The sequence below is a fragment of the Excalfactoria chinensis genome, chromosome 1 (assembly GCF_039878825.1).
Source record: "Excalfactoria chinensis isolate bCotChi1 chromosome 1, bCotChi1.hap2, whole genome shotgun sequence".
Taxonomy (NCBI): Eukaryota; Metazoa; Chordata; class Aves; order Galliformes; family Phasianidae; genus Excalfactoria; species Excalfactoria chinensis.
Genome location: NC_092825.1, coordinates 59,062,410 through 59,350,767, shown reverse-complemented (window position 1 = coordinate 59,350,767; position 288,358 = coordinate 59,062,410). Strand labels below are relative to the sequence as shown.

Below are 288,358 nucleotides of genomic sequence, written 5' to 3'. Positions count from 1 at the left end.
TCTTTGAACACACTCCAGGGCCTCGTTGTCTTTCTTGCAGGGAGGGACCCAAAACCGGACACAGTCCTGGAGGTGTGGCTTCACCAGAGCTGAGTGCAGAAGTACCCCTACTGGCAACACTATTTCTGATACAAGCCAGGATGCCAACAGACTTCTCAGCCACCTGGGCACACTGCTGGCTCATGTTCAGCCCAACATTGACCAGTACCCCCAGGTCTACGCAGTCTTCCAGCTGCTGTGCCTCAAGCCTGTAGAGTTGCCTGGGGTTGTTGTGGCCAAAGTGCAGGACTTGGCATTTGGTTTTATTGAACCTCATCCCACTGGCTTTAATCCAGTGATCCAGCCTGTCCAGATCCTTCAGTAGGGCCTTGCTACCCCCAGGCAGATCAACACTTCCTGCCAACATGGCATCATCTGCAAACTTACTGAGGGTGCAGCCATTCAGATCACCAGTAAAAATATTGAAGAGAAAAGGCCCTAGCACCAAGTCCATGATGGTTAGCAGCTGGATTTAACTCCACCACCACTATCTGGGCTCGGCCCTCCAGCCAGTTCCAAGCTATGGGCTGCCAGCTTCTCCAAGAGAAAACTCTTAGTTTCGCAGAAAATAATTTTGTTCACAGGTAAATAATCACTTGAATGCAATGATTTCTCAGGCCTTACAATAGAAACTGATACCACCAGGTACTTGTACATCTTTATTTAGTAATGCTCCAAAACACCTCTTAACTGCTCTCTATAGGATACATGCCAAGTAGGCATCAAGCAACTGGTTAACCAACCCTAATGTATAAAACAGACAAAAAATGTCTTCACCCGTCTCCCAGCATTTTCTTATAATAACCAGTTTGTGAAACTCTATCCCTTAAGTGCACCAAATCAGATTATTTTTCTTTGTTTTTCCCCAGCGTGATCAGGACGACCTTCAAGGAAGTTTTCCTCTTCTCTCTGGTATCACCATCATCCACAGTCACACTGACCATGAGGAACAAAACAGGACTTTAACGCAACAATACCCAATTTGCATCCTGACACCTACTGGATCACTGAACCCTGATCATTGAAGAAGTTAGTACTAAAGTCTGAAAACCAATGTGACTTCCTTAAAACAAACAACTTATCTCTTTGACCAGACATGGAGACCAGCATTTAAGTACCTATCCAGTCTTATACAAAGATTCATTACATGAATCCTACCAGTCTGCACGTTTTCTGTGTGTCTAAACATATTGTAACCCAACCCTTTTTAAGCTGGAATGGAGCCAACCATAAAAGAAGAAAAAAAAACTCCACTCTGAACATTTGTTTAAAAATGGAAAATTAGACATGTTAGACAAGTTTTTCTACCATATTCCAAAACATTCCTGCACCTCCCTTCCCAGGTATTTTAAGTTTAAAGAGGTTTGCCTAGTAATACTGCTCTAATTTAATAGTAATAAAGCATGTGATTTGGTTTTCAGAATAAAGTGGCTTTTGGGATAGCAGAAGAAAGGCTTTATTCCAGAATCCTCGCTATTTCAGAAGAAAAAGCTTTTCTCCCAGTCACAGGCTTCTCTCTCATGTTGAAGTCCACTGCTTAACTGATAAAAATAAAAAAAGTGAAATCACAATAACATCTGGGATGCTTCTTACGCTATTTTATATACCACTGTAATCATGAGAGAATAAGACAGGTCTGAGCTACAAATGAGCTTACAAATTGAAGTAGTTACAGAAAAAGAAAAGTAAAAAAAAAAAAAAAAAAAAAAAGTAGAGAGATTAGAATAAAAGTCTGGAGTAACTAATATAGAGGAAATTGTATTACTACACTGTGAGATGAGATTGAAAGGGACAGGATAGCCAGGCACTGGGCTAGGCATTAGACTTAGATGTCAAAGAATAAAAGAGCACTGTAAATGTGCTTGCTTACAACAGTAAATGCTTTTATCTCTGTTTTTTTTCTACTATTAACTGTTCAGCAAGGACCATGCTACTCATGAAGTATTCCTCTAAGTTATCAGAAAAGCAAAACATACAAGGAAAATACAGTAGCAGTCAGCATGTTATGAGCTATGTTACATGGAGATTTTGCACCATCTGCAGGTTCAAGAAGATATAAATACACTACAGATATACGCATCAAATAATAAAATACAACAGCTGTGTGAATAATTTCCCATTCCAGCAAGAATAGTTTTTGTGGATTTTTTTGAATGCAGCCTTTATGGGTACTGTATTTCTGGATAAGAGGCTGTTAGACCCTCTTGAGTACATCTCCATCCCTGTAATTATATATATATATGTGAATATATATATATATATATATATATGTATATATAAAAGATTTTGAGGATTTCTTCATTCTTTAGCTGAGCAGACAAGCATTGTCCTGCAAACTTAGTTCAGGGCACTTACTTTTTCTGGGCAATGTGACAGCAGCCACAAGTCTTCTCCAGTTCTTATATTCACTACTTGGACCCTCATCTAAATGTAATCATCTTGTGCTTAATCATGTATTGTTAGAAGGGCTTTCTTCACCAGGTGCTATTTTATATTCTTGGTGCTTCTTGTTATGAGATGTTTTTGATAATTTAAGACTGAAAAAAAATAACAGCAGTAATGGTACAGTTTCTCATAGAGGTAAGATGATTTCAGGTTAAGGTCTCGTTTTCTCAGTGTCAATTTGGAGAGGATTTTAAGCTTTACGCAATAATATATTCTTAGTGTAAAAAAGAGAACAAGATGGAAAACCAAACAAAATGTATCAGTGTAATAATGCAGTGAAAATTTGTTGTGTAGAAATCATTCACTGTAAGACACTAACACAAACATCAACATAAAATGATACAGGAAATTAAGTCAATGTGGTTTTAAATTTTTCCTCATAAGAGAGAAATTATTTAAAACATTAAAAGAGGCAAAACTTGATTGTAGCTTATGAAAGTGTAACACAAATAGGGTATTTAGGTTGAAAGTTTGATGAATTTGGTAAAGCCAATTATATATCAAAGTGCACCTTTATCTGATACATCTGCCCCACTAACACGTAACACTGCAGCAAATATAAACAAAGGCAGTTACTGATGATATAATTTTGTGATGTAAAGATGCACTGGACTAGTACCAAGTATATTACAGGAAAATACTGCATACTACTCTCCTGATGACTTCAATATGTGTTTAAAATATACAGCTGCTTTCAATTGATCTTGAAACTTCTATTAACATCAACAAGAAAACAATGTCAGGAAAAGATCTGTGATAAAATATGGTGGGTTTTAAGAGCAACTGTGCTTTTCGTTATTTATTTTTAAAGTCGTGGCAATGATACAGCTGCTGCAGCGTGTATTCCACCCACAAAGGAATGCCTGTGAAGAAGAACCTGCAAAATATAGAGAAAGAAAAAAATTAAAAGTACGTGCATGCTGCCTTTCGCACTGATTTACTGGGTTTACTGCCCATGCACATTAAATTTTTGCTGTCTGCTTTACAAACAGCACACACACTTTTGCACATTCTGCATTTAGTTTAAGTGGAAGAACTGCAGCTTCTCTATTGTTTGACGTACCAAGTTATAACCTACATTTTGCCATGATGTATAATTCCGCCAGAATTCCTGCACTGATTTTTTGCATTATTTCTCGTCGCTTTATGTTAACACACCTAGGTTCTGAGACGCTAAACAAGCATCTCAGGCAGCAAAGAGTTAAGATTACCAATGGAAACAAAACAAAACAAAACATTGTGTGCCAAATTGCCAAAGCTCACTTTCGGCTCCCAGGCAATAAATTTATGTCAATTGCAACTATAAATTGTCATGAGAGATATTTCTGGTTTCATTGTTTTAAACAGATGACCTAGGTGCCTGGTCATTTTGTTCAAACATTGATTCCAACCCTCTAGAAACAGGGAGGCTGTAATCTGGGTTTTTGCACAGCCTTTGTACTCCTAATGCAGAAATTACTCATGTGTCACAATACCCAATTCCTGCCGCAGCACATGGTGGAATTTCTGAAGTTATAGAGGATCTGGAAAACAACAAATTATCTTACTGACCCACACTGTTTATGCTGCACACACTACACTTTTACAGTTTTGCTCCCTAAAGACGTGAAGTGGGGGAGAGATGGGAAACAGTGGCAGCAACATGACTGCCTATTAGCTAACTTAGAATATAGAGAAACAAAACAACAAAATGCCGAAAAGGGAAAGCTTTGTGATCTACATGGCAAATTGATTATATGAGACTATTTAAATCATCCAAGAAATATTTATACATCCTCATGAGAGTTGAAGTAGACACTTAAGAAAGCCAAAAGGACCAAGTATCAGCCAGTGGGCAAAATATAGTGCAAAGGCCCTTGTTTTAGTTGTCAAACCTAAATACTTCTGTTCTAAGACGAAAATAAATGCAACATTAACAATATACATTTCTGTAAGTCTCCAATATTAGAAAGCATCTGTGAACAAGTGGAAGAGTACTTAGGGAAGATTTCTTGGGTCAGGACAACCACAAGACTACAGTTATACATACTGCTCTGGACCTCAGTTTTTCATGCCATTTACAAGTTTGATGTTAATAGTTTTCAAGGAAGGAAAGAAAGACTAAAAAAGATAAAAGAAAAAAAGCAGAGTAGTGATGTATTTCAAAATCATCATTCCATCACAAACTTGAAAATCATCAGTTCTATCACATTCAGTAATAACATCAATGCACAAATTGAAATCTGTCTAAAGCACATCTAATTTTTTTCTCAGTAATAAAGAAAGAATGATGCCAACATATCTTTCTCTACTCTTTTCTGGAGAAATTCTGCATTAGTATGCACTGCATATGAATATTTATCAGAGGAAAATAATGGTGATGTTCAGCCTCTAACCCACTGTGACACAGCTTCTGAAGATGCACTTGCCTTCTTACAATTAAAAAGCGATTAGTTAAACCAAAGTTTATGACTCATCACCGTTCCGGCTGAGGGATAAATTAGGCCAGATAAGATTGGATTGGGTTGTGAAGAAGCACAAACAGTTTATTGACATGTGCAGATGGACAGAGCTGAGTAAGAGCACTGGGGCTCCACGTAGTGGAATCGTTGTGCTTTGGTTTCCTTCTTTGTATTCTGTCTTGGCAAATGCTGTACAGAGCAGAAATGAGGGATAGAGCTCCTCAAGATGAGGGGCGCGGAATTCCTTGCCCCCCACATGGCTCAGGCACGCCTGTTGACCTCACAAGCCGGCTGAATTACCGCCTGACACCCAGCAGAGGCACAGTTCCATTGGTGAAGAACACACAGCAGCAGATGGATGCTAACAGAATGTTTTTAATACTGCCATCCCAGCCTGCCTTCAATCCGCAACTGGGGAGCACTGCTGAAGCAAACTGTGCTGGTCAAAGGCCCTGAGACAGGCTGAGGGGGAAGGAAGAGTCCTGGATTCAGCGGAAGAGAGTCTGGAGTACGTCTCCTGTAAAGACTGAGGGAGTTTGGCTTGTTTCTTCCTGGAGAAGAGGAGGCTCTGGGGAGACCTCATTGTGGTCTTCCAGTACTTGAAGGGTGCTTGTAAGCAGGGGAGACTGACTTTTTACATGGTTTGATCGTGACAGGAAACGGGAGAAGGTCTTTAAACTAAAAGAGGAGAAATTTAGGCAGGATGTTAGGAAAAAGTTCTTTACTCAGGGAGTGGCAAGGCACTGGCTCAGAGTCTCAGAGAAGTTGTGGATACCCCGCTGTCTCACTCCACTTTATAGCAGGGAGAGGAGGCTCTCTTAATATGCGTATGCCTGACAGTGAGATTAAGAAATAGTGGGTCAAATGTTAGAAAAACCAGTTAATTAAAAATCCTAGTGTTTTAGGGAGTTTGGAAAGGGGGGGTAGGAAATAAAAGGAAGAAGTCTGTAGAAAGCAAGAGATAGTCCCCTCCATGTTATTCCAGCATTGCTCATAGGTCAGATGCTGATCTTCAGTAGTGGTGGGTCTTTGGGCGTTTTTGTTCGGTTGACAGTGACAGTGACTCTGGTCACCCTTTCCAATGGCAGTACAAACTTCGTTATGGGAAAGAGCTCCAAAGAAATACTTTCAAATGTAAAATTGTCCTTACAGTGATGCCACGTGGTAACACCCATGTCTCTTCTCCTAGTTAAGTCAGAGTCTTATCACAAGAAAGGCTTTGGAAAGCAAGCTTTGAGGCAAAAACAAAGAAGGGTTCAGACACCCATCCCTTGAGGTGTTTGCGTCTCGACTGGATGGGGCTCTGGGCAGCCTGATCTGGTGGGTGGCAGCCCTGCCTACAGCAGGGGCTAGGAGCTTGATGGTCTTCAGGGTCCCTGCCAACCCTAGCCTTTCTATGTTTCTGTGCTACTGTAAACTTAATTGAATTTCTGGTTACATGGAAAAATGATCTTTGCATCCCTGTTCCCTGGTGAGAATTCCTGGTGCCAGAGTCCGAACTCTCCTACCCATTGTCACTTCTCCCTGGGCACTGGCTTGGATGTTTCTCCATACTCTGCAGCAATGGTCTCCAACCTGTTTTGACTGAACACCCTGGAAAAGCACTGCTGTATAGAGCTGCGTGTCTTGTTGCGATGAGGGGAGGCTGTTGTTGTTACTCATGTTTTAATAACTGGAGTCCAAATATTAGGAATCAGTAAGAGACAGAAGCCCGTACATTGTCTGTGAACCATTAATCAGGCAGTGGTGAGAAAGTGTTTAATTGGAGTGCTTCAAACCCAGAAAGCTGTTGCCACAGTAGAAAGAGTTCAGCGGAGGATGACAGAGTGAGTAAACTTCTGAAGAGACTGACTGGTGAAGATCAGGATGTAGATGTGTGTTTGACCAGCAAGGTGGCCGTTGCATGGAGAGGCCCAGGAACTACAAGTAGCAGGAACAGAACCCCGTGAAATGCAGGAAGGCTAAGGTTGCATCGGAATGTAAAAAGGAGATTTGGTGATCTGTAGTCTAGTTTTCCAGTTGTGCTGATTGTTTCACTTAGTATTTGAAACTACTGATGAATTTTGAGTGCACTACTCCCATTAATGTGAAAGGAACTGGGTATGCAGCTCATAATCATTAATTACTGCCACCAGTATGGTGGCAGAACTTATGGAGGAGGCTGAGAGATTAAGGAGCATCAGAGAGCATGAGCAGGAGATAGATTTGTGGTGTGACTCTCTGTGAAAAAGATGTTGTGGTGATACTCCTGAGACAGAGGTGGACCCCCTGCCCTGCCACTGCTGAGTAGAGGGGTGGAAACAGGTCCAGGCTCAGCCATGTAGGCAACCGCCATCACGACCAACCTCAATTCCCCAGGAACCTTTGTGAAGTAGGTTTGAGGCCCTGGAACTCGAGGGAAAGGTGAGCAAGGGTGTGGTTGGAGTTTTGCCTATATGGTTGTCTTGAGTGAAGCAGTTGACTCCATGCCTCAAGACTGCCTCCACCCGGAAGAAAAGGGTTGTTGTTGTAGGCGACTCCCTGCTGATAGGAGCAGAAGGCCCTAGTTGTTGGCCTGACCCTACCAGCAGGGAAGTGTGCTGCCTCCCCAGGGCACAGGTCAAGGATATTTCTAGGGGATGTCCTGGTCTGCTTTGACCCCCTGATTATTATCCCTTATTGATAGTTCAGGCTGGAAGTGATGAAGTCACTGAAAAAAAGCTTGAGAGCTATCAAAATAGACAAACACAAGAATTTTGGATCTTTTTGTCCACAGGGCAATTTACCAGGCACCTGGCATGATGTCTGTAGATGGAACTCGCTTGTCTCCAAGAGGTGAGAGGATTCCAGCCCAGGAACTGCTGGGACTCATGGAAAGGTCTTTATGAAGGGGGAAGCAGACAAGATGAGGGCCACTGGGGATGTGTGTTTGAGGGTAGTTTGAGGGACTGGACTATCCATGCCCAAGCAATCTGAGGCTGAGACTGATCTATGCAATGTGGTTTCTCTGCATCTTTGTGAGCAGAATAGAAGCAATATGGAGTTTTTTTTGTTTTTGTTTTTTTTTTTTTTTTTTTTTTTTTTCTATTCAGGTAGTGGCTTGGTACGCTGTTCTCTACCAGAATGGAAGGAAGGGAGAGTGAGAACAGGAATTTGCTATAACTGGTGCAGAGAAGAAGAGGGCTGACGAAACTTCATTAAGAGGTACCTTATATTGATAGAGTGTACTTTGTAATTAGAGCATTGTGCCATGCTGACTTTGTTAGTGAATTCTTTCAAGTGAGTATCTTGGAATGCAATATTTGAAAAGGTCTAGAATTCCGTAAATAAGAACCTGCAAGCAGGCTCCCAGTCCCCAACTCATGCTATGAATGCATTCACCACCCAGAAGGACCTTGATAAACACAAAAAGTGGACCCTCTTTTGTGATCCCAATCAGGTTCAACAAAGCAAAGTGCAAGGTTTTGCACTTGCGTAGGGATAATCCCAGATATGCATACAAACTGGGAGAGGAATCCTTAGAGAGTAGCCCTGCTGAGAAGGACTGAGGGGTCCTGGTTAATGAAAAACTTCCATGAGCCAGCAGTGTGTGCTTGCGGCCCAGAATGACTGTTGTGTCCTGGGCTGCATCAGTTGAGGGGAAGCCAGCAGGGCGAGGGAGGGGATTGTCCCCCTCTACTTGGGGGACAATTGTGAGGCCCCATCTGGAGGACTGTGTCCAAGCCTGGGGCCAGCAACTCAGAGAAATTGTGGAGCTTCTGGAGGGGGTCCAGAGGAAGACTGTGAAGATGATCACAGGGCTGGAGCAGCTGTCTTAGGAAGCAAGGTTGAGGGAGTTGGGCTTGTTCAGCATGGAAAGGGCAGACCTCATTATGACCTTCCAAAATTTAGAAGAGGTTTTAGAAACACATGGGAAAGCAACATTTTAGAAGGGTAGTGGTTTATAGAACAAGGGCAATGGAATTTGATTAGATGTGAGGGGTAGTTGTTTTACTGAGAAGGTGGTGAGGTGCTGGATCATGCTGCCCAGAGAAGGTGTATGTGCCTTGTCCCTGGAGGTGATCAATTCGATGAGGGATGTGGCCATGAACAAACAGACACAGCAAGTGATAAAGTGCAGGGCAACTTTGCCCATAGTGGCAGAGATGGAACATGACGATCCTTGAGGTCCTTTCTAAACCAAGCCATGCTATTGTAAAAGAAAGACAACGCAGTAGAGTTTTGTAAACAAAAGGCTATTGCAAATTTAATGGGGAGAAGCAGGTGGTGTACTCTGTTACAAGGTGAGCCAGGTGGCGTACTCTATTCCCAAGAGAGCCAGGAAGTGTGGTGTATTCCAAAGAGAGCCAGTTGGTCTGGTATACTCCAAACAGAGCCAAGCAGCAAAGTATATTCCAAGGAGAGCCAGCCTGCGTAGTACACTTCGAGGAGAGCCACCCCGCATGGTATATTCCCAGGAGAGGCAGCCTGCATGGTACATTCCAAGCAGAGCCAGCCTGCATGGTATGTTGCAAAGAGAGCCGGGCGTTGTGATATACTCCAAAATGATCCAGGCCGTGTGGTGTATTCCAAAAGGAGGCAGGCGTCTTCGTATATTCCATAAACAAGGCAGATGGTGCTGTATATTCCATGATTGAAACAGATTGCATAGTCTATTCCACACCAGTGCCAGGCCACGTTGTCTCTTCCAAAGCAGACGCAGGAGGCGTAGTGTGTGCCATAGCAGAACCAGGCGGCGTAGTATAGTCCACAGAAGGCGCAGGTGGGGTAGTATCTTCCATAAAAGAGGTAGGTCGCATAGTATACTCCAGGATGAAACAGGTAGCATAGTATATTTCAAGTACAAGAAGGCAGCGCTGTATAGCCCGAGAATGGGCAGGCGGCACAGTATAGTCCATGAAGAGGCAGATGACATCATGTATTCCAAGAAGGTGCGCAAGGTGTAGTATATTCCAAAAAGCGGCAGGCGGCGTAATATTCTCCAAAGAAGATGCAGGCGGTATAGTCTATTCCAAATACGAGGCACGTGGCGTAGGGTATTCCAAAGAAGATACAGGTGGCATAGGATATTCCAAAGAACCTGCAGGTGGTGTACTTTATTCCACAGAAGTTGCAGGTAGGATAGTATGATCCACAGAAGATGCAGGCAGCAGACTATATTCAAAAGAAGCTGCAGGCGGCATAGTTGTTTCCAAGCAGAGACAGGTGATGTAGAAGATTCCAAGAAGAGGTGGACAGCACAGGATATTCCAACAATGAGGCTGGCAGTGAAGAACATTCCAAAAAAGAGGCAGGCAGCATAGTAGATTCCAGAAAAGAGACAGACAGCGCAGTAGATTCCAAAATAGAGGCGAGCAGTGTAGTACATTCCAAGAGCCAGGCAGCGCAGTAGTCTCCAAGAAGAGCGAGGTGGTGTAGACGATTGCAGGAAGAGGCAGGCAACGTAGTAGGTTACAAGAAGAGGCAGGCAGCGTAGTAGATGCCATGAAGAGGCAGGTGACATCATAGACTGCCAGAAGAGCCAGGCGGCAGGCAGCAGCCCTGTCACAGTATAAAGCATTGCATGAGCATCTACCATGTCACTGCTGTGTCTCTATATTCACAGAATAGGCAGTAGTATTGCAACAGAGCCATGCTCAGGGCAACTGCCTGTCAGAAAGCCAGCCCAGGGGGGAGCCTTTTTCTAGTGTTTGTTTCCAAAACCACACAGAAATAAAGCGAGAAGCAAAAGGCCATGGAGGACCTTTTTAGGCCCCAGTGCTGCATCCAATACTTACCCACAGGTGAAAATGATACTGATAGAGGTCTTAGAGGGGAAGGAGCTGGGGGGAAGTGCATTGGTTACCCCAACATAAAGGGGAGAGAAAGAGACCTTGTGTTTCCTTGGACTTAAATTTGAACAAAGTTTTGGACAAATTACAGGGACTTCCTTCAAAATCGTCATCCCGGAGAAGGGATGATGGTAAGTTTTGTACTCGCTCTTCAACCGTGACCTACGCTACTGCAATACACGATGGATCCTTGCAATTTAAGGTTTTACTGGAGGGGATATTTTCTCTTTTAAGAAAGTACCTAACATTACAAAGATGCGTACCGCCTTGGCCTCTAACGACTGGGCCCAAGAAGAACCTTGTTTTGCATTGCCCTCACTTTCCTACATACAAGGACTCTCAGAGGAACAGAGGCTGGGCTCCACTGGCTCAATGCGGCTCAGCAGCACAGCACCCTTTCCCCTGGCTCCTCAGATGTGATGAGGGAGAGAACTGGAAAAGAAGTAGACCCTATGGTCTGACATATGAACTATTTCCCACAAAAGAAAAGGAAAATGGTGAATACAGCACAGCTACTCACCAGTCACTAGCTGATGTACAGCCATAAATACTGCTGATCAGGGCCCAGAGAAAGCACAAAGACCAAGCAGCAGCACCAACTGCTGAATAGCAGACCTGCCTACGATCCAGTAGATTCAGCTGCAGACCAGCAGCTCCAGCTGCTATCCAGCAGACCCAGATGTTAACGAGCAGATCCAACTGCTAACCAGCAGAATTAATTACAAACGAGCAAATCCAACTGCTAAGCAGCAGATCCAAGAGCAGACCAGCAGATCCAACTGCAAACGAGCAAATCCAGCTGCTATCCAGCAGATCCAAGAGCAGACCAGCAGATCCAACCGCAGACCAGCAAGTCCAAGTGCTAAGCAGCTGCGCACTGTGCTCAGCATTATGGTATCATGTGACATCACAGGGTACGGAACAGCCCCGGCCCAATGGCGGCACTGCCCTGGCCCAGCCCCAGCCTTGCTCCGCACTGCTCCCCTTCACAGCAGCAGCTCCAGCCCACTGAGATGTGGTTTGTTTGCCCCTCTTCCGCTGAATCCACGACTCTTCCTTCCCCCTCAGCCTGTCTCAGGGCCTCTGACCAGCACAGCTTGCTTCAGCAGTGCTCCCCGGTTGCGGGTTGAAGGCAGTCTGGGATGGCAGTATTAAAAACATTCTGTTAGCATCCATCTGCTGCTGTGTGTTCTTCACCAATGGAACTGTGCCTCTGCTGGGTGTCAGGCAGTAATTCAGCGGGCTTGTGAGGCCAACAGGCGTGCCTGAGCCATGTGGGGGGCAAGGAATTCCGCGCCCCTCGTCTTGAGGAGCTCTATCCCTCATCTCTGCACTGCACAGCATTTGCCAAGACAGAATACAAAGAAGGAAACCAAAGCACAATGATTACACTGCATGGAGCCCCAGTGCACTTACTCAGCTCTGTCCATCTGCACATGTCAATAAACAGTTTGTGTTTCTTCACAACCCAATCCAACCTTATCTGGCCTAATTTACCCCTCAGCCGGAACAGTGATGAGTCATAAACTTTTGTTTAACTAATCGCTTATTAATTGTAAGAAGGCAAGTGCATCTTCAGAAGCTGTGTCACAGTGGGTTAGAGGCACAGGAGCCCTCTCACAGTGGCAGGCAGTACTGCATTAGCCGCCATGTTGCTGCCGTGTCACGGTGTAAGAGGTGCGTTGGTGGCAGCCATGTGGCTGCAGTGTCACTATTGTTCCATGGCAGGCACCATGACTCGAAGGCAGAAGAGCTCAGGGCAGCTGCCTGCCAAAGAACCAAACTCTCTTGATGCTCCATCCTGGTGTCTGTGTTTCCTCAGACAGCGAGCAGAAATAAAGTCAGAAGCAAAGGGGCTATTTTGGCCAAATGCATGGACTCTATGTGGTGAAAATCATACTCTGATAGGGCTCTTACAGGGGCGGAGGCAGGGAGGAAGCGCATTGGTTATACCTACATGAAGGGTAGAGACCTCGATTACTCTTGGAATTGAAAATGGACCAAATACAGGATAAATATTAGGTGTTTCAATGCTGATCTGATTTTAAATAAGTGTTTGAAATATTCAGTGCTTATTTCTGTTGTGTAATTATTAAATCTTTCCCCTCCTGTCCCGCAGGCTGTTTTGAAGAAATTAAAGTTAGTCAGTCGAAATGATAGTGTTAATCTCTGAAAACACTTTCTACTTGCTGCTATTTGGTGTATGGAGTGGAATTACCAGGTCACAGCCTGAACCAATGGTTGAGTGCAAGGTGTCAAGGTGTGGCTAATGTAGGGAGCTTAGGTGCAAAGCATGGAGGTTGAGCCAGGATCCACCCCTCCTCACCCTCATGAGTGAGGTGCATCTTTCTTGGAGGTGACTGCACTCTGAGCTGTCACTGCTTGTTGGTAGAATTGAGCCAGTTTTCCTCCTTTTTTCTCTGCTATTGCTCCGTACTGTTTGCATCCCATTATAAAGCACTGTCATCCTCATCTTTGGCCACACAGTGTACTTTGTGCTTTATTTATTTATTAGGTAAAAAGGCTAGCGGGGCGAGGGAAATGATTGTGCTCCTCTGCTCTGCCCTTTTGAGGTCCCACGCAAAGTTCGGAATGAAATTCTGCAGCTCCTGTGCTCAAGAAGGGTGTGGAGCAATTAGAAAGGGTTTGGAGAGTGCCTTGATGGCGCTGAGAGGACTGGAGTACGTCTCCTGTAAAGGCTGAGGGAGTTTGGCTTGTTTCTTCCTGGAGAAGAGGAGGCCTCATCGTGGAGACCTCATTGTGGTCTTCCAGTACTTGAAGGGGGCTTGTAGACAGGGGAGACTGACTTTTTACATGGTTTGATTGTGACAGGAAACGGGAGAAGGTCTTTAAACTAAAAGAGGAGAAATTTAGGCAGGATGTTAGGAAAAAGTTCTTTACTCAGAGAGTGGCAAGGCACTGGCTCAGAGTCTCAGAGAAGTTGTGGATATCCCGCTGTCTCACTCCAATTTATAGCAGGGAGAGGAGGCTCTCTTAATATGCGTATGCCTGACAGTGAGATTAAGAAATAGTGGGTCAAATGTTAGAAAAACCAGTTAATTAAGAATCCTAGTGCTTTAGGGAGTTTGGAAAGGGAGGGTAGGAAATAAAAGGAAGAAGTCTGTAGAAAGCAAGAGATAGTCCCCTCCATGGATTCCAGCATTGCTCATAGGTCAGATGCTGATCTTCAGTAGTGGTGGGTCTTTGGGCGTTTTTGTTCGGTTGACAGTGACAGTGACTCTGGTCACCCTTTCCAATGGCAGTACAAACTTTGTTATGGGAAAGAGCTCCAAAGAAATACTTTCAAATGTAAAATTGTCCTTACAGTGATGCCACGTGGTAACACCCATGTCTCTTCTCCTAGTTAAGTCAGAGTCTTATCACAAGAAAGGCTTTGGAAAGCAAGCTTTGAGGCAAAAGCAAAGAAGGGTTCAGACACCCATCCCTTGAGGTGTTTGCATCTCGACTGGATGGGGCTCTGGGCAGCCTGATCTGGTGGGTGGCAGCCCTGCCTACAGCAGGGACTAGGAGCTTCATAGTCTTTAGGGTCCCTGCCAACCCTAGCCTTTCTATGTTTCTGTGCTACTGTAAACTTAATTGAATTTCTGGTTACATAGAAAAATGATCTTTGCATCCCTGTTCCCTGGTGAGAATTCCTGGTGCCAGAGTCCGAACTCTCCTACCCATTGTCACTTCTCCCTGGGCACTGGCTTGAATGTTTCTCCATACTCGGCAGCAATGGTCTCCAAGCTGTTTTGACTGAACACCCTGGAAAAGCACTGCTGTAGAGAGCTGCGTGTCTTGTTGAGATGAGGGGAGGCTGCTGTTGATACTCATGTTTTAATAACTTGAGTCCAAATATTAGGAATCAGTAAGAGACAGAAGCCCGTACATTGTCTGTGAACCATTAATCATGCAGTGGTGAGAAAGTGTTTAATTGGAGTGCTTCAAACCCAGAAAGCTGTTGCCACAGTAGAAAGAGTTCAGCGGAGGATGACAGAGTGAGTAAACTTCTGAAGAGACTGACTCATGAAGATCAGGATGTAGATGTGTGTTTGACCAGCAAGGTGGCCGTTGCATGGAGAGGCCCAGGAACTACAAGTAGCAGGAACAGAACCCCATGAAACGCAGGAAGGGTGATGTTGCATCGGAATGTAAAAAGGAGATTTGGTAATCTGTAGTCTAGTTTTCCAGTTGTGCTGATTGTTTCACTTAGTATTTGAAACCACTGATGAATTTGGAGTGCACTACTCCCTTTAATGTGAAAGGAACTGGGTATGCAGCTCATAATCAGTAATTACTGCCACCAGTATGGTGGCAGAACTTATGGAGGAGGTTGAGAGGTTATGGAGCATCAGAGAGCATGAGCAGGAGATAGATTTGTGGTGTGACTCTCTGTGAAAAAGATGTTGTGGTGATACTCCTGAGACAGAGGTGGACCCCCTGCCCTGCCACTGCTGAGTAGAGGGGTGGAAACAGGTCCAGGCTCAGCCATGTAGGCAACCGCCATCATGACCAACCTCAATTCCCCAGGAACCTTTGTGAAGTAGGTTTGAGGCCCTGGAACTCGAGGGAAAGGTGAGCAAGGGTGTGGTTGGAGTTTTGCCTATATGGTTGTCTTGAGTGAAGCAGTTGACTCCATGCCTCAAGACTGCCTCCACCCGGAAGAAAAGGGTTGTTGTTGTAGGCGACTCCCTGCTGAGAGGAGCAGAAGGCCCTAGTTGTTGGCCTGACCCTACCAGCAGGGAAGTGTGCTGCCTCCCCAGGGCACAGGTCAAGGATATTTCTAGGGGATGTCCTGGTCTGCTTTCACCCCCTCATTATTATGCCTTATTGATAGTTCAGGCTGGAAGTGATGAAGTCACTGAAAAAAAGCTTGAGAGCTATCAAAATAGACAAACACAAGAATTTTGGATCTTTTTGTCCACAGGGCAATTTACCAGGCACCTGGCATGATGTCTGTAGATGGAACTCGCTTGTCTCCAAGAGGTGAGAGGATTCCAGCCCAGGAACTGCTGGGACTCATGGAAAGATGAGGACCACTGGGGATGTGTGTTTGAGGGTAGTTTGAGGGACTGGACTATCCATGCCCAAGCAATCTGAGGCTGAGACTGATCTATGCAATGTGGTTTCTTTGCATCTTTGTGAGCAGAATAGAAGCAATATGGAGTTTTTTGTTGGTTTGTTTGTTTGTTTTTTCTATTCAGGTAGTGGCTTGGTATGCTTTTCTCTGCCAGAATGGAAGGAAGGGAGAGTGAGAACAGGAATTTGCTATAACTGGTGCAGAGAAGAAGAGGGCTGACAAAACTTCATTAAGAGGTACCTTATATTGATAGAGTGTACTTTGTAATTAGAGCATTGTGCCATGCTCACTTTGTTAGTGAATTCTTTCAAGTGAGTATCTTGGAATGCAATATTTGAAAAGGTCTAGAACTCTGTAAATAAGAACCTGCAAGCAGGCTCCTAGTCCCAAACTCTTGCTGTGAATGCATTCACCACCCAGAAGGACCTTGATAAACACAAAAAGTGGACCCTCTTTTGTGATCCTAATAAGGTTCATCAAAGCAAAGTGCAAGGTTTTGCACTTGCGTAGAGGTAATCCCAGATATGCGTATGTTTATATGCAGATATGCATACAAACTGGGAGAGGAATCCTTAGAGAGTAGCCCTGCTACTGAGGGGTCCTGGTTAATGAAAAACTTCCATGAGCCAGCAGTGTGTGCTTGCGGCCCAGAATGACTGTTGTGTCCTGGGCTGCATCAGAAGAGGGGAAGCCAGCAGGGCGAGGGAGGGGATTGTCCCCCTCTACCTGGGGGACAATTGTGAGGCCCCATCTGGAGGACTGTGTCCAAGCCTGGGGCCAGCAACTCAGAGAAATTGTGGAGCTTTTGGAGGGGGTCCAGAGGAAGACTGTGAAGATGATCACAGGGCTGGAGCAGCTGGAGCAGCTTAGGAAGCAAGGTTGAGGGAGTTGGGCTTGTTCAGCATGGAAAGGGCAGACCTCATTATGACCTTCCAAAATTTAGAAGAGGTTTTAGAAACACATGGAAAAACAACATTTTAGAAGAGTAGTGGTTGATAGAACAAGGGCAATGGAATTTGATTAGATGTGAGGGGTAGTCGTTTTACTGAGAAGGTGGTGAGGTGCTGGAACATGCTGCCCAGAGAAGGTGTATGTGACTCATCCCTGGAGGTGTTCAAGTCGATGAGGGATGGGGCCATGAGCAAACAGATATAGCAAGTGATAAAGTGCAGGGCAACTTTGCCCATAGTGGCACAGTTGGAACTTGACGATCCTTGAGGTCCTTTCTAAACCAAGCCATGCTATGGTAAAAGAAAGACAACGCAGTAGAGTTTTGTAAACAAAAGGCTATTGCAAATTTATTGGGGAGAAGCAGGTGGTGTACTCTGTTACAAGGTGAGCCAGGTGGCGTACTCTATTCCCAAGAGAACCAGGCAGTGCGGTGTATTCCAAAGAGAGCCAGTTGGTCTGGTATACTCCAAACAGAGCCAAGCAGCAAAGTATATTCCAAGGAGAGCCAGCCTGCGTAGTATACTCAAAGGAGAGCCAGCCTGTGTGGTATATTTCCAGGAGAGGCAGCCTGCGTGGTACATTCCAAGCAGAGCCAGCCTGCATGGTATGCTGCAAAGAGAGCCGGGCGTTGTGATATACTCCAAAATGATCCAGGCCGTGTGGTGTATTCCAAAAGGAGGCAGGCGTCTTCGTATATTCCAAAAACAAGGCAGATGGTGCTGTATATTCCATGATTGAAACAGATTGCATAGTCTATTCCACACCAGTGCCAGGCCACGTTGTCTCTTCCAAAGCAGACGCAGGAGGCGTAGTGTGTGCCATAGCAGAACCAGGCGGCGTAGTATTTTCCACAGAAGGCGCAGGTGGGCTAGTATCTTCCATAAAAGAGGTAGGTCGCATAGTATACTCCAGGATGAGACAGGTAGCATAGTATATTTCAAGTACAAGAAGGCAGCGCTGTATAGCCCGAGAATGGGCAGGCGGCACAGTATAGTCCATGAAGAGGCAGATGACATCATGTATTCCAAGAAGGTGCGCAAGGTGTAGTATATTCCAAAAAGCGGCAGGCGGCGTAATATTCTCCAAAGAAGATGCAGGCGGTATAGTCTATTCCAAATACGAGGCACGTGGCGTAGGGTATTCCAAAGAAGATACAGGTGGCATAGGATATTCCAAAGAACCTGCAGGTGGTGTACTTTATTCCACAGAAGTTGCAGGTAGGATAGTATGATCCACAGAAGATGCAGGCAGCAGACTATATTCAAAAGAAGCTGCAGGCGGCATAGTTGTTTCCAAGCAGAGACAGGTGATGTAGAAGATTCCAAGAAGAGGTGGACAGCACAGGATATTCCAACAATGAGGCTGGCAGTGAAGAACATTCCAAAAAAGAGGCAGGCAGCATAGTAGATTCCAGAAAAGAGACAGACAGCGCAGTAGATTCCAAAATAGAGGCGAGCAGTGTAGTACATTCCAAGAGCCAGGCAGCGCAGTAGTCTCCAAGAAGAGCGAGGTGGTGTAGACGATTGCAGGAAGAGGCAGGCAACGTAGTAGGTTACAAGAAGAGGCAGGCAGCGTAGTAGATGCCATGAAGAGGCAGGTGGCATCGTAGACTGCCAGAAGAGCCAGGCGGCAGGCAGCAGCCCTGTCACAGTATAAAGCATTGCATGAGCATCTACCATGTCACTGCTGTGTCTCTATATTCACAGAATAGGCAGTAGTATTGCAACAGAGCCATGCTCAGGGCAGCTGCCTGTCAGAAAGCCAGCCCAGGGGGGAGCCTTTTTCTAGTGTTTGTTTCCAAAACCACACAGAAATAAAGCGAGAAGCAAAAGGCCATGGAGGACCTTTTTAGGCCCCAGTGCTGTATCCATTACTTACCCACAGGTGAAAATGATACTGATAGAGGTCTTAGAGGGGAAGGAGCTGGGGGGAAGTGCATTGGTTACCCCGACATAAAGGGGAGAGAAAGAGACCTTGTGTTTCCTTGGACTTAAATTTGAACAAAGTTTTGGACAAATTGTTGGGACTTCCTTCAAAATCGTCATCCCAGAGAAGGGATGATGGTAAGTTTTGTACTCGCTCTTCAACCGTGACCTACGCTACTGCAATACACGATGGATCCTTGCAATTTAAGGTTTTACTGGAGGGGATATTTTCTCTTTTAAGAAAGTACCTGACATTACAAAGATGCGTACCGCCTTGGCCTCTAACGACTGGGCCCAAGAAGAACCTTGTTTTGCATTGCCCTCACTTTCCTACATACAAGGACTCTCAGAGGAACAGAGGCTGGGCTCCACTGGCTCAATGCGGCTCAGCAGCACAGCACCCTTTCCCCTGGCTCCTCAGATGTGATGAGGGAGAGAACTGGAAAAGAAGTAGACCCTATGGTCTGACATATGAACTATTTCCCACAAAAGAAAAGGAAAATGGTGAATACAGCACAGCTACTCACCAGTCACTAGCTGATGTACAGCCATAAATACTGCTGATCAGGGCCCAGAGAAAGCACAAAGACCAAGCAGCAGCACCAACTGCTGAATAGCAGACCTGCCTACGATCCAGTAGATCCAGCTGCAGACCAGCAGTTCCAGCTGCTATCCAGCAGATCCAACTACTGTGCAGCAGATCCAGATGCTAACGAGCAGATCCAACTGCTAACCAGCAGAATCAATTGCAAACAAGCAAATCCAGCTGCTAACCAGCAGATCCAAGAGCAGACCAGCAGATCCAACCGCAGACCAGCAAGTCCAAGTGCTAAGCAGCTGCGCACTGTGCTCAGCATTATGGTATCATGTGACATCACAGGGTACGGAACAGCCCCGGCCCAATGGCGGCACTGCCCTGGCCCAGCCCCAGCCTTGCTCCGCACTGCTCCCCTTCACAGCAGCAGCTCCAGCCCACTGAGATGTGGTTTGTTTGCCCCTCTTCCGCTGAATCCACGACTCTTCCTTCCCCCTCAGCCTGTCTCAGGGCCTCTGACCAGCACAGCTTGCTTCAGCAGTGCTCCCCGGTTGCGGGTTGAAGGCAGGCTGGGATGGCAGTATTAAAAACATTCTGTTAGCATCCATCTGCTGCTGTGTGTTCTTCACCAATGGAACTGTGCCTCTGCTGGGTGTCAGGCAGTAATTCAGCGGGCTTGTGAGGCCAACAGGCGTGCCTGAGCCATGTGGGGGGCAAGGAATTCAGCGCCCCTCATCTTGAGGAGCTCTATCCCTCATTTCTGCTCTGCACAGCATTTGCCAAGACAGAATACAAAGAAGGAAACCAAAGCACAATGATTACACTGCATGGAGCCCCAGTGCACTTACTCAGCTCTGTCCATCTGCACATGTCAATAAACAGTTTGTGTTTCTTCACAACCCAATCCAACCTTATCTGGCCTAATTTACCCCTCAGCCGGAACAGTGATGAGTCATAAACTTTTGTTTAACTAATCGCTTATTAATTGTAAGAAGGCAAGTGCATCTTCAGAAGCTGTGTCACAGTGGGTTAGAGGCACAGGAGCCCTCTCACAGTGGCAGGCAGTACTGCATTAGCCGCCATTGTTGCTGCTGTGTCACGGTGTAAGAGGTGCGTTGGTGGCAGCCATGTGGCTGCAGTGTCACTATTGTTCCATGGCAGGCACCATGACTCGAAGGCAAAAGAGCTCAGGGCAGCTGCCTGCCAAAGAACCAAACTCTCTTTATGTTCCATCCTGGTGTCTGTGTTTCCTCAGACAGCGAGCAGAAATAAAGTCAGATGCAAAGGGGCTATTTTGGCCAACTGCACGGACTCTATGAGGTGAAAATCATACACTGATAGGGCTCTTACAGGGGCAGAGGCAGGGAGGAAGCGCATTGGTTATACCTACATGAAGGGCAGAGACCTCGATTACTCTTGGAATTGAAAATGGACCAAATACAGGATAAATATTAGGTGTTTCAATGCTGATCTGATTTTAAATAAGTGTTTGAAATATTCAGTGCTTATTTCTGTTGTGTAATTATTAAATCTTTCCCCTCCTGTCCCGCAGGCTGTTTTGAAGAAATTAAAGTTAGTCAGTCGAAATGATAGTGTTAATCTCTGAAAACACTTTCTACTTGCTGCTATTTGGTGTATGGAGTGGAATTACCAGGTCACAGCCTGAACCAATGGTTGAGTGCAAGGTGTCAAGGTGTGGCTAATGTAGGGAGCTTAGGTGCAAAGCATGGAGGTTGAGCCAGGAACCGCCCCTCCTCACCCTCATGAGTGAGGTGCATCTTTCTTGGAGGTGACTGCACTCTGAGCTGTCACTGCTTGTTGGTAGAATTGAGCCAGTTTTCCTCCTTTTTTATCTGCAATTGCTCTGTACTGTTTGCATCCCATTATAAAGCACTGTCCTCATCTTTGACCACACAGTGTACTTTGTGATTTCTTTCTTTCTTTCTTTATTAAGTAAAAAGGCTAGCGGGGCGAGGGAAATGATTGTGCTTTTCTGCTCTGCCCTTTTGAGGCCCAAAGCAAAGTTTGGAATGAAAGTCTGCAGCTCCTGTGCTCAAGAAGGGTGTGCAGCAATTAGAAAGGGTTTGGAGAGTGCCTTGATGGTGCAGAGAGGACTGGAGTACGTCCAACCGGGGAGCACTGCTGAAGCAAGCTGTGCTGGTCAGAGGCCCTGAGACAGGCTGAGGGGGAAGGAAGAGTCCTGGATTCAGCGGAAGAGGGGCAAACAAACCACATCTCAGTGGGCTGGAGCTGCTGCTGTGAAGGGCAGCACTGCGGAGCAAGGCTGGGGCTGGGCCAGGGCAGTGCCGCCATTGGGCCGGGGCTGCTCTGTGATGTCACATGATACCATAATGCTGAGCACAGTGCGCAGCTGCTTAGCACTTGGACTTGCTGGTCTGCGGTTGGATCTGCTGGTCTGCTCTTGGTTCTGCTGGTTAGCAGCTGGATTTGCTAGTTTGCAATTGATTCTGCTGGTTAGCAGTTGGATCTGCTCGTTAACATCTGGATCTGCTGGACAGTAGTTGGATCTGCTGGATAGCAGCTGGAGCTGCTGGTCTGCAGCTGAATCTACTGGATCGTAGGCAGGTCTGCTATTCAGCAGTTGGTGCTGCTGCTTGGTCTTTGTGCTTTCTCTGGGCCCTGATCAGCAGTATTTATGGCTGTACATCAGCTAGTGACTGGTGAGTAGCTGTGTTGTAGTCACCATTTTCCTCTTCTTTTGTGGGAAATTGTTCATATGTCAGACCATAGGGTCTACTTCTTTTCCAATTCTCTCCCTCATCTCATCTGAGGAGCCAGAGGAAAGGGTGCTGTGCTGCTGAGCCGGATTGAGCCAGTGGAGCCCAGCCTCTGTTCCTCTGAGAGTCCTTGTATGTAGGAAAGTGAGGTCAATGCAAAACAAGGTTCTTCTTGGGCCCAGTCGTTAGAGGCCAAGGCGGTACGCATCTTTGTAATGTCAGGTACTTTCTTAAAAGAGAAAATAACCCCTCCAGTAAAACCTTAAATTGCAAGAATCCATCGTGTATTGCAGTAGCGTAGGGCACGGTTGAAGAGCGAGTACAAAACTTACCATCATCCTTTCTCCGGGATGACGATTTTGAAGGAAGTCCCAACAATTTGTCCAAAACTTTGTTCAAATTTAAGTCCAAGGAAACACAAGGTCTCTTTCTCTCCCCTTTATGTCGGGGTAACCAATGCACTTCCCCCCAGCTCCTTCCCCTCTAAGACCTCTATCAGTATCATTTTCATCTGTGGGTAAGTAATGGATACAGCACTGGGGCCTAAAAAGGTCCTCCATGGCCTTTTGCTTCTCGCTTTATTTCTGTGTGGTTTTGGAAACAAACACTAGAAAAAGGCTCCCCCCTGGGCTGGCTTTCTGACAGGCAGCTGCCCTGAGCATGGCTTTATTGCAATACTACTGCCTATTCTGTGAATATAGAGACACAGCAGTGACATGGTAGATGCTCAAGCAATGCTTTATACTGTGACAGGGCTGCTGCCTGCCGCCTGGCTCTTCTGGCAGTCTACGATGCCACCTGCCTCTTCATGGCATCTACTACGCTGCCTGCCTCTTCTTGTAACCTACTACGTTGCCTGCCTCTTCCTGCAATCGTCTACACCACCTCGCTCTTCTTGGAGACTACTGCGCTGCCTGGCTCTTGGAATGTACTACACTGCTCGCCTCTATTTTGGAATCTACTGCGCTGTCTGTCTCTTTTCTGGAATCTACTATGCTGCCTGCCTCTTTTTTGGAATCTTCTTCACTGCCAGCCTCATTGTTGGAATATCCTGTGCTGTCCACCTCTTCTTGGAATCTTCTACATCACCTGTCTCTGCTTGGAAACTACTATGCCGCCTGCAGCTTCTTTTGAATATAGTCTGCTGCCTGCATCTTCTGTGGATCATACTATCCTACCTGCAACTTCTGTGGAATAAGGTACACCACCTGCAGGTTCTTTGGAATATCCTATGCCACCTGTATCTTCTTTGGAATACCCTACGCCACGTGCCTCGTATTTGGAATAGACTATACCACCTGCATCTTCTTTGGAGAATATTACGCCGCCTGCCGCTTTTTGGAATATACTGCACCTTGCGCACCTTCTTGGAATACATGATGTCATCTGCCTCTTCATGGACTATACTGTGCCGCCTGCCCATTCTCGGGCTATACAGCGCTGCCTTCTTGTACTTGAAATATACTATGCTACCTGTTTCATCCTGGAGTATACTATGCGACCTACCTCTTTTATGGAAGATACTACCCCACCTGCGCCTTCTGTGGAAAATACTACGCCGCCTGGTTCTGCTATGGCACACACTACGCCTCCTGCGTCTGCTTTGGAAGAGACAACGTGGCCTGGCACTGGTGTGGAATAGACTATGCAATCTGTTTCAATCATGGAATATACAGCACCATCTGCCTTGTTTTTGGAATATACGAAGACGCCTGCCTCCTTTTGGAATACACCACACGGCCTGGATCCTTTTGGAGTATATCACAACGCCCGGCTCTCTTTGCAGCATACCATGCAGGCTGGCTCTGCTTGGAATGTACCACGCAGGCTGCCTCTCCTGGAAATATACCACACAGGCTGGCTCTCCTTTGAGTATACTACGCAGGCTGGCTCTCCTTGGAATATACTTTGCTGCTTGGCTCTGTTTGGAGTATACCAGACCAACTGGCTCTCTTTGGAATACACCGCACTGCCTGGTTCTCTTGGGAATAGAGTACGCCACCTGGCTCACCTTGTAACAGAGTACACCACCTGCTTCTCCCCAATAAATTTGCAATAGCCTTTTGTTTACAAAACTCTACTGCGTTGTCTTTCTTTTACCATAGCATGGCTTGGTTTAGAAAGGACCTCAAGGATCGTCAAGTTCCAACTGTGCCACTATGGGCAAAGTTGCCCTGCACTTTATCACTTGCTATATCTGTTTGCTCATGGCCCCATCCCTCATCGACTTGAACACCTCCAGGGATGAGTCACATACACCTTCTCTGGGCAGCATGTTCCAGCACCTCACCACCTTCTCAGTAAAACGACTACCCCTCACATCTAATCAAATTCCATTGCCCTTGTTCTATCAACCACTACTCTTCTAAAATGTTGTTTTTCCATGTGTTTCTAAAACCTCTTCTAAATTTTGGAAGGTCATAATGAGGTCTGCCCTTTCCATGCTGAACAAGCCCAACTCCCTCAACCTTGCTTCCTAAGCTGCTCCAGCTGCTCCAGCCCTGTGATCATCTTCACAGTCTTCCTCTGGACCCCCTCCAAAAGCTCCACAATTTCTCTGAGTTGCTGGCCCCAGGCTTGGACACAGTCCTCCAGATGGGGCCTCACAATTGTCCCCCAGGTAGAGGGGGACAATCCCCTCCCTCGCCCTGCTGGCTTCCCCTCTTCTGATGCAGCCCAGGACACAACAGTCATTCTGGGCCGCAAGCACACACTGCTGGCTCATGGAAGTTTTTCATTAACCAGGACCCCTCAGTAGCAGGGCTACTCTCTAAGGATTCCTCTCCCAGTTTGTATGCATATCTGCATATAAACATACGCATATCTGGGATTACCTCTACGCAAGTGCAAAACCTTGCACTTTGCTTTGATGAACCTTATTAGGATCACAAAAGAGGGTCCACTTTTTGTGTTTATCAAGGTCCTTCTGGGTGGTGAATGCATTCACAGCAAGAGTTTGGGACTAGGAGCCTGCTTGCAGGTTCTTATTTACAGAATTCTAGACCTTTTCAAATATTGCATTCCAAGATACTCACTTGAAAGAATTCACTAACAAAGTGAGCATGGCACAATGCTCTAATTACAAAGTACACTCTATCAATATAAGGTACCTCTTAATGAAGTTTTGTCAGCCCTCTTCTTCTCTGCACCAGTTATAGCAAATTCCTGTTCTCACTCTCCCTTCCTTCCATTCTGGCAGAGAAAAGCATACCAAGCCACTACCTGAATAGAAAAAACAAACAAACAAACCAACAAAAAACTCCATATTGCTTCTATTCTGCTCACAAAGATGCAAAGAAACCACATTGCATAGATCAGTCTCAGCCTCAGATTGCTTGGGCATGGATAGTCCAGTCCCTCAAACTACCCTCAAACACACATCGCCAGTGGTCCTCATCTTTCCATGAGTCCCAGCAGTTCCTGGGCTGGAATCCTCTCACCTCTTGGAGACAAGCGAGTTCCATCTACAGACATCATGCCAGGTGCCTGGTAAATTGCCCTGTGGACAAAAAGATCCAAAATTCTTGTGTTTGTCTATTTTGATAGCTCTCAAGCTTTTTTTCAGTGACTTCATAACTTCCAGCCCGAACTATCAATAAGGGATAATAATCAGGGGGGCAAAGCAGACCAGGACATCCCCTAGAAATATCCTTGACCTGTGCCCTGGGGAGGCAGCACACTTCCCTGCTGGTAGGGTCAGGCCAACAACTAGGGCCTTCTGCTCCTATCAGCAGGGAGTCGCCTACAACAACAACCCTTTTCTTCCGGGCGGAGGCAGTCTTGAGGCATGGAGTCAGCTGCTTCACTCAAGACAACCATATAGGCAAAACTCCAACCACACCCTTGCTCACCTTTCCCTCGAGTTCCATGGCCTCAAACCTACTTCACAAAGGTTCCTGGGGAATTGAGGTTGGTCGTGATGGCGGTTGCCTACATGGCTGAGCCTGGACCTGTTTCCACCCCTCTACTCAGCAGTGGCAGGGCAGGGGGTCCACCTCTGTCTCAGCAGTATCACCACAACATCTTTTTCACAGAGAGTCACACCACAAATCTATCTCCTGCTCATGCTCTCTGATGCTCCTTAACCTCTCAGCCTCCTCCATAAGTTCTCCCACCATACTGGTGGCAGTAATTAATGATGATGAGCTGCATACCCAGTTCCTTTCACATTAATGGGAGTAGTGCACTCAAAATTCATCAGTAGTTTCAAATACTAAGTGAAACAATCAGCACAACTGGAAAACTAGACTACAGATCACCAAATCTCCTTTTTACATTCCGATGCAACCTTAGCCTTCCTGCGTTTCACGGGGTTCTGTTCCTGCTACTTGTAGTTCCTGGGCCTCTCCATGCAACGGCCAACTTGCTGGTCAAACACACATCTACATCCTGATCTTCGCGAGTCAGTCTCTTCAGAAGTTTACTCACTCTGTCATCCTCCGCTGAACTCTTTCTACTGTGGCAACAGCTTTCTGGGTTTGAAGCACTCCAATTAAACACTTTCTCACCACTGCCTGATTAATGGTTCACAGACAATGTACGGGCTTCTGTCTCTTACTGATTCCTAATATTTGGACTCAAGTTATTAAAACATGAGTATCAACAGCAGCCTCCCCTCATCTCAACAAGACACGCAGCTCTCTACAGCAGTGCTTTTCCAGGGTGTTCAGTCAAAACAGGTTGGAGACCATTGCTGCAGAGTATGGAGAAACATTCAAGCCAGTGCCCAGGGAGAAGTGACAATGGGTAGGAGAGTACGGACTCTGGCACCAGGAATTCTCACCAGGGAACAGGGATGCAAAGATCATTTTTCCATGTAACCAGAAATTCAATTAAGTTTACAGTAGCACAGAAACATAGAAAGGCTAGGGTTGGCAGGGACCCTAAAGACCATCAAGCTCCTAGCCCCTGCTGTAGGCAGGGCTGCCACCCACCAGATCAGGCTGCCCAGAGCCCCATCCAGTCGAGACGCAAACACCTCAAGGGATGGGTGTCTGAACTCTTCATTGTTTTTTGGCTCAAAGCTTGCTTTCCAAAGCCTTTCTTGTGATAAGACTCTGACTTAACTAGGAGATGAGACATGGGTGTTACCACGTGGCATCACTGTAAGGACAATTTTACATTTGAAAGTATTTCTTTGGAGCTCTTTCCCATAACAGAGTTTGTACTGCCATTGGAAAAGGGTGACCAGAGTCACTGTCACTGTCAACCGAACAAAAACGCCCAAAGACCCACCACTACTGAAGATCAGCATCTGACCTATGAGCAATGCTGGAATAACATGGAGGGGGACTATCTCTTGCTTTCTACAGACTTCTTCCTTTTATTTCCTACCCTCCCTTCCAAACTCCCTAAAACACTAGGATTCTTAATTAACTGTTTTTTCTAACATTTGACCCACTATTTCTTAATCTCACTGTCAGGCATACACATATTAAGAGAGCCTCCTCTCCCTGCTATAAAGTGGAGTGAGACAGCGGGGTATCCACAACTTCTCTGAGACTCTGAGCCAGTGCCTTGCCACTCTCTGAGTAAAGAAACTTTTTCCTAACATCCTGCCTAAATTTCTCCTCTTTTAGTTTAAAGACCTTCTCCCCTTTTCCTGTCACGATCAAACCATGTAAAAAGTCAGTCTCCCCTGCTTACAAGCCCCCTTCAAGTACTGGAAGACCACAATGAGGTCTCCCCAGAGCCTCCTCTTCTCCAGGAAGAAACAAGCCAAACTCCCTCAGTCTTTACAGGAGACGTACTCCAGTCCTCTCTGCACCATCAAGGCACTCTCCAAACCCTTTCTAATTGCTCCACACCCCTCTTGAGCACAGGAGCTGCAGACTTGCATTCAGAACTTTGCATGGGGCCTCAATAGGGCAGAGCAGAGGAGCACAATCATTTCCCTCGACCCGCTAGCCTTTTTACTTAGAAAGAAAGAAAGAAAGAAAGAAAGAAAGAAAGAAAGAAAGAAAGAAAGAAAGAAAGAAAGAAAGAAAGAAGAAGAGAGAGAGAGAGAGAGAGAGAGAGAGAGAGAGAGAGAGAGAGAGAAAGAAAGAAAGAAAGAAAGAAAGAAAGAAAGAAAGAAAGAAAGAAAGAAAGAAAGAAAGAAAGAAAGAAAGAAAGAAAGAAAGAAAGAAAGAAAGAAAGAAAGAAAGAAAGAAAGAAAGAAAGAAAGAAAGAAAGAAAGAAAGAAAGAAAGAAAGAAGAAAAGAAAGAAAGGAGAGAAAGAAATCACAAAGTACACTGTGTGGCCAAAGATGAGGATGACAGTGCTTTATAATGGGATGCAAACAGTATGGAGCAATAGCAGAGAAAAAAGGAGGAAAACTGGCTCAATTCTACCAACAAGCAGTGACAGCTCAGAGTGCAGTCACCTCCAAGAAAGATGCAGCTCCCCCAACTGCTAACCCTCATGAGGGTGAGGAGGGGTGGATCCTGGCTCAACCTCCATGCTTTGCACCTAAGCTCCCTACATTAGCCACACCTTGACACCTTGCACTCAACCATTGGTTCAGGCTGTGACCTGGTAATTCCACTCCATACACCAAATAGCAGCAAGAAGAAAGTGTTTTCAGAGATTAACACTATCATTTCGACTGACTAACTTTAATTTCTTCAAAACAGCCTGCGGGACAGGAGGGGAAAGATTTAATAATTACACAACAGAAATAAGCACTGAATATTTCAAACACTTATTTAAAATCAGATCAGCATTGAAACACCTAATATTTATCCTGTATTTGGTCCATTTTCAATTCCAAGAGTAATCGAGGTCTCTACCCTTCATGTAGGTATAACCAATGCGCTTCCTCCCTGCCTCCGCCCCCTGTAAGAGCCCTATCAGAGTATGATTTTCACCTCATAGAGTCCATGCATTTGGCCAAAATAGCCCCTGTGCTTCTGACTTTATTTCTGCTCGCTGTCTGAGGAAACACAGACACCAGGATGGAGCATCAAGAGAGTTTGGTTCTTTGGCAGGCAGCTGCCCTGAGCTCTTCTGCCTTCGAGTCATGGTGCCTGCCATGGAACAACAGTGACACTGCAGCCACATGGCTGCCACCAACGCACCTCTTACACCGTGACACGGCAGCAACATGGCGACTACTGCAGTACTGCCTGCCACTGTGAGAGGGCTCCTGTGCCTCTAACCCCCTGTGACACAGCTTCTGAAGATGCACTTGCCTTCTTACAATTAATAAGCGATTAGTTAAACAAATGTTTATGACTCATCACTGTTCCGGCTGAGGGGTAAATTAGGCCAGATATGGTTGGATTGGGTTGTGAAGAAACACAAACTGTTTATTGACATGTGCAGATGGACAGAGCTGAGTAAGTGCACTGGGACTCCATGCAGTGTAATCATTGTGCTTTGGTTTCCTTCTTTGTATTCTGTCTTGGCAAATGCTGTGCAGAGCAGAAATGAGGGATAGAGCTCCTCAAGATGAGGGGCGTGGAATTCCTTGCCCCCCACATGGCTCAGGCTCGCCTGTTGGCCTCACAAGCCGGCTGAATTACTGCCTGACACCCAGCAGAGGCACAGTTCCATTGGTGAAGAACACACAGCAGCAGATGGATGCTAACAGAATGTTTTTAATACTGCCATCCCAGCCTGCCTTCAACCCGCAACCGGGGAGCACTGCTGAAGCAAGCTGTGCTGGTCAGAGGCCCTGAGACAGGCTGAGGAGGAAGGAAGAGTCCTGGATTCAGCGGAAGAGGGGCAAACAAACCACATCTCAGTGGGCTGGAGCTGCTGCTGTGAAGGGCAGCAGTGCGGAGCAAGGGCAGTGCTGCCATTGGGCCAGGGCTGTTCCGTACCCTGTGATGTCACGTGATACCATAATGCTGAGCACAGTGCGCAGCTGCTTAGCACTTGGACTTGCTGGTTTGCGGTTGGATCTGCTGGTCTGCTCTTGGATCTGCTGGATAGCAGCTGGATTTGCTCGTTTGCAGTTGGATCTGCTGGTTAGCAGCTGGATTTGCTCGTTTGCAGTTGGATCTGCTGGTTAGCAGTTGGATTTGCAGGTTAGCATCTGGATCTGCTGGACAGTATTTGGATCTGCTGGGTAGCAGCTGGAGCTGCTGGTCTGCAGCTGGATCTACTGGATCGTAGGCAGATCTTCTGGATAGCAGTTGGTACTGCTGCTTGGTCTTTGTGCTTTCTCTGGGCCCTGATCAGCAGTATTTATGGCTGTACATCAGCTAGTGACTGGTGAGTAGCTGTGTTGTAGTCACCATTTTCCTCTTCTTTTGTGGGAAATAGTTCATATGTCAGACCATAGGGTCTACTTCTTTTCCAGTTCTCTCCCTCATCACATCTGAGGAGCCAGGGGAAAGGGTGCTGTGCTGCTGAGCCGCATTGAGCCGGTGGAGCCCAGCCTCTGTTCCTCTGAGAGTCCTTGTATGTAGGAAAGTGAGGTCAATGCAAAACAAGGTTCTTCTTGGCCCAGTCGTTAGAGGCCCAGGCGGTACGCATCTTTGTAGAGTCAGGTACTTTCTCAAATGAGAAAATAACCCCTCCAGGAAAACCTTAAATTGCAAGGATCCATCATGTATTGCAGTAGCGTAGGGCACGGTTGAAGAGCGAGTACAAGAGATCCCTTCTCCGGGATGACGATTTTGAAGGAAGTCCCAACAATTTGTCCAAAACTTTGTTCAAATTTAAGTCCAAGGAAACACAAGGTCTCTTTCTCTCCCCTTTATGTTGGGGTAACCAATGCACTTCCCCCCAGCTCCTTCCCCTCTAAGACCTCTATCATTATCATTTTCACCTGTGGGTAAGTATTGGATGCAGCACTGGGGCCTAAAAAGGTCCTCCATGGCCATTTGCTTCTCGCTTTATTTCTGTGTGGTTTTGGAAACCAACACTAGAAAAAGGCTCTCCCCTGTGCTGGCTCTCTGATGGGCACCTGTCCTGAGCATGGATTTATTGCAATACTACTGCCTATTCTGTGGCTCTTCTGGCAGTCTACGATGCCACCTGCCTCTTCTTGTCATCAACTACGCTGCCTGCCTCTTCTTGTATCCTACTACATTGCCTGCCTCTTCCTGCAATTGTCTCCACCACCTCGCTCTTCTTGGAGACTACTGCGCTGCCTGGCTTTTGGAGTCTACTACATTGCTCATCTCTATTTTGGAATCTACTGTGTTGTCTGTCTCTTTTCTGGAATCTACTATGCTACCTGCCTCTTTTTTGGAATATTCTATGCTGTCAGCCTTGTAGTTGGAATATCCTGTGCTGCCCACCTCTTCTTGGAATCTTCTACATCACCTGTCTTTGCTTGGAAACGGCTATGCTGCCTGCAGCTTCTTTTTAACATAGTATTGTGCCTGCAGCGTCTGTGGAATATACTATTGTGCCTGTGGCTTCTGTGGAATAAAGTACACCACCTGCAGGTTATTTGGAATATCCTGTGCCACCTGTATCTTCTTTGGAATACCCTACACCACCTGCCACATGTTTGGAATACAGCATGACCTGCCTCATTTATGGAATATACAGCACGACCTGCCTCGTTTATGGAATACACAGCACGACCTGCCTTGTTTATGGAATATACAGCACGACCTGCATCGTTTATGGAATATACAGCACAACATGCCTCTTTTATGGAATATACAGCATGACCTGCCTCATTCATGGAATATACAGCACGACCTGCCTCGTTCATGGAATATACAGCACGACCTGCCTCGTTTATGGAATATAAAGCACGACTTGCCTCGTTTATGGAATATACAGCACGACCTGCCTCGTTTATGGAATATACAGCACGACCTGCCTCGTTTATGGAATATACAGCACGACCTGCCTCGTTCATGGAATATATAGCACGACCTGCCTCGTTCATGGAATATACAGCACGACCTGCCTCTTTCATGGAATATACAGCACGACCTGCCTCGTTCATGGAATATACAGCACGACCTGCCTCGTTTATGGAATATACAGCATGACCTGCCTCGTTCATGGAATATACAGCAGTACCTGCCGCGTTCATGGAATATACAGCACGACCTGCCTCGTTTATGGAATATACAGCACGACCTGCCTCGTTTATGGAATATACAGCAGTACCTGCCGCGTTTATGGAATATACAGCACGACTTGCCTCGTTCATGGAATATACAGCACGACCTGCCTCTTTCATGGAATATACAGCACGACCTGCCTCGTTCATGGAATATACAGCACGACCTGCCTCGTTTATGGAATATACAGCACGACCTGCCTCGTTTATGGAATATACAGCATGACCTGCCTCGTTCATGGAATATACAGCAGTACCTGCCGCGTTTATGGAATATAAAGCACGACTTGCCTCGTTTATGGAATATACAGCAGTACCTGCCTCGTTTATGGAATATACAGCACGACCTGCCTCGTTCATGGAATATACAGCACAACCTGCCTCGTTCATGGAATATACAGCACGACTTGCCTCGTTTATGGGATATACAGCACGACCTGCATCGTTCATGGAATATACAGCACAACCAGCCACGTTCATGGAATATACAGCACAACCTGCCTCGTTCATGGAATATACAGCACGACCTGCCTAGTTCATGGTATATACAGCACGACTTGCCTCGTTTATGGGATATATAGCACGACGTGCCTCGTTCATGGAATATACATCACAACCAGCCATGTTCATGGAATATACAGCGCGACCTGCCTCGTTCATGGAATATATGAAGGTGCCTGCCTTCTTTTGGAATACACCACACGGCCTGGCTCCTTTTGGAGTTTATCACACCACCGGGCTCTCTTTGCAACATACCATGCAGGCTGGCTCTCCTGGGAATGTACCACGCAGGCTGCCTCTCCTTGGAGTATACTACGCAGGCTGGCTCTCCTTGGAATATACTTTGCTGCTTGGCTATGTTTGGAGTATACCAGACCAACTGGCTCTCTTTGGAATACACCGCACTGCCTGGTTCTCTTGGGAATAGAGTACGCCACCTGGCTCACCTTGTAACAGAGTACACCACCTGCTTCTCCCCAATAAATTTGCAATAGCCTTTTGTTTACAAAACTCTACTGCGTTTTCTTTCTTTTGCCATAGCATGGCTTGGTTTAGAAAGGACCTCAAGGATCGTCAAGTTCCAACTGTGCCACTATGGGCAAAGTTGCCCTGCACTTTATGTCCCCTCCTGATCCGGCAACAAATTAAGGCTGCCGTGTGAAAGTACCGTGCCTCAGCGCACGGGGAACAGACGAGACTCACACACAGTGCGTAACACCGAATGTACAAGTTTAATGCCTCACAACAAACCCTATATAGTGGTCCAGGTGACCGCCCCTCTGTGACACTCGTGACCTCCCTGACTCCACCCCAGGTGCACACAGGCACCACCTACCCAATACCCAACATCTCCCCCCTCTTTATCATCTGCAAGCCCCTGTAAAGGTTCCCCTGCGTACTCCCTGTTACCCCAAAGGTGATTCTCGCATTTAAGGCTATTCTGCAAACAAATCAAACATTAAACATATGCAAAGAACAATTAAGCTGTCACAATAACATACCAAAGAGATGCAACTGCAGTGCCTACAAACCTGAAAACACATAACAACAGCTATCTGCCTAACAATTTTTGAAAAGCTGTATGGCAACACCTAGTCAACTTGAAAAGAACAATGCATTCAAGTTCAAGATAACAGCACAGTACACAATGGAGTTACAGTTTTTCCAAGTTCAATGTAACACTATTGTACAGAATCTTCATGGCATTCCAGTTCAGTCCAGTGTGCATTACAAATATCACACTCCATAACCAAATAACAAGACAAATACATATTGGTTGTGCAGAGTCATTCCAAATGTCCACTGCTGGGGGATTATTTAGGAGCAAGGTCTCCCCCGCTCACGAACTATCAGTCCGGCATGAAGGCTAGATTCCCAGTTTGGACCTTCAGGCACACTGGGAGCAACGCTGTCTCATGTGCCATTACCAGCAAGCTGCTGGCCAGTGTTGACGTCAAATCACTGGCTGCACTGCAGACATTAACCAAGGAGACGTTGACCAAAACCGGTGCTGAAATGTTCGGATCCTCACAGTGCGCAGGATGGCTCATCGTTTGGTGCCGGCTTAACCCAACGTGCCGGCAGCCAGCGGGGCCCACTTGGGGTCCCGACACAGGCGTATCCCCTGCCCATGACAAGGAGTGGCATAGGGTCTGGGAGCCATGGCCCTCTGTCAGGTCAGATCAGGACCTGACCTATTGGAGTCTGTTCAGTCAGCTGATGGTCTCCCATCCGATTCTCCAGATGATTTAAACTAAACAGTGCACACAGGAGGAGAGCATGTGGGCACAGCTCAAGCCCCTCCAGCCCTCCCCCCTCTTTAAGCGCACGAAGACGGCCCTTCAAGGTCTGATGTGCACGCTCCACAATAGCCTGGCCGGTGCTGTTGCCAGGAATACCAAAGGTATGCTTAATGCCCCAAGCTGTACACCAGTGTCCAAAACATGCGCTTCTATATCCTGGGCCATTGTCAGTCTTTCACTCCTGAGTTGCACCCATGACAGAGACAGCCATGTGCAACACTCTTATGCACTGCACGGCAGTCTGTCCAGATTGTGCCACAGCCCAGAGAAAACCACTGCATGTGTCAATTGTGACATGCAAGTGATGGAAACACCCAAACTCTGGGAAACCCGTGACATCCATCTGCCGAACCTTATTTGGTCTCAAACCTACGCAACAACAACTGAAATGTGAAACATCTGGGGTTCACCCCTGCAGGAAACGTGTTGCCGAATGGCAACCTGGGCCATTCTGTACAACATCACGTGCAACAACAACTGAAATGTAAAACATCCTGCGTAGTGACCATGCTGACTGCTGGAACCGCCCACGTGACACTTCAGCAGCGGCACACAGACCAACCGCAGCCATGCAGCAAGCAGCACCAGCACACTGATTGCCCCCCACAACCCCAGACACCGTCCCGACCACCCCTCCCACAAACTGCACCGTTGGCTCCAGCGGCCACTCTCCAGGCCAAGATCACAATGGGAGTGTGGCAACGTCTGCAGCAGTATCCACCAGAAACTCCAGGGTCGTATGGGGTCAACAAACCAACAATGTCTATGCAGACCCGGAGACCCCCAGCTCCGCAGCCTACTAGCACTGAATTACACAAACTTACGAGCATGTATCTCAGGGATCAGATCGCACCCGGTCAGAATGCATTCTTGTGCCTTGATGGTCCATCGTTCAGCAACCTCGGCTGCTTCCCTCCCCAGATCTCGATCGCTCGCAGCTTTACTTTGAGAGCACGAGGATGCCTCACTACCTGAGTCTTAACAGCTTTTTTATCTGCCTTAACTCCGTTTCAAAGTCTGCCTCCTCCTCGCTAGTCGAGGACTCCTCGGCGCCACTCCGTTCTGCCTCCCCTCTCCTCGCTGTTTCCTCAGAGACCTTTTGTTGAGGGTACGGGGGTGGCATAGCGGAGAACACAGGCGGCTGAATAGGGGCAGCCGCGTCCGCCACCAGTCCTGGAGGTTTCTCCCCCGGAAAATAGATAAACCCTCGGCCCCCCATAGCCCACAGCCCTCCCGACTCATTTTACCCCCAATTCAAATGTCCCATGGGGGGAGCGGAGGGGGCTGTTGGAATCTGTAACGGGGCTAATAATGGGGTTTTCTCCTCAGCTACTGAGGCCCTTTGTTTCTTTACCTCTTCTTCTGAGTCTCCCTCTTTTGTCTCCTCTCGATCACCTAGCTCCCGTTGCTGAGTCTTCTCCTCCTCCCCCTCGGAATCAATAGGCCCCAACGAGGTGTTAACGGCTCGCCATAGCTCCTGCTCCCCCTTGGCCGATCTAGTTAACTTTCTAAGAGCGCCAAGGGAGGGCGCTCTTAGACTTTATCATTTGCTGTATCTGTAGCCTTCTTACTTAATAAATAAAGAAAGAAATCACAATGTACACTGAGTGGCCAAAGATGAGGATGACAGTGCTTTATAACGGGATGCAAACAGTACAGAGCAATAGCAGATAAAAAAGGAGAAAAACTGGCTCAACTTTAATTTCTTCAAAACAGCCTGCGGGACAGGAGGGGAAAGATTTAATAATTACACAACAGAAATAAGCACTGAATATTTCAAACACTTATTTAAAATCAGATCAGCATTGAGACACCTAATATTTATCCTGTATTTGGTCCATTTTCAATTCCAAGAGTAATCGAGGTCTCTACCCTTCATGTAGGTATAACCAATGCGCTTCCTCCCTGCCTCCGCCCCTGTAAGAGCCCTATCAGAGTATGATTTTCACCTCTGGACCAGTCATAGAATCCGTGCAGTTGGCCAAAATAGCCCCTTTGCTTCTGACTTTATTTCTGCTCGCTGTCTGAGGAAACACAGACACCAGGATGGAGCATCAAGAGAGTTTGGTTCTTTGGCAGGCAGCTGCCCTGAGCTCTTCTGCCTTCGAGTCATGGTGCCTGCCATGGAACAATAGTGACACTGCAGCCACATGGCTGCCACCAACGCACCTCTTACACCGTGACACGGCAGCAACATGGCGGCTGCTGCAGTACTGCCTGCCACTGTGAGAGGGCTCCTGTGCCTCTAACCCACTGTGACACAGCTTCTGAAGATGCACTTGCCTTCTTACAATTAAGAAGCGATTAGTTAAACAAAAGTTTATGACTCATCACTGTTCCGGCTGAGGGGTAAATTAGGCCAGATAAGGTTGGATTGGGTTGTGAAGAAACACAAACTGTTTATTGACATGTGCAGATGGACAGAGCTGAGTAAGTGCACTGGGGCTCCATGCAGTGTAATCATTGTGCTTTGGTTTCCTTCTTTGTATTCTGTCTTGGCAAATGCTGTGCAGAGCAGAGATGAGGGATAGAGCTCCTCAAGACGAGGGGCGCGGAATTCCTTGCCCCCCACATGGCTCAGGCACGCCTGTTGGCCTCACGAACCGGCTGAATTACCGCCTGACACCCAGCAGAGGCACAGTTCCATTGGTGAAGAACACACAGCAGCAGATGGATGCTAACAGAATGTTTTTAATACTGCCATCCCAGCCTGCCTTCAACCCGCAACCGGGGAGCACTGCTGAAGCAAGCTGTGCTGGTCAGAGGCCCTGAGACAGGCTGAGGGGGAAGGAAGAGTCCTGGATTCAGCGGAAGAGGGGCAAACAAACCACATCTCAGTGGGCTGGAGCTGCTGCTGTGAAGGGCAGCAGTGCGGAGCAAGGCTGGGGCTGGGCCAGGGCAGTGCCGCCATTGGGCCGGGGCTGTTCCGTACCCTGTGATGTCACATGATACCATAATGCTGAGCATAGTGCGCAGCTGCTTAGCACTTGGACTTGCTGGTCTGCGGTTGGATCTGCTGGTCTGCTCTTGGATCTGCTGCTTAGCAGTTGGATTTGCTCGATTGCAATTGATTCTGCTGGTTAGCAGTTGGATCTGCTCGTTAGCATCTGGATCTGCTGGACAGTAGTTGGATCTGCTGAATAGCAGCTGGAACTGCTGGTCTGCAGCTGGATCTACTGGATCGTAGGCAGGTCTGCTATTCTGCAGTTGGTGCTGCTGCTTGGTCTTTGTGCTTTCTCTGGGCCCTGATCAGCAGTATTTATGGCTGTACATCAGCTAGTGACTGGTGAGTAGCTGTGTTGTAGTCACCATTTTCCTCTTCTTTTGTGGGAAATAGTTCATATGTCAGACCATAGGGTCTACTTCTTTTCCAGTTCTCTCCCTCATCACATCTGAGGAGCCAGAGGAAAGGGTGCTGTGCTGCTGAGCCGCATTGAGCCAGTGGAGCCCAGCCTCTGTTCCTCTGAGAGTCTTTGTATGTAGGAAAGTGAGGGCAATGCAAAACAAGGTTCTTCTTGGGCCCAGTCGTTAGAGGCCCAGGCGGTACACATCTTTGTAATGTCAGGTAGTTTCTTAAAAGAGAAAATAAGCCCTCCAGTAAAACCTTAAATTGCAAGGATCCATCGTGTATTGCAGTAGCGTAGGGCACGGTTGAAGAGCGAGTACAAAACTTACCATCATCCCTTCTCCGGGATGACGATTTTGAAGGAAGTCCCAGTAATTTGGCCAAAACTTTGTTCAAATTTAAGTCCAAGGAAACACAAGGTCTCTTTCTCTCCCCTTTATGTCGGGGTAACCAATGCACTTCCCCCCAGCTCCTTCCCCTCTAAGACCTCTATCAGTATCATTTTCACCTGTGGGTTAGTAATGGATACAGCACTGGGGCCTAAAAAGGTCCTCCATGGCCTTTTGCTTCTCGCTTTATTTCTGTGTGGTTTTGGAAACAAACACTAGAAAAAGGCTCCCCCCTGGGCTGGCTTTCTGACAGGCAGCTGTCCTGAGCATGGCTCTGTTGCAATACTACTGCCTATTCTGTGAATATAGAGACACAGCAGTGACATGGTAGATGCTCATGCAATGCTTTATACTGTGACAGGGCTGCTGCCTGCCGCCTGGCTCTTCTGGCAGTCTACGATGCCACCTGCCTCTTCATGGCATCTACTACGCTGCCTGCCTCTTCTTGTAACCTACTACGTTGCCTGCCTCTTCCTGCAATCGTCTACACCACCTCGCTCTTCTTGGAGACTACTGCGCTGCCTGGCTCTTGGAATGTACTACACTGCTCGCCTCTATTTTGGAATCTACTGCGCTGTCTGTCTCTTTTCTGGAATCTACTATGCTGCCTGCCTCTTTTTTGGAATGTTCTTCACTGCCAGCCTCATTGTTGGAATATCCTGTGCTGTCCACCTCTTCTTGGAATCTTCTACATCACCTGTCTCTGCTTGGAAACAACTACGCCGCCTGCAGCTTCTTTTGAATATAGTCTGCTGCCTGCATCTTCTGTGGATCATACTATCCTGCCTGCAACTTCTGTGGAATAAAGTACACCACCTGCAGGTTCTTTGGAATATCCTGTGCCACCTGTATCTTCTTTGGAATACCCTACGCCACGTGCCTCGTATTTGGAATAGACTATACCGCCTGCATCTTCTTTGGAGTATATTACGCCGCCTGCCGCTTTTTGGAATATACTACACCTTGCGCACCTTCTTGGAATACATGATGTCATCTGCCTCTTCATGGACTATACTGTGCCGCCTGCCCATTCTCGGGCTATACAGCGCTGCCTTCTTGTACTTGAAATATACTATGCTACCTGTCTCATCCTGGAGTATACTATGCGACCTACCTCTTTTATGGAAGATACTACCCCACCTGCGCCTTCTGTGGAAAATACTACGCCGCCTGGTTCTGCTATGGCACACACTACGCCTCCTGCGTCTGCTTTGGAAGAGACAACGTGGCCTGGCACTGGTGTGGAATAGACTATGCAATCTGTTTCAATCATGGAATATACAGCACCATCTGCCTTGTTTATGGAATATACGAAGACGCCTGCCTCCTTTTGGAATACACCACACGGCCTGGATCCTTTTGGAGTATTTCACAACGCCCGGCTCTCTTTGCAGCATACCATGCAGGCTGGCTCTGCTTGGAATGTACCATGCAGGCTGCCTCTCCTGGGAATATGCCATGCAGGGTGGCTCTCCTTTGAGTATACCACGCAGGCTGGCTCTCCTTGGAATATACTTTGCTGCTTGGCTCTGTTTGGAGTATACCAGACCAACTGGCTCTCTTTGGAATACACCGCACTGCCTGGTTCTCTTGGGAATAGAGTACTCCACCTGGCTCACCTTGTAACAGAGTACACCACCTGCTTTTCCCCAATAAATTTGCAATAGCCTTTTGTTTACAAAACTCTACTGCGTTGTCTTTCTTTTACCATAGCATGGCTTGGTTTAGAAAGGACCTCAAGGATCGTCAAGTTCCAACTGTGCCACTATGGGCAAAGTTGCCCTGCAATTTATGTCCCCTCCCGATCCAGCAACAAATTAAGGCTGCCGCGTGAAAGTACCGTGCCTCAGCGCACGGGGAACAGACGAGACTCACACACAGTGCGTAACGCCGAAAGTACAAGTTTAATGCCTCACAACAAACCCTATATAGTGGTCCAGGTGACCGCCCCTGTGTGACACTCATGACCTCCCTGACTCCACCCCAGGTGCACACAGGCACCACCTACCCAATACCCAACATCTCCCCCCTCTTTATCATCTGCCAGCCCCTGTAAAGGTTCCCCCGCGTACTGCCTGTTACCCCAAAGGTGATTCTCACATTTAAGGCTATTCTGCAAACAAATCAAACATTAAACATATGCAAAGAACAATTAAGCTGTCACAATAACATACCAAAGAGATGCAGCTGCAGTGCCTACAAACCTGATAACACATAACAACAGCTATCTGTCTAATAGTTTTTGAAATGCTGTATGGCAACACCTAGTCAACTTGAAAAGAACAATGCATTCAAGTTCGAGATAACAGCACAGTGCACAATGGAGTTACAGTTTTTCCAAGTTCAATGTAACACTATTGTACAGAATCTTCATGGCATTCCAGTTCAGTCCAGTGTGCATTACAAATGTCACACTCCATAACCAAATAACAAGACAAATACATATTGGTTGTGCAGAGTCATTCCAAATGTCCACTGCTGGGGGATTATTTAGGAACAAGGTCTCCCCCGCTCACGAACTATCAGTCCGGCATGAAGGCTAGATTCCCAGTTTGGACCTTCAGGCACACTGGGAGCAACGCTGTCTCATGTGCCATTACCAGCAAGCTGCTGGCCAGTGTTGACATCAAATCACTGGCTGCACTGCAGACATTAACCAAGGAGACGTTGACCAAAACCGGTGCTGAAATGTTTGGATCCTCACAGTGCGCAGGATGGCTCAATGTTTGGTGCCGGCTTAACCCAACATGCCGGCAGCCAGCGGGGCCCACTTGGGGTCCCGACACAGGCGTATCCCCTGCCCATGACAATGAGTGGCATAGGGTCTGGGAGCCATGACCCTCCGTCAGGTCTGATCAGGACCTGACCTATTGGAGTCCGTTCAGTCAGCTGATGGTCTCCCATCCGATTCTCCAGATGATTTAAACTAAACAGTGCACACAGGTGGAGAGCATGTGGGCACAGCTCAAGCCCCTCCAGCCCTCCCCCCTCTTTAAGCGCACGAAGACGCCCCTTCAAGGTCTGATGTGCACGCTCCACAATAGCCTGGCCAGTGCTGTTGCCAGGAATACCAAAGGTATGCTTAATGCCCCAAGCTGTACACCAGTGTCCAAAACATGCACTTCTATATCCTGGGCCATTGTCAGTCTTTAACTCCTGAGTTGCACCCATGACAGAGACAGCCATGCGCAACACTCTTATGCACTGCATGGCAGTCTGTCCAGATTGTGCCACAGCCCAGAGAAAACCACTGCATGTGTCAATTGTGACATGCAAGTGATGGAAACACCCAAACTCTGGGAAACCCGTGACATCCATCTGCCGAACCTTATTTGGTCTCAAACCTGTGCAACAACAACTGAAATGTAAAACATCCTGCGTAGTGACCATGCTGACTGCTGGAACCGCCCACGTGACACTTCAGCAGCGGCACACAGACCAACCGCAGCCATGCAGCAAGCAGCACCAGCACACTGATTGACCCCCACAACCCCAGACACCGTCCCGACCACCCCTCCAACAAACTGCACCGTTGGCTCCAGCGGCCACTCTCCAGGACAAGATCACAATGGGAGTGTGGCAACGTCTGCAGCAGTATCCACCAGAAACTCCAGGGTCGTATGGGGTCAACAAACCAACAATGTCTATGCAGACCCGGAGACCCCCAGCTCTGCAGCCTACTAGCACTGAATAACACAAACTTACGAGCATTTATCTCAGGGATCAGATCGCACCCGGTCAGAATGCATTCTTGTGCCTTGATGGTCCATCGTTCAGCAACCTCGGCTGCTTCCCTCCCCAGATCTCGATCGCTCGCAGCTTTACTTTGAGAGCCCGAGGATGCCTCACTACCTGAGGCTAACAGCTTTTTTATCTGCGTTAACTCCGTTTCAAAGTCTGCCTCCTCCTCGCTAGTCGAGGACTCCCCGGCACCACTCCGTTCTGCCTCCCCTCTCCTCGCTGTTTCCTCAGAGACCTTTTGTTGAGGGTACGGGGGTGGCATAGCGGAGAACACAGGCGGCTGAATAGGGGCAGCCGCGTCCGCCACCAGTCCTGGAGGTTTCTCCCCCGGAAAATAGATAAACCCTCGCCCCCCCATAGCCCACAGCCCTCCCGACTTATCCTCACCCCACTTCAAATGTCCCATGGGGGAAGCGGAGGGGGCTGTTGGAATCTGTAACGGGGCTAATAATGGGGTTTTCTCCTCAGCTACTGAGGCCCTTTGTTTCTTTACCTCTTCTTCTGAGTCTCCCTCTTTTGTCTCCTCTCGATCACCTAGCTCCCGTTGCTGAGTCTTCTCCTCCTCCCCCTCGGAATCAATAGGCCCCAACGAGGTGTTAACGGCTCGCCATAGCTCCTGCTCCCCCTTGGCCGATCTAGTTAACTTTCTAAGAGCGCCAAGGGAGGGCGCTCTTAGACTTTATCACTTGCTGTATCTGTAGCCTTCTTACTTAATAAATAAATAAAGAAAGAAATCACAAAGTACACTGTGTGGCCAAAGATGAGGATGACAGTGCTTTATAACGGGATGCAAACAGTACAGAGCAATAGCAGATAAAAAAGGAGAAAAACTGGCTCAACTTTAATTTCTTCAAAACAGCCTGTGGGACAGGAGGGGAAAGATTTAATAATTACACAACAGAAATAAGCACTGAATATTTCAAACACTTATTTAAAATCAGATCAGCATTGAAATACCTAGTATTTATCCTGTATTTGGTCCATTTTCAATTCCAAGAGTAATCGAGGTCTCTACCCTTCATGTAGGTATAACCAATGCAATTCCTCCCTGCCTCCGCCCCTGGAGGAGCCCTATCAGAGTATGATTTTCACCTCTGGATCAGTCATAGAGTCCGTGCATATGGCCAAAATAGCCCCTTTGCTTCTGACTTTATTTCTGCTCGCTGTCTGAGGAAACACAGACACCAGGACGGAGCATCAAGAGAGTTTGGTTCTTTGGCAGGCAGCTGCCCTGAGCTCTTCTGCCTTCGAGTCATGGTGCCTGCCATGGAACAATAGTGACACTGCAGCCACATGGCTGCCACCAACGCACCTCTTACACCGTGACACGGCAGCAACATGGCGGCTGCTGCAGTACTGCCTGCCACTGTGAGAGGGCTCCTGTGCCTCTAACCCACTGTGACACAGCTTCTGAAGATGCACTTGCCTTCTTACAGTTAAGAAGCGATTAGTTAAACAAAAGTTTATGACTCATCACTGTTCCGGCTGAGGGGTAAATTAGGCCAGATAAGGTTGGATTGGGTTGTGAAGAAACACAAACAGTTTATTGACATGTGCAGATGGACAGAGCTGAGTAAGTGCACTGGGGCTCCATGCAGTGTAATGATTGTGCTTTGGTTTCCTTCTTTGTATTCTGTCTTGGCAAATGCTGTGCAGAGCAGAAATGAGGGATAGAGCTCCTCAAGACGAGGGGCGCGGAATTCCTTGCCCCCCACATGGCTCAGGCTCGCCTGTTGACCTCACAAGCCGGCTGAATTACCGCCTGACACCCAGCAGAGGCACAGTTCCATTGGTGAAGAACACACAGCAGCAGATGGATGCTAACAGAATGTTTTTAATACTGCCATCCCAGCCTGCCTTCAACCCGCAACCGGGGAGCACTGCTGAAGCAAGCTGTGCTGGTCAAAGGCCCTGAGACAGGCTGAGGGGGAAGGAAGAGTCCTGGATTCAGCGGAAGAGGGGCAAACAAACCACATCTCAGTGGGCTGGAGCTGCTGCTGTGAAGGGCAGCAGTGCGGAGCAAGGCTGGGGCTGGGCCAGGGCAGTGCCGCCATTGGGCCGGGGCTGCTCCGTACTCTGTGATGTCACGTGATACCATAATGCTGAGCACAGTGCGCAGCTGCTTAGCACTTGGACTTGCTGGTCTGCGGTTGGATCTGCTGGTCTGCTCTTGGATCTGCTGGTTAGCAGTTGGATTTGCTAGTCTGCAATTGATTCTGCTGGTTAGCAGTTGGATCTGCTCGTTAACATCTGGATCTGCTGGATAGCAGCTGGAGCTGCTGGTCTGCAGCTGAATCTACTGGATCGTAAGCAGGTCTGCTATTCAGCAGTTGGTGCTGCTGCTTGGTCTTTGTGCTTTCTCTGGGCCCTGATCAGCAGTATTTATGGCTGTACATCAGCTAGTGACTGGTGAGTAGCTGTGTTGTAGTCACCATTTTCCTCTTCTTTTGTGGGAAATAGTTCATATGTCAGACCATAGGGTCTACTTCTTTTCCAGTTCTCTCCCTCATCACATCTGAGGAGCCAGGGGAAAGGGTGCTGTGCTGCTGAGCCGCATTGAGCCAGTGGAGCCCAGCCTCTGTTCCTCTGAGAGTCCTTGTATGTAGGAAAGTGAGGGCAATGCAAAACAAGGTTCTTCTTGGGCCCAGTCGTTAGAGGCCAAGGCGGTACGCATCTTTGTAATGTCAGGTACTTTCTTAAAAGAGAAAATAACCCCTCCAGTAAAACCTTAAATTGCAAGGATCCATCGTGTATTGCAGTAGCGTAGGGCACGGTTGAAGAGCGAGTACAAAACTTACCATCATCCCTTCTCCGGGATGACGATTTTGAAGGAAGTCCCAACAATTTGTCCAAAACTTTGTTCAAATTTAAGTCCAAGGAAACACAAGGTCTCTTTCTCTCCCCTTTATGTCGGGGTAACCAATGCACTTCCCCCCAGCTCCTTCCCCTCTAAGACCTCTATCAGTATCATTTTCACCTGTGGGTAAGTAATGGATACAGCACTGGGGCCTAAAAAGGTCCTCCATGGCCTTTTGCTTCTCGCTTTATTTCTGTGTGGTTTTGGAAACAAACACTAGAAAAAGGCTCCCCCCTGGGCTGGCTTTCTGACAGGCAGCTGCCCTGAGCATGGCTCTGTTGCAATACTACTGCCTATTCTGTGAATATAGAGACACAGCAGTGACATGGTAGATGCTCAAGCAATGCTTGATACTGTGACAGGGCTGCTGCCTGCCGCCTGGCTCTTCTGGCAGTCTACGATGCCACCTGCCTCTTCATGGCATCTACTACGCTGCCTGCCTCTTCTTGTAACCTACTACGTTGCCTGCCTCTTCCTGCAATCGTCTACACCACCTCGCTCTTCTTGGAGACTACTGCGCTGCCTGGCTCTTGGAATGTACTACACTGCTCGCCTCTATTTTGGAATCTACTGCGCTGTCTGTCTCTTTTCTGGAATCTACTATGCTGCCTGCCTCTTTTTTGGAATGTTCTTCACTGCCAGCCTCATTGTTGGAATATCCTGTGCTGTCCACCTCTTCTTGGAATCTTCTACATCACCTGTCTCTGCTTGGAAACAACTATGCCGCCTGCAGCTTCTTTTGAATATAGTCTGCTGCCTGCATCTTCTGTGGATCATACTATCCTACCTGCAACTTCTGTGGAATAAAGTATACCACCTGCAGGTTCTTTGGAATATCCTGTGCCACCTGTATCTTCTTTGGAATACCCTACGCCACGTGCCTCGTATTTGGAATAGACTATACCGCCTGCATCTTCTTTGGAGAATATTACACCGCCTGCCGCTTTTTGGAATATACTACACCTTGCGCACCTTCTTGGAATACATGATGTCATCTGCCTCTTCATGGACTATACTGTGCCGCCTGCCCATTCTCGGGCTATACAGCGCTGCCTTCTTTTACTTGAAATATACTATGCTACCTGTCTCATCCTGGAGTATACTATGTGACCTACCTCTTTTATGGAAAATACTACCCCACCTTCGCCTACTGTGGAAAATACTACGCCGCCTGGTTCTGCTATGGCACACACTACGCCTCCTGCGTCTGCTTCGGAAGAGACAACGTGGCCTGGCACTGGTGTGGAATAGACTATGCAATCTGTTTCAATCATGGAATATACAGCACCATCTGCCTTGTTTATGGAATATACGAAGACGCCTGCCTCCTTTTGGAATACACCACACGGCCTGGATCCTTTTGGAGTATATCACAACGCCCGGCTCTCTTTGCAACATACCATGCAGGCTGGCTCTGCTTGGAATGTACCATGCAGGCTGCCTCTCCTGGGAATATACCATGCAGGGTGGCTCTCCTCGAAGTGTACTACGCAGGCTGGCTCTCCTTGGAATATACTTTGCTGCTTGGCTCAGTTTGGAGTATACCAGACCAACTGGCTCTCTTTGGAATACACCACACTGCCTGGCTCTCTTGGGAATAGAGTACGCCACCTGGCTCACCTTGTAACAGAGTACACCACCTGCTTCTCCCCAATAAATTTTCAATAGCCTTTTGTTTACAAAACTCTACTGCGTTGTCTTTCTTTTACAATAGCATGGCTTGGTTTAGAAAGGACCTCAAGGATCGTCATGTTCCATCTCTGTCACTATGGGCAAAGTTGCCCTGCACTTTATCACTTGCTGTGTCTGTTTGCTCATGGCCCCATCCCTCATCGACTTGAACACCTCCAGGGACAAGGCACATACACCTTCTCTGGGCAGCATGTTCCAGCACCTCACCACCTTCTCAGTAAAACAACTACCCCTCACATCTAATCAAATTCCATTGTCCTTGTTCTATCAACCACTACTCTTCTAAAATGTTGCTTTCCCATGTGTTTCTAAAACCTCTTCTAAATTTTGGAAGGTCATAATGAGGTCTGCCCTTTCCATGCTGAACAAGCCCAACTCCCTCAACCTTGCTTCCTAAGACAGCTGCTCCAGCCCTGTGATCATCTTCACAGTCTTCCTCTGGACCCCCTCCAGAAGCTCCACAATTTCTCTGAGTTGCTGGCCCCAGGCTTGGACACAGTCCTCCAGATGGGGCCTCACAATTGTCCCCCAGGTAGAGGGGGACAATCCCCTCCCTCGCCCTGCTGGCTTCCCCTCTTCTGATGCAGCCCAGGACACAACAGTCATTCTGGGCCGCAAGCACACACTGCTGGCTCATGGAAGTTTTTCATTAACCAGGACCCCTCAGTAGCAGGGCTACTCTCTAAGGATTCCGCTCCCAGTTTGTATGCATATCTGCATACAAACATATGCATATCTGGGATTACCTCTACGCAAGTGCAAAACCTTGCACTTTGCTTTGTTGAACCTGATTAGGATCACAAAAGAGGGTCCACTTTTTGTGTTTATCAAGGTCCTTCTGGGTGGTGAATGCATTCATAGCCAGAGTTTGGGACTGGGAGCCTGCTTGCAGGTTCTCATTTACAGAATTCTATACCTTTTCAAATATTGCATTCCAAGATACTCACTTGAAAGAATTCACTAACAAAGTCAGCATGGCACAATGCTCTAATTACAAAGTACACACTATCAATATAAGGTACCTCTTAATGAAGTTTTGTCAGCCCTCTTCTTCTCTGCACCAGTTATAGCAAGTTCCTGTTCTCACTCTCCCTTCCTTCCATTCTGGTAGAGAAGAGCGTACCAAGCCACTACCTGAATAGAGAAAACAAACAAACAAAAAACTCCATATTGCTTCTATTCTGCTCACAAAGATGCAAAGAAACCACATTGCATAGATCAGTCTCAGCCTCAGATTGCTTGGGCATGGATAGTCCAGTCCCTCAAACTACCCTCAAACACACATCCCCAGTGGTCCTCATCTTTCCATGAGTCCCAGCAGTTCCTGGGCTGGAATCCTCTCACCTCTTGGAGACAAGCGAGTTCCATCTACAGACATCATGCCAGGTGCCCGGTAAATTGCCCTGTGGACAAAAAGATCCAAAATTCTTGTGTTTGTCTATTTTGATAGCTCTCAAGCTTTTTTTCAGTGACTTCATCACTTCCAGCCTGAACTATCAATAAGGGATAATAATCAGGGGGGCAAAGCAGACCAGGACATCCCCTAGAAATATCCTTGACCTGTGCCCTGGGGAGGCAGCACACTTCCCTGCTGGTAGGGTCAGGCCAACAACTAGGGCCTTCTGCTCCTCTCAGCAGGGAGTCGCCTACAACAACAACCCTTTTCTTCCGGGTGGAGGCAGTCTTGAGGCATGGAGTCAGCTGCTTCACTCAAGACAACCATATAGGCAAAACTCCAACCACACCCTTGCTCACCTTTCCCTCGAGTTCCAGGGCCTCAAACCTACTTCAACAAGGTTCCTGGGGAATTGAGATTGGTCGTGATGGCGGTTGCCTACATGGCTGAGCCTGGACCTGTTTCCACCCCTCTACTCAGCAGTGGCAGGGCAGGGGGTCCACCTCTGTCTCACGAGTATCACCACAACATCTTTTTCACAGAGAGTCACACCACAAATCTATCTCCTGCTCATGCTCTCTGATGCTCCTTAACCTCTCAACCTCCTCCATAAGTTCTGCCACCATACTGGTGGCAGTAATTAATGATTATGAGCTGCATACCCAGTTCCTTTCACATTAATGGGAGTAGTGCACTCAAAATTCATCAGTAGTTTCAAATACTAAGTGAAACAATCAGCACAACTGGAAAACTAGACTACAGATCACCAAATCTCCTTTTTACATTCCGATGCAACCTCACCCTTCCTGCGTTTCTCAGGGTTCTGTTCCTGCTACTTGTAGTTCCTGGGCCTCTCCATGCAACGGCCACCTTGCTGGTCAAACACACATCTACATCCTGATCTTCACGAGTCAGTCTCTTCAGAAGTTTACTCACTCTGTCATCCTCTGCTGAACTCTTTCTACTGTGGCAACAGCTTTCTGGGTTTGAAGCACTCCAATTAAACACTTTCTCACCACTGCCTGATTAATGGTTCACAGACAACGTACGGGCTTCTGTCTCTTACCGATTCCTAATATTTGGACTCCAGTTATTAAAACATGAGTAACAACAGCAGCCTCCCCTCATCTCAACAAGACACGCAGCTCTATACAGCAGTGCTTTTCCAGGGCGTTCAGTCAAAACAGCCTGGAGACCATTGCTGCAGAGTATGGAGAAACATCCAAGCCAGTGCCCAGGGAGAAGTGACAATGGGTAGGACAGTACGGACTCTGGCACCAGGAATTCTCACCAGGGAACAGGGATGCAAAGATCATTTTTCCATGTAACCAGAAATTCAATTAAGTTTACAGTAGCACAGAAACATAGAAAGGCTAGGGTTGGCAGGAACCCTAAAGACCATCAAGCTCCTAGCCCCTGCTGTAGGCAGGGCTGCCACCCACCACATCAGGCTGCCCAGAGCCCCATCCAGTCAAGACGCAAACACCTCAAGGGATGGGTGTCTGAACCCTTCTTTGTTTTTGGCTCAAAGCTTGCTTTCCAAAGCCTTTCTTGTGATAAGACTCTGACTTAACTAGGAGATGAGACATGGGTGTTACCACGTGGCATCACTATAAGGACAATTTTACATTTGAAAGTATTTCTTTGGAGCTCTTTCCCATTACAAAGTTTGTACTGCCATTGGAAAGGGTGACCAGAGTCACTGTCACTGTCAACCGAACAAAAACGCCCAAAGACCCACCACTACTGAAGATCAGCATCTGACCTATGAGCAATGCTGGAATAACATGGGGGGGACTATATCTTGCTTTCTACAGACTTCTTCCTTTTATTTCCTACCCTCCCTTCCAAACTCCCTAAAGCACTAGGATTCTCAATTAACTGGTTTTTCTAACATTTGACCCACTATTTCTTAATCTCACTGTCAGGCATACGCATATTAAGAGAGCCTCCTTTCCCTGCTATAAATTGGAGTGAGACAGCAGGGTATCCACAACTTCTCTGAGACTCTGAGCCAGTGCCTTGCCACTCTCTGAGTAAAGAACTTTTTCCTAACATCCTGCCTAAATTTCTCCTCTTTTAGTTTAAAGACCTTCTCCCATTTCCTGTCACGATCAAACCATGTAAAAAGTCAGTCTCCGCTGATTACAAGCACCCTTCAAGAACTGGAAGACCACAATGAGATCTCCCCAGAGCCTCCTCTTCGCCAGGAAGAAACAAGCCAAACTCCCTCAGTCTTTACAGGAGACGTACTCCAGTCCTCTCTGCACCATCAAGGCACTCTCCTAACCCTTTCTAATTGCTCCACACCCTTCTTGAGCACAGGAGCTGCAGACTTTCATTCCAAACTTTGCCTGGGGCCTCAAAAGGGCAGAGCAGAGGAGCACAATCATTTCCCTCGCCTCGCTAGCCTTCCTACTTACTTAATAAATAAATAAATAAATAAATCACAAAGTACACTGTGTGGCCAAAGATGAGGATGACAGTGCTCTATAATGGGATGCAAACAGTACAGAGCAATAGCAGAGAAAAAAGGAGGAAAACTGGCTCAATTCTACCAACAAGCAGTGACAGCTCAGAGTGCAGTCACCTCCAAGAAAGATGCAGCTCCCCCAACTGCTAACCCTCATGAGGGTGAGGAGGGGTGGTTCCTGGCTCAACCTCCATGCTTTGCACCTAAGCTCCCTACATTAGCCACACCTTGACACCTTGCACTCAACCATTGGTTCAGACTGTGACCTGGTAATTCCACTCCATACACCAAATAGCAAAAAAGTGTTTTCAGAGATTAACACTATCATTTCGACTGACTAACTTTAATTTCTTCAAAACAGCCTGCAGGACAGGAGGGGAAAGATTTAATAATTACACAACAGCAATAAGCACTGACTATTTCAAACCCTTATTTAAAATCAGATCAGCATTGAAACACCTAATATTTATCCTGTATTTGGTCCATTTTCAATTCCAAGAGTAATCGAGGTCTCTACTCTTCATGTAGGTATAACCAATGCGTTTCCTCCCTGCCTCCGCCCCTGGAAGAGCCCTATCAGAGTATGATTTTCACCTCTGGATCAGTCATAGAGTCCGTGCAGTTGGCCAAAATAGCCCCTTTGCTTCTGACTTTATTTCTGCTCGCTGTCTGAGGAAACACAGACACCAGGATGGAGCATCAAGAGAGTTTGGTTCTTTGGCAGGCAGCTGCCCTGAGCTCTTCTGCCTTCGAGTCATGGTGCCTGCCATGGAACAACAGTGACACTGCAGCCACATGGCTGCCACCAACGCACCACTTACACCGTGACACGGCAGCAACATGGCGGCTGCTGTAGTACTGCCTGCCACTGTGAGAGGGCTCCTGTGCCTCTAACCCACTGTGACACAGCTTCTGAAGATGCACTTGCCTTCTTACAATTAATAAGCGATTAGTTAAACAAAGGTTTATGACTCATCACTGTTCCGGCTGAGGGATAAATTAGGCCAGATAAGGTTGGATTGGGCTGTGAGGAAACACAAACTGTTTATTGACATGTGCAGATGGATTGAGCTGAGTAAGTGCACTGGGGCTCCACGTAGTGGAATCATTGTGCTTTGGTTTCCTTCTTTGTATTGTGTCTTGGCAGGTGTTTTTTATTTCTTCCCACTCGTGCCATTTCATTTCCAGTTCTCTCCCTCATCCCTCATCAGTAGTCTGATCAAAGGATGGCGCGGGCCTGAGTGGCTGCTGGCTCACACCACAGCGCAGAGCCCACAGGTGCCCAACCTCTGCTCCGCTCAGTGTCCTCGTGGGTCAGAAAATGATCAGAACGCTGACAGTTGTGGGGAAAGGCTGAGAGCAGCCACACTGCTGGCCCCTGGCACAGAGCAAACGCTGTGCAGAGCAGAGATGAGGGATAGAGCTCCTCAAGACAAGGGGCGCGGAATTCCTGGCCCCCCACATGGCTCAGGCACGCCTGTTGGCCTCACAAGCCGGCTGATTTACGGCCTGACACCCAGCAGAGGCACAGTTCCATTGGTGAAGAACACACAGCAGCAGATGGATGCTAACAGAATGTTTTTAATACTGCCATCCCAGCCTGCCTTCAACCCGCAACCGGGGAGCACTGCTGAAGCAAGCTGTGCTGGTCAGAGGCCCTGAGACAGGCTGAAGTGGAAGGAAGAGTCCTGGATTCAGCGGAAGAGGGGCAAACAAACCACATCTCAGTGGGCTGGAGCTGCTGCTGTGAAGGGCAGCAGTGCGGAGCAAGGCTGGGGCTGGGCCAGGGCAGTGCCGCCATTGGGCCGGGGCTGCTCCGTACCCTGTGATGTCACATGATACCATAATGCTGAGCACAGTGCGCAGCTGCTTAGCACTTGGACTTGCTGGTCTGCGGTTGGATCTGCTGGTCTGCTCTTGGATCTGCTGGATAGCAGCTGGATTTACTTGTTTGCAATTGATTCTGCTGGTTAGCAGTTGGATCTGCTCGTTAGCATCTGGATCTGCTGGACAGTAGTTGGATCTGCTGGGTAGCAGCTGGAGCTGCTGGTCTGCAGCTGGATCTACTGGATCGTAGGCAGATCTTCTGGATAGCAGTTGGTACTGCTGCTTGGTCTTTGTGCTTTCTCTGGGCCCTGATCAGCAGTATTTATGGCTGTACATCAGCTAGTGACTGGTGAGTAGCTGTGCTGTAGTCACCATTTTCCTCTTCTTTTGTGGGAAATAGTTCATATGTCAGACCATAGGGTCTACTTCTTTTCCAGTTCTCTCCCTCATCACATCTGAGGAGCCAGGGGAAAGGGTGCTGCGCTGCTGAGCCGCATTGAGCCAGTGGAACCCAGCCTCTGTTCCTCTGAGAGTCCTTGTATGTAGGAAAGTGAGGGCAATGCAAAACAAGGTTCTTCTTGGGCCCAGTCGTTAGAGGTCGAGGCGGTACGCATCTTTGTAATGTCAGGTACTTTCTCAAAAGAGAAAATAACCCCTCCAGTAAAACCTTAAATTGCAAGGATCCATCGTGTATTGCAGTAGCGTAGGGCACGGTTGAAGAGCGAGTACAAAACTTACCATCATCCCTTCTCCGGGATGACGATTTTGAAGGAAGTCCCCACAATTTGTCCAAAACTTTGTTCAAATTTAAGTCCAAGGAAACACAAGGTCTCTTTCTCTCCCCTTTATGTCGGGGTAACCAATGCACTTCCTCCCAGCTCCTTCCCCTCTAAGACCTCTATCAGTATCATTTTCACCTGTGGGTAAGTAATGGATACAGCACTGGGGCCTAAAAAGGTCCTCCATGGCCTTTTGCTTCTCGCTTTATTTCTGTGTGGTTTTGGAAACAAACACTAGAAAAAGGCTCCCCCCTGGGCTGGCTTTCTGACAGGCAGCTGCCCTGAGCATGGCTCTGTTGCAATACTACTGCCTATTCTGTGAATATAGAGACACAGCAGTGACATGGTAGATGCTCATGCAATGCTTTATACTGTGACAGGGCTGCTGCCTGCCGCCTGGCTCTTCTGGCAGTTTACGATGCCACCTGCCTCTTCATGGCATCTAGTACGCTGCCTGCCTCTTCTTGTAACCTACTACGTTGCCTGCCTCTTCCTGCAATCGTCTACACCACCTCGCTCTTCTTGGAGACTACTGCGCGGCCTGGCTCTAGGAATGTACTACACTGCTCGCCTCTATTTTGGAATCTACTGCGCTGTCTGTCTCTTTTCTGGAATCTACTATGCTGCCTGCCTCTTTTTTGGAATGTTCTTCACTGCCAGCCTCATTGTTGGAATATCCTGTGCTGTCCACCTCTTCTTGGAATCTTCTACATCACCTGTCTCTGCTTGGAAACAACTATGCCGCCTGCAGCTTCTTTTGAATATAGTCTGCTGCCTGCATCTTCTGTGGATCATACTATCCTACCTGCAACTTCTGTGGAATAAAGTACACAACCTGCAGGTTCTTTGGAATATCCTATGTCACCTGTATCTTCTTTGGAATACCCTACGCCACGTGCCTTGTATTTGGAATAGACGATACCGCCTGCATCTTCTTTGGAGAATATTACGCCGCCTGCCGCTTTTTGGAATATACTACACCTTGCGCACCTTCTTGGAATACATGATGTCATCTGCCTCTTCATGGACTATACTGCGCCGCCTGCCCATTCTCGGGCTATACAGCGCTGCCTTCTTTTACTTGAAATATACTATGCTACCTGTTTCATCCTGGAGTATACTATGCGACCTACCTCTTTTATGGAAGATACTACCCCACCTGCGCCTTCTGTGGAAAATACTACGCCGCCTGGTTCTGCTATGGCACACACTACGCCTCCTGCGTCTGCTTTGGAAGAGACAACGTGGCCTGGCACTGGTGTGGAATAGACTATGCAACCTGTTTCAATCATGGAATATACAGCACCATCTGCCTTGTTTATGGAATATACGAAGACGCCTGCCTCCTTTTGGAATACACCACACGGCCTGGATCCTTTTGGAGTATATCACATCACAGGGCTCTCTTTGCAACATACCATGCAGGCTGGCTCTGCTTGGAATGTACCACGCAGGCTGCCTCTCCTGGGAATATACCATGCAGGGTGGCTCTCCTCGAAGTGTACTACGCAGGCTGGCTCTCCTTGGAATATACTTTGCTGCTTGGCTCTGTTTGGAGTATACCAGACCAACTGGCTCTCTTTGGAATACACCACACTGCCTGGTTCTCTTGGGAATAGAGTACGCCACCTGGCTCACCTTGTAACAGAGTACACCACCTGCTTCTCCCCAATAAATTTGCAATAGCCTTTTGTTTACAAAACTCTACTGCGTTTTCTTTCTTTTACCATAGCATGGCTTGGTTTAGAAAGGACCTCAAGGATCGTCAAGTTCCAACTCTGCCACTATGGGCAAAGTTGCCCTGCACTTTATGTCCCCTCCTGATCCGGCAACAAATTAAGGCTGCCGTGTGAAAGTACCATACCTCAGCGCACGGTGAATAGACGAGACTCACACACAGTGCGTAACGCCGAAAGTACAAGTTTAATGCCTCACAACAAACCCTATATAATGGTGTAGGTGACCGCCCCTGTGTGACACTCGTGACCTCCCTGACTCCACCCCAGGTGCACACAGGCACCACCTACCCAATACCCAACATCTCCCCCCTCTTTATCATCTGCCAGCCCCTGTAAAGGTTCCCCCGCGTACTGCCTGTTACCCCAAAGGTGATTCTCACATTTAAGGCTATTCTGCAAACAAATCAAACATTAAACATATGCAAAGAACAATTAAGCTGTCACAATAACATACCAAAGAGATGCAGCTGCAGTGCCTACAAACCTGAAAACACATAACAACAGCTATCTGTCTAATAGTTTTTGAAATGCTGTATGGCAACACCTAGTCAACTTGAAAAGAACAATGCATTCAAGTTCAAGATAACAGCACAGTACACAATGGAGTTACAGTTTTTCCAAGTTCAATGTAACACTATTGTACAGAATCTTCATGGCATTCCAGTTCAGTCCAGTGTGCATTACAAATGTCACACTCCATAACCAAATAACAAGACAAATACATATTGGTTGTGCAGAGTCATTCCAAATGTCCACTGCTGGGGGATTATTTAGGAACAAGGTCTCCCCCGCTCACGAACTATCAGTCCGGCATGAAGGCTAGATTCCCAGTTTGGACCTTCAGGCACACTGGGAGCAACGCTGTCTCATGTGCCATTACCAGCAAGCTGCTGGCCAGTGTTGACGTCAAATCACTGGCTGCACTGCAGACATTAACCAAGGAGACGTTGACCAAAACCGGTGCTGAAATGTTCGGATCCTCACAGTGCGCAGGATGGCTCATCGTTTGGTGCCGGCTTAACCCAACGTGCCGGCAGCCAGCGGGGCCCACTTGGGGTCCCGACACAGGCGTATCCCCTGCCCATGACAAGGAGTGGCATAGGGTCTGGGAGCCATGGCCCTCTGTCAGGTCAGATCAGGACCTGACCTATTGGAGTCTGTTCAGTCAGCTGATGGTCTCCCATCCGATTCTCCAGATGATTTAAACTAAACAGTGCACACAGGAGGAGAGCATGTGGGCACAGCTCAAGCCCCTCCAGCCCTCCCCCCTCTTTAAGCGCACGAAGACGCCCCTTCAAGGTCTGATGTGCACGCTCCACAATAGCCTGGCCGGTGCTGTTGCCAGGAATACCAAAGGTATGCTTAATGCCCCAAGCTGTACACCAGTGTCCAAAACATGCACTTCTATATCCTGGGCCATTGTCAGTCTTTAACTCCTGAGTTGCACCCATGACAGAGACAGCCATGCGCAACACTCTTATGCACTGCATGGCAGTCTGTCCAGATTGTGCCACAGCCCAGAGAAAACCACTGCATGTGTCAATTGTGACATGCAAGTGATGGAAACACCCAAACTCTGGGAAACCCGTAGCATCCATCTGCCGAACCTTATTTGGTCTCAAACCTATGCAACAACAACTGAAATGTGAAACATCTGGGGTTCACCCCTGCAGGAAACGTGTTGCCGAATGGCAACCTGGGCAATTCTGTACAACATCACGTGCAACAACAACTGAAATGTAAAACATCCTGCGTAGTGACCATGCTGACTGCTGGAACCGCCCACGTGACACTTCAGCAGCGGCACACAGACCAACCGCAGCCACGCAGCAAGCAGCACCAGCACACTGATTGCCCCCCACAACCCCAGACGCCGTCCCGACCACCCCTCCCACAAACTGCACCGTTGGCTCCAGCGGCCACTCTCCAGGACAAGATCACAATGGGAGTGTGGCAACGTCTGCAGCAGTATCCAGCATTTATCTCAGGGATCAGATCGCACCCGGTCAGAATGCATTCTTGTGCCTTGATGGTCCATCGTTCAGCAACCTCGGCTGCTTCCCTCCCCAGATCTCGATCGCTCGCAGCTTTACTTTGAGAGCCCGAGGATGCCTCACTACCTGAGGCTAACAGCTTTTTTATCTGCGTTAACTCCGTTTCAAAGTCTGCCTCCTCCTCGCTAGTCGAGGACTCCCCGGCACCACTCCGTTCTGCCTCCCCTCTCCTCGCTGTTTCCTCAGAGACCTTTTGTTGAGGGTACGGGGGTGGCATAGCGGAGAACACAGGCGGCTGAATAGGGGCAGCCGCGTCCGCCACCAGTCCTGGAGGTTTCTCCCCCGGAAAATAGATAAACCCTCGCCCCCCCATAGCCCACAGCCCTCCCGACTTATCCTCACCCCACTTCAAATGTCCCATGGGGGAAGCGGAGGGGGCTGTTGGAATCTGTAACGGGGCTAATAATGGGGTTTTCTCCTCAGCTACTGAGGCCCTTTGTTTCTTTACCTCTTCTTCTGAGTCTCCCTCTTTTGTCTCCTCTCGATCACCTAGCTCCCGTTGCTGAGTCTTCTCCTCCTCCCCCTCGGAATCAATAGACCCCAACGAGGTGTTAACGGCTCGCCATAACTCCTGCTCCCCCTTGGTCGATCTAGTTAACTTTCTAAGAGCGCCAAGGGAGGGCGCTCTTAGACTTTATCATTTGCTGTATCTGTAGCCTTCTTACTTAATAAATAAATAAAGAAATAAATCACAAAGTACACTGTGTGGCCAAAGATGAGGATGACAGTGCTTTATAATGGGATGCAAACAGTACAGAGCAATAGCAGATAAAAAAGGAGAAAAACTGGCTCAACTTTAATTTCTTCAAAACAGCCTGTGGGACAGGAGGGGAAAGATTTAATAATTACACAACAGAAATAAGCACTGAATATTTCAAACACTTATTTAAAATCAGATCAGCATTGAAACACCTAATATTTATCCTGTATTTGGTCCATTTTCAATTCCAAGAGTAATCGAGGTCTCTACCCTTCATGTAGGTATAACCAATGCGCTTCCTCCCTGCCTCCGCCCCTGTAAGAGCCCTATCAGAGTATGATTTTCACCTCTGGATCAGTCATAGAGTCCGTGTAGTTGGCCAAAATAGCCCCTTTGCTTCTGACTTTATTTCTGCTCGCTGTCTGAGGAAACACAGACACCAGGACGGAGCATCAAGAGAGTTTGGTTCTTTGGCAGGCAGCTGCCCTGAGCTCTTCTGCCTTCGAGTCATGGTGCCTGCCATGGAACAATAGTGACACTGCAGCCACATGGCTGCCACCAACGCACCTCTTACACCGTGACACGGCAGCAACATGGCGGCTGCTGCAGTACTGCCTGCCACTGTGAGAGGGCTCCTGTGCCTCTAACCCACTGTGACACAGCTTCTGAAGATGCACTTGCCTTCTTACAATTAAGAAGCGATTAGTTAAACAAAAGTTTATGACTCATCACTGTTCCGGCTGAGGGGTAAATTAGGCCAGATAAGGTTGGACTGGGTTGTGAAGAAACACAAACTGTTTATTGACATGTGCAGATGGACAGAGCTGAGTAAGTGCACTGGGGCTCCATGCAGTGTAATGATTGGGCTTTGGTTTCCTTCTTTGTATTCTGTCTTGGCAAATGCTGTGCAGAGCAGAGATGAGGGATAGAGCTCCTCAAGACAAGGGGTGCGGAATTCCTTGCCCCCCACATGGCTCAGGCACGCCTGTTGGCCTCACAAGCCGGCTGAATTACCGCCTGACACCCAGCAGAGGCACAGTTCCATTGGTGAAGAACACACAGTAGCAGATGGATGCTAACAGAATGTTTTTAATACTGCCATCCCAGCCTGCCTTCAACCCGCAACCGGGGAGCACTGCTGAAGCAAGCTGTGCTGGTCAGAGGCCCTGAGACAGGCTGAGGTGGAAGGAAGAGCCCTGGATTCAGCGGAAGAGGGGCAAACAAACCACATCTCTGTGGGCTTGAACTGCTGCTGTGAAGGGCAGCAGTGCGGAGCAAGGCTGGGGCTGGGCCAGGGCAGTGCTGCCATTGGGCCGGGGCTGCTCCGTACCCTGTGATGTCACATGATACCATAATGCTGAGCACAGTGCGCAGCTGCTTAGCACTTGGACTTGCTGGTCTGCGGTTGGATCTGCTGGTCTGCTCTTGGATCTGCTGGATAGCAGCTGGATTTGCTTGTTTGCAATTGATTCTGCTGGTTAGCAGTTGGATCTGCTCGTTAACATCTGGATCTGCTGGACAGTAGTTGGATCTGCTGAATAGCAGCTGGAACTGCTGGTCTGCAGCTGGATCTACTGGATCGTAGGCAGGTCTGCTATTCAGCAGTTGGTGCTGCTGCTTGGTCTTTGTGCTTTCTCTGGGCCCTGATCAGCAGTATTTATGGCTGTACATCAGCTAGTGACTGGTGAGTAGCTGTGTTGTAGTCACCATTTTCCTCTTCTTTTGTGGGAAATAGTTCATATGTCAGACCATAGGGTCTACTTCTTTTCCAGTTCTCTCCCTCATCACATCTGAGGAGCCAGAGGAAAGGGTGCTGTGCTGCTGAGCCGCATTGAGCCAGTGGAGCCCAGCCTCTGTTCCTCTGAGAGTCTTTGTATGTAGGAAAGTGAGGGCAATGCAAAACAAGGTTCTTCTTGGGCCCAGTCGTTAGAGGTCGAGGCGGTACGCATCTTTGTAATGTCAGGTACTTTCTCAAAAGAGAAAATAACCCCTCCAGGAAAACCTTAAATTACAAGGATCCATCGTGTATTGCAGTAGCGTAGGGCACGGTTGAAGAGCGAGTACAAAACTTACCATCATCCCTTCTCCGGGATGACGATTTTGAAGGAAGTCCCAACAATTTGTCCAAAACTTTGTTCAAATTTAAGTCCAAGGAAACACAAGGTCTCTTTCTCTCCCCTTTATGTCGGGGTAACCAATGCACTTCCCCCCAGCTCCTTCCCCTCTAATACCTCTATCAGTATCATTTTCACCTGTGGGTAAGTAATGGATACAGCACTGGGGCCTAAAAAGGTCCTCCATGGCCTTTTGCTTCTCGCTTTATTTCTGTGTGGTTTTGGAAACAAACACTAGAAAAAGGCTCCCCCCTGGGCTGGCTTTCTGACAGGCAGCTGCCCTGAGCATGGCTCTGTTGCAATACTACTGCCTATTCTGTGAATATAGAGACACAGCAGTGACATGGTAGATGCTCAAGCAATGCTTTATACTGTGACAGGGCTGCTGCCTGCCGCCTGGCTCTTCTGGCAGTCTACGATGCCACCTGCCTCTTCATGGCATCTACTACGCTGCCTGCCTCTTCTTGTAACCTACTACGTTGCCTGCCTCTTCCTGCAATCGTCTACACCACCTCGCTCTTCTTGGAGACTACTGCGCTGCCTGGCTCTTGGAATGTACTACACTGCTCGCCTCTATTTTGGAATCTACTGCGCTGTCTGTCTCTTTTCTGGAATCTACTATGCTGCCTGCCTCTTTTTTGGAATGTTCTTCACTGCCAGCCTCATTGTTGGAATATCCTGTGCTGTCCACCTCTTCTTGGAATCTTCTACATCACCTGTCTCTGCTTGGAAACAACTACGCCGCCTGCAGCTTCTTTTGAATATAGTCTGCTGCCTGCATCTTCTGTGGATCATACTATCCTGCCTGCAACTTCTGTGGAATAAAGTACACCACCTGCAGGTTCTTTGGAATATCCTGTGCCACCTGTATCTTCTTTGGAATACCCTACGCCACGTGCCTCGTATTTGGAATAGACTATACCGCCTGCATCTTCTTTGGAGTATATTACGCCGCCTGCCGCTTTTTGGAATATACTACACCTTGCGCACCTTCTTGGAATACATGATGTCATCTGCCTCTTCATGGACTATACTGTGCCGCCTGCCCATTCTCGGGCTATACAGCGCTGCCTTCTTGTACTTGAAATATACTATGCTACCTGTCTCATCCTGGAGTATACTATGCGACCTACCTCTTTTATGGAAGATACTACCCCACCTGCGCCTTCTGTGGAAAATACTACGCCGCCTGGTTCTGCTATGGCACACACTACGCCTCCTGCATCTGCTTTGGAAGAGACAACGTGGCCTGGCACTGGTGTGGAATAGACTATGCAATCTGTTTCAATCATGGAATATACAGCACCATCTGCCTTGTTTATGGAATATACGAAGACGCCTGCCTCCTTTTGGAATACACCACACGGCCTGGATCCTTTTGGAGTATTTCACAACGCCCGGCTCTCTTTGCAACATACCATGCAGGCTGGCTCTGCTTGGAATGTACCACGCAGGCTGCCTCTCCTGGGAATATACCATGCAGGGTGGCTCTCCTCGAAGTGTACTACGCAGGCTGGCTCTCCTTGGAATATACTTTGCTGCTTGGCTCAGTTTGGAGTATACCAGACCAACTGGCTCTCTTTGGAATACACCACACTGCCTGGTTCTCTTGGGAATAGAGTACGCCACCTGGCTCACCTTGTAACAGAGTACACCACCTGCTTCTCCCCAATAAATTTGCAATAGCCTTTTGTTTACAAAACTCTACTGCGTTGTCTTTCTTTTACAATAGCATGGCTTGGTTTAGAAAGGACCTCAAGGATCGTCAAGTTCCAACTGTGCCACTATGGGCAAAGTTGCCCTGCACTTTATGTCCCCTCCTGATCCGGCAACAAATTAAGGCTGCCGTGTGAAAGTACCATACCTCAGCGCACGGGGAACAGACGAGACTCACACACAGTGCGTAACGCCGAAAGTACAAGTTTAATGCCTCACAACAAACCCTATATAATGGTGTAGGTGACCGCCCCTGTGTGACACTCGTGACCTCCCTGACTCCACCCCAGGTGCACACAGGCACCACCTACCCAATACCCAACATCTCCCCCCTCTTTATCATCTGCCAGCCCCTGTAAAGGTTCCCCCGCGTACTGCCTGTTACCCCAAAGGTGATTCTCACATTTAAGGCTATTCTGCAAACAAATCAAACATTAAACATATGCAAAGAACAATTAAGCTGTCACAATAACATACCAAAGAGATGCAGCTGCAGTGCCTACAAACCTGAAAACACATAACAACAGCTATCTGTCTAATAGTTTTTGAAATGCTGTATGGCAACACCTAGTCAACTTGAAAAGAACAATGCATTCAAGTTCAAGATAACAGCACAGTACACAATGGAGTTACAGTTTTTCCAAGTTCAATGTAACACTATTGTACAGAATCTTCATGGCATTCCAGTTCAGTCCAGTGTGCATTACAAATATCACACTCCATAACCAAATAACAAGACAAATACATATTGGTTGTGCAGAGTCATTCCAAATGTCCACTGCTGGGGGATTATTTAGGAACAAGGTCTCCCCCGCTCACGAACTATCAGTCCGGCATGAAGGCTAGATTCCCAGTTTGGACCTTCAGGCACACTGGGAGCAACGCTGTCTCATGTGCCATTACCAGCAAGCTACTGGCCAGTGTTGACGTCAAATCACTGGCTGCACTGCAGACATTAACCAAGGAGACGTTGACCAAAACCGGTGCTGAAATGTTCGGATCCTCACAGTGCGCAGGATGGCTCATCGTTTGGTGCCGGCTTAACCCAACGTGCCGGCAGCCAGCGGGGCCCACTTGGGGTCCCCACACAGGCGTATCCCCTGCCCATGACAAGGAGTGGCATAGGGTCTGGGAGCCATGGCCCTCCGTCAGGTCTGAACAGGACCTGACCTATTGGAGTCCGTTCAGTCAGCTGATGGTCTCCCATCTGATTCTCCAGATGATTTAAACTAAACAGTGCACACAGGAGGAGAGCATGTGGGCACAGCTCAAGCCCCTCCAGCCCTCCCCCCTCTTTAAGCGCACGAAGACGCCCCTTCAAGGTCTGATGTGCACGCTCCACAATAGCCTGGCCGGTGCTGTTGCCAGGAATACCAAAGGTATGCTTAATGCCCCAAGCTGTACACCAGTGTCCAAAACATGCACTTCTATATCCTGGGCCATTGTCAGTCTTTCACTCCTGAGGTGCACCCATGACAGAGACAGCCATGTGCAACACTCTTATGCACTGCATGGCAGTCTGTCCAGATTGTGCCACAGCCCAGAGAAAACCACTGCATGTGTCAATTGTGACATGCAAGTGATGGAAACACCCAAACTCTGGGAAACCCGTGACATCCATCTGCCGAACCTTATTTGGTCTCAAACCTACGCAACAACAACTGAAATGTGAAACATCTGGGGTTCACCCCTGCAGGAAACGTGTTAGCCGAATGGCAACCTGGGCAATTCTGTACAACATCACGTGCAACAACAACTGCAATGTAAAACATCCTGCATAGTGACCATGCGGACTGCTGGAACCGCCCACGTGACACTTCAGCAGCGGCACACAGACCAACCGCAGCCACGCAGCAAGCAGCACCAGCACACTGATTGCCCCCCACATCCCCGGACGCCGTCCCGACCACCCCTCCCACAAACTGCACCGTTGGCTCCAGCGGCCACTCTCCAGGACAAGATCACAATGGGAGTGTGGCAACGTCTGCAGCAGTATCCAGCATTTATCTCAGGGATCAGATCGCACCCGGTCAGAATGCATTCTTGTGCCTTGATGGTCCATCGTTCAGCAACCTCGGCTGCTTCCCTCCCCAGATCTCGATCGCTCGCAGCTTTACTTTGAGAGCCCGAGGATGCCTCACTACCTGAGGCTGACAGCTTTTTTTATCTGCCTTAACTCCGTTTCAAAGTCTGCCTCCTCCTCGCTAGTCGAGGACTCCCCGGCACCACTCCGTTCTGCCTCCCCTCTCCTCGCTGTTTCCTCAGAGACCTTTTGTTGAGGGTACGGGGGTGGCATAGCGGAGAACACAGGCGGCTGAATAGGGGCAGCCGCGTCCGCCACCAGTCCTGGAGGTTTCTCCCCCGGAAAATAGATAAACCCTCGCCCCCCCATAGCCCACAGCCCTCCCGACTCATCCTCACCCCACTTCAAATGTCCCATGGGGGGAGCGGAGGGGGCTGTTGGAATCTGTAACGGGGCTTTATTAGGGGGGTTTTCTCCTCAGCTACTGAGGCCCTTTGTTTCTTTACCTCTTCTTCTGAGTCTCCCTCTTTTGTCTCCTCTCGATCACCTAGCTCCCGTAGCTGAGTCTTCTCCTCCTCCCCCTCGGAATCAATAGGCCCCAACGAGGTGTTAACGGCTCGCCATAGCTCCTGCTCCCCCTTGGCCGATCTAGTTAACTTTCTAAGAGCGCCAAGGGAGGGCGCACTTAGACTTTATCACTTGCTGTATCTGTATCCTTCTTACTTAATAAATAAAGAAATAAAGAAATCACAAAGTACACTGTGTGGCCAAAGATGAGGATGACAGTGCTTTATAATGGGATGCAAACAGTACAGAGCAATAGCAGATAAAAAAGGAGAAAAACTGGCTCAACTTTAATTTCTTCAAAACAGCCTGTGGGACAGGAGGGGAAAGATTTAATAATTACACAACAGAAATAAGCACTGAATATTTCAAACACTTATTTAAAATCAGATCAGCATTGAAACACCTAATATTTATCCTGTATTTGGTCCATTTTCAATTCCAAGAGTAATCGAGGTCTCTACCCTTCATGTAGGTATAACCAATGCGCTTCCTCCCTGCCTCCGCCCCTGTAAGAGCCCTGTCAGAGTATGATTTTCACCTCTGGATCAGTCATAGAGTCCGTGCAGTTGGCCAAAATAGCCCCTTTGCTTCTGACTTTATTTCTGCTCGCTGTCTGAGGAAACACAGACACCAGGATGGAGCATCAAGAGAGTTTGGTTCTTTGGCAGGCAGCTGCCCTGAGCTCTTCTGCCTTCGAGTCATGGTGCCTGCCATGGAACAATAGTGACACTGCAGCCACATGGCTGCCACCAACGCACCTCTTACACCGTGACACGGCAGCAACATGGCGGCTGCTGCAGTACTGCCTGCCACTGTGAGAGGGCTCCTGTGCCTCTAACCCACTGTGACACAGCTTCTGAAGATGCACTTGCCTTCTTACAATTAATAAGCGATTAGTTAAACAAAAGTTTATGACTCATCACTGTTCCGGCTGAGGGGTAATTTGGGCGAGATAAGGTTGGATTGGGTTGTGAAGAAACACAAACTGTTTATTGACATGTGCAGATGGACAGAGCTGAGTAAGTGCACTGGGGCTCCATGCAGTGTAATCATTGTGCTTTGGTTTCCTTCTTTGTATTCTGTCTTGGCAAATGCTGTGCAGAGCAGAGATGAGGGATAGAGCTCCTCAAGAAGAGGGGCGCGGAATTCCTTGCCCCCCACATGGCTCAGGCACGCCTTTTGGCCTCACAAGCCGGCTGAATTACCGCCTGACACCCAGCAGAGGCACAGTTCCATTGGTGAAGAACACACAGCAGCAGATGGATGCTAACAGAATGTTTTTAATACTGCCATCCCAGCCTGCCTTCAACCCGCAACCGGGGAGCACTGTTGAAGCAAGCTGTGCTGGTCAAAGGCCCTGAGACAGGCTGAGGGGCAAGGAAGAGTCCTGGATTCAGCGGAAGAGGGGCAAACAAACCACATCTCAGTGGGCTGGAGCTGCTGCTGTGAAGGGCAGCAGTGCGGAGCAAGGCTGGGGCTGGGCCAGGGCAGTGCCGCCATTGGGCCGGGGCTGCTCCGTACCCTGTGATGTCACGTGATACCATAATGCTGAGCACAGTGCGCAGCTGCTTAGCACTTGGACTTGCTGGTCTGCGGTTGGATCTGCTGGTCTGCTCTTGGATCTGCTGGTTAGCAGTTGGATTTGCTAGTTTGAAATTGATTCTGCTGGTTAGCAGTTGGATCTGCTCGTTAACATCTGGATCTGCTGGATAGCAGCTGAATCTACTGGATCGTAGGCAGGTCTGCTATTCAGCAGTTGGTGCTGCTGCTTGGTCTTTGTGCTTTCTCTGGGCCCTGATCAGCAGTATTTATGGCTGTACATCAGCTAGTGACTGGTGAGTAGCTGTGTTGTAGTCACCATTTTCCTCTTCTTTTGTGGGAAATAGTTCATATGTCAGACCATAGGGTCTACTTCTTTTCCAGTTCTCTCCCTCATCACATCTGAGGAGCCAGGGGAAAGGGTGCTGTGCTGCTGAGCCGCATTGAGCCAGTGGAGCCCATCCTCTGTTCCTCTGAGAGTCCTTGTATGTAGGAAAGTGAGGGCAATGCAAAACAAGGTTCTTCTTGGGCCCAGTCGTTAGAGGCCCAGGCGGTACGCATCTTTGTAATGTCAGCTACTTTCTTAAAAGAGAAAATAACCCCTCCAGTAAAACCTTAAATTGCAAGGATCCATCGTGTATTGCAGTAGCGTAGGGCACGGTTGAAGAGCGAGTACAAAACTTACCATCATCCCTTCTCCGGGATGACGATTTTGAAGGAAGTCCCAACAATTTGTCCAAAACTTTGTTCAAATTTAAGTCCAAGGAAACACAAGGTCTCTTTCTCTCCCCTTTATGTCGGGGTAACCAATGCACTTCCCCCCAGCTCCTTCCCCTCTAAGACCTCTATCAGTATCATTTTCACCTGTGGGTAAGTAATGGATACAGCACTGGGGCCTAAAAAGGTCCTCCATGGCCTTTTGCTTCTCGCTTTATTTCTGTGTGGTTTTGGAAACAAACACTAGAAAAAGGCTCTCCCCTGTGCTGGCTCTCTGATGGGCACCTGTCCTGAGCATGGCTTTATTGCAATACTACTGCCTATTCTGTGAATATAGAGACACAGCAGTGACATGGTAGATGCTCAAGCAATGCTTAATACTGTGACAGGGCTGCTGCCTGCTGCCTGGCTCTTCTGGCAGTCTACGATGCCACCTGCCTCTTCATGGCATCTACTACGCTTCCTGCCTCTTCTTGTAACCTACTACGTTGCCTGCCTCTTCCTGCAATCGTCTACACCACCTCGCTCTTCTTGGAGACTACTGCGCTGCCTGGCTCTTGGAATGTACTACACTGCTCGCCTCTATTTTGGAATCTACTGCGCTGTCTGTCTCTTTTCTGGAATCTACTATGCTGCCTGCCTCTTTTTTGGAATGTTCTTCACTGCCAGCCTCATTGTTGGAATATCCTGTGCTGTCCACCTCTTCTTGGAATCTTCTACATCACCTGTCTCTGCTTGGAAACAACTATGCCGCCTGCAGCTTCTTTTGAATATAGTCTGCTGCCTGCATCTTCTGTGGATCATACTATCCTACCTGCAACTTCTGTGGAATAAAGTACACCACCTGCAGGTTCTTTGGAATATCCTGTGCCACCTGTATCTTCTTTGGAATACCCTACGCCACGTGCCTCGTATTTGGAATAGACTATACCGCCTGCATCTTCTTTGGAGTATATTACGCCGCCTGCCGCTTTTTGGAATATACTACACCTTGCGCACCTTCTTGGAATACACGATGTCATCTGCCTCTTCATGGACTATACTGTGCCGCCTGCCCATTCTCGGGCTATACAGCGCTGCCTTCTTGTACTTGAAATATACTATGCTACCTGTCTCATCCTGGAGTATACTATGCGACCTACCTCTTTTATGGAAGATACTACCCCACCTGCGCCTTCTGTGGAAAATACTACGCCGCCTGGTTCTGCTATGGCACACACTACGCCTCCTGCGTCTGCTTTGGAAGAGACAACGTGGCCTGGCACTGGTGTGGAATAGACTATGCAATCTGTTTCAATCATGGAATATACAGCACCATCTGCCTTGTTTATGGAATATACGAAGACGCCTGCCTCCTTTTGGAATACACCACACGGCCTGGATCCTTTTGGAGTATTTCACAACGCCCGGCTCTCTTTGCAACATACCATGCAGGCTGGCTCTGCTTGGAATGTACCACGCAGGCTGCCTCTCCTGGGAATATACCATGCGGGGTGGCTCTCCTCGAAGTGTACTACGCAGGCTGGCTCTCCTTGGAATATACTTTGCTGCTTGGCTCAGTTTGGAGTATACCAGACCAACTGGCTCTCTTTGGAATACACCACACTGCCTGGTTCTCTTGGGAATAGAGTACGCCACCTGGCTCACCTTGTAACAGAGTACACCACCTGCTTCTCCCCAATAAATTTGCAATAGCCTTTTGTTTACAAAACTCTACTGCGTTGTCTTTCTTTTACAATAGCATGGCTTGGTTTAGAAAGGACCTCAAGGATCGTCAAGTTCCAACTGTGCCACTATGGGCAAAGTTGCCCTGCACTTTATCACTTGCTATATCTGTTTGCTCATGGCCCCATCCCTCATCGACTTGAACACCTCCAGGGATGAGGCACATACACCTTCTCTGGGCAGCATGATCCAGCACCTCACCACCTTCTCAGTAAAACGACTACCCCTCACATCTAATCAAATTCCATTGCCCTTGTTCTATCAACCACTACTCTTCTAAAATGTTGTTTTTCCATGTGTTTCTAAAACCTCTTCTAAATTTTGGAAGGTCATAATGAGGTCTGCCCTTTCCATGCTGAACAAGCCCAACTCCCTCAACCTTGCTTCCTAAGACAGCTGCTCCAGCCCTGTGATCATCTTCACAGTCTTCCTCTGGACCCCCTCCAGAAGCTCCACAATTTCTCTGAGTTGCTGGCCCCAGGCTTGGACACAGACCTCCAGATGGGGCCTCACAATTGTCCCCCAGGTAGAGGGGGACAATCCCCTCCCTCGCCCTGCTGGCTTCCCCTCTTCTGATGCAGCCCAGGACACAACAGTCATTCTGGGCCGCAAGCACACACTGCTGGCTCATGGAAGTTTTTCATTAACCAGGACCCCTCAGTAGCAGGGCTACTCTCTAAGGATTCCGCTCCCAGTTTGTATGCATATCTGCATACAAACATATGCATATCTGGGATTACCTCTACGCAAGTGCAAAACCTTGCACTTTGCTTTTTTGAACCTGATTAGGATCACAAATGAGGGTCCACTTTTTGTGTTTATCAAGGTCCTTCTGGGTGGTGAATGCATTCATAGCAAGAGTTGGGGACTGGTAGCCTGCTTGCAGGTTCTTATTTACGGAATTCTAGACCTTTTCAAATATTGCATTCCAAGATACTCACTTGAAAGAATTCACTAACAAAGTCAGCATGGCACAATGCTCTAATTACAAAGTACACTCTATCAATATAAGGTACCTCTTAATGAAGTTTTGTCAGCCCTCTTCTTCTCTGCACCAGTTATAGCAAATTCCTGTTCTCACTCTCCCTTCCTTCCATTCTGGTAGAGAAGAGCGTACCAAGCCACTTCCTGAATAGAAAGAAAAAAAAAAAAAAAAAAAAAAAAAAAAAAAAAAAAAAAAAAAAAAAACTCCATATTGCTTCTATTCTGCTCACAAAGATGCAAAGAAACCACATTGCATAGATCAGTCTCAGCCTCAGATTGCTTGGGCATGGATAGTCCAGTCCCTCAAACTACCCTCAAACACACATCCCCAGTGGCCCTCTTCTTGTCTGCTTCCCCCTTCATAAAGACCTTTCCATGAGTCCCAGCAGTTCCTGGGCTGGAATCCTCTAACCTCTTGGAGACAAGCGAGTTCCATCTACAGACATCATGCCAGGTGCCCGGTAAATTGCCCTGTGGACAAAAAGATCCAAAATTCTTGTGTTTGTCTATTTTGATAGCTCTCAAGCTTTTTTTCAGTGACTTCATCACTTCCAGCCTGAACTATCAATAAGGGATAATAATGAGGGGGGCAAAGCAGACCAGGACATCCCCTAGAAATATCCTTGACCAGTGCCCTGGGGAGGCAGCACACTTCCCTGCTGGTAGGGTCAGGCCAACAGCTAGGGCCTTCTGCTCCTCTCAGCAGGGAGTCGCCTACAACAACAACCCTTTTCTTCCGGGTGGAGGCAGTCTTGAGGCATGGAGTCAACTGCTTCACTCAAGACAACCATATAGGCAAAACTCCAACCACACCCTTGCTCACCTTTCCCTCGAGTTCCAGGGCCTCAAACCTACTTCACAAAGGTTCCTGGGGAACTGAGGGTGGTCGTGATGGCGGTTGCCTACATGGCTGAGCCTGGACCTGTTTCCACCCCTCTACTCAGCAGTGGCAGGGCAGGGGGTCCACCTCTGTCTCATGAGTATCACCACAACATCTTTTTCACAGAGAGTCACACCACAAATCTATCTCCTGCTCATGCTCTCTGATGCTCCTTAATCTCTCAGCCTCCTCCATAAGTTCTGCCACCATACTGGTGGCAGTAATTACTGATTATGAGCTGCATCCCCAGTTCCTTTCACATTAATGGCTGTAGTGCACTCAAAATTCATCAGTGGTTTCAAATACTAAGTGAAACAATCAGCACAACTGGAAAACTAGACTACAGATCACCAAATCTCCTTTTTACATTCCGACGCAACCTCACCCTTCCTGCGTTTCTCGGGGTTCTGTTCCTGCAACTTGTAGTTCCTGGGCCTCTCCATGCAACGGCCACCTTGCTGGTCAAACACACATCTACATCCTGATCTTCACCAGTCAGTCTCTTCAGAATTTTACTCACTCTGTCATCCTCCGCTGAACTCTTTCTACTGTGGCAACAGCTTTCTGGGTTTGAAGCACTCCAATTAAACACTTTCTCACCACTGCCTGATAAATGGTTCACAGACAATGTACGGGCTTCTGTCTCTTACCGATTCCTAATATTTGGACTCCAGTTATTAAAACATGAGTAACAACAACAGCCTCCCCTCATCTCAAAAAGACATGCAGCTCTATACAGCAGTGCTTTTCCAGGGTGTTCAGTCAAAACAGCTTGGAGACCATTGCTGCAGAGTATGGAGAAACATCCAAGCCAGTGCCCAGGGAGAAGTGACAATGGGTAGGAGAGTACGGACTCTGGCACCAGGAATTCTCACCAGGGAACAGGGATGCAAAGATCATTTTTCCATGTAACCAGAAATTCAATTAAGTTTACAGTAGCACAGAAACATAGAAAGGCTAGGGTTGGCAGGGACCCTACAGACCATCAAGCTCCTAGCCCCTGCTGTAGGCAGGGCTGCCACCCACCAGATCAGGCTGCCCAGAGCCCCATCCAGTCGAGGCGCATACACCTCAAGGGATGGGTGTCTGAACCCTTCATTGTTTTTGGCTCAAAGCTTGCTTTCCAAAGCCTTTCTTGTGATAAGACTCTGACTTAACTAGGAGAAGAGACATGGGTGTTACCACGTGGCATCACGTAAGGACAATTTTACATTTGAAAGTATTTCTTTGGAGCTCTTTCCCATAACGAAGTTTGTACTGCCATTGGAAAGGGTGACCAGAGTCATTGTCACTGTCAACCGAACAAAAACGCCCAAAGACCCACCACTACTGAAGATCAGCATCTGACCTATGAGCAATGCTGGAATCCATGGAGGGGACTATCTCTCGCTTTCTACAGACTTCTTCCTTTTATTTCCTACCCTCCCTTTCCAAACTCCCTAAAGCACTAGGATTCTTAATTAACTGTTTTTTTTCTAACATTTGACCCACTATTTCTTAATCTCACTGTCAGGCATACGCATATTGAGAGAGCCTCCTCTCCCTGCTATAAAGTGGAGTGAGACAGTGGGGTATCCACAACTTCTCTGAGACTCTGAGCCAGTGCCTTGCCGCTCCCTTAGTAAAGAACTTTTTCCTAACATCCTGCCTAAATTTCTCCTCTTTTAGTTTAAAGACCTTCTCCCGTTTCCTGTCACAATCAAACCATGTAAAAAGTCAGTCTCCCCTGCCTACAAGCACCCTTCAAGTACTGGAAGACCACAATGAGGTCTCCACAATGAGGCCTACTCTTCTCCAGGAAGAAACAAGCCAAACTCCCTCAGCCTTTACAGGAGACGTACTCCAGTCCTCTCTGCACCATCAAGGCACTCTCCAAACCCTTTCTAATTGCTCCACACCCTTCTTGAGCACAGGAGCTGCAGACTTTCATTCCGAACTTTGCGTGCGGCCTCAAAAGGGCAGAGCAGAGGAGCACAATCATTTCCCTCACCCCGCTAGCCTTTTTACTTAATAAAGAAAGAAAGAAAGAAATCACAAAGTACACTGTGTGGCCAAAGATGAGGATGACAGTGCTTTATAATGGGATGCAATCAGTACAGAGCAATTGCAGATAAAAAAGGAGGAAAACTGGCTCAATTCTACCAACAAGCAGTGACAGCACTGAGTGCAGTCACCTCCAAGAAAGATGCAGCTCCCCCAACTGCTAACCCTCATGAGGGTGAGGAGGGGTGGATCCTGGCTCAACCTCCATGCTTTGCACCTAAGCTCCCTACATTAGCCACACCTTGACACCTTGCACTCAACCACTGGTTCAGGCTGTGACCTGGGAATTCCACTCCATACACCAAATAGCAGCAAGCAGAAAGTGTTTTCAGAGATTAACACTATCATTTCGACTGACTAACTTTAATTTCTTCAAAACAGCCTGCAGGACAGGAGGGGAAAGATTTAATAATTACACAACAGAAATAAGCACTGAATATTTCAAACACTTATTGAAAATCAGATCAGCATTGAAACACCTAATATTTATCCTGTATTTGGTCCATTTTCAATTCCAAGAGTAATCGAGGTCTCTACCCTTCATGTAGGTATAACCAATGCGCTTCATCCCTGCCTCCGCCCCTGTAAGAGCCCTATCAGAGTATGATTTTCACCTCTGGATCAGTCATAGAGTCCGTGCAGTTGGCCAAAATAGCCCCTTTGCTTCTGACTTTATTTCTGCTCGCTGTCTGAGGAAACACAGACACCAGGATGGAGCATCAAGAGAGTTTGGTTCTTTGGCAGGCAGCTGCCCTGAGCTCTTCTGCCTTCGAGTCATGGTGCCTGCCATGGAACAATAGTGACACTGCAGCCACATGGCTGCCACCAACGCACCTCTTACACCGTGACACGGCAGCAACATGGCGGCTACTGCAGTACTGCCTGCCACTGTGAGAGGGCTCCTGTGCCTCTAACCCACTGTGACACAGCTTCTGAAGATGCACTTGCCTTCTTACAATTAAGAAGCGATTAGTTAAGCAAAAGTTTATGACTCATCACTGTTCCGGCTGAGGGGTAAATTAGGCCAGATAAGGTTGGACTGGGTTGTGAAGAAACACAAACTGTTTATTGACATGTGCAGATGGACAGAGCTGAGGAAGTGCACTGGGGCTCCACGTAGTGGAATCATTGTGCTTTGGTTTCCTTCTTTGTATTGTGTCTTGGCAGGTGTTTTTTATTTCTTCCCACTCGTGCCGTTTCATTTCCAGTTCTCTCCCTCATCCCTCATCAGTAGTCTGATCAAAGGATGGCGCGGGCCTGAGTGGCTGCTGGCTCACACCACAGCGCAGAGCCCACAGGTGCCCAACCTCTGCTCCGCTCAGTGTCCTCATGGGTCAGAAAATGATCAGAGCGCTGACAGTTGTGGGGAAAGGCTGAGAGCAGCCACACTGCTGGCCCCTGGCACAGAGCAAACGCTGTGCAGAGCAGAGATGAGGGATAGAGCTCCTCAAGACGAGGGGCGCGGAATTCCTTGCCCCCCACATGGCTCAGGCACGCCTGTTGGCCTCACATGCCGGCTGAATTACTGCCTGACACCCAGCAGAGGCACAGTTCCATTGGTGAAGAACACACAGCAGCAGATGGATGCTAACAGAATGTTTTTAATACTGCCATCCCAGCCTGCCTTCAACCCGCAACCGGGGAGCACTGCTGAAGGAAGCTGTGCTGGTCAGAGGCCCTGCGACAGGCTGAGGGGGAAGGAAGAGTCCTGGATTCAGCGGAAGAGGGGCAAACAAACCACATCTCAGTGGGCTGGAGCTGCTGCTGTGAAGGGCAGCAGTGCGGAGCAAGGGCAGTGCTGCCATTGGGCCGGGGGTGTTCCGTACCCTGTGATGTCACGTGATACCATAATGCTGAGCACAGTGCGCAGCTGCTTAGCACTTGGACTTGCTGGTTTGCGGTTGGATCTGCTGGTCTGCTCTTGGATCTGCTGGTTAGCAGCTGGATTTGCTCGTTTGCAGTTGGATCTGCTGGTCTGCAGTTGGATTTGCAGGTTAGCATCTGGATCTGCTGGACAGTATTTGGATCTGCTGGGTAGCAGCTGGAGATGCTGGTCTGCAGCTGAATCTACTGGATCGTAGGCAGGTCTGCTATTCAGCAGTTGGTGCTGCTGCTTGGTCTTTGTGCTTTCTCTGGGCCCTGATCAGCAGTATTTATGGCTGTACATCAGCTAGTGACTGGTGAGTAGCTGTGCTGTAGTCACCATTTTCCTCTTCTTTTGTGGGAAATAGTTCATATGTCAGACCATAGGGTCTACTTCTTTTCCAGTTCTCTCCCTCATCACATCTGAGGAGCCAGAGGAAAGGGTGCTGTGCTGCTGAGCCGCATTGAGCCAGTGGAGCCCAGCCTCTGTTCCTCTGAGAGTCCTTGTATGTAGGAAAGTGAGGGCAATGCAAAACAAGGTTCTTCTTGGGCCCAGTCGTTAGAGGCCCAGGCGGTACGCATCTTTGTAATGTCAGGTACTTTCTCAAAAGAGAAAATAACCCCTCCAGTAAAACCTTAAATTGCAAGGATCCATCGTGTATTGCAGTAGCGTAGGGCACGGTTGAAGAGCGAGTACAAAACTTACCATCATCCCTTCTCCAGGATGACGATTTTGAAGGAAGTCCCAGTAATTTGGCCAAAACTTTGTTCAAATTTAAGTCCAAGGAAACACAAGGTCTCTTTCTCTCCCCTTTATGTCGGGGTAACCAATGCACTTCCCCCCAGCTCCTTCCCCTCTAAGACCTCTATCAGTATCTTTTTCACCTGTGGGTAAGTATTGGATACAGCACTGGGGCCTAAAAAGGTCCTCCATGGCCTTTTGCTTCTCGCTTTATTTCGGTTTGGTTTTGGAAACAAACACTAGAAAAAGGCTCTCCCCTGTGCTGGCTCTCTGACGGGCAGCTGTCCTGAGCATGGCTTTATTGCAATAGTACTGCCTATTCTGTGGCTCTTCTGGCAGTCTACGATGCCACCTGCCTCTTCTTGGCATCAACTACGCTGCCTGCCTCTTCTTGTAACCTACTACATTGCCTGCCTCTTCCTGCAATTGTCTCCACCACCTCGCTCTTCCTGGAGACTACTACGCTGCCTGGCTTTCGGAGTCTACTACATTGCTCATCTCTATTTTGGAATCTACTGTGTTGTCTATCTCTTTTCTGGAATCTGCTACGCTGCCTGCCTCTTTTTTGGAATATTCTATGCTGTCAGCCTCGTTGTTGGAATATCCTGTGCTGCCCACCTCTTCTTGGAATCTTCTCCATCACCTGTCTTTGCTTGGAAACGGCTATGCTGCCTGCAGCTTCTTTTTAACATAGTATTGTGCCTGCAGCGTCTGTGGAATACACTATAGTGCCTGCAGCTTCTGTGGAATAAAGTACACCACCTGCAGGTGCTTTGGAATATCCTGTGCCACCTGTATCTTCTTTGGAATACCCTACACCACCTGCCTCATATTTGGAATACAGCATGACCTGCCTCATTTATGGAATATACAGCATGTCCGGCCTCGTTTATGGAATATAAAGCACGACTTGCCTCGTTTATGGAATATACAGCACGACCTGCCTCGTTCATGGAATATACAGCACGACCTGCCTCTTTTATGGAATATACAGCACGACCTGCCTCGGTCATGGAATATACAGCACGACCTGCCTCAGTCATGGAATATACAGCACGACCTGCCACGTTTATGGAATATACAGCACGACCTGCCTTGTACATGGAATATAAAGCACGACCTGCCTCGTTTATGGAATATACAGCACGACTTGCCTCTTTTATGGAATATACAGCACGACCTGCCTCGGTCATGGAATATACAGCACGACCTGCCTCGTTTATGGAATATACAGCACGACCTGCCTCGTTTATGGAATATACAGCACGACCTGCCTCTTTTATGGAATATACAGCACGACCTGCCCTGTTTATGGAATATACAGCACGACCTGCCTCATTTATGGAATATACAGCACGACCTGCCTCGTTCATGGAATATACAGCACGACTTGCCTCGTTCATGGAATATACAGCACGACCTGCCTCGTTCATGGAATATACAGCACGACCTGCCTCGTTATGGAATATACAGCACGACCTGCCTCGTTCATGGAATATACAGCACGACCTGCCTCGTTTATGGAATATACAGCACGACCTGCCTCGTTCATGGAATATACAGCACGACCTGCCTCGTTATGGAATATACAGCACGACCTGCCTCATTCATGGAATATACAGCACGACCTGCCTTTTTCATGGAATATACAGCACGACCTGCCTCGTTATGGAATATACAGCACGACCTGCCTCGTTCATGGAATATACAGCATGACCTGCCTCGTTTATGGAATATACGAAGGCGCCTGCTTCCTTTTGGAATACACCACACGGCCTGGCTCCTTTTGGATTATATCACACCACCCAGCTCTCTTTGCAACATGCCATGCAGGCTGGCTCTCCTGGGAATGTACCACGCAGGCTGGCTCTCCTTGGAGTATACTATGCAGGCTGGCTCTCCTTGGAATATACTGTGCTGCTTGGCTCTGTTTGGAGTATACCAGAGCAACTGGCTCTCTTTGGAATACACCACACTGCCTGGCTCTCTTGGGAATAGAGTACGCCACCTGGTTCACCTTGTAACAGAGTACACCACCTACTTCTCCCCAATAAATTTGTAATAGCCTTTTGTTTACAAATCTCTACTGTGTTTTTTTTCTTTTTCATAGTATGACTTGGTTTGGAAAGGACCTCAAAGTTCATCAAGTTCCAACTGTGCCACTGCTGGCAAGGTTGCCCCACACTACATCACTTGCTGTGTCTATTTGTGCTTGGCCCCATCCCTCACTGACTTGAACACCTCCAGGGACAAGGCATTTACACCCTCTCTGGGCAACCTGTTCCAGCACCTCACCACCCTCTCATTAAAACAACTTCCCCTGTCATCTAATCTATATCCATTGCCCTTGGTCTGTCAACCTTTACTCTTCTAAAATTGTCATTTCCTGTATGTTTCTATAACCTCTTGTTCACCACCCTTGGTCCTGCCTCTCTAGTGGACAACTGCTTCTCCAGCCACCAGATTGTTCAAAATCGCTACTATAGTGCCATACTGATGACAGGGGGCTTTATGCAGGGTAAGATCTCTCATCCAAAATTTAATTTTAACTAGGCTATGACTTCCTTATAATGTCAATGGTCTACAGTGTCTGTCGGGTTTCTCCATTTTCCATTTGCATTTTGTACCCATTTGGCCAATGTGTAATACATATCCCAACCTGCCTGCCAAAGAAGTCCTATCAAATGCAAGAATCATAGAATCATAGAATCACCAAGGTTGGAAAAGATTTAAAAGACCATCCAGTCCAACCGTTCACCTCTTACCAATAGCTCCCACTAAACCATGTCCCTCAACACAACATCCAATCGCTCCTTGAACACTTCCAGGTGATTCCGCCACCTCCCTGAGCAGTCCATTCCAGTGCCTCACCACCCTTTCAGAGAAGTAATATTTCCTAATGTCCAGACTGAATCTCCCCTGTTGCAGCTTGAAACCATACCCTCTAGTCCTCTCACTAATGACATGCGAGAAGAGGCTGACCCCCAGCTCGCTACAACCTCCCTTCAGGAGGGAGAGCAATAAGGTCTCCCCTGAGCCTCCTCCAGGCTGAACATTCCCAGCTCCTTCAGCCTCTCCTCATAAGGCCTGTGCTCCAGACCCCTCACCAGCTTTGTTGCCCTCCTCAGAGCACGTTCCAGGGCCTCAATGTCTTTCTTGCAGTGAGGGGCCCAAAACTGGACACAGTACTCGAGGTGTGGCCTCACCAGAGCTGAGTACAGGGGAACAATCACCTCTCTGCTCCTGCTGGCAACACTGTTTCTGATGCAAGCCAGGATGCGGTTGGCCTTCTTGGCCACCTGGGCACACCGTTGGCTCATGTTCAGCTGAGCATCAATCAATTCCCCCAGGTCCATTTCCTCTATGCAGTGCTGTGACTCAGCTATAGCACTGGGGTGAATGTGCCTTGATTTTCATTCATAATGAGCACTGAAAAAAAAGCCTGGAAGTCTTTTAGACACTCATAAAAGAGGTTTTATTAGAGCATTTACAACAGTATTTATCTTTTTTCTTTTTTACTACAGTGATAAGACCATTAGGTAAAATAGAAGCATAAAGACTTTATGAAGTACTACTCTCTGTGAACTCGGTAGCTTTCTGAGCTAGATCAGACTGCCCTTTCATCCCTAGGAAATACCTTCCACCACACTCAAGGCCATGCTAGATGTAAGCCAGACCCATGTCCCCTCCTCCCCCACCGCCTCCCCCCAAGTTCATTTTACTGCAATATTCCCATCAATGGTATGTCATAGTGCAGTGTGCTGAGTTGCAGCCCATTCTAGCCCATTGCAACTGGGAAGGCACTAAACCAACATCAGGGACAAAACAGCTCCATCTGCCACCTCTCAACTCAGACTTTTATTACAGCAAAATGACAGATGCCCAGAACTACTCAATAAAATAAATTTCTAACTCTGCCATAGTCAAGAGCTGACTTTCTTTAGCTCTCTCTGAACAAACACCAGAAAGAGAAGATGCTATTTTACATGAAAAGGTAGAAAACTCCATTCACCAGTTATTGCTCTCAAGATACTCTCCATACACCTGGTTGTAACACTGTTTGCAGAAAGCCCCCAGTAAGCACAGGAAAGAGCTCATTATCTATTACAACTTCAATGCCAGAGGCATGGCTGGGGTGCAGCAGGAAATAGATTCTCTTCAAGTCCATGGCTGTTCCTCCCTGGACTCCTTGTTTTAGTATTAACAAAAATGAATTCAGGAAAGCATTGGATACTATTTTCACAGTATCCTACTGTGTGAAATGTCCAGCATACTGCTAGACAAAACTACAGTGGTGATGGGTAAACAACTGTTAGATGATGAGTCAGTTCCAAAATGGTTTGGTAAATGGCTGTTGGCCAGTCACTAGTAGGATTCCACGGGGTTTCATTTTAGGGCCAATACTCTATAATGTTTCCATCAATTAACTGGACATAAAACTTGAAGATATTAAGTTTGCAGGTGACACTAAATTAGGAAGAGCTGCTGATTCCTTCGAGAGCTGAGAGAGATCTTGACAAATTGGAGGACTGGGCAATGACCATCCACATGAGGTTTAACAAGAGCAAGTGCTGGATTCTACAACTTGGATGGGGCAGTCCTGGCTACATGTACAGAGTGCGAGACGAGAGGCTGGTGAGCAGCTCTGCAGAAAGACTAGGGATTCTGTTTGACAGTAAGTTGAACACGTCAGCAGTGGACCCTGGCAGCCAAAAGGGCCAAACCTACTCTGGAGTTCATTAGGCCCAGCCTAATGAGCGAGGGAAGGGATTGTCCTGCTCTGCTCTGCACTGTGCAGCCTCACCTCAAGCATTGGATACAGTTTGGAGCCACAATATCAGAAGGACAAACAGCTATGAGAGAGCATCTGAAGGAGGGCTACAAAGATGAAGTCCAGAGGGCCTGCACAAGGAGAGGCAACGATGAGCTCTGCTCTCTGATGACAGGGCCTGAAGGAACGACATGGTGCTGCATCAGGGGGGCTTAGGGACAGTTTCTGCATCAGAGGGCAGTGGGCATGGAACAGGCTGCCCAGGGCAGCTGGCATGACCACAAGTGCCAGAGTTCAAGAAGCATCTTAACAGTGCTTTCGGACATAGGGCTTGGATTTTATGTGGGGCACTGCAGAGCCAGAAATTGGAATCCTTGATCTTTGTGTGTTCTTTCCAACTTGGGGTATTCTCTAAGGCTATCTTAATGCTACTGTAAGACAGGACACACCTGTCCAAATATTTAACAAGCAGAAAGTAGAGTATTACATATCTGTGGTAATAGACTTATCTTAAGATATTAAAGTGAACAAAGAAGTATGATAAATACATTAGTTCTGGACAGTAGCAAAATGAACTTTGTCCCATAGTCTGTGGGTGTCCTATGGAGATGAAAAAGGATTCACAGCAAGGAGAAGTCCACCCACTCACACTTCTCAATGAAAGCAAGTTTGCTGCAGAGAAATCCATGTGCTGGATCATTTCTGTTCTGAAGGCCTGGAACGCAGGTACTTCCTAATGGCCATCTCTCTCTCTCAAGCAAACCCTCATCTGTGGCCAATATAGGAACATGCTTCCAAGAGGCATATTTGTGCTTTGTTCACCCTGTAGATGTGAAGCCAGCAGCCCAGCCTCCTCCTCTTCCCAGGCTATTTTGGCATGTGCTTGCTGCAGGCACCTCTCCAGGAGTGCTGGCATTCAGATCAGGAAGGTATTTGTGAAATGATTTCAAGTAATCACCACTACTACCTTCCTCATCTCCTATTGTCATGGAGGTGCCTCACCATTGACAAATTCAATCACTTCAACTGAAGCAAAAGAAAAGGCTATCTGCAACAGACTCCTTCTACGAAGAAGTACTTTTTCTTAGCATGGACTAACATATGTTTGCATTAACAAATAGTCAAGAGATTGTAAAGGCAAATAAACACAAAAAAAAACTGACAGCCTTGAGTACTTCCACTTACCTCTAAACCTGATCAGCACTTGGCCTTCCATGCACTTGGAAAGACTTTTTGCTGCAGATTCCAAAGGGTAGGAAGAAGTCCCTGCCACCCATGTTGCAGGGTTTAGTAAAAATAAAAATAAAATAATAATAATAATAATAATAATAATAATAATAATAATAATAATAATAAAAAACATAGTTGAAAAGGTAGAATAGTTGAAAAACAGGCATCATCAAAAACAGAGCATGAACCAACCAAAAGGCTTCAAGCTCCACAGTGACATGATACACTTTTGCTATTTTCTTCTGCTAGCACACATGGAAAAAGTGCTTGGGTGAAGAAACCCACTGGGCTAGGGAGCCCGGCAACTTAGACTGCCTTGGCCTGGGAGCCTGTGCATTGGGCTCAAAACCCAAAATCAGGTCTTCCGGAACTCACCAAACCAACAGAAAAGACAAATACCAAAGAGCCTCTTTCTGCTCTGCTACCATGCCAGAAAACCTGGCAGATCTCCCAGTAACTTTCTTTCTGAAAAGGTGGTGTCCTGAGAAGTCTCATCACAAAGTAGAAAACAGTCATGCACAGAGGAGCTTGACTTGATGTGGTGTGACAGGTCCATACCCACTCAAAACCACACCTTTCTCCAGCACAGCTACGGCTGAATCTTTGGCACTTCTCTTTGCCTCCCCGCCCAGAGAGGAGATTGACAACAGGCTACTTGTTGTCAGTGTGGCAGAGGGCATTCATCATCTTCAAACAAGCACAAAACACAAGCTTGCCAAACAGACAGCTAAGCAGCAGATACATGTGACCACAGCAGCCGTTCTTCAGTAGAACAACCTCAAAACCAGGTAAACACCCAGTCAGGTGCTGGCCACACTTTGAAAACCAGAGTCATACTGAATTATTCCTGTAGTTAAGTTCCTTCCTGCACCCACATGCTGCAAACTGAGTATTAACATGTCCAGGCACTACAGGAGGCTTTCCAGGGCTTAACAGGGCTGTGGCTCAGCTACGGTGATTACAGGTGAGTGTTTGGGACCAGAACACGACTTAGGTGAGTGGAAGCTGAGGCAGAAGGGATTGATCAGCCTGGAGAAGATGAAGCTCATGGAGAATCTCATCAATGTCTGTAAATACCTAAAGGGGAGGTGTAAAAATGTCAGCAGTAGATTGTTTTCAGTGATGCCCTTTGCCAGGACAGGAGGCCATAGGGAAAAATTGGAATACAGGAGGCTCTGTCTGAACATTAGGAAGCACACTTCTGTGCTGTGAGAGTGGTGGAGCACCAGTACAGGTCTCCCAGAGAGGGTTTAGAGTCTTCCTCCTTGGAGGTCTTCAAAAGTTACATGGACATGAGCTTTGGCACTCTGCTCTGGGTGCCCCTCTTTAGTGAGGTTTGGACCAGGTGGCCTTCAAAAATGCCTTCCAACCCCAACCATCCTGTGACTGTGTCTGTGCCCCCATTCCGAGTTCTGCAAAGGTGCCGAGAAGGCTTTTAGACTCCCAGAAAATAACAAATTTAATTAAAATATTAATGGATAATTACCCTCTTACTGTTATTCATACCTGCCGTTTCATTGTTGTTGCAACAGATCCATTGCAATCAAGAAAGTTAGCCCACTCCATTTAGTATTTTGTCAAAGGCTAGCCCTGAATGTTACTCTACAGGAGTAGCATTACTCAACATAACTCAAAATCAAACGCAAATGAACATCCAGTGAGGAGACAACAATGCCTTGAAAGCTATGGCCCCACTTCACAAGGTTACTGGTGATTTACCTCCTGCATTCGCACACTACAAATCACAAAATGACATGGCAGGTTGTTCCAAGAGAGCTGCCAGGTTTTCCAGGAAGCACAAACACCACGACTCAGCTGAAGGATTGAAGTAATTGGGTCTCATTGTTCAACCATACCCATGCACAGCCAATAAGAAAAAGAAATAGAAAAGAAAAAAAGAGTTGAAGGCTTTTCAAGGTAGGTTTTAAAATGCTGCAGGTGATGACAGTTATCTTTGTCCATACAAATAAAGCAATGAAGTTAAACAGAACAGAAAAGCCTAAGCAGAGAAGCCTAGACATGTAACCACATCCTTCCAGCAGATCTTCCCAGCCAGACCCATGCTGTGGGCTCCTGAGCTGCCAAAACCTCTCCCTGCTCCACCCTTGCCCCCAGAAATTTCACTCCAAGCCCTTGAAGGCCTACCCACTGCAGGCCACACCTTGCTTGTCTCCAGAGGCAATGACCCTGTAAGCCCTGCATCCAGGTAGCCCCTGGGTGACCCAAGCACTTCCCAGTTGGCACTGCCTTCTCATGGAAAGCCCCCAATATGCACAGAGTTCAGCCTTTATTACAGCAGGAGGCACAGCTGGGGAGCAGCAGAAGGAAATGTGACACCCATGTCCATGACTGCTCCTCTCCAGGCTCCTTGTACCAACAAGGCTGCTATTGGCCAGGACACAACTAGTCCAAATGTTAAACAAACAGGAGGTAGCGTGAGAATTACTCCTGTGCTCATATCTTAGTGTATCCAGGCTTATCTTAAGAAGAAAGTGCACACATAGTTGTCACATTAAGGGTATGAGTCTAATGCATGGCTAATAAGGGAAGCTCTTCTGCTGAGTTGGAAGGCTCAGAAAGGACACTTTTGCTTTATAAACTCCTCCTCGGAAAGCAGTCTAGGTGGACCAGGTCCAGTCCCAGTCCCAGACTTGGTCAGAGGCTTTTTTGTCTAAGGAAAATGTATATAACCACTCATCTTTATTGAAACAACATAAGGCTGTGTGGCCTCCACCTCATCCCAGATGTCACTCAGTCACTGTAGCCGCTGGGCTTTATCTGAGCATTAAACTGCACACCTCCACATCTGTCAAGTGCTTTGGCAAGATAAGCAAATTACTCAACTGCCGTGTTGGCTCAAGATCAGTGCAAGATAAACATGTTAGTTAAATCATATTCTTGTTCAAACCAAATTTGATTCTCTAACCTCAATCTCTCAATCTCTACATTTCGACCTTTCAGCTTTTACAATCATGAGCATTAGTACAATTCAAATTATGGCATTTGGGTCTATCTGACTGGCAAATATTGAAGTTTGCGTATTATATATTGATCTGTATGGAGTCATCCAGGAATCCATCAGTCCCATTCCACTCAATGCACCAGTCAGTTATTTGCATATTATACCAGTCACCATGCTAAAATTATGGTTTCTAAATTTTCATCAATATCGATAACACAGTAACTTCAGTCCTTGAGGATGCTCTAGCTCAGTGTAGATAAACCATCATCCCAGGCACAGGTTCTTAGCACCGGTTTCCCTATAAAGTACAAAGAGAAAATGCTTACTCGTAATATGACAGATTTTAAGTTAAAATTTGTGTCTCCTGTAGACACTTCTAATGCCACAGTTTAATAATTCCAGTCACTGTTTTGCCTGTAAGATGTTACTTTGGTGAACCATATCCCCATGAATTATTGCTTTTTCTCAGAGTAGGTGCTTCCTGAATCAGAAACAGTTTGCTTGACAGCATTTGAAATAGCAAAGTGTTTATCTATCTGTATCTTTCTGCAATCTAGATACTCTATCTTCTGTAATAAGCATTATTTAATCGATGTCTTCTAAATGGACATTTACAGTTTGTAGATTTCTGGGCAGTGCTTGTTGGTAGCTTTGTAGTCTTGCAAACAGTATCTAGGAGATGGATCCCCAAATGATTACACAGTCATGATCTTTTCTGTTCCACCTATTTCACCACTTACACTAGGGTCAGCAAGACATAGCTCCTGTTGTTGAGTAGTGCTTGGAGTCTTTTGGCTCCCTTTTGATCCATCTCCATAGAGTTGGTTTAAGAGGCTGTTTTCTCCAGAGGCAACAAAGTATTAGCAGTCCCAAAATATGTCGACATCAGCAGCCCCACCTCAAGTAAGCCCATAGTCTATGTTCCATCACTGATAACCCACACAGTGAGTCACAGAGGGTATGCTGAGTTCTGAACATATTATATCAGATGAGATATCATTGCTAGCCAAATGAGACCAAGTGTCATTGGCTGAGGTGGTTAGTATGCAGGGATCAATACTGACCCAGGAGTCTATAGCAAGATAAGCAGAGGTACAAGATGCCTAAGGTAAGTCACTGACATGATATCATGTTTATAGTACTTCCCACAGATATCCATGTTGTTTTGTAAAAATCATCAATGAAACATTACCAAAGGTAAATATACAGGGCAGTAGGATCAGCGTTCAGAACTAGATAGGTGGGTTAATTTGTCTAAATCTAAGGAGAGAGGCTGTAGCCTAGGCTAGAGCAGAATAGTGCTGTGGCAAGGAAGGGAACCTATTGCCATAAGTTTCCAGTTCTCCACAGCAGCTTCTTGCATTGCTGACCAGAGAAAGAATGCCACACACAGCTGCCTGGGGTCACAGAACAAGGAAGGGGCCAGGCAAATGGATACTGCCTTTTTAATTGTCTCAAGAGACTATTTCTTTTTCAACTAAAATGCATGTCTGGTGTCTGAATTTATGTCTGTTTTTGTTCTCGCTTGAACACAGAGTATTTAGAAAAAGTTGAAAGGACTTATGCTGAGAGGTAGTTGGACTCTGTGGTTGTGCCAACGCGTTGAATAGGAACATGTGGGAAAGTGAAAGGAACATGTGGGAAATAATTCAATCCATAATACAGAATTATGGTGGGAAGCGTTTAGAAGACGCAGCAAAAATGCATGCAATTTTATAGGTGATTAGAAAATCTGTTCTGAGAAATGTGATAAAGTTATGGTTCAATTAGGTGCTGAAAATCCCTAGAGTACAAGAGGCAGGGGCCTCCTGTATGCTTAGGGAGATAAAAACCTACTGCAAGCTTGAAGCCAGGCTTTGATGCTTAACATGAAGTCTCTGAACGCGTATGAAAATCCATAAATAAATGACATCACTCTTGGAAGTGGTCAGCACACATAGCAGCTGTTGAAGTGCATTCAGATACCATAGTGACAAGCACAGTACAGGAAACAAAACTAGCTGGAGCCATAAAAGCAAGGACCAAGGTGAACCCTTGCTATTTCTCCTTTGGCAACCCTCCCATTGAATTTGATGGGTTTCACCTCAGCCCCTTATGCAAAGTAACCCTTTGCTGGATCTGTCTGACAGCTGTGTAGCCTGGCCCTCCAAGATCCCTGCCTCTTGTACTGACGTACAGTGGCTGTAGGATGCTCCCTACAGCCTTCACATGACAGCACTCTGAGTGCGTGCTGACCCCACATCAGGTGGGTTGATCAGACTGAAGCACATCTGCAGGCAAGCTATGATCACAGCCCCATTTTTGCAGCCCCTGGCATCCTGCTGATGCTAGCCAGCATTTCAGATGAGTGCAGAGAACCGACCACTTTGAACATCCCCCAGTGGTCCCTCAGGGAGTGACTCAGGAGCCCATCCTGCAATGAGAGGGAACAGATAAACTGGGTAAAGAGAGGCTCATGCTCCCTTTCTTCTGAACAGCGGGTGAATTGGATCTTTTCTAGGAATAAAATATGGAAGTTTCAGACCGTTTGTCTCTGCTAGTAACTGAGGATATCTGGGCAAGACACCTCTTGCAGTTGTTCTCCCAACATTATTCAGGCCCACAGAACTTCAGGAGTAGGCACGCAAAGCACTGAGTTCACCATGAATAAGGCATTTCCACTTCAACAGAAAACACAAATGAATAGAAAAATCCTTGGCAGCCAACCAAAACCTCAACATCATGGGCCCCACGTCTTACGAAAGCCTGGAGGAGGCGGAGAGAAAGGCGGGTGCCAGCTGGGACAAGCCTTTTTAAGTGCCTGGGAGTGGCAATGGGCATGCAGAGCCAAGGGACACAGCTAGGGACAGGATGGCGGTGCCTTGCATGGAGCTGAACAACAAGATGAAGATGCCTGTCCTGGGGCTGGGCACCTGGCAGGTAGCGGTGCCATGGTTCTTGTGGGTGCTGCAGGGGTTAAAAGGAGAAGGGGGGGGAAGGCTGCAGGGGAGGGTTGGAGTGATAAAATATAAGAAATCAAGTTCTGGAGGGCTGCCTCACTGGTGTAACTGGACAGATGGGCTGTCAGGCAGCCGGCATGGGGCAAGAGGGGGGAAAGCGAAGAAAGATGGCAAAGAAGTAAAACGAGAGTAGGAGAAAGTCCAAGTAAAAGGGAGGGGCTGGGAGGGGGAAAAAATGTGGCTTGCATAAGGCTTCCTTTCCCAGTGCTGTCTGCTCTGAACTATGTGTTAGGGCTGCAAGTGACAAAATTCCTTGGGTCACACTGGGGGGAAACGGTAGTGTGTTAGCCTACTAGAAAGGGCAGTGTCAAAATCATAGAACTCAAAGGGGCTGGAAGGGACCACTGCAGATGACCAAATTCAATCCATTTGCTAATGTCTGGCAGAAACTAACTTCTTTCTGGTCCACTCCCAGCACTGCAGTCCTTGCCCTACAAAAAGGAGAAGTTAAAATTCAGTTTAAATGCTGGTGGCAGGGAGCATCAGCTGTACAGGTTAACTTTTGAGAGATGTCATGGTAGGTTCTGGCTGGTGGCAAAGGGAGGGTTAATGGTATGGTTGTGCTTGTTTTCAGGCTCCTCCAGGAAAGGTGGAAGAGGTGGTGAAACACGCTATCGATGCTGGCTACCGCCACATCGACTGTGCCTATTTCTACCAGAATGAGCATGAAATAGGGAACGCAATCAAGCAGAAGATCAAGGAGGGGGCTGTGAAACGGGAAGACCTCTTCATTGTCACTAAGGTATAAGGATGCAGGAATGTTGGTGCATTTATATTTTCTCTAAGATAAGCCTTTGTTTCATATATAAAGTAAGGCTTGTTCCCTTCTTCAGTGTTTATTTCATGATTGTGGGCTCTGAATTCAATTCTTTATTTCAATTTTGATTGAATTTTACTAGGAACTGGTGAAAACTTTGGAAAAATAGGATGGCTGTTGCCATCATCATAACAATTTTATTGCATCTACTGAGGGTTCATATGTATGCCCTCTAGAAAGATAGGGAAAACGAGACAAATCAAATGTTTGAATTCAAAGACCCTGTACTACTTATTGGTGTGCAAGGCATCTGAGAATTATGTCAAGCAGAAAATGTAGGCCTGAAAGTGAACAGAAGTTACAGTATGGAATTTAAATATGAAGCAGTTTGTGTTTGTACTCTTATTCCTCATCTCATTCCCTTGTCTCAGCAATGCTGACTACCACAAAATGAGAACACATCAACTAGAAAACTTCAGATTTCTAGGTTTTCTACAACAAAGTCATGAAATGTTGAGCATAGATAAGCTGTTCCACATACTCTTCACTTTTGTTAAAGGACAGTTTTTAATTTTAATAATACCTGCAAGTTCTACTTAACTCAAATTTTCATTTCAAAAGTAATTAAGTAAAATTCAGAGCAGTCCTCACAGTGGCCAGATCAAAGGGACAGAAAGAGGGTAGCCATACGATGCTCAGGAAATTTGGTCTGTAAAAAAATAAGTGTATATAAATAATCTGTAGTGGTGGAAATCTTGCTGTGTCAAATACACTTTTGCATTTGGTTCTGAGAATCTCTTGATTGTCCATCTTCACTACTAACTTCTTTGCTTTCGTTATATTTGTCATATCCTACCATTAAAATATTAGCATCCTTGTCTTCAGTGAGTACACAGCAGGTGGGAAGGCAGTTGTCTTCCCTGACTAGCAAGTGAGAAGTTCTTGTCCTCTGATCTGGACTGTGAGAGCTGTAGAGTCACAGTTGAGCTTGGTTTCTCCCCACAGCTGTGGAACACATTTCATGAGAAGTCATTGGTAAAGGAAGGGTGCAAAAGGAGCCTTACTGCACTGCAACTGGACTATGTTGACCTCTACCTAATGCACTACCCTATGGGATTCAAGGTAGTCATGCTCTACATTCCTCTTTTATCCTTACCTGTGTAGAATTAGTTCGTTAATTCTCTCTATTATGCTGTGGTTTACTTAATTACACAGCTAGGATGTGCTACAGTTCATTTTGTTCCTCCTTAAACCTGACAGAAGCAAGCATTCAGTTAGTAACTAGGCAGCAGTATGTTTGAGAGCATGGGTCTGGCTGTCCATTTCTGTTAGAGTGAGATAGCTGTGGTTAGAAGTCCTGCTAATGACCTCAGGTCTTCCGGGAAATTGTAAGCACTGTATGAGGTGCAGTTCGGGATCATGACCTTCTACTGGGCCAGATCTGTGTGAAATCTCAGATAGAGGTGTTGGCTTGAATTGGAGTAACCAACCGTGAAAAAATACACATAACTCAGAAGGAAGGTGTTTCTTTTTCACCCAGTCTGCAGCAGCGTAAAATAAATAGAAACTCTGGAATAAAGGTAGAGGCGTGTCTGTTCCCTTCTCAACAGACCTGCTTAAGTCATGAAGGTGTTTACTGCTAATCCCTGCCTCTTTGTAACGATTACTTTGTGGAAGTATGGCTCTCATCCAAGAGAATATTGATGAGTATGAATAATTTTTAGTTATCTGATATGTTTAAAGAAACTGACATGTAATTCCAGTCAAAAATCAAGCATATGGTTGAAAATTCAACACAACATCGCTGTGACTTCTGCCTTGAAATTACAGGCTGGTGAAGAACTGCTGCCTGAAGATGGCAAGGGTATGATTATTCCCAGTGATACAGATTTTCTGGACACATGGGAGGTAAGGTTTGTTCTCTTTCTGTGTGGGTTTCTAAACTAAATACAGCAGAGAACTGAATGCATAATGAAAATAGGGGATAGGTTTGGACACAGAGGGTAGTCAGACAGCATTATATTATATTATATATTATATAACCAGGAAAAAAACAGCTGCTTCCTCTTCTTGTTTTGAAGAACAAGAAGGGTATGTCTTTACCATAAATAAATAGGAGAAACCTATCAGCACTGCGGATGTCATCACTAAAATAATATTTAAACATGCACAATGGTAGATCTGAGGTTAATACAGGTGTGGCTGTTCGTTTACTGTGAGTTTCATGCAGATAAGAATTCTTGCACTGTTCAGCAAAGGGCATCAGCATCCTTCAGTCCTACTTTCCTTGTGGACTGAGAGGATTCAGGATGTGCTCCTACTACCTGTAACACAGTGATGCTGTGGCTCTGGGAATTCAGTTTTTCTCTGCAACAGTAGACTACAATTGCACGAAAGTATTTTGCAACCAACTTACGGCTAACATGCTCCCGATCGTGTCCTGCCAATGCAGAGGTAGCATGCTGGCTCAGAATGAGGTGGAAACATTTCCCTTCCTTTTTCAACTGTAGTTGAAAAAGACTCTCAGTCTAGAGACTCAGACTAGACTCTCAGAGGAGCCTAAGCAAATATTTGCACCGTTAAAAGGCTGGCCAACTCATGCTACTTTCCCATCTGCAATACAATATAACGTACTCAGATAATACAAGATGCAAAGATTCTCAGTTTTTAAATTGAATGCAACATTGCTTAATCTATTATGAGTTGCTTGTTGGTTTCTCAATAGCATTAGTGAAATAAGCATAGAATTAAGCATATAATGGCTTGGGTTGGAAGGGACCTCAAAGATCATCAAGTTCCAACCCTCCAGCCACAGGCAGAGTTGTCAGTTGCTAGATTAAGTACTTGATTGGACTGCCCAGTACCTGACAGTTAATACCACATCATAAGTTTGTTGTCCTTCTTTTAGGCCATGGAAGAGCTGGTGGACTGCGGCAAGGCAAAAGCCATTGGAATCTCAAACTTTAACCATGAGCAGATTGAAAGAATCTTGAACAAGCCAGGACTGAAATACAAGCCTGTAGTTAACCAGGTAAGACTTTGATTTTCATTCCTAACATACATACATACATTTCAGCTCTTAAAGCTGTTTTCTGCCATAACTTTTAAATAGCTTGGTGCCATGGAAAGATCTCACAAAGCAGTAAGGTACCTGTCATTGTCTGAAGGCTGCCTGAAATATGCAGGGCTTCACTACAGTATCAGTGCTAATGGTTTTTACCTGACAGAGGTCTTGAAAGAAAGGGCTTTTCTTGTAGATTTGTGTGTGTGTAATGCTGTGGACATCTGAGAATGATACCATATAAAACATGAACAGCCTGGCTTATTCATACTGCAGTAATAGGAAACAGATGAGAATATTTCATTATGAAACATCAGGAAACAGTGAAAATAGATCTGGTCTTGCATAAGTCCTCACAATTTTCTGCTGCATGTCCCCTTTCCCACTCCCAAGTACCACTCACGTCACAGCTCAAGTTGTCACAGGCCCAATTTTGCCAGCTTGGGAATAACCGTCCAAATCTCCAGTGCAAGGTACTGCACAAGTGTGGCAATGTACAGGAATGCCTTTGCACATCCACTACATTTCTTTATTTTTCCAACATAAAAGAAAACACTTCACCTAACTTGATTATAAAAAGCAGGCTTGAAGCAAACATTTATATCATGCTCACAGATTCAACAAATTTAAAAGTCCTTTTTTACATGGAAAAATGTTCCAGCAGCACTGTGCAAATACGTTGTTTTTAAAGCACTGGCTTCACACTGGGGAAAAAGGAAAGCTTATGCACCTATGAAATGTTATTAAACTTTGTATAATGCTTCTTTAAGAAGGGATAAGCAAGAACATCCTGGATTTGTGTTTGAGTAGGAATTTCAGGAGCCAAGGAAAAGACTGCAGCAACTTTCTGAAGGTCAGAGAGCCCAAAGCAAAGCAGCACGCAAGGACCTGTGCTTGTTTGTGTATTCAGCAAATCGTCTAGAAAACATCCAGAAAGGCTAAGTCAGGGAAACTCATGCCCCCAGGTTTCTTTGGGAATCAGACCAACTCCCCGAGGAGATGTTGGATGACCCAGAGCAGAAACTTCAGTTGTTCTGAGCTGCCCCTCTGGAGATGCAGTCCTGTTCTCCTGTCTAGTTCAGGAAGACTGATTTGCCTAATTTTTGTTACACACTGCAGTGAATGACTTCTTTAAAAGATCTATTTTAATCACAAAACTGGGAGTCTTTTCACATTGTCTGTGACTCAAGAGGAGTTCAAATATTATGCTCTGGAGGTCAGTGCAGTCTTCCTCCATGCCAACCACCATGTTGCTGTGCTTGCAGATTGAGTGTCATCCATACCTGACCCAGGAGAAGCTGATCAAGTACTGTCACTCTAAAGGGATCGCCGTGACTGCATACAGCCCCCTGGGCTCTCCTAATCGGCCATGGTAAGAAAGCACAGCAGCCTCTCCACACAGAAAACTGATACTTGCAACTGGAATCTTTGCAACAAAATATGTAAATGATGCAGCTACAGTGAGAAAACTGACATTGCTTTGTTTCAAATCCTTTCTTCCTGCAGAGAAGCTAATATCTTCAATATCCTGACTTGTGTTTTTAATAGGGCCAAGCCAGGGGAACCTATGCTGCTGGAGGATCCTAAGATTAAAGAGATTGCAGCAAGACATCATAAAACCCCTGCCCAGGTAAGAGGTGTTGACAGAGCAAACTGTTCCTCATCCTTAGTGTCCTTGCAGGTGCTGCCTTCTCTAGGGATACAGTATAATGGGGTTGAATTGCACTTGACTCTTTGTACTGACCCTATTCTTGCTGACATTCATATGTATTACCATGTCTTTTCTATGAGATCTTGAGTACTGAGCTTGGGTGATCTGATCAGTAATGATGCGAACTTACCTCAGGTGTCCCCTTTCCTAGGAAGATTACTTCTGTTCCCAGAGAGAAGTGCTGCTTCTTCTGAGAACCCCTTTCCTCCTGTAAGCTTTACCTACAAATCATCAATCCATTACTCTTTTCTACAGCTACTTTAGCAAGTTTTTCATAGAATCACAGAATAGCTTGGGCTAGAAGGGACCTCAAAACCCACACAGTTCCAACCCCCTGCCATGGGCAGGGCTGCCACCCAGCAGCTCAGACTGCCCAGGGCCCCATCTAGCCTGACCTTGAATGTCTCCAGGGATGGGACACCACAATTTCTCTGGACAGCTGTGCCAGGGCCTTGCCACCCTCTGAGTAAAAATTTTGCAGCCCTATTTGACTGCTTGCTGTTTGCTCATCTTCACAAAGAATTGTTGAAAATTGCTCATTGTTGCAAGGTGATTTTTCTTCATCATTGCTAGTCTCACCAAAGAGTTCTTGCCAATGGTGGACAGGAACTGCACTTCAGACAAATCCATTATGTTTACAGGCAATCAACCATAGTCATATTTTAAGACAGGCAGTTCAGGAAAAAAACGTATCCAACAATTTCCCAGTAAGGGGGGAAGGCATATGTTTTCTTCCCTCCACAACCCAAAAAGAAAGAAAAATTCTTGAGAAGCAAAGATGTAGAAATAGCATAAGACAGAAACAACAGATAATTTTCTGATTAGACCATAAATGAATGCTGGATCATCATAACTGGCCTGCGCAGATTCGCAGTCTTCCAAAAAGTGAACATAGGTGTAGAAAGAGGAATCTGTTTGTGAATAAAGGGGGAAAGAAGTGGGAGGAAGAGGGAGAAAATACACAAAATGCATTGGAATAGCTTTCTTGGCTACTCTGTGCTCATAATCCTTCTTGTTCTCTTCTAGGTTCTGATCCGGTTCATTATCCAGAGGAACTTGGCTGTCATTCCCAAGTCTGACAAAGAGCAGCGCATTAAGGAAAACATGCAGGTGAGGTTTCCATTGGGACTACTGCAACCACAGCCATATCTCCCGTGTGTTTCCGAGTAGCATCTGAGAGGCATTGGAATGGGAGCACAGAAATGTAGAGACTGGGGCCTAGCACTACTAACCAGGCAGAATTCTTTTTTTCTGGGGGAAAAGCATCTTGTTCATGTCAAAAGAGAAATGGGTTACAACAGAGAGGCTGGAGATCTACAGTGCTGGAAGTGAAATCCCAGTTTGTAGCTTGCACTCACAGTCCCTTAGTAAGCCGACTTTTCTGGGGCAAAAAGAAACTAACTGTAAACACCAGACCCAATAACTGTCTGTCTCATTTTGAGATTGTGGTTCCTCCTGGCGGGGAGAGACAGCTGGATGCTTGCTCTGAAGATCTGCCATCTTAGATGGTATCTCTGTTACTTTCAGTTCATGCTGCAAAAATTTGGACTCATTTCTCCTATTAACCATCAGCAGTAATCCTTAGATGACAGTAACTGTGAGATAATGATCTGCAGTTGGTACCCAGGAGTTCTCTGTTATAGAAGAAATATTTACTGACCGCTCCAGTATTTGTGACACGTGGATTAATCTGCAGTTAGCACCTAAATTCTGTTGATGTATTACAGTGCAAACAGAAGTGGTGTTTGCATTCAGTCACCTACAACTATGAGACACTGCTATGAACAGTACATCAGAGAGAAAGGACTAATTGGTAAATTGGTGTTTGGCTGAGAAATAAGAGGATTTTCCAACTACCCGTAGTGTGCATGTAGTATATTCCCAACTGAAGTTGCAACAAATGAAGGAAGCACACAGAATCCAACTACTTATGAAGCAGTTGGATAGTTTATGAAGTAGTTTACGAACTACTTTACCTAAGTAAAAAGAGCATTTTCTTCTTGTTTTTTTTTTCTGCTAGGTGTTTGACTTTGAGCTGTCTGCAAAGGAGATGGATGTCATCCTCAGCTTTAACAGGAACTGGAGAGCGATTCCGGTGCCGCAGTATGTTCTTTATTGTCTTTATTATCCACCAGGGCTGTCTGTCTCTGTGTTTTCATTCCCTGTATCTTGAAAGCATACATGACAAAAATGAGAGGGCCCTCATGTAAAACTCTAGAGGTCAGGTGACAAGACATTTTCTGGAATGGGCATCAGAAGGAAGAGTCATTCAAGGTCTTCCATTCCATTGCACGTGCTTGTTCTTAAGCTTGTGCTCCAACTAATGACAGGTACCAGCTGCAAGTCTTCAGTATGTTGGCAGTGAAAAATGGAGAGTACAGTAGGGAAATGCAGCTGAAGACACTCGATCTAACACTTTACCTAAATAACCGAGTTCTTTCTCTTCTTAGGTCTGCCAATCACAAGGACTACCCATTCAAAGCAGAGTATTAACACCTCCACGTACCTCCTTCCAGATTAGATGTCCTCTACAGCTGAGTCCTGATTTCTTCTTTTGTACTCTACGGTCATTGAGAGCAGTCACTTGTCCTCCTTTTTCAGGAGGATGCGGCTAGCTGGTGAAAGAACACATCAGCGGCAACGGGTCTTTTGTTGAGAGGGTTAGCTGAAATCTGGTTTTACTTCTTTTTTTTTTTTTTAAAAAAATCAACATCTCATTTCTGTTTTTCCTTCTCTTGCTTAACTGAAAACATGTTTAGCAAATGAAAAAAGCCCTTGTAAGCAACCAGATTTATTTTTTTTTTTAATGTTCTTTTCACTGCAGTAAGTCTTACTGGCTCACGAGTGGCTGTTGAGGAATGCGGCGCTTATTTACTTCACTTTTTATGTAGTTGCGATTTTTACAGCATGAATAATTAACGCTTTAAAGTTTTATATGAATAAAGATTGAATGAAAGCAGACAAAATAAAGAAGTCTGAATATCCACGAAACTTCGTCAGTGTGTCACTTACATTTTGCCATGTAAGTTCATGATAAAAACATGCCTGAAGTCTGGTTTTCAAATTTTAATACAGGAAGGAAAGACTCCTATGGTTCCTGTCCCAGGGACTAATTTGGGACTTAGGTATCAAACAGGCTACAACTGTACCTAAAACTTCCTCTGAACAACCAGAAATCAACGTTTTGTACAATTAAAGGTGGAAAAAGTGAAGACAGAAACATAAGCAGTGATAACTCACAAGAAAACACATCCAGCAGAACACAAGTTCTGGAAATCTCAAACAGAATTAGATTTTTGCAGTTCTGCTGGTAGCATTCAGCAAGCAATAAATCCAGACAGGATCTAGCTTTATCTAAGATAAATACAATATATCTATATTTTATTTAAAAGCACCAATGCAAGAACTGAAGTAGACTCAAAATTGCTTTAAATATTTTCAGATAGATGATACTAGACCAAAGCAAAGGCTGGATTTAAAAGTCTGTTCTGTGGCATTCCGCACACTGACGACAGAAAGTCTGACTGGGATGCCAGGTGAGCTACAGAAAGGCAGCAGTTAAGGTGCCAGTTGGGTGATGTCTCAAAAAGCATCTCTTCACCATAACATCAAAATGCCAACACAACACGCAGTGCCACTGAGCCATCACAGGGATTTCTCTGCAGCAGATGCCATGGGGAGGTGGTGCACATTCAGGGGACAAGCCAGGAACCACTTGTATGACAATGTTTTCCTAAGAGCAAAACTGATTGTGCCCAGCACACTTCCATGCTCTCATGAAAATAATAATAATAAAAACCACATTAACTGGGAGCAGATTTCCCAGCAATAAGGAAAAGCATCACCCCAGCCCAGGATTGGAAGCACATCCCCACCCTGAGCTGCTTCACCCAGTGAAACACTGCAAACACTACAGCTCACACAGAGAACGTTTCACAACACAGATGTCGTGCCATGAGGTCAACTACCTGCTTTGCTGGGCATGCCGACTTCTGGATGTCGTCTCGCACTGACAAATGCGATAATTGAGATTTTTCTTTTTCTCCCTTTAAGAATGCATACGGTAAAGCTGCTGACCTCAGTACATAGCTGTCTGGTGTAGGATGGTGCACCAGGAAATGCATCCCTTGAGCTTTGTGGCCATAACACCTTGTTTCACATGGCCTTGGAGGAGATTCCTATCTCCATCACAACAACTGTTCCAATTCCTACTCATTAACAAACAGGGTGCTGCTGATGGAAATATTCCATTTATTGTGAATGCGGTTTCAGAATACATCGTTTGAACAAATCATTTTTATTGCAGCTATCAAATGTATTTGAAAGACTCAGAAGAGTGTTTACAAAACCCCCAAACAAAAAACATGACAACTCATAGACAATGTCAGGCATAGTTTCACCCCCTACAGATAACTACACGCATCTCTATGTAAACAAGATGTTTCAGCCAAGCAGGGGAGCTCATCTTTGGGTTAAAATATAACATTCTTCTCCATTAGGAAGAAGTCAGATGCTGTAAGATATGGAAGTGGTGAAAGGGAGAACCCGGTAGTTTCGATGCACAACGAAGCTGTTAACAATGCACTTGGGGGGCTACTTCAGCTGCTCAGTTTTTGCCATCCATACACTGTAGGATGTCAATGCTAAGCTGTATGGCATGTACATTCAAACCAAGCTGACATCTTATAGCCACGTGTTTACTATATACAAATCAAAACATCTGTAATGAAGATATTTGGGAGAGAGAGTTAAAAAGAAGCACTACAAAGATAGAGGTTTACTTCATTTAGGTGGATCTGGTGTACGGCACTGATGAATGGCAAGATTTAGTGTACAGTCATTTGAAACAAGCTCCAACTGTGCTTTACTTTATTTTACTTTTTAATTATGGTAGTTTTATATAAATTAAACTACAATGTTTTATACAAGTGACCTATTTTTGACCCTCTATACCCTTACCTTTTCCTCTTTTAATAACTATAACTTTCTTTTCAATTACCCATTCCTGGGCAATTGACATTTAAATCTTTTAATACTTATCTTGCCATACCTCTAATGGCAATTATGAAATCTTACTATAAGAAAGTGTGTGATTTTGTCTTTATCCTTTTTAAGCTGTGATATTGGCTAATTATGTATGTTTATTACTAAATATAATACTCTAGCATGTATTAAAGCATTCTACTGTTAGTAGTGCCTTTAGGCTAAACTTTGTGAAGCTATGTGTGTATATATTCTAAGTTGCAATCAATTACTAGTCACTAACAACAAAAAGAAATATCAGTACCGCTGTCAGCTAAGATAATCATCCAAATTTATGCATTAACTTAAACTAGAATGGAAAAATTGTTATTTAAAAAAAAAAAAAAAGTATAAAACAAAAAATTAAACAAGTTATTGATGCAGTATTTCTCATGACATGGGCAACTTACAGAAAACATTACATTGTCAACTAAGGATATTTCTTCCATGCCTCAGTCTAAAGTGCAGAAGGAAAGACTTCTGTATTCCAAAAGTAACCATTGTTTTCATAGGTTTACTGCACACCTTTCTTGAGCAACTTCACTTTAAAAGCACTTTGGGTTGACCTCTTATGCCAGCTGAAATCACTGTTCCGATCCATAGTTATGACTGTCAGTAGGAGAGTCTGTATATTTCACAGCATGGGTTTCTTTAGGAATAAAGGTTCTTGTGCAAAGGCAGTACTATTATGATGAATGTCTAGATTGACTATTAAATATAGTGCTAATATACATGGTTTTAACTGGGATAATGCAAAAAGACATTTTGGTAAATAAACATAAATATAAAAAGAACAATTTAGCACTTTTTCTTTCTTTTTTTCCCCCAACTGATTGGTCCAGCGTCTTTAGTAGCCTTCTACGGTTCTTTCTCAAACTGTCTCAAACCTGCTGAGAGAAAGAAAGATTAAAGATGACCTGAAATAACCCAAATGTATCTCTGAACTAGAAAGGGCATGACTCTGCGTTAATGCACAGCATAGCGTGGCAGAAGGCAGGACATGACTGGGATGCTGCTGTGCTTGGGTATTGGGCTCTCTCAAAGATGGTCTCCAAGCAGGCAAGCAGGATTTCACTGGGATGCCTCCCTCATCCCCAGCAGCCCTGGGAAACAGCCCAAGAGCTTCCCACCACAAAGGCAGTCCATGCTGGACCCAGCACATTACTGCTCCCAAGCCATGAGTATGTGGCTACCATAAAAAGCTACAGTGCTGGGGACACACACTGTGAGTCCACAGTAAACAGAAATCCAACTGTTGAAAGCCTTCTGCTGCTATTCCTCTGCTGAAGCCCTCATCTCAGCCTTAGAGAAGGGCTCCATATTGCTGTTTCCACTCAGCTGGGATGCTCCTGCAGGGCTCAATGGCACAGGCATGGGGACAGAGCTGCACTAACACTGAGCCAGCCTGAAAAAACCCTCTGAACACTACAATTTGACAGAGAAGAGAAGGTGGAAGTCAATTCTATTCCTGTGCAGTTCCAAGCTGACAAAAACAAAAACATCCACAAGAATACCACAGCTCTTGATTCACAAATGAATGTGAAGAAGAATGTGTAAAAAAAAACAACAACATTGCAAAGCTCTTCTACATTTGATTATTTCATTCCTAATGGGGAAAAAAAAAAGGGACACTGCAAGGTATCTTAACACTATTAAACTAATCAGTAAACCTCCATTCTTCCCAAGTGGTCCTTAGGCATGTATTTCCTCTAATTGATTTTCTTTGGAGTGTCTTAGATTAAAACAAAAAATTAAAAGAGCGCATGCAAGCTAGGAGGAGAATTTCACTGACTTCTTGACCTACAGCTAGGCTGTGTTTCCTAGACTCATAATTTCAACATGACAGTAGTAAGACTCTTTTTGTCTGGTGAAGACCAATGCACAGCTCCAGCAAAAGCAGTGATGCTGCTGAGTGCATCTGAGCTTCATCCCATCTGGATGTACCAGAGCAGATGGAATTTGTGACCAGAAAGGTGAATTTTCACACTAACACTGTGGAGTTTTCAGCAGGCTTCACTACTGCCCCGTAGCAGTACTGAAAATCAGATATAGGGCTTGCTCTCAGCAGTGCCAAGATGGAAGCATTTTGGCTGAGATAATACAGCTGTGCTTTCTGGGTTCTTTCTTTCCACTTGTGAAAAGCATATCCATCCTCTCCGCGGCCTTTAAAAGGGCCTTTCCCAGATGCCTGGTATTTGCTGCAATTAGTTAAATGACCATCCTGTTCATCAGACCTCTCAGTTTAATGATGCTCCGCAGCTATAGCAAACTTGATACCATGTCACTCACACAATGCTTGCAAACATGGCTGGAGAGCTTCTTGTCCTCAGCCCTCCCAGACATTTCAGGCTTATTTCTCAAAATAGTAGCCATATTTTGGTGATATTGCAATGGAGCCTTTCCCCCCCCTTTTTGGCACAGGCGAAAAAGGTGTTTTGTTTTTTTTTCCAACAACTTTTAAGAAGTTGTAGCATTTTGAAAACTTGGAACTGTAGTGTCTGTACAAAAATGTGCCAACATTTTGTTTCTTTGCAAAGGACAAGTGAATGATTAGAATTACTTACCATTAGTCTCTGATTTTTTCCCTGTAGCTGTTACCTGTTTGAAAAAAATAATAACACCTTATTAAAGTTGATAATGTGGGAAAATGTAGTTACTTATAATATGGGGGAAAAATCATCCCGGTGTTAAGGGCATAGTTCCAAGCACAACTCAGTTCTTCCAAATAGAAGTACAAAGGTTACGTGCTATCTATTGCTTATGGTGCCTCACTGCGCTTCACTTTTATAGTTAAAAAGGTACATTAGTAACACAAGACATGTAGAAGTCTAATTCCAACTGTCTGACAATATGGCAAACATTGCCTCCTGCAACCCCACAAAAAAAAACCCTCACAACCCTCAACATTTTAACCATACGCGTTTCATGTTACCTTTGAAGAAGAAGCAGCTGGCTTTTCAACTGACTGCTTCTCCCAGAGATTACGTTTGCCGGATACATCTCCTGGTCTTAAATCCTGTATATTGAAATCAATGTCAGAGAACAACAACAAAAAAGCTTAAGTTCAGGTTTATCTTAATTTGACAGAGGAAAAGTTTGAACATGACTTGCTCATGAGAAGAGTAGAGGAGCATCTACAAAAGGTCAATATTATATTGTTTATCACATATAAATCTCTCCTCACGTATACATGCTTAAACACAAAATCCAATCCTGCTGCATCTATTTGTTTTTTTCACAAACAGGCTATAATGTATTACTCTCATCCCAGGCAGAACCATGAAAAGCTACTTTTTTAAGGAAAATATAATTCTTCAAAAATAATATTTCAGTTAAGGAGGATTTCTAAGGAAGTTTTTCTCAGGTATGTTAAATCAGAATCAAGATATTTCATTAAAATAAGAATTCAAAAATAGATTTTAATACAGCAGATCCTTCTCTGCGTTCTTAAATAAACATTTCAAGATTTAACACAGTAGTCATTCATGTCCATTTGAATTTCCATTGTACAATGTCAATTGAGTTTCCTGGACACGAGGATTAGTATCTTAGCATAGAAAAATGCTTAGTGATGTACAAAAATCTCTGAAAGAGGCATTTAAACCCAGCAGTGAAGTAACAGATTAACCAGATATGGTTAAGACCTGAAGCCTATTCTGTACCCCAGAAAGTGAGTTCAGTAACAGAGGGAGAACAAGATAGCAAAACTGCAGTGAACTGTCTGCATGTCTGCTCTCAAACACTTCAAAATATTTATTTATTGTGAGGGAATGGGGCAGGGAGTTGTTTAGTAACTATGGAATTGTAGGTTTCCCTTTGATTTAGCCTCATAAAAAATAAAAACGACACACATGTACACCATTGTTCAAGGTCAGTTACAGACAGATTTACCTGACCAACTTAGAAAAGAGACCCACAAAGAAGAGGAGGAGAACTGCAGGTTTCTTCAAGCAGAGATATTGAAAGAAGAAAGAACAATCTATTGAGAAAGAGGGAAATGAAGACATGGATAGAAGCAGTTGTCAGAGGAGAAAACTAGAGGTTAATTTTGTGTTATCTAAAAGATGAAACTTAGAATTAAATCTGGAGGCAGACTGTGTACTGGTTTTCAGCAATTGTAATTAAATAGAGCCTCCATAATGACTTTTCTATGCAGCAACCAGTAAATACGAACTTGCAGGACAACACCACAACTTGCAAGTTCTTCTTTGGTACAAATAAGCACATGAATGAAGAAAGTGTATGTCAAGATGCATCTTTTATAAGGGGCAAGTGAACTAGCAGAACCAAACTACACAGGGATATGGAAAGAAACCACTTATTAAATAAAAGACCAAAGCTAAATCATTAACACAATGAATGATGTCTTTCTATTCCCCTTGGGGAACTGTACACCCAGTGCCTCAGTTCCTCACCTCTGCCCTTACCTACCCAACAATTACCTGTTTCTGCTCCTTTCCTTGTCTACACTGCTGATTCTCATTTTCTTACTTTGCTAATTTGTTCACATTTTCTGCTCTGTTTCTTGCTGAAGAAATAGGCAGGCTAAGGAGCCTTCATTAAGAATGTCATTTATGCCCTAAAGGATTACAGAATTTCAGCTATGTCTACAAAATTACTCAGAAGATTTTTATGGGGCAAAGGCCAAAGCACAAGCGTTCCATTCAAAGTCTATGTCTGGTAACTTCTGAATTAACAAGGCCTTCACAGACAGAAATGTCCTTCTCAGCTAAGGGAGCACTGTCTCTCTAAAGCACCCTTCAGTTTTAAGATCAGAATCGCCCTGTTCCCTATTCTCTTTTCTGACTGTCCAAGAATTAACAGCAAGAGAGCCTCTGTGAGCTTCCAAGAGAAGATGGGCAGTCATGTTCCCCTAAGACCATTAGTCAATTAAGGAAGCACCATCACCACCTCTGTCCCAGGAGAGAACCCACCCATGGAAGAGATTGTTGCATATTAACTTACAGAAGGTTTTGGAGCAGGTGATTTATTACCCTCTGGAGTCTTGGTTAGCCATTCATTGATACGACTGGAGACACCAACTTTCAGTCCAGCAGTTTCCTACAAAATAGTAAAATCTTATCAGAAGACTTTCAGAGTAGGCTGTGATATATATTTTAATGGTTTGGATTTAAAAACAAAGTCAAACCCCTTTAAAGTAGAAATCCTCACCGAGGTTATGGCTGAGTCACCCAGCCTATTCTGAAGACACTGCCGCTATGAACTACACCGTACTGCTTCCCTCTAGTTTTCATTAAAGGTAAACGTGGTCTGACAGAATCATTTTCATTTTAGTGCTAATCCAAAAACAAACCTTAGACACAAACATCCTATTTCTGTCATAATTTCAGTTTCTAAGTAGAAAAAAAAAATACAGCCTAAAGAAGAAGGGACACCAACAAGTTACTTGGCCTACATTTTTGTTTGCCAAACAATACTATTTTTCAAAAAAACATATAATAGAGGAGCTAACTGGCCTAAAATTACTAACATTTAAAGAAATCTTAAAAGATTAGAACCAATTACCAAAAGTTCTTGGCTATTTGTAAGTATCCTCCTTTAGTCTTAGTCTATTGCATGGCTTTTCAGCTGAGATGAATCCTCATCAGCTCACATAAATTTATAGAAAGGAAATCTGGCCTTAAGAATTTACGTAGAATGTCTCACAAATGCTTCTGTCCATGATCTATAAAACATCAGTAGCTTGTCTGTAAAATCCTACTCTGACCCTAAAAATAATCATTCCCAACACAAAGAACTTCTTCGTACCCAGCTTGAACTATCCATAATTTATCACAGTGCTTTACTAAATTCTTCCATTACGCTCAATACTGCAGCAACATCATTCTGTGGACTTCTGAGGCTTTCAAGATCCTTTGTGAAATTCTTCACTAGTGATACCAAAAGGAGCAGATGGGCTTACTCAACATGAACTGCAAGATAAGGCCCATGATATAATTATGTATAATCACCACGTGAAATTAATTAAATACCTTATTTGGTGTTCCTGCTCCCCCAGGTGATGAAAAAACATTCCCTTTCTCCCACATGCTCTTGATATTACGGACACCCTCAGCTGCAACAGGAAGGTCAGAGGCTGCTGGTTTGGCTGGTTTTGCAGCCTTGTTGCCCTGCAAAAGAATTGAGGCAGCTGGCATTAAGAACCAAACTTGCAGTAAGTGCTGTGGAATGCAGTAGCTTTAAGTTCTAGCAATGACCACAGAAAGATGGAGAGAAGGGACCCTGCTGAAAGATGCCATCGAGACTCTTTCTGATTTGCCACTGGTCAGGCACTGTTGACACAGGAGGCTATGAGAACTACAGTCACACAGATATTTGCATTATTTACACTTCTAAAGGTTGTAGAAAAGCACTGCTCCGAATGCAACTGCTCCAAGATTTTGATTTGTCTTCTTTTGAGTCATACCACTCAAATACTTACATAATGTCAGTATGTCTCTTTCACTGACATCACTAGGGAAACTGTTATGCAGAGCTGACTTTGTCGTCCATCATCAGATTTGCTTTACCCACCCCAAACAAGATAATCTCACAGCTTGCAATTCTAGAGGCAAATTTAAGTCATTACATTATATTTGGAATTATGTTGGCTTTTTAGGAGAGGGGTGGGGTGGGTGTCAATTTAGGGTTTTTTGGCAGTTTGCCTTTTGCATGGTTACTAAAAGAAGTGGACTAAAAATAGTCCATTCCTTCCCTTCAAAATCTTTGTACATTTTACATTGCACAGTCTTGAGAGGAGAAAAAGCCTACGTGAGCTACCAGGATGATATCCCTTTTAATAATCTTCTTAGTCCCATTGTCTTTAACACCTCAGGTCTGCCGCATTAACCAATGGCTTACACATTACCTGCACTCACTGACTCACAAAAGTATTTCATAAACAAGCAAATAAAAAACTACTTTTTCTTGAACTATGAGAAAAAAACAAAAAACACCCAAGTTCTAGTTTAAAATAACATTATTGGCTGTTCTTTGCTGAAAACACCTGGGGCTGAATTCTACTTGTCTTTATTATTATTATCCTGCTTCTTCTTTGTCACTTCATATCTCCCTAATTCACTCAAGTTTCTCGTTCTGACCAGGATTTTCACTCTGAAGTGGCAGAGTCAGCAAAACAATCCCAGTTCCTTGCTCTCTTAAATAAGCTATTAAGTGACACTAAGCAAATTAGCTCAGGATGACTATCATCTGTCTGCTGAGAGACAGGATACAGATGTCACTCAAGAGATGCTGACTGAATCCTTCAAGATCTTCTCCAAGCTTACAAAGTAGACAGTATGTTTTTTAGCCCAAAAGGGAAGAAGCGAATCAAAGATTATGTTTAATTTATATATATAGGTTAGTTATTGGCATGCCTCAAGCATTTTAGTTTTGTAGTCTCTTTAAAAAGAGCCTTTGAGAAAACAAACAAACAAACAAGCAATCAAACAAAAAAACTGATATTTTTAACAGTAAAATATAGGATGATTATTAAAGCCAAAAGCCATTAGTAAATAAAGTCATTGTGACCTGTAATTAACTTACCACAACTGCGCTAGTGTATTGCTCAAGTCTACTGTCAATCTTTGAGACAGCTCCTGTCGTGTGGGCAGGTTTCGCACCACTTCAGGGAGCAGAAAAGAGAAAGAAATCGTTACTTACTACAGTCAAACATTTTGGCTGAATATACTGTATGTCTGTTGGTGTTTTTTTTTTACCTCTTCTGAGCAGATTTATTCAAAAATTCTGCTCGTTCTTCTATCTAGAAGAGAAAGAAACAAGAGTTACAAATTTAAAGGTTATACACTGGCAACTTGTACAAGGCTAGGATATAACGCCATTTTAAATGACAAAAGATCAGTCTAAAAGAGATGAGTTCCAAGAGAAATCACCACAGACACACACTGAGGTTTGTAATTGGGAGCCTCAACAGATGCATTAGGAGTGGATATAGAAGAATGTATTTGCATTTTGGGTCAGAAATACTTTAAACAATCAACTTCCTCAAGTCTCTTCCACATCATGTAGTTCTATTTCTTGCCTCAGGCTCTATACTTTCACTTAAAAGTAAAAAACACGCTGCTCCAGGGGATAGAAATGACTGTTCATCAGCCTTGTCATACTCCTAGGGATTCCCTGTTCTCAGCATCTGTTGCCCATTCTCAAATCACTTTATCGGTGACTCCTGCAGCACTCCTGCCTTCAAGGTACGGCAATGAGAGCCCTTCCTTTACAAGGTTCTCCTTGGTGCATTTTAGTGTTAAGGCTGTATGAGATGTGTCATATACCAATCCCATCAAAGGGCACGCACATTTTCCTTCTTTAGATCATATGAACAAAAGCTCAGTATTTCACATCTGCGTAGAATTTGTCCAATAAGACAATCAGAAGAACTCTCCAGATAGTGTCACATCCATCTCGAAAGCACAAATACATACAATTGTCAGAGTAATTTATAGAGTTTTAGTTACCAATAAAAGATCTCAACGCAGTGTGCAGCAGAAAGATGGGCTTTTGCCTGAGCATGCACCAGCTGTTTCACCTCACTCTCACGAGATGGCAGCAATACACCAGAGAGGAACTGCAGAGCACAGCAGCACACAAGCACACACACAGGGATGCAGATCGGCTGCCCTTCCCCTTCCATCCTCACAGTGAGCAAGTTAGTTTTTCCCAAAGGAAACACAGTCAGCGTTGCAATAAAGCAAGTAAACCATTTGATTTAAAGAGACTAGATGGATTTACGATGTTTAAACACATCGCCTCACCTCAATTATGGTATAGTACAAAAAGTTTCCCAAAGCACTGATTTCAGCAGTAACCAAAATATGCAAAATATGCAACCAGAGTTGTTGGTTTTTCCTGTTGTCTGGATGCATGCAGGAGTAAATCCCCCAGCTGCATCAGTGAAACATTTGTTTGTAGGAAGAGAGGTAAGGAATATCCCAAAGAACCAGAGCTCTGGTTGACTACACTATAAATCACTTACAGCATCTTCTAGTTCAGATCAACTCAGATTCCACTTGAAGTCTTACAGAGGGAACAGATCTTAAAAGCTGTTTAAAATAAGCTAAATAAGTCTATAGAAACTTCTTATGTTCATAAAAGAAAGACATTTCTATGCAGCAGGAAAACCCAGCTGGCACGGGCACTAAGAGAACAGCCTATGCCTATGGAGAAGCGGGACATGAATTAGTGAGGTTGTAGTAAAAAGACATGGAATTATTCCTTACCCTCTGGAAAACAACAATGATCTGAGCACTTGTTGTGGTATCAAAAATAGGCTGGGAACTGCTTGAAACAGGAGGATGGGGAAGGAAATCAGAAATTGAGGGAAACAAGAGAGTAGTCAGGAAGTCACCGTGAGAGCTGGATATGATCCTCTTTCTAAGGAAGAACATGCCTTGTGTGGATGGGTAACACATTTTCTGCACATTTATATAAGGGCTTCTTTTATAGAACATTTGCCTCAAAGCTCTGCATGCCATGCACAGAAGAATATATTGCAAACACAGCTGTGCACACAAATTCACTCAGCATACAGCTCAAATACATTTAGACTGCACAGCAATATCCAAAGGTTATGTACTACTGCACAGCACACAAACTCCATGCAAATAATTTTAAATGTTTGACACATACAGTGAACAATATTACAAAATAGATCTGCAAGACAAACAGGGAACGCAAGGTGATTATCACAGAATGTAAGGTATTTCCTCAATTTGAGATTGAGAAATAAAAAGAATCTCGCTGAACAATTTGGAACTATGTTCTGTCACCATGGAATACTGTCCATACCTCTAGCACAAAACACACATACTCTGAAAAGTCAATCTGCCAGTCTCTACTTAAGCTATGAGCAGAGAAAAAGAACATGTGATCTCCTGCAGCATCTCTCCCACCTAACCTCAGTTGCTTGGAAGTTTAGCATTTTAGTCCAAACTACTCATTTTACCCTCTATGGTCAGTGGAGAGATCAAAGATCTCACCTCACCCTAAGGAAGATGGACCTGCTTGTCCAACAGTGCTGACTCCTCACTCTATCAACTGCCAAATAACCCTAGACTGGTCAACAAATGCCTAGATGGACACCTCTTCTGCTGGTAAATCTGGATGAAATGAAACCCTCTAGGAACTAGCTTCTGCCTAAAGCCTGATGATAGCTGTGTGTCAACAAAAGCACACAGCCATTTAACTTCATCCCTACAAAGCAGTAATTTGCACCATGGTTCCCATCCCACTCAGTGCTTCGAGGTGCCCTTATCATGGCAGTAGCCACCAATGGACATAAATGCAGAACAAACAGTCCTACAGCTGACTGGGGCCTTTCTCAACAGGGATAGCACACACAGGTGGCAAGAAATAAATTAAGCAAAACGTTACACAACAATATAGGAATGCATTTATACATATTAAATATTTTATAGATGCATTTTGATCTCTGATCGTGCAAGAAGTTGCTCACTTATTAAAAATCCAGTTTAAATGTGGGAGTCAAAGTGTGCTCTATTCCATCTGTACATGCTCCAAGAACAGAAACTGAATGAAAAAGGAATGAGTTAATACACAGTTTGAGCCAATGACATGGGAAACACGTACCATCTAAATATTTCCAGTAATGTTTGTTTGATGCATAGTTTTAAAATGATTATTAGGAATTTAAAATTGCGTATTGGATACTATGCAACAAGATTTATTGTAAATGGACAGACTGAAAAAATTACTTTCAGGAAAAAAAAAATGTTGAGAAAGAGAGGGAAGAAGAAACACACATAAAAACAGAAATCACTTTCTTATAATATAATATAATTTTATCTCATGTCTCAGAGGTAGAAGAACCTGATGGAAATTCACTCTGCTTGATAGCTGGTAGTCTCTGGGAGTAAATAACTTCTCCTTAGTCTTGCCTCCTATTCTCTTTTGCTTCTTTAAGCACTGCTGGGATTTTTCCCCGCCATCAGCAGCATCTGTGCAAAAGAAGCCAACTTACTCCAGTCTACCTGGAAGACCACAGTGTTGCTATCAGCAGCAAAGAAGGGAAAAAGCAAGCATCACAAATCCTGCCCTTGCCCTCCTGTTTTCCTGCCACAAGAACAGATCATCTCCTAGAAAGCACTGATTGAGCAGAGTCTAATTCTTTCTGGTCAGTGCTCCAGTTCTCAGATATTGAGCAACAATGAGATATGAGCAGATGGGTCTTCAAAAATAAAAACAAAAAAAAAAAATCTCAAGCCTGAAAAGTCCTGTTTCTTACTTAGTTGCCAGTGCTGCCTTGTGGAAAGCTGGCTGCTACATAAGCCCATGCATGGCAGAAGATGTCTGCAGCAAAAGCAGGAGATATCCCCAGTGCCCTGGTGTCCTCCTGCTGCTTCCTCCACTTAGTACCTCACTGCTTCTGCATTTGTGTAGTGTTGATGGAGCTCCCCACCATCACCAAAGGAGAATCAGTACTGAAATATCCTGTTCTCTTCTGAATAAACTAGAGAACAAGATGCCAATAATCCTCTTTCCAAAAGAAAGCATGAGAAATTAACCTCTCTAAAACAGAAAGGAACTCAACAAGTAGGCAGGAAATCTCATTCTTCTACTGCAGAACCATTTGTGAGAACTAAACTGGAGAGAGTATGAGGAGGTAGAGAGGGATGGGAGAGCAGCAAAGGCAGTTCCAGAGACTCTTTCCTTTGTTCTTATGAAGACTAAAAAAAGAAGAGAGAGAGAGAGAGAGCAAGCAGAGGCAGCACAGAGGTTTAGTATTGCAGCTAGAACCTCTGGGGAATCCACAGCCTTAATAAATCCAAGCTGCACTGTCCCAAAGCTAGGAATGAATCTAGACTATATTCACTTTGCATCTTTCCTTCTTACTGTCCCCTCTGAAAGAACTCAGCCCCTGTGCCCTCTCTGGAAAGACTCCATGCTGCACAGGCTCCAGCACTTGAAACTCCCCTTAAAATTAACTGGTAAAGTCCCTGAAGGTGCCTTGTCAGTCAGTACTACCTCTCCTTTCCTATTCTGTTCACTTCGAATTCAGTCACCTAGCTTCTAGGGACAACAGAGCTCAATTCCATCCCACAACTCCGACTCCCATTTTGATCATGACAGCAACCAGCTGTGGTGTCCTCTGTGGTCCTGCTGAAACAGCATCTAAGCTTTTAGGGATGTATTTATTTAACAGTTAAAACAACAGGAGTTGATCAGCACCTTGTAGACCGTGATCTGTTATGGACAAACTAGATAATCACATTAGTACCTTCTAAATACATGTATTTTTATTAAGTTCATGTTTGTATCTTTACATATCTGCGTCCACCAGCTATGTAATACATGGAGATGAGTTGTACATCTTTCTCTCTAAATTCTGAGTCTCCTCATCATGCTACTCCATGCCTTGCTTGATGGATTAATGCCCCATCCATAGATGATAATACACCATACTATTTTCAGCCTCTCTCTCTTCCTCCCTTTGTTCTTGTGGTCCATCTCATAAAAACACACATTCTGCTCTCTTCATCTAAATCATTTCTAGGAACTTCTTTTTCTTCCCTAAAATTCACAACATCAGAAAGAACACAGGAGAAAAAGATCTAGAAGAAGACAGAATGTGCAGATGCATCATCCAGTCTTCTAGTGCTGAACCTCTTTTTTTTTCCTTTCTTAATTCCAATGGCCCACCCACAATTGAGCATTTATGGCTCCCACATGATTCACAACGCATCTAACCAGAGGATACATTTATCAAGGGAGAAAATATGTGCCAGATGCTTTACCACTCAAAAGATAACTTGGTCAGTGTATAACAACCAAATGAAAAGACTGTACACCGACCAGGTTAGGCCAGCTGGAGAAGTCTGTCGAAACAAAAGGTGATGACAGACACTTTTCTCTAAAAAACTGGAGTTTGGCATTGGGTTATTAAAACTAGATTATTTTCTCCTCAGCTACTGACCACAGAAGGCCAAGAAACAGTTTTGGGCATGAAGATCAACAGCATTACATACATATTCTGGCCACCCACAGACACCAGACTGAAATATGTACAGTATCACCAATTTCCAGAGAAACTGAAAGAAAAGTGCGTACAGAGTTGCATCTATCAGTTTGTGTAACAAAACAAAACAAAACATCTTCTACCTACCAAACTATAAAAACAGCAGCAATTACCATCGGTAAAAAGAAATGAACCTCAAATGCTTAATTATTGGAATATCCCAGCTTTCCTCTAAAAATACTTTTAGTAGCGTCAATCCAAAAGTTCTCTGAAAGCTGTGAACCTCCTGCCAAATCCACCGTTTTGTCCCACTCTCCCCAAAATTATGATCTGTATCTTGCTATTATGTGTTTTCAAGTATAATTTTCTCTCTTCTGAGTCATCTGTGAACTAAAGCTCCAAACATATGTCATAAAAGGCATCTTAATAAACAGAAGGAAGGGAAAAAAACCCTCTCAGGAGGACTGGGAAGAAACTGTGCAATTACAGTGTCCATTCCTGACACAGCCTTTTGCAACCAAAACTGCAAGACCAGGTTTATCTAATAGGACAGAGTTGTGAAGCTTGGCAGCCTTCATTTACAGCTGTATGTGTTCTGTCCTCAAATTTCAGGTTCAGATGTTCCTGAGGAGTCAAAGCCAAGTCCAGCCAAAAGTATCTGGCCACTGTATTTGCTGGAACAGAACCCAAAACCATATAGGGCTGAAGCTCCACATCAATTTGAGGAGTGAACTTTGTAAGCAGAAATGTCATTCTGACAAAACGCAGCTTTGCCACTCACGAATGGCATTTCTTCATCCCATGCAGACCCAATTTATGATCTGATGCAAGCTTCTACCTGACAACCTCCCGCCTAGTTCTTTTTTCCTCCTTGGGCCTACTAAATGGTCCTTTTTGTCACACATTTTGGATTTTCATTTGACTAATACCTCAAATTGGGGAAAAAAAAAAAAAAGGGGGGGGGGAAAAAAAAAGAAAAAAAAAGATAGGTCAAAATGCTAAACAGATCTGTAGTTTGAGCCTGAGCTGAGAAAGAGAATAGAAAAAATACCAAAACAAAATTCCCAATAATTTCACTGGGTCCAAGATTTCTCTTCCATGCTGAAAGATCATTCCAATGATTTATCTGACATGCAAAATAATACAGGCCACAGAAGACCACTTAGAAACTCCTGCAGCAAGAGAATGTTTTGTTTTGTTTTTAAATATTATGTAAGAAAATGAAATTGAGCACAGCATTTCCAGATATTGTTTCAGAGGGATTAGGCATCACATAGACCTCCCATATGAGACACTTTCAACTTATGATACTTAGGCTGAATGTACTTAAGAGACAAAGTAATGTGGCAATGAAGAAAGTAATCATGGATATGGAAAACGACAAAGAACGTCTGTGATCTTTTCTGCCCCAGCTCACAAATCAGTCCTATAATAAATTGAGAAATTAGAGTAGAAACACAACTCTGAGTTCCCAAAATAATTTCCTCTTGAAAGTGATGAAGCATTTTGGACATTATTGACATTACTGAGTAACTCTCAGGATAGACAATTTTTTAGAAAGCATCTCTAATCTTCAATCATGTCAATGAATTAAGTCTTGAAGCTGCAGGTTTTGGGCTAAGACCTATTTCAAAGCATTGGCCCAGGTATGATATCAAGTATTTCCACAATGCTTTGGTGTTGGGTAGTTGCTTTGGACTGCAACACCCATTAGTTTTTTGGTACTAAACAGAAGATAGCAGGGAGGTTACCTTGAAAGATGAACCTTTAGGACTGAAACATTTAAATGGCTTCTTTTCTTCAGATACGCCATCTTCAGGCAATTTCTGACGTTTCTCAGCAGCTTCAGCTCTTCTCCTTTCAATTTCTTCCTTCATCCTCTTCTTTTCCTCCTAAAAAGTATTAATTTATGCTTTCAGAAGCCACATTACTGTTACAAGACTTTGCTATCTGAATGCTAGTAACATACTGGTGACAACACATCACAGTAGCAAGTGAAGAAGACAATTACTCCATGCTCCTTTAATGTCTCCTCACAGTGATGTCAGCAGATTTACCGTCTAACAGTGTCACTTACAGAGAACAAAGCACATTTATAAAAACATGATTTCATCAAGGACTCAAGGTCAGAAACTTAGGTATTTGTATTTGAAAATATTTCTGAAGAACACTCAGTTGAACTGAAAAAACCTGCAAACAGGTTTTCGAGTGAACTAGTCAACCAGCTTGTACAGACTGCTGTTTGTCTAAACTGGTATAAGAACCAAAAAATCTCATGGTCTCATTTTGCTTCCCAAATTCAGTTTCTCTGTACCCTCAAGTTTCACCTTTGTACTGTTTCTCTCTCATTCTTCTCTAGCAATTGTGCCAAGGTTAATATTTCATGTGGAAAAAAAAAATTGATAAGATGCCCAAAAAGTGAAGATGAAATGCTTATAGTTTTCTCTCCAGAGAGAAAACGAGTTTTTACTTTCAGAGTTGCAAGTTGAAGTACAACCACTGTGAGTGCTGGTTAGCAGAGTCTTTTTTTCACACAGTAAGTCACTGTGGAATTTCAGCATCTATTCAATCCTACTGTAAAAAGCATAGCATGTTAAAGCAATTGGCATTTATCTACGAGCACTATTATTATTCTTCCACCATTTGTTTTCCAAACAAGTAAGATTCCTTAATGATGCACCAGAGATTTTAAAATTCTATTTATAAAGTCTCTTGGCAAAGGAAGCACAAGCAAACAGATGTGCTTGGGTACTCAATATTTAAACAGACAAAAATATCTTCCTAATGAGATCTTGCCCATCATAACTGTATATAACATTAGCATTCCAGTTCATCTGCGGCAGATGAATTTTTGCCACATCCTTTCTAATTCAAGTTGTGCAACATCAAAGAGACGCTGAAAATAAATTAAGAAGTCTGTGGCTATAAAAGTCTCCAAAATGTTATCCAAAAAAGAGTATAAATATGCAGATGCTGTAGATGGCATCCTGACTAATTAAGACATTATTAGAGCCTTGTCTCCCTTGAGGCTGGAACTGCAGTTTTTCTTGGTGTCCTGAATGTTTTACCTTGGGTTCTCAATGGAATATCTATGTGATGTGGTTGACTGATAAAAAATACAGCATGCCTGCAGTTAAATCTGTAGGTCAGAGGAATGAGATAATTATAATGCCAATGGCATATTTGAGATACGACCTATCCATTGTGATAGACCATCTCGAGACACAGGCTAAGAAACAGCCATTCTGGTATAGCACATGATCCAAACAGAAGGCTCAAACAAAAAACAAAACCTGAAGCGAAGTCTAGCTGCAAATCCCCACACAGACCTCAGGCAGTATTGGGTTCACAAAGGAGAAGCACACTTTGGCCTGTATGCTTGTTTGAGTTTGGTCTTGCTTTCATTGTCACATGCTCCTTCCTCACCTATGTGCAAGTTTCCCATGGTATCATTCTGCCCTTTTGCTAAATGCAGATTCATCCATGTCCAGCCTCACTAACTTCTTTGTCTAGAAGTGTCATTACTGTACAGATACTGTTGTAAAGAGTTACTACCTAATCTGAGGCGAGTGGAAGCAAAGGAGTTACAATGAGGAATTAAAATCAGAAAGCAATACTTAGTCCTTTACACTTACCTCCTCTCTGATTTTTCTCTCAGCCTCCTCCTGTTTCTTCTTCTGCTCCTCTTCCTCCAGGATTTTCCGGCGCTCCTCCCGCCTTTTCTTCAGCTCATCCAGCTCCACAGCTGCCTCCTGCTGTTTCTCCTTCAGCTTCTCGGAGTCAGCCTCAGCGTTTGCAGCTCCTTTCAAATTGGAGCGGCTGGGAAAGAAAGGAAAGACGAGGTAATGCACCACAAGTTTTCCCATCCTGGCTAGAGTCAACCCGATGTCCCACATTCACCAGCAACACAAAGATACTCTCTGCAAGCTCTTTTGCTCTTTATAAACTCAGTCAAACTCAAAGCATTTGGGGTATGTGTCAGGTAGGTTGGGACACTTGGAGGAGCATGTCTCCCTTCCACTGTCAGTGAGGAAGCAGGCTCATGCACTTGAGACAGGGGCTGGACCACCCTGCCTGAGATCTCAGGCCGCCTCCATTTACATCACAACTCAACAACTAAGCTTTACATATTTAACAGCTCTGGTAACATCAGCAAGATGCATCTTATCAGCATCTCCATGAGGAGATATGAGGGCTGCTCTGAAAGTAATGCCTCCTATTTTAAGATGTTGGCCAACAACGTCAGAGACAGGTTTTGTGGAATGGCAGTAGTGGTTGAACCTTCCTGACAGTATTCCATTCCATTTTGCAGCTGTGTGACGGAGGGCAGCGGAGAAGCAGTCTGACAAAATGGCACCTGACATGGAAGTGCATATGAAGCAACGGTGCCACCAAATTCCTCCACAAGGAAAAAAAATGGCACACTGACATTCACTGATGCTTGTTGAACATTTCTGGAAACCAAATAGTAGATGTGAGCACAGTGAGGTGGTGCGTTTCAACTATGGAGACAGTGACATGAAAAACAAGCCACATTCTGAATGGCTATGCACAGTAGTCACCCCACAATGTGAAGCATGTCTTGGTAGCTCATTCACACAGATCAGACCAGGGAACTGTTTATGGAGCTGAACAGCAGTTCCAATGCCTTAGAAACAATGGAAACAACACTGGAATATTGCAAAGTTTGCTTCAAGTGGGTCTCAAGAATTCTCACACAAGAACAGAAAGAACACCATATGTAAGTTCGTCATGAACTACTGAACAAACACTAGGATGAAGATGACAGTTTCCTGGATCATAACATTACTGGTGACAAGGCACGGTGCTGCCACTAAAAGCAAGAGTCAAAACTGCAGTCCAAGCAGTGACAATATCTGAATTCCCCATCAAGTAAAATGTTCAAGATGCAGTCCTCAGCAGGTAAAGTGATGTGCACCGTCTTTGGGATAGGAAAGGGGCAACCCTTCTGGATTTCCTGGAACCCAGACAAACAATCAATCTGACTTCTGCATCATGCTGCTGACAAAGTCGAGGGCTCAAACTTCCAGGGTCAGCCCAGAGAAGAAGACAGTCTTTATCTTGCAACATGATAACACCAGGCCTGTACCAGTTTGAAGGCACATTGCCAGTCTTGGCTGGACTGTCCTATACTACATCTGTTTGATTTGGTACCTTGTGACTTCCAACTGTTTGGGCAGGTGAAAGGTGGACTGTGTGGCCATTTTCCTAGCAAGTGTCTTTGGTGACCAAACCAGATACAGAAGGAATCAGAGTGGTGAGACTAGTGCAGTTTCAAAACCTAAAACATTTTTAAAAGCCTAAAAATGTTCTTATGTAATCCAAAGCACCTATCACTAGGATTCAGCAAGCTTGCATGAATAGAAAGGTTCATCAGAACTTTTGCTGACATTTTCCAGGGGAAATATGACTTTAATTAAGGAGGTGGAAATTATTTATTAATGACAACTTTCCACAGGAGAAAACCAGAAGTTTTCCAACCAACTCTAATATGAGAGACAGACAGAAAGAATACAAGGAGTGAGGGGTGGGGGAAGAGTATTTGTATAGGTGAAGTGCATACTTTCAACAGAGTCAGATAGTATCGCCTAATTAAACAATTACCACAACAGTGTTTAGTCAAATGTCTACTCCCTGAGTATGTTTAGTGTTACTGCTGACAAGGAGAGGTACCACAGAGGTATCAGTGTGCTATCCACAAAGGGACAGAAAAGGAATGTACTTACTGAATTTTTTTATTTTTATTTTTTTAAAGATCTTTCTGTTCTGTTCTGTTGACAGAAAAGTTGGGATATTAATGTCTTCATTAATGGAACCAGAGTGTTGTGGAATCGAATGCCAGAAGACGGAACAAATCAAGTGTTCCAACAATAACAATAACTTAGAGATGATGAGATTAGAGATGACAACATGAAGAACAAATACATAAATTTGCAGTCTGCTGAATCATACCCAGTCCTGCAAAGGCACTCTCCATTCAAATAGATCTCTCATCTAGATGGGGTTAGCCATATAAAACAGACTGTAGGATCAGAGCTGAATTATCTGTGGTTTCAATATCGCAATAGGATCTGCTAACACAGATTACTCTGCCCTCACATGGAATTACCCGACTGGGAAAAAACTCAGCTGCAGCAGGGCAGAATGTATTATTTGGAAACTGTATTACTAAAACAACATATGGTAAAACAGCATAACCAAAACGACATCCTGATGTGAATATCAGCTGTTGTGCTTCATCTGTGAAAGTTCAAAACCAATGTGGTAAGACCTGACATTTATTTTGCAATGTGTTTTTTTGGTTTTAGAAAGTCTTTTCTATGTATAACAATACAAAGCAAAGCTAAAGGGAAAGAATTCCCAGAGGTATGTGAACTTTTGTATCCCCAGGACATTCTCACACCTGATTTTCCAGAGTTATAGCTACATAGTATATATTTCCCTAATATCACCTTATCACAATCCTTTTCTGCTCTAGGTCCTAATCCTGAACGCGTTTTTGCCATGGAATTACTCCATTCATTGAAATGGAGCCATAAAATCACCCTCCATCAAAAGCATTGTGTAGCTGTGAGTAGTTCCTAATAAGGGTTTGCATCAGGTAGTGCTGTATAATTAGAGTAAGGAACTCAAGTCCATTTTTAATTAAGAAAACATAAATACATAAAACTAAAGCACCAAGAGAAAACACTGTAGACTATTTGTATTTTCACTTAGGCTGCTCAAAGAACAAAGTGAGGGCCATCTCCTGTGGTTTGAGGTATGGTTTTGGGTGGTTAAGCCTGAAATATTTCTAATGTAATTTGCAGAGATGACAAAAAGTCACGAACCTTAATGGGGCACAAGGTGTTTATAAAGATCCAATTCATCTGTCCTGCCCGGACCATTAAGAAACTTTTTTAAATGTTTTCCTCCTTCATTTCATGGTTGCAACTTTTGTAACAAACATCCCAGGAACCTAATTAATGTATTAATTAATTGTTCTTGCTATCTGAAGTCTGCATTGTCCCAGCCAGACCTGCAAGCTTCAGGTCCCCAAAAACCCAACAAGTCACTTCTAGTAGATGTAATGGTCTAATTTTGGGGTAGTCCTGTGTGGAGCCTGTTGTTGGACTCAATGATCCTTATGGGTCCCTCCCAACTCATGATATTCTATGATTCTATGACAAAAGTTTCAGTTGCAAGGGAAAATACACTCAAAAGAAGTGGGAAGATAACATTTGCCCTGTTTCTCTTAGCAAATAACTACTCTGTTTTATACCAGTACACAAGAAAGGTTAATCTTCAGTGACTTCAGTGCAGACAGCCTCAAAGAAATCAACAGTTACTCTCAGCTTTTAACTCATGAAAAAACAAAGGTAGAATCAAGTCTTATGATTTTTGTTTGAAGACCTCAAGTGTCCTCCTTACAAAGGAGAACACTTCAGGTTTCTAGCTAATTTTTTTCTCACGGAGCCTTTCGCTTCTGGTTTTGCATAATCTGAAACAGGAAACAATAAACTGGCTGTAATTCTCCTTATTTTCCTCCAACTCCCCAAAATCCTCCGTTCTCAACGGATTCTGGGAATCTCCATTCCTTACTGTCAACAATGAAGAATTAGTACTGAGATGCTGGGTGGAGGAAGAATTTCATAAATACCTCCTTGGTGCTAAGAAATGAAGATGGTTGCTGGCTTTCAGACAAGGAGGAAAAGGAAAGAAGTGGTTTGTGGGAACCAAGAATGTCAGAATAACATGAAAAAAAAAAAAAAAGCACTGCTTCATATTTAGCACTTTTGCATTCCTGTGTGAGAATGCAGAGGAAGGCAAGTGGGAGGGGAGATGAGAAATGAAAGATCTAAAAAGCCTTTTTTTTTTTTTTTTTTTTTTCCTGCAATTTTCTGACTGACATGAACAAATGAGATGCAGATAACATTTTCCCTTAGCCTCCACTACCCTATTTTGTTCTCAGTCATCACCATTGAGAGTTAGACAAGTTACAATGCTTCTTAACGAGTATCCGATGTGTTCATGCAAAAACAAGAAGGAAGCTCCAAACAAAGCCTTACGTTAGACATCCTTCTTCACACATTTGGAAATTGTGAAAGAAAAACAGAAAAAGAAGGAAAAAAAAGAAGAAAAAGGGAGTGGAAACTCAAATCTCCATGTTGCCACCAAAGCCCGTCTCCCACAGGAAGTGAAACAAATGAAAACACAACAAAAATACTTTCAGACATCTTTTCTCATGTTATTGATGATGTGACCCCAGTCACGATGTAGGACAGTTCTAAGGAAGGACCATTTCCTGCTACTTCATCTCCATGCTGCCTGACTCTCTTGGTCCTTTGGCCTTAGGTCAGGGTGTCCCCAGGGTCTTTTGAACTGCATTTTATTTTGAGAAAGTTTGATTTTCCAGGAAGAATCACAAGGGGAGTGCTGAGATATAACAGCAAAATCCATCTGCCCCACACAGATTCCTAACTGTGCATGGGAAGCTTAACCTGTTCTTTGCCTTTGCCAATGTACAAGAGAAAGAGAGGTGCATAGGAGAAAAAAGAAATATTCCAAACAAACAAACAAAAAAAAATAAAGCACTTTTTCACTGAAAAAATATCATTTATATGATATTAAAATATTTTTAACTGAAAAATATCACTTTTGTAGCAGAAACATTAACTACAATGTTTGCTTAGAGAATCTCCACCTATCAAGAGGTACCAACTGAATTGTGCTTCATACTGACATGCATTCTGACTAAAAGCAAGTGTGTAACTAAAAATTATTGAGATCCAATTTCAGGCTGAATTTGATTTTAAAAATTTAGGGAAAACAAAATCTGGAATGCAGCCATCACTGGCCTCCATGCAGACAGTGGAATGAAATGTCCCCCAAGGAGGAAAAAATCCAGCAAAGAAAAATAAGTCACTCATTTCTACTGAGGAGCAAGGTTCTATTTACGTCTGCTTTCTGTACTTTATCAGTGTAGCAATGTGGAGGTAGCCTGCTAGAAAACTGACCAGCAGCCTTAAATCAGACCTAAGCACTCAGCGAACATTAGAGCCTCCTCTGATGGTGCCAACCTAAGTCTTGCACACAGCTGCTACAAGGCTATTCACCAGAGACCCCAAGAAGGCCCCCTGCTCTGCTCTAACACAAACAAAGACCAATGTGCTTGGCTGGAACTTACCCAAAAGCATTTTCAGTAGATTTAAGTTTGGGGGCAGTGAGTTCACGTTCTCCATTCTGTGCCTTTTGTTCTGGAACTCCCTTTTTACGATCCCAGACACTTTTCATTTCCTCCTTGGGTGCTTTTTCTTTATCCTTGTTGTCTTTTACCTGCTCAGAAGATACCGTAAATCACAGGGGAAAAAAAAATGTCACAGTGAGGCTTTACCAATATCAGTCAAGGAACAAGAATTCCTTGAACAAGTGATTAAATCAGCAGCTGTCTTCAAAATGATCACATGCTTTAAGCCAAAAGTAGACTTTTTAGCTTTACAGTTTAGAAATACAAACATCCATCACCCTGCCTTCCTGATCCAAATTCACAACGAAAACACCTAAAATAACCAGTCTTCTGTGAAAGTTTATTGCAGCTACCCAAGTGGTAGCATGGGGCTTGGCTGCTACATCTTTCTGTAACTGCACCTTCCTTAGGTTCTTCAGTCCTCCTCACTTCCACTGCAGCATCATTCATGTGCTGACTATAAAGATCCTGGACTGCACACTCTTTGGGGCTAGGCTTGTTCATATGTTCTTGGTTAAGAGCACTGGAGCAACAGAAATCATTTATAACCTTCAGTTCGCTTAAACAAAGCTCATGCTATTTGGATGTAGGCAGGTCGTTCTGCAGCACAGCAAGAGAGTGCCAACAGAACAGAGCTAGCATTTCCAGCATCACAGCAGGTGGATGCCTCAGTACTACAGGAATAATGACAAAGATAAAAAGCTGATCTCTGTATCGAAGTATAAGTCACTCTGACAAAAAGCGCAGTCAGAGGATGGTCACCAATAGTGTTATTAGGCTCAAATATTTAATCCTATGAGGAAATGTTCTCTCAAATATTCTCTCTGGAAACACTAAAGTAAAAATTCTCCCTATCCTTACCATTTTTTACCCTATAATTTTTAAGAGCAATCAAGTATATTTACTGCATGAATTTCATTCTTCAGTATCCCCCTATAGTTATGGGCTTGAAGCATTTACCAGAAACATCCTGATCTCAGCATGCTCATGGCTGGATGCTGAGAAGAAGCAGAGTATACAGATTGACTTAAGTCCTTTGTCCTCAGGCAGAATTATTCCCACGATGAAAATTAGCTGAACTAGAAGCCTAAATAAACTTTCAACAGCAGCAGAGGAAAACTTTATCCCAAAAATATCTCTTTTCCCTGGCTTTACAGCATTGGAGGAAGCCAGCAAGAAAGGAAAGGAAAGGAGAAAAATACTCTCGTCTCTTGCTATCCCATTTGCTAATTAAAAAGCAAAAATAATTTCCATAAGAGTCCTGTCTTCAGCACAACTGCTTTTATGGCATTCCATGTGGCATCAGGAAATAAAAACCTACAGCAGACCACACTGAGACAGCACATGCTGCGCGTCAGTACCGAGCAGTTACGCTGCTCCAGTGAGCTTGCTGCTGATGAGGGATGTCAGACACAACACACAGAGACATCTGCTCTGTCCTGAGAGCAGGCAGCAGTGGCACAGACATTCCCTACAAGCTCCTGCCAATGGGCTGTAGCTGCAACCTGGCATCACCACCCTAACAGACAGGAGGGGAGCTCGGTTTCCATGACCATGCATTCTTTGGCTGTGATGCTGTGACTGCTAGCAAGCAAGGTCATTATTGCTAGCTGCCCCAAGAAAAGGTTTCCTGTTTTCTAGGAGCTGTGTTGAGACAACCAGTGCTATTCATTGAGTCTAGCATATACTGCTGGACAGCTATGACTTTTGGGTGCTCCCAAATGTGAACAAGTTTCTAGCTTGTGACATGTTCACAGCAAAAAAAAGCTCTGCTGCCTGTTAGCTCAGGGAGATACCAAGAACAGCAATACTGACTGTTGTATGATCTCAAATGCCAGGATGTCTGTGTTGGGACTTTGAGAGCGTAGGATTTCCTTTGCTGAGATTTTCATCAAGACCTTTCTCAGTCTCATTAAAAAGCTGATACTTCCAGTTGCCTGATGTATTGAAGTCCACTGGGGAGAGTCATATCTCTTACATCTTAATTGAAATTGCTGAGAAAACTAATATTAAAACAATATAGTTTAAAAAAATAATAGGTTAGGAAATAGCATTTCAGAAGCTAGCAGGATTTATGGTAATGTGCACACATTTGAGAAAACCATTAATGCAGCTTGGCTCCCTTATTCAAAAAGATGATAGAACAAGATATTAAAGAAATATTTCACAGCTTTCAGGTCCAATAATTCTCCTACTAATTTTAGTGCCAAAACTGTGATTGATTAGCACAGGAACAAAAACCATTATGCCCCACTCCAGAGGAAGACATCAGATAAAGTATTTTCCCTTGTCTCGGTTCTTTCCTGAATTACAGGCCAATTCAGCATCTGCTGAATTTGGTGAAAAGGACTGCTCTGATTCTACTTGTAGTGAACGTGTGGTGCTACCTGAACTGAAAACAATCCACACTCTCCCTCAAATCTCGAGCCTCAAGTCAAGAAATAACACAGCCAAAACCATGCTATGCTTACCTAATTTTCAACACAAATTATTTATCTTTTAATCTTTTAATCTCCATACTAAGTCTTTTCTGTTAGGCTCTTATGCTAGCATTTGAGTGTCAAGATCACTAAGTCTAGAGCTTGAACAACTTCACCCTGCACTGGATTGGTTATTGAGGTTGGAACCATTTGGCACACTAAGCTCTTACTTGCACTCAATTTCTTAGTGTCTTAAAAGCTGTAGGCATCTGGGTCTAGGGCTTTCCACGAGGAAAGCAACTGTTGCAGCATGTCTAGCCAAACTAGAAGCAGGAAATACCAGGAGTCTCACATCATGAGAAAGCTTGTTCTTACGAGCTTTCCAGGATAGTTTTGAGAACCCAAAATCATGGGGCAGTTCAGAGAAGGAGACAGATTTTTTTATTATTAATTTTTTTTGCTAGTTTGATCAAAATCTGACATTTGAGGGCCAGATTGTAGTCACATTATGAATAGATATGTGCTCGTGTTGCACAGTTACAGAAGCAAAATCTGGTTATGTGAAGAAAATATTCCTTCTGGGATCATGTTTGCAATATACCACCATCCTCTTAATTGCATATATGTGTCTAAAATGAGTCTCATTGAATTTTACTCTTTGCATGGGGGGAAGGAGTAGAGATAGGAACCCGATCATTACTTTGTTTGGAGTCTGAAATTGTCAGTTTTTCTTCACAAGCTAAGAAGCAACAACTGAGATATTCAAAACTGAGCAGGATATTTCAAAAGTTCAGCTTGATACACATGCACAAGTTTCACCTTTCAGTGGATGGACATGCAGCCCTGCACCAGAAGGGAGATTCCCTTAAATTGTCTCAACTTGAGCATCCAAAAATGGAAGCACTAAAATCACAAGTCACTTTCAAATGTCATGACAATTCCCTGGAAAATCCAATCTTATGGACATGTCTTAAAGGGATGATGGGAGTCCCACTGACAGCTGAGTGAGCTCCAGGCAAACACAGGCAGGATGTTGTGTCCCAGGCCCTCCCCACCCCCAAAATCAACATCTTTGGTCAAATGTTTAGAGCCTTCTTTACACAGTGAATTGTAATATTCAAAGATTGTGTGCATCAGTGAATATTACAAGCTGGTTCTGTCGAATGAACAGTGTTTACGTAATCCTTATTTTTTCACAGTTCCTCTTGTTTCACAATTGGTCATTTGGGGTACAGTGTCTGTTAAGTTTTTCTAAAGCACTGTTTAGATGTATCTCACAGCTCTCATTGAACTCTTTCCCTTTCTAGACTGTTATTTTAGCACATTGCCAGTCTCTCTCACTTTGGAACCTTTCTTCCAATCATCTTCATAGCATTATCTTTTCAATCTCACCTGCATTCTACTAAAAATATGGACAAAATGTCAGGTAACTGGACTTAGAACCCTGTGACATGATTTGTCTTCACCTCTCTCTGATGGAGACCTAAGTTTCTAGAGCATGTTCTGAATCCATCAAGTTGCTTTCCAGTAACCAAGGACAATAGAGACGATCCTCTGAAGCCCTCAGCACTCCCAGGCAGACAGACAGGCACAAACTACCTGTCACTAAATCTCAGTGTTGCAACTCTTTTAAAAGCCCCGGGAACCAGTTTGAACCCATACCTGTGCAAACCTGTAAGAACCTGATTGGTCTCAATGTCTGATCAGGATCAGAGGCTATTCTGATACCTTCTGCATTGACCCGAAAACACACTGAATATGGCTCCCTTTTTGTCAGCTGTAACCTGAAGTGTAAATGGTTCCCAAATCTTAATTACTTACCAGACAGTAAAACACCATGGCACCAGCTCCTGTGTTTACAGTGGAAATGCAATGCAGTAATTTTTGTAGATTTTCTCTTTAAAACAGAAGAAGAATCTTGGGTATGCACAGTTTATATCATGTGATATTGCAGCTTTGGGGAAGATGATTAGTTGAGATACTCAAGTGGCCAAAGGGTCTAGATTATTATTATTACTATTTTAAGAGTAGCTCTCAGTCACAGGGGAAAAGTTCACAGTAAAGTGAGAGGAAACCAGGGAAGGATCATTAGTTGATACAGTCCTGAAGAATTCATCCCTAAGGTGCAAGTCATTCTTGCATTATTGACAAAAGCGAGTTTGACTGAAGTATTTGTTCTAAGACAAACAGAACTTGGTTCTAAAGACACAGAAGAACCAAATACTTAAGCATACACTGAATGTTAAGCACATGGGTAGCTTCATCTATTTATTTCAGCAGGATTACTCATGTTCTTGAAGTAAAGCACATGTTTGAGTACTTTGCTGAACAAGCAACATTCAGTTACAGGTCCCTTTATTTTTTTATCTCAAGTTTCCCTACAACAACTAATCAACAGTTTACAAATTACCTGATCTTTTTTGGAGGTAGGTTGAAGCTTCTCTGGTAAGCTTTCCTTTTTAGCTTCCGCTTTAACCTCTTTGTCTTCCTCCTTTGTTATGGATTTTTCAATAATTTTTGTTTTAAATACAGTATGAAAACATCATTCTACAAGCACTTTTGTTTCTCCACACAGTGCTCAAGTACCAATCCTGTGCGCAGCCACCTGTTCCTCATGTGCTGTTGTGCCCACATCTGCGTGTACAGCCGTGCTCCCTCCTCCCTCTCCAAATGTTCCCATTCCCCCATCTGGGCTTTTCTCACTTGCATGGCATCATGCTCACGTGTTCCAGCAGAGAGCCCTTTCTTGTGATTGCATTTAACACACACATTCCTCACACAGTTTACCAGGTGCTGATAATATTTTGTGCTGAGTTGTGTTTGCCTCAACCTTCTGTCTTACTTCATCAGGTCAGCTTATAGCAACTGAGAAAAAAAAGGTAATAAAGAACATGCAAAGCTCTGAACATGCAAGGTTTGCTCTGAACAATGGGGTGAGGACAGGCATGTTATGCATCTCATTACTGGTAAGCAGAAGCAAGGAGTATCATTTTAAAACAAACAGACAAAGAGAGTTAGTTGTTTAAAAGCAGGAACAAATCTGTGAGCAAATTTCAATTCAATTTTTTTTCTTGCATTACATTTCTCACAAACCACAGGTGTCTTAATTTGGTGCAGAATGTTTACTGTACCTGTTTTCTTAGCAAATCTGCTTGAGCTTTTTCCTCTTGTGCTTTCTTCTCTTCCATCTTTTTCTTTTCCTTTAATTTTTCTGCCTCTAACCTAGCCTTTTCTTCAGCTGCTCTCTTTTCCTCTTCTGCCTTAGCCCTCTCTCTCGCCTCAGCTGCTTTCCTCTCCTCTTCTGCCTTAGCCCTCTCCTCAGCTGCTTTCCTCTCCTCTTCTGCCTTAGCCCTCTCTCTTTCCTCAGCAGCTCTCTTCTCCTCTTCTGCTTTAGCCCGCTCTCTTTCCTCAGCTGCCCTCTTTTCCTCCTCTGCTTTCTGTTTTTCTTCAGCTGCCTTCTTTTCTTCTTCTGCTTTTAACCTCTCCTTTTCTTCTGCCTCAAGTTTCTCCCTCTCTTTCTCAGCCTCTTCCTTCTCCTTATCTGCAGCATCAGTTATACTCTGCTCCCCTTCCAGCACAGCATTTGTATCATTCTCTGCATTTACAGATAGAGCTTTTGTTTCTACCACCTCTTCTTTATCTGTGGACTTTTCTGCTGCCACATCTACCTGATTTTCCTCTGTGGGTACCTCCTTTGGTTTCTCCTCTTCCACATCTTTTTCTTCTTTTTTTCCCTCTTCTTCTCCATCTTGCCTCCAATTGTTTCTTTGGTACGATTTGGTAACTGTTTCTGTTTCCTCGACCTCATAGCGTCCTTGGCGTGTTTCAACCTTTTCCTCTTTCCCTGTGGTCTCGTTTTCTTCCACATTGTTTACTTCTCTCCTGCTGGGCACTGACAAGCTCCCATCTGTGATCGTTGGGTCAAATTCCTTTTGACGTTCCAGGGCTTCCTGTAGACGTTTTTGGCGTCTCTCTTCCCGTCTTGCCAGTCTCTCCAACAATGCAGCTTCATCATCTGTACTACGCTTTGTTTCTTCTTCTGCCACACTAAACAAAAGCGACAACTTGATATTAAAAAAAGTTTTCTAACAATGTGTGCATTTAGCTGTTTCTAGAAAGAAAAAATATCATCTCTGTAAGATCATGGTTTGAAAACACAACAGGTTGCCTAATTCAAATTTTAGCAAAATGGTTCAGGGGATTAATTTGGGCATTTCAACATGTATAGGAATGTGGCATTTCACAATGTCAGAGACTGGAAAGGTTCCCTTCTAGGCAACCTCTGACAGCCGCACCGACAGTCCCCATGAATCTAACTGTCCTTACTGACCTGGATGCTTGGAACAGATGAGATATAAACAACCTTGAAAAATTCATCCTCCCACGGTGCACCCTACTGCAGAATATGTGATAGATATCAGCTATCTTTAACCCACCCCTTCAGCTTGGCCAGAGGTGTACATGAGAACTCCTTGTCATGCACAGACTAAATTCTGGAAGATGCTAGACAATGAAGATACCTTCTGACTTCAGTGACATTCTCTAAGAATGAGAAAGTGGTTAATCCCTTTCAGCAGCAAAATCCACAGACACAATCTATAATGTGATAACGGTGCAGTGTAGCTGTGATCATCTGTTTAGGGACAAAAATTTCTTAGGGATCGGAATTTGCTAGCACAGATCTTAATTTAAGCCATGCCATTCAGCACCTATAGCTATCAGGACTGGATCTCACTGTCAGCGCCTGGAGGCTTTTTGTCTCCTTTAAAATTCAGCTTTTTAATTCTCCTATATGCATGTTTGTTCCTTCCTTCTAGTTGTTTCTGTTCATTTATTTTATACTTGAAAAGATTAACCTGTAATCAGGATGTTGCCATTTTCTTACCTCATTTTATTTAACAAAATGCTGCTTGAGCTCAGTATCTATTAGTTTGCTATCACAAGACATATTTCTGGTCTCTTCTATCAATTGTGTTATAGCTAATAGAAATCTGGATGTATTATTTGTTACTATATGAGACTAAACCAACAGTAGATAGACTGGAAGGCCAACACTGCCATCTCAGCTTGTGATAAGCAGAACTAACTCCATCAGCTTTTCTGATGTTTAGAGCTATATGACCCTGACAGTGACAGGTGAGAGCTGGTGTCTAGTGCTCACACTCTCCTCACAGGCACATCTCAAACACAGCTTAAGGCCTGGGGGCTTTTTCCCAATGACACCAAGGCCTCCATAAGCAGGATCACTACATTTTTTTTTTTGGCTGTCCATCTATGAAAACAAAAGCTGGGTTACAAGGACCTTTGTGAGGCAAGACACCAAATGCTAAGGGAATGAGAGAGCAGAATGTACTGGAGTCATTTTCCTCTCTAAGCTCCAGATGAGCTACCCCACAGATGCCCTGAGGATGCTCTGGGAATGTGTCACAGGGCTAGGCCTGAAGGCCAGTTTCAGCAGTGCTCCCACCACATTGCGCAGACAAAGCCAGTGGCACTTCTCATGGGGTCAGGTCCTCCTCACAGCGAGGATGGCCATACCTAATGCTTGAAAATTAAGCAGCAAGACAGACCCTTTCAAAATATTTCTCTCCTCTGAACAAAAATTATAGCTGGCTTGTCAGTAAACATCAACCATTTACCTGTTCTGGGCATTAACTTCTGATTTCTCTGTTACTTCCCCTGATGCATCTCCTTCTTCCTTTTGCCGCAGCCTTTCCTGTCGAGCTCGTCGACGACGTTCTCTGGCAGCTTCTTCGTCATCATCATCATTTCTCTGGTAGGACAGCCTGCAACAAAGCAGGAGAGAGAGGGAAATAAAGGGACTGTAGCACATAGAACTGCATGACTGAAAAATCACACAAAAGAAGCTGCACATAGCACAGTAAGCACAGCTTGCTGTGGCTGCTTCATACAGTGTTTAGAAAATAAAGTGTTGAGTTTATTTTCTAATTTTCTCATTTCAAGGCTTGAGTTTGTGTTCTTTTTCAGAAACAAAAATGACAAAGTGGCAATAGTGAAGGCAGCAGCCTCACCACACTTTCAGCTTGCTCCTAGAACACATCAAGACCATAAGACCCCAGCCTGATAGCTAAGTAGACATCCTGCTGGACTTCAACCTGATCCTGCCAGGATTCACTCAACAGTTTGAGCAGATTATCACTCAGGGTCCCATAACTAAGATTGGATTAACTAAGTAGCTTTTCATTAGACACCTCTTAATTAAGAACCACAGAATCATACAATCTATAACAACATGTTTTAAACGCTGACAATATTCCAAAGCTGAGAGACTAGAAACCGGGGAGACACAAGCATGACAACTCTTAGTACTCAGTTCTGAATGCCAAACATCTGACACCTACAAAACCTTTGTGAGCCCAGAGCCCTGCCAGGATAAATCATTCAAGATCTCTGCTGGGATGAAAGGCTACGGCTGAGAACCCATTGTGTTCTTCTAACCCAACAGATGATTACAATTAGTTTCATCCTACTTGAAAAAGAAAGCAAGACATTACAATCCCAATAATCCCATGACCCATTCAAATCTTTGGCAAAGTGCATTATCACTGCACGAGATAAAGTGAAAGGCCTGCATTCCTGTTATCTTTTAGTGCAATGAAAGTGAAATAGGAAGCTAACATGTGCCAAACCCAATCAGGGCATTCATTTACTTTGCATCTAGAAGAGAGATATGATGGTTAAGAAGTCATCCTTAATTATGTAGTTGTTTACTTAAGACAGCTCTACAATGCAAATACAGAAAAAAAAAATTGCTTGCACGGAGCCGAAACAACCACAGTTGCAATTCAAAGAATAATTTAACATTAAAAGTAAATGAAAATATTTTGATTTAGTCATGAATCAGACTCTTCAGGTCCAAGCCTCTCCCACTGCCTTGCTGCAGTACTGTTTTTTCTTTCCTCAAAGAAATACAGATTCTGCAGAGATTTGGTTAGTCTAATTTTGCCTTAAAATGGAAGCTAAAGCCCAACATGGCTGAGTTATTTGCCAGACCTTGAACAGCAATTTTATCCAGTGCAACTTTCCTTGGCCTTAGTGAACTGAAGGATTTCATTTGTTACTTTTCATGCTCAACGTCAAGAGCTTGCAACTCTCTCCCTGTACAAAAGAGCTCCTCTCAAAGAAGGTGAAAACCAGGAGCTGTGAAGGGTTACATTAGTGGAAAGGGGAAGAAAGGGAGAAGAAGAATTAAAAAGAGATGAGGCAGAGAAAGCAAGGGAAAATACTTTCTGTTGCTTCTAAGCAATTTTAAAAGGGTTCAATATTTCCTTAAGGTCTTGGACAGAAAGCATATAATAATAATAGCAATATAATAATAACAATAATAATAATATAAACCAGTGAAGTCTTTAATTTTCAGAAGAAAAAGAATAAAACTGCATTGGCAAAGTGACCACGGAAGGCCAATTCACTAGAAAGATTTTCTGTCTACAAGAAGCCTATGATTAGCTCTGAACTGCCAACATAAGGGCATAAGACCTTTGCTTCTAGCCTGTGGCAGCTGGGTAACAGCCGTGACTGAGTCAGTTCCCAGTGCCAGTAGCTCAGAAGCTATCTTTGCAGAGAGACCACAAGAGAATGAAGTATTTATCCTACTTTCTGCACCCACACAGAACTTTCCTAGATAGTAAGGAGAACAACCATTTTTAAAACACTCTTTAAAATGCCTTTTTGAAACCAACAGTTCCTCAGAAAACTAAGAAAGGAAAGAAAAAAAAAATACTCTGAACAAACAACTTCCACCAAGCAGCACTCATTAAATATGTCAAATGAAAGCAGATATGTATTTCCTGTCCTTGGACACATCACATAGATCACCTGTTAAGAAAGCTGACAATCTCCTTTGATATCCTTGTATATGCACTGCCTCACTGTGTATCAGAGTGTTCTCTTGCAGCAGGAGAGCAGAGATAGGGGCTCCACTTTTAAGGATCACAGCATGCAATTCTGTTCATCAGTGTGGATGCACAAAACATTCTCAGTAACATGGAAATAGGAAGCAGCCATCACAGACTGACAGTAGAACAAGCTGAAACTGTAGGCTGTGGTCAGCCTTAGCAGGCTCACGAGCATGCCATGAGAAAACTCATAACGTGATCAATTATGAAGAGACTCAGCAGTCACCTGAACTGCAACTGACTTATCATGAGAAACTCAGTCAAAGCAACAATGGGTGATACAAGCCCAACACCTAACACTTCTTCCCGTGAAAAACACAAGTATCTGATGACAGTGCTCCTCCCACTGATCTCTTAGTCCTTGCGCACTGAGGTCATTCACCCTACACTGGCTGGCACACCGCTCACCTTTCCTTAATTAGCTAACTCCCCTTCTCCCTAGAGTGACAGGCTAATTTCATGAAGAGTAAAACACAGGCAGGCATATAAATTCACATACCCTCCACTATATATTTTAGATCACAAGAAGACTGAGGTTCCCTTTCCTATTGCTACAGCTCTCTCTTACTCCACATCACAAGTCTTCCCAGACCAAGAGTAAACAACCAAGCATGAAGCCAGGACTTCAGTCTTCTGTATCAGACACATGGAAATCAAATGATCCATGCTGGCTTGTGCACCATTGGAGAACTGCCTTCCTGCCCAGCATGCACACACCTCACAATCAAATTAAAGTAATCTTACTTCCATTTTTCACCTTCTGCATAACTGTTCAAGTCCCTCTCTGCAGCTAGCTGTTCCAGCTATCTTGGGTAATGAGAGCACAGCACGATCTCAAAGAAGTATTCCAAGCCTTCTGATATGTGACACTTCTTATTAAATATTCAGATAAAAAGATGGCTATATTATTTTACCAACGGTGTTACACTGATTTAAATGACAAGCAAAAGGAAAAAATAGCATCGTTGATTACATCTCCCTGTTATTCCTCCGTGCTTCCAACATGAAAAAAGGCGGTATAACCTGCAAGCATTATTCTGGTAAAGCATTAGTAGTACCAAGTCTATCATACTACATATGCAGCACAACTGAAGTAGAGGAGACTGAGCACCACATCTGTGTGCTCCCACCACTCTAGGTAAGGATAATTACAGACATTCTGCCTTGCTGGGGAGGCAGGAACATTACAAACATGTTGAAGTCAACGACAAATGTTCTACTTATTTCAATAACATTACCCTCAAACTCAGTGTGATGAACCTACAGCCGAAGGTAACTCTGCTGCATTATGAACACAGGCAATGGCACCAACTGCCCCAGATTTTTCTCAGAGAGACTCAGCACCCTTTGAATTTTGTGTCAAGCACTGAATTTAGATGCAGTTGTAACCCAGTAAGAAAGTTGGTGATAGCAAATACAATTATTCAGTCTAGAGAAGAGAAGGCTCTAGGAAAACCTCATTGCAGACTTTTACTATTAAAAGGGATCTTATAAACAAGATAGCAACTGACTTTTTACATGGTCTGATAGTGATAGGACAAGGGTGAGACATGTAAGGGATAAACTGGCAGAGGGGAGAATTAATTTAGATGTCAGGAGGACATTTTTACTCAGAGAGCGGTGAAGCACAGGAACAGGTTATCCAGAGAAGCTGTGGATGCCCCATCTCTGGACGTGTTTCGAGGCCAGGTTGGATGGGGCCCTGGGCAGTCTGGTCTGGTGGGCAGCAGCCCTGCCCACAACAGGGGGGTTGAGATTGTGTGGGCTTTTGAGGTCCTTTCCAGCCCAACCCATTCTATGATTCTATGACTGTGAGGCTGAAACTGTTTCATACAATCCAGCTTCTACTAGTTTCCATTTAAAACCACCAATCAGCTCAAACATTATCTAAGGCACTTTGGTTTTAGAATTTCTTGCCAGCACTACTACATTATTATTATAGTCTGAGTTAGGACAGCACTGAAATTTCCTGATCAAGCTCAAAGGCCTGTTATAGTAGGCATTTATGAAGGTAGGGGAAAATCTGGTCCCTGTTCTAAACAGTGTGTGATACTGATAGAATATAATGATTTGAAACAGCACCTACCCTCAATGAGCCACAAGCTAAACCTGATTAATCTTTCCTATTACAGTGCTAATTTAAGATGAGTTAAACTGTTCAGTTCTAGAAGAGACAGGGAAAAAGAAAACTGTGGATCTGAGCTCTGGGGAAATTTCAAACAAAACAAAAGTCTTTGAGCATAGATTTTTAACAGCTCAGGTCTGTCTCTTCTTTCTGCCATGACTCACTCAAATGCCAATCATTCTTTGCAATTACCTGCAAAAACCACCTTGCATGCATAGAACCAGTGACCAGTGCATTGTTCAATTAGATGCAACTGTGCTTATTTGGCAAGTTCTTTCCCTCACACTTTTGTTACCTGGGAGCAATTATGGTTTGCCCTGCATGTATGCTACAGATTGATTTTCTCCGTGGTCCATCCCAATAAACAGGATCACTCATCCCAAATCAAACTTCTTCACCTCCATATGAAACTTAACCTCTTTTTATGAACTTCACCCTTCATTACCTAACACCACAGCACTGACATCTTTGCACTTGCGTGTCTCCTAATTGATAGTAGAGGGAAGACATCAGTAAAATATCTTTGATGACAAATTTCACTGCCAGATTTGGTCTATAGCAGCTGAATTTGTTGGTCTCCTGCACTCTTGGAAAGCCTATCTATTTACCCAGCCTCTTCCTGAAAGTATGGGTGGGGTGAGGATGGGCTCTGTCATAACACTCTCTGGAGAGTGCTCTTTATGTCACTGCCAATATTTGGTCAAGTTTTATTTATGATTCCATATGTTTTTAATTTTTTTATTGTTCATTTAATTTGTGTTATCATAGGCATGCTTCAAAACGCAAACATAAACAACTGATCAATCCTTACCTCCAAAAGATAACAAATGCACATGCTTTCAGGATATTAAATTTCTATCAAGCTTTGCATGTCATAGATTAGTTGTATTTTGTTCAAGCTGCATCTAAAAATATGGTGAATAGTGGGGAAGAAGTTGTGGGGAAAACTATTTCTTCTAACAATTTCTTCATAGTCCAGTGAGAGCTGCCAGCATTCTGCTAAGACCTGATCAAGAAGATTCATTTTTATGATGGAACAAGCAGAATTTCAATCCAAAATGCTCATGTTTCTGAAAGATGTAGTGAGTGAAAACAGGGGATTATGCTGGAGACATGCATACATGCCACCGCAGTTCTGAGCGCAATGTTGTGCACGAATGCTCTTATTAACACCCATATTTTTCACATATTTCTCAATTAGACATGCACCATTTTTTTTTTTCACTTTGAACATCGAAGCTGCAAATGGATAAAATTAACCAATGGATGGAAATTAAACCCAGACAAATTTAAACTGGAAATGAAGCACATGTTTCTAACAGTGAGGTTGATTAAATATACGAGAAATGATGGAATATTCATCTTAAGATAAATGCTTTTTTGGAAGTGATACTGCAGTAAAGTACTAATTCTTGGGCTCATTACAGACACCACTTGGTGAATTTCCATTACCTCTTATGTATCAAAAATCAGGCTAGATGATACCGTGGCTCATGCTGGACTTAAAAGTGGTCTTCCACTTACAGAACATACGTGTCTTCTCATTCACTTCACAACTCATCTCAGTCTCACAAATACTTTTACTCTTTTCACCCACGCATTCTCCAGAGCTACGCAGCCAATATTCCTGACTTGGCATGTTACCCACAGAATGTACGCACATGTTCTCTTGGAAGAATAGACTGACACACCTTTCAGTGTAGTCCTTTCTCATTTACATCATTTTCATATTGCCATCTTCTAGTATCCTTTGTTTTTTTTTAATAGCTCCAAAAAGTTTAAGGAATTTTTTTTTCCTCCCTCTGAGTAACTGTCTCAGGTTTTTCTTTCCATTGGATCTGGCATCCATATTTTCCTACTATGCCTTTACCAGCCTACTTTATTATCCTACATAACCCTTGATCTAAAATGTCTAGAACATAAAACAATGTGTATTTAAACAACTAAACTATTGTTTCATCTATGCAGAATCTTCAGATGATCTATACTGGTTAAGGATCTGACTGTGAGATTATTGCTTTGTTTGTATGACAAAAGAGCTAAGTATGGGAACGGAATGGGATTCTTCCATGTATTCTTCTTTGTGGTTTCTTTCACTTGGTAGTATTTGATATTTAGTTTTGTTCACAGGTAAGGGAAGAATAGGTGCACTTCTCCCTTCAACTAATTTCTCCTTTCAACTAATCCCCCCCAACCCCCCCCCCCCCCCCAAAAAAAAAAAAAAAAAAAAAAAAAAAAAAAGGCATAAAAAGTGATTTGTAAGCCAATAACCACAAGTGAAAATGACTCCAAACTGATGAAAAAATTACCAAGTAGTTCATGCCAAAAGTAACCAGGAAATTTATTTCACTGCTGAAGATGCCACTGAAGCTTTCAGGACAGATTCTGGCTTCCCGAATTAATGGTTTCTGTTGAAAATGCATGTTTCAGTTCATTTGCAGCCCAGGATTTCCAATGCTCTGTCTCATTTCTTGCTGCCTTCTCTTTGTGATAACACTGCTGCTTTGGTTTTAGATTCAGGTCCTAAAACCTGGGCCTTGTAGTTTGAGCCAGTCTGAAATATCACTGAATGGTTCTGCACAAAGGCAGAATGACTCATGCACGCGCCTATTTTTTTTTTCCCCTCATAGCTGAAAACTGATGATCTGTTTCATAAAGTGAAATGCAAGCAGATTCTCCAACCACATCCAAATAACTCTGCTAAATCGCCTCTGAATACCTCAGCATAAATTGCATGCAGGACCGCTAACACGAAGGGTAAAAACCTTCAGCTACCGAAACAATGTTAAATTTGCTTCCAACACATATTATATTTAGATAAAAGAGCTTGCTGGAAATGTCCTAGGGAAAAGCATGTAATTCTCTCAATATGTGAAGTCTGTAATACTTAGCAGTTTTCTTTCAACCACGATAGATTTGACATTGACCAGTCAGGAAACTATCCAGTGTATTTAACCCATTTTAATTTAGAAGTTTCATACAAACAGCAAAAAAAAAAGTAATCGGATAGAAAAGTAATTGGCTAACCTCCTTCTAGCTGATAACTATCACTTCTTTACTGCTTTTCTTGACACTTAGTGGAATTCACACAGAAATCTGTCTCTCTGAACACAAAGAAGTGTACAAAACAAGTTTACTTCTTCCAGCTTAAAAATGTGGAAGCAAAACCCAGTTGCTGTGTGTACCACTGTGGATGATGTGGTATTTGCTGCCTCTGTAGCAAATTGCTTGCTGCTTGCTGCCACCACCTCCACTTTCTAGCGCTTTATTGCATATAAAATCCAGTACCACTTATGCCACATCCTTACCCAGTAATATTTCAGGCATCTCCCTGTTGAAAATAGTGGGCATGTTGCCTAGCTGAGGCATAAGTAAGGAGTTACAGGACTCACCCCCAGAACATACAATTCACAATTGCTACAAAGCCAAATCATAAATTTTCTTTCTTGTGGTTTTGGGTGCCTGTATTCAGTAAGGCTTTCAAGGCACTTTTATACCCTCAAATTGCTAGCATACTAAATGTATACAAAGTTAAGGACTAACTCCTCCTGTTCTGTACTGAATTGCAAGCAAAGCTCCAACCAATGTGATTGAAAAGTTCACTGAAGATAGAAGGAACTAAAATGAAGAAAGAAATCAAGACTTGTGACTTTTAAAAGATCCCTTACATTCTGACAATTATGGTCTTTCTAGAAAATATGTAAAAGTTTTGAGGAATTAAATTAACTTTTTTTCTTTTACGGCACCTTTAAGCAAACTCATGCCTACAACGTGTCATGCTCAAACTACAAAGTTCTGCATTCCCTTCAAGAATCATTTTAATCTGTTCAAAATTCATGTTATCCTCTCCAGTATCTATCAGAGATCTTTAAATGAGGGCAAGGAAAAGAAAAATAGCACATTACTCTAATGTTCCATCACAGTGCCCAACCTACTCACAATCAACTTCCAGCACACTTTCATTCACCACCCATCCTGTCAAAACAAAACATGAAATTTGAGAAGAAATATGTCTTTTTTTCCTAAGATGACAAATCTTCTCAATGAGCAGAATCCCTTTTGGCATTTTTTCCCTGCCAGGTTTTGCAGGGTATAAATAAGAACTAAGGGCCAGGACACTACATACATGTGAATCCTGAGGGAAACAAAGTGCATGTTGATGGATATCAGAAGCAACACCTACCAATAGCACTGAACCCTACTCAAAAGGAATTATTTCATCCTTCATGGAAATGCAGCTGTGCCTACATCAGGTCAGCACTTACTCTACAGCTGAGACTCTAGAATGGCAGCATCAGTCTCCGATTTAAGATTGAAACTAAAACTGAGTGAAGATTAGAACAAAGCTAGAACAGAGAGCCAGCCGGGCAGGGAAGATGGAAGCAGGGATCATATAGGGAATATGGCTGTAGGAAGGGGACTGGAATGATATGCCTCCCTGGGCTGGGGAGAGCCAGCCAGCAGCAGGGGGTGACTAGAAGATCCCTGAGGTCTTTTCCAACTTAATGATTTGATGAGGAGCCTGGGTGATGGAAAGTGGATAAAGCTTGATGGAGAAATACTCAGGGGACTGGGACACCAAAGAAGGGAAGAGGAAAGAGATCTGCTAGGAGGCAGAAGGGACAGTGAAAGCACCAAAGCTGAGTGAGCAGCTTTGATGTCAAAGTATTGAACCTTTTCCATGGCTTCTAAGCCAATCACAGAATCACAGAATCACAGAATGACCCGGGTTGGAAGGGACCTCAAGGATCGTGTGGTTCCAACCCCCCTGCCTAGCAGGGCCACCAAACATACGTCTTTACTAGATCAGGTTGCCCAGAGCCCCGTCCAACCTGGTCTTGAACACCTCCAAGGACGGGGCATCCACAACCTCCCTGGGCAGCCTGTTCCAGGACCTAACCACTCTCCTAGTAAAGAACTTCCCCCTAACATCCAACCTAAATCTTCCCTCTTTTAACTTAAAACCATTTCCCCTAGTCCTGCTATTATCAGCCCTTTCGAAGAGTTTGCTCCCCTCCTGGGAGTAAGTTCCCTTCAGGTATTGAAAGGCTGCAATGAGGTCACCCCGCAACCTTCTCTTCTCCAGGCTGAACAAACCCAACTCCCTCAGCCTGTCCTCATAGGGGAGGTGCTCCAGCCCCCTGATCATCTTCGTGGCCCTCCTCTGGACCCTTTCCAAAATCTCCATATCTTTTTTGTACTGAGGGCTCCACACCTGGACACAGTACTCCAGATGGGGCCTCACAAGAGCAGAGTAGAGAGGGACAATCACCTCCCTATCCCTGCTGACCACCCCTCTCCTGATGGAGCCCAGGATCCCATTTGCCTTCCGGGCTGCCAGAGCGCACTGCTGGCTCATGTTAAGTTTCTCATCTATCAGGATCCCTAGGTCTTTCTCTGCCGAGCTGCTCTCAAGGACAACTCCTCCCAGTCTGTACAAGTGCCTGGGGTTCTTCCGGCCCAAGTGCAAAACCTTGCACTTTGCCGTGTTGAACCTCATTAGGTTCACCCGAGCCCAGCTTTCCAGCCTGTCAAGGTCCCTCTGAATGGCATCCGTTCCCTCCACCGTATCGACTGCACCACTCAGCTTGGTGTCATCAGCAAACTTGCTGAGGGTGCACTCCATTCCCTCATCGATGTCATTAATAAAGATGTTAAAGAGCACCGGTCCCAAGACAGACCCTTGAGGGACACCGCTCGTTACCGGCCTCCACCTGGACATAGAGCCATTGACCACCACCCTCTGTCTGCGGCCTTTCAACCAATTGCTTATCCATCTAGTTGTCCACCCATCAAATCCACTTCCCTCCAATTTGGAGATGAGGATGTGATGGGGGACCATGTCAAAGGCCTTGCTCAGGTCCAGGTAAATGACATCAGTAATGACATTGGTAAGCCAATGCTGCACAAGGACCTGGAAAGCCAAATTCCACCATGACTGACAGAACTGAAATGGTCGGACAGTATGTTACAGTTACCTAGTTACCTATACATTATCTGTTTACTCCCCCAGCCTTGCATAATCTGAAATGCCTATATATGATCAGAGATAGCTATTTTTTTTGCTCGATTCATCAGAAGTATGTGTGTTAGCACTAGTCTGTGCTCCATGAAGCATCAAAACTCCTATGTATATTTCCCAGGGGATTCAAGATTGTAACTAACTTACTACTGCTCAGGGTCAAAGAGGTCCCTGAAGATTTCTGCTGTAGCTTTTAGATACGCAGCAAAATCTGTGCTGCGTGAACAAGGTACAAGGCGTGTATTTGCACACGAGGAGCCTGGAAAAGTAATTTTACCAGATAATCATACAGATAATCACAGAATAATCTTTTTTCCATCCATTCTTTCTGATATAAAATATGCAAGAGGAGGGCACAGCTTTAATGTACCTCAGCAGACTAAATATTGAAACCAACACTTGCAAAAGGAAAAGAAACTGAAATGCAAGAGAAGGACTTGCACTGAAACAGAACAGACTGTGAAGCTGTATACTAACTGGAATAAACCACTTTAGAGGGGATACAGCATTGCAAATACGTTCATTGCCACAGCATATGGCAAACAGGGAAAAAAAATAATTAAAATCAGATGTCTCTAAGTTTTCTAGTACTGATTCCCTATACTCACAATCCATGGATGCTGCGCAGGTGCAGATTTGGTTTCAAGGGAAATTCATGACCGTTCACTTTCAACATGGACAAGCATCTGTCTCTTTCTCAGATACTTAAGAAACCTACTGTCAACAGCTTAGGTGATTAGGAGACATTTTCTGAGAGACAGAGGAGGAATTATGAGCGCAGATCCTGTCATTTGCTAACAAGATTAGGGCTAGATACATTCCATGCATCTCTCTGAACGTTAATCCTGATCTGTCTTTCACCTTCATGAAAGGTTAAAAAAAAAAAGCCAAGCCCTTCCATAAAACAGGCCTGTACAGATATGTAAGGTCACGTACAGCACTTTGAACAGCACATTAACGTCACAATGATTTGCAGACATCGTATACCAGCATTGCGCAATTTAAACAGCTGGAAATTTGACATGTATCCACTGCAACTATACACACATAAACACTATAAAATATCCTGGCTTTATTCTTTCAATTAGCTTTCCCTTAGATGTGCCTGTTTTCCCTTGCACTGCTCCACTGTGATCCTTATTCCAGGAAAGTTTACTTACAAGAAACTAACAAACAACTCATTGTAAAACATTAGAGAAAGTCTGGGTAAAGCTGAAGTCGTGACAGGTGACCATCCACACTGGAAATATAAACACAGAAGCCACAGTGCTTCAGAAAGGGTAAACAAGCAAACAAGTTAAAAACAAAAACAGAACAACAACAACAAAAAAACCCAAACACCTTCTCATAGATCTCTATAGCTCAACAAAAACCTCTCCCATTTCAAATATTCACTAACAAATCATTTATGTATTATGAGTTATTCATAGGAAATATCCAGATTAAAAATAAATAAATAAATAAATAAAATCAGGAAACAAGAAAATAACAATTTTCTCGTCCTGACTGTGCTTGTGGTCCATAGACTTCCAATGGAATACATTCAGCTGTTCAAGGCACATGGGTGCAAACAGCTCACATAAATTACCCTACTAAGATATCGTACCACTGTAAGGGTCTTTTTCCACAGCATATAGAATGCTCACAAATCACAGCAACTATTAAGGTATGCATTTATTTTTCAGACTGGAACAGCAGTTCCATATACAGAGCTAGGCTGTAATAGTGACTGCAAAATGCTTCACACTGAAATATCCCCACACAGATAAGTTCTGCAGGAACATGGGGGAGCTGAGTGGTACTGCCAAGTTATTGATCAAGTCCTGTTTGCTATTTAACAGCTCTTCCACGACCAAACAGCTGTTCTTTGCCCCAGTCAGTCTTGTTTGCTTTGTGTTCATCAGATACAAAACCTGGCCCTGAGCTTCCAGTCCCTGTCCCAACTCTAGTTCATCCAGACACCAACCTTCACACTCCTCCACCAATGACTGGCACTGGTCTGCAGGAGAGGTTTTAAGCAGCATCAGCCAGGCCTGGACCTATGGGTTCTAGGTTGCTTCCATGGAGTCATTTCATATTATGATAGCCTTTGCCACATCATTCTGTGATCAAAGTGCCAGACCCAAAAGTAATTTGATGCCATGCAATTCTTTTAGCTGCTTTTTTCATTATTTTGCTAAAAGAAATTCCAGGTGAGCCCAGGGAAGTGAAAATGAAGGAACAACGTGGATGGATTGACCACAGAGCAGATGACTGTGACCAGCTAGAGAAAGAAACAGAGAAGGTGGGCAGCTAGAGGAAGAGGATTGCAAAGGGCTGCTGTGGCAAGAAAGTGAGCACACTGCAAGTAAAGGCAATCTAATTCCAAAGATGAGGGAAAAAGAGAAATTAAGTTTTCATCACCAAGAAGGTTTTTTGCAGACTGAATTGACATTTTTAAGGAAAGAATAATTGAAAAATTCATTGTTAAATACACAAACATAATGTTTGAGCCAAGGCTTCTGGGATAATCCCTTACATTCCAGGAGTGAACACAAACTGACACCTATTTTCTTTTCCTCATCATATTAGCACTTGGCACTCACTAAATTCTTTCCATCAAAAGGTCCCAACATACTTCACAAATGTTAATTAATCCTCACAACCCCTTTTGACTGCTGCATGCTGGTTATTATTAGTACCATAAAGCTGGTTTATGAAATGGAAAAATAGGGACATACATAGACAAACGCACTTGTTTCAGACTCAGACCCATAGCAGATAAGATTTGTGCATTGGCTGCAGTACCTCAGTCCTGGTCCAAACCACGTGGAAGTTACCAGGAGCATTTCTAGCAGCTTCCAAAGGCCATTGCTACAGATAGGCCTACCTCTTCCTCCCAGGCCCATCACTGACAGCTGCGCCTTGCCAACTTCCATCGCTGCACCCAGAAGTGTGTGAAAGCCACAGGCAGAACTGATTATCCTGGGACAATTTTTGCTGGCATACAGAACAAAGAAGCATCCTCCCCTGAGCTCCCTCTGAGCAAGTGGCAGCCTGTCCCTTCTCTGTGCAATGCCTTCAGTTTCCAGGCACATCCAAATCAGTAGCTTGCATTTTAAAAAGAGATTTGCCTGGTGAAAACTGGGAAAGGAAGCCCAGAAAGCTTCTTTACCTAGAGGAAACTTGCAGCCATGCCACTGCAAAAGAGCTTCAGGCTTCATGCATGGGACAGTGTGCCTCAGCACAGCCTGACAGCCCCTTGAACCACCAAGTTGTGAACTAAGATACACTTCAGTGCCTGAAAATATGGCAAATGGGGTGCAGATTGCCTGCCTAACACTGAGTTTCCTGCCAGTCCTTTTTGCTTCTCACTCTTCAAGTGGTGCAAAAAGCCAGCTTGGTGAGACGGAATTCCCAAAAGGTGATCAGTGAGAAAACACCTGCACTAACCCTACAGATTTTAGTTATGCAGAAACTCTTAAAGACATCACATGAGAAAGCTTCTGTGCACAGCATCTCTCCCTGCACCATCTCCAGTGCCACACAGTAGATGGAACTGGGCAGTGTATCAAGGGCAGGCCTCAATACCTACTTTTGTATTTTAGAGAGAAAACTCACAAAGGGTTTTCTCCTCTGTTTCAGCTCCCCAGAAGCTTTTCCAGTTCCTTCTCACATTCCAAGCAGATCGTGTCACTTCTCACCTAATGGCACTTTAATGGGTGTCTCCATCTTTTTCCTCCACACCTGTGAGCCCTGCCTTAAATTCTCCCAGGCCTGAACATCCCAACTTCATACCCTTGCAACACTATCAGCTTTGGATGATACTCAAAAAAAATGGAAAAATGCCAGGTTCTGCACCTGGGATGGAGCAATGCCGGACACAGGCACAGACTGGTGAATGAGAGGCTGGGGAGCAGCAGCTCTGTAGAAATTGACCTGAGGGTGCTGGTGACAGCAGTTCAGCGTGAGCCAGCAGTGTGCCTGCCAGACAGGAGCACGAACTGTGTTTGGGGTACATTAAACACAGCAAAGACAGTAAGCCACAAGAGGCTATTCTCCTAGCAATGATGTGGCATTGTCTGGAACACTGCATGCATTTCTGGGATTCACAATGTGAAAAGGATGTTAAGGTCCTTGAAAGTATCCAGACGGAGGCAAAAAATCCAGTAACAGGATTGGAAGGCATATGTATGTTCAGGGAGGCTTGGACTGTCCAAGCCCAGAGAAGAGGAAGCCAAGTGGCGACCTGCAGAGGGAAAGCAAAAGGAGTTGCCAAGCTCTGCTCCAGATACTGATGATAAGATGCATGGAAGAGCACAAAACTGCACAAAGGAAGCTGGGCATTTTAAAGTATTTCTCTACTGTGAGGGTGGTCAAACACTGGAACAGGCTTCCTAGAGAGGTGGTTCATGTTCCACGCATTTCATACTCAAGAGGCATTTAGACAATGTCTTTAATAACCTGCTTTAACTTGAAGAGGTCAGGCATTTGGACTAGATGATCTTTGAAAGTCCATTCCAAATGAGCTACTTATTTTATTCTTTTCAGGTCTCAAGATCACATTGAACTTGTCATGCATCTTGAGAAGTGCTGGAAAGAACCAAAAGCTAGGCATTAAACAACAAAATCTCTGCCTGCTCTAGCATCTTCAAGAACATATCCTTTTTGGGGTGAGAAAACAGACTGGTAGCATTTCCAGAGCAGAACTGCACAAGCAACAAGAAGCATACACAGAACAGAAACAAGCACTGTTTTATGCATTCAGAGCATTCCTCCTTCTCATTCAAGGACTACAAGCATATAGCTAGATGGGATGTAACAAAGCTAGACTTTGTCTCTCACCTGATCACTCCTTAGGGTATAGGGTGAGGCTAAAAGGGAAGAATCCAAGAAATCAAGCAAGGAATTAACCTGATGGCTATCTCTAAATGACAAAGAATCAAATGAAGCTATCAGATATGCACACACACAAAAAAGAAATATTTGTCCTCAACTGGATGGGCTTCGAATTATTGCTAGTGCAGATGCTGACAGTGGGAAGATTTCGGGACCATATAGATAAGGACTGGCAGCAGAATCAAGATAGCATTACTACAGTAGCTTTTTAGCATGTTGACAAGTCTTGTGGAAAAGTTGCATTTGCAGAGGACTTCCAAGCAATGTTGCTGTAGGCTTTAAGGTAAATCATAGAGAAACAAAAAGAGAAGCACTTTTTGGCCTTAATCTTTCTAACTAAAGTAAAAGCTTAGCTGACTTTGGAAACAGACGTTAGCTCTGTTAATTAGGCTTTGAGGCTTTTCAAAACCCTAGGAAAGAAAATTGTCCCAGGAAGAGCCAGATGACTAAGGCCAAGATGCACAACTCCATCATACGCACCCAGAATCCATGCCAGTCATTTCCTTCTTTGGGAAGCACAATCCTAAAAATTTCTTGCTTCACAGAGGAAAAATGCTGTAGCACAAAATGTGTGAGGCTATTCCTTGAGAGTAATTTAAGAATGGGGCATATTTCGTTCATTTTGCAAAATATTATGTCATACAGTAGAAAGAGTGCTGCAAGATGAGAATTAAAGAGAAAGGGAAAGGAAACACACGGCAAAGGACAGGCAATTGTAGATCCTGTGAGCTGGAAAGCCAGAGACTACCTGAACGTGAACAAAGTTTACAAAGGTTCTGTTATGGCCATTTCAGTGTGTGGAGATGGTCTGAGTCATTTGGGGATATTTAAACCTACAGAACTGTACCTTGTGAGGCTCATCCTTCCCACAGTCCTACTGCTCAGTTACAAACTCCTTCCCTCCCCACCTCAAAAAAAAAAGTGTAGTAAGGATGGTTCCAGGACACTAATACATACATATATATATGTGATGCTAGAAAGTACATCTTTAATTACAGTGAAGCAAATCCAGCACTGAATGTACTGCAGATGGAATTTGGCAAGCCAATAATCTCTTGTTCAGAAACATGTAATATATATTTTTATGATTAAAAAACACGCAGGCAATTTGGCTATGACAAGACAAATGGAAGCCAAGATCTCACATCCTGTAGTGACAGTTGGGCTGGTCCCAGAGATACATCTCTAGAACAGATCTCCACATTTCTTAGAGTACCCAGGAAGGAAAACAAGTGCATATGAGCTGCTTCTGCAGGAGTGACTTGCTCAAATTTTCTGACATGCACAGCAAAGATGTCAGGAGATGTTTTCTTAAGGTTTTAAGCTGTCTGGCAGAAGAGGAATCCTTTTTTTGTTTGTTGCGCAATACATCAACTATTACGTGGAGGTTCCATACCAGGATTGAGTCTCATAAACAGAAATATAAAGCAGAGCAAAAGTGATCTGAAAAAGACTCAAGAGTTCAGAATCTAAACTGCTTAGGCAGAATTAATAGACAGGTTAGCATGCTAACCTCTCCTAGAGTCACTTTTTCCACAAGAATCTAAATATTTCTCAGCAATGCTTAACCAACATATAGGAAAATGTGGATGCTAATTAAAAAGAAAAAAAGACGACAATGAAGTCAACCAAATCCATGATCTCCAAAAGAGATTCTGACTGAGGAGGAAGGATCTGAGCACAAATAGATATCAGACAAAATTACATATATGTGCACCCAAAAATGAAATGGTTGTGCAACAACCTTTTGGCCGTGACCTACTTCTAACAGCATACCTGTACATTTTGTTTAACATGATCTGTTTCATCCAATTCCTGCTACAAACACTGCTTACTTTTCTGCATTATTATCATGAACGTTATCTTTCACATGTTCTGCCCACAGTGAATAACTTCAGCAATAACAGGAAACGTATTCTCAAATTATTATGTTGAGAGAAAAAAAAATAGGAAAAAATGTTTCACGAAGGGTAGCAAGCTCATAATACTCTGATAAAAATAAATGAGTAATAGAAAACTGAAGAGTTAGTTAGTAGATAAATCATTATTCCTCCTGTAGTCCAGGAGCCACGCAAGGGCCACCGTGTAGGAAGGGATAGCCACTTTGCATCTGTTTTGGCTTCCTGATGCAGCATAGTGAATTCCAGCATAGCCAGCAATTGGCTTGGTGTTTCATTTACCAAGAGACACAGAAAGACTGAGGAAGGAAAGAATTTCAATACCAGCTTCTGTCCTTGCTTGAAACTTTGCTCAGCGTAACTCAGCTGAAAATCTGAGGAGTTCTATTGAGTTCAGATCTGTGCTGAAGCCTCTATTTAAGTCCAGGATGCATTGCTTATCCCTGGAATTTAATGTGAGCCTTCAAAGCAGTTTGAAAGAAAAACAGCAGAGCAATTGAAAGTGTCAACAAACTCATGTAATTTTTACTGTCCTCCAATGATGGATGTATGAGAAAAGGGAAGTTGGATTTTAACACCTTGGACTAAAGTGTGATTTTTTAACAACTTCATAAACCATTTAGATGTTTCAGATGTATAACAAACTCCATAGAAACCTATATTTCGCCATGCCTGCAGCTTGCTCAGAGGTGACTACAGTATGTTATGTGATAAGCTTTTGCAAGCCTAGCAACTAGCACCTCCAGTTTGTGTGCCACAGAGAGATTTTACAGCATGACTGTGTGAAAAGAAGAAGGAAGAGGGAAGGGGGGGGGAAGCGCTCCCTGACTGTCCGCTCTGCAAAGGATTTGAGCTGCAGAAAAGAGGAACCATGTCAGCAAATGCCAAACCAATGCAGTACCTGCCAAACCGCACCTTATCCTTCTCAATCAGCAAAAAAATTATCCACTGCCTGATTTCTCTTACCTCACCAATAAAGAGCTAGTTTTTTTCCCTTATTAGGACATTCTCCATGCCGTAAAATTCTGGCTCTAATGAATGGCTTTAACAATATGTGCTGCACATCAGCACAAAAAGAAAGCAACTAATAAAAATGAAACGCAGGAGGAGAATAAAAGGGCTGAGTCCTAAATTAAAAGGGACGACATCAGCTTAGTTTGGGCTCCAAAATTTGATCATAGATTTTATATATAAAAAAAAAAAAAGAGAGAGAGAGAGAGAATTAAAATTTGAAGGGATAAATGCATGAAGGCTAACATTATACAGACGTGTAATTATAATGTTGGCCCTGCAGCTACTTATACATGTAAGCAGCCTTACTGAAGTCAGAGAAAACTCTCTATAAACTCCAATGCTTACAAAGCTCAAAGCAATTCAACCGTTAGAAAATTACAATATTAAAAGAAAGGAAGTTTTTGCATTTTCTTTAACAAAATAAAATCAAAAGGAGTGAAAAGTTACAAAATTTTAGCTGAGTATTATTCAACTTGAGGTATTTTGCTTGATTGGATATTTCACTGTAGGAGTTTGTATCATCTAGTTTATCTATTTCATAGTGCACTTATTGCACTACATACATTGGAAAGAAGGGCAGAAAGAGCCTGAAATAATCAGCAGAGACTTTCTCCCTGGTCTTTCTGGACCTTCTTGTTTTGTTCCAAATGTGAAAAAGGTGGAGGAGGCGGCATGGGTCTGCACGTTCTGCAGGGAAGGAAGCAGGGGTAGGAAGCAGAAAGATGAATGTCTGCTACCCCCATCCCACACTGACACACCTAGCTTCTACACAGCCATTCTGTTGAGAGGCTATCTGGATTTAAGATCTGCATTAGCACTGAATTCTCTAGTTTTATATATATATAAAATATATAAATATATGTAAATATATTATATATATTTATATATATAAAACTAGAGAATATATTTACATATATTTATATATTTTATATATATATAAAACTAGAGAATTCAGTGCTAATGCAGATCTTAAATCCAGATATATATATATACACATATATACACACATATATATACACATATATATAACCCTTGTTAGAGCAAAGTGATATGGAAAATGTTCAGGATTGTTTTATTTTAATTCAGTCTGAAAGAAGGCAGCAAATCTTTCATTTATTTTTTCTTCTTTTAACTTATTTTTTCTTTCAAATGCAGGTTGGTTAGCTCAGTTTGGAACTGAAAGATCAGAATCTTTTCTTCCAAAAAGTTGGATAGAGGCAGCTCAGTAATTTGCACTTTAGAAAGTGTCAAAAATGTAATTTAAAATATATATATATATTTATATTTCCTCTTGCTTTCATTTAGATAAAGCAAGTCTGAGAACCTGATCCATTCCCAACCAGTTCTGCTCTGCTTGGTACTCTCCACATTTTTCTTGGTTTTGCTAAATTTAGTGTGCATGAAAAACAATCCTCATAGCTCATCTCAGGCACTTAGATTTCCAGAGAGCAGCTTCAAGTCAAGTTTGATACCTCTCAGCACTGTCCTGGCTTAAATCTTAGAAATCTGGTTCTTAAAAAACATGAGCTCAATCTCAGATAAGTGCCTAAAAACACCACATAGATTAATCCAACTCCACACACTGGTCCCCCAATGACTTTCCAGAATCTCAAGAGTTTTCTGACCTGTCCTTTCTCTGTCATAATGTTTCCTCCACTGCGAAGGATAACATCATTCAGAAATGTTTCAGCTGTTGTTGAAATTTCCTTCTGACACTCTGTGAGGAAAGCTCCTAAATCCAGCAACAAAACCTTAGAATGGACATTCAGTCTTCAGCAGCCAATGTCCCTGATTATGTGTAAACCACACACTAAAGTATAAGTATCTCACTTTGGCAGTGACAATTAATGCTCTGTATACAAGGAGTGTTGTTACCAAAGCATTTAACATAAATATGGTGCAGGCAAACAGAAATGTATTTGCATCAAAAGCACTCACCTGTTATTCTACATGTTTTGAATTCATTCTTAAGCATCAGGCACTGATATGCAACCTGGATATAAATAATCTGTACAGCTTAGAAATGAACAGGGTGGTGTAGAGGGATGAGCCACATTCAGAGACAGACTTCTGTTCTCAGTTTTTAAGATGGAGACAAAGAGGCTTTGCTACAGGCTAGCATTTTAGCCACGTGATGCCCATCTTTTTTCCTCAGTAATATAAAAAAAAGTCTTTAAAAAATTAAGGACTGTGGTTATTTCCCCACTAAGCAACAGAAATGAGATGCATGACCAGAAAAGACCAAGAAGAAAGAGAAAGATGGCTCTGAGCAAAAATGAACAGCACCAGTTTTCAGAGCAGAACTAGCCAGCTTCCTTAACCCTTCTCCTTAAAAATAATAGTCAACTATCTTTCCTCTCCATCCAGCCCAGAAACAAAAAAAATGGGAATTGCATATTTGAACGTAGACTATGAGGAACCAATCAGAAAATGTTGTGAAGGTCAACTTCCCAACAAAAAAGAAAATCTGTGAAGTTTAGACAAAAGTTACATTGGTTGGAAGAAAACATTCTACCTGTTGGCAAAGAATACTTTGATTTCTTTAGAAACTTGCACAGCAAGTACTTATTATAGCGTGCAGTAAAGAGAGCCAATTCAATTCCTATACGTTCACTTAGTCTTTATATTTTCATGCCAACCTGAATGATTTCTTGGCTGTGATGAGAGCTTCTGCTTTTAATTTCCAGTGTATCAAATGTTAACAGGATTATATTCAACTATTTAGCAATTACAGGATTTTCTACAACCACACCAAGAGTGTAGAAAGCAGCTCTGAATGATAGCACTGAAACTATCATATAGAGGGACCATTAGAGGACATTCGCAAGAAGCTAGTTAGAAAACCTCCTGTGCCTCATTTCAAAGCAGTGTAATAACAGCCTCCTGCCTTTCCCTAGAGAGTCTCCAGGGAGTTAACTTACAAGAAATTTTATATTTCTTTTCTTTTGCATTGCAATCTCCTGAGAAGGCAGGAGCACTTGGAATGATTACATTATGCCTCCACCTGGGAAGGGCAGTATTTCATCATGTATTTCACTGAGCTACGCTTTGAAGTAGCCTTTTTGGGTAATGTTAAAGGTGTCTTCCCCACTTTTGGCCTGAGGGGAATAAATCAGTTTCCAAATTTTGGCCACGCATTTCATTTCTCTTGAAAGCCCTCTCCCCAAACGAGCTTTGCTGTTCTTCTTCAGATATGCTACTGGAAGTCTTGACAAAAGAAACTCCATGCCTGGTTGTCAGGTGTCTGCTCTTATTTAGAAGCTGATACAGGATACAGGTCTCCCAAGACACAAGGTATAGTAGCTAGTCACGTTTAATGAGAAAAAGATTGAATTGTCTTCAGATGTAATTACACTGGCTTTGGTGAATTCACTCCACAGAACATAACTGTGGGTGATAAAGCAGGCTCACATTGAGACATTCCTCCCAGCATTTGCTTCAGAGACATGCAAGGCACAGAGCCAGCTCATTGCTGGTTCCCTCTCTCACCCATGGGAAGAATGGAGAAGAATCCCCCTCAGCAAGGATATCCAAATACTCTTGTTTGTTGTTGTTGCGTTGGTTTTTAAGCAAAACAGCGAGACCCTGACTGATTTAGCTAATCTGACTGCAAAATAGGCCAGTGGAAAGGGTCTGAAGGTTATCTCAGAGGATCCAGTTCCTCACATCAGATACCAAGAGTTCTGGTTTCTGTCAGCCATACCAGCTTTATAATGCCAAAATCATTCCTTTGCTTCACCCTCACATACATGGCGGTGGAAACAGATCTCTGCCTAGGCAACTCTCTGCTCCCATTTAGCAGTATGGGAGGGCTGGCTGCTGCAGCCTGTGGCTGTTCCACTATGGACCAACAAAAAGCAAATTTATTTGATATGCTCTTAAGCTAAACTGTTATTTATTACTCCATGTCTGACATCATAACAAAGGAGTTCAGGTTCCTGGAAGGGACTTCTTTGGGGGGGGGCTGAGTTTCAGAAATCTCTGACCTCTCTCCAATAGCACAGGATTTGATGCTGGAATCCCCAAAAAGTAGCACCCAGAAATCTCAGTCAGTTTTGAAAACTTCTCCCCAGTGTTAAACAACGCCACTGTACAAATCACGGTATTTTATAAAGATAGTAGTGCCCTGTTTCCCTCTCATCAACAGAGGGAGCAGACAAACAAAACAGCACAACAAGACCCAAATAAACTAGATAATTTATTTGGTAACATAGCACAGGCTAATTGATTTTTGTCTCTTGCTTCCCTCCCACATTCAGGGATGAATGCGCTATGAGGACATTATTTACTCGGTGAATTAAGCAATCTGAGTTACGAGAAAGTTTTCACACAAGCTACAAAACTTCTGTAAATTTCCCATCAAGCAACTCCAATTAGCAACCCGTCTTTCCAACCCATTCTTCTGCCACTGAATAAAGCAATTCAAATTCTGCAATTCAGATAAAAAAAAGATGCACATATGCAAAGCCTTTTCTTTCAGACCACAAAGCAAAAAGAGTAGCAAAAGAACCCAGTCTACATCAAACACTTACTCCCCGGTTCAACCAACTTCCAGCTTTTCACACGCCTTTGCCATCAACATCGTCCAGCATTTCTTACACAACACTAAAAAGCTAAATCCATACAGATAGCAAAATAAATTGACAACTCACTTGGAAAGACTTGACAAGTTCTGCCTGCAGTATGATCTGCTGATCATGTCTGTAGCGAATGAATCAGTGCAAACTGCTGCCAGCTCCAGGGAGAAAATGGACAGATGATCAGGGCGTGGAATGAGATAATAAAAATGCCATTATCCTTTCAGGCATGCGAGACTCATTGGATGCTCTTTCCACCCCACAGGTTAACCATTTGGCCGGTCCTGCCACTCCTGTAATGACACTCTCTATTTGCCTATTGTGAGGCTCATTATCTATCCTGTATCCTCCTCCCCTTCCTCACCCCCCTCTGCTCCAAGATCATATGATTATTAGCTTTTGTGCTGTATTCTCTCTAATAGATGCTCTCTGGCTGAACGTCCAGTTACAGAAATTCCTGCAGATTTCTCAGCTGCTCAACTTGATCGACCAGTGCATGCTCCCCATCCAACTTCCACACACACAGAAAAGTGCTTCTGTTTCAGTAAGTCAGTCCAAGCATGGAGCAGCCTGAGAGCTGCGCAGAGCTGCCTTCACAAGTATTTGCTTGCAGGGAAGCCGCATTCCAGCCTGAGGAGAAATGATGAGGGGAGAGAACCCGAATATAAAACAATAGTCCAGGAAACAGTCCTCCCTTTTCAATCATAAATCATTGCTTAAACATATTGCAGGCAGTTGCATCCAGTCTGACTTGTGAAAGGTCACGCTGGATAAGGTAGCTCAAAAGACAAGAGGGTGACTGCCAAGCAGGAACAAATCCAGGGAAGTGGGAAGTAGCTGCAAGCTCAACGGCAGTTAGGATAAAACCATCTCGTCTTTAGCAATGGGATTAAAAACAGGTCTGGAGCCAAATCAATCCTAACAGACTCTCCTCATTGTTCTTCCATCTAATCCAGGGAACGAAGCAGAAAACAGAAATGCAAACAGAGTAATTTAAATGGAGGCACCGTCAGTTCCCGTGATTTCACATGCTTGGCTCTCATACCTCCTCGAGCCCTCATATTGCGAGTAAGCTGAAACAGCTTACTGTGCAGTCCCACAGCCATTCCACCCCAGGCTGTGATCTCGTTAAACCTCATAAATTACAGGGGTGGGTGTGGATGGATTAATTCTCCAAAGGGAAATCTGTCCTGTAAGCTTGCCCTTCTGTGGGAGAATGAGCAGGCTCAGTAGGTGGCACTCTTCTCTTGGAGTGAGCTGAGGCAGCTCTCTTCCAGAGTCCATGGAGGATGGAAGGTTTCTGTGCAAGAAACCTACAGCTGCACTTGGCACAGGGCACTGATGCTCAAATACTGCGGCCAGTTTATTTTTAGTTTTTTCTCTTAAAAAAAAAAAATAATAATAATAAAAAAAACTTCTCTGCAGTTTCCCAGCAATTACTTCTGTTGAAAAAGGAAGTTTTGTGCTTCACAAATAAGTGAAGGATTCTCATGCAAAGGCTCAGCTTTTTCACATGCTTTAGGAACAGGTTTGCAATACTCCAAGAAATGGCTATATTTTCATGCCCACTATCCAAAGACTCAGACCCTTGTTCTAGAGTATGTTTAAAAATAAAGTTTGCTTTATCTGTCTTTCAGTGTATAAAACCCAGAGGAACTCTGGGCTGAAGCAAGAAAAGGCCTACACTGCAGAATGGAAATGGAAAAAAATATGAATTTCATTTCTGTAATGGTGGAGAGATCTGCAAATGAGATGACAGCAGGCAGCCCTCCTCCAATTCTTTTACCTTACCAACAAGTGAAGGAGGGCATGTAAGGCAATGCAAAAGTATACAAGTCATGTAAGATGCTGGTGAGAAGGGATTCTCCTGAGAAGACTCCTGGAAAAGGCATTTCATGATTGGGGAATTACAGAAGCAAAATTCTTCCCTCTGGAAGTTCATTAGTTAAACAGAGATTGTATCACTGTTCTGCCAAAATATACATTTTAATCAGATGCCAGATCCAAGAGATGATGTTTATAAAGCTACAGATTGAACTCCAAAGCAGCCCTACAGATTTCTATTAGAGGTCTGTATTTATAGATCTATTTAAGATGTCATGGAAACAGATTTTTTGTTTATCTATTTTTTTTAGTGGGTTCTAAACACTTTCCAATCCATTCTGCATTATTGGGGTTATTGCACATGGCCCACAAACAAAACAGCTTCCACATGGGATACAAATAAGAGCAAACTGATTATTTTCTAAAACATCTTACAGTGCTTTTTCAAAGAAGAAATATTCCCTGACTGGACATGAGCCTGAATAACCTTCTCCAGGTGGCCCTGCTTGAGCAGGGGGTTGGATCAGGTAGCCTCCAGGAGTCTCTCCCTAGCTTAACCACTGTGATTCTGTGAAGAGTTCCAGATACTTCTTCTTAAAGTCCCACTGGCACTATTGCCATGCAAATTTTGGGTATGTGTAGCAAATCCAACCTATTTATTGGGTCATTATGAGCAGGAGAAGCCTTCAGCACTTGTAGCAAACCCCAGAATATTTTTAAACTACTCTCATTAAACTAGCACAGACAGAAGAATCCCAATTAAAAACACAGATAATGTTCTGAATTAGAAAAGTCTGGAGGAGCGCTTCCTGCCTAAATGAATCAGAGTAATTTACACAGTCCATTTTTTACTTGAAGCAAGACTTGTGACACCAAATTGAATCTTCTTGCTTATAGTTTCTATCTGTACAGCACTATTGAGAACTGGTAGCTTTTGTCTATTGAATTCTTAAGCAATCATCAACATTGACCACACAGGTGTATCCTCAACTCATGAACCTCCTTTGCAGAACTGAAATAAGGTGAGAAAAGCTCCAGTCCCAAACAGTGGCAGTCACTCTGCCCAACTGCCTGTAGCATTCATTTCTAAAAGGTACTCTTGTCAGCAACTGCTTGAAGAACTCTGCAGGTTTGCATATCAAGTATTGCTTTTGAATTCAACAGCACTAGTGTTGTTTTTGTTTATTTCCCCATCCAGAAATTTCAATAAGCAAGACTTATCACATGTGCAAAGTCTAAAGACCCAATGTGCAATTCTAGACACAGACCTGGAAAGTCTACTGCATACAGGCAATAAGCATGCTGCCAAATGGGGCCGGGATAACCTGTGCTTAGTGGCATAACACTGCACTGGTGAGAGGCCAAGATATTTCAGCTGTTCTTTTGAGTTGTGCTCATTGTTGTAGGGCCCTTCTAGCTGAGGAACAACACTGTTTTAACACAGACATCTTGTAATTCAGTTTGCAGTACAAAGGAGCAATCACCATAGAGGACGCATGTAATACTAAGCATTCACATTCAGTTGGGTGCAGACTCCACACCTCTGTAAGTTTACAGCAATGCTGAACTGGCTCTCCTGAAAGAGGCTGACACTGAACCAAGATTATTCCATGCTTGCAAACACCTTTAAAAGAAGGGGTGGAGGAGTTGATCCTTGCACTTAATAATTACACTATATTAAAGTCAAATATTTGTTATTTACTTTCTTCAGTAACTTAACAGAGAGGGCTGTATAATCTCTTCTGCAGCCCTGAGGTGAAGATGTTGCATATGGAGCAGCAAGAGGCAAATTACCTTCCCCTAGAACATTCTGAATATTTACATAGGCATCTAAAGGATAAAAAATGATGGCAACGGGGCATGCATGTTTCACAAGCTGTTTTCTTTGTATGTTCTGATGTTTCTATTTGCTCTAGAACACCAAGATCCCTGAGAGCAAGAAAAATAGAAAGAAAAAAAAGGCAAACACTAACAAAACTAAGGCACTTGAAAGAAGTCATTCACACCAATGACTTCAAGTCAAACAGCTCTGTGAGAGTCTAGGCTCATCTATTACAACAAAGAGGGAAACTACAGGGCCTTTCATAGCTTGTCAACATTAAGTACAGCAAAATGAGGAGGAAGAAGGAGACGTGAGAGCTTTCCAAAAGGAAATTATTACTGGGAAGTTCCAAAGTCTCCTCATACTAACAATAGGAATGTCTAGAGGTCATCCAGAGAGCCACTTCACATTCTATTTGTTATTCTTACTTTAACCATTCCTGTATGTGAGGCAGAATTTTCAGTGGGCTGATCTCAATAACCCTTATGAGACTAGAGTGTATTTAGAATCTGTAAAAGGCACATGCATAGCCCAGATCATGACTTCCCATATGTAGCTTATTCCTCTCTGCAACTGTTTGTTGATAGTGGATTCTGTCTTTTGCTGCTCTGCCCACTATTCTTGCTCTGTATCTCAAATACTCCCAGGTTTCTGTAGCTCTTTGTTAATTTTTTCCCCAAGTCAAAGCAGTTTTAAAACAGGAAGGCAAACAACTTACAGAAATACACCTGATTTGTTTCAGAGACAGTAAACAGCTCACCGTGCACATCTCTCCTTTTGTGCCACTAGTCTGAAATAAGTAGGTAGACTTGTAGAGATCTTTGCAAAGCTACTGGCACTTTGCAAGAGAAACAGAACTCTGTTTTTCATGAAAATCCGTTCTAATGACATCAACATCTGCTCCTTGTTTAAAGAATATTTTTAACTGTTCCCTCTCTGGGAGAATGCAAGATGCCACAGTGTCTTTCATGTTCTCATGGAGCAGAAAAAATGTCGGCTCTTTTAAGGTCTGTTCTGAAATGTCCAAATAGTTTACAGCAGGGAACTCAGTGAATGCATCTCACAGGGCAAAAAGCATCTGTATTCTTCCTCCTCTAAGACTTCACATCAGAACACTGGCTTGTAAGCAGGGATTTAATTTAACAGATGGACAACACTTGGCATATTAACTCATGGGCAGTAGGTACAGTCTGGCAACACATACGTAAGCTCTTGGAGGAAATCTTGACTACTCATAAAAATAAGACAGTGCACTTCATCATCAAATAATGCTGAATTGTCTCTTTACAGTTGTTTATTCTGGTCCAGTTTTAAATATCTCAAGTAATGAAGAATCTGCGTTTCTTAGTGGGAAGACTTTTCCAGTCTTACAGAGTTCAGTATTAAGAAGCCATACTACAGCTATGACATCTATTTCTCTTTTTTTTTTTTTTCTTTAAATGGTAAGTCCTAGTTATTTCTACCTGGATGCCTATGTAAACTGCAGCAATGCCAGAAATTTGAATGTACTTAGTGAAACCTGCAACTAATACTTAACCCAGCCACAAAAAAAAAAAAAGGATATATATATTCAAATGCATACTCAAATTGTAACATGTAGTCTTGGGTTTGGGTATACACAGGTGCAAATCATGGAAGCATATGCATACAGAGTTTGCATGCTCACATAGACACATTTCCATGTAGCTAAAGACTTAGCAGGCAATAGAACTACTTGCATAGGCAAATTCTACAGGATTGGAAACATAAACCTGAACATCAAAATGTGAGAGCCTGAAGCCCCTGAAATACTAAACACTTGGAATCACGTGCTTCCAGGCACTGAAGACCCATCTAGAGCCCATGTGAGGGAAGCATTCACAAGGCTGTCTTTAACTTGTCCCAGTGCTCCCACGCCGTCACTCCTGAGTGACAGGCTCTGTCTTCTAGCCCTGAGCCACCCTTCAGAGGAACCCTTTTCTCTTCAGCCTCGAGCAGCAGCGCAAGGCAGGGCCCATTTCCCCACTCGCTTCCGTGTCCACATCACTGTGCTTTACAGAGTTTCAGGGAAGCCTGCCAATTCTCACAGAGATAAAAAGCAATACGTTATTTTGGCTGGCAAATTTTAAAACTTGCTGGCTCTCATTTATACCTGAACTGTAGCGTGCTTGGAACAGTAACTGCTATTAATAAATTTCAGCTTTCACAGGGAGAAGGACAATATTAAAATCCATGAAACTTGTGATTGGTCTTGTAGGACTTCTGCTTGCAGCCATGCATTATAATACTTGCAGAGACCACAAAACAGAAAGCTGAAATAGCTGTCAGTAGTGTCAATACAAGATCTCTCCAACTCGACTGTTTCGGGCAATAGTTAATTTCGATAATGCTTTCAACAACAGGTTGTATATAAAATTATTCACCCAGTATACTTACAGTCACGCTCTGAACAGTATTAATTGCTTATTAGCCACAAAGAGCCACAGTGTGGTAGGTGAGATGCAAGCATACAGAATACGCTGTATCCGTGTGTCTAACTGAAGGAATTACAGCCTTGACTCTCCTTCTGAGTGGGGATGGGTTGATGCCCGTGCCTTAGCAAATGTCCCAGTAAACAACAGGAAAGCTGGGACAGGTGAAGCACAGGACCTGTTCACCCTTGTATGTCACCACAATCAGTGAGAGTATCTGTTGTCTCACTTCAGTCTGAAGCCATGGTCTGAGTCCAGGTTTTGGTCCTTCTTTGCTGGAATAGTTTATATAAAGAGCGCACAGGCAGACACACACACAGCTCTGGAAAGGGAAGAGCATTTCCTGCTGGGTCAATTTATGGAGACATTCCTGTATCAAGAGCTCCTGTTTTATTCTTCTCTAAATTTTACCAGTGAACACATCCAAGACCTGGTCCAAACCTCAGCTTCACAATCAACCCAATAAACTCTGCTAGCAAAGCTATCCACTGTAGCCACTGACTGTTCAACAACTTATGCCACTTGAACTCAGAGGCATTCAAAATGAAAAACTTAGACTCAGAAAGGCCCAGGCCTTCCTTGTCCCTGAATTTAGTTTAAATGTATTAAGCTGGAGCCTCAGACCAAGGCTGTGCTTCACACAGATTAACGATCAGTTAAATTCCTGGCTGGATGGCTTGTTCATTTTTAATATCTGGTAATGGCCCTTAGGTGTTTTGGAATGGACTTTATTTCACTAGCTGCATGGGGATTACCGACTAACCGGATGCTCCCAGGAACCCTCAGAGAGCAAACAGTGTCAGTTTATTTAATAACTTTCAAAGTGAAACCAAAATCTTGTCCAAATCATGTCTCCTCTGATTTAATTAAAACACACCACACATACTGCACTGCTCTGTTAATCATTAACAAAGTTAATTGAAGACAGAAGATGTCTCTTCTCTTTCATTCAAAAGCCTCCAGCCAGTGGAAAACTTCAAAAACCATTCCCAAAAAAAGACCAGTACAGTATGATTTTTGTTAGAATGGCCAATACGTCAGTATGGTTTTTTCCCTCTCCTTCTGTATTTCTGACTCCTATAGGAATGTTAAAAAGAGAGGGTTTTTTTCCCCTTGCTTGGCAAAATACCTTTCCCAAATTTTCTAAATACTGCCTGGTATTTGCGTCAATATGACAGTCATTGGGTTTGACAAGAATCAGATTGCTAAATCCATACAAAAATGCTTTGGAAATTAGGGGCTAGTTATACATTACATTCCATTCAAATCCATCTCAGCAAACTGGCAAGGAGTGGATTTGAACCATCCCTGTTATCCACTGGCTGCTGTGGTTCACAAGAGGTTTCTCGAGGCCAACTTTCAGACTGACTCACACACAGCTCCTACTGTCTGATAAACCTCATAAGCTCTCCTGTCCCAAACCATTTTCACTTTCCAATATGACCTAGCAACTCATGAAACACATTCTCCCAGTGCAGCAAGCCTTCCCATCTTCTTCCAGGAAGGAATCAAATAGGAAATGAAACGTCAGAAGTATAACACTTTGCGGACTATTCAAGTAACAAAATACATACAGCATCCATCTTTCCAACAAAAAAAAGCTTAATTCTTCACTGTCTTCAGGTCTTAGGAAACCTATACAAATGCTTCTAGTCTCATCAGTACAGTTGTTATCTAATGGGATTTCCCTGTTGAAAGCAATAAAGGGTCAAGGCTGAACACTTCCACAAGGCCTGTCACAACAAGTCAGGACAGCACTCCATCAAGGCTGGATTCTTGCCTCCAGCTATGGCTCATACCTAATGTTTTAGAGGAAAGCAGTGGGAAAAGAAGAAAAAAGGCAAATCAGACTGCACCTGGCCCACTGAGCAAAGCTCCCCCTGTGCAGCAAAACTCCTCTGTGCCTCCTGCAGACAGGCAGCTGGGGCTCCACCGCATGCACTTCAGAGACTTTAACAATAAAAATAAAAACAACTAATTTGTTGCAGGGTAATACACATAAAAAGGCACTAAGCAGCTAAAATGAAATCATCATAACATTCAGTATTTGCATCACAGCATGCACATAAGGACATCATGATCTGGGGACTTAAGTTCAGTATAATAATAAAAAAAGAAAAAGCGTATTTTCCTCAGCACCACCCAGCACATCATTGCCCATCAGCACCATGGATGGGAAGTCCTGGAAAACAGACCTAAATGCTTTAGTATCTGAGCTGTTTGCCAGTCAGGTAGCAGAGCACAAGGAAAGCCACACAATTCTGATTTACTCGGTCCACTGGAGCCTCTGGCATGTATACATAGCCTTGGCTTCCCCCGACAGCCTAAAATGGTGATCCACACAATAGGCAGGCCCATATGAAGGAAAAAGAGGGACTGCTGTAATCTCTCATGCTCTACAGGGCTTTTTTCTTAATTTTCTATGTCTGCTTTCATTTTCATATGTAAATATTTTCTAAGTTAAGGCATCCATGAAGAAACACATTTGTAAACAAACATCTGGGCAGTACTCTTCAGACAGAGGTTGTCTCAATTCTTTACCATTGCTGACAGACTTAGGCAAGCTTCTCCTCCAGTTCAGCGCTCAAAGTCAAGGTATGAAGCAGCACTGTGCAGGTAACAGGCAAAGTCCCTTATCTGCAGGACTGCAATGTGAGCACATTTCCCTGACACAGCAGGGTCACATCCCATCCTTCAGAGTCTAATCATCAACTCAGCACTCAAGAGATCCTTTGAAATTGAGGTAATACAATGAGGATAGCCTTGGAAACACTCCAGCCACAATGAGGGAACAACATTCCCACCTCTTCTCTTCAGTGGATGTTACACACAAGCTTGCCACATGCCTAGTTAAAACTCCAAGCAGTTTTGCAGGAAGCTAAGTAACGAAATGAGAAAAGGCTCAGAAATCTGAGAGCAGGGAAAAGCAAATGTGTTCTTCTGCATTTGTTAGCACTTGCAGCACAGCATTAGTTGTCTATGATAAGATACCGTCCACAAACTTACAGTAGCCAGAGAAGGTTTTAGCAACAAGAAAATGGAAAATGGACTTCAACCTCAAACATACCTTCACTAGACAACACAAAACATCTCCCCTTTGCTATTACTATACTTAGGGAACCCCTTGGCAGTCCCTGCTGGATGGGACAGTTTTACATCCTAAGAAGCCTGCCACTAACCAGTACTCTCCCTGTCCTGTTCCTGATATTAAGATTGAAAAATTGTCTAGAAGTGACAAACAGAAACTTAACATATTCCCCAAAACAGCTGACAAACTTGTTTTTAAGATTTCAATAGCATAGCTATCAAAAGAGTCCTTAATAGTAAATTCAGGAGTAGAGCTTGCAGGAAGAATGTCAGTCACTAGCCACAAAGTGAACTCGTGATCATTTTCTAATTGCAAATGTTCCTTCAGATCTCAAAAAAAGCTGCAACCTTATTTCTAGAGCTGTAGCTATAGCTTCACAGTGATGTTCTGTGCACTGAGAGATGGCTTCAGAACATCACGTTTTATGAATAAACTTTATGGGATGGGAAGGTTTCCAGGATCTCCTTTTCCATGGGTTCTTACGGGGTTTATATGTTCTGTAGGGATTAACGCGCATGCAGTACCATGACCTCTTCTCTGAAATGAGTAATTATAGCAGGAACATACACTTCCAGTCTAAACAACATTCATTCTGAAAGTGAACATTTTCTATCACTTCAGAGCGCACACAAGTGGAGACAAGCCAGTTCTTAGAGTACCATCTTTGCCTTTACAAAGGGACAAAACTTCACTTTTAAATACAACTAAGCTGGTGCCAACGTGCCAAACAAAAAACATCTTCATCAAAATGAGAAAAAATAAATAGCAGAATTGACAATCTTGTGCTTAAAATAAATATCTTGAAACAAGCTTGACTGACATTTAAAGATCTTCATAGAGAGATCATTACCAAATTTCTCTAAAATGGCCACTAGGAATTTTAGCTCCCTAAAGCTCTTGAGAACTATTAAAATCATGTTTCCACTAAACATTTCAGGAGAACACAGAAGAGAGAAATCAGAAGTATTTTCAGAAACTTGGCAGAGTTACAAACATCTCTAATACTTGAGAACAACCTTAATTTCACACACACAAAAAGAGCTTGCAGATTTTCCATCAGCATTAATTTGTTTGCTCTGAAAATGTGAAATTCTGATCTTAAAACCAAAGGAAGACTTCAGGATTTGGTCAAGTAGAAAGCAGAAAATCCCATCAACTTCAAATGCCAAACTAGAACCTAAAATTCAAATGGAAGCATTAAACTGAATTCGTCACACTCTGCCAACAAGATAATTAACTATTGATAAGATGTCCTGCAAGAAAACTTAGATCATTTTTAATGTTGAATGTCTTGAAAAGACTGTTTAAGACTCTAATAAGCTAGATGCTATCTCAGCAAGGGCTTCTGAAACCTCCAAAGCACTCTGAAACCAATCAAGGATCTTTGGGCTTTCCCAATGTATTTAGAAAAAGGAAGGGGAGCCAAGATACATACTACTGATATGCTCATTAAAACCACGAAGAACACCGATACGTGTGCAAAGTACACTGCATAATCAAAGCCAAACAGCTCTTGGGTGGGTGCTTAATGGGTTCCCGCCTTGGCACAGGATTCAGAACAGGAAAGTTGCTCCTTCTTCACCCTGTGTGGCTCTGCCTTAGCTCTGGCAGCCTGCCTGAGTTGGTCATAGTAAGAGATGCAGCCCAAAGGATACCCTGCTCCCTTACTCCTCGCCCACCATGCATCCCAGCCACCCTTCCGTATGTGCAAGGAGGATCTGGCAGTGGCACATGCAGTCCAAGCAGCAGGAAAACATGCATCAAGACCTCATAAGGGAAGCACAGAATTTATACAGCCAAGGTAAATGGGAAATGTGCAGCTGTATAGGCTTCTCTTCCTGTGCCATGTCTTCACAGGACTTGAACATGACCTGGTGGAGCCATCAGTTTGGAAGGGACCAATAGTAAACATGCTAACACTATCATGGGCAAAGACTCTTTCAGCATCACTTAATAGGATTTAAATGCACAACAATAACACTGGGAATCCTATAAATAAAACAGTTGGCCCAATCTAGACTTGAATACAAATAGAACCATAGAATCACAAGGTTGGAAAGAACCGACAAAATCATATAGTCCAACCATCCTCCCTTTACCATACCTACAGAAAACCACTAAACCGTATCTCCTAGCTCCCTATCCAGATGCCTCTTGAACACTGTCAGGGATGGTGAATCCACCACCTCCCTGGGCAGGCCATTAAGTGCCTGACCACTCTCTGACAGAAAAAGTTTCTTCTTATGTTCAGTCTAAACCTCATATGATACAACTTTAGGCCATTTCCTTGGGTCCTTTGTTGCCTGGGAGAAGAGGTCAAGCCCCTCCTCATCACAACCTCCCTTCAGGAAGTTGTGGAGTACAATGAGGTCTCCCCTGAGCCTCCTCTTCTCCAGGCTAAACAGTCCCAGCGCCCTGAGCTGTTCCTCATAAGATTTGTGCTCCAGACTCCTCACAAGTCAATAATAGTAAACAGCAGACATTCTGGGAGAGAATGCAAGAAAAAACAACAAACAAACCAAAACTTCATGTGATCCATTACCAGTATTTTATCCTTATCAGTATTATTTAAGCACGTGTTCCTCTTACACACCATGCCCTCCCAGAACCCAGCTTTGTCCACATTTTTATATTTGAATTCCAAGTACATTTTTTGAAAAAGCAATCATCAAAAAACAAAACTTGGAAAATACCACATAATCTGTATTATTTGAGAGTTACATTGTCTTCCTCCATTCTTCCTTAGGAAAATATGAGCCATAATAATTCCCAGAATTAAGAATATTTCTATATTTACATTGTTATAATTTACAAAATCAAAATAGAAATGATATATGAAACATTATTCTTCTGTTGTTTTTTTCCTCTAAAATCTTTCTGGGGGAAAAAAGAAAAAAACATCTATGTTAAAATGTGACATTCAAAATTTCAGGGACAAAAAAATTATTCAGAGAAAGTCAAGAGAAATGGATTCACCCTGGAAGATAAACTTGATCCTTGACTGTGACCTGGCTACTCACAATGCACATGACAAAGCTTAAGAGGTTAAACATGATTCTCAGAGGAGCATAGTGCATTTTTGTTTTTAGAAACTCTACATTTAATTGAAATGAGAGATAAAGAAAATGATCCTTTGATGAACAGGGACTGGCTTTAGGCATTTTCTTATCAAGATGGCTGTGTTTAGAACCCACCCACCAACATACCAGAAACCACAGTTGGCAAAGGCTACACACAAAGGCATTTCCTGAGTTCTGACTTTCTAGCTGAGGGCCAGATGCTTCTTGATCCTTCCTTAAAAGCACAGTTAAAGAAGTGGGTGTACAGAACCTTGCCTAATCTTGCATGTTCTATGTAGAAACCAAGCAGTATCCCAACCACATGCTCAACATCAAAGAGGCAGTGGTCCATTGCTACGTTCTCAGGTGTTCCCTATTCCAGTGAGAACTGGACCAACAATCTACATTTTCTACCCCATCACCTTATAAGCTACCATTTATAACCTAAACCTACTAAATTAAGTAGTGATTATTGTGGTCCCTACCCGTACAATGCATCAAAATTCTACAATAAAAGGAAGAGCAAACATTATCATAAAAAGTAAACAGTAGCTGAAGGGATTAGAAAGAGGACTATGATTTATTGCTAACCCACACCACGAACCACCTACACCACTTCCAACGAGTTGCTTCCAGCTTTCTCTCCTATTATCTCCAGTATATAATAGGATAATTGCCTGTGTGAAATTCTCCAAAAGCACTAACCTCTCTGTACAGTTCTAATTATACTGAATGAAGAAAGGCAGCTTTTAAAGAGAGGTAAAAACTAGACTAGGCTCGAGTGCACTTTACATGTGAAACTATAAAGCAGATCAGAAACAATTCCATAGTGTGGCCTGCTAGAAACATAACAAACTCTTTGCCCACACGTGTACGTGATTTATGCTTATAGTACTATCCCATGTACACTGGATCCATATTACTCTGCGTCAATCTGCAATATGCCATACTGCATCTGCCTACAAGTATTAAGCATAGAGTGATGGAGAAAAGGGTGTTATAGTAAGAATACAGCTTCAGCAAGCCAATATCAGATTCCCAGAGCATCCTTAATTCTGCTATCTTGAGCCTGTCCGTTACAGTCCTTGGCAACCTGGTGAATCCAGATGTAAGCAGCATGATAAACTAAGAAGAATCACAATAACAGAAATTCATTGGCACAGGCCTGCTCTCTATACATTGTCTTTCTCTGGCAGTGTCCTGTAGGGCAGCTCTTTCACAGAAGTTACCCTAAATCAGCAGCATTTAATCTCCAAGTAAGGTAAATAGGAACTCTGTATGAGAAAAGCCATTATTTGGTCCCATCTTTTGAATCCATCTAAACAAAAGATCTTGGCTGCGTATGATCAAAGTCAAGCAGAGAACTCTATAGGCAATTTTCTGCATTGAGTAGATAACTTAAGCATTACCTGAGGGTCCTCAGCTGTGGTAATTGTGCAGCTGAAGCAAGATTAAAACAAAGAGGACCAAGATCTAAGCAATAAGTGTAATTAGACATATCTTTGGTACCATTTGTTAAGAACCACTCCATTGGCTTTCTCATAAGAGACTAAGACATGTCATATGAATTCAGAAAATTATTTTCATTAAATTCAGCCAGGTTATTTAAAGATATTATTTTATCCTTGTTTTTTGCCAGCATCAGTCCTATATTGATTTTGATTCCAGCCATATTATAGCATGGGAGAAAAAAGGGGAAAAAAAAAAAAAAAGTAAGAAAAAAAAATAAGGAAGCAAGAGTGAAACAAAGTACTTAGCAAAACATTTGGATTTGGGCTCTCAGTCATGCCCCTTAAAGCCATTATTTTAAAAAAGTTTATGCAGCAGAAGCATTTCTCCCACACATTAAAAAAAAAAAAAAAAAAAAAAAAAAAAAAAACCTTGAAAAACAGGAAAAGGAAATTAATGCTTCCTTCAAAATTAACTATTATAGCTATAGTCTTTAGTCTGTTACTGTGATACTCTACTGTGCCTTACCTTTGTCTGCATCTATAAGATCCTGTACTGAATTTTAAAGTCATGAGCTATCCAAAAGTTTCAAAGGGAGAATAAAGACCAGCATTTTCTCTGATGTAAAGCATTTTAAAAATCGTTTTTAAGTTACCATCAAATTACACTGAAGATCTGAAACAAACAAACAAACAAAAATGTTGTCATCGAGACAATATTATCAGAACTTAACACAGAATTTTGACAAATTTGCAGTCTCTCCACTGTGCATTCAGATGGCACAGCTGTCATCAACACAGACCAGTCAGTAGTTTCTTTTGCTTTGTCTGTGTTTCTATTCTATCAGCTTCCATCCATCTCACAGCATGCAATCATCTTGCTGACTATAGAGAAGATTCTCCACACCCCTTCTGGCATAGCCCATTCATATCCCTTCTGGTTGCCCATAGCCACATCCAGCCTGGCCTTGAATGCCTCTAGGAATGGGGCATCCACAACTTCCTTGGGCAACCTGTTCCAGTGCATCACCACCCTCTGTGTGAAAAATTTCCTCCTAACATCTAACCTAAACCTCCCCTGTCTCAGTTTAAAACCATTCCCCCTTGTCCTATCACTAACTACCCTTGTAAACAGTTGTTCCCTCTCCTGTTTGTACACTCCTCTCAAAAATTGCAAGGCCACAATGAGGTCTCCCTGGAGCCTCCTCTAAGCTAAACAAGCCCAGTTTCCTCAACCTTTCTTCATAGAAGTATGACGTATATGACTCCTATAAGTTGCATTAGTGGAATTAAAACTGTGACAAGTTTGATCAAAACAGGCTGAACATGCTAAGATTTAACTCTAATCTTCTGCAGATTTCTTGCAGAAATGCAAGGGGACATTACAAACCTACTCAGCCTCCATCATAGTAAAGCTCTTCAAAATCCCACTTAAATCCTGTGGACAGCCATTCAATTGCTATAACCCGCGTAGGTCAGCTGGAAGCTGACACAGAAATTTTGAAGTCATCCTTAACTAAGGAAAGTGTGATGATGATATTGTCATTTTACAACACGCTGCAATCCAAAGATGCACATGTCTACTGCTATTAAAATGCTGGTATTTTTACAAGAGTGGAAGGATCATGAGCAGCAGTGGAAGACTTCTAGCAGAATTCTAGACTGTGCTGAAGGGATCACTGCCAATATGGTGTGCATGGAATGGAAAGGATAGCAGAGAGAGCTCCTCAAGCTATTACAGATCATCCTAAAGAGACCACACTGTCCATTAAAATACTTCTCTTTCACCTTACAGACTGGGCACAGGAAAATGTCTGTAACACAAATTCTTACCCACGTGTTAAATTAACCATTACTTGCCCTAATTGCTCCTAAAAACTCTAAACAGATTTGATAAATGCAGTGGCTGTATTTTGTGATCTTCTATGTGTCTGTTCAAGTCTCCTTTAGTGAAGAGCTATACAACAATGTCCCTGAGAAAAATCAAGCCTAATTTAATATTTATGCAGCTTCACTGATGACAGTGTCCACATTCAATCACGTCCTGCATCACTTCATGGAGGGTAGCCCATATACCGCAGATGAGTGGATATGGCTCTTTGTTTGAAATGTATTTTTCAGTACCAAAGACTGAATTTTGTCATCTTGTCCAGATAACCATGTCTCATCTGAGCAAAAGGTCCCTTTAGCAACAGGTTTGTCTTTCACTGAAACTGCACTAAATTTGTCGTCCTGGCATTCTCTGTAAATAGCCACAACATGGCTACTTTCAAAGACAAAACACATTTCCAGGATAGAGGAGAAAGACTACCAGATATAGAAAAATATGAACAAAATGACATGTTTTACAGATAGTGAGTTAGTCTGTTTGATGGCTTTCCCAAGATTACCATTCCTCCCCTGTCAGTCAAGTTACATTAAAGCTTTTCTTCTAACATAACTCCTGGTATAAAGGCTGAAAGCTACAGGTGTAGGACCGGGCTGCTGAGACAGAAGAAGCAGAGGGAGCACATGAAATGAAAGTACAGAGCATCTCAGAAGACCTTATGCCCTATACACTTGTAGATATGCTACTTCTTAATTCCATAATACTTTGGTTTAAAAGTCCCTAAGTATGTGTGCAAAACAGTAACATTAGAGAAATTTTGCCATTACATTATTGTCTGTCGCCTTAAAACAACATGCCTTTTGCTTCTATATTGCAAGTAAAAAAGAAAATTGATGATACAAATAGCTCAATGCAATGGGCCTAAAAATAGCCTCATCATTCATAATCAGGTCTTACAAATTATGTGCACAGCAGCAAAATCCAGAATAAAAGAAAAAAGAAACAGTCCTGCTGAGGGATTTTCATTTCCATGAGTGCAATACTACTAACTGAGATGGATTCTGTTATGATTACTGTGACCTTGAATATTATGTAACTGCAGCCTGGGAGGGATATTATGTTGAAAAAACTTCATGTTAAAAAAAAAAAAAAAAAAAAAAAAAAAAAAGCTCCTAAATGTTCATGACAGAAGGGGAAAATTTGATCTTATCACATTCTAGACAACAGAAAAAGGAGTAAAATCCTAAAATGTCATGTAGCCACAGTTTCATCAGATAAGAAAGGCAAGGTAACTGCAAAAGAAATAATCTGACTAAATCCCATAAAATGAGAATGTGAGAAACATGGTGGTCTCCAGCCAGATTTTAGTGCACACATTACACCTGGCACCCCTGAGAGCTAACTCAGCAAAGCTGCCTCTCTGTCAAGACTGTGGCACGTGCAGAAAAATCTCATGATGCTCCCTGTGCCTTTTTCTTGAGAGTATTCAGCGTGGCTGCAATCCACCAGCTTTCTCTGTGCAGATTCTGACAGTTTCTGGCCTTGCTGCTGGAATATCGTGGCCAGCGCTGATTCTGAAGCAAGAAACAAAGCTGAGTCCTGCATCCCACTGGTTGCTGCTCCCCACAGGCTTTAACCACCCAAGGAAAGAGCCCTCTGGGTTAGCTGAGCTTACAGCACACTCATCAGCTCTACTCCCTAGGTTCTTCCCCATGTGGCTTGTTGATGGCTTTCAGCAAAGACGTCCCAGGACTACAGAAACCTGCCTGTGTTAGGTCATCAGCTCCCTCTGGGAAGGAGACCTCGGTCCTTTGGCCTGAATACTTGATGTTTACCACAGTTACTCCAGCAAGGCCTATCTGAGCACCCAACTTCGATCCAGTCAGGAAGCAGACAGCTTGTTTCCCTAACATTTACAAGTGTTTTGAAGGTTATACTTTCTATTTAGCAGTAATGTTTAATAACCTCTTATCTTCTGGGAAACAGCTTAACACACGGGAAATGAAACCCTGACCTTTGTGAATGTCACATTGCTCACTTGGCAAGCCTTTCAAGCCAAGGTGCAGTCTTCACTAAAAACCTCTTCCATCCTACAAGTTTCTTCTCTCTCTCTCTCACTGTCAGCACTGCGGGAAGGCTGTGTGGCTGCCATCCCTGTTGTCAGGGGTATCATAGTTCCAGAACTGCATGGCATGTGCACACATCTACCTACGTATTGATGCAACAAATACACAGCATCCAAACCTGACAGTAACATCAGCTGTCAAAAACACAGTTTCCACAAAGGCACCAGTGCCGCTTGTCAAAAAAGGGCAGGCGGCTCATAGGCCACAGATCCTACCTATCCTCTTCACCTCCACAGAAGAGGAGAGCCTTGAAACATATATTTTTCACCTTAAAAATCACTAGAGGCCAAAAAAATGCTCTGCGGCTGACGGCAGTAGAAGGGAGCATGGGTGACGCTGTCAGGAGCACATGCAGATCTGCTTCTGCAAAGGCCCTGCAGAGATCAACAGAGGTTTCAGAGAATATCCCAGAGTGCTTCTCTCTTTCTCTTTTTATTGAAATACCTTTAAAAATCTGCCTGTCTGGACAGGACACATCTCATCTAACTACAAGCATGAAATGTGTAATTAGCTGAAAATTCATACATCACCTTTGGCTTCACTTGCAAAGCTACTCCATTAACTGTGAGGCTCTAGTCTCTTTTAAGATAAAAAAACAGTACATATATTTTCTTTTAAAGGAAAAAAGAAATAGTCTAACTTGCCTTCACAACTGCTCATAGGTCAGCTATGAGCCCCTCTCAAAAGCTACAAATTGTGTCAACCTATACCTGCATTGAATTTGGCCCACAGTCTACCCAGCACTTTCTCTCAACACAGCATTTGACTGTTAGGTAGGTCACCGTTATTTATTGAGTCATGTAGGATTGGGTTTTGCTGGGAGCCATATTTTAAAGTTGCATGTACAGTTCAGCCTGGCAGTACTTTTTTTTCTCTCTCTCCCTCAGCATTAGCTTGAATATTGGTATAAGTAGCAGCTCATACAAACTTGCCAAAAAAAAAAGTGGAATACTTTCCATGGGAGTATAAAATAGATTGGCCACTGTTATTCTAACAAGCACATTAGTTCCATGTGCTAGAGAAATAAAGTGTTCATTCATTACCCAATTTGCGGTGACAGCTTAGTGAGATATCTCGTTTACATTCTGATAGCCCCATGAAATGAACTGAATTCCCATACAGTCGCAAAAGGCCAAAGTTAGCATTTTCTTTAAAAAATAATATTAAACTCCAGAAATGAAAGGGAGGAAGAAAGTGCAAGGTCCACATCATAAGAGGGGGTGGGGAAAAGCTAATGGCACTGGGAATGGAAAATGTGGGCATTAAAAGAATTTCCTATTCTAAACAGCACACAAAGTTAAAAATACCTTCTCTTGAGATTATCCTCAGCATAAATACTCAACACAGCTATTTTTAGCTGTCTTGTAGCCTATGACAAAGATTTTTATTCCAACAAAGGAGCTGTATACCAATGCACGACCTGTTTAAAGAACTATTAAAATGGAAAATAAACCACTCTTGCGTCAGCTAACCATATTGGTACCTGTTTCCAATGCCATCTAAACACAGCTTTCCTGGATGCTGACAACTGACCATTAAATACCAAGGAGAGGGAAAAGAAAAAAAAATAAGTATTTATCACAAGACAAAGACCCATTGTCATAAAGGCCAGTGTCAGAGTTCCTGCAAAGCTGAACTGAAATAAAGAGCACTCAAGCTACTCAGCACTTCTGTGCAAAGTTCCTGGGACAAGGCAGGAGAAGACCATGCTGGAACCCTCAGTCAAGTTATGTGCCATGAGTATAATCCCGTAATGCTGGGAAACCACCTAGAGCAGAGTGATGTGGAGAGCATTTACTGGGAACCCATCAGACAGGAGAATCTTTAAAAATGTATTCAGTATCCTTTCTTCGACATTTGGGGTTTTTTTCCCACTAGTTTTGGCCTTTTGGAATGACTGGGAAACATAGGGAACCTGTTTAAATTTAAAAGAAAATGGAACACAAAGCACCATCCATCTTCAGAAAGTGAAAGACATCTGTGCAGTAAGTAAGCAACTGCTGGCACACATGGAGAGCTTCAACCTCAGTTTTGAGGCATCTGGCATTCAGAATAGAATGGGAACAGAGAGGAACAAAGCAGATAGGGTTAACATGCAGCACTTGAAAGAAAGAAGGGCTGATCACTTCCAGTAGTCACCAATACATATCCCACTGTCTTGTTTGCCTTCAGATTTGAACTAGTCTAAACACTTCTTAAAAAGTGATTAATTTGGAAATATATCGTTGAAAGCCATGGAAGATTTTGCAGAGATACCTCATGGTATCAGAGAGTAGGTACTGCCAAGCTCTTTCTAGGGCAGAGTAGACCTGTTACATGAACAGAGGAAAAGGCCGGTGTCCTCACCACCTATACATGTGTATGTGTCCCATCAGATGGGTTTAAGAGGATGACCAACAGCACACTCTCCCAGGAATTACATCTTTTATTTCTACCTCCAGTCTTAGGCCAGCAGCTGTATCTTGAGGGGAAGGGTAGGCATCAGAGATACTGTTTTCTCCCTCCCTAGATCTCCCTATGAAATCCATCTTTTAATGTGCCTGGATCACGCATGCTAATGACTCCATAGCTAATTAGCTGAGTTGTTACTTGTAATTGCCTCACTCTTACTGAATGTTCAGCACTTCTCAGTCAGCCATACTCTCCAAGAATTTCAGACAAGAGGCCTTCTATTCACTGTCTATGCATAAAGGAATTTAGGGTATAGTACTGATCATGAAGTTCAAGTAATGTATATTTTTAAGCTCAGCTTTGGTTTGGCTTGGGTCTGCTTCCTTCAATTCAAGTTAAGATTTGAATTAAAAAGAGACATTTTAAATTAACGGTTTGGACTAAGCTTCATTTCAAGAAAAGAATAACAGCTTAAACTAATTTTAAGTTCAGATTCAGTTCAGATCTCTGGTTCTGGTTTCTAATTTGTGACTCCAGATAGTAATGAAACACCACTGATCTAAAGTTAAGTATAGCAGAAGAAGAGGGGTTGCTAAGGATGATTTAATTAATACAGAGAGAACCCAAGCACTGAAGAGATTCATGTTGCAGCAGCACATATTTCATACTGATAACATCATCCCTGTCCTCTCCTCCAGAAAAAGAGCATTTTGCCCTCTCTCAGGACATGCTCTACCCATATTTCTTAATGGAACAATTTACCACTTCAGAGTTTTCTCCACCTGAAGAAAACTGGAGTTGCTGATTGTTACCTTGCAGGAAGAGGAGAACTCCCTCCTCCTCCATTTTCATTTGTAAAAAAGGGTTTGAGGTAGTTTTTTCAGTTTTCAGTACTTTTTTCTATTTCCCAGACACCAAGATCACCTACTATTACATGGCTCAATGAAAAAACAATATACTTCCATCCTTTCTTTCTTTTTTATTCTTAAGGATGAAATCAGTAAGAATTTTGTCCATAGAAGGAATAACAAACAGAAACCTTTGCCTGAATGCTAAGAGTCTTCACTTACACGTAACCTTCTGTGGAAGCAGAGGGAAGTTAGCATAGCAAAATAAACTGTTTTGAGACATGGAATTTTAATGGCAGTTTAATCTATTGCACACAGCTTAGCGACGTAATGAGGAGCCTATAAACCACACAAGTGCTACAGACTGACATGACATTTCAGTCATAGTATATGGTTTTAGACAACGCAGCAACCATTGCTGGATAGTACAGTACATTCTGTTCTACCAATGGCAACTCAACAGCATCATCTACATCTGACTCTCATTCTTTCTGGTATTCAGTATTATGGCTTTTAGAACAGTATAATAACCATTATTCCACCACCTCCCCAATTCTGTGGTCAGCAGCTCAATACTCCTAGCATATTTAATTGATAAATAATAGGGAGTATGGCTAGGGAGAAGGAAGTCTAGCAAAGGGAGTTGAGTTACATAAGTGACTTATTTTTTTCCTATAAGTCTTAATTTATTATTTGTTCACAATGTTCACTAAATATACAAGCTCAATTGCCATGTCCCCTTTCTCTGCAAGCAGTTCTGTGTATTCTGAGACACAATTCTATATATTAAAAGGTGAAGCTGTATTTGTCCTAGTTTACGAGATGCTGCAAATGCAGCTTGCAGGCAAAGTGCAGACCAGGCTGCCCTGTAGGAAAGCTCACAGCTGTTCTCTGCCTCACTGAGATGATGGTCCTGTGGCTAAGGCATGGCTTCTATTCCCAGGTCTGCCACTAAGTAAGTGATTAAAGATGGAGCTCAAGGAAAAATGTGTTATGACAGCCTAAACCCGTGATGACAAAGGCACATTTACAAGAAACAGGGACATAATAATCTGATATGACCATAGCTGCTAACCCAGATGGTGAATCCAGTTCACAAATGGCACAAAACTACTTTCAGTCAAAGGGTCTGGTATGATTTCTGCCCTATATTCTGATTACTTTCAAAAAAAATAAATAAAAATAAATTAAAAAAAAAAAATCAGCATTGTGTTTGTTGGTCTTGGCCAGAACAAGTCTCCAGATGTCTTCCACATCGTTCTCTCACACAGACAAATCAGTAATGCATTAAAGTACCCTATCAATTGGTCTTTCAAGATGTGCCCCTTAAGCTTGCAGGGACTTGAAAGATACTTCCAACTGCCTTAAACAAAAGCCATATCACATGAAAACTCAAAAAATCCAGAGGAAAAGGGCTACAAGGAGATGCTGTTGCTCATCTCCAGCCTCTGTAAGTATTTAGCAGATTAAGAGCAGGGCTGTGCAAAGTATCCCATGCTGCCTCTGTGCCCAGCACCGAACATCTAACAAGTCTTGCATTATCAGACTTTGAGCCCAGGAAATCACCACCACATGCACTGTAACATCTCCATATCAACATGCAGAAGACAACAGGTCATGAGTGGAGGAGATAAACAGAGGGTCTGCAACAAACTTTTCATGCCAAAAACTGTGCATGAATTTTTATGTAAATGTAATCGATAGATGCAGGTCATCCTGCAATCTAAAGACCATAAAACTTACGGAGGTGGATTACTGCAGCCTACTATGAAAGATGGTATTTCATGACTTCTTCTAAAAATGACCAACACAAAAATGCTGATGCTGAAAATTCTGGTTTGGGGGATTCTCCAAATTCTCAAAATTCTGCAGCTATAAGCTGGAGAAAAATCTAGTAGATAAATAGGCAATAATAAAGGTTTCAACCATCCCATCTGCTGGGTTTTTGGCTGTGTCAATGAATTGCTCTTAGCTCCCTATCAGCAAAGCTAAGTGAATTGCATTATCATGTTACCTGGATGATGAAAACACCTGTCTACATCTCAGTTGGTAAGGTTATGAAGTATATACAAACAGCTTTTGCTAGAACAAACACAATCCAGTGCTAAACGAAAGGGGTAAAAATAGTTTGAATGGTTTTACTGTTCCCAAAATAAGGAGTCTCCTCTAGCTATCTTTGAAGCATTCCCTCTGGCTGCATTTCATCTTTATTCTTTATGCTTACAGACTTCCTTCATCTTCTTAAGCACTTTAAGAGTCTGAGTTTTAACTAGTAAACTGATTATCTGCTTTTAAAAGTCGCAATTTTAAAACCCTTCTGCAATTCTATTCATCCTGCCCTACAGAGGAGCGACTTAACGTCACTGTAAAAGCAGGCCACTAGGCACAGAACCTGCAGCATCTCTCCTGTAAAGTTCAGATTATATCAACTTACGTTCACACTTTCATATGAAAAGTGCACTGCAAACTACAGAGACACATTCCAGCAAAATGCATTTATTGCTGGAGTAAAATGTGGCTGCCTACTAACTCATCATGTATTCCAGTAGGACAAGGAGACATTTTAGCTGAGAACAGTTGATGTCTCTCATAAAAATGGCTCATTCTTCACCTCAGAACAGTGAAGACCTCAATATTTACCATATGTAATCCAAATAAGGACAACATTCAGAATATTTTTATTAAAAACAATTGTCTTGAATACAAATGGGCCAATTTACAATATGTTGGGTAGCTGCCGGATGTCGATAGAAAATGAACATATGCTGTAAATTCAGTGCTCAGTAATTAGGAAAATGTGTATGTTTCCCACGTCTGCTTCTCGGTAGGTAGGACTAAAGGGCAACATTATGTCATTTCCCTTTGCGTAGGACTCCCTATTGACTTCCATAAAGAATTTGGCTTAAAAACTGATGACAGGGTACAGCCCAAGTTCTTCCCCAAGAGGAAAGAACAACCAATAAATAAAGGAAGACAGGTTGGTGACGGAAAAGTCATTCCTAGTCACCAAGATATCTTACCAACATTTTCTCTTCCAGCAGTACAATGACGACAGGACAAATGATCTCTGTTCTCCATTGTACCAATTCCTTAAATTCAGAGTAATTGCTAAACACTCGCAACCACTGAAAACAGGATTCAGACTGAAACATGTGAGAGCAAGTTTTAAAATAGTGAATGCAGTAAAACATGGAACAGCTATGAAGGAAAGATACAGCCTACTAAATTCACCCTCTGAGTTTAACTGAGGGCCAACCTAGCTCTTTTCTGCCTTAACAAGTATTATTTAATGATCACTTCTATTTCAGATTTCTTCTGTTATCAGCAGACATTAACAAGAGTTCAGGAGCTCTCATTAACCAAAATGCATGTCTTGTGATCTTTGCTCCACAATTTTTTTTTATGCCATTATGTTCTCAAAGTGAGATATTATATCCAGTAAAACCATCATTATATCTGTAAAACAGCTGACAAATTGAGAAGTCACATCCCCTTCAAACCTAGCATAAGTACCAACATGCAAGACCTATGATGATATCAAAGTCACTGCATCAGGATTTCATTGTAAAGATAATGTGAGCATGATAGGTGAAATCAGGATGGAGCCAGTGAAGCAACAGCAAAACAGATGAAGAAAGTTTGACTTCTAAGAGGTGAGTCACCAAAACACCTTCAAGTGCTTCTTTCTCAGTGTCAGAGCTGGTGACACAATTAAAGTCTTTCATTGACGTGGTTTATTAGGTATTGTATTAGCCCATCTGACAATAATCAGTAGAAATTAGATTACAGACCTCTTGAATATGCCTAAACATTTCTGTTTTGCCTTGAAGATATATTTTCTTCATCCAATTTATATATATCCTGTGCATACATTCAGGCCTGACAAAACAAGATGAGTTACATTTTCATTACTTACTAGGGGATTTCTCATATTAAATTAATAGCCAATATATCCTTTCTCTTCAGAAATATTGAAATGACTCACTCATTCCCTGAAATATTTTTGTAAGAAATAAGACAATAGCCCTGAAGGATCTTATTCAACTTTCCAGTGTGAGACGATTACATGCTAATGAGGGAAAAGACTCACTAGGTTGTATGGAGAGAAAGCAGTAGGAAGGGAAATAATTTAAAAAAAAAAAAAAAAAAAAAATTGCTTAAATTAATTCATCTTGTGGCACTGCAGCACAGACAATCCCTCCAGCCATCATAACTCACTGGTTTGAAAAGGTCATTAGCACGCTATCCCCTATTGTTGCAAGAATGAAAAGCCATACTCATGAGCATGACATAAAAATTTGCCCTTGGTGTTTCTGAGGGATGATGGGATGACCTGAACTCTGAAACCATACTGAGAAATTTTTCAGGGAGGCTTTCTTTTTTCTTTTTCTTTCTTTTTTTTTTTTTTTTTTTTCTCTCTCTCTTTTTTTTTCTTTTGGTACAAAATACCAGCCAAGCACATGCACATTTCGTCTACACATGGCATTTACAACTTCATCCTGCAGCCATGGTAAACGCAGAAATAGCATCCATACAAAATACACAGCACTCCACAGTCTTTTTGCCCTTTTTCTACATTTCCCTACCAACTTTTTCTTTCTCTCCATCTCAGAGCAGGCTGTGGCACTGTGATGACTGCGCTCAAAAGGCAAGCTGCAGCGGGAAGCACTTTGTTATCCATGTCGCTGACCTTCAGTGGAATACCCTACTGCATAAGCTGGACCATAAAAGGAATCCATGTGTAGCCAGTGTTTAGAAAAGTCATCCCCTTTTTTTCTGTGGCTATTGCGCTGCCTTATTAAGACAGTGAACTAATAGCCAGCTGGAGAATCTTGGGAATGCTCTGAGCAATCGTGCCTAAAAAAGCTTGTCATTTTGTATGGGCTGGCAATGAACTTGTAAAGCAGCAAGAACTGTTCAGTTTAGCAGGTGCAGGTTAGTAAAAAGAAACCTATTCCAAACAAACTGTAGCAATGCTATTTCTGAGGACTCCGTGCTCTTGTGAAAATATCTGTCCAGACATTTTATCTGTAAAAGCACACACAACTTTTTTCCTTTCATTTTTTTTGTCAGAATAGTTTTCTTCGGGGAGGAAAGGGAGAAAACTAGACTGGGAGTTGAGAATTTCACCTCCAGGGATTGCATGATGTGCCAGACAAATGCAATGGAATAACCACCTCATAATGTGGCACAGGTACAAGTAACATCTGCATACAGATGATCAGAAGGGCTGTCCTCTTAAGTCTTCACTGTACTCTGGTCCTCTCACAAGATGATAAGCAGTAGGAGAAACAGAAACAGTCTTGGTGGTAAACCTCACAACTGTAAGCCTTTTTGTGAAAATCTGATAGCTGTTTTTTGATGAAAATTTTCTGAATTCGCATGAAGGCTGCTAAAAAACAACAACAACCACAACAACAACGAAGTTTATGAGGTTTGTTTTTATTTCACCAAATTCCATTTCATTGACAGTTGTTTATAGAATCTCTTTCTTTTCCTCTGTTTGGAGAATGTAAGGGGAAAAGGAGTTGTCTTCTGTATCAGGAAGTAGTTCTGTTCTACGGACAGCTTCCAACCCTGTATCTTTTCTACTACTGTGTTCTAATAATGCTTTTCAGAAATACCCAGGATTGGTACACAGAGCATGTGATTTTGCCCTTATTACTACAGGGCAATGTTATAAATGAAAACAGTTTGCTCCCGTGAAGCACTGTATACTCAGTGAAGGCAAGGTTTTGCTTAACAAAAGCATCTCTCCTTCCATTAAAAATAAGTAAATATATAAAAATGATGTTTCAATTAAAAATTTAGCTATTATGCAAAGGAAAACCTTTTGTGGTAAGAGGCACAAGTGGGTGCCCGTGTTCTCCGATAGTCCTGCACTGCTTTTCTCACTTTAAAAGCAAAACTGATTTCTCTTTCTAGTTTCTTTCTCCATCTTTGCAGGATACCCATCTGAAACAGCTAGAAATAACAGACCAAGACACTGCAAGAAGCCTGCTGCAGGACCAGAAATAGCTGTAGCCATTTGCCAACTCCACAGTGGCTTACAGCAAGTCTTGGAAATGCCTTTCTTGACATGAGATCAGCAGCAATTGGCAGATATGCATAAAACCTCATTCACCCATCTCATACCAGCCCTTCTCCTGAAAGGGTTTGAAGTAGGTCAGTTATCTGAGCCTCCACATCCATAACACATACCTCCCACTTCTCTGGAGTTTCGTGTCACAAGCAGTCAAACACAACTATGCTAGGAGGCAGATCTACATGGAAAATACCAACCCTGAAGAGTTGAACCCATGAGTTCCTCACTGAGGACTGCAATACCAGCATGCCTCTCTGCAGTCACGAAGGCCTTGTCTGTACAAAGAAGTTGCAGAAGTTTACTTCAAGTGAATTAAATTTGTCTAAACAGAAAAGAGCTCACTCTCCCACATGGTTTCACAATAAGATACCTCCCTTGCAAGAGACTTGGATGACAAGCAGTAACCTGAGCCACATTCATGTGGTTACTCTCCACTGTGTGCACTCAATTGACTTAAAAATTTACCACGATATGTATCAGGTTTATACCATACAAAGAGCGCTCACAGAAGGATTACTTGTTTGAGTGAATCACTTTAAACACCAGTAGACAAGATGCTGTCTCATACTGGCAGAGGAGGAAAGTACTAGTACAGAGAATTAATTTAAAATCACTGAAGACTCCCTGCTTTTCAGTACCAGTTTTCAACAACACTCTTACAGCCTCAGCACAAGAAGAACAATGTCTACTTAGGACATAATCTCCTGCTAGAGCAGTCCATGCTGGCTTTTAGGTTTTGTCTCAGTTGGAAATGGGTCACAAGCTATCTTAGAGAAAATTGAAGCATGTATTCAGCAAATGGCAGGTTAAAAAAGAAGGAAAAAAAAAAGTGTTTGCTTGTTTGTTTGTTCATTTTTAAGCAAAATGTCACAACTAGCTGTTAAGTTACAGTCTTCCTGTGATTTTCTATGTCAGATTTTTCTGGCTATTTTTCAATGGACTATCCAACAAAGTTCCATCCAACAAAGATTATTAATATGCAAGTTTTAGTCTCACCAACAGGTTTGTCCATGAAAGAGAAAAAAACAGCATCCATTTATACTTTCTTAATGTCATTCTCAATGAGACTGACCTTTAACTGCCACATACACAACTCACTGGTTTATGCTTTCCAATAAACAAATGGTAAAACATCCTGCTTACTTCTCCACTTCTCATCACTCCCACGGCTTCCCAGGAAGAGAAGGACCCCACCACAAGGCTGACAAAGCTACTGCTCTTTCTCATGTGTAGCTGTACCACTTCTGTTACCAGCCCCTGGTCCATCAGTGTGCCAGGATCCATGGAGACTGTGCAGACATCTTTTCTGTGAGGCAGTTGCGCACACACCTGATGTCTCATGAAAGAGCTTGATCACACAAAGACAATCTGCTGGCATGGAGGATTTCCTTTGTTTAGTGTGAGCTAATAAGTAGATTATCATGAGAGAAATAAAGCTGCTTATAAGCATTTATCTTCAGTAATGAAAATTTTTTTTAAAGGCACAAAGCCAAAATGCAGGATCTAATTGACCAAATGGGATGCTTCTGCAAGCTGAAATCAGTCTGGAGTATTATTTACACACCACGATTTTCCCCCTATAGTTCTTTGCAGTGAACAGTAAAAAGGTAAATGTGCCCAGGCTACCAGTGCTTGTATATGATTCTCATTCACATGTTCACATGAAGCATTTGACTTCTATTATCCCTGCAAACAAATTAGCTTCAGCTTTTTAAATGGAAATCCAGTTTTCTGGTTTAATTTCAGATATCAGTTCATAAAGATGTTAATAAAATGTTAAGTCACACTGAGAAGCAGATGCTCCTAGAAACCCACTGGCTAAACTTATATCCATGTCATTCTTGAAAGAGCATCATAGTTGGGTAACAACTTCAGTTTCTTTTGTGTCTTATTTTCCTTTTCTGAGCCCAGTATGCCCAGAAGAATAGTGACACAATAAAGCAACAAGTTTAACAATGTTCTCATTCACTAAAAAGAATGCGTTGTGATGTAACAGCTAAGTTACACTCGTACACTAAGTTGGAAATTTTAAGTTTTAGAGACTGGTTTTCAGTTATTCTCTTCTGCTTGGAGCAAAAGTGCAAACTAAACATCACTCTCCATCCACAGCAGCCTACACTCAACACCTCTTCATGTGTCACCACACGCACAGGGTGTTTTTGGCCAACTTGCTTATAAGCGTATGTATTTGTGCAATAAGATATTCACAATCCTATGGCCTGGTGGTGAACTAAATTGACCCTTCCACTTTGGTGGTTACAGACACTGGGCATGTGAGAAGTGACCACACAGCTGAGAGCTTGATCATATACTTACTGTCTAGAACAAAAAGACAGATCAGTTGTTTTATTTATGAACAGGTGCAAGCCTAGGGATCTAATAAACATTAGCAATGGCTCTTGCAGGCTCATTTGCCAATTGACGCTGAGTGTCTAAATCAGTGAAGATGGGGGATTTCCCTATCTGAGAAAGACTCTGATAGAAAGTAGATCCAGGAGCCAGTAACTGAATGTCCTTTATTCTGGCCACAGTCCCTGCCATACGGAGTTAAGCGAGCTTTTGTAGAAGGTGACCTCCACGAAGGGCTGATGCATTCTGATACATTCATGTGATTCTGTGATTCCTTGCCAAAGGATGGGAAATGCTGACAGGGGCACTAGGGTGCCAGCCTGCATACAAGGGAAAGAGATACTTGTAGTCAAAGGCACTGCACAGCTCGTCTATGGCTGCTACAGAAAGGTCAAAGGTTCTGAGCCTTCACAAACCTCAGACGAACATTGAGTTAATGTAGCTTTTTGCATTCTCAATTTCTGAAGTCATTTGTACAAGCAAATTCTGATGCTCATTATGATTTACAGTGTCTGAAGAAACAATGGCAGATGCACAGAGCTGCAAGAACACTACAGTCTCTCTTAGCTTAATTGACTACATACTGACGATTTGCACATAAGATACTAAAGAGATGTTATTTTTCACATAAATGTGACAGGACAGCCACTGACGTATATATACAGTGCCAGCTACATTCCTTCAGCTTTTTTCCTTTATGCAGTGCCTATGTCTCAGTAATTCTTAAAACCATGAAGAAATACCGTACTGTCCCACGACTCCTGGTACCCTTTTAAATATGCAAACTAAAACTGTCAATAACAAGCACCAAAAGCCATGGCTCGATGCCCACATTTAGTAGGCATTTAAATAAGATCCAGTTCATCAAAGGCTTTAGACTAGTTAAGCTAATAAAAATACAGTAGAAAACAGAAGGATAGATTTCTTTTGGGGGTAGGTGGGCTGGCTGGCTACAGGATGGGAAGGGAGGGCTTTTCGCCCAAGAATTTCTAACACTCCTTGGTGATTCTAAAGCAAACTTGCCACTTTGCTGAAAGAGGTGAAAGAAGTGGCATTTTGCCAGCTGTCTGGATGCTCTCCTCCTAAAAGCCTAGCTGCTATGGTAGATGTAGTACAGAGATTATAGAATAATCTTAACATACATGTGGGATTAATATCTGAAATATTAAGGAGCCCATTTTGTTGTCTGCTTAGGAACTGTGGGGGGGTTAGCTCAGTGAAGTCTATATTCTTCATGTCTAGCTATTTGGAAGAACAAGGCTTCTTTTATAAAACACTTCTCCATTAGGACACTTAAAGAAAATACAACCTGCAAAATGCACAGTCAGTGTAAAATTAAGTGGTAGGGCTCTGCTCAGGTTTGTGTATGTTTGGTTATTATCTCCAGGGCATCTGAAATGCTACCATAGCAAAGATATGTTTAATATTAACTCTCATTTCAGAGTGACAACAGTATGGCAGGCTTTAAGGAGGCACCGAATCAATTATGTTTTGTTCACCTGTGTTAAGAATGAGCTCCAAGAATTCCAGGAACAGTGATCAGTATAATGCGCAGGGCCAAATTCACCTTGACAATCCAAATATTTTCTGTCAGTCCCGAAATGTAAGGTAGCTGGGAAGACAGATTAACAGCTGGACTGTTTTGTCTCAATTTGTACTCAATCCTCATGCACTTCTAATCTTATTTACTCTTTTTTTAAAAAAAATATTTAACGCCTGGGCAGAATATGTCATGTCTCAGCTATTGCAGAAGGCATTTTATGGAAAGACGAGCAATTCCCCTTGAACTTGAAACTTCAGGATATTTAAAGAGAACGTGAGGAGATAAAGTCACTGTCGCTTGTGTTTTAGTACCAAAAGAAGGCTGTACTAAACAAAGCACAGTCCTATGGAAGACAGAGGGTGACATTTTTGGAAGTACTGTTCTGAAATAAATCATGAACATTGGGAAATTCTTTGTTAAGTATATGCAGTCAGCCTCTCATATGTTTAACCATGCACTCCTTGAAAACTCTTGTTAAGATCATTCTCTTCATTCAGTTCAAAGTCTGAATCAAAGCAAAACCTCTGAAAACCATCAATGAAAATGCAGCCAGGCTTAGACAACCCCTACTGTTTCAATAAGTAGGAGATAATTTAAAAGTATCCGTTTATGCTCATTTTTAAACTATCAACAATGTTTAACATTTGTCCTCAGTAAATACCCTATCCCAGAGATAATTCTTTCAACAATAAGGAGCATTCTCAAAAGCTGCTTGTGGTCATCCAGTGTTGATCTAATATTAATACTCATCTTCACCTAAGCCAATAAGAGCACTCCAGAAGACTTTTTGCTTGCTACAAGCTGCCTCTAACCATAATCCACAAGGCAGGTTATTTCTGTGAACTTTGCCTAACCTGTGTTCACAAATGGGAACCACACTGCCTTACGAAATTGTTAAATGATAGGCTGGAGAGAGTCTGCAATTGAACTGTTGCGTATTGTAAAAAAATAATTAAAAAGAAAAAAATCCTTACCTACTACATTTAGTTATTAATGCCATAATGAACCATTAAGCTTAATGGTAACCTTTCTCTGTATACCCTAACCACCTCTTCTTGCTACATTCAATGTGATATAAATACTAATTCAAGTACAATAAGAGATAAAACAAATGCACTGAGTGGCATGAAATGCTCTTCCATTTGTAGTTATTTACAGTGTAAATGCAGATGACACTTGACTCTTTTTTAGCATATGTTTATTAATACTTTATTGATCTGCAAGATTAGTCCTTTAGTTAAGACTGCTACAACTCCTGTCAGGAGATCCTACATAGCCCTCTACATCATGGTTAAAGAGAACCTTTTCACTGGCTTGAGATTTGCTGCTAGATAGCCAATTGTCTACACTGTATTTGTATGCCAGGATGACCCACATCTCTCCTTCACTGTGAAACCACCAGCAGTCCTTTGGGGAAGAGCATTACACAGAGCAAAGCTGTGGTTCAAATTCAATTAAGTGTCATCTAAACAGAGACCAGTCTGACACCGACCCTCTGACTTTCTGGAATTCTACAGTGGCGATGGTGTGTCAAAGAAGCAAATTCAACCAGCTTGCTAGTATAATGTTTGAAAGAGTCCTGATACCAGGGAAAGGCGAAGATACTTTGCTGGGGAATTGGCAAGTCAGCCAATTATAAATTCATGGCTTATGTGCTAAATAGATTAACCTGAGAGCTGTTCTTCAGAGAACTCAAGGGGCAAGTCATGGGAGTAGGTCTTCTCCCACTAAAAGAAGTGTTTCACCTCAGTACTTCACTGCAGATTCACACACGCACACTCTAGCCAACTCCAAGCTGAATTCTTCCAGTGTCAGCTACAAGAACATCAAAATGACAAAACCCGATGACCATAGAACATCTTTTATTGCCCAGGAAAAGGCACAAAAAGAAGGTGGCATTTGCTGAAAGAAGCCAGCCCCTTGCTCTTCAGCTACAGATGGGATTTTTTTTCATCTGTAAGCACAAACCATTGCTGTGACAGCCCTGCCTGTGCAGCACGGTATGTACCCTGTGACTGGGAGGCAGTGTGTTCATCCAGCTCCTTCAGGGCTGCCGCTGAGATTGCCTCATAAATCATCTGGCTGGAATAACTCAGGTAGGGCCCAGCCCAGAGCCCAACGAAATAAATGGAAAGCTTCCAAGTGACTTCAGCCAATGTGGGCCCATGTGCAGGTCTCTCTCTCTCTGCCACCAAGGATCAGGATAAAGCCTCAGCTCCACCACACAGCAGGTCCAGATGTCACCCAAATAGCTGGTAGAGTCTGACTTCCACTGCCCTCACAGCTGTGTAGTAGGAACCACACACAGAATGCTATCAGACTGGAGCAGTTAACAGTGCTGTACTTTATCCCAGCCTGTGTCTAGAAAGTCTTGCAGAGTCCTGGCAGCCTGAGCACATGCAGTAAATCTGACACACTGGGGGCAGGTTCCAGTCCCGTTTTAGGACACATGCCCCTAGATAGGTCTGTGCTGTTACTTCAAATAAGATGAAGCTCCAGAGACAACACGTAAACACAAAAAGCCAAAAAAATCCAGCTGGAGGATAATTCTGGGTGGGAATGGCAAGCCTGTATATGGGAAATCCAGGAGATGGAGGATATCTTGAAATGAGAAGAGGGTAAAATGCTAAGAAAACACATGATTTTTGGACTGGTAGCAATTTATATCTGAGCTGCCATGGCATGAACTAACAGTGAAAGCACATGCCAAGGGTGAACCATTCTGTTGGTCTTTAAAAGCCAAAGGTAGCTTCCTCATCATCACTCCTGAGCATACCAACCCAAAATGCCAGGGCTACACACCACAACAAAGCACCATCATTTTCATCAGCTTTCTAGCAAGGAAGGGGAACAACAGCAACAACAAAGATTAACATCAGCCCACGTGGACTTGACTCTCCATAAGCATCTCCAGAAATCAGGCATGTTTCTGGGCATCAGTGGCTCTAGCATGATGGTCGCTTGGGAAGTCGATGGTGCATTTATATTTATCCTGACCAGGCCTCAGGCAGCCTCTGGGCCCTGCAGAAGAGGCAGCAGTCAAGGCACCCCCTCTCTAGCATGCTGTCCATGAGGCCTTACAGACTTTAAGCCATCTACACCCCTCCATCTCTGGAGGTTGTGGCCAGCAGGCTGGGAAGGTAAACCCTCTGTGTGCCTTTAACCCAGGAAATGGTAAAATGCGTCACTGCGGCTGACTGAATTACAAATAGTGTTGTTGGATATGTTTTCATTTCTGCGTTTACAGTTTTCAAAGAAGGCTAAACATTTTCTGGGAGACCTAGGAAATAGGTTACAGCCTACACATCATGTGCTGATGCTCAGAGCAAACACTGCATTTTCAGCCCCCGCGCTGCTCTTCAGGAACACACTATTCTCACTTGACAAAACATCCAAAAGCGCTCAGACCAATGTAGGTCTGTCTAGCAGGTTGTTGTGGTTTAAGGTAGGAGAAAAGACATGTACACAAACATGTTGTAGTCATATTTTTCAAGGTGAGAATGATCCACAGATCCCTAAGATGTGAATTCACCAAGCATAACTCAGAGTTTCATATTCATTTGCTAATAAATGCCTGAATCCTGCTGGCCCTCACTTCCATTTGCTGTGCAGAAAGGACCAATGTTCAGATCCTCCCTAACCTTGCCTCTCCTGGGGTGGGTTTCGTGAAGTCCCAGCTCCGAGAGTCACATCCAAACTTGAGAGTCAGGCCCTGTTATTGTTATGGCAAACCCAAAATAAAAAGGCCAGACTAAATTATTTTTAAGATCTCGAGATTTTTAAAGCAGTCTTGTGACTTTCAAGGGGTCTGACTCATAATACTTGAATGCTTGAAGTTGGCAGCAGCAGAGGGAGTGCAGCAAGATTTAGCTTACAGCAATTTATTGCTAAAAGTCTTCAAATGTGTGGGAAAGGGCATGGAGTGCTTCTGCAGAGACTGAGCAGAAATCAGGGAAACAGACCCAAGCCAGTCTTGCATCAATTTTGTTTCTTCCACAAAGGTTACCACACACACCAAAAAAGAAAGAAAGCAAAAAAAACAATAACAAAAAACCCCACAACAACAACAACAAAACAGCACAGATACCCTAAGCACTGCAAAAAACACTTCCCAAAAGGATGCATGGGTAGGTAAGTTGGGACTGTATCCCACCTCTCAACTTCCTGTTCATGTAAGGGAGACAGAGACATTAGCCCTCAGGGCTTCCTAAGGAAGGTTCCTTCAAAGGCCACCACTGAGCTGTTCATTGCAGCTTTTGTCCCCCAAGAGCTCCAGTTTCCCTCAGCATGAACAGAGACAGCCCAGTCTGTGTGTTACACAGTGACTTAGTGACACACTGGATGTACTGGATTTCTATTTCTATGGCAACAAGGGCCAAACCTGTTATCCCCTACAACTGTCACTGCATCCACAAAATGGGCACGTGACACCACTGGCACCCAAATCACTCAGCAGTCTCAGTATACTAATGTAAGAGTTTGAATGATTTTACAGAGAAGTTCATGTGACTTTTTCCATGGCAGAAAATACCTTTTTGACTACAAACCCCAGAATCCTCAACAGAATCTGAGTAACTGCTAGCAGTTGCAGTTAGCAATAAACCTTAAACTCTTAGCCTTTCTTTTAAAAGCATGTTGTTTTTTGTGGAGTAGAAGTGTAAGAAGTATAAGAATATCATATGTTCTCATTATACAGTGCTGTTAAAAATCTGCTGAAATGAATGTACATGCAGTAAATGTACATTCAGTGTAAATGGGTCTCAGACCAGACTTCCAGCATGCAATACATCTGAGCATTTTTGACTTCTTGGATAAACAGCAGACTTCTTTCTAGTTAGCATGTGTGCCCAGCATTTATGCCCACATCAACAGCAACAGCACACACCTTCCTTCATTTCATCTCATTTCTGCCTAAATAAATGCTGCAATGGGAAGTGCAAGCCAGATACCACTGGAAGCAGAAGCTCTGCTTAACCAGCAGGCCAGGCTTGCACTGGCATAGGCTCTGAAATTCTTCCCACTCTGTCCAACCAAAATATATTACTACTGGCCTGAAGAAGAACCCTCTGGGATAAGAAGGTCACTTTGTGACACGGCACATTTGCTTCTCTTTCTTTTGGGATCAGTTGGGAACCAGGTGATGCTGCTTTGCAAAGGAAGACTTTCTCATTTCCCTTTGGTCACCATGCCTCATGTAAGTTTATTTACCTGCCGGCAGCACTGCTGTCTTCCAGAGCTCATGGATTCTGCTTATAGCCTGATGAGAGTTCAGAAGCCCAGTTCTGCAGGGCAACATTTCCTTTCAAAAGAAGGTCACTATTCCATCTCATCTGTCTGGGAGTTCACCCTAGATACTATCAGGGTCCATCAGAGAGCTCTGCTATGTAAGCAAGGCTTTATTAAAAGTCTCAGTGCAAACATACAAAATACATTTGGTATTGCATTCTGCTGACTTCTGATTTCACTTTAAAATGCTTAGGAAAAAAAGTATTTTGTCTGAAGCACACTGAACCTGAAACACCATGGTCTTGTTAGTGAATGGAAAAGTCAAGAAAACAGAAAAAAGAAGTCCATATGCAAAATCAAACACATAAGTGAGAACAAAATATGCTTAAATCTAAGTTCTAAATCACTATGGTGCTAACAAACTGCATCAAATCTTTATATCAAAATAAATATTACAAAAATAGAGCCTGACTTTCTCTCTACTCACTCCACTGTAAAACACAGGAAATCCTATTAAAGCAAATGGATCTGTAAAAATATGAAATGGAAGTTCAACAAATATCATTCTTAATATTTTCATGCTACTTCTTTTCATAAATAGACATCATCACGCCCGTGTCAAGTTCTGTTCTCAACTGCACCAAAGTAAAGCTGTAATCTGTAATAACTGATAGGAAGTGCTGCCCATATTGCCCGCGTGAAGTGGCTGTAAATAAATAATGACAGGCACAACAAACATAATACCAATTGCAAAGCAGTGGCACACAAGTCACAGATATGCTACACCACATTCACCAAGGGTATCTCAGCTTTCAATTGAAAACCTGCAATTTTAGCTCAGCATCTACAAACACAAAATCTGTTCCATACAGCAAACACTCCCTCACATAGAATCTGAGCTTGAGTTTTCCTATCAGTAGTTTCACATTACCATGTTTCACCTTCACTGTTCACATTCAGCAAAATAACTGGAAGCCAGTTTATAACGCCCTAAGGAATATAGGTAACAGACACTGCTGATGTCCAGCTTCTCCCATGATATTAAATAAAGGCATTTTATGGCACACATTTTTATCAAGGACTCTTCAGCTAGCAGCAGAAAACTTCTGAATGTAAAAGAAAAATTCTCAAAGCCATTGCTAATAAAAGTCAAGCCACCAACATCATTTTCCACACAACCTCACCTCTCTGCTTCAAGGCGCATTTCCTCACGCTTTTGCCTCCTGAGTTCTCTACGGCGTTCAAAGTCATCCATGATGGGCGTTCAAGTGTTCAGAGCTCTGAAACGATCCAAATCTAAAAGGGAGATGACCACTCAGATCAGAGAGAAAGCACAATGGATGCATTTATACAACTGAGTTCATTTAGTTTTGTTTTGCTTTCTGAACTTCACTGTAACAATTTTCCTTTTCTATCAAAAAATTTAACTTCCTCGGTATTGTTGAGATAAACAAGATTAATGAAATGCCTTGTAGGATAAACATAGCCCATGCCTGGGCTCAGTTTCCTAGTTAAAATTAAATCAACATGCTTTAAGTAAAGACTGTATACATCTGCTAGCCGCAGACTAGCTATTTGTAACGTCACAGGTCCTTTCCTACAAACAAAAGCAACAATTCAGCAGGATCTTAACTTCTAGCTTCCAGTTTTTAATGTTGCACAAGAGATTGCTTGTTTTCTCTAATTGCACAGATAATGAAAAGTTTTGCAAAAGCTAGCTCCCGTCCATTTGTCCCCATCCCCCCTTCTAAAAAGAAGAAGGAAAAAGAGAGAAAATGAAGAACAGAAAATGAAAAGAAAAAAGAAAGAAAGAAAAAGAAGAAGAGAAAAGGAAAATGAAAAAGAAAGAAAAAGAGAAAAAGGAAAGGGAAAAAGAAGAAGAGAAAAGGAAAAGGAAAAAGAAGAGAAGAGGAAAAAGAAAAAGAAAAAAGAAAAAGAAAAAGAAAAAGAAAAAGAAAAAGAAAAAGAAAAAGAAAAAGAAAAAGAAAAAGAAAAAGAAAAAGAAAAAGAAAAGAGAAAAGAGAAAAGGAAAGAAGAAAAAATAAGAAAAAAAGAAAAAAGAAAAAGAAAAAGAAAACAGGAAAAAATGAGAGAATTGGAGGGGAGGGCAATAGAAAAAAGAAGGAAAATAAAAGAGAAAAGGAAGAAAGCCGGAGCTTTTAAATACCACCCAGGAGGAGCCAAGCTATATATAAATCTTGCTCAAAAAAACAAAAGTAGCAATATCTTTTTGTAGTTTAATCCACGCGTTTTCCCCATGCCCTACCTTCTTCTTTATGATTTAGTCCATGAAATATTTTCCCCTTTACAGTTCTTCATATACAAAGCCTTTTCAGCCTTGGTTTATATCCCATCAAGCCGAGCATTACAGAATTCCCCTGCAGCCCCCAAACCAAAAATGACTACCAGAAAAGGGAAAGCTGTTCTCTTTTTGTCCCTGCTTTGTTTACAGAGCTGTCAGTGGTTAGTTAAACTCTGCCTGGAATCTGGCATTTAAGGCCTGCTCTAAGATTGCTTCCTGTGCAGGGCTGGAGGCCTCAGCTTCCTCTGCAATCCTAGCCTCCACGCTGCACTCACCCTCCATGCCCCCCCTCTGCCCCCCCCCCCCCCCCCACCATTTTCCAGCCCGGCAGTGTGGGGCTGGCCGGAACGCTGCACAGCCAGCTTGCAGATGCAGACCGACTTTCAAAGGGGTCTTAATAACTGCTTGCAGTGTACAGGGAGACAAAGCCAAGGTGCGTTTGGGAACTATTTGAAGCGCTCTGTTTGCAGATACGGATCTGACTTGCGGCTTTCGAACCCTGCCCAGCCGTGCAGCGTCCAAGCGCCCTCCCCGTAAAACCACCACTGACAATAGCAAAGCCTCCCATGACTTAAGGGAATCTGTGGCTTTCTCTGCCCCCCTTTTCCAGATGAAAACATTGCTGAGGGCTGGGGTTTTGCGAAGATTATTTTATTAGTTTACTTTTCCTGGGGGTGTTTTTCTTTCTCATTTGTTCCTGGATTGGGGGATTTAAAATGTTGTTGTTGTTACTTTCTATGTGTTTGGTTGGCCGGGGTTATTCTGCAGAAGTTCAAAAGGAATGTTAATTTTGCAAATCTGATACTGGCTTTACAATGGCTGCACCTCTTCTTATTTTATTTTTAATACACAATCATACAATATATGTAAAAAAGCAGGTTGCAACAAGACTTATTTTTTTTTAATGCTGTGTTTGTTTAATCTTAGCACCATGGACACCTTGAAGAGCAAAGAACACCAAATCTGTCATTCTCTCATTTCACCTCAGCCTACCCATGCAGCTAAATCCTGCCCCAGCGCCCTTGCTAGAGGGACGTGTGTTGCAGAAGCGATGTGGTTCTCCCAGCTGGAAGGTGAGGATCAGAAGGGGGATGAAACATGGCAGACAGCAAGTTCCAGGCAGGGCCCTGGTTTCTGTGCACAGAGGGCAGCCTGCAAGAGGTGGGCCTGCATCAGGCAGCAGTGTTTGCTCTGTGGAGGGTAGTCAATATTGGGGCCTTAAAACAGAACTGACTGCTAGGCAGACGCCTCACTGAAAATCTAACTTATATGCACCTTCATCCTTTCTAACTCAGTGAGGTACATCCCTTTCTCCACCTCTCCTGACCAGGATATGTTCTTTCTCTCTCCAAATGTGCAGCACTGTGTACCCAGGTTCCTTCCCCATTCTCTCTTCACATGTCCCAGCCCAAAACAATTTTGACCCATTCTACATGGCCTCAGCACCATCTCTCATTTCCAAAAGCTCAAGGTGTCCTCCTCACAAAGAATCGTGAGGAGGACAAGCAACAACACAAAACTGTTTCAATTAATTCTCCTCTTTTCTGTCCCCAGGGGCACAGGAGAGATTGCACAGGGTAATGATCTTTGGTGCAATGAGCTTCCTCCATCTTCTGGGCACTTTCCTGTTTTTTGACACAGTTCAGCTCTATGAACCTCTTGGGAGTACATCTCAGGTTTGTTAAAGTGTGCTACTTTCTCTCCAAGGACTGAGGACCTCTTCATTGCATTCAGGCACACAAGCCAAATCACTTTCTCAGAAATAAAGAAGATACACAGGAGACTAAGGTCAGGTCAACAGCCCAACCTTCAGCTAGCAAAGCCATATCAGTGCAAGATGAGTCATCAGATAGACAGATGGTCCCCTGGAAGAAGTCAGCTACTCAGTGCTGTTCACTGTCTTCCCCAGAATGATTTGTTATCTTTCAGCCTTTATAAATTACTAGACAATAACTTCATCTCAATTAATCTCTCTAAAAACATTTCCTGTATCCGCTGAAAAGGAGTATAGTTTCTTAAATAGTTTCATCGTTTCTCAAAGTGTTCTAGCCTCTCAGAAAATTCAAAAATCACTTTGCTTATAGATGGATGTACCAATTATTTGAAGTATTTCCTACAAACCGTTTTGAGGAATGCACACATTTTGATGCTCTTTCTTTTCTTTTCTTTTCTTTTCTTTTCTTTTCTTTTCTTTTCTTTTCTTTTCTTTTCTTTTCTTTTCTTTTCTTTTCTTTTCTTTTCTTTTCTTTTCTTTTCTTTTCTTTTTTTAATAGAAAATTGGTCATGAGTGAAAACATCCTGGGTCAAAACACAGCATTCCACTCAGCTCCAGGGCCTGCCTACAGAGACAAATGTGAAAACATCTCTGTCTAACCTTCCCAAATATAGAGGGTGTATTGGAACAAAAGCAGCAACAGGCCTCACATGTCCTGATAAAGGTATGCAAATGTATTTTTTATTATTATTCTTTGTATCCATTTTTTCTTCTGTTACACTTTTTTAATCATTTGGTATCAGACAAAAATGTTTCATCTTTCTCACAAGAGGAAAACTGTCCCTAAGAAAATAGTACTTTGTTTTTGTTGTAAATGTATAAATTTTGTTTTCAGAAGTATGATGGAAAATATTTTGATATTGCCTGTTTTTTTCTCTAATTTGTTTCCAAATTCAACAAGAAGCCATCAAATTTTAATGATATCTTTTAACAGCAAATAGAAAAGGACATCTGAAGCTGTTTCACCTGTTTCATCATCAGTTGCATTCCGCTGATATCCACATACATACACAAACTGCCAGAATACAGGCTACTCATATGGTAAAAGGACGCACCACAAAAACTGTCATTTTGCTGCACCTGCATCAAAACAAAACCCTCAGCACTATTTCAACCTTTACACAATTGAAGTACTACTGAAGGAATCTCTTATGAGTTCTCCACCACCAGACTCAAAAAGTACTTATGGAAGAATACAACAAATGTTGATCTTTTCCATATATATATATATATATATATATAAAATACCTCCCAGAAGCTACTGAACAAAATTCTTGCTCAGAACCTCAGATTTTCCATACTCTCACGTAAATGGGTCTCTTCAGAGTCCCCGTCTTTTGATTCTGAGACTGAAACACAAGACATTTGATGAAGCCTGTGGTCTGCCTGAAGACATGAGAAAACTGAAAAGGGGCTGATAAAAGAAGTGGCTTACCTACATTTACCGCTGTTGCCACATTACTTGAATCAGATTCACAACAAAGTGTGTGCCATGCAAATAATACCATCTCCATTCATAAACACTCCTCTAAACCAATACCAGTCTCTCCTTTTCATCTGTGTTTCACATATTGCCTTTGGTATTCATTTGACTAGTGTTTATTACTAAAATGTGTTGAGTTTTTCACTGTCTTGCTAAAGCGTGCTTCCTTTGAGGACAGACACTCAATCCTCTTTGGTACAAAACATGCACATGCAAATCCCTCTCCCCTTTGTGGCTCATCTCATGACTCAGTTTAAAATATTGTCTTCTTGCAGCTTTCAGCAAGGTGGAAAATCAGAGGAATGCACAGTAACTGTAAAATATATGACAAAATAGAATTATCAGGAGACTACATTTTGAAGGTAAACAGTAATTTGGCTAACTGGAAATACATACACAACCACACAGCCATGTAATGCCAGTATGGTGAGATACATAACCTCTTGCTCTGGCTTAAGTGTAATACTGTCCTCACCCTCTCTCCCCAGCACTGGTGATGCAGACAACCCAGAATTCAGAAGGCCTCAAAAATGGATAAGCCAGGCTCCTAACAAGAAGTGAAAATGCAGACTGCTACTCAGGCCTTTAACCAATGGAGAGGCCTTTCTTTGAAGATCTGCCACACACCTTTCCATTACGCTGAATGAGTGCTCAACCCATAATATTAATGCCAAGCCTGTGCACCAGCTTCAACCTAGTAGAGCCAAGAAACATCAAGCCAGAACACATTCCCTAATATAGTGTGGCTGCTCATTGCATTGGGCTGTTAAGCCAGCCTCGCCTGAGACAGAGCTGTGTAATCGCATGCCATCTTGCTTCTCTCCCAGCACAAAGAAACAGCTGTAGGTTTCCTCTTGCCTTCAGGAACAAACTGCCTGAAAGTCATGCCTCTTACCTCACAGCAGGATCGTTCTCATTGGTCTGCCACTGTGACTGCCCAGAGCAACCTTCACACAGACAGCTGCTAGGCAGATGGAAAAGTGACTACAGACTACGTGAGAGCTCATGGTTCGGTGCTCTCTCTGGACTTCCCTCTCAGCAGGTTGTCATATTCTTCATTGAAATGAGAGCAGAATACAGCTTTATTGGTGGAGAGGACCAAGGGGATTTGGCTGTAGGTTCCTTTATAACAGGAAAGATTTTCTGCTAAATTTCCCTTCTCTTGTACACCATGTACATCCACCTCCCTTCCACAGCCCAACACGCCCCTCATTCTAGTGGCTGGAGTGAGGTACCAGAACAAATCAATCCTCCATTGCTTTTGGAAGGAAACAAAGAGAAGGGCTATGGAAGTAAAAAGGATGATTCCCAGTTTCTTCCTAAAAGAAACTGTGATCAGCTTCTATCCTCTCTTCCTTGCGTTCTGAGCAGCTGGAAACAGGAATGGGGCAGGATTTCCAGAAGAGTGGAAATAATACAGAACAGAATAGGGAAGGCAGTGAGGTGTTGTGGTCCACTGCCTAGCATTCAGGGTGAACTCAGCAACTGCGGATACACCTGCTCAGTTCTACCTCTTATTTACTTCATGTCCTTAGATACTGAGCCTTAGTTTTTGTGCCTGTTAGTCCTTCTGTCATCTCTGCTGTCTGCAGATTCTCACTGTGCACTTTCAGAATGCTAAAGTGACAGAGCACTGGAACAAGCTGCCCTGAGAAGTTGTGGAGTCTTCTTCTCTATTGATACTTAAGACCCCAACCAGACACCTTCCTGTACAACCTGCGCTGTAGAGAAGCAGCTGTAGCAAGGGGTTGGACTCAACGACCTCCAGAGGTCCCTTCCAACCCCTGAGATTCTATAATTCCTTAAAGCACAACCAGGCCTTTTTTTCAGTCACAAAAGTGTAACTGTAACAATAGCACTGAAAAATCCACACCCTACAAATAAAGGGAAATTCTTTCTAGGCCTTTCCTACAGATGGTTAAGAAAGGGAGGGATTCTGGCCCAACTACATAGGTTTTCTGCATGCGTGCAGCTGAGATTCTGACTTGAAGCCTGTCCTCACTGCAGGATCAGGTGGCAACACAAAACGCAGTTACACTATCACCACCCTCTGTCTTTTTGGTATTCCTACAAAAAGGGTCAAGTGTCCCATAAAATCTCTCTGTAAACTTGAGACTGCAAACAGCTTTTTGAGTTGCACCCCATTAAGTCAAATATCCTATTTTCCAATCTGTCTCCATTTCGATTGTCCCAAATCCATGGCTTGGAGGTGTGGCTCTTTCAAATGTCAGTAAAAAACCTGCCAGTGAGAAGTAGGAAGAGTACATTGCTTCAGCTGGATACATGCCATGACATCCACTGTCTCCTGGACAATCACTGCCCTCTTTTTCCTGCCTCCCTTGTCACAAATATGAAAACAGAATTTTATTGCCCCTTTTGTAGCTGAGAGCAACTGAAAGAGCAACACTCGTTGCCCAAGTGCAACTTGTTTAATCTGGCATTCATGAAATGCAGGTATGACAAATATTCTATTGCCATATCTGAGAGAGATATCCACACAGCACTGCACTGCAAAAGGAAAGCTACAGAGCTGTGCAGTCCGGGAAGTGCTAGCAAACATCTTGCTGCTGCTAACATTGCAGTACACTAACACACTTGCAGAGGCAGAACTGGTCAGTAGCAATGGAAAGTGTCCATTTGTCTTTACTCTCTTAGGCAGATTTTGTGTGGATATGCCATTTCCACTCCTTCTGCTTCCTCCCTTGTCTTTCTCCTACTGCACTTTGACATAAGAGCCAGGCAGAGCTTTCCCCTGACATCTAGATTTGCATACACAGGTTCCACCCCAATCCTCAGTGACATTTGTCTATCATTTCCCACTAGCAGACAAAGGAAAAAACAACGCTTAGCTGGAAGCTGCTGGCATTAACCACTGGTTCTCACGTTAGAAGGACTGACCCTTGACTCTCCCCATCAAACATCCTCCAAAATATTTCAAATATGTTGTCCCCAAAGATCAGAAGATACTGAAATATTATTCATATACAGATTAGAGTTGAAATCCCAGTCCTGTCCCTGGCACATTTCCCAGAGACCTCAGTCAGGACGGGATTCCATCCTAGCAGGCCAAGTTTATCAGTAATACATTAGAAAAGATCAGTGAGCTTTCCTTGCCTGTTGAAAGCTGGTGTAATCTCAAATTGTGCCAACATAGGCTATTTCGTCCTCTTGTACACTTGTGCAGTGCATACAAAGGCAGATTTTCTTTTATTCTTGTGATGCTTATTTGTGAGAAAATAATATTTTTATTCATACTGTCATCACTGAGGAAATATCCTGTGCTACAGATACAAAGGGCAGCTTAAAAGTGCATTGACCTTTCCTACTGTTTAATGATAAGTAAGATACCCTAGGAATGATAATAAAGACCCAATCCAGAAGGACAGAACACTCTAAAATGGGAGGGATTTTACATCTACAAAACAGTTTGTAAAAGTGCTTAGATCCGAGAAAAACTCAGACTTATACTCACTGCTTCTCTGCATTTAAACACCAGGATCTGGGTTTGAGGGTCATCATTCACTAGTTACCCTTATCTTTCAGCTTCCTTTATCAGCAAAGACATTCAGCTTCATCATGTTAATATAATCACAAAAATGCTCACATCATGTATTGTCCTTTCCTGAAGCCTCTTCCACAGATCTGTGGTCTGACTGATGAAACCTGTGGCAATGCCCTGGCTGTCAACCAGCTCCATCTCCCACTGAAATCTCTGAGAGCAGAAAATCAGTGCCAAAGCCACACCTTCCATCCAGAACCATTTTGTCTTTTAATAACAGGAAACAACTGACAAACATCACCAAGAAATGGATTAGGCCCAACTCAGGTGGCCAAGGCTACACAGAAGATGGAAAATGCAGTGGCAGTACACAGAGGGCCTGGACTAGTAGCTGGTCAGACATCTGACAGGGAGGATGCTGCTTCATCCAAGTGCAGGAGCATTTCTACCACACCAGACCTAGTATGGAAGCCAGCAGCAGTAGTGCAGCTCTGTGCACGTTTCTGCTAGAAAAACAGGTTATACCTTCCCATGCAAGGAGGTGATCTGGGCAAACAACCAGTAACGTTGAGAATGACCTGCCTCTGCCTCCCTGACATCTCCCACTCTGCTCCCGTCTTTCTCATTTTGTACTTTTCTCACGTGCCACCATTGTGCCACCTCTGCTGACCTTCATCTCCACATGCAGTATTTCAACAATACACTGTGTGAACTTATTTGTGTCCAAGTATGTTTTATGAGCACTTCAGCGTTCTGTTCATACTCTGTCTCTGCATCTCTCAGATCCTGAATTAGAAAGCTCAAGTAATGTCGTTAAAAATAATAAAATATCCAACTAAGTCTAAGGTAAAGCTCCAACAGCAACATTCACTCAGCCAGACTGCAAACTCCGCATGTTTTCTGGAACATTTTAAAATACAAAATCACAATATATTAGGCTACACAGCCAGTCATAAAAATGTAATAGAAAATAATATGGAGATACAATACAGCCAGCTTACTGTGGCTTCAGTTTTGCTTTTTTCAAGTACTTTTCCTGTTAAAACATGCAACCCTAGAGCCCAGCTCTACCTAGTGCTGTGCATCGCAAACTCTAACGAAAGCTGAGGACTCTGTTTCTTGGTTTACTAAACCAGCAATACCAAGGTTTAGTTGTCATCCCTGCAATATTAAATGGAAAAGAAAAAAAAAAGAAATACTCCTTCAGTTCTTCAGTTCTTTGGTTTGCTGATCTTACTTGTTACCCCTTCGGTGATACTAAGCATTTGGAACCCAAACAGTTCCTTGAAAAAAATGAAAGATAAATACTGAATGTCCTCTGCCTGTTGCTCTTTTTAATTAATTAATCTTCCCTCCTGGTTTCTATACATTTACTTTGCAAAGACATAGCACGTGCCCCCATGGTAGATACATTGCAGCCAAAAGTGAAGCTATTCAATGGCAGAACATCATGGAAATTTCTGAAATTCCACTAGGAATTAATCCAGCTGCAGAGCTTTCTAGTGGGCTTTTCCAGCTCACACTTTCAAAGTCATCTTAACAAATGAAACACGGATTGTTCCAGCCAAGTAACTATAGTAATTTATCTCTAATAAGCGGCAATTCTGTGTCATTTCAGTTAACAGTTGAGGCATGATATCAGCAACAGCTTTAAGGAGGCAGCAAAAAATGCAGAGTCTTTTGACAGAACAAGTCAAACAGGGTACCACAAAATAGAAGTGCATCAAAACACTTAACACGTGCAAAATTTATATGATAGACCCATCTTCATACTGAGTTTAGCTGAAAGCCAGGGAACAATGACATAACATCACTACCAAGCCACAAGAGCCAACAGCACTGAGACTTCAGTACAACAGAAGACTGATGGGCAAGATGACACCCACATGCTGTGCATAAGCCAGCATAAAATCCAACACAACATAATTACAGTATTTCCAGTTCTCCTTGTAAGACTTGTACAGAGAATCTGCTAAATAATCTTGACAATAATCTGACTGCTATCTAGACATTCATGCATAGATGCTTGTTGCCAGCAAGTATGGTGACAGCAGTACACTGACACATCACTAATGTTTTATGCAACTGGTGCATTGCTTCTCAGGGAAATAGCATCGGCAAAACTTTCAATAGAACCTGGCTCTGAGTCAATTAAACAAGACAAGTGAGGCTTGACAGTACCCTGTACACTTAATGCTGGGAGCAGACAGACACATACACTTATTTTGTAGGAATGTGATGAAGGAAAGTTATGCCTGAGCCCTATATCAAGCCAATAAATTTTACAGTTGCTTCATTTTTTTTTTTAGAAGCAGTGCTTCAGACCATATTTGTGTGGTCCAGAAAGGAAAATGTTTAATTTTCATTCAAAAAAATAAATGAAAAATATCTCTGTATTGTGCATGATCTTCTACCTTTCCTTAAGATCTCTGCCATAGGAATTCAAAACCAGCAATTCCAGCCCCTCTCATTGCAGTGTTAGGCCCTTCCATTAATGAATGAGAGACAGAGCACACATGATCAGTCACAGTCTCAGTTCCGAGCACTGAAGGCATACAAGGCACCTTTTTCACTGCCAAGAGACCACAGCCAGGTAGTATGTGTACAAAGTGTTATCCAAAACCAAAAAAACAAGGGTGAAATTGAAGGGAAGACAACTTCCAAACTGTCACAAATGTTCCACAAGTAGGAAAGCAGCCTGTGTTTATTGAGCACATTGTCTTTCACAGCTCTGTAACCTCATCCTTAGTTATAGGCTTGCTAGAAAAAAAAAACCTGGTTGATCTTCATGTTCAAATTTTACACCACTTAACAAAATGATGCAAGTAGAAACATAACTGCGCTTGGCACGAAGCACAACAGGCTCATGTGCATGAAGGCCTCCCTGCAGTGGATGCATCACTACTCATGAGACTTGATGTCATAGCAGAGGTGGAAGACAACTAAAGACAATCTCTGTAAGGACACCCTATTCAAGATGTAGAAGAAGCAGTAGGAAGTCAATGGAACAGAAGGCAAGAGCAAGAGAAAAAAAAATAACAACAACAAAACAATCAACCAACCAAACAAAAAGAATATTCCTGGAAAAGAAATATAGAGAAGGATCAATCTAAACCTCATGTTTGAAAACACAGAGGATTTTTACAATTCATACTCCTCATAAAAATCCTAAAAATAACTTACACCCTCAAGGTGAACAAGGAAATTAAAACATAGATAGATCTAAAATGTATAAATTTATGAGTTTATTAATAACATGAGTAAATTAGCCAGATTTTTCAATGCTTACCTGGGATAAAATCAAACCTTCACAACGTGTAAATACTGAGGTGTGTCACTTTGGGTGTTATTAAAGGATTCGCTAAACATAAAGACAAGTTGCTCTGCAGTTAAATCATTCCTCTCTTGCTTTTCCAGCTCTGAAAGTAATTGAAAACCCAAGACATGCTTCTTGATGTACCCCAGCTTTTTAGGGACAGAGAGTACAAATACTAGCTATGTAGCTGTACTTCATGTTTGCAACCATATACCTTCACGCAAAGCAAGGTTAAAAACAAATGCATGAACATTTATAGGCCCATAAAATACATGCACCATATACCTTAAGGCTGTTAAATGTTATCACTTGCAAGATACTGAAAATGGAAATCCACACAAAGATGGCACCAGTGCTTCTGTCCAAGGCTCCTTTACTCAAACTCATAATGTATTTCTTTCAAACCAAATGGTGTGACAAAGGATATTAGGAAAACTGCCCAAAGTGAAGTGTTGTATAGGGAATACATATGACTACAATGTCTGAAGGATGTACACTTACTTCAGAGAGGGCACATATTGGAGGCAGATCTGAACTTTCACTAGTTATACTCCTGCTTTATGTCTTTATTACAGCATTTACATTTGAAAAAGGGAGACAAATATCTCTGGAGATGGTTAAGCAGTTTCTTGATTTCTATTAAGTACCAAAAAGTAGTCGTGCCAATTGATTAATATTTAAGTTTCTACAACTTAATATGAACTTGGTTCCAAGAACTACATAGGTCTCCTTAAAGTATGTGTAGCAAGAAGTCAACAGTGTGCCAGCTGGCAGATTAAACAAGCCATTAAACTAGGCTCCTACTGAATTTAAAGGATTGTTTTTCATCTTTTCCCTCTCCATTCCTCTACATCCAGATGTATTATTTAGGGAATATTTTCCAGTCCCAGTAAGAAAAGTAAAAGAAATGCCCTTGGCACTTCGAGAGTTTTTCCTCCAATGTGGTCTCCTGCTGCACTTGGAATTTATTCCATTACTGTATGGCTTGCAGTGGTCCCAAAATACCTCTAACTATATGAAAAGATGGGAAAAGTGTGTTTGGGGTAGGTATGGTTCTTCATTCAAAAGCAGGGACAGCCTGAGGTGATGATCTGAATGTATGATTCTGTTTGTACCATCATTATCCAGGTGTGTCTCCCTACAACCCAAACCCTGCACTATTACCCATGTGTTATAGTTGGGAAAAGCAGAGCACTCTCAGGTTAAGGACAAAGCCAACATGAACCTCCAGCAGGATGGCAGAGAAGATCCAGTTTCTCTGCAGACCCCGCAGGGCCTCAGTGCTGCAAATAAATCTGTAGTAAAATCCTGAGAATTCATAGAACTGAGGCCTTCCACATATCATTTTTCCTTCAGATGTTCAAATGCTTATTTGAACTTTGTTAGAACTATCTGAACTTCGTGACCTAGCAGTATTCATGGGAAGAATGATTCTACAATAAACTGTGGTATTAGACCTACCCTAGTATAATCTGCACAGTATAAGTTACATAATATTTCAGCTAAAAACACTAAAAAAGAGCATTTCAGTGAAAACCTACAACCTTCAGAGTTGTATCTGTTTACTATGGGCACTACAGAATGATTGGGACTACTGGCAGCTGAAAGGAGAGCACTGGCTTTTGAAGAAGTGCCTGGAAAATACTTTTCATTAAGTTGTAATTAAGGAGAAAAAAAATAATAATAATAACCACCACACATCCACACGTACTTCAGAATTTCCACTCCTGGGTAATGAAATGAGTTCAGTCCTGTAAACTTGCTACTGAACTAGAAAACAAAAGGCCTTAAAACCAAGTACAGGAACACAGCCAGAGAATGAGATGGTCAGGTTTGGAGTTGTTGCAGAGTCCAAACAGCTCCCCCTCCACAAGTGAGGAGCTTCTGACTCCTGCTCAGGCCCTGCTGGTCCCACAGGGTGAGCAGTCCCCTCAACACCCAGCAATGATCCTGGCCTATATACTGATTTCAGAATTTGGCTCAGAAAGTTTGATTTACTGAAAGTGTTTCAGAGGTCAGAAATATTCTTTGCCCCCTTCTTTGGGGGCAACTTAATTCTAAATTGTATAAAATGCAAAAACTGTATTTTGTATGTATTCTTTGTTCCTAATGCCCAGTATCCTTAAGGGGACTCCCTTGCTTGGCTAGCAGTCAGGATTCATTAGACCTTTCATAATGATTCTTTCTGGTGTGCAGAGATATCATGATGAATCTCAGATGTTTAAATAGCATATAACAGTGCTCCATTGACCTTGCTGAATACAGTTGGAGGGAAAGAAAGGTAATTTTCCTCAAAGAAATGTTAAAAATGTGTCTCCACTACAGCACAGATGCGGAGGATAAAGAAACTCCAGAGGGATTAAAATATTTTAGATTAATTTGGAAGAAGGCCACATTGTGTAAAGCCTGGTTAGTTTGGGCCTTTCCAATTCCACGCCACATAAACAAACCCATTTAAACCGCATTTGTTAGAAGGAATGTTTAAAAAAAAAATCCCCCAAAGTAGCTGTAACTCAAATGACCTCCAGTTCTGTATTCTCACTGCATAAAGAACAAGCATATGAACAATATATCCTAACCAGAGTTTGTGCAGTTGCTCTATGATTCATATTGCTTGAAAATGAAGTCACTGAATAGATTCTGGCTTCCTCAAGCAAGGTATTAAAGCAGAAGCAAGGTTAGATATGGTAGGTTCTGGAGCCTGCTTCCATACTCTGTCCAAGATCATTGGTTTTAAGCACAGTTTCTTCCACCAGTGTGAGGTGTGCTTGAATAGGGAGCCCAAATGTTATTCTTCCTTATTTTTTTGTGGAGGGAGTTTCAGATTTTTTCTCGGTTTGATTGGTTGGGGGATTTTTTTAGGGTTGTTTTTCTTTTTTAATATAATTTTGTTTTTAAATTAGAAGGATGGGAAGATTTTGGTTTGGTTTTGGTGGAAGAAGGAAAGTGAAAGGAAAAGGGGAAAAAAAGGACATGTATTATGATCACGGCCATATAAGGATTAATCTAGTGTTTAATGCACCAGTACGTGTGGAAGAATCAAGTCCTTAGCATTTACTCATTTTCAAGGATCAAATTTACCTTTTCAGGGATCAAATTTATCCTTTTTTGCTTGCAGAGGCTTCCAAAGAGACAAATCACAGAGTGGCGAACTGAACAACCATGAAAAATAAAGATTTTCTGAAACATCTGAGTTAATTTAGATAAGATACAAATGAGGGTAGTTGTGAGCTACCCAGAGAAATAACAGCATGGAACACGCTGTGAGTCATTTTGCATGATTAGCTTCTGCAAAACAGTGGGCATATAGTGGGACCTTCCTTACCATAAACTATACATGAAGAATACTCTTACATCTGCCATTTGAATGAAAAGTGGACTCTTGTAGTCCAAGTCATCCTTGAGTGCTTGAAATTTCTCTCCCCTCAGAGGGCACGAGGCAGGTGGCACAGGACAATACATAGTCTTCTCTCTCACTAATACTCAAAGGAGACAAAATCATTCACTACAGAATGTGACCACCTTGCAGTGAAATGTGGCAAACTCAACAGCTCAGAGTATAAAATGAGGGTATAGTTCATTACAAATGATTTATTTACAGAGTAAAATGTTAATTTAAATCCTGGGAGCTGAATGTTAGCATCTTATTGCAGCTAGCAATGTCTGGATATGACATTGTAAAAGATGATGGTTCTGACATCATAAATATAAAACTCAACAGCAATGAAGGCTTCTGCAGCTATCAGACATCAGCACATCACTTGCTTGCTACAATGCCACTGGTTTAAATTTTCCACACAGTATTTTTTCCAACAAATTGTCCCAGCACATGAGTGACAAACATGTTCTTCAGCATCTCCTGCCCATTTTTATTTTGACTGTTTCCATAACCAACACTGTGCTCCCACACTCAGCTCATAGGAAAATCAATGTAGAACTTCTCGTGAATGGGTTTTGTTATTTGAATGTCATGGATGGACCTTTGTTGACCTACCACTCTACACATTCATGAAAATAAGATGTTCTCTGGTAGCACAGACTATCCCAGTAAAGCAGATTTTAAGTAAATACTTTATATAATTTCAGAAACATATGCTTTATAGTAAAAGTACACGTTTGCAACAGAGATGGCTAAGACCTGTTTACTAGCACTTGGATTTTTCAGTTTTGTGCTTCAGTTTATCACCAGTGATGCAGGAGTAATACAACAGCCATTACATCCTAAGCTTTCCTTTTAAAACATATTCATGTTTATCCCAATAGGTTTATTGGTAAAACTATTTTGCAACATCTAACTCTACCTTTTCATTCACGTCTGCTACAATTCTATGTCCACATATCATATTTTCACTGCTACTTCAGTAGCATTTGCATTTGTCCTCTGTTCTATCTCATGTAGAAGTTATACAGAGGCTTCTCTGCTTGTACAGAATTTGTGTGATAATTTCTGCCACAGGCAAAATGCCATCAAATCATTCTAACATGCACCTGAGAGTATTCTCTATGGAGAACTTTTCCATTTTCCCCTCAGCAGCGGCATCTTTCATTTAAGCAGAACCACTCAAAATTTGGAATAAGCAATTTCCTTCGCATTGCTCATAGGCCTAAAGTTACAATTTAACACCAGCATTAGTAGCCATCAGTTCAAGAAAGTTCATAAGATATTCTGACAAATTTTGCTTCTCCTAGTAATTCTAGTCTAACTGTTTTCCTTCTTAATACTCCTAATTAGGCACCAGTATACTGCTATCATGCCTCCCTTCTTGATATTCATTCGTATTCATTCAAATGGAGCATGTCTGCTATCTGTAATACTACATTTTGAACTCCTACCAATGATTTACTGGCTCTTAGTCAAGTGGCAGAAGTGAGATTAATTCAGCCGCTTCATAAATCACAGAATTTCAGTTTAGTTACTGCACTACAGCCAATTTTATGTTGCCTGAAGTATTCAGAGGATATGTTAAGGTCATACAGAGATACACAGCAGGGACACAGATGTACGGTGATGTGAAATCACACAAGCGCCTTTGCTCAAAGCTGTTTTGGTTTATGAATGGGCTTTATGAGTGCTGGTAACAAGGGAAACCCCAGGCTGCTTCCACACGGAGCTCCCCAGCTCTGCATTCCCATCCTCTAGGCTCCCCAGCACCCACCCTACTTGGGCTCTGGACATGCAAGGAAGGCTACATGCAGCCACTAAGCAACAGAAATAAGTTAAGACCCAAGATAAGTCTGCGCAGAGCTGGCTGTGGTGCCCTTTCTATCAAATAACCAGCTGTTGGTTGTTAGCTTGTTAAAGAATTCTGTATGTAGGCTTAGTTTGTAATGAAAAAAAAAATAATCTTGAAAATTCTGGTAAGTTAAAAATAACTGGTGGGAAATTAAGAATAGAAAGTAATTAATGAAACTAAATATGACTTTGAGATCTGTGACTTCTTTTTTTTCAGACTTTTCTTGTTTTTTCCCATTCAATGTTTTCTTTGTGCTTGGAAAGAAAACAGCACTTAGATTATCTCGCATTTTAACACAAGGAAAAAACTGGACAGAGATTCGTCTCTCGGTGATAAAGCTAGCAAAAATAGAACGCTTATGATAACCCTGCCTTTGAAAAACATCAGCAAAGAGCCCCCCGAGCTCCACGAACATGTTGCAGGCTGCACATGTCACATCACTAAGGACTACAATGTTTTGCCTGAGGCTCCCACGTTTAACAAAGGGAAACACTGCTTTCAACAAAAGATGCTGTTCTAGTTATGTGCCCTTTTACCCTGACAGAGAAACAGCTGGTATCATAAAGTCACAGCTAATTTGTATCATGTCTGTGCTAACAGTCAGATTCAGTTTGTTATCAAACTTTCAAAGTTAGACTTAATACCAGTTGATGGATGACAGCTTTTCTCGCCTTCCCCTTTCTCAAAACATATTTAAACATCACCCCTCATAAAAAAAACCCAATTCTCAAAATACAAATGGAAATCTTTTACATTACATATAATGAGCATCTGAAAAAAAAGGAAAAAAAAAAAAAAAAAGTTTAACATTAAATCAGCAAGTCAAAATTCCTGAAGAAGAGTGAGAAGATCACAACAGTGGTTCTGCAGGTCTGTGACATATAAATAGAGCTTAAGTTAAGACACGTGGGTACCAAGCGAAGTGGAAAAAAGTGGGGAAAAACAGCTCTTTAAGAAAATAAATACCTTGCCTCAGGTAATCTCTTGCGTTTGGGGCATCTGTTGTACTAAAAGTATTTCAGTCTGCCTGCAGAGACTTTTTCAAGGTCAGCACTCAACAATTCAGGAAAGGCCAATATTACTCCTTTTTTTTTCTTCTTCTTCTTCTTTATCTTGTTTTTGTTTTGTTTTGTTTCTTTTAAAGGGACCTGTTTCTCATTTCAGCTTTTAAATATCACCTGCTCTCATTTTAAGATCACCAAAGCAGAATGCCTGAGCTGTGTAAAGGGACTCATGTGAAAGGGAGATTCAGGCCCTTAACAGCTCCGAGCCTGCAGTGCTGGTGTAAGAAAGAGCTGCAAAGATCAGACTCTTCTTGGAAAACAGACATAGAGGAGCACAAGGAGTTCAAGCTCGGTTCAGATAAACATCTAACAGCACTGGGGCACTCCTGAGGCTACCCTCCACAGCACCTGAGACTACAACATGAGACTACAACTCTCCTGAAGCTTCAGATACTTTCTGCTTCCCAGTGACCTAGAATAACTGGACCAAACTTCTTTCCTCCCATGATGGAAAAACACCATCAAAATGAATAATAAGAAAAATCTCACAGCATCCTCAGAAGAGAGAAATACTGTTTGGGAAGTTTTGTTTCCTAATGCTGTTCAGTAGTGTCAGTATCTGGGTTCCGAACAATTGGCTCCAGGTATCTGAGATAATGTTTATGTAGAGGATAAATCTAAGTACTTGTAGCAAACAACATCCCTGAGAATTTCATAGCAGCAGCATCTGTAATGCAGTTTAAAAGTGGCAGGAGGTCTTATTGTAACTGAGCTGAGAAAGGGCAGTTGTTGAAGAGTGAGGAATCCCAGCTCCCAGCCTATCTTTCCCTCAGCGCATGCATTTCCTGCCTTAGAAGGTTAATATTGCGCAGAAGACAGTAAGATACAGCTTCTGCTGCGCCTAAGCTGTGCTTGGCACAGGTTTCTGATGGACTCCTTGCCAGCTAACAGAGCCAAAGCGCAGCATGCTCTTGCCACATCCTCTCCAGCGAGCTATATCTGCTCCCTACCTACTGGGAAGATGCAGATAATCAACTCCACTCCCTTCACTCTGAGCGCAGCAGTGAATCTGCCCCTACATACGATTCTTGAGCTTGTTCAGTTTGTTTCTTTCCTCTGTTCTTAAACCTCTGTCTGGCAAGGCGTAGTTTATTAGAAGCAGATTTCTCTTCCGCTACTCAGTGTGTCGGTTTTACAATTCTTAGGTGGTGTAATTCCTGGAGAATAAAAAATGTTCTTTCTTGGATAAGTCGCAGCAGGTTTACTTGTTTGGATTCAACCTGAAATGCAGTGTGACTTTTTACATCAAAATGATGCTCTGGTTTTCCTTCAGCTGCCTCTCAGCTACAAATTTCTTCCAAGTGATAAGACTTGGAAGACCGTGTGCCTCCGGTGGCGCAGTGGTAGAATTGCTGCTTGCAACACCAGAGGCCTGGGGTTCGAATCCCCCCTGCGGCGCAAGTGGCAGAAATGCTGCTCTGCTACTCAGAAGGGCTTGAATCCCGGGAGTTGGACTCAAAGATCTCTAAGGTCCCTTCCAACTCGTACGATACTATGATACTATGATGATACTTGTAGAAAATGACACCCACAAATTTAACTCAGCAGCCACTGAAGGGCAGCCATCAGATTTTCGTGGGTCTGTGAACTGCATTAGGAAGAAAAGGACTCCCCAGACTTGATTGCCTGGTATTAAAACAAGCAAAACTCCAAACCACTGGCATTATTGTTTTCTCAAAAACGCAGTGCTGCAGAAAAATATTTCCAGAGAGAATGGATAAGAGAATGGAGACTCCCCACTCATCTTGGTGTCACTGACCACAACAAAGCCTCATTAAAAAATTAATCTTTGGAGACCATAGAGAAGTGCTTTCAGTCCTGAACATTCAAGAGAAAGGCTGGAGAAAACCCTTCTTACACAATGTTTCCTAATGGCAAATGACTTAACAAAATGTACATTTCCAAGTAAGATGGAAAAGGTGAAAACCAGCCATCACTAGCCAGTGTGTTTGAACCTTAACCTTACATGCTACCACTTATTTTTGAAAGTAATTTAAGGAAGTGTGTCTGTCTTCCAAAGTCAGATTTGCCTGTGTGCAATAATTAAGAGATTTACAGATCCACCACGTGCATACTGAACTATACTAATGTGTTTCATACCTACATACGGAGATATGTCCTGTTTCTAGCACTTTATTGAGATAATACTTGTTTTTGCTTTTCCTAATTATTGTAATGGTCTACACCATCTTCATCAATGATTTTTCTAAAGGCAACTACTGGCATTTTTTGTGTTATTTTCCATGTGTCCCGGAGATTATCCTTCCATTTGGCCAGATTTGCAATTTGGAAAAGAAGGTAAAGTGTTGAAGTTTCTATCAGGTTTGGCTTTTTATTCTTGACAGAATTCTTCAAACACTTTAACAAGTTCAGTGCAAATGCTGTAGGATTTTGGCATCAACAGATGAGGCTCCTCTTGTGTCCTCCACTTGGACCAGATGAACCGATCACTGAAGGACAGTATATTTTCAGATGCAACTTTAGCATCAAAATAAGACACCTGGTCAGAAATACACTGAAGAGCAAGCCTCAGTTTTGAACAACTGAAGTGCTTGTTTCAGCACCACAGTCTTCATGCTCAGGTGTGTCTACAAACACAACTCCAGCTGCTGAGCTGGAAGAAAAACTCAGGAGGGTGGAAACCATGGATTCTCTGTCCTTGGATAAAAAATTTTAAGGAATTTAGATAACTTATGAATGCACCACCCAAGAAAGCACATAGAATAGAATCATAGAATCATAAAATCCTTAGAGTTGGCAGGGACCACTTGCCAACTCTCACTGAATCATACACTTTCTCTGAATCATATGCAAACTGAAATTTGCTTCCCCAAGTAGAACAAAAACAACTAGCTTAAAGCCCAGTATTCCTGATCAAGGGAGGCTACTGGAGATTAAAGGAAACAAAACAAGTCTTCAGCCATGCTTCTCTCCTACTTTTCGTTACCCTTGCCAAAAAAAGGAGGAACAGAGAAGAGGTAGAGTGGAACTGGCAAATGGAGTGCATGGGCACCCAGCAGAGAGAATTAAAAGTTTGCTGTACCCTGAATTAACAAAGATAGTGGCACCTAAGGGAGTTGCCTTGACCTGGTGCACTATATATCTGTCATCTGTGACCCCACCAGGTTGCTGTCACAGGCACGACTTAGACCTGGAGCCAATTGCCTGTATGTCTTCAGTCTAAAATTTCCATATATTCAAGGGGATGAAGTTTATGCACATCATAAACACATAAAGAAGAAAAAGAAATAGAGCTAAGATACAAATAATGGGAATAGTCAGAAAACATGGTTACCTGAAATGTCAGGACCCCGCAAAGCTTGCTCCAAAAAGACAAGTGAGTTTGATTTGAATACAATGTAAGACTCTCACAGCAAGCAGAAAACCTTCTGAAATCCAACAAAGAAATAAAAATAGCTACTAGAAGAACAGCCAAATACCTGCAAAGTGATTATTATAAAATTCAAAGGTTCCGATTTGAAGATAAAATTCAGAATAAAATCCTGTAGCATCTACTCTGAAAATAGATTGTGGCGACAGCGGCCCCAAACAAATAAATAAAAAAGAAGTGCTGAAATACTATTGAATTTCCTCTGCTAAGGAAGTCTGAAGTAAATACTTTAATCATACTCACAGGAAAGCAATCAGGAAATATTCTGAACCTTTCAGTAAAGAACCAGATGCTGACGAAATCAAAACGCCGACTCGAGAAACTGCAGGTGATCACTGTAGAGAAATGAAAGTAAAGAGTGTCACTGAGCATATTGCAGATATGAAAAAATATGTATACCTTTGGTAAAGTCTTCCTCAGTAAAACCCTAAAAACCTTTTTTTCTTTTTTCTTTTTTTAAATATATGTAGACTAAAATAAAAATAGGAGAAAATAGAAGAAAATGGAAAAAAATCTGCAAAATAGATGAAACGCTGTATCAACAGCTCTATAAGCTACAAACTGACAAATCAGACTGATTTCCCAAAAGTACTCAATGTCACTAAAACCTCTTGAAGAAGTGAAGCTGATATAGGCTAAGCAGAACAATCTTTTGTGATAAATAAGAGACAAAGCAAAGCACCATACTAGTTGTCATGGTTTTGTAATGGTTTTGTAATGTTGCTCTCAGTATTCCACATCATAGCATCATGTGCAGTATGCACCATTAAAACCTTACAAAACCATGACACTAGTGGTGAGATGCCACAACAGAGAAAGGTTTCCAGTGGACCACCCTAGGCATTGGAACGGCTGCCCAGAGAAGTGGTGGAGTTAGGAGGTGCGATCTAAGGTCACAGTTTGGGACCATATTAATTTCTGGTTAATTACAGGAAACACAGACTTTGTGGGACTCTTGATGTAAATAGCTATTCAGTCATTAAAAAAAAAATTGTTTTTACAGTCTGATCTCTAAGTTTTATAGGCACCTGTCTATGACTGATATTACTGACAACGTTGAGGTTGATCAAAAGCAAGACTTTGATGCATTTCATTAAAAATTTCCATCTTAGAATCAAAAAGACCAGAGTCCACTTGTGATGCTTACTGTTACAATGCATGTATCTCACAGCAGAACACAGCATGATAAGAGCACATGTCTAGCTCTCAAGATCTGAGAAGAGTCTCAAGACCTCCAGATCACCACCATCTCACTGGTTAATCCTGCTTGCAAGCAAGAGAATGCATGAGTTATATCATCTTACAGGGTTCTAACTTATGTATAGCATAAAACCCTTCCAAGTCACTGAATTCACCTGCACTTTTTTCACCAACTAGCAAAGTTTACTCTTGCCCATTTCTGTTTTTTTTTTTAGTATGCACCACTTCATGCATTGCAAGATATCAGATGTGGTCTGAACGTTGTGAAGGTATATATTACATGTGCTCCTGGATATAACAGGCTTTTTCAGCTACAGACTGTTTGCCTTCTTCTAAACTTTTCAAGATTAAAAATAAACAAAATAAAAAGAATATGGAGACAGCTCATGTACAATTTTTCTTACAGTCATCAAGAACTCTTCTGTTATTTTTCTTTAACTTGTTCTGTCCTAAAGCTTCATTTTTTCTGAATTAAGCCCAGCAGAATTCAGGACATTTCCATAGATTTTAAGCATGAAGGAAATTCAGGTTGAGGTCAAAAACCAGACTTCATTAATCTAAGCCCTCCAATCCAAGAGATATCCTAGGGATTTGGACATGCTTGGGACAGTAATTTTCTGTGGTAAAAACGGCAGATTTTTGTTCTTTATACCAATTTTTTTTCAGTCCTCCAAATTCCCCCAATAATAAACACTGTGCTGTACCTTCATGTTCATTCCTCCCTACTCTACTGATGAAATCAGTTCCTTTTCACCAGGAATCTTTGAATAGAATGAAGTTACATAGCTCAGTTACCAAAAATACATTCTTCAGGTGCTCCGCTTTCTCCAGAGGCTCAATGGTTAGAGCTACAGAAGGGTTTGAACCAAATCTCTTGCAGGATGGATTTTAGCCTAGATCTTCCTAAAGAACACTTTAGCACTTGGATGTACGGCCCACTCCTTTCCTGTCAACATGAGTGCTAAGAGTATAGGAGAAGCTGTAACACAGTAAAGGCCAAATCAGCTCAGTATCCTGTCTCTGATAGTGGCCCATATCAAATCTTTACGGTATAGCATAAGAACGGGGAAAACATAGGATAATGATTCCCACAAATATTCCTCCAGCTTACAACTGGCAACTTACAAAATGTTTGAGTCAAAGGTGGAATCTGTGTATTTACTGATCTCCATGGCAGCTTTTTTCCATTATTATTTCCAGTAGCTGCAAACATTCAGCAAAATCCCATTGCAGAGTGTACCACAACATAATTATGTGCTATGTGAAGATATAGTTCACTTTGGACACGTAATTAAACCTCCAGAGTGACACTTAGGCTCAGCTATGCCAATTCCCAGTTGAAGGTTCACTCACCTAATGCACAGCTAGGTGTGGTACACAAATAGGAAGCATTCCTCTTTGTACCACATGTAATGGAGCAATCCCAAATTACCCAATAGCAATATAGTTAAGAAGCTGTTATGGAAATAGCACATCTGGGTTTCAGTCCCAATTACATATTTAATCATTTAGGAAAGTGAAATAATATCAGTAGGAGAGAGTTGAAGAACCATAAAAATAACTATTCATTGTTAGAGAGTGGGCTCCAAAATTTTTTTGAACAAAGGAAGTAACCCAGTCTAATGGGCTATGCATTAGCAATCAATTAGATAAAAGGATTCCTTTGGTCTTTAAAATTAGTATTTCATCAGTTCAGGTTGCAAGACACCTCTGGAGATCACTTGTCCATCTCCTTGTTCTGAGCAGCTTGCCTGGATTCATGTCCATCTGGGTTTTGAATATCTCAAAGGATGGAGACTCCACAGCCTCTATGGGCAAATTCTTCCAGTCTTTATCATTTAAAGTTATATTAAAGTTATATATATGTATTACGTTTAAATGTTACCTTCTGCTTTTTAATTTGCATTCCATTCACTACAGTCTGTCACCGTGCATCCCTGAGAATAATCTAGTTTCATCATTTTTGCCATCATCCCTTCTCATTCCCTCAAAAAGGCAGAAAACAGCTGTTAAATGTGAATCTCATTGCAGTTACAGCAGTAATCTTCATCCATAGATTACAGCATTGGCTCTTGTGCAAACCATGTTTAAATAAATTGTATAGATGAGGTATTTCTTTGCTTATCCATTCCTTCCAGATCTCCTTTTCCCCTTTTAGTTTTTATTTCAGGATTGACAGATAGTTTATTTTCTTATGAAGACATCACAGAGGGAATTATGTGCGGGTGCAAAAAGGTGGAATTTCATTAGAGTATTTGCCAAATAAGTATTGTCAACAGAAGAGGGGCAAAAGAAATCTCATACACATCCATTACTATGTAAATAGGCACCCCAGGAATTTGTTTTCCAGGAAGAGATAAAATGAGATGCGTTGTCTCCTGTGAATGGCTCACCTAACCACTTCTGAGCAACTTATCAGTACATAACATCAGCGAAGTAAAGGAAAACACCTAGCAAGTCTCATGCAGCAATACACTTAAGGGAGAGTTTAAAGTCATGCTCAAGGCTGATTGTCTTCAGGCAAAGTACACACTTAGATGTTCTGAATGCAGGCATTTTGCTGTATCTGATCTCCACTTCCCAGAAGGCAGCAGCAACCCTCAAGTTGTCAGTTTCCCTGTCAGTCTTAGGACCGTAATTGCAGTAGTATTGCCAAGCCCCAACTTTCTGGGTACTATACAGACAAAAGGACAAAAAGGTACTTCTTACTTTCAAAGGGTTTATAGTCCAAGTACAGGCAGGACAAAACTACACATTATAAGTTTGTGATTGAATAGTTTTCTTGGAGAACTTAATATAACATTATTATATCAGTATATTATTAAAGAAGTTTAGAGTTCAAGTGGCATCTTAACCTCAGCTTAATATATATATATATATATCATTAAGAAAAATTTTCAGTGAAATATTTTCATCATCCAAATATGTAGCTCCATTTATGTATCACTTAGTTTTTAAAAGTTATGAAGCCCTCAGTCCATTATTTTATCTTTCTGCAACCTCACGCAAAGAGGATTTTGGTGATGAAGAAAAGTATCAGTAAGCTCAGGTTCATGGGGAGAGCATCAGCTGCAGGAAAACGTTTCCCACTCATATTTTTTAGTTGAAAATATGAGTTATATTATTTAGATAATGAACAACACAGGCTGTGTAACATACAGGGCTGATGGTCCTGGTTGTCCAGTTGTGTTCAGGGTCTGGAGGTCAGAGAAGAGGAAAATCATGCTGTCAGCAGTGCCTCTTCCAGTCTAACTGGAGAATATATCGGATATCTGAATAACAGGGAGGAAATAATTCCTTGTCCAACATTCACTTGCTCTTTGCAGTTCAACTTCTTGAACACTTTTCAATCCACTCCAGACATTACGGGCATAGCAGCACACGCAATGGTTTGCCAGAAGAGGGCTCTGGGAGAACCTGAGCACATTGCATCCCATGGGGAAAGCTGCACAATGAATGTTCTCAATTACAGTCTGAATCGGAGCTTATAATCATGATTGTTTTTTTCAAACAATGCCAGACAGCCACATACATTAGGTGAGAAAGTCTGTGAAGGAGAAAGATTAATCTTTTCCCTTCAGCCAAGCTGCTAACACCCTTTCAACAGCAACTCATCTGACTTACACGGCTTCAGGAAATAGCATATTTCTTGTCTACCATCTTAAAATTCTAGTTTTCCTTACACTGATCACAGCAGTAGAACATCCAAAGAGTCTGGTGAACAATCACAGTTCCACACACAATACTACTTCCTAAGTGTAAGTGAGCAACTTTTAGATAAAATGATATATATGGATATTTAGACTTTTGTTCTACATAGCCTGGCATGAGACTGGAAAGACAAGGGAAATGAGGTTAAACATGACCAAAAGGCAGGACTAGATATAGCTCATAACTTGTGTAAGTAAACTCAAGTTCTTTGCATAGTTATTCCTGAAAGTAGAAGCTAACAAATAAGCAAAGTATGTGTACATCTGAGCAGATGTGGGCTGGAACATCATCCTCTGCCACACAAATAGAGCACCTGCTTCCTTCTTTGGCCATGTGCATGCTACTAAGCAGAAACCAGTTGCTAACCAGACAGCAGTGGCATCCACGTGAGCAGAAAAACAGAGTCCTCCTCTCATCCTGCTTTGTTCAGCACTTTCTGTGCACAGGAATAAGTAGAGGGTTATGCTCTTGCTTGTTTCACACAGGGTGCACTGTCACACAGACATCAATGGCAGCAGGAATAGATCAAATCTGTTCCAGAACATTTGTTCTCACATAAGCCTGTCCCACCAACAAAGCAGCAACACGTGCAGAAAAGAAAAGCTGATTCAGGGAAGGTTTTTCTCTTTCAGTTTGATCTGGAAGGAAGAGCGTTTTTAAACTTAAAAATCAAAGCCTGCCATGTTCCTTTCTGATCATCTGGAGATTGAACATGAGCTCCTCTGCATCACTGGCAGTTCACACAGGCGTGTCTGCTACATAATATGCTGTCAAAGGAAAACGTTTCCTGATAATAAGGAATCTCAAATTCCCTGCAAATCTGCATCTCCTGAGATATACACTCAGCTGGCTGCTGCAAAGCTTTTGAAGTGTCTGCTATCAACTGTCATAAGAACTGCAAGAAGAGTGGGATTCATTGTCCCAGTTAGAAAAGGTTTGCAGCAAGCCTAGAGCTCTGATCCAAATATTAATAATTCGTAAAAATCACCGCACAATAATTCAGAATATAATACTGCAACAGACAGCAAATGGAAACTGACTGATTTAAAGCGTGTTTTGACAGCTGTTAGTATCATTCAACATGAAAAATGAAGGAATTTGCTCAAAAAAAAAAATAAAAATTAAGGAACTGCAGAAGTACAGCTAAAAAATATCTGTAATAACAAAAAGCTCTTGTCTCTTGCAAAAGCTCCAATTTTCTCCACTTTTATGTCTTTTTAAGTTATCAAATATGAACATGCTGCTGGGATGGGCGTCAGGAGAGAGGGAGTCACAGGGATCATTCTGCAAGTTGTGAACTTTTCAGAGAATTCTAATTAATGGCATTTCTGAGAAGAATCCTGATTGACAGGATTAGTGCCAGCACTAAAAGTTACTATTTGGGGATCCTGGAGCTCATAGCTCCCATAAAAATAAAGCAGTTTAGAAAAGAGCTTTGTGCAAATGAAGGCATTCCCTTAGCAGGGAAAGTTCATGTGAACCTCGTTCTGTGGCTTCCCGTCACATGGGTTTTTCACTGGAGATGGGATAACAGAGTCCCTGGAGGATGGTCCCTCTGGAGCGCAGAAGAATTGATTCAAGTTTTCTAGGTTAGTCCTTGGGGAACATTTCTATAATGAGCCAAAATGAAACTCAAAGAATGAATGTTCCCAAACTTTGTGGAGGGGAACATGTGGTTCCACTTTCCGTGCTTCGGGAAAGTCTTGGGTATGTGTTGGATACCTTTTACTTTCATTTTTCCAGTTCACACCACCTTCATCCTAAGATAATCTTCTAGTATTCTCCTAGTAAGAGTCAGCCCAAAACACATGATTTTACTACTACTCTGATCCATGATAAAGAACTTGGGACAAATCATTCATCTGACCACAAACCTGGCATTTTACTTGATTACTATCAGATCTTTAAATACTAACCCAAAGTAAACCATCTTTTAGAAGGGCAAATGCATTACATGCCAAAACAATAAACTGGAAATTAGCAAATGCTGCCTTTTCCAGAAATCTCCAGTCTCGCTCCTCTTGGGACCTTCAAAATGTGTGGGTAGCAGTATTTCTTCAGGTTAGGATTATTCACATTCATCCTTGCCTTTCTGGATTCTAACTAAGGCAAGATGAGCAGAGCTCACAGAAGAAAAATAAAGTACATCAGAATCCTGCCACTTATTCTAGAACAACCAGTACAAATAACTTTTTCTTTTAAATGGCTATATTATATATGGAAGGGATGCAAATTATGCATTGTAAACACAGTCCTGATAGAAACACTGTTGGCAATCAATACATGTAGTTACGTCTTCTTCCATGATTTGGTTTCAGTGACCCAACAAGCTTTTTTTCCAGCAACCAGATTTCTGTTTGGGAATAACTGTAGCTTTGATGCTGTCATCTCCCTTTGCTGCTGGCACCCCAGTGTGAACCTTTAATGCTACAGCATTACGATCTCAGCTTTAATTACCTGAACTCAGAGAAAAAAACAGATACTCCTAAATACTCAGATACCTCTACATGTCCACAGAAACCTTAGATTTTAGTTCACTCAAGAAAACTGGAATGATCTTTACAGAGAGACAGCACCTTCACTATAGAAGCCATCAGCTCTGTTGTTACATGCTGAGAAATGGACTGTCATCCCAATTTCTTCCTGTTCTGCCTGACATGAGGAAAAGATTAAGTTTTTGGATGAGGCCTGGTAAGTATGCCTACTTTCTACCTTTCCAACTAATGCTTAAACACAAAAACTGGCTGTTTGCAATCACTCACCTAAACAAAAGCCACCAAGGGCTGCTTGTCAGTCTTCAAACACTACCTGTGTGCTCAGTGATACCTGAAATTTGCCAAACCCAAGTCATTTATTTTAATGAACTACAACTCATAAATTCAGTATGCAGTTTAAATCTTTCCTCACTTGGCAGCCATATAAAACAGCGTGGAATGTGTGCATTAAAAAAGGAAAAAGAAAAAGAAAAAAAAAGTTGTTATCCTGGTCACACCTGTTACTTTTCCAAAGGGAAGGGCATGCTCAGGTACTGTAGATGAGAATCAAGATAACTGAACTCCAGCTACTTGTTTAGACTGCTAGCTTTATTTTCAATGGTAGGAAATATTACGTAAAATCCATGTAACACATACAAGCTAAGTGCAAATGATGAAAGAAATCAGCAAGGGAAAACAGGCCAGAGAGCTGTTGTGATGGAAGAATAGCAGCTGGGAAAACTGAAGTCAACCCAGCTATGTTATCTTTTAATTAAAAATAAACATGGGCTTTGTTGCCAAGGGATTGGTTAGCATTCCATTTAAAAAAGAAGAAGAAGGGAAAAAAAAGGAATGTTATTTTATTTCATTCTCATTCCCCTCCTTCCCTCCCTCCCTCTCCTGCCCCTCCTACCTCCCTCCCAAAGTATTTATAGATTCCGCAGGGAAAAAAAGTTGTGAAATTTAGGTCAGTATGCAGCACCACACAGGGCTATCTAATTTTAAGGCATTCTCATTCTCTCATCTTATTGCTTTCTTGATCTTCAGAGAATATCATTTTTAACTCTGGGTTAATTGTTTCATCTGCAGCACTGACACTGCTAGTGATACAAGCATTCATGACTGCTCTAAGACTGCACGTGTGTAACTGATAAAGGCTATCTTTGGGAAGCGCTTTTAATGAAGGTTTCAGCAGACCCACATTAACCCTTCCAAGTCCAGTCTGACTTTGGTCATATAACAACACATCATTTATTTAGGCCTGATCTGGAGTTTGTCCCATTTTTATGGAATTTGCTCGTGTCTGAAGCACTGGCACAGATTGCCCAGAAAGGCTGTGGACTCTCCTCCTTGGAAACTTTCTGCTCTGAGTGTCCCTGCTTGAATAGGAGTTGGACCAGACAGATCAATGGTCCCTTCCACCCTCAGTCATTCTGTGATTCAATTGAACCGAGGTACTTGTTGAATCAAAGAAGCACCATTATAATGGATAGAAAAATGCATAGCAAGTCACCAGACTAGTTGTTCTGGAGTAGGACTTGCTTGCATCTAGCTGGAATCACTCATTCACATTTTTAAACACTCAATTGACAAAGGAAATATAATACTTCATTTTCTATTCAGTTCTGAGAAGAGATCTGAATGAAAATGACTTCAATCTCCAAAGAAGAAAAATGATGAGGCTCTGAAAGAGTCTCTGCTTTTGAACCCAATGAAGTCTTTATACATTCCATTGCACCTCTGGAAAGATTCTGAATTGGCAAAAACTAAGGTGATAGAAATATTTTCTTTTTTTTTATGAAGCCGTGGTCATTATCTGCCAGCTCACAACCAGATTCCAATAACTCCAAGCAAAATCTGGGGTTCATCACAAAACGTGAGGTTTTTCTAACCAAGTAGCATAATGCTCATTATTTGCAATGTAACAGTAGGCACAGGAGAGAGAAGATACTGGGTTGCAAAAGAGTTTCCTTTATGCTTTGGATTCTTTTTTGGAAGCAGAAAGAAAACCATATTAGGACAAGCAATATATTTGTCTTGTCTCAAGGACACTGACTTGCAAAGAAATGTTGCTGCAGCTAGTGAGAGTTCAAGTCTCCTTTACACAAATCATATAAATATGTATATATATATATATATATATATATAAGGCCTTGGAACGCAGATGTTATTCCTTGTTACAAGTAAATGTAAATAATTTAACAGTTTAGTGACCAGCATTATTCAAAAGAAAATTATATATATATATATATATATATAATTTATTTATTTATTATTTTTTGGGGGGGTAATTAAACATTGAAGTAGAGATGAGACTAATTCTGTGAAAATTGGTTTTCTTTTGCAGTAACACAAAATTGGATTCAGCAATGGAACATAAGAGAAATGGGAAAAAAATAACAGTTTGACACTGTCAGAACCTAAACACAGTGTGTTTCAGGTTCCTTGAGTTTTACACTGATTTCCATGTAAGAGTAGAAATTAGCTGAATTAAACATGATTGTAGGGAGAGTTTTGTCTTTCAGAGGGTCACTTGCAGCTCTACATGAAAGCAGAGATGTGAGAGAAGAGCTTCTCAGTTAAACTCTTCCCGATAGGGTGACTATTTGACTACCAAAATAGCAACATCTTTATTCTGACTACCGAAGAGGATTCCACTCTCCTTCCTACTGTATTTTTACTTTTCTTTGCGATCTGTGACAGCTAAAAAACCAAAAGCTTTGAAAGGCTCATTTCATTGTCTGTGTAATGGCACGTGATGCAAACACACAAATACTGACAACAACAGGGGAAAGAGAAACTCAAAAATATGAATGAAAGGTAAGAGATCTGTCCAGGCGAAAAGATTTGTAATAAAGTTACTTAGAAATGCTGTTGGCCTTTTTAAGAAGAGTGGTTATATCACTGATATAACAGATATATCAGACAATGATTCCAATGAGTTTTAAATGAGTGGGAGGCTCTTCTTGTCATTGCTATTTCTTTTAAGTCTCAGGCCAAGAAGTTAGGCCATTGAAAATGCAAGCATGTGCCAAAATGGATAAAACATTTAAAACCATCCACATGTCCCATCTTCATCTGGCAAACAGAAAATGGAATGCTATTTACAGCCCTTTGATATTTCTTTTTTTCTCATGGGAAACTAGTTGATGTTGTCTATTGTCAGCTCTCATTGTTAACAACACTCAGGGAGAGTTTATTAATCTTATTTCTTGATGCCATTTGTGCAGAGAAAGCTTTCTATAGGGGTTGCATTAGACCAATAAACAGTCAAGTATCAGACATCATGGTTCATTCACTAAGTGGAATTCAAGAAGACCGATGGTTAAATTTTATGTATTTCTTATTTTAAAACAGAACCCTCCTGTCAGCCTCAGGATTTCCTTGATCTTTATGTTGTAGAAATATATCAAATCAAACAATACTCTCCCACTCCACTCACTTCTCCTACCACATAATATAACAAAACCACATTTCAAAGAATATTATTCCCGTTTGAATATGTTCCATCTTCACATTGCAGTCCAATTGGAAATATGGGACTGAAGTATTTCATATACAAAGCAATGCCTCGCTTCACACATTCAGAGAATGCCAAGTAACAATTTCTCAGAGGAGAACAGCAGAGACTTATACTGCCAGAACATCACATGGTGACACTGACATTAAGTTGTCACCAGTAGAGCTTCATTTGTTTTGATACAACACTATTTATAGAAAGGAAATTTCTCCGTCATCCCAGTGGTTTACCTGGACAACCATCCCACCTATCACAAACTGCATCTACTTTATGCAGACTAGTAATAATTTTCTCAGTCATAGCTGAGTAAAAAAGCAGACAGGAGGTAAAGTTACAGAGAGAAGTCTGCCCTATGCTTGGAAAAGAACGCACTCAAAACACGCAATGTAGTGTAAGTAGAAAACTAAGGTGCTGGGAAACAGAATGTGAAAAAAGCAGAGGAAGAGTGGCAGGGATACAGAAGCATCAAAGATGAAAACAATGGGAAGAACAGTTGGCACAGAGAGAATGAGACCAATGTGAGAACAAGCTAGCAGGTAAGAGCTTAACAATAAACTAGAGCTGGGCCATCATACTGGAGACTCAAAACAGATCTTACAGCTTTAAGACTAAGGCTGGCTAAACTGCATGGTGTTACACTGATGATATTACTACATTATTCTTATGTTTTTTGTATCCTCAGTGTTGCTTGCCTCCTCTTCAAACAACAAGGTCAGATTATCTCCATAGTTTGATTTTGCATCTAGAAAAGAGGCCCGCATGCTAACAGGGAAGGAATTCAAGCAGATTTACTGTCAGATGTACTGCCGGTGTTGTAGCTCTGAGCGTAATCGACAAAACAGCTTTTGTCAAAACAATTAGATTGTTCTCCTCCAAGCCATTCATCATCTCAGATATTTTTCTAATTTTGACTTTTACCCACTAGAGAGCAGAAACTTTCTGAATAATTATCATCTAGGGATACCTTAGCTGGAATTTGGAATGGCCAACATAATTCCTCCAGACAGTGCTTCTCAGCTTTTTCCCATAGACTTTGATATTGCAGTGAAATGCCTAGCATGCCGACTCTGTGCTGCAGAAATTACCCTACTATGTGACATGTCAAATTCAGCCATTTGGCAGCAAGACTGAAAACTAATAATATGCTCCCATCTGAGTGATTATCTATTTCTAGAACGTATCTGTGGGGGGAGGGGGGAGGGGCAACTGAACAAGTAACTATGAGTTTTCCCAAGTGAATTTAATGTTGAGATTGGGTTATTAGCCTCATAGAACAAAATCTTCCACTGGTCTACAAAGCTGATCTAGTAGTGGTAATGGCAATGGCAGCTACACCAGCCTGATTAGAAACAGACTGAACTGATCTTGACTCCCTGCATTTTCCATCCAGAGTGCCAGAGCAGGGTGGTAGCTTTAGCTTGTAGCAAACCACTTCTTCCATACCTAGCATTGCTCTCTGCATCCCAGCTTGAATGGAACGTAATTGAAATTCCACACAAATTGGGCTTTAGGCGATATATCATCTGGCTGTTTGTATGGATTCTTGCAACACAGACTCACAAATGTCTCACTCATCAACTTCAGTCAACATTCAGCCACCGTAAATTGTGAGTTTCTGTCTATGGCATACATATGATGTCCATTGCAACACAGAATGATGCACAGCTTTCAATTTTGTAACAGCCCTGTGAAGAAAGGAATAGCTCCTATTTTTATATTACAATAGGTTGATTGTAACAAAGGAAGAATAAATAATTTGTACATAGTCTCAGACTTGTTTTATGAATGAAGAACTTACATGGAGGCCTCCTAGTGTTTCAAATAGTGAACCAGCTATTTTTTTACTTCTTTTTTTTTTTTAAACAGAAAAAAATAGCAACTTTCTACTAAAGAAAAAGGCTTCACTTCTTAGAAACACAAAATTGGTTTATGTCAAATTCTCTCAGGGGTATTCTCTGAAAAGGGAGAGAGAGCAGTGACAAATGAAATAGATGTTGATAAACTGCTGTCTCTGCTAGAAATAACAATCCTGTTGCTGACAACTTCCTTTTTTTGAACCACAAACAAAGCACACCCTTTATAGAGATTGAATAGACTGTTTATCCAGCCAAAAATTACACATAAACAATTAAAATAATGGGGGGGGAGAAGAAAGGAAAAAAGAGCAGAACCTTCAGACAAGCCCCAAGTTAAGACTATCATTAGTGCCCTATTAGAACTGCAAGTAGGATCACCTGCAATTTCACCAAATGTTTGAAGATCATACATGGTTAAAAATCTATTTACTCGCTGTAGAGGCTGTAATTTGTTAGCCTCCCAAACCATGCAACATCCTCACTTCAAGATGAATCTAAACATCAACGAGAAAGCTGAAAAATTTATAATTTAATATTTCCACATGTACCATAGTCTTAAAGGCTGTTGCTGCACTGGAATTCTTGAAATCAAGACACAGCATTCAAAAGTAGATATTTATTTAATTTCTCCTTTCTTTTGAAGAGGAAAGTATTACCCAAGTACCTTCAGAAGTGGTAAATGATATGTATATTTACATTCTGACATGAAATCTCAATTCTTGAACTATTTACACTTTTTCCATGAGATCTGCCTAAGATTCAGAAGGAGACAGATCAATTGTAAACCAAGCTCTCCTAGTTTTATGGCCAACGATCATGAAAATGATTCTATTCCTATTCCCATAGGTGCAGATTTTCCTGGAGATTGATTTGTCACCATTTTCAAATGTCTGCCCTAGTTCAGAGACATGGTGGTTATTCTTAGCAGGCATGGTGGTGCTTTTTATTTTCAGGTGCCCTGTGGCTCTTCTCCCTGGTGCCATCTCCAAAGCTGGCTACCTGTGGTCCACACCATCTATGTGTGCTTCCTTCCTAGACCAGAAAGATGAAAAACAGCATGGAAAGTCTAACCAGTTCAAGCTAGCCCTTACACGTGCAGCTTTTGCTTGGTATGCAAACAGTCTCTTCTAGGAAGGGATTGTTGAACTACTTCAATGAGAGGTACAATTCTGAACAGATGCAGCTAAGCCCTTACAAATCCCTGGGGAGACATAGTTATTTCAGTTTGAGAGCTCAGAGTGTGACCAAAAGTCCAAACACTTTGAAGATGACATAAATCAAAGTTGCCTCTTCTTCAACACAGCAATTTCCCCTGCTTCAAGTTCCTTCCACTTTAAGAGAAGGGAGATTAATCAGTCTCTCAATGTAACCTGTGCTGTCCACTGGATTGTATGAATTTTTTTTTTTATTTTTTTTTTTTTTTCCATATCTGCTGGTACATCTAGAAGGCTTGTTATAATCACATGGCACTGGGTGACTGCCTGGCTGTAAAACTTGTACAGAATGTCATCTTCTTTCCAATTTAAACACAAAAGGAAACATCAGAACTGTGGTAGAAGGCAAGTGTGGTGGCAAATGTCAAGAATTCTTGTGCCTGCTAGTATGCACCAGGAGTAGCATTTTCAATATCTTGTTAAGAATAACAGACTCCATTAATATGCTAGCAGTTCTACCCTCAGTGTGAAGTAACTAAAGACAAACCAGAGATAACACTAATATTAAACATTAATAAACAAGCTACAAAGAGTTATCAAGGTTCTAGTCATAAATAATTTATAATGGGCTAGAATATATTCTTTAATAGAAATCAGCATGTTAGTGGTTTGCTCATTATTACTAATGAGCAATGTTGTCTTCCACTGGTATCCATAAGATACATCAATCATTTCAGTAACTTGACTATTACTTCCAGTGATCACTTATTAGCCCCTTATAAAGTAAAATAAGGTACAAAATGGGGCTTAATTGAAAAGCCTTGATCATGAAATTGTGGAAGAGTTTATTTAGTTCCACAGACCACCCATGCCTTGCTCTTATGCTCCAAAATGAGTTTGACAGGCAAGAACTTGGTTTGGTCGGTACACAGCTTACTTGGTAGAAACAAAAATATAGATTTCTGAAGAAATAAATCACAGAATCACAGAATTGTAGGGGTTGGAAGGGACCTCCAGAGATCAAGTCCAACCCCCCCTGCCAAAGCAGGTTCCCTACACCAGGTCGCACAGGTAGGCGTCCAGACAGGTCTTGAATATCTCCAGAGAAGGAGACTCCACAACCCCCCTGGGCAGCCTGTTCCAGTGCTCCGTCACCCTCACTGTAAAGAAGTTCCTGGCCACATTCATGCAGAACGTCCTATGCTCCAGTTTCTGTCCGCTTCCCCTTGTCCTGTCTACACACACTGCTGAAAAGAGCCTGGCCTCGCCACTTTGCCCCCCACACCTCTGATACTTATAGGCCTGGATCAGGTCCCCTCTCAGTCTTCTTTTCTCAAGGCTAAACAGACTCAGTTCACTTAGCCTTTCTTCATAGGGGAGATGCTCCAGGCCCTTCACTATCTTTGTGGCCCTCTGCTGGACTCTTTCCAAGAGATCCCTGTCTTTTTTGTACTGGGGAGCCCAGAACTGGACACAGTATTCCAGATGAGGCCTCACCAGGGCAGAGTAGAGGGGGAGGATCACCTCCCTCGACCTGCTGGCCATGCTCTTTTTAATGCACCTCAGTATGCCATTGGCCTTTTTGGCTACAAGGGCACACTGCTGGCTCATGGCCAACCTGTTGACCACCAGGACACCCAGGTTCCCTCTGCAGAGCTCCTCTCCAGCAGGTCATCCCCCAACCTGTACTGTTGCATGCAATTATTCCACCCTAGGTACAAGACTCTACACTTGCTCTTGTTAAACCTCGTCTGGTTTCTTACCGCCCAGCTCTCCAGCCTGTCCAGGTCTTGCTGAATGGCAGCACAGCCTTCAGGTGTGTCAGTCAATCCTCCCACCTTCGTATCATCAGCAGACTTGCTGAGGGTGGCCCCTATCCCCTTGTCAAGGTCACTGATGAAGATGTTGAACAAGACCTGACCCAGCACCGACCTCTGGGGAACACCGCTAGTTACATGTCAGTTCTTTAGGTTGTAACCAATCTATCTATTGGAAAATAGTCCTGTATTTAGAATTTGCAGCAGCTGAGGATGTGAACAGTGAACATTAACAAAGTTTTGTTGTAAAGAGTAAATTTCAATGGTACTGAGATAAAAATGTTTCTACCAGATCTTTCCTCTTTCTTTTTTTTAACTGCTCAGCATCTTACACAAATCTGTTCTAATTATTGCTATAATCAACCTCATAATTTACAATACAACTTGCAATTAACATATGGTAAATAGCATTGGCCAATTAAACTATCATATGCACTGTACATCTGATTTCTGTTTTCACTGGAATGCAGCTATTTGTGCTGGATCTTGTCCAGAGTCTCTGCTTTGGCCCCTAATGCTCTCTGGATCAGCAACCCTCAACTTTCTGCTATAGTTAAGAGGAAGACAAGATTTCTAAACATATGAATTAGGTCATAGATATGAACCTTGAAGGGTTCATTAGTCATTTTTAGAGCTCCACTACTTTAAAGTTGAGGAAAATAAATCACAGTACAGATCCCCTTCATCACTGCATAATGTCACCATAGATAATAGATCTCTATGGATAACCAAGGAGACACTGTTTCCAGGACCATCAGCAAATGATCAGCACCTCATAGGTCTGTATGGTTTATCTCAACAAATCAATAAACTATTTGCTACTAATAATCCCTTTCTTCAGAGGTGCTGCTTTCACTAGAGCAAGGATTCTTAAGTAGCAAAGTATCACAGAGTCATAGAATTGTGTTAGTTATGAGGAACTCTTAAATACCATATGGTCCAACTCCCCTGCAATGAACAGGGATGCCCACAGCTAGATCAGATTACTCAGAACTTCATCCAGCCTGCCTTGAGTGTCTCCAGGGACAGGGTACCCTTCTCTCTGGGCTACTTATTCCAGTGCCTCATCAACCTCATCATAAGAAATCTTTTCCTTATATCTGGTCTAAATCTTCCCTCTTTTAATTTGAAACCATTTCCCTTTGTCCTGTCACATGAGACCTTGCTAAAGAGTCTGCCTCCTTCTTATTACCACCCACCCCCACACACACCTTTAGATACTGAAAGGCCACTTTAAGGTCTTCCTGGAGCCTCTTCTTCTTCAGGCTGAACAACCCCAGCCCTCTCAGCCTGTCTTTGTAGGGGAGGTGTTCCATCTCTGGGATCATTTTTGTGACCCTCCTCTGGACACACTCCAAAAGGTCCACATCTGGACATAGTGCTCCAGGTGAGGTCTCACCAGCACAGAGCAGAGAGGCAGGATCACCTCCCTGACCTTCTGGCCATGCTTCTTTTGATGCAGCCCCTGGGTACAATTGGCTTTCTGGGCTGTGAGGGCACATTGCTGGCTCATGTCCAGTTTCCCTTCCACCAGTACCCCCAAGTCCTTTTCTGCAGGACTGTGCTCCATCTTTATATCCCCCCAGCTTGTAGTGATAAGGAGGGTTGCTGCAACCTAGACACTAGACCTTGCAGTTGGATTTATCGAACTTCTCCTAGTTCTCCTGGCCCATTACTTGAGCCTTTTTAGGTCTCTTTGGGTAGCATCCCATCTCTTGGGAGTGTCAACCACACCACAGCTTGATGTCATCCACAAATTTGCTGAGGGCGCATTCAATGCCAGTGTCATTAATTAAGATGTTAAAGAGCAATGGTCTCATACTGACCGCTGAGGGACACCATTTGTCACCAGTCTCCTTCAAAGTATATGTCTATTTCAAAGTGGTATACACATAGAGGCTAAAGGACTGACTTTTCCTTACACAGAGCCTCCAGGCCTCCAGCTTTTGCTCCTGACAGGAGCACAAATATTTGGTACTCAACAAGCCACAGAACAGAGATATCATATACGAAGTCTCCTCCCCTACAATAAAAAAGAAAACAAGCAAACAAACAAAAAAAACCTAGGAATTCCAAGCAACATGATCAATCTGTGAAAGAAAACTGAGAATCATTAGAACTTCCATTAGCACTGCTTATGAACTTTCCAAAATTAAAACCAAAGGAAGACATTCCAAACTGAAGAAATCACCACAGTGATCTGGTTTTTCTTGTCTCAGAAACAAGTGCTAGAGGAGCAGCAGAGGTCTCTGTCAAATAGTTTCCGCTACTGGTAGACTAACAATGTTATTCAGGGTCCAGAGGAACAGCAAGCTAAGGAGACAGTCACTGCCACCATTATTACTATAGCTCCATTAGAGCCTCTGAAAACCATTCTTTTGAAAGACATTCTTTTATTACCAACAAAAGAAAGCTGTATGCTGAGACTCAAGAGAAGACTTCTCTGCCAAGCTCCACCATGTAACTTGTGGAAAGGGTTTGGAATGAGTTTAGGGGTGGGGATTTTCCTCTGTCCTTCTCCCCTGCTGCCCTTTCATTTTTATCTGGTCTGATGTTAAGTCTGAAGTTCAGGTATGTTTTTCATTATTAACAGTTCTTCAGTTCTTCAAATGTGGAGTATAAGACTATGAACTCAATAAAGATATTGTAGCATTTCAGATTCTTTTCTCCAGAATAAATTTAGAGAAAATACTGACATAAAGGCAGCAAGCAAAAATTTTTATGCTGAACTAGTGACTGCATGTTAGAGTCATGAAAAGGGTCCATTATGAGCAATGGAGACTTTGCTTCAGTGTGAAAGGCAAAGCTCTGTTGCCATTTCCATCTGTGTCATGTACATGGCAAGGCCTTGTTACATGGCAGGCTTCCATCATGTGCTCTTGTTGCTGTCAAATAAAGAGGGAAGAAAATGGAAATACAAATCAATGAAGTCATTTTCCTTCCCACATACTACCTTAGGCTAAGATGATGTCAGGTTTTTATAAGCAAAACAAGTTTGAGTGGCACCAACCAACCTTTTTCCAGAGGGAATCCGAAGGAAAATTATGCCCATCAAACTGTGAGCTGATGATTCAACAGGCAGCAGCCTGACTGCAAAGTCAGTAAGGACTGTGTCTTTGTGATGCAAAAGGGGAAAAAAACACTCTGCCCTGTCAAACAAAAACTGAAAGGACTGTAGGACTGGCTCCCTTTGCTTCCAAGTCATCCAATCTCCTGCTGGTTGATACATAAAAATCACACTGGTTTAGCAATGGCTGAAATTTCTGACAGATCTCAATCATTTCCACTGACTTATGAGCCACGTAAAATCAATGTAAGAGGAAAATCCTCAGTTTCTTTGGCCTTCCAGACTGTTTCTGGAGTAACAATAGAGACGGTGGACACCGAGACAAGTTACACTGGTGTTATACCAGTTGGGATGCTCCCTCTGTCAGGAAAAATCTGGAATTGTAGTTAGATTGCTTTCTTTTTGCACTGAAGTAGACAAGACTGGGACTGAGAACATAACCTCAAACTTGACCTCTCTTACCCACTAGAAGGCACCGTGGCAATTTATTACATGCGTAGAAGGGCTTGGGAAAATTAAACTCAAGCCCCCTTCATTTTGAATGCATCTACTCTGTAGACTAAGATGTACTATCTAGACTTATAACAGCAAGCCTGCATACCAGGTACCACTCAGTTATAACAGAACAGAGCTGTGCTACCTTTTCCTTTCCTGTACATAGTGGGTTTTAGCAAAATTAGAGAGTTCAAAACCATCAAGCAGAAACTACTTTCCCCTTATTTTGCCCTCCAAGCTCCTGGTTTGATACCATTTCACATGCCATACTATAAAGTACAGAAGCCTCTGATCGAGGTATGATTTGAAGGGAATGGAGGAAAGGGGGTAGAGGGAAATTTTACTCACTTTTTCTTTTGCTTGTCACTTTATAGAAAAACAGGTGAGAGGAAGGTACATGGCACCTGAGCTGTCATTTCAAGGTAACCGTAGACTTGGAAGGAAATGTGGCAAGATTGAACCACATTAAAGCCATGATTTAGCAAAGAGCTTTGAAACACATGCTTGCAGTTAAGCATATGCCTAAATGCTTTGCTGAATTAGGGCCTACGTTGGTAAAAGGGGCAATTGATTAATGGTTTGTGACAACCACCAGAAACTAATGAGCCACAGACCTACGCTTTTTCCTCCAAATGACTGTACATAAACCTGAAGGAAATTTCATTATGGAAACAGAAAACACAAATAAATCATATGTGTCTCCTTTGCAAATATTAATTTTTATCTGCAATTAGTGGTAAACCCAAACTTCCCTTCATACAGTAATCGGAGACAGCGCCATTTGCCCTGTGTAACTGGTTACTCATTCAAACCCATAAATTTCTAGAATTGCATGTTTTACAGAAAGCTGTACGAACCCAGCTAACCAACCATGAAATAGGCAGTATCCAGTGTACTAGCCAAAGGCAGCCTCATTGCTATATAAGCTTCAGAATGAATCGAGCCAGCACTCTGCAATCCACCTAGCAATGAAGAGCTCAGTAACAACGTGCTGAAACACTCTTTCTGCTGCTGCGTGCTCAGCCTCAGTGAGACAATACAGGAACAAATCTCAGGGAATGAACACAAGCTATTCAGCTCCCACATAAGAGAATGAAAAGGTCCAAAACCAAGAGAAAGTGACTTGTCCAAGATAACCTCAGTCTTCTAAGATGCAGTCCAGCTTTCTACTTGCCAAGTTGTACCCCATCACAGAAATTTTTAAAGTGTCAGTGAGTTTTAGCAGATTTCACTTTGCTTATATTTAGAGAATCAGGAAAAACCTGTGGCCGAGACATATCTACTGGAGCCATAGCATTCAACTCTAAAGTCAACTTTATCTAAATCCCATTAGAAAACCCATTTTTTCCCAGTATCACTGTCATTACTGCCAGCACAGACAAGTAATGACTTCTGGTAACACTGAGGTCCTAATCTAACGGACATATCCATAAAATTCAAGATCACAGACTAAATACTAGTATCCAAGGTCTTCTTGTTGGTCAAAAAACACCACAAACTATTTGCCTTTTTCCATGTGTATTTTCCTCATTCTGATCAGATTTCATCAGTAGACAGATGCTGCATAACCAAATGAGTATTAAAAATATTCTATCAACAACATACACCAAGGTTTTAATATGTGTTTACATGCATGAAGGGCAGAGATTAAATCATGCTTCATACAAGATGAAAACTGAGAACGGTTTATTTCATTCACATGCTTTTTCTTGAGAATACACTAATTCACCTGTAATTCTGAAGGAAGTAGATAGAGTTCATAACTGTGGCTGACTAGTTACTCAAGACTCGTATTTCAAAATCAGTAGGTTTATGAAGAAATGTATCAAAAACTGCAAATTCAGACACCCGTGATCATATTTTTGTCCTTTTGCCTGCAGAGCATTACAGTCTTATACAAGATCTAAGCTTTGCAAACATAAGCAACACTCAATCCACCAAAAATCTTGCCAGCGTAAAATTAACTTGTCAGTTTGCTTGCTAGCAGTTTCAACCAGTAGAGAGTTTATACCAGAGCTGCATTACACCATCCAACTACAATATTTCTTACCAATTATTAGGAGCACTAATGTACAATTTACTTCATCATTGAACCATAACCTACTAGTAAAAGGGGGACCTCAGCTTCTACAGTGTTGTCTAAATGTTCCTTGAATATCCATTATGACTTCCTAACAGTGAAAAGAATTAAAAGACAGTTCTGAGGAAAGAAAAGTGACAGGGCTGACGTGCCTGAGACTTGGGGAAATGACCAAAACCTATCCAGCCAGTGGAAAAAAAAGAGCTTCAGTTCCCTGGGTTTGGTTCAGATCAAATATGCACACAAAATAACAATGCCCCAGAGGAAAGGGTGGGAAAGGAAAAGGAAAGCATTTGATTTATTTTCTTAAGTCTATATAAATGAGATATTACATTATTAAGAAAATATTTTATGTGTGTACACTCCTGTTAGACTGTGAAGAGGAAAACAAGTATTTACCTTTATAATACTGACAGTTTCCAGTGTCTTTATTATAATAGAGATCCCGACATAAAACGTATTTCAAAGCCTATTTCACATTTCCATGGTTTTCCAATTAACAGTTTGTAAAAGCTCAAATGGTCTATGTATATAACACAGCAATGTGCACAAGACACTCCTAATTTCAGATGGAAAACTTAATGCATGTTTTGAAAAAGAAAGACAAGGCGATGAACATAAAAACAGATGTCCTGAATCGGTGCATAGGAAACTTTAAAATATCATTTATTTCCTCTTCCGAGCACAGTGAAGGTCTACAGGGTATCAGTTACCATCCTTAGAAGTAAAGTTTGATATTTTTAAAGGTAAATACTGGTAAATTCTGGAGCTTTTTTTCTCTACTGTTTAGTTATAATGATACATTTTTTTTCATCCTTTCTTATACAAAGTAGAAAAATTTGGTTTAATTTGAATGAATAGTTAAAGAATACACGGGAACCTTCCAATACAAGGTTGTGATTCTAAATTCAGCATATTCACACCAAGACAAAGGGATTTTAGGAACTGACAATTTCTTTGCTACAAGCACACTGGTCAGCTTATTACTTCAGGCAGTGTATTTGATAAGAGTTGTCATCTTTTTTAGTATTCATCTGAGTGTCTTGGAAACTTACAGGAGGCCAAATGTAAGGAAATCTGGATGATTATTTCACTGCTATAGTAAATTCACTTCAGTGATGCCAACAGTCTTTCAGTTGAGGGGAAACAAAGATTAGAGTAGCAAGCACCTCATCTATAAGCTGTTCCTCCTGTGGGGATGGATTTTTATGTGCATGGCTTTTACCCTAATAACATGAGGTCTGCCACAGGACTCACTCCACTTCCAATAAAGCATGTTTGCTCATCCGTCACAGTATTGCCTGTTCTCAAGATTTCTAAAACCAGACAGTAAAAATGAATATGAAGCACACCCATAGGTGCTAGAAAACTTGGCTCCAGATCCATCCTGTTCTCCCAAGGCATTTCTCTAATTGCTGCTCTCCTAACTGTTTTCAAGAACTCACTGAAGTATTGCATGCATGCATTTCCCTCCTTGCTCCAGGGCTTGCCTCCTTATTTCAGTCCATTTTGTTTTCAGCTTAATATCTCTTCTGAAGCCACTTGGTCATGATGTGATTGAGCATATTAGGCAGACAAAGTTATTTGATCAAAGAGATTAAGATTTTTTTATTGGATATATATACTAATATACATATATACACTGCAGTATATATACTAATAGCTCAAAAATCCTGTAAAAGATGGGAACTACGAAAAAAAAAAATTGATTTTCATCTTAGAAAATTTTAAATGCATAGGCTAGAGCTCCCCAGAAGTCATGATATTAGCCCAGTTATTGGCTTCACGAACACTAGATAGTGAATTAGAAAATGAGAGAGTAGTTCTTAATTCTTAAAATGATAAATAAAACCCAACACACATTGCTGATAGTGTATCCCATTTCAGGGAAAATGTTGTCTGGCTGGAATCACAGCAATGACAAACAGCATTCTATTTCCACCATGTACTGTTCAGGTTCTGGCTGGATTCACAAATTCATCTGCACTTCAGGGAAGCTGTGGACAAATTAGAAGATGGACCAGAAGAGGACAGCGAAAGTTATGATAGATCTAGGTGACAGTCTTCATGTAGGATTTGGAATGTTTGGTCAGCCTAAATACAAGGTAAGCACCTTCACATATGTTAAGGAAGAAAAGAATTATAACATCTTCACATCCACGAGAGGCAAGACTAGATGGGCAGTCAGTCCCCCCTGACATTATCAATTTCCTTTAAAAAACATATATATATACTAGGGGAAACCATGTGTGGAGAAGGATAATTAAACACCATTACAGGTCAACTGAGAGAAACTTGTAAAGCTCTTCATGGGAAACTTTCAGAACAGAGTGCACCAGTCAAAAATCGTTTCATTACTAACATCTGGTTTGGGCTAACAGGACAGACCATGTTACTTGCCAATATTTTCTCCAATCTAGAACTTGTTTTTTGTAATACAGCCTGCCAGGATTTCAATATAAATGTTACATGTGCGTCTTGAACAGCAACAAAAGTAAGCTGGAGCTCAAAAGACCACCAGAAGGAAGAGGAAATGCATAGTCATTACCTTCTTCACAGAAGCACTTGCAGAGAAAAATTCCTAAAGGCTCTTCTGGCAAGTCAGCATATCCTTGTAGCCAAAAGCTATCAAAAATCAGTGATGTAACAAAGCCAAAATCCCAGATACTCTGATTATGGACACTGTATTAACCACAGATAACAACTAAAGCAATATACAAAAACTCCATTCTAATGCCAGATTGAGATAGCTATTATATTATTATTATTATTATTATTATTATTATTATTATTATTATTATTATTATTATTATTATTATTATTTTGTCAAGAGTAGATTTTCAAAGCTCATTAACTCAGTTTCTTTTCCATAGAGCAAAAATATCTGAACATGAAAATTCCAAGGAACATAAAAGAGATACAATGGACAGTTACTAGACTTGATTTTAATGAGTGACCATTTCGTGCCTATGAAAATCTCTCCCTAACTGATAACAATTTCACTGGAATTTCTCTGCGTACTTAATTTATAGTATTCCTTTTCAGGCTTGTTTGTTTTATTTGGATCATAAGAGTAACACCAGAGATATCAATTGTAGCAGCCACTTTACCAACCTGAGCATCCTGATCCCAACAGTGGCTATGAAATATTCATAAGATAAAGTCATGATTCACCTATCCAATTGTGCAATAACAAGCAGGATAAGACAGGTGAATTCTTCTCCAAATCCAAAGCATTCAGCTTACACTCTGGAGTAGGAGATCTGCTCACCCTTAACTTCACAGGCACCCCTACACATTTTATTAAGTCATAAAACAAAATCTTTCATATACAAGCCACTAATAACATTGCTAAGAATTTGATAAACTAAAATTCTGGAAGAGATAGAGGGAAAAAAATACAGCATTAGGAAGACTTCTCCCTGAACACAATGTAAATGTTAGTAACTCTTCAGTTCACTTTACATTACATGACACAGTGAGACATATGAAAGAAGGTTTTCAGACAAAAGTTATCAAAGCAACACCGTAATTCTGTCCCAAGGAGAACATAAGTGGGCCAGACTCAATTCAAACTACCAACATTTTATACACATGAAATTAGAGGTTGGTTCCAAAACACACCCAGATCTTAGATCTGTAGTGCTGGCTCACCTCTAGAAAAACAAATAAAACCCTCAAGTCTCCTGCTGTTTTGTTTAGAATTCACTGAAGCCTCTGAAGATTGGGTTTATGCTGTAGCCAGATCATCCAAACTTGTGCGCAGGCTTAGAACAGATCTGAATTCTCTGTGAGCAAGCATCTTTCTACTGTCACAGATATGTTCACTTCATATAGGTGAATCCTTTAGCAGGGGAGCTCCTTTCTCTACTAGAAATAAAACAGGAACTAACAGAAATGTTTCTATCATCTCCATTCCCTCCCTATTTGCTAGGAGTGAATTCAGCACTGAGGCTGCACTTCTATTTTGTCTTCATCTGATGCGTTGTGGGGAATGCAGCAGAACTGTCTCCTTGCTCTCCCAAGAGTTGATGCAATTAACACATCCTCCTTGAATTTTCAGTTCTTTCAGACACCTTTCAGTCCTCACTTAGGACTCCAGTCTACAGCAAAAACAGCCGCTTGGGCTCTAACATTCACCCAGCTAGTTTTGTAATCTTCGAGTCTCCAGACTATAAGCAGCTATACACACCTGAAGCATCTCTAAGGAAACTATTTTTCCCCCCTATTAAACATATCTTTAGCCATCTCAGAACATTCACTTCCAAAGTCACAGATCATTGATGTGTTTGGAAGCCTCACCAACCATCACTGCAACTTTCTCAACTCTCTTAAGTGTTGCACCACCTGATTTCCCACAAACCAGACAGGCTCTCAGATATGTTACAGTCATCATAGAACTACTCAGCAGGTATCTACCACCAATAACACCAACTCTTCACAAATTAACAACAACTGGATATTTTTGCAGTGGAAATAAATAAATAAATAAATAAATAAATAAAACTTCAACCTTGTATTTCACAAAGTCAGTGGGCAGAGGAGAGCTGGATAAATCTTTCTTTTGGCTGTGTCTGCTTCATAGAGCAGAGTTATATCCCAGTTTTTTCTAATCAAGTAAAACCAGATGTTGTGCCAGGGAATGGATTATCAGCCTAGGTTCAGAAGCAGCATTATTGACATGTCATCATTGATACGATTTCAGAGTAAATGTGAAACTAACATTTTATTCTATGTATGTTCCATTCCTTGCTCTGTCATATTTTTTTTTTAAAATATTGCACTGATATAACCACACCTAAACAAAAGACAGGCTTGCTTCCTTTTCCAAGATTTTCACTCGCTTGTTGTATGTGTTGTGCAGACCTCTCAAAATAAAAAGTGACAGCTGAGCAAATTAACAAAGCAAATTTGGATATGCTAAACCATATTCTCGACAGGCCACTATACATTTATCATCTTCATTTGTTTTATTTTTTTCTATTATTTTAGCAAACAAGCTGATAAATGATTATGCGTGAATAGAATAGCGCTCCTCAGTTTCCTTGAATCTGAACAGCTTAAGCTCACAGGTAAAGAAATGTGGTTTGTAGCAGCCTTTTGCCTAAATATTTTACATCTCCAGTTCTTTGTATTATTTTCCAGACCACATACAAACTTAAGCTGACCCTTACAGCAACCCTACAAAATGAAGCTACTATAATGTTATCTTCTAGCACATATGGACACAGGGGGCAAGAAGTTAAATGACGTGTATAAGATCACACACCATTGACACAAAACAGGACCAGAACTCACACGATGATTCCAGCCTCCTAACAGCATAGCCCTGACTTTAGCTACAAATTCGGAGCACATTCCAGCCATTTCTGCATCTTTTAATGTTGTCAACATTTGCCATCAAAGTGATCAAAAGGTTTAAAGCTAGACTTGTATATTTCAGGTTCTTCAGAGTACATATCAAATCAGTGCAAAAGTGGTAGCAGAAAGACACCAAGCAATATTAAATATATTAGTATTAGTATTAAATATAAAGGCAACCTCACAGGGCAGAAAGGTAATAGTCCTAGCAGCTCTGTGGTGCTCACACCTGGAATACTCATTTCCTGAGTGATAACAACAATCCCAAGGAAGATCACAGGAGAGCCATAAAAATGCTAAGCAAGCAGAGAGGGACTAATCTACAGAGAGAGATTAGAAAGACCTAAGGATGCATCGCCTGACTTAATCTTGAGTAGTAGATGTGACAACTGTCTGCACATATTAGAAGAGCATTAGAACAAAGAATCATCTTAGTAAAGCAAAAGTGAACAACTACATCACACATAGTAGAATTACGTTAAAAAATTAGGAAAACATTTATTGATCAAAAAATCATTTTAATAGCAAAACATACTGTATTATGGATGTAGACTTGATATAGTATTAATCAATATTTCCTTTTTTTTGAATTTTAGTCCCTTAAGAACCAAAAAATTGTCAGCCAAATGTTGAGGGGGGGGGGGGGGGGGGGAGGAGGGGGAATCAATTTTGATGTTTTTAGTTGAAAAGAAGTTTTGAAATTTCCCAAGAAAAAATGTTTTCTCCAGTTGGAGGGATTTCAGACATCCATAACCCTGAGGCATTACAGACATGTCCAGCTCACTGCTTTTGTTCTGCTCCTAGTACAAGTATCAGTTTTGATTAGGATTATCCCATCTAGTAAACCATCCTGTTGTGTACTAATGAGCACGTCCCACACTGGGACATTTGTGAGTGAATCCTGTCCCTTCTAACTATCCCAAAGAACAATTATGAAAATATACGTTAGATCCTATGCCAGAACTTATTTGGGATAAGGAAACTAAAAAACTCTTTTTTTTTGCCCCCATTTTCTCCAGAAAACAGTGCAGCAGTGGACCTTGTGGACAGCCCCAGATGGAAAAAGCCCCATTTTCCAAACCTGAGCAAATGCTGCAACCTTTTAAAGAGCTACCGATCCACTTGTTCACTCTGCCTTGATGAGTCTGCCAAAGGGAACAGGTCTGCTTGTGCCTCAGTCAGTTGGGTTCACTGCACTCTCATTTTTCACCTGAACAACAGCCTAAAATTTAACTATTACACTTTTATTGAGATCTGATTTACAGAGTGATGAAGATAGCTGGATGAAAAGCATAAGGGAGTCACGCACTTCTGCTATAATAATGTCAACTTTTGGTTCTCTTGTCCTATGAAATGCCCTTTTTTACTATCTAAATTTAATGACAATATTTAAAGGGTTCCATTTGACAAATTTTATTAAACCTGCAATTTCTTAAAAGCACTGGCTGTCTACTACATGAAATATGTGCACACAAACAATAAGTACATCAAAAGCCTGTTGCTAGTTGGCCAATTTCCATATAGCCTAATATGGTTAAGAAGACGTTTGACTGCAGCCCAGAGCTCACTGCCAAACTTAACAACTCTGCAGTAAGCAGAGTGCCACAGAGCCCTCTGTTTAGCCTCACTGTAATTTCAGTCTGGTGCAGTTACTACCTACTCACATGAACTAGACCATAATTGTACTTCTACACGGCTACAAAACACAGAACACTTTTGCTCTCTCTTTCCAGCCAATGAAAATTAAAACTAGCTGCCATACAAGGCTTTCAGAGATGGAAGTGCCTTGGAGTGTTTCCCTTCTTGGGCTTGATACACTAAGGAAATCCTGGGTTTCCCAAGGATATAAAAGAACATGCACTGTATTAGGCACTCTGGTGTTTAGGTAAACACAGCAGAAAGAGGATGTTTACTCAATTCTCTTGCTCCGATACAAGAAAATACTTTCGCTATATCCACAGCTAATGGACGCACTACAGCTTCAGCAGTATTCAATCTATATGAACATTTTTTGCTACTGTCACCATTTATGAGATTTGGCACAGAGCAGATTGTTTACCCACCTCCATCTGAACCCACAGCAAAATAAACCTTGTCCACTTGTGTTACGTGTTTGCATTTCCCTCTTTCAAATTCGGCTGAGCAGCAAAGTTTAGGATTTTTTAAATAGATGAGACAAAAACGGATGGCAACACAAATGAATAACATGATCAAAGCCGGTCTTTAAGTCATACTTCAGTCCTCTCACTCTCAAGCCTAACACCACCGAAATCATTGTGAATTCTGATAACAGGGATTTGTCAACAGACAAAAAGTGGATCACCGAGCTTATATAAGCCAAATGAGTCACTTTAGGCATTAGAAGAACAATGCCACCTTGATTACGCAAAAGGGCTAGCCGGCCTCTCCCACATCATTTCCTATGAGATCATATGCAGACTTGGAAACAGAGGGGACTGGCTTCAGGAAGTTTGGAAGCCTTTTATGGATTATATTAATAAGGAATGGTCTCTTCCCAAGAAGTGATTGTACATCAGATTCCAGTACTGCCACATGCCCTTGGTTGGAAGGAGTATAGCATACATGATAGCACTAACAACAAACAAAAAAGCAGCAAATCAGTCATTCAATCCCTGTGATTTTTTAACTCTTTTTTCTTTAACACTGGCTAATAATTACAGGTTTTACATGTGGGCAGCATCCATTTAAAAACGCAGATGTAGTATATTATTAAAAATAAGAATAAAATTCAGGGAAGAAAAAAGGGCACATCAGTAAATAACATGGTAGTTTTTAACTACCATGAGATATTTATTTGGTTCCTTAAACTTAAAGGCACCCTATAGAGTTCAGCCCCAACTTTGTAAGCAGTTAATTACATGTCTTACAAAAGTTGAAACAAAGGAAAGTGCCACACTACAGGATTTTGGAACGATACCTGATAACTACTAGAGGCTTATTTTGATTGTTTTCTCTACAGTAAACAGTAATAGAAAAACACATACCTATACAAAATCACATCGTCAATGTATGAAAAAGATTTCTTTTTGTACAAGTTGTGATCTTAGTTGACATATTTAGTACTAAATATATTTTAATTACCATTCTTTTCTGATGTGGAAAGAAAGGAAATCAGTGACTATACTTCTCTAAGAATAAATGCTGTGCTTTTTTTTATTATTACTATTATTTATTATTTTCTAAATTTCACATCTGGCTATTATTGCCCTGGCGATGTGCAGGGAGAGGCTGACCCTTGAGTCTATAAATATAGGCATTGCTCAGGTTCTGCCTTTCAGACTCTTTACTGAGGCAGTATAGGGCTTTTGAATCCATTCTGTTCCATGTTAATTCTTTGGTTCTACGTAAGTTGCATGTTGAGTTTTTTAAAGCCAGCATCTGCAAGATGCTGAGTTTCACTGTAGGAGGCAAATTCATCTGTTAAGTAAACTAGCTGAAAATAACCTATTTACCAGCACTGACATCAGATTTTGTTATCAGCTGAGAGTAATGTAATATTTTTCTTTTCCCAAACAACTGCTTTCAACAAAAAGTAACATTCTTCTCCTATATTGAAAGAGAGGAAAGAGAGCTATGGACAAACACAGTTTTTTGCCCAACACCAGTTAGTTCTTTAACAGCAAAGTCTACTGCACCCCATTGAAATGCTTCCCTACACAAGGCTGCCCTTTTTCCTTGCATCTGTACAGGTCGAATGTGGATATAACCTACATTATCACTGCTGTGTCTGGAGAATCAAAACATTCAGAATAAATTTTCCCCTAGTGTCAAACTGCCATTTATTATTAGAAGGAAAACACATCTTCTCTCCTGGGAAGGAAGAGAAATAAGAGGCACCTGGGGAATGAAAAAATCACAATACATCACAGTTATTTGCTGTCTACTTAAGGAAAGCTCTATGCCAAAATAGATGCTACAATTAAAGAAAATCATTGCCTGCATTCAGCTTTGGGAATAATAAACCCTGATGCAATCTCCCAGGAATCCATCCTTAGAGGTTTGCCCATAGCTATTTATAACTGAGTAAATGTTAGAAGGATTCTCATCTCTTGCCCTGAAAAAACAAGACTTTGAGCCTTTCAGAAAGGACTGTTACTCTGCAACATTTCCTTCCATTAACATTTCCTCTTAAAATATATGGCCCAAAGAGGAACACCAGGCCTCAAATATACCACAAATATGGACAAGTCTGGCTGCAGGCATTCGAAGGCTGGGAATTTGCTCAAAACATGATCCTTACAAAATTAACCAACTTTCTGTTAGTCCATAGAGTCAACAGCCTCAAAAAATAATTCCACGTATGTATCTTCACTTGGACAACTCACTAACAGCATATTGAATTGTTTCCCATTGCTTAAGGTTAAATTATTCCTGAAGACTGAAACTGAAGCTTTTACTACATGCAAATAAGTAGTGTTTGGGATACTACACTGTCCAACTATCACTTCTAGGTTTCTATTATGCCTGGTATTAGTCTATCTCATCATCTTCCCTTGCCCTCATTTCCTGACAAAAGCTGTGATAGCCAGAGCTCAGAAGAATAGGTAGGTTACAGCTAACCACATCAAGTCAGCATTGCTTTAAGGACTTTGACAGAGTGATGGTGGAAGAGGGCTGTGATGAACTCTAGTTATCAAAAAGAGCTAGAAGAATGGCACTGAAAGGTAACATAATTGAAAGACAAGCTTTTGTCTGCTCTTCAGTCTCTGAAACCTAATACAGACAGCCACCAGCTCCGCCATGTGTATCATCTGAGTTAGTGGGATACACAAAGCCTTGCCCTCATGGGAAAAACTGAAAAGAAAACATCAAGATCAGGTCTCAGCCAAAGCCAGTCCTCGATGGAGGCCTGCCAATTCAAAGAGGTCTTAAAATTTCATCATAAGACAAAGCATTCAATGCAAGTCCATTTATCATCAAGGCTGGCTTCTTCACTTAGGTATCAAACATCTTTAAATGTTTTTTCTTAGTGGTCACCATTGTAACTCTGCACTGTATGACTGTTTTATATAAATGTCCTTTCCTTTTGGATCAGCGTGGTAATAACATTTGCTACACACGGCATCATAACTTTCACACGTTGTTAGAACAATAGAATTCCCCCATACAGAGCAATCTGCACTAAATAGCAATTATAAAATAAGTATAGCCTGAGAATGTTTATCATTAGCAAGTCTTCTATCAAACGCTGAAGCAACAATCTTCTGAAAGGCAAATTTCCTCCCACCTGGTAAGGAGAAATATTTTACATCTCCATATCAAACTAAAACCAGGACACTTAGGGAATACGGTCATCATCTTTGCTAAAATATTCATCAATGTTACCTTAATGACATATAATAGTTTCCATATTCACAACCTTTCATTAGAATAAAGACAATTATAGCTGTTGAGCTGAAATAATCACCTATGTGGACAACAGATGCTTGTGTACAAAGATGAATATATTTAGGTTTAATGACAAAAACAAATGAGAATTAGGCCTTATCAAGAGAAGAAATGATCCTTCCCAAATTAAAGGTGGTATCTAGGGACCACAAGAACCACAAGAAGGTGAATTTCTCTTTTGCTTCTGAAAGATAACAATATGTAGAATCCTAACATTCAGTCTAAAAGAATCAATCCAGCAGTTTCATATAGACAACCAGTTTCTGATAATCACAAAAAAATACCATAAAATATCTCCCTGATGTTTAAATTGAGCCAGATAATTACTAGCTCAGAATGGTCTCTTTCCACACCAGATCTTGAGTTTTTATGGAAATGAAGCTAAAACTAAAGAGCTGCACATGATGGTAAATATCTCCAGAGAAGAAAAACACACAGTATAAGCACCAATAGCATATCTCATCAGAGACGATGTCTCTGAACCTGGAAGATGCTACCTCTTCAGCTCACAAGGGATTCCTTGAATAATCAGAAGGTTAGCATACACACTGGAATGACTCAAATGTTTACAGGTGGGAATCAAGAGGGAAAAAAGGCTGAAAAATTTAAAGTAAAGATGATTCAAAAAGCAGAAAACAAATCTTGGCCTTGCTGCAGTTACTAGGCACTGTTGTACCACTGACTAAACTGACTTGCAGCTCTTTTACTTCTCCAGCAACTTCTCCATGAGAACAAATGAAATCCCCAATGGGAAAGGGCAGTTCTGGTAAATTCTGCACCATGAATCTTCAGTCCAATTAAGGGAAAAGAGTGGCAGGAAAAACAACTCCATTCACCTGATCCTGCTGCCATGACTGTAACCCAATCACAGTGTAATGCAATCCCGAAAACAGCTTGGGAAGCATCAGCCTCAAAGCTGAGAATTTTAATAGGCCAACTGCAATGATTAATATGGAGCCAAGCCTGATTATGGCCCCATGATTAATTTTACAAAAAATATCTGAGGGAATTCCCTATTTGCTTTGGCTGCAGACCAGCACAGTTCCTTGATTGCTGGCTGCCTCCAGTCAAAAATGCAAAAATGTTTGTCTATTTCTTCATCATTGCTGGAGTGCACTCACAGTCTTTGGTGGCAGGTTGATTGTGTTTATAGACACTTAGCCACTTTGTGACTGTTGAAGTAATAGAGCAGCCATCTCCAAGTAACGGCCAGAATAAATGATAACAGCTTGAGCTGTGTGCATGGTAAGACTGGAAATTGCCCCTGAGAGATGCCTCAGCAGGAGTACTGGAGGGAGTTGCCTGGGAAAGAGACATAGAAATCTCACCTGGAGCATAAAAAAAAAGAAAGAGACATAGAAATCTCACCGGTGTGCCTCCGGTGGCGCAGCGGTAGAATTCCCGTTTGCAACACCAGGGGGCCCGGGTTCGAATCCCCCGCTGTGGAGCAGGGGGTAGAAGTGCCGCTCTGCTACACAGAGGGCTCGAATCCCGGGAGTTGGACTCGATGATCTCTAAGGTCCCTTCCAACTCGCACAATACTGTGATACTATGATATGAAGGTAAGGCAGCAGGGAAACTACTCATGGCCTCTGGGGGTTCCTACTCCCTTTCACCCATAAAGGTGGCAAAAAGAGAAAACTTCCAAATGTCTGTACACCCAAAAAGCAGCTACTTCAAGGTATAGAGCAATTTTGTTTTTCTGTTAAACCAGGTGAAGCAAGATCTCTGAAAAGAGAGCTGACTTCACAAGCAGCTTTTAATTAGACAAAAATAGAAAGTATATGTTTCTTATTCTCCACCTAATCAGCATAATCAGATTATATATTTGAGGATATACGATTAACTGGCTTGAGCAGGAGATTCTACTAACATCTGCCAAACTACTTCGGAAAATAGATGATGCCTTTTTCATTTTTGCATCATTTCTTCTTAATCTCTAAATAGTGCTTTTTGGGGGGTGTTGGCAGGGAGGGCAGGGAATTTTGAGGACTTTTTCTACTACAACTCTACAAGGCCTGCCAATTGGGGTTTTATTAAGGTAGCATGTCAGTGATGGGAGGATGTGGGAATCAAAGCCTCCACATTAAAAGCTGCACAGTATTGTGCTCCACCGTGGCTGAACACAAGTTGTGCCCTATTGTTTTAAGAAAGAAAGAAAAAATAAAAAAGAGAAATAAGCATCTTTCTTGGTCCAAGAACGTCCTACTTCCATGGCTTTCATTTTGGCTCCTTTCCTGTGGTACATTAACATCAATACATCTTTCTCAAAGTGACCGAATTCATGAGGTACTTAAGCATGCTCCTAACCAAGGAAACAAGATTATTCACCTACTTAAATTTAGGCACGTATTTGCTGAGTCAGAGCCAAGATATACATACAAATACTCATCCAATTACATGTTTTTTCTTCCATGAGCAGTTTTTTATCGTTAGTCCAAAGCACAGTAGCCAAAAAAAATAATAATAATAATAATAATAAAATAAAAATAAAAAAAATCATTATGTCACATGTTCGGGAATTCTCCAGTGAAGCTCAATGACAAAGTTAATATATTTTATGTCATTTATTTCCTAATTATGATTAAATTTTCAATTCATAAAGTCTGTATTTGCACTGTCAAAGCTAACAAAACTTGAATTTTCCTCTGAAAGGATACAAAAGGGAAAAATCTATCTGAAAGACTTTATGAACAAGCTTACGTTAACAACAAGGCAGGAAAAGATGCAGAGGAATAGTTCACCTACTTGCCAATACACTTTCGTAGTGCTTTATACCATGTACCATGACGTGGCGGAGCTATAAATGTAGCACCATGATACTTTGCAGTCAAAGCAGAACAACCAGGTGTTGTCTCCCTTCCTCCAAATAAATAATAAATAAACACTTTTTAAAATTCTTGTAAGCTACTCGTTTAAAAACAAACAAACAAACAAATTGGAGTGCCTACTGGTTGTCCAGATTATATTAGAGAGTAGTATTTTAATGATTTAGGCCACTTGGGCAACATGAGTGAACACAGAATCTCAGTTCACTGCTACACTGCTTCTTATCTCATATCAGTACCCACCCCACTTGTGTGACTACAGGATCTTCAGAATCAGGCCCAGGCTATTATAAAGATGAGCTGCAGGGATTCGCACACATCCTATATCACAAACGTTGGGGCCTGTGGACTGTCCTCTTCCCAGTGGTATGTGATAGCATTAAGATGCTATGTGCTGATTGGAAAGTGGGTTGAGGCACTGTAGTCTCTCACAGTACAGAAATCCCACTGGGCCTGTTCTGTGGTTTTAATCATATGGACACTTAGATGGTAAGATAACACCAGAACTGCTTAAGTCCTCTATTCAAGGAGTGAACTGAACTTTTCTACCACCTAAACTGTAGAACCTGCATTGCCACACCCATGAAATGCCATACCCTTTGAAGTTTCATTTGGCCAAAACACTGAAGACAACTCCACCCATTATGGTACAAGCATTTTAATACCAGCAGAAATCAAACCTGAATTTCTGAACCTCCTTGGAGCCCTGGTTTGGAGCTACTAAAGCAGGCAGCATGAACAGCAGTCAAGCAGCTCACCAGAACCACATCAGGTACAACATAAATTCAGAGGAAAATGCTATAGGTACTGAATCAATCCTCTTTCCAGCAATTTTGATTGCCCTGGGAATTTGTTGTACTGGTTTTATACAGCTCAAAAGACTTCATTAACCCAAGAGGATTTAGGCTACAGACATTTAAAGTGTCTTCCAGTGCAGTCAGCAACACCATCTTCCACTTATGATCACCTGAAGAGGACAATAAATCCAGCATCCATCACAGACAGAGGTCCCACGTTTACGTCCTAATAGCAAGCAACCCACACTGCAGAATCATATATACACACAAGTGCATTTGAAATTCTCAGTAGGTCAGTCATTCTCACATGCAAAGTCCCAGCTCCGACATCTGGCCAGGCTGAAGGTAGAACAGTGACAAGGGTGAAATTGGTTACAACTTATAGATTTTTTCAGGTGTTTCTGAAGATTTCCCATCAAGATTTCATTTTTCACAAGATTTATATTATGAAAAAACATAATTAAAATAAGAAAAATGTAATTTCATCTACCGCATCTATGTATCTTCTTTCTGCACTTTTATCTTACCTATTAAAATAAGTCCTTTAATTTCTTCTCTACAGCATTTAGAGATACCTGAAACAGAGTTGTTTATTACCTGAACAAGAGTAACATTCATTTTTCTCCCATATTTTTCACCACTGATGTGAAAAGGTACAATTAGCCATAACCTAGCTCAAAGCAGAGCTCTTAATCCCTCTCCTAACTCAGAAATGAAGCTGGATTTCTCACAATTTTTGTTCACAGGACAATTTGATGAAAACAATATGCCATGTGCAATTATGGAATGATGGGAAAGCAGCAGGTTGTGTTTTATTACCTTGTCAATCTACAAGGAAAAAGTGTGTGCATGGATTCTGCATGCATGGACAGAACCCCGCTTAATAATATCTAATCAGACATTTCTGATTAAAACTCCTACCATGCATCTGTCTATCCAACTGCCTCTGTCAATTATGGAATCAGTTAACAACAAATATTTGCATTTTAGAATGGAATGGCTTTTTTTTTGTTGTTGTTGTTGTTGAGTATCCTTTAATTCTTTCATATCTTTACTTCACAGAAGGTCATGTCCTGCTTTACACATTTTTCCCCTGACATCTTTGTTTCGTATTTTTCTTTGTAGGAGACAGAAAGATAGAGATTCTGTACATTTTTGTGGGACAAATGTATCAGGCAGACAGCCAATTCCTAAGCCAATATCAGCAGTGAATTTATAGCTCAAAGGAAAGAAAATTATGAAGAGAGAGGGGTTTGTGGGAGGGAGGTTTTGTTTGGTTTTGTTGTTTAAATCTGCAAAGCTGTTTTTGACGAGTTTGTCATCAGACTCATAAAGGAAGAGTGGAATTTAAAGCTACATCTGCTCCGAGGGATCTCTAGCACTCAGTCATACAATGCAGAACTCCTCATCCCTTCTCTGTCTTGGCTCTATGGGTATTCCACCTTGGGTCATAGTTTTACATCTAATCACTGCTCTCTGCATGTTTAAACTGACTGCTGGTAATCTATATTATAAAACATGTAAAACTTTTTATTTGCTTTTGTTTGCTTAACTTAATTCTCTGGAGTTTCAGCCTGTGCTTATGTTAAGTATATAATACAAACCACACAGCATTTTGCCTAGGAAAATTTTGCCACACTGCTGAAACTTAGCCTTTGTGCACAAAGATACTAGGTTTTTAAAGCAAGGGTCATCTGACAGGCAACAGGAGGACAACTGCAGTTCTGCAAGGGGAGAATGCACTGAGCATCAAGTACTCGACTTTAACAAATGCTGTGTTGACAGCAGGCATCCAGCACAGGCTAAGAGCTGGATGGGACTGAGGGTTGTGTCAGTAACATGGCATACCGCTGTCATGTGCATGTAGAGATTAAAGCACATCCCGAGATAAGGCAGCAGATTGGTGGCAAAGCCTTGCAGCTTGTTGCTTAAGGGTGAGAACCACTAGACAAGTGGCCATGGCAGTGAGAACATTGGTGAGCATTAATGGATGTTCGCACTCTGGCTCAGACCGCTCTGGCCTCTGCTCATTCCCACACATCGCAACAAGGGAGCCAACAGTGAGTCACTTTTCCTTAGCACAGCTCCTGATCGATCCTAGCAGTCAAGCACACATGAGAATTCAGGACATGCTTTCTTGCCTTCTGGATCCATGCTTTTTCACATCCTTGCCCAGGACAAGGAAGGCCCACAAGACAACAGGACCATGGCAGCCCCTGTGCAAATCCACATCCTGCTTTCATACCTCTGTCTAGCTCTGATTCTGGGCTAAACAACTACTCCAACAGGATAACCCCCATAGCACTTCCAGAAAACACATGCTCATGCCTTTCTTTAGGCTACAGAAGACCAGAGGCAGGCAGCTCTTTCCTTGTTTGGCTGCCAAAGATCTGCTACTTTGCAAGAACATCCTTTAATGTTTCCTCCTGTTTCTGACAGAAGCATGATTTTGCATTAGCTAATAATTTCACAGAGGAGCCAGAATATCCCTGAATCACATCCCATGTAATTCAATGTATATTTTTGTACTTTAAAGCTATTTAAGTCACACCAGCAGCTACATAATAAATCATACCCTCCTTTATCAATGCAGGCACCTCCAAAAGACACAAATTTCACTCTTTTCTTCGGACTAGTACAGTTCACAACACATTAATGAAAATGCATCAAATCTCAGAACATAAAGGTGAGAAAGTCTCTCTCACAGAACCCCTCAATTCCAGGAAAAATATAAAGGCAAGCACCTACAGCATCAATGACCAGAAGCAACTAAAACACTGTTCATGCAAAAGAGGGCAGCATATAACAGACATTCCGGATCTAAATGTGAACAAGCAAATAGTGTCTTGGAAACAGAAAAGGGAAGAGAAGAAAAACAGCATTTATTGGAAAAGGGATTTACTGAAGACAGTTTGTTTTGAGATATTTTAATCTAAAAAATGTTGGGGGGAGAAGAAAAGTGAAATGAACATGTAAAAAAGATGCAGCGTTTGCTGTTGGTACTACATTTTTTATCTGTTAAGAGTCTACTTTATTCCACAGATTTTAAGACATGTTTAAGATTCCATAGGTTTAGTATTACATCAATAATGGTTCATAATGAAATTCCAGGCAGTAACAAAAAAAAAAAAAAGAAGAGATTTCATGATAGAACTGTGCAAGATATGGATATGGGGCCCTTTGTGCAGATGTACTGATAGGAATGTTGAATGTGGCTTAAAATAACATGGTTGTCTGGCTCAGTTGTGCGTGCTAAGATGTCATATGGAAGAGTACAACTTATGCTATTACTTGAATCTTTTTAAAAAATTAATCTTATTCTGCCCTTTACTGGGTTTTTGCTACTGCTCTGCTTCTGATTTATTATTGTAAGAAGTATTTTTCCTGTATTCACATCCCATCCAGCTCCTTGATGAATAAACTCTCAATGGCCTTAGTAGCATATTTGGTACTACTTGAACTGTTCGACCATTGCCCTTCCAAGTACAATGTGGCAGAGCAGACAAAGCAGTTGGCTGGCATCTGTTCCAGCCTTGCGCTGTTGATGAAGTCATTTTTCTTTTTTGTGCTTCAGTTTTTCATACTGACAAAAGGGAAAAAAACACTAAGCTCCTTTCTAAAGAACTTTGAGATCAACACATGAGACGAGATGCCAAACAGCCAGATCACATTGTTACATAGCAAACATAGCACACCACTCTTTAGAATCTGGCTTATTATAGATATACACACATGAAAGAGGATGCAAGTTGAGCACAGAAACAGGCTTCTGGAATAGAAAAAGATGTATGGAGGATGGCAAGAAGGACAACAAAGTGGATCTCATCTTCAGCTTTTTAAAGGTCATATTTTTTTCTTTTTAGTTAGAATGGAGAAGTAAGAAAAAAATACATTAATGTGCTTTAGGGTTTTTATTAGGACCTTGCTGTTCTGTGAAGTCAAACAAAAAATGAGTAGGTTTAGATGAAGTTTTTCAAAAGCTCTTAATGTATTTGGCTGTGTTGAGCCATTTTAATGGCATTTGATTTTCAGCGTAATGACAGTCAGGTCTAAAATATCCTAATCGGACATCCAAGAATCAAGGCATTTCAAAAATAGCTTGGAAAATAAACTGCCCTTTGTTTTGGCCTCTTTTCTTTGACAGAAAGAGTGTCCATTTGCCAAATTAAGTGAGGAGAAATATGAAAGCATAAACAGAACTTTGACCGATCACAAGAGCCAGACTATTGTTCTACATCGCATGACTGTGACAGTATAAAATGTGAATTTAAAAGACTCTTTGGGAACTTTAAATTATGCACACACACTCGGACTGGCAGGGTCAGGATTTGTATGTTTGTTGTTCTGGGGGTTTTCTTGTAACTAGTTCATTTTATTTAAGAGGAATGGCAACTTGATTAAACCATTGCAGTTTCTCTGCAGAGTTCTCAAATCTGCCAGCAATGACAAGTCAAAATAAGTAGGTCTGAAATATTTCTGCATTAGAATTATTCTCTACTGCACTGTTTGACTTTGTGTTCAGTTGGAATGAATCTGAAGCATGAGGCAAAATGAACACGCAATGAAAACACTCAGCACGCAAGGACAAAGCATGTTAACAGAGTTTGCAGACATCCAGTAGCCTGGGGTACCAGACATTCAAAAAACTGGCATATAATGACCAGGAGGGAGAATATTTTCAAACTCCAGTACTATGGAAGTTGCATATCACTATATTATAATGAATATGAGACAATAAAACATCTACATTGGTGGGAGGTCCAGGAATGCTCCACAGCTGAATGCTGACCCTATCTTCAATTTATATGCATGCAAAACAGGGTCTGATTGCCTACTTCCCCCCCAGTTAGCTAATCTAACAGAGCCTTTCCTTATTTTGTACTTCCTTTCTTCTGTGAACATCTGCCTTCTCCTGTGGTATTGCAAGCCCTACTCTACAAGTCTGCAGCCTCCCAGAGCAAACATTGTCTTGCACAGTGATCGCTATTAGCCTGAGATTCAGTTGATTCCCCAAATGTGCAAGCCACTAAGCTGTCTGATAAAAACCATTGACCTTTCGCATGGTCTTTTCAGCAGAAGAGTGGATGGCTCCTACAAAAGAGATGATCTCAGGTTCTGAATCATAAGAAAATGGCAATGCTTCTGTACACGAGTGGTCAAGGAGACATGTACTTTAGAAGGCCTCTGTGCTTAATGTTTGCTGTTGGCAGGTTGTCTTTAGAGGCTATCCTCTCTGCTTAACTCTGCCCATGCTATATATAGGCAATGTTCTCAGGTACCTAGAGATGTCTAAACATTAGCAAAGAGCAATCCAGCACCCAAACTGCCACTATGATCATTGACATAAGAGGTGTTTTTCAAAAACGTGGCTCCTAGCCATATGTCATAGGATTCAGAAGAAAACTTGAAGGGAAAGGTAATTATGCCCAACTGTAGGCAGTACTTTATCCATTCAGAAACACTGAGATATCTCAGTGCTTTGTTGTTCTTTATCGAGGGGGAAGGGGGAGGAAGGAAAACATTTACAAAGCTTTGGAAGTACAGTTTTGCTTCTGCTGCTGCAGAGATGTTAGTGTCACAAAAAAATCTGTATGTTTCACTAATGGCATCATATATCTTCCCAGGCATTTCTAATTTACTCTGTTGAGCTATCTATCTAGGTACTTTATCACATAGGGTTACCCTGTGTCATGTACTAATGTTAAGATACCGTGCCTCGTCTTTCATAGGAAAGTACACATTCTTATCTAAATTGCTGAGACTAATAACTTGAAATATTGTCCCTGCAAAACATACTTGAATGCTGTATATTCAGATAACTAGCACTCTTTTTTTCCTCCCCTCCCAGAGAGTGAACATAAATTAAGTCTCCACAGGAACTAACCCAGGAATAAGCTGCAGTTCCAATTTGGACACAGGGAATTAGGATGTACCATATTTCTAATAAAGAAATTAATTCCTCATTTGACTGGGACCACATGCCATACAAGGCAGAGCTCACAACAGTGGCATGGTCACCTCATTCCCCAGCAAACCCAGGCCTGCAGAAACATACACAAGAAAACTGTTCTTTCCCTCCTTGAAGTTTCTTCGCTGCAAATTTTAAAAAGTATTGAACATTCAGTTGCGTGTGTGCTTTAAAACTCACATACTTAGCAGTTAAGATTGTTTTCAGCTGATAATAGGCCTAAGGATGCCCCTTTGATTACTATTTCTTTGATCCAGATAAGCATTTGGCTGTTAAATCAGTCACAAAGCTAAAGCAGAAAAAGAGAATACTCAATAGCCTTACTCAAAAGCACGTACTTAATTTAGTCTAAAAATAATTTCTGGGCAGAAAGAAAATTTAATTAACTCTTTTCTATAAAAATGTACGGTAAGATGTGTAGTGAGATCTTATGCATTCCTTTGAAGATTGTCATACATTCTTGAATACCTTTGACAGCCTAAGAAGTTGTGTGTCTGCTTCTGATTAGATAATTGAAATAAATCTACACCAAATAAATTCAGATCTCTTAAAATAAACTGCAGAGGTACATGAACTTTGTAAAATGCATGTAGTACTTCAACCAAAAGGCATTTTTACTAAAATCAGCTATCAAGAAGGAATTCACTTCTCTGTTTCCATGTGTGTGGAGTGCAGTTGGCATCCAAGGTTTAATCCAGCTTTAACACTAATAAGCATCACATACAGCCCTATGTGAACTGAAAACCAGTACAGCAGAAAGAAATCTTCTACATTTATTATTTTCTCCATTTCATCCCTTAGAATTAAATGTTTATTATAAATGGAGGTATCTTTCACTGTCAAGCCATGTCCACTGCTGTGTCAAACACCCACTACAACTCCAGAAAAATATTTGTCCACCATTTAAAATTGAGTCTACACTCACAAATCTGGCTGACAGTATGGAGGGAAGAACACCACCTTGTGTGATCAGTCCCCATTCATTACACCCAATCCAAACCACTAAAACTAATCAGTTTCATGTTATTGCTCCTATCAGCATACAAATTTGGGAAAGGTATATATTTGTAATATACACTACAATGCGCAGTCCAAAGCATAGCTGTCATTGACAAGATATACACAAACTCATGGTATGACCTGGGGTTACCAGTCCTGCATGGAGGTGCATGGAGTCATAGAAGTGCTTGATATTTACAAGAAGACATCAAGAAAAGGTGATAAAAGATGCAGTAGAGAAGCTTAGGCAAGTGCTTGTTTTAAAGTGTATCTTCAAGTCAAATGAGGATAATTTAAAATATGTTGCAGAGTTTTATTAAGAAGTTAAGTCTCATCCAATTCTTGGGTAAAGAATGGAAGTAAAATTCCAATGATACAGGCAATATGACAAATTCCTACATTACACACGAGTCCATCTTCTTTCAGTTAACTAACACTTATTAATAAAAGCTTACTTATGAAGTTACAGGTGATGGCAAATCTACTTTCTGTTACTTTATCCTATTTTTGAGAATGGAGCTGGAAATTTACATTAAAAACACATCTAACATCATACAAGTGATTTGCAGTATTTTTTCCACCATTAGAAAGCACTATTACTTGCTTTTTTTCCATTACAATACACTGTATTTTTTTTTCCTCCCTTAATCATTTTCTACCAACAATATATGTGAAGAGTTAATGCTAAAAATTAAAAACACATTTTTCATCAGGTGAAAATAATGTTTAAATTTAAAAATAATAATAATAATGACTATGCTAGGCTAGTATTATCACATCCAAACAGAAGTACAACAGCCTTCAAAATCTGAAGGTGTTTTATAACCTCAGTTTTCTGATCTCAGCTGCGTATCTACCATCTCAGTTTTCAGCTCATCTTCTGTTTGTTACTTCTTAGTGTTAGCCACGGCTTTAGTTCAGTCTGGTTCTTTAAAACAGTACCTATCTTCATCTTTGCCTTTCCTCATTGTCACTCCCGATAGCTCCTCCTTGTCTCTCCGCAAAATTTGGGCTCCAATGTTATCTTCATCTTTTCTCACCTTTCCTCTCAAATTCAACACCCTTTTGCTAAATTCCACTCTTTTCTCACATTTCTGTTATTTCAGTCCTCTCCACAAGAGCATAAATATAAATTTTAAAAGAAATCTCTGTTGATTCACCTCTATAGTTGCTTTTCTTTGCAACCTTCCACACCACTTGGGATTATAAACTCCACAGCAAAAATAATGTTTCTTTACCCTCCCCATTTTCTGACCACATCACGTGCACTCATTTAAACCTTTCACAGACTTTCCATCTCTACCTGACAGAGAATTAAAGCTGTTTTGTTTTTTCATCTGGCAGTCCCCTATACTTCAGTCTTCTTGATGTATCACCATACAATATACTCAGCCCACCAAGCTCCCTCACCCATTTCCATAAAGAGGAAAACAAGAAAACACAGCAATTTCTCTCATCAAACACTGATGTGTCCCTCTGAGTCAGTCATGCAGATCCTACAGACAAAAATGAAAAGTGATATTAGCTATATCTAGGATATAGGATGTGAACTATGGGGTCTTGAGCTGATTGTTTCTTTACCCTGATTCTGTAAAAGGAGCCTCAAGGTAACTAACTGAGTAGACATCTTAAGACAGGTAAGATGTTGTTTGAAGTTGTCATCAGAAAAATACACTGAAATGCACTGACTTCTACAGAAAAGTTAGAACATTAAAGGGCTTTAAGTCATATCTGCACTTGGCTTTGGAACAGTTAGTCATCAGAATTGAGCCTAGTGATAAATACATAACCTTCAATGATGACTCTTTATGTCTAAAATTCTAAATGCAGAATATAAACATCTCAAAGCAGTGGTTTTTGTGGGGTTTCTTTTCTTTTCTTTTCTTTTTTTTTTTTTTCTGTTCTGCATAAGCTGTAGATTAAAGTGAGTATTACATAATGTTTTCTTGTTCAGTGTCAATGAGGTACCTAGTGCCTACTGAAACATTTTGTAATTAGAGATTATATCATTAGCGGTTATTAAAATGGCATGCTCTTTTACTGGAGATGTAGCAGAGCTGCAAATCTCTCACGTGATGTTATCTTTCTCCAATATATGCTAGTGAGTCATTCATGTGGCAGTTAAACGTAACGTAAATTTCAGCCTAAACATTCCCCTGAAGGCGTGCATTCAGAAAGCCTTCCATTGGGTATATTGCTTGTCCAGTCTTTGGCTCCTTAATGTCAAGAATCATCAAACCACTTTGTAGCCACCAAATTCTTGTTTCTTTCTTAAGAATCCATTATTTCCTTGGACTCTGTTCTGTGTTTCTGACCTTACCAGACAATTCTAGAAACATTTTTGTAAGAACTCCTCCAGACAGAGACTACCACACAGTTTATGAATCACTGTAAGAAAGTATTCCTACTGGGGTTTTAATTATACAAGCTCAATACCTTTGTTACAACACACTCAAGCTTCCATCATGATCATTCTAATATGTCTAGCAGGACTCATGAGCCTAGTGCACACATAGTCCCCAGGTGAGATTTTATGTAGCACACTTGAGGGGACTACTGAGCTGACAGAAAGAAGAAACACATTAGGATACTGGAACATAAAAGCAGGGTCACATTTTGTTAACAGCATCAAGAGATGAAGAATCAACCAAACATTATTCCTACAGCCATTCACCACCCCGAGTGTAAAAATGTGTGTCTAATTTACTTGTCTGGCTTCAGGTTCCAGCTACTAGATAGGATTTTCTCTGGTAGAATCATACAGTCTTTGAGTAGCCAATATTTCTCCCTGAGGACATACCAAAATTTAGTTTTTATTAGTCTTCTACATGGTTCATACACAGAAGATACAATCCCTCATTCTGTTTTTCCTGTTCCTGGATGTATGATTTTGTGTTTGGCTGCATTACAACAATTTATCTGAATGGAATCCCTTTATTGAGTGATACAGATTGCACTGTATAGCTGCCTTATCTTCATCACTGTTCACTATCCCCCGCCATCCTGATCTTTGCATCATCTGTGTGTTTTATCTGAATCATAAGTAGTAGCAGCTGTAGTATTTCCCAGTAGTAGTGCTCCTTAACTTTTGCTTCTTGCTCCTTTTCCTGAGGTTTCCAGTTCTGGTGTGTTATCACAACTCTTCAAGAGAGACCAGTGTGTCTGATACGTTTCCCAAAATCACGTCTGAATTCGAGAGGGACCATGTGCTTTAAGGTTACTGAACAGAGCTGCTGTCAGTAAGAGCCAATCGTCCTTTACTAACTCATTTCACTTCAATAATCCCAATGGAGCTGTTGTGCTTTCCATATCAGAAAGGAGTGTTTATGGGAGTTATGGGTTACAAAAGTAGATCCACAGTGTATTTTGTTGACCTTGGAACATATCCCACCATTGATTCTGTGTAGAAATCTCCCAAGGCCTACTTCTTCCCCAGTCTGTAAGAGCCTTCTGATCTTTTTTCAGTAGGGGACATAGTGAGGACATTGCTCCACATTAGTTCCAGTGTGTTAACTTTTCTATATTGAACACATTATTTTGGAAATTTATGAAGCAATTACAAAGCAAACCCCAAAAACTGTAGATACAAAACAGGGGCAGACCACAGATTCGACAACTACTAAGCCCAATGAAAACTAAAAAAGTATCATTCTTGCAAATGATTTGCAAGTGGGTGGATAAATACAAATATTTGATAAGTACTTATGTTTTTCCCTAAGGTTTCAATCACAATAATGAAATTGTTAACCTGGAGAACCTGGAGCATTCCTACTGCCAACTGGACAGTCTTAGCTATATGAATGTGTAGCATATTTGCTGAGTAGATATTGATATGTGCTTCCTGTTTCAGTGTTAACTTTTTAGTTATTGGAAATGAACCAGAAACTCTATTCTCTTGGGAATCATTTTCCATTAAAGAGGCTTTAGATAGACACGTTGTTGTTTCAGATTTGGAAGGAAAATCCAACTATGTCTGTATTTTGAGTATTTTTCCAAAAACAGGCAGGGGCTAAATGACCAGAAAGATCTGCAGACTTATTTTTTCTGATCTGCCTCAGGATACCTGATAATGCCTTATGCCAGTGGAACACAATCCCCTTACACAGATCCCTGACAGTTTTTTACTTAACCAAAAAAACCCCCACAAACTACACTGGTTAAAACAAGTAGCCCCACTAGCAGCCTCCCTAGAAAAGTCCAGTGGTTGCACACGTGTAAAATCTGCATGTAGTTCTTACTTCTTCCTAACAGCTGAACTCTTTCAGAGTGGGAGGGAAGTCTGATAAAAGCCTCTGTTTGGGCTATCTTCTCCTAGACATAAAATGAACTTCATGTCAGCACAATTCATCCAACATTCTTCATAAGCAGGCTTGCATGGAATTATATTTTAAAATAAATGCGGTATGAGCAACAATGCTAAGTACCTGGGTATCTTACCAATGACATGTCTGCCATGAGGGAAATCAGAGAATAGAAGACAGTCAAGTATTGAGCAATATTCTTACTGCTTCATTTTATTACTGCCTTGGGCTTGACAACATCAAGAACCATTGTAGAAAGGACTGAAAAGTTAAAAACGCTAGGAAGGACTGCAATGAATCAGCACTCTAAAATAACTTTACAGGTATTGTTTTAAGAAAATATTCCAAATAATAACATTGAGAAACTTTCTTGAGTGACAAGGTATTCAGAGGAAAGACAACAAAAAGTAGAAATGAAGATATGTTCTGGTGATTTAAGAATCCCCATCTGGAGAAATATTCCGCCTTTGCTTATTTGAGTACAGACCAGAGTAAACTGTATTTTAAAACATACATCTGGATCTCTACCAGTGAAAGCAAGAAAAGAATGTCTGCTTCTGGTGAGGTGTGGCTTCTGACAAACCCTAATTCCACACCCAGAATGTCACTTCACTTAAATCTGTTCATGATTTTAGTGGTACTTACAGAAATACGGGCAGCACATTCAGCTGCTAGCAGTGGCAGCTTTCACCTGTACAAATTTGTACTGATCATATTTCACTCTTCCTTTTTCCTTTGGGTTTTCTCTAACCTGCCAATACTATTGTGCAAGTTCTGTGTGCAATTTCAAAGATTTAAAGAAAAGAATAGCAGCTTATAACACTATCCAGACACTTTTAGCAGAGGGCAAAATTTAGTCCAACAATAGAAGGTCCTGCATTTAGAGGAATATTTCAAATGGCACAAAAATCAGCAAGTTGCTTCAAAAGATAAAAAGCCAGTCATGACCTATACAACCATAACCACTTAACCATTTAAGTATATGCATAAGTATAAACACTTTCTTCCCTGTGGAACCTGTCTGACTTTGTGCCCTTCTTTTTTTTCCACAGCACCACAGGTTTCACTTTCAGCGGAACACTGAAATGAACCTCACTGAACATGCATGCTTAAGAGGTTACTGAAGGATGACAAACTAAGTGAATTCAGTGCTGATGAAAGATGCTAGACAGACAGACCTGAAGGAGAAGTCCTCTAGTTATAAGTTTTGCAGAGTCCAAACAATGCAGATTTCATAATACTTCCCAAAAGATGTAACTAAATCCTGAGCTATAATTTACTAATGATTAGAATGACTATAAATGGGTGTAAGGGAAGAATATGTCCTAGTAACCCAATTGAAAAATATTTCCTGAACACTGCTGGAACATACTGTTGTGTGTGCCTTAAGTTACAGAAAAGCTGTCAGACAGCAACAGCTTTTGGTATTTTCTCTGATATCTGCTTGATCTGGCCTTACAATTCTGCATCGTGCTCTGTGCCATGCAGTCCCAGAACTTCAGATCATGCATTCTAATTCAACAGACATCTCTAAAAATGAGCCATCCAGCTAGAGGTCATGAACACACCTCAGTGGGAGCCTGAAATTACAAGAACCTGGTATGTTATAATATTTTTCAATTATCCATTTCAATGAAATATTTTTCAAGATCCCAAGACATCAGAGCAAAGAAAGATGAAGATTCAGTAGAAGTTTCGGAAATGAATGCCTCTGAATCCTGCCAAAATTTCCCTGTAATTAACCTCAGTACAGGCTTTGAGTACACACTAAACATAAAGATTGCAGAGGTATTGTTTTAATTCAGATACATTCAGAAGGCATATTTTGCTTTCTCCTCTTGGATAGGGAAGAAATCCTTTAACAGTGGCCAATCTCCATTTATGTGCAGATTTCTTCTCCACACAAACCCATGCATCCTCTCACCAAATGTAATTTATCTGACCAAACATAAGTGGGTAAAGGAAGGCATCTAGGGAAAGATGAAACCTTCTTCCAGCCCAACATGCACAGCCATGGTGAAGAAGGGTGAGATAGAATTTTGTCCTGGGAAACTTCCAGCAAACAAAAGAATTTCCAAAGTGACTAAATTCCCCCCAAATATATAAATCATAAGATAAATGCAAGTGAAAATGGGAGAGAATTGAAAATACATGGATCTCCACTGAGAACTGGACTTACACCACAAAGCCAACAATTCTAATGACAACTTATGCCAGCTACAGTGCCAGCCCTCAAAGGTTTTAATTCTGAACAGCTGCCTCCAGGCTGCAGTCAACAGCTGCATTTTCAGCTGAATCCTTTATCAACTTCAAGTCATTGTTCATTGCCTCAAGGACAAAACTCCAGAGGACCAAAAAATAAACATCCCTCTAATTTATACTATCTTTTCTTTTTAAGTAGGAAGTACAACAGTCAAAGTTATTTTATTTTACAGTAGAAAGACAAAATTATATCTTTTCAAAGTATTTCTGTGAAGGAACACCAATTCAGCCCATGCTGATGCAATTCACACATGCAAAGTCTGACTTGTTTTTTATTCCAGTCTTTTCCATATAATCCAGTGAGGCTTTGGAAGAGTACCAACTGTTCTGTGACTTGTCGTCACACTCCTGTTTATGGTGCTGCCTGACAAATATTGACAGAATAGCTCCTCTGTGCATTAGAAGTGTTGGGTCTTGTAAATGTGAGACTTCTGAGGGGACAGGCAAAACTAGAAGTCAGCAGCTACCAATGGTCCATCCAGTTTTCTTACACTAAAATATTAAAGATTTTCCCAAAGCATCCAAGGGTTTTATAGGTGCAGTCTCTTAAAATCAGAATACTTATACCCCCTCTTAAAAGTGTTGCCAGTACTTACATAGATGGAATGACTAAGGAATGAAATTAAATTCCCTGTAATTCTTTCATTTAAAACCCAAATCCACTTCATTTTCTGCTAATTATGGGGGTCAAGGGTAGCCTCCAAATTTGCTTCAAATTTATCTTCCCTACCCTTGACAGTAAGCTGTTGTAACCCAAATGCATTCTGTGCTGCCTATATGTGGTTTTCCTATAGTACCTGCAGAGTGAATTCTTTCTTCCTAAAGAGTGGAGTAAACACCTTTCATCAACAGACACAGTGCCCACTGACAAACTATGCCCTTCAAATGCTGTCTCATCTGGAAAGAGCAGGTAGCCTTCCCATCGCTGAAGTGCAGGCTGGATTCAAAATAAAGCAGAGGTTAGGTAATTTTAGGTAATTTTACTTAACTCTGTGCCTGGATATGTATCGATTCTTTCAACAGGTATTACAGAGGCAGATTTTTCTCTTCCCCCAAATTAGAACTATCTCTCCATGTTCCTTTCAGAAGGTAGGACACAAAAGGCAATAAAACATCTTTCTAATGTCAGTAGACTGGACACAGCTCCTACCTAGAAAAGGCCTATTGTTCTCAGTCATAAAAGCATAGCATAAAAGCAACCTCTGATGGGCAAACATCCATAAAAACCACATCAGTACAAAGAAACAGAGTAAGGCAGCTAAGGCAGAAGTACCAGACAGTAGGCATTACCTCATTTGCTCATATTTTTTTAAATGCAAATGATACAGATTAGAAATCTTAGGCTTCAAGCTACTAGTCATCTATTAAAACCCATGTTTCATGGATTCAGAGCAATTGTGTAAAATCAAGAACAACCAGATGCCCAGTGGATGTAAATCAGTAAAGTCCTATTGAAGCCAAAGAAGTTGCAGTGATTAATATCAACGCAGGAATTCAACCTAGAGAAGCTTTCTGCACTTGGCATTCTCAGAGCACACACTATTCTCTCCCTTTTCCTCCTCAGATTCCCATCAAACACAGCTCTATAACAGAAGTGTTCTTTTCCTAACTTGGCTTCAAGTCATGGCTGCAGTTCTCAATAGCATATAACCTGTCAAGATAAAATATGCTTTGGGACATAAAATCTCTTCTGAGCATTTTATTGACTTAACTCTACCATTTCTGAAAGGCAGCCAAAATTCCTTAAGGTTTTCAAAGGGCTTTGTTTTCTAAATATAATCTACGAACAGATAGAAGAACACAAAAATCCTCAGCTGTTTGCGTAGTTTGGCTTTTGCACCATGATTTTGCCCATCATGATATATTAATTTTCTCATGAAAGCAAACAAAAATTCTAAGTTGTTTGTACTTAGGGACCATATAAGATGCAGAGTGCCCTGGGAAACATTTAGAACAGGGATGTTGCCCTGTCTGTAGGTTACTCAAAAACTACATTTATTCTTCTTTAAATAAATAAATAAATAAAGCAGCATAAAACAAAACACCACCAAGTTTAGACCTCTACTGGAGCTTTTCTTTCCAGATGCTGCTCGAGAGGCCAAGAGATTAAAAGCCACAGAGCTGCTACTAACTCCCCAAAACATACAAAGCAGCATTTCACAGGAGAAAAACACCACTTAGAGAGACCAGGCTGTGTCAGCACAAGAATGAGACCACCTCTCAAGAAAGGTCCCATTTTGCTCCCCCTGTACAAACTTCCCATGGAGCTGGCCTGAAAGGGACATGACATGCATTCAACCCCAACACAGCAGAGATCAGGTTCATCCTAGTCCCAGAGCCGAGGCTGAAGCAAACAGAGGCAGCAGTCCGAATCAGAGGATTCAGAGTAGTCCCAGCAAAAGCCAGGGGACCCCCAATTACTGTTACTGTTTATGCTGCTGCCACCACAGCCTTCTCAGGGAATAGTATTACTGCAGACTTAGGAGATGGACTGGCTGCAACTCCTTGCATGCCGTTCTCAGTACAGACCACACACCAAGAGTGATGCCTGGTGCAGTGCTGAGAGATGATGACATCTGTCTGCAGGAGCACAAATGCTAAGGTTACAGCTGGTTCTTACAGAGCTCTGAAATGCATTAGGAGATCTCTCTGAGCCCACTTTTCCTGTAGCTGTCACACTTCTGCTGGGCTGGCTTGTAATGCCAGAATCCTTGGCTATTCTAAATATAGCATTGTATTTCTAAGTGGAGGGAAGTCATTTAATTGCTCAGTGGGCTAAATAACTAGTTATTTTATTACTAGTTTTGTCCCTGTCACCTACTCTGCTTCAAGTAGCAGTAATTTCTAAAATGTTATCCAGTCCCCCTAAGTGAAGTTCTAAGAGAAGTTTGTGCTGTTAGTTACGATTCAAATATCAGACCTAATAATTCATTCCAACTGTTTGGATTAATCACGCAAATTCAATTAGCCTGCATCACTTCAGAAATGCACGTTCTTTGCAAAGAGGAACTTAAAACTATGCTGAAAAATAAATAAATAAATAGATAAATTAGAAACCAACAGGATCAAAGAGCAGGAACTACGAAGCTTAGCAGCTGATGATAGTGTTATCTTTCCCTTGTTTCTTGTGTCCATTACTTCAGTCAACAATATCACAATGCACTTATCACTTCCAGGGCACATTTCTGTAAAAGGACATCTAGGCACTTTGTAGATGCTAATTAAGGCTCAACTCACCACACTCCTGTGAGAAACAGGATCTCCACCTGCTGAGATTTCCAAAGACCAGGAACAAGTACACTTTTGCCTATTGTTGCAGCAGATGAGTAAGGTCCTACCTATTCTAGGAAGCGGCACTTAAGTTTGCTGGGAAGAATGTGCAGAATAATGGAGAGCTACACCCATATAAGTCACACTTCATGCCAGTGGTCTGACCAGATGGAGATCTTCCACAGCCTTTCATGAACTTATCGTTATCACCACATCAGTCAGTGACTTATACTGAAGTGCTTTGCTGCAGTCAGTCTTTCACCCTGTACTCCTATGGAAATCTGAAACGTGTTTTTTAAAGATAAGTAAACAAGACAAGGCCAAAAAGTCTGTTAAAGTCATACAGCAAAACTAAAGCAGCATGAGCAATGGAGTGCAGAGTTCTTGTTTCTGCTATAGCAACACTATCACCGTAAAGGAGGTCAGTGAAGGCTTTCAGAGGCCTTAGGCGTTCTTGAAGGTATTATCTAGTGTCCAATTTTGAAGCATCATTTAGCTACAATTTACCAGGAAAAAAAAAAAAAAAAAAAAAAAAAAAAAAAAAAAAGCTACTCGTACAAAGATGCTTTAAACAGAAGAAAATACTGGGAAGAAATGTCAAAGGCCAGAACTGCAGCTCACTTTAATTCATTTTAATGTGCGCTCAGAAGAATGCAAGCAATATTTTTTCTCCTCCATCCTGTCTGTGCAGCACAGCTCAAGCCATCACCTCTGTCTTTTGACACCAGTGAGCTATAAGAAACAGGTATCTTAACATTAGACCTGTCCAGCTGTAATACATTTGCTAAAGTAATTACATTTATTTTTACAGATTACATGTGCTTAGGTTTCACTTACTGATGTACTCGAGAATCAGAGGTTTCAACTTTTCAGATAAAGCTCAGCACTGTTATAATCAAAGACAGCATACTGTGCTTAAAGCTGCTAACCATATGCACCTTAAAAAATATATCTATATTGTAGTTGTACTACAGAATCTTACCTGCTAGCTCACAGAACCTTGTCTTGTTTTCACTTTTTCCTCATCACATTAACAATATCAGGACAATTACACAGCAGTTACCTACACATACAAATGTGTGGGCTCCTTTAATTGAAGGAGCTGCATCATTTTTCAAGACACATAATTTTATGTGCAAGCAACAATATTCTGAGCCAACAGCTGAGGTTCTTAACAAAATCTGGTACCTCTATCAATACAGTTCAGCAGCAGCTGAACTGCTTGATGGCAAAGAAGCATTCCAAGTGAAGTTTCAAGTCCTATTCCCTTCAGCTGCCAGTGACGAGCTCAACTATGAACCAGGTACTATAAGCAACTGGCCACATGCAGATGGGTAAAAATCAATGCCAGGCATGTGTTTCTTTGGTCAGTCTGCATCAGCTGTTAGTAGAAATACTGAAACAGAATTGAACTGGCAATGTTAAAAATGCCAACAAAGAACTCACAATCAAAACTCTGACACTTGAAAATTCCTAAAAGCATTATACTAAGGCATCTCAGATTTTATTGTATGTGTGTCCAGTATGGGAGCAATTACTTCTAAAGGCTGTTAGAAACACCATGCTTCAGAGTATAAATCAGAAAGTACCTATCACTTCTTGTGTCCAAAGAAGGGCAACAAAGCTGGTGAATAATCTGGAGCACCAGTCTTATGAGTAGCTGAGGAAACTGGGACTGTTTAGTCTGGAGAAGAGTCTTAGTAGTCACTCTCTGTGACTCTCTGAAGGGGTGGTACCAATATGGTGGTCAGCCTCTTCTCCTAGGTAACAGTGATAGAGCAAGAGGGAATGGTCATATGTTGCACCCTTTTCTCTCAACTGAACTCTCACTTTAGTACTCTACTAAACACGAGAATTTTGTTTTCATCTTGACAGATATGGGGAACAATTGTGTCATGGCTTTGTGGTGTTGCTGTCAATATTCCACATCATAACATCATATGAGAACTACATATCCTAGATGTTCTAGTGGTTAGGATTTGGCGCTCTCACCCCTGCAGCTCGGGTTTGATTCCCGGTCAGGAAATGTCATGGTCAGGGAACCATCCTGAGATTGTGAGGGCTTAAAACGCAACTAATAGTAAAACACTACAGCACAATAGCCCAGCAGCTTAAATAAATGCTCCAGAAGCTTTATAAAGTTATGAAATTATTAAAACAGAATTAATATGTGATCAATTAAGTGGAAGTGAAGCAAAATACATACAAAATAAGACAATCAGGTAACAGAGGAATAAATTTGGGATAATATTGGGACCCGCTCCTGTACAAAATGGCATGTTTGAGACCTGTTGCGCTGTTAGTGCTGCTGTACACCCCCAAAGTTTTGGTTGGACACTCTTGCTTTGTTCTAATAATTTGCTGAGAGTGCAGCTGGTACCCCGAGAGAGTTTCTAGAGATTGCTAAATTGAAAAAGTGAGTGTTGGGCAGTGATTTTATTTCAGTCTTTAGATTTTATACAACAGCCTAATTCAAGACTTAATCCCTCAGTTGTGGAATAGCATCTTATTTCTATTTATAGTCTCCTCTATCCCCTACCCCCTGCAAAAGTAAACAATCCAACAAAGCCCTTCCTGATACCACCTAAGGAGCTTAATTCAGCTTGGCAAAACTTCATATTTACATTGGGAATTTGCACTTAACTTTGGACATCGTGGATAGATTTTTGCATGATGTGTATTGCAGGTCATGTTAAAAAAGCATTCAGTGGATTGGAACAAGGTTCAGCTGATGGTACCCACATAAACATTGCAAACCACTAATTACATTTCTATTAAACGAAGAAAAATGTATAAACAATTTCCATTTGCAAAAATCAGCAATTTCAGCTGGGTGGAATTCTGCAACTGCCTCTTCATCAAGCAGTCAAGCTGGGCAGCCACTGCCTTCTTTATGAATACTGAATAGGGGCATTATATCCTTACAGAAAATGCACATGGGTAAGGACAGGTCTTCTTTTATGCACACAACAAGAACACCAACACAAGTGGAGCATGTTTGTTTTCTACCACTCACGTAAATGTCAAGAAGTAATTTATATCAGTGATATAAATGAGACATTTTGTCTCTCATCAAAACAGCCCTTCAGCTGAAGCCAGTTGCACCTGTATAAATGCAAAATCACATGTGGTACATAAAGTTTTCTTTCTAATATTTCAGAGATAGGTTTATGTTCCCTTAGAAGCAGGTGGCACCAATGCTGCATGAGGAACAACTATTCCCATATATCCTACTGCTCTTCTCAGCTTCAGGCATATTTTGACATGAAATTGTAATTGTTCCTTCCTGACACCCATAAAGCAATACTTTAAAGAAAAAAAAAAAAAAAAAAAAAAAAAAAAAAAAAAAAAAAAAGGAAAAAAGGTGCAAAACCATCTGTCAGAGCTTCTGCTATGTCTCCATCCATGATTTCTGTTCTTCGCTGAAGTCTAGGTTTTCAGACTTTGCACCATATTTACATTCTAAAACCAGTGAAACCAGATATACTGCCCACTCAGTCCATTGGGCATTTGCTAAGTATATCTCCAGGATATTAAGCAAAGAAAATCTCTCTGCAGATGTAGACCATGTTAGTGTCTCTGGCAGCAGCAAGTTTCCAGCAAGTGGTTCAACACCTCTTGCCATGTATTTTTACTAATCAAAAATAAAACCTATCAAGGGTGGCCAGACTACTTGGATGGAATACCGTAACACTACATTCTAACCTTGGATTTAACTAAGTAGCAAAGGGGGAATTCAGCTTCTAATAAAAGACATCACCTCATAACTTCCAAGTCACTAGACCACATCTATCTAGGTCTTTTGCCAATAAAAACCTTCACACGGGAGAATGTTCAACAGATAAACCTGTATTCAATACCCTAAGCTTTTCTTCTTCTTCTTCTTCTTTCATTTTACTGCTTATAAATACGTTTAAGATGTTATTAAATTCTAACCATACTTCATAGAATAATTTTCCTGTTTACTTATCTCTTCCTTTGTAGTTAATATGGCATTCCCAGCAAACAATCCAAAGAGCTATGAGAAAAGGGTTAGTAGATAGGTCTGTGAGTATGCCTTAGTATGACAGCATAGAATCCCTAAGGTTGGAAAAGACCTCTGAGATCATCTAGTCCAACTGTCCACCTATCACCAATACTGCACACTAAACCATGTCACTAAGTACAATATCTGCCCTTTCCTTAAATTCCCCCAGGGATGGTGACTGCACCACTTCCTGGTTTACACCTATGCATTATGGTGTAGTAATCAGAAGTCCTAGTCTGCAGCTCCAGCTCTTTCATTGACTTTCCACACAACTGCCATTTTAACCCAGAGAAAGTACTTACAATGTACATGGGATCATTCGGTGTACTCAGGTCAGAGCAGACTTGGCAAGCTCTGTTCAGCTAAAGAGTACTGAAACAGCAATGGGAATGTGGGGGTTGGCTTCGTTTACTTCAAGGACAGAAGCACACTGGAAGCAAGCAGGATAAAACTTGCATATAATCTAGTCAAACAAGAGCTCTCCTACAAATTTCTCTCATCAGCACACAATTTGATCAGGAGGAAGGTCCAGAGAAGACTAAAATGTTCCTAAGTAAAGGACCTTTCCTTCAAACTTACCACTGTGAATGTGGCAGAGAACTGCAGCTGGAAGTCATTTCTATCTCATGGTGCACTAGTATGCTGTGTGAAGCAGGTCAGTGCTCTCAGATCAGCTCTGTGGGGAACACTGCCACATCACCACCGGCAATAATTAGCACTTGCATGAGTCACAGGGGTGCTAGCTGCTGTTGCACTTCTTGTGGACAATGTCACTATCTTCAGCTCAGGTAGGGAACAGCAAGAACTCAGTAACAGCCTGAGAAGTGAATTCCAACCACTCTCTGTAACAGCAACCTTTTAAAGAAGTGGATAGGACTATTTAAAGCATTTCACATCCTCCACTGCCTCCTCCCCCACCAGTTTTGGCCAATGCATTGCTTAATTATGATCATTCTGCTTCTTCAGTAAAATAACAATGAAAATTAACACAGTTAACACTACATAACTCCACAGTCTTAAAATGGTGTTGCTCTGTCAGCAGGAGTGCCTCAAGCCAAACTACAACCACATTACAATGAATCTTTCTGTCATGCACCTGTAAACTTAACCATTTCAAAAAGTGAGTAAAGCAAAAATCATCTGTAACCAGTGTTTACGCTGCTGGGAAATCCGGCTACAATCCAGGGAGCTGTGTTAAACCCTAAAACACATTTCAAAGTATGCACAAAGAGGTTGCAAACCATGGTTCTGCATGCATTAGAACTTCAGGTGCTGCTGTGCTGGGAAGCAGGGAACAGGACCACCAAAACTTGAGCAGCAAGAAACTATGAAGACATAGCCTTGCCCCTGGCCTTTGTCCACTCTAAATCAACTCCCATCACTTCTTCAGCCAGTTTTTTCTCACACACTACACAAATGTAATGCTCATCTCATAGTTGTAAACTGGTGTTTAGTATCTAGCCTGCAAAGTAACATCTCTGCTGGATTTGGGAAGTTCTGAAGCTTTCCTTCCTTACAACAGGGCACAGATGCCTTTGAGACTTTTGCAAGATTCAGCTGAGCTAGGAGGACATAATATTGTGCTTTTCTGGAGAAAGGTTTGACTAAAACATATTATTATTTCACTGCTTGCTTTGATAGCTTCAAGGCAGAGTAATTGTACAGCTGGTGCTTTGGTCTGAACTGGACTGACAATAAACAACACAACTCCTCCTTCAATTTGATATGGTTGCAATGAAGAAGCTACCTGCAGAACAAGCTCACTCTTCCATGTTTCCAATCCATCTCACTAAAGAAACATTAGAAATCCATTAAGGAAAAAACTCAGCCCAGCACTCAGAAAGTGAAATACTTCTCTGGCCCTTTCTGGCAAGTTATCCCTTCCTTTCATTTTGGATTTGCACAGGTGCTATTCAAAGCATCTCCCAGGTGGCCTGATGCATTGACTACAATGTGCAGATATGCCCGTATATTTTATGTGGATGTAAAGTACATTCCCCAAACTAAAACCCTCTCCCAGAGACTCTCCCTAGGTCTTTGGCTGATTTTGGCCCCATTTACTCCCTTGCAAATGAAAACCAGTTCCATAGAAGTCAGTGAGGTAACACTTGTATTAAACTAGTGTGAGATCATGTCAGAGGTCCATAATAAAACCAGCTGCCGTTAACTCTTCTATGAGTTTCCATTCATTAGGTATTTTTTGCTTGAATTCATATAAGCAATATCCATAGGCCAAGAAACACATTTTAGAATGATAGCTATTTCCGCTTGCTAAAAACTAGAAAGTGTAGCAAACTATCCCAATCCTCACTGAGAAACTACAGCTTATTGTATTTTGTTAATAAACAGAGGTGTTTATGGACAAAACACGTGTGAATATACTTTAGGGAATCATCTCACACTGTACAGGGAAAGGGACAAAATGACCTAATATGTCTTTCCCAGGTTTTCAGTTTGGGATTTCCTTTTTATTTTATTTATTTATTTATTTTAAATGCCTCTGGTATTTAATTTTAAAGTGGGGAAAAACCTTGAATTTAAAGGTTTAGATTCAGGCTCAGCCATATTTAAGCACTGAACCAAGGATCGATGAAACCATTTCTCTGCCTTCTAATGCCAACAGACTTTCCATCAGTGCCTTTCCATTGCCATGAAGGGTCACAGGAGAGACAGAAATAACATACTTAGATTATAATGTTTTCTCCAGTTCACCGTACTGTTTCTAGGCTTTCACAACTGTGTAACTGTTTTGTCATATAAGTCAGATTCACAGTCTGTCACCACTTCAATCTGTTCATCATAACAAAACCCATTTCCCACATGTATAGTAAATTCCTTTCATTTCTTACTAACATGAAGTGACATTTATCAGACACTGATGCAGAAGGAAAACATCCCCCCTTGTATTAGAATTAAATTTTCTATATATACACTCCACAAATATCTGTTACAGAAAACAGAAAAATAACTACTGCTTATTTTCTAACACCTTTTGGGTTGTTGGAGCAGATGGTTTAGGAAGGACAGCAGCTTTCTGGTTTGACAGATGAAGCAAGCAAGCATCATTTGCAAGCAATTCTTTGCTGGACAACAGATTGAAAAATCTTCAGCCAATTCACAGGGAAGAGTATTCTTCTAATAAACAAATGTAAATAAAAAGCTTTTCTTATAAAGCTTTTCTTATACCTACAAGTAAAGAACTCCCAGCCATGTACAGTGCAGAGCAGCAGAGTTTAACTCCTGCAAAGCTTCTCCATGGCAGCCAGTATAAGACTGCACAAACAAGAAACTCAGCCACAAATCTCTTAGAGGGAAGGAAATGACTCCAAAGCATGCATAATTTACCTGCCTCTTAAAAGAGGAAAAAGGAAAACAAAGTACCCTCACATCTTATTTTTGGGCTCAAGAAGACTGTAGATGCTAAAAAAATAAGAAATAAAAATTTCTTCAACTATGTAAGAATATTTATTGCTCTCTGTTTTCTTATTAACCATTATTAGCTTTTCACAAAGGTTCCAGGTGGTATTTACAAGCCAATATCAAAGAAGGCAAATCCAGTCCAAATCCTGGATAATAAATATGACAGAGACCAATTAGTTGGTTATTCTGGTCTCCAAATTGGCTTTCTCCAGATCCTTTCAATAGCCACAAAACAGAAGCAGAGATCTGTATTATTATCACAATACTGGGCTGCTAAAACCTGTTAGGGCTTCTTCTAGCCACATTAAGGTTCCTCAGTGGGCATCAGCTTTATAAACCACAGCTCCATGATAACATTCAGTGCATGATAACAGACTCCTCAGAAGTACTGCCATTCACAAAGGACCAATTGTGGTGGTTTAAGCTAGCAGGTGGCTGAGCGCCACACAGTCTTTCCCTCACTTCCCCCGCCTTCCCAGTGGGATGAACTGATAAACTGACAAACTGATAAACATCAGTGTATTATCAACATTGTTTTTCTCTTAGAACAAAAAGCATCATAGCTGAAAGTATGTCTACTTTATCAACACTGACAAAAAGTCATATCATCAGTCATACTCACTGGAAGCTGCAGAAGCCCAGATGTGTATGAAAACAGAAGGTGAGACACAGATCTGTTGCAGGTCCATAGCATTTCTTGAGACCAGGAATAAAAGTTTTGAGGAGCAGAAGAATGAATTCAAATCTAGCCAAATGTCCTGTGACCAACTACATCATCTGAAGAGTCAATCACAATAGCTGAAACATACTCAAAATACAAGTAACTGGATGATGCCAACAATGAAAACCCTACATCAAAATGTCAGCAGCTTAAATGATCCCATCTATAGCCTCTAAATATATCAATATGACACAAACATCGTATTTGTAAGACTCATCTTCAGCAAGGAGGAGACACTGTATAGTTTAATTGTTGCATTTACTTATCTATCCTCCTTGGGAAATGAAAAGTGACTAGGCTATTTTCTCCCTTTGATTTTGATGTCAGAGTAAGTACTAAACTGAAAAGAAAACAAACTGAGAAGCAAGAATGTAAACACAACTGTGTTCTAACAACTTTGCATCTTAATGTCATCTGCATAGGGTTTCACGGCAGGAACTGATGTGCTGGGAGGAAAATCCCACAGGGTGCACACACCACTTGGGAGCCCTTCTGCAACTCTCATTCAAAGCATGCTGCTCCTGCCCTCCCCCCAGACTCATTTCTGTTCGTGCACACACGTTTCTTATTTGCTGCTCTCCTGTGATCCTACTACTGTTTCTGAAACACTGGCATTTAATCACTGCTTTTGTTAACATTCGTGTTTTATACCTGGGGTGAGAATAAGATTTAGTCTGCTAATCCCAGCCCGTAGTCATATAAACCCACAAGAGATACGCTGAAGACAGAAGAGCAACATTTATTTATACCAGTAGAGGAAATGTCTTTTTCTTGTTTGGGTTGTGTAGGGGGAAGGAGAGGAAATAGGCTCATGTGTCTGGTTTTATGGAGGGAAGATTAAGTGGCAAAACAAACCTACTGCCGTTTGCATGGATCTAAATAAAGGAAAAACAACAAAAAAAATAGTCACAGAGCTTTTTCATAACACACAGTGGAGAAAACAGCAAACAAACTGCAAACAACAGTTGCTGCTTTTCCTTTTTATTGTCCCAGGCCCTTGCTCCTTGGCTGTATACTGTGTCCAGTGAATAAGACATTTACTACTGTGGCTGCAACAAATGAATGTCCGGCCTTTATCATTTATAGCAGGTCTTTTAATCACCAGGGAACAAATGAGCAGTGGAATTTATACTGGCTTACTGGTTTACCAGCATCCTCTCTTTTATGAAATATCATTTCCCAGTGAACTCTCCTTACCACGATTCTGACCAGTTCCCTGCTGCTAGCATCCTTCAGGGGATATACAGAAAGCAAAACAAAGAAAGATGGATTCTGAAACTAACTCTGATTTATATTGTGATAACTGATATGATTTAGATTGTGATAACTGAGATTAGACCCAATATGTATTTCTTAAAACTGAAATAAGGTTTACATCACCACACAGCTGCTGAAGTAAGATCAGAAACAGACTAGCCAATGCCCAGGTTAAAACATCTACCTCCTTTTCAGCATTGCAGTGACAGCAGAACTCAGACAACCCATGTCTTAAGTTACTGAGAGTAGCAGAACAGAACTCTGCAGCTGGCCTGCTTTTGTTAATGCAATAGACATAAGCCACAGAAATGCTTAGCTCCATCATCAGAATTTCCTAAGAACTCCTATTCATATTTACAGCAATTAAAATGTTGCACTTCAGTCTTTATAATCCAGTTTATTTGAAGAGGGTTGAATTAGCTTGAAATCCCTAATTTCCATAGCAGGACATGGCCATATGTATAGGGCTTTGCTGTTCCCAGAGCCCTGAAGAGCAGCAGCAAACCCTTTTCTCTCCCCTTCAGGACCCAGAGCCACAGCACAGCCCCTGTGCAGGATGACACCCTGTAGCACCAGCAGCAGAGAGGCTCAGCTCTACAGGTAAACGAGAGCTGGCCAAACATTTCCCCTGAGCTCAGAGCTAACACAGCTACCTCCCATTTCCACAGTTTGTGGCCAAGCCCGAAGAATTTCTTTCTCAAACTTATGAGCTTTAACTAGACAGGAATGAAGTCAAATTCAACCCCTGGCTTTAAAACTGCTGAGAGAAAGTAGGTTATCACTATGTCATTATTTTAGGGGAAAGGAAAGATGCAGACAGAAACTGTTCTTCATACAAGTGCTTTGTACTGGACAGTGATGATTTGGGCTATGCAACAAGCTCTGCTACGTGCTCTGGAAAGGTAAAGGATTAGAAAAGTCCTGCCTTTGCTTGTGGATCAGAGAGAGGTTTTACTGGCGTGAACACTGCAGCTGAAGAAAAAAAAATGGGGAAGGGAGGAGGACCATTTCACCATTAGAGAGCTTGCTGTCAAAGAAAAGAATGAAGCGGGAAGAGGCTAGTAACATGCCCTGTGGCAGTCACAGAAAGAGAAGGGGAACATCAAAGCCCTGCAAATAAGAAACAAACAAGGATCAATCTCAGCCCCTCCACATAGGCACAGCTCCCTTTGAAGCCTGCTGGCAGCAACTTGTGCCAGGCCACAGGGCCCAGCCTGGCCCTGCAGCCACTGCTGCTCTGGGGTGGGAGGCGAAGCAAACTTCCGGCACATCCTGAGACCCGCAGACATGAGGGGATCACAAATGGCGACTCTCCCTCACTGAGTTACTCAGCTCCTAGGGGTGCACAGTTAGCTGTGCCACTCGGGTCCCAACACGAATGGAGGAAGAATGGTGAGCGGTGTGGACAGGGGATATGCCTGTCTTGCTGCCATTAGCAAGAGCCCTCCTTTCCCTTGTATTTGTCAGCCTACAGTGTCACTTTCCTGAATAGATCCCAAGCCAGAGTATTTACAGCAAAAACTTATCTCCACAAATCTATTTATAACCCTTCTAGGAGCTAAATTCCAAGGATTTTTTTTTTTTTTATTTTTTTATTTTTCCTATTTAAGGACATGAACCAGAAAATGTGCAAACGGGTGGGTTACACTTCTCCTCACACCCTCCACAGCAAGTCTCAAGGGAAACGCTCTTTATTTGTGTTCTGTACACAAGAGGGTGTGGAAACACGCAATGATTTCCATTGCCTGAAACCTTCCTTCACATTTTCCCCACTGCAGTCCACCCTGAGGAGGTACAGCATTGAGCACTCCCATAACATGAAGCTGAGCAAGCAGGTAAAGCTTAGCAGCATGGCCAAGATTTTCTCTTCCAAGCTAATGACACTAACAAGGCTGCCAGCAAAATCTGTCATCCTGCAACTCTGCTATCTGCACAACAACTTCACAGGAAAACAGGATGCTCTCAGATGCAGCAAGTGCTCTCGTATCTGCAAACACTGGAGAAATCCCATCCAGGCATTTCAGCTCAGTGTCACAGAACTGAGCTTGGCCCACTTTCCACTGCTTTCACTGTGCTTCTGGGTTTTTATGTTTGCAGGCCAGAAAAAAAAACAGTTCTAGAGGAATACGTAACTGTGCAAACAAGCCAAAATGTGCGCGTTCTAACTAAGAAATAAATTAAAAATAAGGTATTTCAATCAATCAAAATTGAAATCAATCAAAAATAAGTGCTTAAATTTGGATTACAGGATTAGAATTTTTTTAGAAATGCTCAGTAGTCTCACGAGCTACATAGAAAATGGCATGGATCATCTTGAGCTTGAAGACTCAAAAACAGACACGCAGCCATTAGGTGACTCACCAGGTATTTATGACCACAGGAAAAAGAAAATCATATGACTGCAACAGTTTGAGATCTGGCCTTCTTCTTGCTCTCCCTCCTTCCCTCATTTCCCCAGTTATTTGCTACTGCAAGTCAGCAGAACAGACCCAGCGAGCACTTCATCCTGGCTTCAGTACAGACCCCCTAAACACTTCTGTAGGCAGGATCTTCTGATAGGGAGGTTCTGGTTAGCAATGCTTGAGAAGAGGGATTGCTAATGCTACTATCTGCTTGGCAGCTCAGCTACCAGCCCACCACTTATCAGCACTAAGTGCAGTTCCAAAGGAGAAAAATGAAGTAGTTTCCTACTCTGGAAATAAACAGTACTGCTAGTGTAGCAGGGCTAGCAGCTAGCTGACAGTGTTACATGCCCTAATCTTTCTTGTTAATCTAATCCATTTCAAGAAGAAAGAACAAGCTCCCCCAGGGGTGGGAGGGATCCCAAATTACAACATATTGTGTGTCCTTCCCCGCTGGGCTAGCTGAAATGTACCAGAGCTTTAGGAAAAGCAAAGAGAAATAGTTATATAGTTCAACCATCCTATGACCTCAGTGTTCCATCCCAAAAGGTCAAACCTAATCTGATCTTCAAATGCCTTTGAGTCAAATTTCAGCCTCAGCAAAATCCTTGACAAACCATTTGGAGGCATGCAACAGCCACAGCCTCCCAGAGAGCACCAGCATCTGAGGAGAGGTGCTGATGTGTAGATGGGTGACTTGTTTCCTGAACAGTTGTGCCCAAAATCCATTTTCAGCAGCCCTAGCATTTCAAACTACTCAAGAGCTAGGAACAAAAGCAGCAAGCCAACCCTTGCGTATGAACACTTCTATAGGTAAGCAATCAAGCGAGGAACAGATTTTCTGTTCTGAGCTTCCAGGAGATAGTTATTAAGAGGAGTCAATTTGTAAAGAATGGACATTTTCTTTGAACGTGGACTCCTACACTTTGCAGCCACAGGCCTGTCTGCCTCAAGCTTTGTGTAACTGAAGTCCAACCCTGCAAGCTCCCCATAAAGCTCCCTGCAAAGGCAACAAGAGTCTCACAAGACTATGCTTCACATTCCGCCCAGTTACCTTTTTTGGTGCTTTCTCAGCTACCCAGGAGAGTCCAGACAAGCAGTGCAGATGGACAGCTAATGCTGCTGTACGGCTCTCTCTTTCTTATGCATATATGGTTTCCTGTTCCTCTTTGTTCTAGTGTAATAATCAAACACACCAAGATGCCCGCTTAGCAAATAAAGGTTAACAACTCCACTGGTCTCTAGTAAAAATTAGAACATGAGCTCGCAATGGAATGGGTTTCATGTGAGAAATGACCAAGAAATCAAAGTATTTAAGCAGTCCCAAGGCATTCAAATCCTATCTGTCCTGCACAAAGGAAGAAAGAGAGCAAAGGCTCACCTTCCCCTTGGGAAGCAAAACCTCTCCAGGGCAATCCTTAAGAGCAAGGAGTGATGTTTACATGTGACAGTGCAGATTGACGTGTACAGCAGCAGCACTCAGAACACATGTACACCATCACCCCTGCCTGACAAACAAAAGCAAAAAACAAAAAGCTGAACCAAAGTCAGCATCACCACGGGGATATGGGTTGCACTGCCCTCTTCCACCTCCACATGCCATCCAAAGCCTGGAAAACCATGGTCACATCAGTCAAGAGGTGCTTCAACGCATACAATTCAGGGTGAATTTTTTTAAATTTCTTAATATTATTTCTTTTATGCTTTGGTTTTCATTTGAGCACACACAACAAAAATGGTCCTCCAACCCTTTTACTGTATGGAGTGTCTGGCTCTGCAGTGATTGCCCCATGCAGCAGGGTCAGTGCTGCACACAGGGAAGGGCAAAACAAAGAGGGCTCCTTGCATGGCTCTTGATAGACACTTCCTGGCATCTTTCTCCTCATGCCACACAAGCTACCATCCAGCAGGCAGCCAGCAAGAGAAGCCTTGCCCCATCCTTCTGGTCTCACCACACGGAATCAACAGCACTGATAATAACACTATCTAAGTTCAAATGGTTGCTGACCAGCATATCTCCCTGCTGTGTATGTATGGTCCTGGAATCACTTTTCAATGGACCTCAGTTTTCCCTCTAGTGTCAGCCAGCAGAACTCAGATGCACTCTTTCCTTTCAAATCACTTAGTTTTCAGTGATGTGATTGCATGGTCTGTCAGTGCCAGGCAAGAAATAAAAATACAAGTGAAGTTACTATTTTCTTAGGCTGCCCCGTGTCAGAAAACTGTTGAGAGCATCTAAAGTGGCAATTGCAGAAAATCCCTTACTCTCCTAACGCACCCTTTGGTTTCTCATTGTCAGAGAGCATTCAAACAACACAGGACCCGCCTAGCATCAGAGCCTGCATTCGTTAATGAAGGTATTGATTTCACCAAGACTAATCTAGTGAATGAAAGATGTGGAATCGATCTACTTGTCATCACATGCTGCAACAAAGAGGACTCTTCAGAAAGTATATATTATTTCAATTTCGTCTCCTGTTCACAGGGAAACATGAAGTATTTCTCCCCCAGCGCAGTGATTTAGCTATTATGTTAACAGTTGCAGGCTTGTTATCAAAGATACCTGCCTATCAGAAAACCGCCTAAAGAAAGGCAGACCCGCACTTTCTCAAGATACTTGAGAACAGCTCAGCCCTGCTTTACTTTAAAGGCAACTTAATTTGGCAAATGGACTACTTACTTCCTTGAAGCATCACTGCATTTGTAATTTAGGTTAGAACAGTCTGCTTGATTGGTATGGGTGTATGTAGCTTTAAGATCTCACCCTGTCTCTCTTGATGGCAGGAGAGAAGGGAATGACATTCATCTGGAGATGCTCACACAGCAGCCTACTGCTATATTTAACGAGACTGAGAAAGAATGGATGCAGGGTCTCAGGGTTCTTTGATGGCAATCCATTCAAACACAATCATTCACAGCATGGTATCTAAAATAGACGACTTATTGTATGTACATATTTTTCACAGAAAAAAACGCTCTGCCTGCCTATTTTCTTTGAGCTGCAGCCAAGGAGGGAACGGGTTATTTTCACAGATTGTTCTCCTATATGACTCAGCAAGAGCGGGGTTCACAGATAGGCAAAATTATATAAAAGCTGCATACTCTGGCAATAAATTTTCCACAAAAAAGTCATTTTAAAAGTTCTCCTGTTCAGTTTTCCATATGATATATCGTATGACATATGAGAAGAACCAATTCGAGCACTGGCCAGGTTGGCAGTTTGGTCAATGTCTGTCTCTCTCCTAAGTATCAATCTGCAACTAGCATCATTCCTCCTTTCATTTTCCCAGCCCTCTCCCTAAGAAGTTCCCTGCTGCACCATGCTAGCAGCAGCCAGCCTTGCACAACTTGCTGCAGATTACCCATGGCAAAGGAGCTGGAAAGGAGATCACCCTGCTCACCGGCTCCTCGAGCCGAGGTCTGACTGACACCAGCACAGAGCAGTACTTTTAAGAGTTCCGGTCCCACCCAAGCACATTTTTTCTCCCCCTTTTAGCAGGAAAGAGAGTTTCACAGAAAATTTCTGGCAATGTGCTGCTGTGCAGTCTGAAGGCTGAAAACAAAAACGGATGCTGTCTATTGTCAACAATATTTCTGTGAAAGGCTGCCATGACAGACATCTGCTGCAGCAAGCATCGGATCGGTTACACTAACCAGAGTTTTACTCTATCAGTTACAGAGGGAGGCTGCTTTTGCAGTCTGCAAGCCCAGGTATTAAGTTGCAAAATAAAAGCAATTCACTATTACCACACTAAAGACCTTCCTGTTGCAATTCCGTTCTCATATGTAAAGAAAAAATAAAGAAAGGATAGGCTATTGCCCCACTGACAGTCCCGCTGCAGGATCCCATGCAGAGTGGGACCCTGCCCTGCTCCCAGCACCTTGCCCCATGTTGGAGTCCACTAGGGAGCGAGTGAGCAGCCCTGCACAGCCCAGCAGAGCTGCCCCCTTGGCTCCCTGTGAGCATCTGGACAGAGGGGCAATAGGGAGAGAAGGAGAGGGAAAAGAGTATCTGAGCACCTCAGAGCGTTTCCACGACTCATCAGGTTTTGCATGCTTCTTATCTAGCCACGACGCAAACACAGTCAGACCGGCTCGCTCCCCAACAAATATGTATGGTAAGCCCTTACCTCTGCGGTGGAAAGTTTTCAACTAGTAGGAAGGAAATGAATAACTGGCTGCTTGGGCAGGAGCACAGCAAGAAAGGCACACCAGCAGCCTCACACACAGCCCTATTCAATAAAACTACAGCCTTGCTTTGGCCCCTCCCAAAAGTCAATGCTAAGTGAATACATATCCCTTATGTTTACAATTGGCAGGCAGCGGTATGCATTGTCCTCAATTTATTCTAATAGGCAGCCAATGGCTACGCACAAGCCAAGGTGGGTTCAGCCTGCCTGCAGAGATGCCTGTCATTCCCTAGGCATGCTCAGGAAGCCACTCATCAGAAAACCAAGACCTAAAAAGCTCCGAAAATTCATGCAAGCTGCCAAAACTGTCTTGCTACATGCCCTTTTTTGGTTATCCTTAGCAGGGCCTCTGAAAGTAAATCCTCTGTCAGGAACAATCATAAGAAATGTTAATCTTGGAGAAAGAGGCTGTCTTGTTGAATACAAACGGAGCTTAAAAAAAAGGAAGTACAGTGAATGGAAAGGAGCACAGTAAACAGATTTACTTTCTGCACTAGGTTTTTAAAAATCAAATAAATAATTCCGCTGTAGCAAAACTTTATTGTTGATTTTTTTATTTCATTTTATTTTTTAACGAACACCACATGTAAGAGGGAACACAGAAACTCTCTGCTGTGCAAGCTTGATTCTGCTAAGACACACCAGTGGGAAAGGCACATGAAAGATGGGTTCGCAGGCTCCACAGCCTGCTTCCATTTCAAACAGCGCAACAGAAGTTACATATAGAATATCCCTGCTCTGAAAAGCTACTTTAAAAGGGATTCAGAGTTATGACAATGAATCTTGGTAGCTGGATGAAGGGATTTCGTTTCCAGACATACAGTTATTTCTCTATATGTTTAAACAGGTTCACTTACTATGAGGGCAGCCTTACATCTTTATATTCTGCATGACGCTTTCTATATCTTTCATTAGCGTCAATAGAGGAAGCTTAGAATCATTTTTTATCCTGTTTTTTCTTTTTCTTTTCTTTTTTCTTTTTCTTTTGTGATCATTATTGATAACATTCCAAATTACACAGACAGCTTAAAATGAAAGAACAGATGCAGACTGATGCGGGAAACAAACGAGCTACATAAATTAAGAGAGCGTGAAAATTATTGCAGTGCACGGACCCTAACACATGTACCAGCCACGAAGCAAGGCTGAAAGAGAAGTGCTGACTGCTCCAGAGGACAGGATTCCAGACCGGGAGATATTCTGCAGATTCATATTTGACAATAACATACACAAAACCAGTTAGGGGGAAAATATGTGTAAGATGACTTTGCAGCTGAGCAGGCTAAACTATTTTAATGCCTTTCTGGGTCTTTATTTCTGGTCACTGGGCCCCATGGATTTAGTCACATGTGTAATGCAAGAAGGATTCAGTCCACAGACAGTAAACTAATCTTTACAACACAAAAAAATATTTAAAGAGCCAAAGCTCCGTGGATTTGTACCAAGCAATTCTGATTTTACAGTATCATTACAAATTTCACAACAAGAAAGAGTTGCTGGTTTTTAGAAGGCACTTTTTTTTCAATAACCCTTTGGAAATTTTCTAATACCAGATGTCTCCCATTATGTGAATGTGATGGCTTTAAATATTAAAAGTAATATATATAGTACATATATAGCTTGGTTTGCGGGATTTACTAAACTATGGAGTACAATATACTCTGTCATTCTATTAATTACAGAAATTATTAGCCTACGTGATGACCAAACGAAAAAAGGAAATAACATTACTTAGAAAGAAACGACAAATTCATACTGGATCCTACCATCTTCCCAGATTTTTAGAAGGCAAAACATTCAAAAATCCAGGCTAAAGAGTAAATAGGTTTAAGGGATGCTGATGGGCAGAGCAGAAATCTGAATGTGGATGCCCCATCCCTGGAGACACTCGAGGTCAGGCTGGACAGGGCTCTGAACAACCTGGTCTACCTGTGGGTGTCCCTCTTCATTGTAGAAGCGTTGAACCAGATGGTTCTTAAATGTCCCTTCCAACTCAGACAATTCTGTGATTCTATGTTAGATATACCTCAAAGTTCTTGCTCCTGTATAACTATCCACTGAACTGCTACAGCCTCGGTGTCCACTATAACAGGGAGATTGTAGGTATAGACTACTAAAGGCTTCAGCTGCGTGTTTTGAAAGAGGCCTGGCATGAGTTTTGATGCTCCCCTGTCAAAGCATCACAGACTTAGTGTTCTAGGTCACTTCCCCATCAAAATCCACAGAAAGTCTGATTTTGCCCTGGGGAAATGGCAGCATGAAAAGCAAAGCTTTCATCCTTCTAGCTGAGCTGAATTTCACATGGGGAAATTTTGGATTTCAAGCCTTCCAAAACTTCCAAACCAATGAGCTAACACAGATCTTCTGGGGATATTCTTGAGAATCTGAGCTACTAAGAATGCTGAGCTAAATTTCTAGTGGATGTCCCGTGGCATCCTATGACCAGGAGCAACCTGCAGATGCCCACAGTAAATACACAGCCTATACATATGCCTAAATCCACAACAGTAGGAAATTAGGGAACTACCCTGGTAGTCCTTGCCCTCACTGGCAAGGTTGCCACTCAAGCCACAGTTTCCTATCTTTGACCCTGATGATCAAACTGTTTGTGCCACAGCACAATGCGCTGAAAATAGCACAAGGCTGAAAAACCTTTCTGTGTCTGAAGAATCCAACTCCTGATTTATGATTGCAGATGTAAGACAACAAAAATAAAACAGCAAGTGTAGAAAGGCCCCAAAACAAGGCATCAGTATTAGAACTGTTCCTATCATGGGAAGAAAAGGCCCTGCAATGTTCATGGCTCAGCTCTTGAGATGGTAACTCAGGGCAAGGGTGGGACTGCCAGAGTGCCCTCTTGCCAAAGCAGCTGTGCCGACAGATCTGTGCTCTCTCTGGGAAGCATTTAGGGTTTTTGGGAAGGATATCTTTTTGCTTTTTAAAACAAAGTCCCTTTTTGTTCTTGAACTTCTTGATTTTTTTATTTTTATTTATTTATTTATTTGCCTTGGCATACATTACTGTTGCTGACTAGCACTGAGTCTCAGACAACCACTGTCATTGCAGCATGTGCAGCTGCCATTTTGGAATCCAGAAACAAAAAAAAAACAGGTATATCTCCACTCCTGCACATTCCCACAGTACAGCAAGATACATATGGAACACCAAATATGCCATGGAGGGGACAATTCTTCCAGTCTGTTCCCAGCCCCTTAGGCCATTACCTCATATCCCCACAATCTCATGTTTGGGTGGCTGCCACAGCTAACAGTGGATCTAACTGTCCTAGTGATCACAGCACAAAAACAGTCATCTTTAGGAACAAGCTTCCATACTGTAACTGGCACAGATGCTCTGTGTTTAGGCTGGAAGACCAAGGCTGGCTTAGAAGCATAGCACTGAGTTCTGTGCTGGAGTAACTGACTCCTAGCACAGCGACAGACATGGGCAAGCTCCTCTGGTCCCCAGAAGGACAGAGCTGCCCTAGGGATTGGGTCAGATGGGAAGCAAACTCAGAGAATTGTCAGCACTAGGAGCAGCCAAGCTTGATATCAACCTATACTCCATGGTCTCCAAACCCTGGTCAATGAAGTACAAGAGGAAGGGGCACACTCTCTATCAGATCTGGCTTTTTTCCTCCCTTGGTACAATACAGCAGTCACAGAATCACAGAATGTCCCGGGTTGGAAGGAACCTCAAGGATCATGAAACTCCAACTCACCTGCCATAGGCAGGGCCACCAACCTCCCCATTTAATACTAGACCAGGCTGCCTAGGGCCCCACCCAACCTGGCCTTGAACAAGTCATCAAGGCAACATGCTGTACATTCTGGCTAGCTCACATCTCTCCTCTTGCTGCAGGCTATAGCGAAAAGCATGGATTGTCCCACCACACATCTTCACATATCCCCTCAATAACATAGAGAGCACAGCGTGGGGTTAGCCCAGACCCAACAGCTGAATTCTAAATGATGCTATGGCTGTGCTGTTTCCACAGCCCATCTGAAGTCAGTCGAACCTTATACACAGAAGATATAGCCCAGATGGCAGCACTCACAGCTGCATGTGTCTGACACGAAGGTGAGTAAGCTGATTTGTGAGCAAGCCACCCAGCTGGCAGGTCTGTCTGGGGGACTGCCTCAAAGTGCGTGAGGGAGAGGCCCACACACCGTGAACAGATTTGGTCATCCTTATGGTTACCTCCTGGGCGTAGACAGGCTTTTTCTATATTAGAGAAACAGGGGTAACTTTTTAGGAAAATTTTACACGTGTAGCTTCAGGCAATATATTTTGGACTGGAACAGCACAATCCATAGGACTTCAAAGCCACAAGTGCATTGCAAGTGAGTGTAAAAGCTACTGCAAAAGAGAGCAGAGGATTATGAATGTTTCTCCAAAGGCAGGGCCATGTAAAGTCAGTCAGAAATAAAAGGCTAATGCTATTTAGACATAATAACAAGGACTACATTGTGTAGATAAGAAAGGGATATGCATCTTTCTTAACGCAAATGCCAGCCTGTCTCCCTAGGGCTCTCTTGAGTTTGGTAGAAGAGACAGATCTTTCCAAAGGGCTATTCACATCATGTATGTTGGCAGATTCAGGAGATTCACTGATAAATAGGAAACTCAAGGTACGAAGCCCCTCTGTCTAAAATGCCACACATCCATGACAGGCAGTATGGACTGCATTCAATCTCTTTCCTTATTGAAAGGTGTAAGTCTTCTGTGTCCTAACTTAAACAGTACATGAAAACACCAATGAATCCTGTTCAAGATGCAGGAATCGAGCATCATGTCATGATAACCAAGCAAGGAATGCAGGGCAAAACGTGGTACCGGTATCATGCACTGGGAAAGAGAAGACGCTGCTTGTATGGGGAAGATGTTGCACCATGAAAATAAGGATCATTCCAAAGTTTCCAACAGCCCTCCCTCACCTCGGGTTAAAGAAATGAAACAGTAAGCATATAATTCTGTGTAATTCCCATTCATGTTGCTGTGGAGTATCTGCCCATTTCTGCTTGGTGTGGTATTCTGTTTCTCTTGGTTTAGCCAAGCATAGCATATTTATGTACTAAAAGGAATAATCAAAACAAAAAAGGCATCTGAAACCTTTTGGAAAGTAACATTCTTACCCACAGCAAGAAGAATTAATCATGGACACTGTGACTTTACCTTTCTAGAAACAAAACAAGCAGCACAGTGGCCCATGTTCCAAAGAAAACAGAATACCTGCACATTTCCAGTACAAAAATAAGCATAGCTACAAGCACACAGTGCCCCCCAAAGAACAGAGACCTCACAGCACTTTTGCTCATGAGTGGAAAGGGGGAAAAAAAGAGCTCTTCTGGACTGCTTTGGGAAGCAGTACATTTATACACTTTTTCTGTAGGCTAACATATGGTAAGAGAACTCTGCCCTCAGGGACACTTCTTTTCCTGAAGGGCATGCCCACTTCTCTTACATAAGCTATGAACAACAGATGTGTATCTTTTTCCCCAAAACACCCTTGTTTTCCATTGCCAAACATGAAAAATTATGTGCAATGAAATTAACAGCGTTCAGAAAAATTGTGCACATTCTCCAATTGTTTTGATTTGAGAAAAATCCGTACGTCTGCTCTAAAACAATGGCACTGCATACACTCCTTCTTTGCAAGATTGGCTTTAGTTTGAGTATTGTTTTCCATGCAGGAAAGATGGTGCCATTGCTTACTTTCGCAGCCAAGCTGCAAATTGCACAGTTGCTGGTACAGGCATTTTGAGGGTGAGGCATATTCCTTGGCCTTGATTCTCCTCTCACTTAGACTAGGATAAAGCAAACGTCACCCTAATAAAATCGACATTCTCTGACATAACCCATTGTTACAATGTGAGAAACGGGCCCTTTCTGCTCTTTTGCTAATAAACTATTCAGCTCCAGCAGCTTGGTTCATGCAATGAGCAAAAGTTAGTTCTCGGTTATTAACTTGGAGTAAAATGAAATATGTAACTTCAGTGGGCAAACTCCATTTAAGTCCTACACATGTCCATATTTGCAAACAATGCTTTTGATCTTCTCTTACATCTTCTGTGAAATGATGGCTGCTGTAACAGAGCCCAGCACTTCCAACTGCTTCTCTGGGGCCATGCCCCTAGAGGTGGAAAGCCATGGTAGGGAGCAAGGCACATCAGGCAGCATTTACCCAATAAAAATCTCTTCTGCACCGTAATGGGATGTGGTTGAAAGCAGATAGAAACAAGAGCAGTAGCAAGGAAGGTATATTGATGGGAACAAGATACAGAGGGGATCCACCACTGATCCAGCTTAGATCCATGTAGGTGTTCAATATTCAACTCTTATTTATGCCATTTGTAAGAAGAAAGGACTTGTCTGATATATCAGCAGGCGGAGCACTAAGCAGAACAAAAGAGTGAAGACTGGAGGATGCAAGAGCACTGAGACCAAATTTTCACACTCCCATCGCTATTATGAGCAGTGTGGCAGAGCTGCACTGTCTGACCTCAGAAATAACCAGTTGCAGCTTTGTGCCATACTCTAAGCACACATATGTTGTGCAAGTGCTGCACGAGAGAACAAAAAACAATGAACTTGTTTAAAATGAAATCTCTAGTGACCTCCATCACACCCTCTTAGCTTGTGGAGTACAACAGCAGAGCCATGATAGGAAGCCAACTGAAGCCGACTGTAGCTGTGCCAAAACAACACAGTGGTTCTGTAGACGGAGTTACACGTGTCAGTCAGAATACAACCCTCCTTCAATCTTCCAGCCACATAGTCCCTCCGGACAGAGCAAGCCTTTGCCACTTCCTAGGAAAAGCCAAATTTCTGTCATCACTACTGACAAGGAATCTATAGGAAAGAGGAGCAGGCACAGAGAGAGCATCAACAGCAGTCTCAGGCATTCCACCTAGCCAAAAGCTCCATCTGCCCTTAGATTTATCCAGTGGAAAGAAGGGGAACTGCAACCATCTGCCTCAAGAGAAATTAAAGAAGTGGAAAGAAGAGGAGGCAAGTGAAGAAACATTAGCATATTAGTATGGTGTATGTAATATCAGGAACCAAATCTCAGATTTGGACATAGGAGTGCAGTGAATCCCTAAAATTCATCCAGCAAGACAGACTGCCAAGCCATCTCATCGCAAAGCCATGAAAGAAATCACTAAAACAATAACCATTCCAATGACAGTTTTGCCTGATAATCTCAGCTGGGAGACAGCTTTCCATGCAGTGATCCCTCCGTTTGCCCCACAGCACAAGGATGTGGGAGATGCCTACACAGGTGGGATCCCCATCTATACAAATGTTCTTTCACACGTATGGCTCCACTCCTGCAACCCTAGGAAGGTTTGAAACCTAGCATGAGTTTCTCTGAAGAATGTGGTGTGGTGGAATGCATTTCCCTGCTCCCTTGTCGTCTGGAAAGAAGGACTGTGGTTTTGTGTTAATTATTCAGCATGACATTTGTTCCTCTCCAAACGTGGATGACACACCTAGCTTCCCTTTTAGAGTGCTGGGTAATGTCCTCTGTCAGACATTTTCCTGTAGAATCTTCATTTAAATTAAAATTAAATAAGAAATAATAAAAAAATGGGACCAGTACATGAGCTTCCCTGCTTTGTATTTTGAAGTTATATTTCATCATGCATTTCCTACCCCCTTAATTTTCCCAATATGTCTCAATTGTCTGCATTGACAAATAAGCATGACAGAATTTCTCAAAGAAAATTATCAGAGGGCAGCCGAGGCTTTGAACTGCAGATAGCTATGTTGATTATCTGTAAGCTAATTCACTGGCAGAACACATGATGAGGTAATTACAGAAGCATATAGGAGAGAGTAGTAACAGCTCATATGTTTCTCACAGTTCTGGTCTCTAGTTCCTGTATGCTTCAAAATGACTTTGCTTCCATGAGATTAAAACTCTATACTTGGCTGTGCAAGTGGTATAGACATAGTTTATCCTACCGTTGGGGTTGATGCAGAATGTGGCTTGTTGCTTTAAGCAAATCTGCTTTGGTCTGCTCCTTGGTCAGAGTATGGAATTGAAAGTACTAGGTTTAATTCTCCAGGCAGGGGTCACACTTACCTGAAAAATTACATTGTGACCTTATGGCTTCCCTCTAATCAGAATTCCTCAAATACTTATTAAAATAGTTGACCTCCTGAATGGCTTCAATTTCCCTTTGGCCCTTCCCTTTCCAGAATGGCCCAGGTTCACCTTCTATGGCACTCTGTGAACTCCTAGAGATTAGTGTAATTCTCTACACACTGACCCATGAACATCCAGTGCAAATGTCCTATATTTTTTTTCATTCTTTAAGGGCAAAATCACAAAAAGTCCATTTTTCCATTATTTGTTTTCAAGACAAAATCACAGCCAATGAGCACTGCCAGCTGTATGGAATGTATAGATATCAGTTAGAAATACCTTGTATGATAGGAGAAAAATTTCCATTCAGCCCTTGGAATTTATGTTTCTAGCCCTTTTTTAAGTGCTCATAATTATCTTCCTCCAGTTCTGTTTTTAGGTGCAATGGAAATCACAGAATTACATAATCACCAAGGTTGGAAAAGACCTAAGAGATCATCCAGTCCAACCGTTCAGCTATTACCAACAGCTCCCACTAAACCATGTCCCTCAACACAACATCCAGTTGTTCCTTGAACACCCCAGGGTTGGTGACTCCACCACCTCCCTGGGCAGTCCATTCCAGTGCCTGACCACCCTTTCTGAGAAGTAATATTTCCTAACGTCCAGCCTGAATCTCCCCTGCCTCAGCTTGAAACAATTCCCTCTAGTCCTATCACTAATTACACAAGAGAAGAGGCCAACCCCCAGCTCACTACGACCTCCCTTCAGGAAGTTATAGAGAGCAATAACGTCTCCCCTGAGCCTCCTCTTCTCCAGGCTGAACATTCCCAGCTCCTTCAGCCTCTCCTCATACAGCCTCTGTGCTCCAGACCTCTCACCAGCTTTGTTGCCCTCCTTTGAACACGTTCCAGGGCCTCGATGTCTTTCATGCATTGAGGGGCCCAAAACTGGACACAGTACTTGAGGTACAGCCTCACCAGAGCTGAGTACAGGGGGACAATTACCTCTCTGCTCTTGCTGGCAACGCTGTTTCTAATGCAAGCCAGGATGCCCTTGGCCTTCTTGGCACACTGTTGGCTCATGTTCAGCCAAGCATCAATCAGTACCCCCAGGTCCATTTCCTCTACACAGTCTTCCAGCCACTTTGCCCCAGTGGATGTTCCCAGCAGGTTTCTGGAATTCTTCATCAGATACCACTTCCTCAGACAAGCCATATAATGTCAAGGAATACTGCAATGCTCCTGTGCCTTTTTGCAGTGGTAATGGTAGACACAAGGATTACTCCCAGATAGCTTGAATAACATCTGTAAGGAAGAGCTGTTTATCTTCTTTAGCAACTGCAGTGTGACCATGGCAATGTAAGTAAGTCACATGATTTTTGTACGTATAAAGCATGTTCTTTGCCATCCCACAAGCTCAGTTTTATATTTTACCACAAAAGATTACCATGGGGATGCCCACATGATTCACACATTCAGAGTATTCCTCTCAAAGCAACTTAGCTGAACAAAATGAACAAAATTACCACATTCTTCTCATTGCTAATGCTCAGTTTCACACACTATTAGGAGAGATTCCCAGTGCTGCAAGTTTAGACACTGATGACATAAACCAGTCACCAATGGGTTATGGTTAATATCTCTATTATTTTCAGCCACAAAGATAACTTACATAAACAAAAAATAATCGATGAACTTTCAGCACAAATACAGAAAGAATTATGCTTGCTGTTACAAAAGTCTTTTCATTGCTGTTAAATGCTTTAGGGTAAAGAAAAGAAACCTCCTTGCCAGCATCTACCACATATGATATTCTAACCCTTGAGATAAACATGCACGTGCCACAACACAGAGCTGCTTCTGAGCGTCAGAATGTGTGGAAGCATTCCTAACTAACAGCTATTGTTTGCAATCATTCTAAGTATCACATGCCTTTGACATTTTCCAGGACTTAACACGCTATAACACCACAAGAAAAAAGACAGTTGATTAGTTTCCTAAGTGGCCTTTGTTTTTAAAGAGGTTTTCACATCTGAACATGGAACAGAAACATGTTGATGCATTTAGTTGTGATCTTTTAGTTCAAAGCAGATCTCAAATACTCAAACATGAACCTCCCCTGTCACAACTCGAGGTTATTCCCTCTTGTCCTCTCATCAGCTGCCTGAGAGAAGAGGCTGAGCCCCACCTTGTCACAACCTTCTGTCAGAGACTTGTAGGAGGCAGTAAGGTCTCCTGAAGTTCCTCTTCTCCAGACTAAACAATCCCAGTTCCCTCAGTCACTCTGCATATGACTCGTGCTCCAGACCCTTCAGAGCTTCACTGCCCTTCTCTGGACATAGTCCAAGGCCTCAATGTCTTTCTTGTAGCAAGGGGCCCAAAACTGATCACTGTACTCAAGATACTGAGCACAGGGGGACGATCATCTCCCTGCTTCTGCTGGCTACACTATTTCTGATACAAGCCAGGATGCTGTTGGCCTTCTTGGATAGCTGGGAACTCTGTCGGCTTGTGTTTAGCCAAGCGCTGACCAACAACCCAAATCCCGTTTGCCTCAGTCTAGTGATCCAGACTATCCAGATCCCTCTGTAGGACCTTACAGACAGATCAACAGTTGCTCCCAATTTGGTGTCATCTGCAAATTACTGAGAGTGCATTCAAACCCTCATCCAGGTCATCAATAAAGATATTAAAGAGGACAGGTCCCAGTACCGACCCCTGGGGAACACCACTTATGACCAGTCGCCAGCTGGATTTAACTCCAGCTACCAACACTCCCTGGGCCCGGCTCCCCAGACAGCATTTACACAGCAAAGAGTGTACCATCCAAGCCATGGGCTGCCAGCTTCCCCAAGAGAACTCTGCAGGAGACTATGTCAAAGGCTTTGGTGAAGTCTAGGTAGACTGGATAGACACCAGATCCACCTCTGACAGAACCTAAAGCAGACAATAAAACAATTAAGTTTCTGGTTGCATGACCAGACACGGGATAGCTAAACTCAGCAGAACGTACAGCTCTGTTTTTCAAAATATTGCCTTCAGTATATGTCAGGAACTCATAAAATCAGTAAGATTTGTTTATTCTTGTCAGCCCATATAACCGGTGCTTACTCCTCAGTTTGCACTGCACTCAGCTGCAGAATCCCAGAGGCATTCACTGGGCTCAGCGTCCATCTGAAGACATGAATAGCTGCTGTGAAATACCAGCAAGTGCGATGTAAGTAAAGAAGTCATACTCTCCCTCTCACCAGATGCAAACTGTTCCATTCCCTACCTACACCAACGAAGCACACAGTACTCTAAAACTATATTCGTTCCATGTTATGAATGGGTAAAATGCTATTCAAATAATTCTCTGCCCTGGTAAAAGTCCCAGATGTCTATTTCATGGGGAATTCCAGCATTGCAGGAGTATACTTGATGTAATTATTTATTTGGAAACAAGACCAAAAAAATCCAATTAAATAAAATTTTGAAATTACTGTCACATGATACTGACATCTTTTCTAACTCCTTACTAAGCTTGATACAAAATTAGACAATAAATAAATACCAGAAAAATGTGCTATACTTAATTACAGAATTTCCTCAATAATATTTAGACAAAAGATGAAATTTATTCCTGTGAAATACACTCACACAAAATTCAAGAAATCTACTTTAAAAGATTTTGCTCCTACAGTAATATTAATAATTCATTGTTTCCTACAGCTTCTTTTTGAAATCACGGAG

At 42.3% G+C, this 288,358-nt stretch overlaps 2 protein-coding genes across 15 annotated transcripts; one reads left to right on the top strand and one right to left on the bottom strand.

Annotated features, from left to right (window-relative positions):
* Positions 1-85,944: 85,944 nt before the first annotated feature.
* LOC140252482 (aldo-keto reductase family 1 member B10-like) lies at positions 85,945-94,674 on the top strand. Its single transcript, XM_072337252.1, has 10 exons — positions 85,945-86,077; positions 86,732-86,899; positions 87,920-88,036; positions 88,745-88,822; positions 89,823-89,945; positions 91,241-91,347; positions 91,524-91,605; positions 92,713-92,796; positions 93,707-93,789; positions 94,137-94,674. Exons 1-10 carry the CDS (start codon positions 86,009-86,011, stop codon positions 94,177-94,179), a joined length of 954 nt encoding a protein of 317 aa, XP_072193353.1. The 5' UTR covers positions 85,945-86,008; the 3' UTR covers positions 94,180-94,674.
* A 1,241-nt stretch (positions 94,675-95,915) lies between these two features.
* Positions 95,916-276,737, bottom strand: CALD1 (caldesmon 1). 14 transcript variants are annotated; one of them, XM_072340278.1, is made up of 16 exons: positions 276,473-276,737; positions 208,190-208,281; positions 187,068-187,179; positions 127,003-127,149; positions 124,495-125,410; positions 123,774-123,854; positions 118,884-119,032; positions 113,332-113,515; positions 111,448-111,588; positions 104,427-104,470; positions 104,254-104,332; positions 102,702-102,839; positions 101,674-101,769; positions 99,641-99,724; positions 99,273-99,306; positions 95,916-97,595 (listed from the first exon to the last, which is right to left on the bottom strand). In XM_072340278.1, the coding sequence occupies exons 3-16, from the start codon at positions 187,136-187,138 to the stop codon at positions 97,567-97,569; spliced, it is 2,193 nt and encodes a 730-aa protein (XP_072196379.1). In that variant the 5' UTR covers positions 187,139-187,179; positions 208,190-208,281; positions 276,473-276,737; the 3' UTR covers positions 95,916-97,566. The 14 variants fall into 14 exon arrangements, 12 of the variants coding, with proteins under 12 accessions (XP_072196379.1, XP_072196424.1, XP_072196456.1 ...); XM_072340260.1 differs by having other exon boundaries at positions 95,919-97,598; XR_011904049.1 differs by lacking the exon at positions 95,916-97,595 and adding an exon at positions 100,600-100,687.
* Between the last annotated feature and the right edge of the window lie 11,621 nt (positions 276,738-288,358).

What these genes read in the sequence shown, in the direction of transcription:
- LOC140252482 (XM_072337252.1), top strand. Translation starts at nt 86,009, where the DNA reads ATGGCGGTGCCTTGCATGGAGCTGAACAACAAGATGAAGATGCCTGTC. An exon ending in ACCTCTTCATTGTCACTAAG is followed by an intron (nt 86,900 to 87,919) that starts GTATAAGGATGC and finishes TTCTCCCCACAG; the next exon opens with CTGTGGAACACATTTCATGA. An exon ending in GGCTCTCCTAATCGGCCATG is followed by an intron (nt 91,348 to 91,523) that starts GTAAGAAAGCAC and finishes TGTTTTTAATAG; the next exon opens with GGCCAAGCCAGGGGAACCTA.
- CALD1 (XM_072340260.1), bottom strand. Translation starts at nt 187,138, where the DNA reads ATGGATGACTTTGAACGCCGTAGAGAACTCAGGAGGCAAAAGCGTGAG. An exon ending in ATGCGCCTTGAAGCAGAGAG is followed by an intron (nt 127,150 to 187,067) that starts GTGAGGTTGTGT and finishes GCTTTGTTGCAG; the next exon opens with GCTGTCCTACCAGAGAAATG. An exon ending in CAGATTTGCTAAGAAAACAG is followed by an intron (nt 123,855 to 124,494) that starts GTACAGTAAACA and finishes TCCATAACAAAG; the next exon opens with GAGGAAGACAAAGAGGTTAA.